This window comes from Castor canadensis, chromosome 4, assembly GCF_047511655.1.
Source record: "Castor canadensis chromosome 4, mCasCan1.hap1v2, whole genome shotgun sequence".
Taxonomy (NCBI): Eukaryota; Metazoa; Chordata; class Mammalia; order Rodentia; family Castoridae; genus Castor; species Castor canadensis.
In genome coordinates, this window is record NC_133389.1 from 60,610,297 (window position 1) to 60,831,651 (window position 221,355).

Here is a 221,355-nt window from a genome sequence, read left to right on the forward strand (position 1 = left end):
GGCTTGTTTTTGATTTTCAAAAGACCATTTTTTAAATGGAAGCAGGATATTACAGTATACTTTCCCAAAGCTAGACATAAAGTTTATCTCCATTCAATATTATAAATATCAAAAAGATCAATGATGTGTTGAACAAAGTTTTACGTAAACAGTGAACCACATATCAAATTCCTTCCTTAGGGTAGATGACAAAAAGTGGTTATAGATTATTTCCAAAATCATTAAAAAATGTAAGTCACACTAAAAGTATCAACCAATGAGGTGGTGAAAAAGACCTGCAAGGTAGTGACTGGCACCAGTAGGTTTTGGGGAAATGAGCCATCTTTCCCTCATCTCCAGGGTCGCAGGCCACCAGTGTCTGATACAGGTGGGTACCTAAGAGATCCTTCCTGTGCCCTGGAGCAGGAAGGTGATAGGATGAGAACATTTCTCCCATGTTTTAACATGGAGAGATTCTGCAAGGAGCACTGCTTCTGCCCCTGCTGAAGGAGAATTTTCTGCTCTCCCAAGAGGAATTTTATGGCACTGGAGATACAGCATTCTTGAGGAGAGTAGCCATTTTATAGTGTAGCTTCAAAACCAAGCATCCAACAATGTAGTGAGTGTGGCCTAGCTGTTCCAGTTGCTGCCTGGGACCCCACACTGAGGGAGTGAATCATCTACGCTCGGCACAGGATGAACTCTGCATGAGAAAACATTGCTTCCAGACTATTAATTGATACTGGGCTTTGCATCATTCATGCCAGCTTGCTAAAATATGCAGAGAAAATTATTGATACAGGCTGACAGAGAACATTGCCACTGGAAAAGATGAGCCTAACTTCTCTTTAGAATAACCTCCATCCTCATCTCAAATTCATTTCATCCTCTGTATGTCAATGTTTTGCCTGAGAGAAAACAGTTCAAACCACATGCAAATACAAACTGAGAAAGATAGAGTGATATTTCCTTACTGAGAATTTTAAGAAATCCAAATAACTCTAAGAAACGATTTTGATAAACTTTAACTGTTCTCTCTGCAGTAAGAGTGAAAGCGATATAATTTCGCTATCCAAGAGGGAAAATAATAAAAGAGAGAGAGAGATTTTTAAGACCCTTGAAATAAAACACTCAGTAACCTACTCTCTGGAGCACTAAAAGGAATAAAATGACATAAGTGTGTTTGGATTTTCTTTTTAATATGCAGCAAAAACATATGCTTCCTAGTTTAGCAAACTTCTCTTCCTGTAAAAACAGGGACACTAAATTTTAGCACTGCATTATCAATTATAATAATGGACAGGATAGCTCTTGTAAAAAATAGCTTTTCTTTGAAGACAGTGACAGACGCACTAAGTCACTGTGCTCTCTCTCTGCACAGCTAAATTAAGAGACTCTATCATTAATCATGTCAGATTTGTTGAAATTCTTTTTATGTCAGGTTGGTACAGCACTAACCTATTATAGTTACTGTCATGCTTCTCATTTATTTTAACCCAGATGTTTTCAGAAGGAAGTAGAGTAGCATTTGAAGTGAAAAGAACGAGCTTATTGGGCTAGTTGTGATGAAAAGAACCATACTGAAAGATGTAAAAGCTGGCAGAGGCGAAGCTTAAAATATCTCCAGGTGCAGGAAAATTAGTTGGAAGTAATGAGCATGAGAAAAGAAGAAAAATTATTCACATTAATATATTAGTATTAATTACTGTCATGTGTATCATTTTTGGAGGCCATCATAAGTTGTTCATTCACATACACTTGATATTCAAAATAACACTGAGTTAGGAATTTATTATTTGTGTTCTTTAGATGAGAAAACTAAAAAGAAGTATTAACTAACTTATTTAAAGTCACAAATCTAGTTAGTGTCACTACTGGGACTGGATTCCAGGGCATATAATCTGGCTGCATAAATATATAGACCATATATATATATACATATATATATGTATATATATATATATATACATATATATATGTATATATATATATATATATACATATATATATAACACATCCAAGTATTATATATGTATATATGTTGATATATGCTGATACAGCAAATCATTCAGTTCAGTTCAAAGAAGAGTTACTGATCTCAAACTTTAGAATTGCAGTTTCTGGCCCTGTATCCCTATAACTCATTCCTACCCTAAATGCTTCCATATCATTTTTTCTATATTCCTAACAAAACACATTAAGCAGATGGTCAGAAGTCTACCATCTTCATTTGTCAGCAGAGGAAGCAGGAAGGTTAAATGACACACCTAAAGTCCAATGAGCTAAAAGGTGGCATGGAGCCTAGAAAATAAGGTCTCCTGCTGCCCTGGGTTCTTTGCTCTGTGCCACTGGTTTGTGGGTAAAGCTGAGGAAATGATGCATAGCCAACATTCTTAACCACGTAAAGTGCACCTGACCTATGGCAAGATGCCCTTGGACTTGTGTTTGCACTGTGTTCAGTAAATCCTCCATTAGTATCTAATACTCACCCATTTGTGATCGTGTTGTTTCTGCTTCTGTTACAACAGATGTCTGTACATCGACTGTACATGTTCCTTACACATCTGGCCCATCGTGTGGCTTAGATGAGCATTGTTTAATTCTTGTAGATGGACTAAATCTAGAACCTTACTCCAAGAGGTCTTGACCTACTACTCCATGCTAAATAACTTTTAGAGCATGTGCTGGGTTCTATACTAAGTGCTTCATATACAGCTCCTTAGTTAATCCTCATGACACTATCATTAACATCCTCATTGACTAGGTTGAAATTGACCCGCTCAATTTATAAGCTTGAAAGTGACAAAGCCAGGATCCACTTTGACTTGCTGGTCCTGAGACTGAACCATCCTACCATTTACCTTCAGTCTCTACCTTGAAGCCATGTGAGTGTCAATGTTCTGTATCCACCAATCTCTAAATAACAAGAATGCCCCCATCCCTTCTGATGCACAACTTTATCATCTTTCCTCACTCCCTTTCAATTCAGCACCCTCCTTTTGCATCAATCAGACCTGGATAACGCTTAACCTTAGAGGCAAAACACAGTGACAGTTCTCATTTTCTATGAAATGTCATGGACTTGGTACACTATTTCCCTTGTGTACACTGGTATTTGATCTCAGGTTCCTCAACGCTTGCTGTGAGCCCCCAGTGCAGTGCTGACTCTGCAAACCAGGGTGTGATAAATTACCTGTTCTTTCAGCTTCTGTGCTTCAAGAGCACAGTCATCCGTCTACATCCCACGATTTCTGTGTCATTGCCAATGATGTCTGATAATGTTTGTCATCTGGTAAGGTGAAGGAGTCTCCCAGATGTCAAAATATATAGTATGACACAGCTTTCTAAATCTCTTTTTGAATTTTCAAACGTAACTGCATAGGAAAAGTTGAACAGGTCTACATATAATCTGACTTCACTCAGTTTTTGATGGGCATGGAGAACTGGTAAACTTTTGAGTCACCAAACTTACTGAATAGTTGCCAGGATACAGCTCTTCTAAGAACGGCCAAATGCTCTTTATGAGATCTAGAAGTGTACTTTCAAAATTCTTGGGCTATTTCCTTCACATTTCCTGTGCATTTGGACTACATGAACTTAAACACAATAACCTGGCAGTTACTAACTAGAATGTGAAGGTTTTTTGTTTGAAGTAGTTAATGCTTTGTTTAATGTAGATACCTAACATTAGCACTACCAGTGGTCACAGGTACGTAAAAATGTGAATTTCTACAAATTTAAATATGGACCCATAATTGAATGCATCTTACTGTATATAATTCTGTCAAATAGCCCTATTACAGAATCATTCAATTCAATATTAGGAAGGTCAAAACAATTATTTGTTAATTTGTCAAACATTTTTTCTGAATTTAGTACAATCTGCTGAGATCACCTTACTCTGGATTGAAAGTTATATAAAAAATGATGGCGGTCAGGCAGTCTAGACTGGACACTGGAAAGCCAAGTTGCAAAGATTTCTTTCTTATAAGGTCCAGAGATATATAGAAAATATCTATTTGACAATGTCAAGGGCAGAGACCAGTTGAGAGCTCCCAGCAGTTTGGAGTTTGCAGGATTAGTTAGTATGTATTAGTTAGTTAGTATTTGTTAGTATGGAAGGTTTCCATCACCTTTTAAAGTCAAGTTCCCAGAGTGGACTGCTCAGCCCTGATCTGACTAACATCTTTGAATGTAAACCTCTTCCTGTGATCAAATCTTCCGCGGGCTCCTTTCCCTGTAATGGCCAGGGATTTCATCAGTGTTCAAGCTGGGACTTGAGCTGGGTCCTCTGACTCCCGCACATGTCCAGGTGCTTTCCACTTCATATCACCATGGTCAGTGGGAGTCCAGAGGGCCCTGTAGGGAAATTCTACAGGTTTGAGGAAGTAGATATGTGCACCCTAATTTGAACTTTATATAATGTATACATGTATTAAAACAACACATTATACCCCCAAATATGCATAATTTATGTGCCAATCAAATAAATAAGAATTCTGTTTCCTTGAGGTGCATAATCTCTGTTATGGTTTGAATGTAAAATGTCACCCATGGGCTTTTGGTCCACAGCTGGGGCACTATTTTTGGAGGTTGCAGAGAGTTTAGGAGGTCTGCCTCGCTAGAGGAAGTAAGCCGCTGGGGGTTATACCTTGTTCCAAGCTCCTCTCCCTTTTTTCTGCTTCCTAGTCAGTTGTTCTGCTCTGCCATGCCATCTACACCATGACCAATGTACACCTCTGAAATCATGAGCCAAAACAAATATTTCTTCCCTCTTATTTTTCTCTGAGCTATTTGGTCACAGTGACACAAAAAGTTAATATACTGTTCAAATTTTCTTCCAGTGTAAAAATTTAGGATGAGGCTAGTGTTCAATCCCTGGTTTCATAACACTCTGATAAACAAAGAGTCATGCAAATCACTGCACATTTGGTGGGGGGGAGGTGGGTCTTATACCTTCTATGAAATGAATTTCTCCAGGGAACACAGCATTCCAGGCAGTGGTAACAACAAAGATAAAAGCTCTAAGGCAGAATGAAATAGACCCTTGCAGCTGGTCCATAGTATTAGGTTTCTTTTGCTGCTGTAACAAATTGCTGCAAACATAATTTATATCATAAAAAAACATCAGTTTATTGTCTTGCATTCTGGGTGTTGAAAGTCTGAAATAGGTCTCATTGGGCTAAAATCCAGGTGTGGACAGGGCTGTGTTCTTCCCAGAGCCTCCAGGGGAGGCTCCTTGTCCCCTCCAGCTTAGGAGACTACCTGCTTCCCTGGGTTCTGGCCCTCTATCCATCTTTGTAGCCAGAAGCATGGGTTGAGTCTTCTGTCATCACATCACTTTGACAACCTTACTTCCATCATCACTTCTCCTCTGACTTTGACTTTTTTACTTCCCTATTCTGCTTTCAAGACTCTTTTAATTCCAATGGACAGACAATCCAGGATTAGCTTCCCAATTAAAGTCTGTTGATTACCACCATGATTGTATCTGAACTTCAATTTCTCTTAATTGTATAAGAACATAGTCACACTTCCAGGAGTAAAGATGAGGATATCTGGAGGTAGGGAGAGAGATTATTCTATTATTTTGTTTACTACAGTTAGAAAAGTGTGGAAGGAGATGAAGTCAAAGAGGTGAGTTTGAGCCATGTTAAGATTGTAGGACAGGTTAAGAAGTCTGAATTTTATTCCAAGAGAAAGGAAAATCCATTAAAGAGATTTAAGCAGAGTAGTTAAGTGATTTGAATTGTTCATTGAAAGGAAGATTTTGTTTGCTACATGAAGTTGGATTTAAGAGGGAAAGGGTAGCAACAGTTAAGGAACTGTAAACTTGTCTGGACTTGGTTGGTTGGATTAGGATGGTAAAAATAAAGGTGGATGATTATAGGATGTATTTTGAAGACAGAACTTGTCTACTACATTTAAATGGAGTTACAGTAAAGGGGAAAGAAAAATGGGGGAAAAGTCCTTCCTTCATTGAGATGAAGGACAGGAGATAACCAGATTTGAGGAATAGGAAATAATCTTTTCTGCATTAATTTTGAGAGACCCATTTAGTATTCAAGTGTAGATGTCAGGAAGGCAATGAGCTTTCATCACAGTGGAAAGGTCAGGTTCAGAGATGTTCATTCAAGACCCACAGTCCGAGTGAAACTGAGTGACCTCTCATAAAGACATAGAGAAAAATAAATGGCTTAGGACCAAACTGTAAACTCCAACAATAAGAAGTTAAGTAAAAGCAGCAAATCCAATAAAGAATACTGAGAAGGTGAACCAAGGGAAGATTGCACCCATCCTTTTCCAGAGGATGGATAATGATGAACAGTTTATAGGCCAATGGGAGGTTGCATGAGATGAGAAATGGGCCTGCTGGATTTACAACATGGTGATCATGTTGACATTATGCTTCCTTGTCAGCACAACTCTATTATCTTCATGGAAAGATGAAAATATTCTCATTTGTTCCCTCCTGTTAGAACATGGGTCCTTCTTATGGGAAGTTATGGTAAGAGTAGATGGCCTGAGGCCTTATTGCTTGTTCAGGAGCCAACCTCCCTAATGTGTTTATTTGAATCTGTCTGTTCTTTTTGCTTATTAACCTGTCATGGAAGAGAAAAAAAAAAGAAAACAAGTTGTTCATGGACTGAAAATTACAGGCATCAAAAGTGCTCTTCTTTCTATTCAGAGAGAGAGAGAATCTAAAAATGTGAAACTTGAGGTGTTTAAGGTGCTATGAGTTTTGAGATGGCCAATATTTCACCTACCAGAAAGCTACAACTAAAACAATACTCAGGTGTTATATGAAGTCTTTCCAAACTCTTACATAATACCTATAGTCAATAAAGAATGGTTTTCACCAACCACATGGAATCTATTTTATTACTTTACAACTATCCATGTGTAAATACACGAATCCCCTAGTGTCATACTCAGTGCTGTTGTTAGAGTACAGGGTGTAGAGATATAAAGATCCCAGTACATCTTTGTAGTCTCCAACTGGGTAATGAATGTGCAAGTTACTTCCTAATCGCATAGGATTCTGTGAGGAGTAAGTTAAATAAGATGGAAAAAATAACGTAGACCATAATGAGTGGTTAGCAAAGGTTACTGTTATCATGTCTGTATGTTTTATTTATGTTGATTTTGTTTAGTCTTAATATATTAGTCATATATGATTTATTAATTGATCAAAGTGCATTCTATTTTAGTGTTGTTAGTTAGGAATAAGATTAATATAATATTTATATGTTATTACACATCTTTAATATCTTTCTTCTGTGGATTGAATTGTGTCCCCTCACTCTCCACCAAGTTCATATGTTGAGGTCAAGCTCAGTACCTCAGAATGAGGCCTTATTTGGAGAGCTGGTCTTTACAGAGGTAATTAAGTGAATTCCAGGTCACTAGTGTGAACTCTAATCCAGTATCACTGGTATCTTGGTGAAAGGGAGCTATTTGGAGAATGGAGGGAGTGGAATGATATGCACACAGGGAGAATGTCACTGAGAATGAAGGCAAAGACTGGATGCTTCTACAAGTTGAGGAATGTGAAGATTGCTTAAAACCCACCAGAAGCTAGGAGAGAGGCATGAACAGATTTTCCCTCACAGGCAGCAAGAAGTTACCAACCCTTCTTGTACTTCTGGCCTCCAGAACCATGAGACAATACATTTTTGTTATTTAAGTCACTCAGGAATCCCACTTATCCACAATTTCACTTTCATTTTCAGTTACATGTGGTTAACTATGCTCTGAAAATATAATATGGAATATTCCAGAAATAAACAATTTAGAATTTTTAAACTGCTTAGTGTATCAGTATGTGAGTCATCCTTTTGTCCAGTGTATCCATGCTGTGTATGTTGCCCCCCTTTTAGTAACTTCACCTCATTTCACCTCATCAGTAGCCAATTGTTATCATCTCATATCATCGCAAGAAGGGTGTGTACAGTACAATAAAATATTTTGAGAGACAGAGACTATGTTTACATAACTTTTATCACAGTATATGTTATAATTGTTCTACTTTATTATTGCTACTCTTAATCTCTTATTGTGCCTAATTTATAAATTAACTTAAGTTATTGGTGTTTATATACTGTATAGGAAAAAGCATACATACCACATCAAGAATGGTGTCAGGGTATATATGCATTTACCAGAGATAGCTGTGAAATAATAAAATGGATTCTTCTGTAGTCTGTGGATTGGTGCCATCTGTGGCTTTAGGCATCCAGTGGGGCTCTTGGAAGGTGCAACCCCCCCCCATGAATAATGGAGGACTATAGTACTTTGTTATGGCAGCCCTAGCCAACAAATATACTTCCAACTGGAAAATAAACAAAAGCGGTCAGACAGACTTGAGGACACAACCCCACAGGTAGGAGGAGGAAAAGCACCTGTCTGCACTTTCATTGTCTGGTACTGAAATTCTGTTGGTACTTCCAGTCTGATCCAAAAGCCATTGTCACCACAAAAACTTTCCTTGTCTTCAAGTGAGGGCATTCACTTCCCCTGCGGTGCTCACAACACAGAGAGACAAGCCTATCTACTAGTTCATCCTTTCGCCCTACAATGCCTTCTGCTATTGCAGCCAGCTTGATCTTGCTGCTCTTACTTGATCTTGGTTGGCTTTTCCTGTCTCCACAACCTCAGTTCTAAGGATTTTGGAGGCAAAGAACATCTTATTCATTGGGCTTTATAGCTCCATCCCCCATCAGTTAGGGCAGAGTACATGCTTGTATGGAACACATGTAGTGAATGCTCAGAAATATTTGAGATGTCAAACTTCCTCATTTTAACTGTCCTGAGAGAACCTTTCAGAGGAGCTAAAATTAGTTGGATGACTAAATGTAAGTACCCAAGAAATTATATTTTGGTTGAGGTTTGTGAAAAGGGAACTTGTGACCCAAAAGGCAGCCTGAGGATATGAGGGGGTTCAGGGCATAGAGCCAAGTAAATGAACTGTGTCCAGTTGAAGTGAGGTTGGAACTGGTTTGATAGCTCTGAGAGCAATTCAGGGAGGAAGTAGGAAGGTTGAGCCAGGTTGGAAATCCTGGTTGTCACCATGGGAAGGAAAGTACCATTATAACACCAAAACAGACCAGAGCTGGGTTTTGTTTGGGTATTTGTGAGGAGAAAGGGGAATGATAAAAGGGAAGCAAAGAGTTACTTTTGTCAGCTGCTGGTCAGATAGGAGTAAACTTGAGGCTGGGGTAGAAGTGGGTTAGATGACATTTTCTAAACCAAACATCAGAACATGTGGGTAAACAGAAATGAATGTATCTGAACAGTCAAATGACCATATATGTTGTTGACATCACTATAGAATTGACAACTGGGGTAGTTGAGGAGGTGGTCTTGGCTTTCTTCTAGTTCCTTCCATCTTTCCCACTTGCCTAGCTTGAATGCTGAATTTAAAGATATTTTTATTGTTAAGTTTTTTCTTAAGAGCTGGTGAAATGGTTTTTAGATTATTCTTTAAAAGTAAAATTATTGTCCAGAAACCTCAGTGGATTTTCCTCCCACCTTACTTAAGTTTCCACCAGTGCGCTAAGACTTACCATGTGAAACTGTTAAAATATCTTTTATTATTTCTCAAAGTCAAGAGAATTTCTACTTTTCTGGAGAACATCCTATATGTGTGTTCACAGACTAAGGAATTTTGCTTATCTCTTCCATTGTTCTTACATGGTCTAAATGCACAGGACTTTTGAAGACATGTTTTCATTGGATACTTCTGTTTGGCACAAGAATAGCTCTATCATGAATCCCTGGAACTTAAATGAACTTCAAAATATTTTTGTCTTTAGTCATCACTAGTCATTAGAAGGGAAGATAATTAATAAGAGGAGGAGTATTGGTCAGCCACAAAGAAGATATTGTCCTTGTCACTGGACCACTTTCTTAAGCCTAACCATAGCATGAGTTATAGTGCAGAATAACAGTCTTTAACACAACCTTTTTTCAAATGTGATGTTACTTGTACAAAATTTCTGCTATGTGGCTGGAGGTGTGGCTCAGTGGTAGAGCACTGCCTCCAGGTTTTGTTATGGCATCTTCTCTGGCTTTCACGAGCCACCTGCAGCAGATCCCGCAATCATGGCACGGGTTTCTACCATGTGCTTCCAGAAGTCAGGATGGGTCAGCAGCCTTTGATCCTCCAGGGGCCAGCTCACCCATTGTATTGAGTACAGGTGAGCTTTTGGCGAATAAAATGAATACAATCACCCCAATGAAAGAAAAAGTCAAGAAGCCTGCAACTTTTACCTTTTTAGCTGACAACTCCTGGCCATCAAAATAAGTAGAAAATTGGGGGAAACTTTTTCCCCCTTATATTATTTTAAATAAACGAACAGCTAATGACTCATCGGTGAACTACTGGAAATAGCTGTATTTAACTCAGTCTAATGACTTGCTTTGAAGAGTATCTTCTTTGACATGTATTTTAAGAACATGTTTGAAGATATTTATTAATTGCCACTTGCCTATTTTGGAAAATATTTTTAAAGATGGCATTTGAGTAAGAGAGAAAGCTGTGCTGTGAAGTGTAGCATGGCTGAGTGTGAGAGGAGTTTCCTAGAGAGGCAGCAGAGTAGGGTAGTTACCTGAATTTACAGTCTGCTGATTATTAGCTGTGTGATCTTAGACAAATTACTTAATTTCTCTGTTCCTCAAATTATTCTTTAGTGAAATCGTTGCTGAGAGTATTGCCTAGCTCATAAGTGGGTACAAAATGAGTGTTAAGTAAAACTCTTCCCAAAACTAGCAATAAAAAAATTAAGTAGTATTTCAGCTATGCATTTCTTTGGATAAATATTGGGTAACTAAATTATCACTTGGATATTTAGTATGAAAAACTCTGGACCTTGTTTTGGGTCCTGATCAATGAAAGATTATAAAAATAAACCTGTTTAGTCTAAAAAAGAAACCCTTTGCATTTCCTATGTCGGATCTCAAGATGAGGTTCAGTAACACAGTCCTTTCTTGGCCAAGAAGTTTCTGAGTTTTGCTGGGAAAACTCTGAACAAGAACAAACATATGAAGAACATGTCATTTCTGCTTTTGTGACACAAAATGGATGGCGACATCAAGCCTAGTCTCCCTGAAATTATGTGCTATGGTTGACACGTATTTGAGGTAGAGGTGTGAACATAAGAAACAAGGATTTCTGTAAAACAGAAACAATACAACACAGCACTATTGCCAGCAAGTTTGAGAAGCAAACTATTACTGTTTGTGAAATTGCAGCTCTAATTTGGCACCGGTTCAGCAAACCAGCCTACCCTGCTCAATTGCCTGTAGTAATGGAACCCAACGTTTGTGAATGCATCTTTCCAGCTGAGATGAGCAAGGAGGCCAAAGGCTGCATCAAGCTACCCCAAAAGCAAGGCTACCCTGACTCACAGTGGGCTCACTGCTGTCTGTGCTCCTTCATTTCGGGCAGAGTCCCTCACAAAGCTCCATTGAACACACTCCTTACAAAGCATACGCTCTCGTTTGACAATGGTGAGCTGCACAGAGTATAGGAACACTTGTCTGTCTCACTGGTACTGCAAAATGACGAGTGCTTTCTGCTCTACAGAATTATAAGAAAATACTCCTTATTTGGAAATGTCAAGATTAGTGAGTGGCCTTGTAAAAACTTGTTTGTATCTTTCTAAGTTCTTGATGGTCTTATTGTTCAAGTTTAAAAAAAAATATGATTTCAGCCAGGGGTGGTGTTTCACTTCTGTAATCCCAGCATTTAGGAGACTGAGGCCGGAGGATCACAGGTTCAAGGCCAGCCCAGGCTACATAGTTAGACTCTGTTTCAATATATGAGTGTGTGTGTGTGTGTGATTTCATTTTGCATGGCACCTTAGTGTTATAAACAATTTTTATTCAATAATTAAAATTTTACCCTTCAAATATCTGGGTCTGGGAGTATGATTTGTTGTTTGTGGTCCCATTGAAAGGATTCATTTATAAATCCTCATTTTAAGATGGCTTCCAAAAAGCATTTAAAAATCATTACCAGTTATACTTCCTTACATTTAATCAATAGTCTACCATTTTATCACAGGAAATGACTCTCATCTTTATTAGGCAAGTGTCAAGGAGTCACACATGCAGAACTCCAGGTACCACTGAACTATGATCAATCATAGCTAAGGTTCCTTTTCTGTCCACCCATATCTCCTCCACCTCCATGACAGGTTGATGCAAATCCCAGATGCCCTAGCATTTGTTCTATAAATATTTCCATATATATCTCTTAAACAGATACTGCTCTTTTAAAGGGTTACCCCAACACCATCATCACACCCCTTCAACCCAATAGCAATTCCCTCTGTTACCCCTCCCCATTCCTTTCTTGTTGCTAAAAATTGCAGGGCTTTGTTCTGTAGAAGGTCCCTTCATCCGGCTATCACTGGTTACAGTGATAATTATCCATTAGCATATTCTTCTGTTCACTGACCGAGGAGTTCCATCTGGATTGATCTGTGATTACATTAGGTTTTCTTTAACCAGCTTATTTCATTGGTGCTGTTATTCACTTTTACCAGGAAATACACAACAAGTTTCTCTCTTTAAGGGATGTCAGTCATCACTGATGGTCATATGAGAGTCATTATTTTATAGAGGCTGTCAAAAGGTGAAATTTTAACACTTTTATTCCTTTTTCAATTATGAGTAGGAATATTTCTGTAAGAAAAGATTCTCTCACCTATTATTTCACTACCTGGGGTATAGTTGTTATAATAAAGGTAAAATTAATATTAAATTATTTTCCTTCAGATACCACTTTTCACAATAAAGAATTGCTTTTTTTAGAATTCATAGATTTAGAGATATGTGATGTGTTTCAAGGTACTTCCCTTATTATTCTTACTCATGTAATACTGTTTTGTCCTCATTGAGTAGGAGTTATTCAGGTTGGCTCCTGAATTTGTATTTTGATAAAACCCAGTAGTTCTTGTCAGCTACTAATGGGCTAATACTCCATCAACGATATAATTAAAGTAACTTGTCTTTACAATTTTTGTCCTACTACAGTTATACAACCCACTGTGAATATATAATACAACTGCTGTGTTACAGGGTCACAATGTCAGTTGGGTCAGAGATTAAAAATGAAGAAGTCATCCTTTATGTTTGTATGTGTGTATTATCATTTATCATAATAATGACTTAAATTTTCATCTGCTGTCATTAAAAAATTTGATTTATTTTTTAGGTACTGAAGTGTAAACTCAGAGCTTCACTCTTACTTGGTTTTACCAATTGAGCCCCAGCCCTTTTTTGTTTTTAGTTATTTTTCAGATAGGGACTCAAGATTTTTGTGTGGGGCTTGCCTGGGCAATGATTCCCCAACCTACGGGTATGCGTCACCCTTCCTGGCTTATTTGCTAAGATGTTGATCTCACTAACTCTTTGCCCAGCTGACCTCAAACCACAAGCCTCCTGATCTCTGCCTCCCAAGTAGCTGGTCCATCCGGTATCATTTTTACTCTGCCTGAGGAAATTTCACTAGTAGTACTTAATATACAGATTTACTGGAGATGAATATTTTAAGCTTTTATTTTTCTGAAAATAGTTTATTCACCTTTAGTTTTGATGGACATTTTGATAAGGAAATTTAGGGGTTTTAAAATTTTTATCACTGTAAAAATGTCTCACCATTTTTTTATTGCTTTCAAAGTGTCCCATGAGAAGCCTGATGTTTTTATCTTTGTTCCTCTTTATGTAATGTGCCCTTTTCCTCTGGCTGCTTTTGAGAGTCTGTCATTCTTACTGGTTTTGGAAACTTGCTTATGGTAGGTAGCTTTAAAGTTTCTTTCAGTTTTCTTCTGCTGCTGGATTTCATTGGGCCTCTTGGATCTTCAGGCCCACAGTGTCAGTACACCTGGCAGATTCCTTCTGTCCTCCTTCTTGGACTACAGTGCACATTATTGCTGGGGAGGGGTGGGGGTCACATGCTGGAGTATTTTTCCAGTCATGTTCTTCTCTGAGTTTCATCTGGGGAGTGATGCATTGTGTTTTCAAGTTCACCAGTCTCTTCTTCTGCACTGTAGAAGCTATTGTTATTCCTACCCAGAGATATGGCATGTCAGACATTAGAATTTGATCTTTAGAAGTTGTTTTTAGGTCTTTTTTTTTTTTTTTGATGGTACAGGGATTTGAATGCACAGTCTCGTGTTTGCTAGGCAGGTGCTCTACCACTTGAGCCATTCCACCAGCCCTAAGTCATTTTTTATATCAACCAATTTCTCTTCTGTGTTGCTGTGCTGTCCACTGTCTTCTTAAGCATCTGAAATCGCTTTCTGTGTGTGTCTTTTTATACCTCTGCCAGTGTACCTTTGCTAGACGGTTAAGCATGAAATGGCTGGCTTAAAAGATAAATGTCTGTGTTTTGGTTTGCTAGATGAATCCTCAACACATGGCAATGTATGAGACTGCTTGTTTCCTCCAGATTGCATCAACATACTTTACATATTTTAATTTTGGCCAATCTACAAGATAAGAACTATCCAACTATAGTTTGTTTGATTTTTTTCAATTTTTTATTATCATGTTATTGTTGAACTGGGGGTACATTATGACATTTACAAAAGGGGAAGGAAGTCCTTTCCCTCCCTCCCGCCATCCCTCCCTACCTTCCTTCCTTTTTTTTTTTTTTTAAGTACTGGGGTTGAATTGAGGACTTTGTGCTTGTGAGGCAGGTGCTCTACTGCTTGAGCCACAACCCTTTTGCACTGGTTGTTTTGGAGATAGGGTCTCACCTTTCACCCCTGCCAGTCTTGACAGTGATCCTCCTACTGATGCTTCCCACAGTAGCTGGGATGACAGGCATGCACCTCCATGCCCAGCTTTTTCTGTTGAGATGGGAGCTTGTGAACTTTTCTCAGGCGCTAGCCTTGAACTGTCATCCAATCCTCACAAGTTCTTGCTATGTTGGTTTTGAATTCCTGGATTCAAGCAATCCTCCTGCCTCAGCTTCCTGAGTAACTGGCACTACAAGTGTGTACCACTATGCCGATCCTCACCCAGAATATTTGTTCTGATGCTTGTCACAGGGTGGAGAAGTCAAGAGGGCAAATGTGTCTTTGTTTTGGTAACATTACAAATAACTATTGACCATAGATATAGATTTCGAATAATCCATCAGAATAAGAGTGGTAAGTAAACATTCTTTTTATCTTAAAGATAAAACACTTCAATTGTATGTCCCTGAAGGAGCACAATCTAGGATTTATTAAAGAAAAAATGGCAATTTTCACCAAACAGCCAAAAACATTACCATAATTATTGGGTCTTATATGAGTACATAATTACATTTTAATTTTTAGAATTCAGTAGAGATAGCAAATTACCTTCCAAGACATTGAAATTTTTGCCTGACCACGATGCTGCTCCCTACTCCTCCTGCATAGCTGGAATTGCAGGCATGTAACATCATGCTAGGCTTGTTCTTTGAGATAGAGTCTCAATACCTTTTTTGTCTGGGCTGGCTAACTGCAATTCTCCTGTCTCTACCTTCCAAGTAGCTTGGATTACAGATATGGGCTCCCTGCTCCTTTTTTCCCCAATTACTTCTCACTCTCTTGCTTGTTGTCTTCTGTTTTTTTCAGTCCTGACTAATCTCAACAAATAAAATTTCCCATATAATAACACACATCTGAGCTCCACAGTAATCAACTGTCTGTGACTTGGATAAAGGATTTGAAAGTGATCCCTTGCGTAAACTCTCTGTTGTTTTCCAAGTTTGGATTCATTCCCTGGGCTGACACCAAGAGACCTATGATGGTGGGGAGTAAGATTGTTGAGGGCAGGTGTGCACAAAGGGTCAGAAGTGATGTCAACATAACTCAGCAGAGGCCCTTGGTCTGAGACAGTGTCCTGCTCGTGTCCCTCCGGAAGCAAGGTGAAGAGTAAGGTGAAACTTAGGTTTAACTAGCCAGAAGCTTCTAACTAGGGCCTTTGCCCTGGCGTGGTCCAAATAAGTTTCTACTTTAACCAATCAAATGTTCTCCTTGCCTTACTTCTGGATCCACCCTAGAACAGCTTTCATCTTGGAGTCCTGACTGCTGTGGTCTAGACCCACTTCATGCATCACAATTTGCTCCAGTAGATTCTTTCATCTTTTAATGGACCACAGTTTCTTTTCTAACAGTGAATATGAATTAAATATAGACTGTATCCCCAACACTACGTCAAACCTTTTTCATGTATGTTTTCATTTCATAGTCATAGCCAGGGGGTCACCATTGGAAGGAAATAGGAGAATCGTATTCAGATATGTCTGAAACCACCACCACATGGATTGTTTTTCACCTTTGTTTTAGTGCATCTAAAAGGAGTTGTATCTGTGTTTATGTTTCATTCCAAATATTACGAGTAAGTTTAGAAAGTGGTCATTGCCCAGGTTCTCTTCTACTCCTCACACTCCCACCACAACCCAAAACCTAACAAAGGGCACATGATTAAGAATTTCTTTGCTTTGTGTTGAAAGGAGATGAGATGGACAAGGAGCCAATGTTCAATCTTGGCCAGGTATATGTGATGATGTTGACTTGGCCAAAAGGACCAATGAAAGGGCTTGTCAGTGGAGGACTTTGAGCGACTCCTGTTTTGCATATATCACTCCAGCAGCATTGTGGGAGGTGGATTCTTGGGAGCCAAACTGATGGGCAGAAAGACTAGTGCAAGGTCTCTTGTTATGTCCACATTAGCAATGGTCAGGCCTGTGCTGGTAGAAGGGGTGGAGACAGAGAGAGATTTCAAAGTGAATCAATTCTTATTGGATATGGGGTAGAGGAAAAAGGGAGTCAATACATTTCAGATTTCTGACGAAGTGGGTGATAGTGCCCTTCATGAGACAAAGAACACATCTTGGTTTAATAAACAAAACAAAATTTTCAGCTTTCACTCTTGGACCTATACTGTTTATATTGTATAGAGCAGCAGTGTCCAACAGAAGGGAAATGCAAACCACAAAAGCAAGCTGCATCAAAGTAAGGGAAAAGAAACAGGTGGAATGTATTTTGTTGAACTCAATATATCCAAAATATTAAATGGAACATTTTATGTTTTATTTTCATATGAAGTCTTTGAAATCTGGTGTGTTTCTTGTGCTTTTAGCACCTCTCACACGTAAAGTGCTGGATAGACACATGTGACTAGAGGCTACCATATTGGATGATACACCTATATACCCACACAGCTTCCTTATGTAGTTAGAAAAAGACATTTTTCTTCTTCTTTTTTTTTTTTTTTGTGGTATTGGGGTTTGAACTCTGGGCCTTACTAGGTAGGGCTCTGCCACTTGAGCCATACCTCCAGCCCTATTAACGTTAGCTTATTTTTCAGATAGGGTTAACTAAGATAAACATTCAAGTATGGCTCTTCTATAAATAAAAGAATATAACATCAGGAGATGGACATCTGCTTTGGGATCTAATGCTAAAAGTTGAGTGATTTTTCCTCACTGGGTGAATCTGGATTTGGATTCACACTTGGCTCTTAGTGTCCCTAAGTCAATGAGTCATCCATGCTGGCAGCCTCAGCCGCAGCAATCAGGGTGGTGGTGATGGCGGTGGTGGTTGTAATGAAACAATAAACCTCATCCAGCACTACTGTGTGCCAGGCTCTGCACCAAATGCTGTGTCTGTATCACACCTGTGCAGGAGATTTCAACAGCGTGCTCCTTTCACAGGTGAGGAACTGAAAGACAGTCTATCTAAATAGCTGACAGAGTTGGTGGGTTGCAGTGCGAGGCTTAAAATGCAGGTCCATGTCCTGACCACTGAATTTCTCTATATTGTTTTCTTTAAAAGTACAAAAAGACAAGCTGTAATTTTCTTTCATATATCACAAACTTAAGTATTTTCCAAAAGTGTGAAGATGATGTCAAAGCCACTGCAAACAGGTTTTGAGTGAACACTCTGATTCTCTGGATTAGCACAGATGAACTGGTATGCTCATTTTCATTTCTGAAAAAAGCTAGTTATAAGGAAAATGGGTGGCCACTGCCTCTTATTCTTTGCAGCAGTCTTTAAGCCCAACTCCTTCCAACCCTGTGGAAAAGAACAAAGGGAAAACAGGCAGGGATCTGAAAGGGAGTATTTCTTCAGCAAAGATATATAGAAGTCCTGCAAGTAAAAACAAAAACAGATTGGAACCAATCCCTGCACCTTTCCCTATGAGAAAGTTCGCAAGCACAGGTGTGCTTACTAATGTTTAACAACTGACTCTGGAAAAAAAAAAACGTGTTAAATATCCATTTAACATAAACTTTATATATAAGATGTGTACTGTGAAATTGAAACATAAAAATGTACTATGTTCTTTCTTGTAAATGCCCCCTGCAATTGATTCTTCTGTTGATTTTTGCTGAGCCCTCGAATAGATCCTCAGCAGCAATGGATGAATAAGTATAATTCTGACACGAGTGGTGGTTTGTATTTACATTTGTGAAGAAGCAAGACAACCATGAAACAATGAAGGCAGGTAAGTTAGAATGTCACCCTTTGTAGATGACCAACAAGACTTTGCTGAGTTGGAAAGTTGTTTTTGAATAACAGGGGATAACATCTCATTCATTCTGACAGCTTACAATGCAATGGTTGCAGATACAACACCCTTTCAGGTTCACTCTAGATAGTGAACGCTTTTGCTTTTGAAATAAGTCATGAACACGATCAGGCCCTCATTTGTGATAAGTGCTTTGCTGATTTCTTTGGTGCAAATGCCCTCACCAGGGCGGGATCTCCAGCTACCATATGAGGCTGCTGGACACAGAGCTAGTCAGAGAGGCACAGTAGCCAGCTCACTGTCATCATATTTCTATCATCCAGGAACAACAGATGTTGTTTTATAGGGTATAAAAAAAAACAGTAAAATATAACAAAAATAATCAGAAAGCATTTCTTCATTTGCTTTTAATATTATTTAAGTATTCATTTATACACTTCAGTTTTTAATAACTGGCTCACAAAATTCCTGAAATTTAATAATCAGTTCTTAGGAACCAGTACAAACCAGCTCCAGCCAATCACTGACATGAGCACAGGGAGCTTATATGCTCATTGTTGTTTAAGCTTTTATTAATTGTACAGAGTAATGGGTTTCACTGTATCATTTGATACATATATATAAGGTACTTTCATAATTTTCACCCCCATTGCCTTTTCTTGTCCCTTCCCCCTCCTGTTGATCCCCTTCCTCTGCCTAACTTGTGCCCATTTTACTTTCATATCTTTTTTAAAATCTAGATTCTGATGTATGCTGACTTACAAAGGAGTACGGGGGAGAAATCACACCTCCTACTTTAGATATGCAAGAGGTTCAAGCCACCCTGAGATTGTATGCTTGGAAAGATGATAGGGGCCTATAGCTTTGGCGGCATCCGTAAGTATAGCCCACTTAGCATACTCATCAAAAAAAGTCCTGCAAAGTCTCCTTGGACAGAATCTTGATCTTAATGACCAGTCGAGATGCAAGCAGAGAGGGATATTTAACTTGGGTTTGTATGGAAGCATCAAAAGCCTATGTTCAGAATGATTAAACCTGTACTCTGTAATAAGATCTCTATATGACTGAGGACATGGGAAATTAACTCTAAAGGATGCAGCATGTGTTTTTATACAGGTGCCTGCTTCTTCCTCACCCAGGAATTGATGACAGTGCTTTATCCACTGTGATTGAATGGGGGTGCCAGCCCCAGCACCTTTCTGTGGTCAGGACTCCAAATTTGGTTTGTCCTGAGATGTCTGCTTGGTGGTTCAAAGTCCTCAGGGTAAAGTCAAGCCACTTCTTATACACTCACCCACAACCCTCTCTAAGACCTGAGCCTTGTCGGCATGAGAAGGGATCATGCAAGTCTGAAGCTCTTGGAGCTTTCCCTCAGAGAGCTCCATGTGGACTGTGTCTCTGGACCTGTGATTTCCCTGGAGAATAAACATTCACCTACCATAGCATCTGGGTTTCCCCAGTATCTGGCTTGAAAGTGTTTGGGAGGCAAATCCCTCCCCCCGACCTGGAATGGGATCTGATCTGAAAGCAGACACCCCAGTGCTTGGGACATTTCTTGGGCAACACCAATTCATACTATATGAATCCTGCCCTCTGAGGATCAAGCTACTTCTGATATCAAGTGGCTTTTACTGGGTCAAAAAAACTGCCACAGTAAACCGTCCTCTGAGCCATCCATCTCATTTAAAAAAATTTTTTTGGAATGGAATTAAATAATGTTGCTTGTGATGACTTTCATATTTTGAAACTAATAAGAGTCCAGTCTATACCAACTCAAACTTTCATTTCCTCGCTGCTGTATCATCTTAATATTTCTTTTTGTAAAGCATCAGTCTCAGCTTCTTTAGGTTGCCCTTTCTTGGGCTTTCATCCTGCTCTATTATGTTTTTTCTCAACTGGTACCATGGTTTTGCTATAGAACCTTGCCACTTCTGGCCTAGGCTTCATCTAGTCTCATTGTAGCCCCACGCGCTCAATTTGCAAGAGTAAATGTATTGAGTCAAGATGTCAAGATGAGTCAGATGCAAAATTACAAGATAGAAAACTTTTGGCTTCCATCTTTTACTTTATAACACACCTAGGTTATAAACTTTGTATTCATCTTTGCTCAGTGGGTTTTATATTTCTACCACAGCCACAGTCAGATGTAAAAAGTATACACCTTTCTCCCTTTTTTCTTGAACAACTGAGCTCTATTCCTATGGCTTCAAAGACACCCAGTCTCTTCTGATCTAAAGCAGTCTTGTTCAGGAAATCACTCAATTCAGGATTGAATTCAGTCCATCAAAGTTCCACTGGTCATTCTCTCTCTTGTATTCTGCTTGATCTTCTGAGATTGGGTCTGGCCCAGGGGACATTATGTGACATTATGGCGATAATGATGTCCTCCAAACTTTGGTCATCTGCTTTAGTCTTTGGAGGGGGCTCCTTCCACATTTCTCCACTGCTGGTGGAAGTCCTTGTCCTCTCTATTGGCACAGCAATGCATCTCAGGTGCACTAACATTTTCCACTTGTCAGTGTGACCCCCAATAGAATCTCCCATGGCCAGCTAAACTATGCTCTGAGCCTGTGCCCCATTTGGCTAAATAACCCTGGGGCCCTGTGCCACAGGTCCTTTCATCTCAGACAAAAGCGATTCCTCTGAGAGCTTGTTAGTCAGTTCTTTCTGGGGAATATGGGAAATTCTGAGTTCATGAAGGATTCTGGATTCTTAGGTTCCCCACAGGACTGTTTCATCCCAGAGTTTCAGGTGAGGATGGAAGACAGCCTTCTCCATCCTTGGGTCCTGAAATCTATTGCTCATATATCCTGCATTCCCCAGACTTAATACAGGAAGGGGCAGATTTGCTCAATCCCCTTGCGCTCAGAGAGAGAGCCATTGAAGTATGATTCTCTTCTCTTTGTCATCTCTCCAAGCTCGCTCAGTGTGGAAGTGATACGCCATCTTTATGTCACCGTGATGGTTTAAAATATCCACTTTTAGTCCTCTAAATGTCGGTAATAGTTATTAATGGGAAGTTTTTAGAATTTAGAAAATGCTTGAGTTTCTGGACCTTGGAGGCTTAGTTTTCTTGATTAGTCTTTCTGGAATATCCTTCAGAGCCAATCACAGAAGTCAAAATCTGGACATTAAGACTTTAGCCAGAGTGGGTGACAAAGCACAGGGTCTAGCTAGACAGGGTCTGGCTCAGAAGTAGAGCACTTGCTTAGCACCCACAAAGCCCTGGGTTAGATCCCTAGTGGGGGAGGGGGTAGTTTCAGGCTGTTCTCCGTTCTATGGAAAACATTTGTCAGTTTGTACACCTGTACATGACAAATGTAACTTCAGTACTACAGTTATTATAAAATTGAAGTTGAGGACTGATACTTCACTATGGCTTTCTCAAAAAGTGAGGTCTCGGAAGTCATAGGACAGTGGCACCCATGAACCTCAAACTAGAGGAGGTGAGGCTGCATAAACCATGCTGCTGTGGTTGCGTGTGCAGCAGGCTAGAGTGGCTCTGAAGATGGCCATGTAGGAGTACAGAAGTTGTAGTAATGACCCTTATGGAAAGGACAATTCCAATCCCTGCTCTGTCACCTGCCAGCCAAGGTGTGTGTGGGGGGAACGGGGTGGGGGGCAGGAGGTTGGGTCTCTTCTCAGTCCATTCCTTGGGGTGCCAGGGGTGTGGGAATGAGGATTTGCCCAAAGCAGGGCTGCTTCCAGGGGGACCTCTGCCAGAACGTCAGAACAAGAGCTTCTTTTCTCCCTGTAAGGATGACGTGCCCCTGGAGCAGAGTGGCCAGAGGTTGTAACCCCAGAGCCTGTCTGCTGTCCTTTGAAGGCAAGGAAAAACAAGGCTGAGCTGCAGGGAAGGTCCCCAACAGCACCCTTTGACACAGTTCTAAGGCATGTCGGAAGCGAATACCACCCTTCTCATCTGCTGCGTAAGCTGTGAGAATTGCATTCTCATTACTGCAACTACAAAAACAATGACAACAGCTCCTTGTGACATGAAATTTACCAGGTGCCATGTATTATTCTAAGCTCTTGACTCCCTCAAGTCTCACAATAATCCGATGAGGTGGGTACCATTATTTTTATCCTTGTAACTTTGCACAGGGGAAATGGGCACCCAGAAAGGTTTATTGACTCAAAGTCTCAGACCTAGAAAGAAGTATAGGTGGGATTCAGTCCTGTGGTGCCTGTGTCCAGGAATTTAACAGTTTTTCATGCTGGTTCTTAATGGGTCAGACTAATACTGTGAACCTGGGCAAATAACTAAACTCTTACGAGCCTTCAAAGTAAAGAGTAAATGGTACAGCAGTGCATCACAGGAGACTCTCAGTAAAGAGAAGTGACTGCTGGGCTGGCGGAGTGGCTCAGGTGGTAGAGCACCTGCCTAGCAAGTGTGAGGCTCTGAGTTCAAATCCCAGTACCACCAAAACAAAAAGTAGTGATTATTTTATGACTTCGTCCCATTTCCTTCATTCTGAGTGGTGCTTGGTGGGTGGGAATAAGTGAGTTTATTTTTATAAACAGATTTGAGGATTTGAAATGAAGGCTGGACACTAAGAATTGTGAGAGTTTGTTCCCTGAAAATAAGTTTTCTTCCTTTATACAAAGAGAATAAGCTGCAGTTTGTGCCTGATGACTTGATTGTGTCTGGCTCTGTTTCTATTACATGTAGGAATAAATGGTCACTTGAAGCTTGTTTTTTTGTTTTTTTTTTAATTCTCTCAAAGTGACTGAAAAGAGGCTGAAGATGATGAGATACTTGAGAAAGAATTATTACAGCTTTTACCACGGTACTTCAAAGAATTTAGACTCCCTTTGTTCTGAATTCATTTCAGCTGCCAATGGTAGAAGAGTACCTTTCCTAAATTGGAGGAATACCTGTTATCTACAGATAACGAATCTGATTCAAGTGAAATATGATTCTAAAGGGAACTTGATTAGGAGCAACTCACCTTCAGGCAACAACAGCCATTTAGCGCCTATTTCTTTTATGATTTATTTTTCCTGCAGCTACCACCCCCCTCCCTTTTTTTTTTTTTTTCTGAGTCACTATGTGGCCCAGGCTGGCCTCAAACTCACTCCTACCTCCACCTCCTGAGTGCTGTATTATAGGTATGTACTAGCATACCTGGCAGCTGCCATTCTTGTTTGGATCCATTCTCTACAGACACACTACAAACAAACCACTTCCCTCTTCTTGGCTCGTTTGCTCTTTCAGGTGCTGGGGCATTCCTTGGTAGAATCATTTGGTTCTAATCATTGAGCAGAAATATCACCCTAATTATTTCCCTAACTATAAATCTACAGTGTTAGAGGTGCGGAGGATACCACATACAGTTCTCTACGCTGTTCTGCTCATTTGTGGGTTAATTCATTCCTTAATTCTCTTATTAAAGGTAAATTTATATGCTCCTTGAGGTCGCATATGCCAGACACCATTCTGGATTCTAGGGATAAACTGTAATGAAATATATTCACGAGCTTTTTTTGTGGTATTGCTCAGTATGGCATTATTCCTATTGGACCAGAGCATACAGTTGCTTTAGTGTGGATTCTCTAGAGGAAGGAGTCGTGAACAGATGAAAGAAATCCACCGTGGTCTCATGGTGAGCAGGTGACAAAGCAAATGTCCTCTCCCTCTACCTAAAGTTTCATAACCACTGCTACTATTTAATGTAGCCTCACAGCCTGTCTTCAATGCAGGGATTATTTATAGAGCTCATCTCTAGTATGGAGGCCCATGGCATGACTCCAATGATGTTAGAGCCCTCACACTTTTTGAGAAGGTCACCGTGAGGCTCAGTCCTGTGGTTTGACTTTATAGAGACTACACAATTTACTTACACTTTACATGTGCAGATGTGGACATGAGGATTGAGTGGAAGCAACATCTTTCATTCATTAAGTTGGTATTTCAGCCTACAGTATACACTAAATGGGCCAGGAGTCTTCAGAGAGCCCAGCCATAAATGGCCGTAAATCTGAATGGCACCATTGTGAGTTGAGACTCTCGAAGGCCATGCCAAACATCCCAGCCAAGTGATACCAAGGTATTCAGGCTTCCAGGGAATTTTTTAAAGTTGGATGATAATCCATAAATAGCCACTGTGCAACATTTCAGTGGACAGACATTCATGTCTTGCCATCTACCTATTCCTGTTCAATGTCCAAGCAAGGCTTCTGTTAACACAATCAGGGTTCTTTCTGTAGAAATATTTATAGGCTTCAGAGAATACTGCAATCTCTTCAGTGGTTGATTAATGGTGGTTCAAGTTTGTTGAATTCCCCTGAAACTCAAATAGGTATCGTTAACCAAGTAGAAGGTAAAACTATTTTTAATGTACAGCATCACAAAAAGGAGCCTCTGTTTGCCAAACATTGTATATCTAGCAATTTTACAAGTTATATTTTTGAAATCCTGGCCAACAGCTCTAGGTTTCATCATCCCATTTAACAGATGAGAGGAGTCAGATCCCAGAGAGACAAAGTAACAGCTCACAGTCGCAAAGCACTCTGTTGAAGAAACAGAGCTTACTCCTATGTCTGTTCTGATTCAAGCCCTGTCTTTCTTCCACCCCATTGTTTTCTCCACCTCTTCCACAAAGTTACTTTCAAATCCAGACTCAGGAGATTTCACTTGGGTCATGTAAGTCTTACTGAATGATTTCTTCTGTGCCATATTTGAGACCTGAGTTAGCCAGCATGGATTTGAACCTTCCTGTTCTCATTTGAAATTCCCAGGTCCATTTAATTCGTAAATGTCATCAGGAAACACCACGCTCCTGATTCAGGGGCACATCTAGGCAAAACTGCAAAGTGGGCCAGAATCTCCTTTCTCTGGCATCATTTCTCCAGCTCACTTTCGGCAAGGGCCCTTCCCTTCCCAGGTGTTGGATCCTTTCCCATCTGTGTCCTGGTGTGCCTCTTGGCCAGTGTTACTAGGCTTGCCCCATCTCTCCAGGCTCCAACAACCATGCTCTGTAAACACTCCATGTGCTGGTATCCCATCCTGCTTCCTGAAAGTTGTCAATTTTTGCACCCAGGATGTCCTTTCATCAGGTGTGTGCTCTTGGGGCCTACCTTACTTGGCACTAGACAAAGAGGGTCCCTGAAGACCATGTCTCTTTGTACTCACAGACTGCCCAGTGGGGATAAGTATGTGACCTAAGCAAAACCAATCTGGTGCTATGTTCTGGTTCCTTGTGTCCTGAGAGGAAGGAAGAAAGAGTGGGGGAAAAAAAGTTAAAAATCACTAATTTTGTAAGAAGCTTCAGAGCAAGATTATATTCTGGCAATATTGTGGTCTTAATCCTTCTCCAAGCCTCACTCTTAAGCTTTTACTTTCAATTCTATGCTATTCCCCAGATCTTTCTGAATCATTCTTCCTTGTCCTACTTAATCAGAAATATTTCTGTTTGCAACTCAAGGACTCTCATAATGAGCACCCCCACCCTGGCTGGTAGAGCAACATCTCTCCTCACACTGCTTTCTTCACTAAATTCTATGTGGCATCCATCACTTTCCAGTGAGGTAGTCTGTCCCAGCCTGTCCCACCTGCTAACCAAGCAGGCAACTGATCTATATAATAAGCTAGTAACAGAGAGAGGGGCTGCCAAAGTCTTTTTCCCAGCTCTCTTTTCAAAACACCCGAGTGACTTTTTAAGCTAAACTTCTTTTCAATAGCTATTTAAATTCCACCTTAGACTTTGTCTTAAGATTCTGTTTAGGACTCCGTACCATGCCATTTGTAGTGAGCTCTCTTTCCCAGGCTCCAACATACACTCTTCTCCAAAGATTATTGGGGAGGCATAGGAGATGTGGATAAGAAGAGATGAGTGAAGACCAGGTGATGCAGAACCCAGGTGAGTCATCAAAGACACAAGTTGATTCTGGTAATACTGGATTTGGAACCTCCAGTGGATTTTCCATCTGAACTTGTGGGTAAAGTTTAAATTCCTCCCAGGGCATTGGGATTTATCCAGAGTCTTTCTAGCTTTGTCTTCAGTATTCTCTCCTTCACACCTTATTCTCCAGCAAAGGTAAATTAAGATATTTATTGTACATGACATGTTGTCTCTTTTCTCTGTGTCTTTCTTAGCCTATTACTTCTCTCTGGAATGTCCTTCCTCTCACTCTCGAAGCTGTCCCGACCCACCTGTCAGCCATCACCTCCTTTGGTTTGATGAGCTCCTTCTTCAATCTCCTCTCTGCAGAGACCAGGTTAGTCTGTGCTCTCAGATTCTTACTCATCACTGCATCCCGGGTGCTTAACTTGAAGGTACTAATACTAATTGTAGTTTCCTGAGATGGATGGATGAATGGATGGATGGTTACATGCAAAAATGAATGAATGAGCAAATAAAGCTCTCATACAATTGCAAACATTGCATTGCAGAAAGTATCCCATAATATAAGTCTTTTTAGATGAAAACTCCATGCCTGTGACTGTGCTGTTCCCTTCCTCCACCCCAAATGGGTCTATTAGCAGTGATTGATTTCCAGTCAATAATGACTCAATTTATTTGTAAAAGTCACTTATGTTACTCATTTATTCCACCACATAAATAATATGAGTCTACCTGTCTGGCCAGCTCCTGTGGTGATATAATATGCTTAACCTAATTACCAAATTGATCACAGAGCCCAGAACAGTGGTTAATGAAGAAAAATAAGCCCAATTTCTTTTTAAAAATAGATGCTAAGGAAGCAATAGAAAAATTAGAGCAGTTTAAAAATTCTGTGTCATCATGAGAGCACTCAGAAACTAAATTTGTATAATTCAAGTAGTGCCAATAAATTTAAAAAAATTTTAGGATTCACAATTCAAGATTTGTCAGCTGAACCAAGGACAAAGGATTTACGTAATACCTTTTCAAATACTTTTAAAAAGAGTTGTCCCAGTAAAGTATTTCATCCTTAGATAAATGCTACTGTGAATTCATTCTCCTTAATTTTACCCAGGCTTTCCAGAGGATTTGGGGGCAGTGGTGAAATCTGAGCAGAATGTATGTAGGGTGAAACTTGAGCAGAATTACCATAACCCCCTTCCTTAATGAGAATTGTGCCATCGTTTCCTGCAAGTCAGGACCAGGGACCCTGTGGCTTCCGGCCCTCTTGCTGAGACACCATCAGCCACTGGCTGCAGAGCCTCCTGCAGCTGCAGTTGTTTTCATTGTGTGGTTTTAAATGATTGTGCATGCAGTATTCCTGCCAGATAAGGAGCCACTTTTCTTTTGTCCATATTAAGGTTCTGTGTAATGTCTCATTTTCCTTCCTTTCCTGCTAGGGTCGAGTATGACTATGATGGAACTTCTCCACACTTGTTAATCCTTAGTGCCTGTGGCCACTGGGGGCCCGAGGGCTCTCCCAGTCAGGTTTCTCTGGAATTTCTAAGTGAAGGTCATTTCTCTTGAAGATTGATCTCAAATGATGCTTCCAGAAGGGCTGAGATAGAGGCCAGGTGACAGGGGATAGTGACAAAGAAAAGGGACCAACAGCTAGTGAGGATGGTCATAACACTTAGCATTATCGTAGAAGGAGGTTTCCCACATTTTTGTTATAGGCACATATGAAGTACAATGAGCTTAGCACTGTTATGGGAGGGGCTTTTCCACATTTTTATTAGCATGTGTTAATTGTACCATGTGGGAGTCTCATCATGATATTTCCATACATGCATACACATAATATACTTTGATCCTGTTCCTATCCTTCTGCTACTAATTCTTCTCCGCCTCACCCCGTTCCCCCTCTTTTAATCTTTCTTACAATTTTATTAAATGGATGTCATTATTACCTTTTTATACACTCATGCAATGTACTTCAGTTATGTTCTCCCCCTGGCTCTCTCCTTTCCCCTCACTCCTTTCACTGGTTTCCCCCCCCACCCCCGTTCCCCCAAATAGTCATGGTAGGTGTTTTAAAAGGTGTGATCTCACCTTATCTTCCTATCAAACTCTTGGAAATTTTATTAGTATTCATTTTTCAAATTAAGAAATTGAAACAGGGAGAAATTACAGCTACATCACTAATAAGTAGCAAATTCATAACAAAACAGACTCAACTTCCTGCCCTTCCTTGTCTACCATGCTCCCCGCTCTGTTCATTTAGAAAGGGCAGTCTCCCTGCGCCTGTGCTCCTCACTTTCTGCTCCTTTGCATAGCCTCTGATGAATTTCCAAGGCAGAATCAGACTGAATTAGACCGCAGCTCATCCTAAGAGCAGCTAATGAAAATAATTGTGTGCACACATAAGGAAATAAGCATTGTGCATTAAAAATACATGTAATTCCTTTTCAGTTATTATTTTCATCACTGATATTATAAACCAGTGATATTTCTCCTCCAGTATTCTTAATAAGTTCATGAAAAGCTACCACAAAGAAACATAAATCAAATCCTCCTCATTTTATTACATTACATATAAAAAAAGGAGTGCATTTGGAGTGTCAGTAAACCTTTTATGAAAGAGAAGTATAATAATTAAGAGGCTAGATTCAGGAGCCAGTCTGCCTGGGTTTGAATCCCATCTTTGCCACATCCTGGCCTGGGTGTCCTTTGGTAAGTAGTCACAACCCAGCTGTCTCCAGCTATACAGTGGAGCTGTACAGTGGTATTTGTCTCATTTCAGGAGGCTCTGTGTCTGGTGGTGTTGTCTAGAAAGGAAGCAGGCAGATAGTTAAGTGCCACTGCATTCTTTGTTTTGTAGGTGATGAAACAGGTGAGCAGTTCAGCATGGAGTGCTGGGTCCTGTGTTATGTGATGGCTTGACTGGTGCTGATATCCAGTCCTCTTGAATCTCAGGCTAGCACTGGGTGCTATAGGAATATCAGGAGCAGTTCAGCATAGGGCACTCAAATTTCCCTCTACGCCAAATAAACTGAATGTCCTATTTCTGTGCCCTGAATGGCCACTGTCCACAGTCAGAGTAAGTTTATCTTCTAGAAGTTTCTAGCCCCACTTGCTTGGTTGCTCAGCCAGCTGTCACTGCTAGCCAGTTGTTCCCAATGTTTGGAATGCCAGAATGCTAACAGGTCCACAGTGCTGTATCTATAGTTCTGAAATCCAAAGACTCAAATCAGAAAACTTTTTCATAATGCATTTAATTGCAAAACCTGTTCAGATATGGGTTTGTGACAAAACACCTGAACTGACATGAGGCTATCGTTTGTCCTTGTCCCTCACAGTGTGTGTTTGTACAGTCTACTGTAGCCACATTGACAGTTTTGTTTATTGGGTGCTGCCCTGGATCTCGGGCCAGGGGGAATCTGTCAGTCAGACTCTTGGAAAAAGTAGATAGGACAGGTAGCTGAGGAGAGTTTAGTAAAGGGATGGTCTATAAGGTGTGGCGGGAGTGAAGGAACCGACAAGGCATGATGCAGGAGGACAGAACGTGTGGAAACTCCATGCACCATGAGCCATTAGCACCCCTACAGGAGGGCCAAGTAAAGGTCGTAGTTTCCAGACTCAAAAAAGAACAGCATAGGAGAGGGTTGCAGCCAGCAGCCATGGCTCAAGGTACAAGAATGAACACAGGAGCCTGGGAAGCCAGCTCCCAACCACGCTTCCCTTCCTCCATCTCCTGTTGCTTTCTCTCTTTGGTTGTAGATTACCTGAAGCCAGTGGTGAGGGGAGTCCACCACTGCAGACCCTACCATGACACAAGGGCAGCCAGCAAGGTAGCTGGGCCAGTGGAACTGGGGTCACATGGAAATATCCACACAGCATATTCTACCATCCGATGTGTGTACTCTATCACCTTTCTGAAACCTGGAAACCCAAGCATGTTGACAAGAGTCATATTCTACAAAGTCAACAGCATATGTATACGTTTGAAAAATATTAATACACACATAGAAAACCTCTTTTTCGTTTGTGGATTTAGTTCTATAAACTTTTAGAAGCCATTTAGAAGAATTCTTGGCTGCTCCAAAAGGCTAGAACTACTGCCCTGAAAAGTGTTTTCTCCTTCATCGATTCACATGTTCATTTATTCATTCACTCCACAGTTCCTCCCAGAGTACTCACTCTGCTTAACACTATAGGCTCTGGGCAGAAAGACAAAACTATGACCCCAGCTCTTTCAGCAGTTTGTACTTTACTAAAAGGCACTAGTTTGTTGGGAAATAGCCTCAAGATCTTGGGTTAGCAAAGAGTTTTTATTTCAGAGTTTCTTGCCACCTGCCATTCTGTGTTGAGACAGGAGTTCCTGGCTCCATCTGGACTCAGTGGAAAAAATGTGCTACCAATTAGCAAGGTGTGACCTGGGCGTGAGCAGAGAACCACACAGTGCATTGTTTGGGCTGGCTGCACTTTAACTATGTGGCAGAATGGGTTTATTCTGTAATGGAAGTAAGGGCAATTTCCAGAAGAGGGCAGAGGGCAGCAGACTTTAAAGTAGGAACACCTGAGAGGCTCTGAGGAGGAGAGAGAGGTTGTAAGGACAGGGAGGAATGTGATAGGGAGGAGAAAAGACAAAAATAAGTGTACATGACTGAATGGTATAAGTGGACCATAGGGTCTTGGGGTGGCAAAGAATTAGATGATAAAATAAACTAAAGAGAGACCATGCTAAGGGGTTTGGACTTTATTTTGTAGCAAGTGGGTTACAGTTGAGGGCTTTTGAGAAAAGGACACCCATGTTCTAAGAAAGTCACTCAACCAGCAGTTTGAAAGGGGGCAGAGCTTAAGAGGAAGCTGATGGAAAAATCATCATTGTCAAGGAATAACTGCCATTATTAGGCCAGAGTTGGTGATGGGAGCACAGACTGCAGTGGAATAGAGGGAACCATGGGCAGACTCTGAGGGACAAATGACAGGTTGGATAAATGGTTGAGGGAGAGTTCAAAGTGAATACAGAGCATCTAAAATGTTACATAGAAGACAGGGAGGACACTGGAGCTGGCATGAGGGAGCACTACCGCCATATTGGACATCTTGTGTCAGAGGAATGGCCAGAATATTTACAAGGAAATACCCTGCAGGTCTTTGAAATTGTGAGTCTGATTCAGGGAGAAAAAAAAAAAAATGCCAGGGACAGTTACCACACCCAGAAAACATTTCATTATTGTAATTCCAAAATTAATCCTTCCTTCCGTCTCTCCTTCCTTCCTGTATTGGGGTTTGAACTCAAGGCCTCACACTTGATAGGCAGGCCCTCTATCATCTGAGCCATACCCCCAGCACTTTTTGCTATAGTTATTTTTCAGATAGGGTCTCGTTTGCCCCAGGTGGTTTCAGACCTGCATCCTCTCATGTAGCTGGAATTGCAGGCAGGAACCACCACATCCACCTTATTGAGTGAGATGGGGGTCACAACTTTTTGTTCATGCCGGCCTTGAAGGTATTCCTCTGGGGATTACAGATGTGAGCCACGGCTGCCTGTCTGCTACTACTTTTTTTCACCCTTATAACATCAGCCTCTTTTCAACTGGTTATAAGAATGCTGTGTTTCCATTTGTGCCATATATAATTGATTGATTGATACCAACCCCCACCACACCATCCCCAAGAAAATCGTGTAATCAGGTCTGATTTTCAGGCAAACTGGAGCACAGTATCGGTCAGTGCGATCAGAACTGGGTGGAGGGAAATAAGAGTGAGCTAAGAGTCTAGTGGTTGTGGCACTGAGGGTGTGGGAAGTGTTCTCTTGCTGTAAGAGAGAATTATTTGATCGGAAAAGAAATCGAGTTTATTGTAACTTCATAAAGTTAACAGCAACGTAATCTGCTCTTCAATTTTTGATGGATGCTTTAAATGAGAGTGTCACATTTTTCTCCCTTTCTTCCCAAGAGCATGCTTTTCAGCCCTGGCCTCTCTCCTGCTTCAGCCTAAGACATGGTTTCACTCTCTCACTTTGGGCTGCCAGGCAGGAAATGTTCCTAGCCATGGGATAAGCCTTCCCTTTGAAAGGGGAAAAGGGGTGGGGTGAGAAAAGGAGGAAAAAAAGAAACAAAGAAAGAAAAACACAAACTTTACTAGAGCAGCTGGCGGGAGCCCCAAGCCTCAGGCAGGTTTCCAGTTTCCTAGAAGCTGGGATCCGCAGCCCCTCCCTGCCCCGTGCTCGTGGGCGTGGTCTCCACTGTATGCAAATTAGCCTTCCCACGCCTTGGGGTGTGGCCCCTAGTGTATGCTAATTTGCCTGCCCCGCGTCTGGGGGCGTGGCCTCTGGTGTATGTTAATTTGCCCGCCAGCGGGCGGGGCCGGCGTGCCCCACGCCCCGACAGCCGGGAGAGAGTCACTGGGCGCAGAACGCGCGGCAGAGCTGGTGACAGGCTCCCCGCGCGCTGGTCCATGCTGGTCCCGGTCTTTGTTCTGGGGCCAGCGCAGAGACATGCGCGGCTGACGATGGAGGTGGAGGACTCGGGCGGCGTGGTGCTGACCGCCTACCACTCGTACGCGCGCCCCCAGCCGCCCAGCACCGAGCCGCGCTGCGCGCCCCGGGCCGCCGCCAGCCAACCGCTCAGCAGGTACTGAGAGCCGCTGCCCCGAGGGCGCCGACGGGCAGGGCTGGGAGGCTTTCTGCCGGGGCATAGGACTCTTGTCACTCGATTGTTGTTTCAGGTTTTTGTGGAGTGCGGTGACTGAGCCGACAGTTCTTTGTATTGTCCTGACTGGAAGTGGGAAACGCACGGAACTCCTCAGCCAGGAATAAAGTTGGCTAGCAGAGGTTCGCGGTGGCCTTGTATTCTTAGTACAACTTTATGATAAGTGAGACATGTTCACCGTTTCTGCCAAAGTCACCTGCAGAGTGTCGGAGAAATCTTAGACTATCATTTAAAATGAAACTTAAAGTGAAAAAATTACAGTATTCCAAATCTTCCAACTAACTTTTGAGAGCTTCTTTAGTAACTGCATGCCAACTGAGCTAAAGAACGGATTGAGATTCTCCAAAAAGTAAATCTCACTAGACCTTTACAATTTTATTTCCAGATGTTAAAAAAGATTTTTCAGTTATATCCATACATTGGTACCATCATTTGGTCATTGCCAATGTCGACTCTGCTGTAAATGCAATTATAATTTGTTTCTTTAGGTCAGAAGAGTTGTACATCCATCTCACTGTGCGCATTTTAGGTTTAGTCAATCAGGAATCAGTGTTCATCTATTTGATGAAAGATCAAGGCCAGTTCAACTAGACATCCATTAACTACAACAAAAATGTTTAGGCGGATAGACAAAAATATTACAGTGAGTGAGGTGATACCTGACAAATATTTAGAAGTTTTGCTTAAATGTTACTAATGTGCTAAGGTTACATTGATTGAGCCTTTTCTTTAGAAGTGGGCAATTTGAGTGGTGTGTTTTTATTTCATCCCGTTTATTTTCAATTTCTTTTTTCCTTGTCCTTTTGTCTTTAGTTATGAGATAATAATTACTTCTGTCTCCTAATTTAATTGATTTGTGATTGCATTTCATGGGACTCTTCTGATTGCATACAAAGAAGAGCAAGCTGAATTGACATTAGCTCTACATTTGGGCTTGGCTAACAAAGGAATTGTTGTTTCTCCTAACTACAGCAGATTGAGTAAAATCTCATTTTTCTATAAGGAGAGTGAGAAATTAACATGTGCTCTCCTACTGTAGCAGTGGTGTGCATTATTTGAAAGGCTGCTGGAGGATACAGATTTGCATTTGTCTTTAGGGTGTTTTCAAACATCTTTACTACCACTGTTTAGACTGTAGTGACTAAATAGATAGATGTAAGCGGTTGGATGAGAGGCATGGGCCAAGTTTGTGCATTTTTAAATTAAAGGCTGTGGTGTAGCTGTTCTGTTGGTAAGCCCCAGCAGCTGTCTAGGAACACTAGCCAGATATCTGAAAGGACATCCGTTTCTAAAGCAAATTGGAGGGAGAAGTTTTATGAACTCAGCATGCGGTCTCGTGGAATGATAATACACGGGAGCAAGAGGCTTGCGTGTCAGAGCTAGTGTTTTAGTGAAAGGTTGCCAATCACATTTGTCGCTCCAAGTTTGCAGTTTTGATAAATGCCCTGCACTCGCTATAGCAGTCTTTACGTTGCTTATCCTCTGATGCACTGGGGTAGAGAAGGCCCCTTCCCCTGCCGTGGAATCACGGGAGAACAGCATAATTCATTTTTCACTAAAAAAAAGAGGTTCCTGTATTTATAAGGAGCCAGTGGACACCACACCATTAATCATGAGCCTGATAACAGAAATAATCAGGCCTAAGTTATTAACCTTTGACTCACAAACTACTGATCAATACCTCCTTTCAAACTAAGAAGCAAGATGGTATTGTTCTATTTAGGAAAAAAGCACTCTCTTTCAAGAACACCCTTTCCCTTAAGTTGCTTACATATCTGTAACCTACTTGTGGAGTAATGGCCAGTCAGTATGGCTTTAGGGGCAGGGACTGACTTTCTAAATATCATTATTCTTTGGCTTTTGCTAGCAAAGATTGAAATCAAAGCAAAACATTTCCTTTTTTTTTCCCAGGCCTCTACTACACCTGAGTTTAAATGTTTTAGAATTTTTGGGGAACATATTTCTCCCATTAATACATAACATTCCTCCCTCACCCCAGACTCTGTATGTTGTCCATTTTTCCCACTGCTGTAACACAGCTGTCCAGAGCAGTAGCTCAATAAATATTTCTTGAATAAACTAATGAATTCCTATCAAGATTATAAAATGAGCAAAATAAAATAAAACGCCTACCTACAAATAGCTGAACTCAGCCTATTTGTAGGTAGGCATTACTTAGGTAGGTAGGTAGGTAGCAACATGTTACTCAGGCTTAGGATCAGATGACCAGACCTTGATCATCACTGCCACTAGTTACTACTTGTGGCTTTGAACAGTTGACTTGACCTGAATTGCTTAACATATTGACTGACCCCAGGAAAGCACCACGTATGTTTGTTAGCTGTGGCATTACTGCTATCACTGTGAATTGCAGTTGATGTAAAGAGGAAAGTCAGAATTTTTGGTACATTTATCCCTATTTGGGATCACAACACAGGGTCAAGACAGCCTTGTTTTTCAAGGAAAAGAGGTCATCTAAATATCTGAGTTTTCCAGCACCCATCTCAGAATTTGGAAGAATTCAAGCAATCTGTTGTTCTTATCTCATTTTATAGATTGGTTAAAGCTATATACAGGACATAATGATCGAAAACATCTCAAGTCACAGAAATACCTGGAGTTTAGAGGGAGTTATGGGTTCCTAGAAGATCCTAGGCATAGTGCTTCTTTCTTCTTCTGTTTTTGCATGGGGAAATCTCCTGGAGCATTTAAAATACCGTTCTATTCCCTTTTGCATGACTGAGGTATTCCTGCTCTGTGTGACTTGAGGAATTCTTTGTTTTCTACAATCTCTGTCACTATATTCCTTGATTCTAATAGTGTAGGGATGAATAGCCTTGCTGGTTAATTCTTATAATTAATTTTATTCTCTCACATTATTTTTATCTTTCCAAGTTTTCTTAGGAATTAATTTAAAGACTTCTACAAAGTTCACTTTTGCTGTGACTTCTCAGTGGTCATACTTGCATACTTGTAACATCAGATTTCAATTTGATGTATTGAAGCTAGTCAGCAAGATTCTATATATTCTTATTTCTATTAAAATAAATTGTTTAAATTGTCTTTAGAATTATGGTTTTTGGAAAGGCTTAGCTTCTGTTCAGAGTTCTGAAAATGGTGAAATACATACAAAATAATTTCACCTATAAAGTGAGAAGTAGCTGAAGATAAAGCTGAATGTCTGATTTTGTAAGAATTTCCTTAGTTTAACACAAATAGTAAGGCACATTTTGGGCGGGGGTGGGGGAGGGTTTATATAAAATGGCCAAGATTGTTTCTGATGTTTATCTAGTTATACCATAAACTTCCTGAGAGAGGACAAAAATAGAGGAGGGAAAGAACCAATTCTTCCTCACAAACAAATCTAGATGCTAACCAAGGCTATGTCTGGATAGCTAGAGAGATGTTTCAGCTTTTCTCAGGGAGATAGTTTCCTAATATAACTATTCTCTATAATGAGAATAATTTGATGAAAAATTTTGATAACTTGGAAGTAAATATTTTATTTTGAGCAAAAACTGTATTTAGCAACTTTTACTGATGATGTGTTTTTGGGACTTTATGGGTTGAAGTTAACCGATTGGAAAGATAACTTGTTTCAAGGTACCTACTTTTGCTGAGTTCAACTTTCATGTAGCTCTGGATGAGCTCAGGCACACATACAGAGGGGCATCAACTTCTGGGGAAGAGGAGGTAAACTTATTCTAGAGATTCAGAAATAGTAATGGAAATAAGATTCTTGGCAGAAAATAGGTATTTATAAGTCCTTCTTTATGTTGTGGTTGTTTCTTTTTACAGTGGGGTGCCTGCTAGTGTAGGTGCCTCCATTTGTAGAGCTGCTGGGAAACATCTGGTGTATTTCCTTTCATCTTGTCATTTGGCTAAACATTTGGCCAGTTGACTATATCCATTTTTAACCTGCCAAGTTCTTCCTGATCATTAATCTCTCATGTATTCACAGAAGATCAGGGAGTTTAGAGTGTTCTAGAATCACCTTCATGTGGATGAAGAAAATGACTTTTTCTTAACTTTTTATTTTGACATAATTTTAGAGTTATAGAAAACTTGCAAAAATAAGCTTCCTGAATTGTTAACATTTTGCAGAACCAGAGTTACCATGGTCAAAACTAAAGAAATTAACCCTGACACAATCGTATTAACTACCCTGCACACTATTTTCTGATTTCACCAGTTTTCATGCTAGAAATGGAATTTTCCTGTTTGTAGAGTTGAGTCCAAGATCCCACACTGAATTTAGGGAAGTCTCCTGAGTCTCCTCCAATCTGTGACAGTCTGCCCTTGTTGCTTTCTGAGGATTGGTTGGTGCCAATTTGGGTTGGGCTTGTCTTCTCATTAACTGAGGCTACACGGTTTGGTGAAAACTCTGCAGACTTGTTGCAGGACCATCATATCAGGAGGTACACAGAGTCAGTATGTCTTAGTAAGGCTGAAGTCATGTTTGGTCACCTGAGTAAGGTGGTGCCTGCCAGATTTCTGTACTATAAAGTTACTACTTCCACCTTTGTAACTAATGATTATCTTCAGGGAGATACTTTGAGAGTATGAAAATATCCTGGTTCTCCTCAGACTTTACTGCTTAGCATTCAATCTATGGATCTTGTAAGTAAAATTTATTTATTACTGTGGTGCTTTAGTGATTTTACAGTTTTCTCATTTCTTCTCCATTTGACTTATTTTACATGCTATAAAATACACATTCACCATTCCTTCTGATTTGATTGCTTTTTTGTCCTTCACCTTCACAAAGTCAACCAAACAGAAATAGGTATCAGTAGTCATTTAGTCTACTGTTCTTTTCAGTGTTGACACAAAGTACAATAAAATGATTTCATTGTATTAGCTCTGAGTTCAGGAAAACTAGAAAGATAAATTCCCTCATTTTCAAAGTTCCTTGATGTTTTTGGAAGCAAAATTTTGTTAAAGGCTTAGGAGGAAAAAGAATCAGAAAATTGCTAAATTAAGTGCTTTGTTAAGAGAGTACAGCTCTTAAATTCCACTTTTCCTAGGGAGTATTACTGAGACAATCTGTTATTTTTCTTAGAAGTGCTTTGATACCCAAAGGAAAACATTTTCTTCTTACCAGTGTTCCTGAGATGGTATGTGAACGTCTGCAAATGTATTTTAAATAAACATTCCAAGTTTGCATGTAATCAGAATTTCTTCTCAATCCATCCTTAAACCAAACAATTTAATTTCTGAGGTAGTAAATGCCACGCCCTTATTTCTCAGTCATACTGTCTCATGATATTAGTTCTAGCCAAGAACAAAAGTGAAATGTTAGGCAGCAAAGCAAAAGGCTGAATGAAATGTTTCTCAGAAGTAAATTTTGGGGATGATTTTAAGCAGTAGACTTTGTATTGTTTTTAAAGTCTCTTCTGATGAAAACATAAAGTCAAGCATACCCTTAAATAGGGTGGCGATTAGCCTTGTCGAATGGCTACCATAAAGACAGCATGATCTAAGGTGCACCATTAAGATATGCATAAAATAAGGGCATCACTTTTCAAGGGACTACAGTGTATAATCTTTTATTAAATAATTTGATAGCATTTCTTTTGGTTTCTTTGAGAGCTTTTTAGTTTGTTTGCTTTCAATTTCTTGCTGTGAGAAATTCTGGTTACTTGAGGTGAGTTTTCTGTAATGTATTATCACATGAAGCTTCATGTATCCATTTCTTTGTGATTCCTGGAGGATTTGGATTAAAAAAAATATGTATCCAAAACTTCAAGTTGTTTTAGTCTGTAAAATAGGAAGTAAAGTAGTAGATTATTTTGCCATATATTCATTTCCTTAAAAGGGGGTTTATGGCACATTCTTTGAGTATCAAGTGTGTTCTATCACACTTCAGTAAATGAGTATTACAGATAAACTGTCCATCTGACAGGCAATACATATCATGTGATTCCGAGCGTGGGAGAACATATACTAAGACTCGCTTTGGGAACCAGCTGTGTGTCTCATGTTACTCCTAAAAACCAATTAAGTCTGTGCATTCCATTTCTGATGCCTTAGATGAGTAGAGGATGACCGCACACCAAATCAGCACAAAGGGCAGGAAGGAGAAACTGGGAACCAAAGATGAAGTAGTACGGAGTTCTCTGTAAACTGTCACACATTCAAGATCTATTTGTACTATTTTCGTCATTCTATGTTGTGGTACTGATTATCTTTTACATGTAAAGATAAATCTTTCTATCTATGTTAAACTTTTGGTTAGCCACAAAATTTTCTGTAATATATAGGTATAACAATCCTTTGAAGTTTCCTATTCAGTATTCCTTTATGAAAATCAATATTGAAAGCAGTGGCCAGTCTATTTGCCTTTGAACAAACACTCATCAATGAATTTGTCTTTAAACAAAGATTCATCAATGCAATTATGTTTTTGTTTTTTTTTTTTCAAATAGGGTCTTGCTGTGTAGCCCAAGCTGGTCTTGAATGTGGGATCCTCCTGCCTCTGCCTCCTGAATGCTGGGATTACAGGTGTACCACACCCTGCTTGCATGTATGTTTTTGTAGATCAGCAGAGAAATCTGACAGGTGCTAGAAAAAAAATTTTAAGTAACTCAAAATGGCATTATAATACACTCAATAATAAATATACTTGATCGCTTTCCTTCTCACTTTTCCCTTCTCACTACTACACTGAAAAAAATTCACATAGTAGACAAAGCTATTATGTCAATGGTTGGGATTAAACCCATATTTAAGTGACAAGAGTTGAAAAGCAAGAGAATGAATGCAATCAAAGAAGTAATGCTAAATGTATTTTCTGAAGGCTTCTTTTATTAGCCAGAATAGTTCTCACCTTCCACAGTGACTACGCCCGACCAGACCACTTTGACCATTAGTCATGCGTTACTGACCTGTGATGTCAATTAAAAGTAAAGTCCTGGCCTTTCTGAGAGTGTACTATGGGGCAAGCACTATGCTAAGAGCTTGACATGCATTATCGCATTTAATCCTTCCAATAGTCCTGTGACTTAGGAAGCAACTCAAGCATAGAGAAGGTAGCCCGAGACCACACAGACACAGTGAGGTACTGGAAGAGCCAGGGTTCCAACTCCTCTCCCTCTGAAACTGGTGCTTTTAACCTGTCATTCCAATCTTGTGCCATTACTTAACACATTACAGATTTATTGTATCTCTGCCTCAATTTTGTTATGGGTTCCCTGAGAGCAGTATGGGTTTGCTGTATTCCTCCTTAGCAATCAATAATAACACAACTTTCACATACTAGATGTTATAAATACACCATTCTGATTTAGCCTTTCCTTTTGCAAGCATTTCTATTCTATTTTAATGGACTGAGTATAGAATGGGTTCAATCCTAATGGAGATGAGATTTTGTTATCACTGGAAGGAAACTCAATGGCAGGGTCCCCCCCCTTCCGCTTTAAAAGCTATCTTTTTGTCCTTCGTGGAGTCCTATTTAGATAACAGTATTTTAGACAAAATTTTCCAGGTAAGTCATTAAAATTGATCAAGAATGTAAGAGCAGACCAGTTAGTAACAGGAAGATCTTCCTGTGGGTATTTTTTTTTTTTTTTTTTTTTTTTAGTGAAAGGAGAGAGAGGAATTTTTAATCCTTTAAATCCTTTGGTTCATGTTCTTAGTAACTAAATCTAGAATTTTTCATTTTGGTATTATTAATTGAGTTCTTTACTAAAAATAGAATTTTATGGTTGAAAACATTTTTTAAAAAAAGTTTTGTGCTCCTGGAGATTAAGCTGAGGGCCTTGTACCTGCTAGGCAAGTGCTCTGCCTCTGAGCTATATCTTAGGTTCAAAACATATTTTTATTTAATTCCTTTCAGTATGATTTATAACAGAAGAATTTCTAGTGAAAATTGAGAAGCAACACCCCCATGAGGATTAATGGGGCCTTCCTTCTTCTATTCCATTATTCAGTCAAATTTTACTTCATCCTGATCTGAAGCTCACCAAGGGACCAAGTTAGGTCCTAAACTCTGACTTTGAGGAGATCAGTTTTCTTCTAAATCTTATTCTGAAATTTAGGAAAGATAAGATAGGCTGTAGAAATCTGAACCTCTGAGCCATCCCTAGTGTCTTATAAGCCTGAGAAGACCCATTATCCATTAATAACCTTGGGGCCATGGATGCTGCTGACATAGGCTGGGTTTCAGAGGTTTCTTGGGGCCATCTTAGTCTGTCCTTGCATCTTCTGGAGAGGCCAGGATCAGAATAGCCTTCAGGTTCTTTCTGCCTGTGTTTAGCTGTCAAGGTATTCACTCTGGTAAATGTTGCATTAGGACAGCTGGACTCCAGAGCTTGGATGGTCATGTTAGTGATATGTCAGCAGTGGTCTGGGCTTCTCTGCTAAGTACCAGGTCTGTAAGGGTTATCTTTTCCCTGTTTCACCCAGCTGTGGAGTTCAGAGAGTGTTGCTAAAAGGACCTGAGTTTCTTTGAGACCAGTCAGGAGCAAGGAATAATTTCTGTGCTCCCACTGGGAGGCAATATAGGGAAAACTGTCTTGCCTACAGCTTATGGGGAATAACCATCCTGCTTAGGCAGGCTCTGAATTTCATTCATCTGACTCCTTGTCATCTGCTTCAGCCATTACAGCATTTACTCAGGCTGAACACGTTTCTGCCATGCTCAGTCAAGCCAACACAAAGATGGCATGGAGGAGGGAAAATGGGCTCCCTGATTGGGAGATAGCAAAAGCATGGAACTAGAGAGAGGTGGTGTCCATGATGAAGGTGGCATTTCCTAAACTTCCTTTCCAGCCCTGTTACCACTCCCCATGCACATGATCTCCCCCAAGCTAACTCAGAGGTCTGAAAACAGACTTGCTGTGACTTTCCATTGGCATCTTAAAGAAAAACATTTACTGACCTCCATAGAGTACACAATTAATTGGGTAAAGAGCTGACCGAAAGTTCCCGAAGATTCTGTTTTGAAAACCAGAGGATGCCTTACTCTGCCTTTTTTTTTTTTTTTTTTAAACCATCCTTTAACTCCTCTCCCTCTTCATTTACAGGGCTCTGGGATTACAAGGTCCATTTGGCAAACTTTTTTTTTTTTTTATAAAATCTGAATTGTGCTTAGTTGCAGAAAGGCCCATACTGGAGGACTCCCACTCTGCCAGTTGCTAGAAAAGCAGGCCAAGCACTGAGTGTTTAAAGTAGTGTCATGCCTTATGCGGCAATGAGTCAGTGCCAGCTAAAACAATGTGACTCATTGCTTATAAGAAGACCCAATGAGGCAGATTTTGATTACACTAATCCTAAACAAAAAGGACTCTCCCCCAGTCCCCATGCTCCCCAAGTTCTTGTTATGGCCTTTTAAAAGTGTAGTACCAGTTCTCTCAAGAGTTCATGGAAGTGCTGTGCTACTCAGAGGGCTTGTGAATTGTGTCTTAAAAAAGGAACTAACTTTAGTTAGCTACATCCTGCAGTATTTCATGACTTCCTTCTCTGTCTCCCACCCCAACACCTTGCCCAAACCAAGTTGGCTCATTGCTCTTTTATTCCAGTTTAAGAGCTATTGGGTTAAAACCCATAAAACCAAAATCCTAATCTTCTAGCCATTTACTTATTCTATTCTGATATCTCTCCTGGTGTATAAAAGATGGTTTTAAGGCAGGTCATGAAGAGGTAGAGAAATGTCTTAGATGGCTAATGCATTAGTTCAAGGCAAGACAATGAGGGCCGATGGGAGATGTGGGTGAAAGAGGGTGACAGATTCTATGGGGAAAGTCAGCATGTGTTTTTTTATTATTATAATTACTAGTACATTGTACTGGCACATTTTAATGGGTTTCACTGTGACATTTCCATACATGCATGCATCCTGCATAGATCATGTCAGCCTCTCTTCCCCTGTCTCTTGCTTCTCCTCCCAGGTTGCCCTCCAATTCCTTGACAGTTCCTAAAGAAGGGAACTTTTAAAACTTACCAAAAAAGAGCTAAAAATCTAATAAAATGCAGGATTTAAACACATTTCTTCTCTTACTTAAAATCCCCTGCTAATGCATGATATAGTTGGACATGGTTTGAGAGTATCCCCCAAAGGTTCATGTGCTGAAAGTTTGATCCCCAATGTCATCATATTGAGAGGTAGTGGGTCTTTAAAATGGAGAACTTAGTGGGAGGTAATTAGGTTATTGACACATTGCCCTTAGAAGGGATTAATGTAGTTCTCAAGGCACTGAGTTAGATCTCTTGAGAATAGATTGGCCCCTTCTACATTTGGCCTACTCTCTTTCCTCTTCTTTGTCATTTTGTGACACAGCCAGAGGGTCCTCACCAGGATGCTGACACAGTGCTATTTGGGCCTTCCAGTTGCCTGAATCATCAGGCAATTAGACCTCTTTGTCTGATAAAGGACCTTGCCTCAGCATTTTGTTATAGCACCACAAAAGGAACTAAAGACAGTACGTTTGAAACTTTGTCCTTGGCCCTGTAGTAGTATGGAATCATTGTTTGGACAAGAACATTGTCTGTTTTCTTCATTGGTAAATCCTTAACTATTTCCCTCTCCCCCATTAAAGGGCCTGGTACTTAGAGTTTTAACAAATGATTGCTGAGTGAACATGGAAAAGGGTGAAATGTAGAAATGCGACTTTTCCTTGGTGAGAAGCTACCAGGAGTGTCTTCCAAAATCTGAGTAGTGATTCCTTTGTGAAGTTTTCCCTGAGAGAGAGGGTTCCCTAAATTAACCTTTATAGGACAGCATAAACTGTCAGTAAAGAAGCAAATAAAGAATAATGGCTAAAAATTGCAACTGGCAACAGTTCTAACAACCACACCTTGACAGACAAAAGAGAGTGCAGTCTGGATCTGCACTTATTAAAGATCAATATGGCCCCCCATTGCTTTACAGATTAAATTTTTCTTGAGGATCATTTCACTCATTAAAACAAGAAAAATTTAAATTCTGATTCTCATAACAAAATTCTCCTGGTGCTGCAGAAATGGCAAGTAACTGATCACTAAGTGAGAGTAGATGTTTAGGGATCAGTGTCAGTTGCATCCGAAGCTGGAAATCTTTGGACAGAAACTAAGCCTCTCATTGTAGTATCCCAGGTGTTCAGCCTATGGCCTGGAAAAATGAATGAATGAATAAGAAAAATGTATGGGATTCACTGGGGGAGCAGAGAATTCGACACTTGAGTCTCAGGCTGGTGAGAGATGGGTTAAGGAGAGCTTCTTGGGGGAATAGCTGCACTTAAGTGAGTCAGACACTCGAGACTCATGCCTGTAAGCCTAGCTACTTTGGAGGCATAGATCAGGATGATAGCCATTTGAAGCCAGCCTGTGCAAAAAGTTCATGAGACCCCATCTCAACCAATTGCTGGGTGCAGTGGGAGTTGCCTGTCATCCAAGCTATGGGTGGGTGAGCTCCAGAGGATTGAAGTTCCAGGCAGGCCAACCCAGGTAAAAAAGTTTGCAAGACTCCATCACAATAGGAGAAGCTGGGTGTGGTGGCACATGCCTGTTATCCCAGGTACTGCAGGAGGCATAAATAGGATTGTAGCGCAGGCCAGTCTGGCAAAAAGCAAGACCTATCTGCAAAATAAACAATGAGAAATAGGAACTGGGGCATGGCTCAAGTGGAAGACCTTCTGGTTAGCAAGTATGAAGCTCTGAGTTCAAACCTCAGTACTGCCAAGAAAAAAAAAAAGACAAGACAGCAGGGACAGTTCTATGAGTTGGAAGGATGTTTTTGGCTGATGAAGCAGCATAAGAAAAAGGCACTGCAGCCTTTTGCTGCAGTTACTGGTACCATTGAGGCCTGCACGAGATAAGTGAGAGGAGTGGACCATTTAATGTGCACTTGGGTAAAATGCTTAGGGCAACCTGGAGTCTTCATTTGAATAATGAAGGGGTTCCGTTAGCTGACCCCTGAGGTCTCCTCTAACGTTTATATTTGGATCTTCTTTATGATTAAGCTGGAAATTAAGGTGATTACATAATTCTGGAGTTTTGACCCAAACATGGTTTAGACCTGTACTAATTTTATAATCACACCTTTCTCCTTTTAACTTAACTTTGCTTATTTGACTGATCTCCCATGTCCTTACTGTCTCTACGGTCACACGCTTTAGTACATTCCAGCACTTCAGGTAGAGTTTGGTTTTACTTCAACTAAGTCAGGATGATATGACAGGAAGATGCTTGTATTTAAGCTTATCTTTGTAAAATATAACCTATCCGAGACACGGAACAGATTTTTATTTTTCAGATGGTTTTAAATTGAGAGCTTTTATTAATGGGAATAATAATTTTTCCCATTTTTTCCCATGTTTTCTGTTTAAGCATGTCAATTTTTGTTTAAGGTTAAAGAGATTGTGCTAATAATAATTTTGTTTTTTCAAGGTAAATTCGCTTAATATTTTATGCCCTAACTTGATATTTAGTTTAAGTCTATTCGCTCTGGTTAAATAATTTGCCTTCTATTTTGGTAGAAAATTATACAGAATTTCTACAATTTAGAGACTTTCAAGAACATTTGAGCTTATTGTTGAATATTTTCTGTGTTCTTTAATATGCCAATGAAGCACACACATGCACACTTTATGAAAGAACTGTATTTTACTGCTTTTTTGTTTTTTCTGACAGACTAGATCCACACACTCTTATTGATGAGATATTGTAAGAATGTGCCCGTAAACAAAATGAGCTGAGAGACTTGATCGGAATCTCCCTCCACCAAGGACCATCACCACCATCTCCCTCTTCTTTCTCTCTTTATCTTCCCTTGTCTGTTACTATGGAGGGAAAATTATATAACAATAGTGAGCCTAAAGGACTCCAGCATTTCTGCAGAAATACCCAAGAACAAATCTGTAATTTAGCTACATCAGCCACTTTTTTTATTTAAAGAGGAACATTTAATATATGGAACAATGCACAGTTTGATGATTTTTGATTCATGTTCAAAACAAGAGGTTTTCTATCACCCCAGACATTTCCTTCATATCCCTTTCCTTCAGTTACCTCCTCCCTGCCAGGTAACCTGTTTCTGAATTTCATCACCATGGATTAATATTGCCTATTCTTAGAAATTGCACAAAGAGAATGCATTAGTTTGTGTCTCCCTTCTTTACTCATTGTTGTGGTGTTTGAGATTCAAATGTATCTCTTCATCAGATCCTGTCAGTGGTCATGATGTACACAGACCACTTGCTGCTTTTATTACATTATTGTCCCTGGCTGGCATCCAGCTGTCTTGTAGGTGTTGGCTGTTGGATATAAGGGGAGGAAGGCAGGGAAGCAGGTCTAGACTAAAATCCATCACAATGGTGGAAAATTGAACTCAATTCTCCTCTCAGGATGCCGAGTCTGGAGACTTATCTCTTCTTAGCAGACCCTTAGCAAAACTGGGATGTAATCAAATTCATGTCTGTGCCAGCCCATTTTCTTTGGCTTCCTGGAGTCTTGCTGTTACCCTAAAGTGCCCCTGATATGGCCATTTGATTCCTATCAAGGAGCTATCTGCTTTAACGTTGAAGGTGTTTGACTTTCCCAAAGCATATATATATATTTTTAAAATCTCTGACAGTGAAACTCCAAGTCCCCTTCAGCTAGCAGGAGAGTTCTTTAGGCCAGAAGTCATACTCTCAATGAACATTGTTTAGACCAGGGATTGGTGAAGTTTTACCGCAAAGTATCAGTATTTTCGGCTTTGCTGGTTATGTGGTCTCTGTTACAACTGCTGTTTTTAGCAGGAAAACAGCCCTAGGTGAGATGTAAACTAGGGGTTTGATTAGTTCTAATAAAAGTTTATTTACAGAAACAGGTAGTGGGCTGGATTTGACCTTTGGGTCTCAGTATTCAATCCCTGATGTAGACTGCTTCCTGCTAGGCTTTGTCATGAAGCTTGTATAGAAAGTCTATCAGAAAAATACAGAGAATTTGTTCTCCAGGATATAGAAAGTTAAGCCTGAGACCACACTTGTTACCATTTGTCCCTTCCATGTAAGAACATAGAATCTCATAGTAACTTTTCAAGGTCACAGAGAGTGTATGTGGGGGGAGAGCCCAGATAATTTAGTCTGCTGAGTGTTAAAGAGTGTTCTCTGCCCTATTCAGCTTGTGATGCATGAGTCACCTTAAGTCAAACATACCATCAGACAGACATTTGGAGAAACTGTGGTAGCTCATAGATTTTAAAGGAATAAAAGAGAAAGCAAGAATGAGTGAGAGAGAAATAGATATAGGAATTCAGGTGATAGCATTCTGAAAACTTAACCAAGGGTTGGTGGTTACATCTCTAGCAAGTAGCTTAATTGTTGGGAAGAAAGCATAGCATCTTGATCACTTTGTCCAAACCATTGCTTTAAAATTGAGTGTTCAAAAGGAATAAAAAACAATACATTTTTTAACTGAGAAAATAAAGACCTCTAGAATCTCTGATATTTAGTTCATTCATTCATTTATTCTTTCTTTATAGAGTTTTTGTTATAGTTTTTGTTTTGTTATGGGTTTTGCTATAGTTTTGTCATAGTAGTGTCTTTGAAGGTGCTGAAGTGTCAGAGGTAGACACTATGCAGTTCCTGTGACCCAGGGCTTAGACTGGACCCAGGGAACTGGGAACAAAGTCTTCTTTGGTATTTTAGCCTGTGAGAGAAAACAGTTTGACTGAGGGAGGTGGACATGGAGATCTCCTGTGTGATGTGTGTGTGTTGGAACACGGGTTTGGGAGGCAGGGAGAGGAGGCAGTTCAGGTTGGATGTATTAAGGGATTCACGTGGGAAGTAGTAGAAGATTCTGTAGAAATATATATTTGACAGGATTTTATTTGTGGGATGGGTTGATTGCACAGACAAGTTGTCAAAGAAATGTCAGTTAAACCCAGTATGCTTAAAGCAAATTAACAAGAGTCTCACTTTGGGAGAGTGTCTTCAGCTCTGCAGAGATACCATACAGTCTCTTGGAATAAAGCGTTAATTCTGAACGAGTCAGATTCAAGAAAAACTCTAGTTCTTTTAGAATTCTTGAGAGTTTATCCTTTTCCTCTCTTCCTCACCCCCTCCCCGCCAAAAAAACCCCAAATAACTGATGGAAACTAGTTCGTACATTCTGATCATAAGTAATTATAAACATATGCAGGAATCCTAGTGGTTCAGCAAAGTTCTAGTGTTCCACCTTCATATTTAATGGAGACAGACTGGCTTTTACCCCGTGACTCATGCTAGCTCTGGCTTCAGTTCAGCTTGTATTTGGGTGAGCCAGCTGCGTTTTGTGGGGAACAGGGTTTTTCTGATGTTGTGCACCAAAGGATACAGGGTAGGCAAAGGGGAACACTAAACAACAACAACAACAACAACAACAAAAACCAAAAAAACCATTTTGGTACTTCCAAGGAGGCAAGATAATAACAACTAACAGAGTAGATTTTGGAGGTCATTCAGACTTGTTTAGGGGTAAGGTAGTGAAGCCCAGGCTTACATTCTTATTTGTTTTGGGAAAATAGTGAAAGAGACTCACTTAGAGCCTTCCCATCTTTCTGTAGTCATGCCACCCTAGAATACAACTCTCCATATTCCCAAACATGATTGGATCCTCAAGTTCAGCAAAAATTTAATCAAATGACCCACTTACTGCATCATACCTATTTTGAGAAACTAACATCTGGGTTATCTTCACATTTCTAGCTATTATGACTTTATTCTGTGCCTGAAAGAGTGCACATTAAGAGTGTTTCTTGAGTACTTATAGATTAATTTTAAACAGTGCAGGACAAGTTCAATATAAAAGTGGCACATGGTTAAAATAAGGACCGTGTTGGAGGCTGCTGTTCTGTGTTGTACCCTTGTAATCAGGATGTTTCTGGGCAGCATGACCATCGTGAACCCGTTCTGCAGCTGGGACCATCTGGCCTATGTGAGGAGGCTGGGAGGGCCTTTGGTATACAAAATAATCCCTATATGAATAGGATGTTTCTGTTCTCTGAAGTAAAAAATGTTAGCGATAAACATTTAGCAAGGTCAGGGTTCAACAAGGTACGGAAGTCTACTCATTTCTCAAGCAGGACATAGATGAATGGAAGCCTTTCAGTATTTCACACTGAAATATAATGTGTAATGGGAAGTATATTAATTGTTGCCTAATACAAAGACAGGGAAGTCAGTCCTTGTTTTGACTGTCACACCACAGTGACTGGCCCATTGATCCATTCCTACATGGGAGATTTCTTGGTGTTTCCAGTGTTTTCCTTGGATCTTCATGCAGATGTGTGAATAATGTGCACATAAGACCTTCTGTCTCTAGTGGTTTTTGCCAACACAGAAAGAAAAAGTTTATGCAAATGAAGCATCTCTGAGATTGGGAGTAAAGCTTGTAGCACATTTCAAACTATGTATTCATAACATGAGACAAAATGAGGAAAAGTCAATCAGCGCAAACAAGTGATGTGGTCTGTTTGAGTGTTGTCTGCTGTAGGACTCAGTAACTGTAGATTGAAGAAAGGTTAGCTAAAGTCTTTGTAGGAAAGTTGGAGATGTAAATTCCAGATGCTGTTCTCTCCTACAAACATCCATAGCGATATTGTCTGACAAATTGTTGGACTGCAGAAATACTTCTGTTTCCCCAGGGTTCCATAGTCTGCTTTGATTCCTGGCAGCCTTTTCATTAGTCTGTTTATAGGACATTTGTGCCCCAAGGATCCTTAGAAAACATCTAGCCTTAATTTTTGAATAAGGAGACTGAGATGTTATGCAACTCAAGTCGCTAATGCTCTAACATTTTTGTGTTAGTCAGCTTCCATTACTAAAACAAGTATGTGAGATCAACATATAAGGATAGAAGGTTTACTTTGGCTCATGATTTTGGAGGCTTCAGTCTGTGGTCCATTGGCCCTGTAGCTTTTGGGCCTGTGGTGAGCAGTCCATTCCGGCAGGGTGCACATGACGGAACACAGCTGCTCACCTCAGGGTCAGGGTGTGAAAAGGAAGAGAGAGACCAGCATCCCAAAATCCCCCTTAAGGGCATGCTCCCAATAACCTAAACTCCTCTCACTAGGCCCCTTTTGAAAAGAAGTATTTTAATGGAAATTAATTTTTAAAATTAAAATTAAGGGATAAATAATTTTCACTGGCAGGTTATGTCAAAATGGCAGTATATGTGTGAGTAGCTTCAAGGCTGTGCCCCCCTCTGCACATTGAGAGGCCAGTGAGGGCTGGAAGAAATGACATCTTCACAGAGTCATTTCTGATGACTGCCAGCTCAGTCTCTTCTGGGTTCCTTTCTTCGGTCATTGGACTTTTCCATTTGTGAAGGCAGTAGAGGCTCACCAGGCCTTTGTAGATACCCTGTCCTCACTCATCTCTGGGCCTAGGTGCATGGTAATAATTGCCAACTGCTTCCTAGAGAGCAAGCACAGCACCAAGTGGCTTCCTATGAAGTATGTACCATTTTGCTTCTTATTGTACAGATTTAGAAAATGAGGCACAGAGGGTAAGTAATTTATTTAATTGAAGTTTCACAAACTTAACTCCTAAACACATAATGATGTTGTGACTTTTTTTTTAAATAAAACGTGGTGGTACGTGGGTATGCTTCTTACCCATCATGCTCAGTACCCTCTCTGTACATACTGCTTCCTTTGTCCACGGGTCTTCACCTAGTTAAGTCGCATTGTCTCTGGAGATTGGGTCCCAGTGCATCTCCCCACTTTACCCTATTCTGGCTCAGTATCTCCTTTCTGTTTCTAGTTAAGGTTGGGCCACTGCACCTGCTTCTTTGTGACCCCTATGAGTAATTATGATGTCATCACTGGGAGCAGCCCCTGCTCCCCGAGTAACTGCAGCCTCCTGAGAGCCAGAGTATGGGATAATCTTCCCATCTATGTACCCAGCAGCGTTCATTCCCAATGTTTATGTAGTGGAGAGAGGGGGGGAGGCAGTATATGAATTTTCCCAAATTGGGAAACAAAATTACTGACTGAGGTTAAAGTTCATCACAGGAGATGATTTTTTTTACATTGAGAAATAGAAAACAAGACACAGAAGAAACAGAAATGCTAATCTGGGGTGGACTCCTCAGGGCCAACTACTTATATTTTTATTTTGTTAGATATTATCTCTTGGAAAGAAGAAGAAGAAAAATCCCTAGGAGTTGAAAGGGAAATGCTTTTGTTTTTCAAACTGTGAAAGTGGAGTTTCCATGACCTCATTGTGAGGAAATCCTTCTTCATGGAGATCATCTATCTTCGGATCTCATTTAGGGTTCACTGATTGGGGATAATGCAGAGGAAATCAGAGAATGTAATTTTAAAGACTGGAAAATGATGGCCACAAGAAATAGGCATAAAAATTGAGATTTTTGGGACTGGAACCGTCTATGCCAACTGAGCCAGTGAGAAGAAGACATCATCCAACTGGTGGGCCAGCACAAACTGGTTCTTCATTGGGAGTGTCCTACCCACAGAGGGGCTGCAAGCCCTCCAGCAGCCCTGGCTGACTCCTGGCAGCAGAACAGATTTCAAAATACAATAGTGCTGTCCCTTTGTAATTGTGCAAACTGTAACATTTACCCAAAATTTTCCTTTCTGATTTTAGTTTGGTTTGCTGTCCTTGAAATTTCCTAGGCAATTTCTAAGCCAGTTCTCTTATTATAAGAAATATCAAAGTCCCTTCCATTTTTGAAGGGGCTTACAAAACTTTAAAAAAAAGCAAGTCCCAGGTATCTGGAAAATCCAGCCTCATGAACGAGTGTTTAATGAGAAAGGAAGGAGAGTTAAAATTGTAGTACAGAAAAATTTGATTATATTTTAACGATTAAATAGATTAATTTTCAGGGTGGTCATTCTTTATTATATGCATTTAATTGACATGAAATTATATTAAGAATTTAATTTTAGCTCACTCTACAAATTGGCCAATGCCCATTCACCCTTGGAAGACTAATAAGATTCTACACAGTCATGGTTTTTATTAACCCTCATTACTTCTCTTCGAGGAAAACCAGGAGGAGGGCCAAATGGAATTCCTTCCCTTCCTGAGTTCTAAGACCCTGGTTTCTGGAGCCATTTCAACAGAGTGTGAGCGTTGTCTTAAGGTCCTGGGTCTTCAGACCCAAATCCAAGTAAGGAAGCAAAACAGACTTTCATGTGCCAATTGTATCATGGGCGTCCTGGACTAATGCTAAACTTACAATTTCTTTACAAGCCTTGTTTTGATCTTCTTTCTCTCTAGCTTGCTCTCTCACAATCTTCTCTGTCTACATTTGAGGCCATTTGTGCCTTCAGACAACGCACACCTCACACAGTGTAATCGTGTTTCTAGGCTCAGCAGGAACACGGATTGCTCTACCCACTTCAGCCTCCACACAAGGAAGAATTGGTAGAGGACTGCCCGGGAATAGCATTTTGGAAAGTTCTTATCAAGTCATGGCACTGCCTGGCAACAGGGCAGGCTCTTCTTCCTCTCGGCTAAAGAGTGTGGACAGGCGACAACAGGACCTTTGTTCCTCTCTACTGTCCATTACTGGCCACAATCCAGGAGTGCAGAAGTTAATTATCTAAGAAATTCAGTCAGCATCTGCCCTGAGCGATGGGGCTGTCTTTTCTCTTTGCACACACTCACAGTCATTCCACTTGATCATGGATTTGACAGTGCTTTTTGAAAATTTCCTGTTGCTGTAAATACTATTTGGAAGGCTTTTAGAGGAAGTGAGGAAGACTCTCACGTGTCTCCTAATAAACCAGTAGCTTTTGTGTGTTACAGAAATGCCATTTAGTTAAGTGTTTCCGAGTCTGGGTTGTGACTTGGGAGGGACAGAGAAGTAGGGGATTTGTAATATCCAGGTGGCCAGTGTGAAGTGGAAGAGTTGATTTCATACTTTGCTTTTTAAGGAAAGAGTCTTTGAAAGAGACCATAAAATACTTCTGCTTGCTTTTTCGTACAGTATTGCAATCGTAAAAGCTTAAAGCAAGACCATTAATTTGAGATGAATGTTACTGCTCATGTCTAAAAATAAATTTCTTCAAATTGGCATTTTAAAATAGGTCTTAAAATATAGTCCTATTTTATCTATAAGGACAGATATTATCTTTTTTGTGAGACCGAGTTGATATTGACTGTATTTTATTCCCCCATCCATGCTGGTGACTCATGGGGTTAATGCAGTCTGTGATTTACCCCTCCATACAGTGATGTTTCATCTTGTTCTATAACTGCAAACCACAGCTGGAAGAGCATAATATATACAGCCTCCAGCAGTATGAAGTTCTGTTTGAGATTGACTTTTAAAAATTATTCTATGAGCTGGATGTGGTGGTTCATGTCTATAATCTTACCTACTTGGGAGGTGGAGATCTAGAGGATCAGGTTTGAGGCCAGCCTGGGCAAAAAGATAGTGAGAGCCCATTTCATCAAACAAGCTAGACATAGTGGTATACATCTATAATCCCAGCTATAAGGCCATACGTAGTATTGAGGTGTGAAGTCAGCAGTGGGCAAAAGTATGACTCCCTATCTGAAAAATAACTAAAGGAAAAAGGGCTGGTGTGTGAGTCAGGTGGCAGAGCACCTGCCTAGCAAATGTGAGGCGGTGAGTTCAAAATTTAGTAGTCTCAAATTAAAATAAATAATTCTTAATAAAATGGGTATTTTCTTTCCTTTTTTATTATTTATTTGTTTCTTGGCAATTCTGGAGTTTGAACTCAGGGCCTCCCACTTGCTAGGCAGGCACTCTACCACTTGAACCACTCCTCTAGTCCTTTTTAGTGTTGGGTACTTGTGAGATGGGGTCTTGTGAACTATAAACTATGTGCCCAGGCTGGCTTTGAACTGTGATCCTCGTGATCTCTGCCTCCTGAGTAACTAGGACTACATGCGTGAGCCACTTGCTCTCAGCTTCCTTTTTTAAAAAAGTTTTCGAGACAAGATTTCACTATGTAGCTGAGTCTGGCCTTGAACTTGAAGTCCTCCTGCCTCAGCCTCCTGAGTGCTGGGGTTATTGGATGTGCACCATCATGCCTGGTAAGTGAGCACTTTCTAATGTAAGGAAAGGATGATATTTGGGGAAATGGGATTGAGTTGCTTGAGATATCTTAGTTCTGGTGCTGTTTTTAAACTTTGCGTTCTGTGTTCTTCTGAGGCCAGAGTACAATGGTTCTGAATCTCTAATAGTTTCATCTTCAGAGCTTTAACCCAAGAATTCCAGTTTTTAACCAAAGACAGAAAAGGCTGCTGAAATTATGAGTCTAATTGTAAAACCAACCAACTTTTTGTGAGGAGGATTTGGTCACGTTCTAGTCTATGTTAACAGATCTGTCCTTAAGTTTTACATTAATAGCTCTAAAATAAATAATATAATCGACTGTTTGCAATGCTTTTGTCTTTGTTCTTGATACCTTCTTATCTCAAACAAAACCCCTTGTATGAATGAACAGGTAGGAAGTAATTAGGAAGAAATGACTAAAACATTATTATGGGGTAGAATATATGTTTATTTTTGGTTACCTGACTCTGAAGCTGTAGTTAGGTTTCTTAAAACTTTAGTGAAATTCACTTCATCCTGCCACATGTGGTCTGTGGTCCACATGTGGTTTCTCTCAAAAGGTCCCATGTTGCCAAGCAACTTAAGAGACCCCAATAATGATGTCATAATCATAGCAAGGGTAAACCTATCTTTGGATTCACCAGTGGCATGGAGCAGTTTACCAGGCTGTGCTCAGCCTTGCCCTCCATATCTGTAACTCTGTGGATTGAGGTAAAACCCTGAGACCCAGGGCTGCAAGTCGCAAGGGTCTTCCTAAACAACCTGGTGACACGAGTTCCAGGAGCTGGGAAGCTTGACTTGCTGGCTGAGTTTCCCAAGTACACAGTACATCTGAGGGAACCTATGAGTTTAACCTGAGGATAAGGAGGTCAGGGGCTGGGGGATGGGACCTAAGAGTCCCATTTTTTTCAGAAATTTGAAGTGATGCAGAAAAAGCATGGACCTTCCAAGGCAAGTGCTGTGTCCCAGGCAGTGGGGGAGGTCAACTGTGAGAGAGGGAAATTGAACAGTAGCTCACTTCCAAAAAATGATGACAGTCTCCTTAAGGATGTGAGTGGCATTATGGTGGCTATTGACTGGAAAGAGCTAGAGGAGGAGAGGCAGGGATTTAGCAAAGGAGCAAGAGGGAATTGAGGCGTTTGAAGGCAGGAAGAGGCCCCATGAGGAGACTGGGGAAAGATAGATACCATTGAATTCCCATTGGTAAATTGGTTTTAAGATGAGGAAGTGAAGAATGAGAATGAAAACTGAGAGAATCTGAATTGCTCAAACTAACTGTCAGCTTTTATGCAGGCAATGATTCTAAGAAGATGAAGAAAACATCATTTAAAACTTACGGGGTGCTGTACCAAATCCTGTATAATGTTTGAGAACAAATGGTTGACGTATTACCTCCTTTTGAGTATATATGATGATAAACTGATGTTTAGGGAGGCAAGTTTATGTAGGCTTGAGCTTATATAGGCTTAAGCACAAAGTTTTTATTACTTCTTCAGCTGAGTAAGGAAAATATTTGTTTTATTTTGATTTTTTTTACTTTTTAGAAGTATTATTCAGTAGTCCCAGTGAAATTTATAGGCACAAAAGCATGAGGTAAAAGATTCTTGCTCAGTAGAAAGATTGAGGACAGTACTACATGACAAGACAACATGTGTATGAAGACAGCAGATTAAATATGAAACAGTGAACGCCGTTTGTTTGTTGTGGGTGCGAAGCAGTGGCTTCTGTAATTACTGTGAAGAATGACCTGAAACCAGGCTAGGTGCAGTGGAACATGCTGGTAATCCCAATTACATGGGAAACTGAGGTCGGAGGATTGTAGTTTGAAGCCAACCCAGGCAAAAAGTTAATAAGACTATCTCAAAACACAGAAAGGGTAGCCTCCAGGCTACATGGGAGGCATAGGTAGGAGGATCTCTGTTTGAAGTTGGGCCAGGCAAAAACACAACACGAGACCCTATTTCAAAAACAAACAAACCCTATCTTAGGTGGTAAAACTCATGGCTAGCAAGTGGGAGCCCTGAGTTCAATCCCAATACTGCCAAAAAAAGAGGAAGAAACAATTATGCCTGGGCTGCAGGACTAAACTGGGGTTTTCTGAGCAAATTGAGACAAGGGGTCAATGCTTGAGTCTAAATATCACAAGAAGTATTGCACATTCAAGTATGAACAGCATTTGAGGAATTTCTTTGCATAAAAATAGACATCAGAAATACCAGTTAAATCAGTGTTTACCTTAACTATTACAGTTCAAATGCGGAATCACAAAACAACCAGAGCATTTTGGTTATAAGTCACTGTGAGTTTCACTTTCAGCCTCACCAGTATTGAAGCAATCACCCCCGTCAGCCTTGATAAGAGAAAGTGAAGGTGAAAGGCAGATTTCCTGAGCCAGACTGTCTTATGGATGCCCAGCTCTTCTTCTTGAGCAAGTTCTTTACATTCACAGTGACTCAGTTTCTGCCCAAAGGATAATAGTGTTCACCTCATAGATTTGTTATGAGTTGTAAAGATGGCACCACAAATTTTAGATGGAGATCTGTGCAGGAATTAATTTTCTCTATCAGATTCTTCATTTCTTGCCTGATGCTTTGGATTGTCACTTCCTGTCCTCCTTCTTTCCCCATAAAGGTGTTTGGAAATCCAAAATGAGTGGTGAAGATAAGTCTTACAGAAACACTTATCAGAAAATAACCTTTCTAGCCCTCTGCAGAGAATAGGACCTGTTGAATAGTGACCACAGATGGGAAATAGCAGGTGGTACAGTTTTTAAATATGGCAACTGACTAGTGGAATAAGCCATTCTTCTTTAATGTGGCAGTTTGGGACATAAGAGAAAGCCCTGTTAGCTATTCTGTAGAGTCTGTAGAAGAGAAGAGGGGCAGAGGTGAAAGACAGGAAGGGAAATAAAATCAGATCTACAAAAGTGAAACATCCTCAGAAAGCTGGGTCTGAGGCAGAGGTAAGTGAAATGAGAAACTTGGCCAGTGTTGTGTGTTGGGAGAAAAGTATTTGCATTAGCAATACATCAAGTGTTAGTGCAAAGCCTGGATTTTACAATTAGCATGCTGTTGCTACCTTAAGGAAATAAAATTCATCTGGATTTGGGAAAAGCATCACTTATGTGGTGGCCCATGTTCTAGTGACCTATCTCATTGAAAGAATGAAGCAATGACAGAAGTATATATAATTTTGCAAAATTTTGTGATCTCTCTTGCCCTCTATGGCCTCTCCCACATTCCAAAGTCAATGGGACCCATGGCACCAGAGGCACAGGAACAGGTTGAGTATCCAGTGTTTCAGCCTCTTTGGTAGGTTCTTTAAAAGCTGGTCAAGGACTTTGAGAGTTCCGAAGAGCAAAGCCCCGAGTACAGAGCTGTCACCCACACTGGCAGGGCTTGGCATCCAGCTCTTGCCCTGATCTGCCTCAGAAGAGAGGTTTTGAGCCCTGCACTTTGGATTCTTGTCAAATCCAAAGGTTTTGAGAGTGGTTTTCTTGGGACCAAGCCTCTGCGTTTCTATGCCCTTGCTATTACGTTTTTGACTTTGAGAACGATTTTCCAACTGCCCTGGAGTCCTGTTTCGCAAGTTTATTGGGGAGGGGGTTGGGTAACCAAACAGACACTTAAGGAATTGTAGGTTTGCTGGAAATACCATTTGGGAGATTCAAGATAAGAAATTCCTATGGCAAACATAATTAAAGCCTCAGAGAAGTGGGCTTAAAATCCATTGGCTAATTAATCTTCTCCGGTTTAGGACAGGACTCTGTGCTGGACTGTGGCTTGCTTGTCATTCACCATTGCAGCAGAGAGCAGGAAGGGAAAGGAAGGGAAATATAAATGATCCAATTTTCCTCCAAACAGGGTTGCCGATTAAAGATGGATGTGGGTAGACAGACCTGAAAATTAGACCTTAGGGTATTGGTGATATTTTTTCCCTCTATTTATTTGTTTACTACTTCTATCTGATAAATGAGAGTTGTGGTTTTCAGTCAAAGAAGATCAAAGGCAAAATAGGAAACAGTGATTAATTCCAAGAGTCGGGTAAGAACATGGTGTTGCTTTAGATTGGTTCTAAAATCATATGGCTCTTTATTAAAATCAATGAAATTTTTATCGTACTTATTTCAGATGTGAAAGTAAAATGTGTGTGTGAATGCAGTAATTGGTGAAAGTCAGTTTCCATATAATGCTTAGTGTATATGGAGTGGGCTTTTACACTTTTTTTACTTTTGAATGCTTACTGCATTTTCTTATGCTCCCAATTTCACCAGTGACACCTCACAGATCATTTGAAAGGAGACAAATTGAGATGCACTGGCAGATGCGGACTTAGCTCTTCTCAAATCTTTTTAGACACAGTTACTCAGCTTTCAGAATGTTTTATTAAAGACTTGGTAGGCAAATTTGGAACAAATTGGACTTTTCAAAAAGAAAAGCTCTGAAACAAATATGGAAGTTCTACTTCTCATTAGAACATCCTATCAGTGATCAATAAAGGCCTCTTGTGAGATATCGTCTTATCACCTTATAGTGACATCTTCATTTTCATGACTCTAATTTATGTCGTAAAATCTTAGTAATTTTACTCAGGGTTATACTGCATGGTGGGTTAAATTTTAAAAATATATCTTTAAGCTGGGCATCAGTGGCTCACACCTATAATCTTAACCACTCAGGAGGCAGAGATTAAGAGGATCTCAGTTTGAGGCCAGGATGGACAAATAGTTCAAGAGACCCTATTTCAAAAATACCTAATGTAATAACAGGGCTGGTGGAGTGGCTCAAGTGGTAGAGTGCCTGATTAGCAAGTGTGAGGTCCTGAGTGGTCCCCAGTACCACCACAACCACCAACACACACACACACACACACACACACACACACACACACACACATCTTATACATCTTTAAATCTTGACCTTTGCACCTAGCAAGGGTAAGGATTTGAAATAAGCCAGAAATGCTTAAGACCCATTAGTTTTCAATGAGTGAAAGAACTGTAATCCACACAGACAGGAAATAAATGTGGTAATTACAGTAGCAAACACAAATGTAAAAAGTAGCTAAAATTTAAAAACACTCCCAGATTACTGTTTTACCTCGAGGAGAAGCTGGGGCCTCACTCCCAGCTGTAGAGTCCTCCTAAAATATAACCTGACTTTCCATTTCTCCGAGTCCTGCCTCCCACTGAGACCAAAGGCACAGCATCAGGCAGGTAAAGTCCTGGTCACAGGTGGTTGATTGTTTTCTGAAAAAGGCAGTTCATTAAGATTGGAATCAGAGGTTTGTTTGGAGCCACAAGAAGGCCATGCTAATTGTTGGCTGTTTTCTTGGAAAGGGCCATCAACATGTAATCAGGAATTTTAAGGGTTTCAAAGGAATTTGTGATCTGAGCACTCACACTAGGAGTTCACACAAAGAATTTGCTGTGCTTAAAAATAAATGAAGTATCTTTTCTCTGTTGTGGACTTTTGTCCCAATCATACCAACCTGTGGGAGTTAACACACTCTGAGTGTATGTTTTAGGAGAACGGCAGTGAATAGACACATGCTTTAAAGTTTGGTGGCAGAAAATTTGCAACTGTGATTATTTTCATTTGCTAGATAAACAACTTAAAAGATTTCATGCAGAGATTGAAAGCAAAAATCATATAACTCATAAGAGAATTATCAAAGTCAAGATTCTCTTATCCTTGATATGAGACTATAATTCCTGTCCACCAAGAAATTCTTAGGCACAAGTAAGAAACAAACTGAGAATTCACTAAGTATCGCTTCAAACTGTGTAGTATAAGAGCTAGGCATGTTGGTTCACACCTGTAATCCCAGCACTGGGAGGCTGAGGCAGGATGATCATGAGTTCATGGCCAGTCTAGGCTCTGTAGCAAGACCCTGTTTTCAAAAACAAGCTATCAAAAAACCAAATGAACAAAGAAAAACACCAAAGAATTGTATAGTACAATGAACAAACTGTAAAATATTTAAAGTTAACACATGGTTTCTGTGAAATTGTTTTAGAAAAAAATTTAAACCAGTAAAAGTTTTTCCTACTGCCACTTCTCTTTCTAATATTGTTAAAAACATTGTAATACATTCAAAATACTTGCTGAAGTCATTTTCTAAAGGAACTTTTCATTCCTTAGAAGTGTAAAAAGGATTGTTCCCTAGCAAAAAAGATTATCGCTTTGATAAAGTAATAATTAGAGTGATTTCAAATTTGTTATTAGTAACAGCTTATCTCACCTCCTGATTACAGTAGAACTTTCCCATAACATCTCCTTTGACCCTTACTATTACTTTACCTTCTGATCTTTAATTCATAGGTTGGATTTGTTACAGTTGGCCTGGGTCAGTGACTCAATCTCTTCGGAAGAACACAGCCCAAAGGGTTACACAGCCCTCACTTCCCTGATTTTACCTGGAGGTGATGCAGAGCCCACATGCACGAGGGACTGCATGGTCATGTCAGGGGACCTCACAGGACAGAAGATGAGACCATGAAATTATACTTATGTCTGGTCTACAACAACCTCTTTATTTTCTAAGTACATTTTGAACTTTATAGTGCATATTATACACAAAAAAGTGTACACATTGTACAATTCCATCCATATACTGTTCAAAAATAGGCAAACTCAACCCATAGCATCACAAGTCAGGAGACTGGTGCCCTGGGAAGTGGGTTGGAGCAGGGTAATTAGTGTGTGCAAAGACACGGTGGGGGTCTTCCTGGGGAGAGTTCCTAGGGTTGGTTTCTTTCTCTTTTCTTTCTTTCCTTCTTTTCTTTCTTTCTGTACTGGGGGTCAAAGTCAGGACCCCTTCATGCTAGGCTAGCGCTCTGCCACTTGAGTCATGCCCCTTTTGTGTTTTGTGTCTTGTTTTCAATACTAACTTAGCCTGGTCTGGCCTCAAATTCATGATCCTCCTCAATCTACCTCCCCACCATTCCCAAGCTCTTCCCTTGATTTCAGTGTCATTTCATAGGTGTGTTCCATCTGTGAAAAAGTATTCAGCTATCCACTTACACTCTACCGCTTTTCTTCAGGTGCATTGCATCACAATGTTTATAAAAGGTGTGTGCATTAGTGGACATTGTATTTGGATCTTCACCCAACCACAGGCTGGAGGCATTGCTCATGTGCACATATTGTTCACAGGTCCTAGAAGCTGGCCCTGATGATAGAGAGCTGAGATGCCACTCCAGGTAACCACTGCAGGAATCTGGGCTCCTGAGCCTACCTGCTAACAGGTGTGGGTGAGGACCATGGATCAGTCAGGCAGGGCCAGTGGTCATTGGTGCTTTGGGAAGGAAAGCCAGCAAGTCAAGCATTCTTTATAGTCTAATGGCTTCCCAATATGTCTCTGCAACACCCCCCACTTCTGCCTGAGTTCCATACTGCAGCAGTGGTGGGCTTTAGCATGGGCTGGGCAATTAGAAAAACTTAAAGGAAATCTCTTTTTACTTTGCCATTTGTGAGCTGCAAACCTTTGGCTGAGTTAGATTCTGTCACTAAGGCATATGATAACACAGATAGCATTCTTGGCACTCTTCCTGGTGGATAGAGAGCATAAAACAAGTGGTAGCTGTTCTCAGTCTCCTGCTGATTCCATGCATTGTCAAATTCAGGAGTTCAACTTGGTTATCTTTGCACTCCATAATCTACCCACTGCCGGTAACATAGGAATGGCTCGTCTTCTGGCCCTTTCGATCACCATGTCCAGAGCCTATGGGATGCCTTTCATCTTCATGGCATGACTCAAGCTGTCAGCCTTTCTCACTTGTCTTACTTTGGATGTCTCCCAAATTCTCATCCTGCTCCATTTATTCCTTATATTACAGACAGAGTGATTTTTCTGCAATGCAAGTTCAATTACCATGCATTGACCCTGCTTGAAATTCTACAGTGGTTTCCATTTCCCTTCGGGCACTTCCAGCTACTTAATATTTCATCCTGTCTTGTAAGGCCTTGCCTGGCCTGATTGGCCTCCACTTCTCCAGCATCAGCTCCTTCTTTTGGTCTCCCTTTGCAATTAATTTCACTTATTCTTCAACATGCTGCACGGTTGTTTTTCAGTTCCACACAGCATTCCTTCTGTTAGATGCACTCTTCTTCTCTCTGGCTTCCCCTGCCAGTCATTGTGGATTGAACAGTGTCCTTGCAGAATAAATATGTTGAATCTCCAACCCCCAGTAGCTCAGACAGACTATATTTGGAGACAGAGCCTTTAAAGAGTTAATTAAGATGAAATAGGTTCTGACTCAATAGAAGTATTTTCCTTATAAGGAGAGAATGTTAAGACACATACACAGGGAAGACTGTGTGAAGACACAGAAGATGGCCTTCTGCAAGCCAAAGAGGGAGGCCTCAAAAGAAACCAACCCTGCTGACCCCTTGAATGTGAACTTACAGTTTCCTGAACTGTGAAAAAAATTTCCAGTGCTTAAGCTAGCCAGTCTGTGACATGTTGTTATGGCAGCTCAGGCAGACTAAGACACCACGAAGAATTCACTCCCATTTTTCATGGCTGAACTTAGAAGTCATTCTTCCTGGGATCCTATTTGGGTTAGGCCAAGTGTGCTTCTGCAGGGCATAGATGCAGTGACCATTCACCTTGTGTCATCCCATTTGATTCTCACAGTTTTAAAGGATATAGTTTTATTATCCTAAACTTATTTATTTGATGATGGGGGAATGAGGATTGCCAAATGTGGGTTCTGTACAAATGACCCCAAACTCTTTTCCTCTGCTCTCACTTGTCCAGGTAGATTATTCTTACCTGAGTTTGACTTTAGACCAGTCTTATTTATAGCTGTCATCCAACTGTGTTGCAAACACTCATTTTGTTTTCTTTGATAGTTTCTATGCTCTAGGTGCACAAGGTTTATTCTCGATTTTTTCCCTCTCACCTATCAGCCAGTGTCCAGCACAGTGAGTGACATATAGATATTGGTTGGATGCTTCCAGCTCCAGTGCTGAGGCCAGTGAGCAGCGGGGGGGTGTCCTGCCTAGTCTGAAGATAGTGAAGGGCAGCAGAGGGGCTGATGCCATGTAAGGGGGTGACCTGAGGGGCTCAGGTGAACACCGCTGACCTCCTCTACTTTCCGTCCCCGTGGCCGTGCAGATTGCTTAATGTGGGCTTATAGATGGAAAATGTCAAGGCAGAGAAATCATTGTCAAGTCTAAATCCCTACAGTGGACTTGGCCCTCTTGTGGCTGTCTTGTTTTGTCACAACCTAAAAGATAGTGTTCTAAAGAAATACAGGGCGTGGACTAAAAATTCTAATGTTGCACACTGTATGTTGTCCATGAAATGATTCCTCTAGACACAAATGAAAAGACTGAATGATTTCGGTGAAATGAAGGGCAAATAGCTCAATTACTGAATGGTTTGATGTTAGGAACCAAAAAAAAACTACTGTGAGTTGGCACAGTTTCTAGAATTTTCCATTCTCTACAACCCAGGATCCATGAATGTTGGTGCATAAGACCATGGCTGGATTCTGGGCCCCTAGGTCCCAAGGAGAGCTGGGCCTACCTAGTACAGAATTGAAAACTGAAACTCAGAGAAGCTTTTAATTTAATTTTTGGTGAATTTTTATCAAGCACTTACTGTGCACCAGGCATTAGAATAAAAAGATGATAAGAAAGTTTCTTCCTTCAAAGGATTTCAGTTCAGTGGCAGACATGAGCGCAAATAAATTCAAGGAGGGAGGTGGGTGGGGACAGAAATAAGTTCTGGGCCTGTGGGCACAGGGGAGGCAGTGCCATTACTGCCTGGGGGAGCTGAGAGCAGTGGGGCAGGGCCTGTGGGCCGAGTTGGGAGGGAGAAGCCCTCAAATAAATGCAGCTACACTTAGAAATGAAACAAGTTATTTCAGACAGCTCTTTTGGCACATTAAATAAAACTTTACTAAGAAAAGGTTCATCATCAAAAGTAACTTTCAGAAACTTGACACAAACACTATTCAAGTACGCCTACTCTAATGCTGCAAGTTCTCTGTTATTTTGCGTTTGCTGTGACTTCATTTCTTTAACTACATTCATTTTGAATCTATATTCAGTAATTCAGCTCAACAGGGAATTAATTGAACTGAACACTTGGTTGTTGCCAAATGCTGTTCTAGGGTTGGTGTACAGAGATCTGTTTCCTGCCTCCCACTTCATCATCTCATTGGGGCACACATAAGTCAACAAACAATTTAGAATACAGGTATGATCTGCACCTGAGAATAAGTGTTCAGCTCTGAGTAGTGAGGGAACTGGTATGATTTCTTGAACCTAGTCACATCTGGATAAGGTTTTGAAAGATAGTTGAACTTGGAGGGGTTTTGTTGTTATTGTTTTGTTACTAGGGATTGAACTCAAGGCCTCTACCACAGAGCTTCACCCCAGCTCCTGGAATTTTTTTCTAAGCAAACTCATAGAAGATGGGCATTATCTTTTAAAAGCAGTCTTTGTGAAGGATATTCTTTGTTATAATAGCAAACATAATTCATAAGTGCATGAACTTTTACACACTATGCATGCTGCAATGTATATGAAAGGATCACAAATATTTAGATCGATTTTGTATTTAGAAAGACCTGAAAGATGTATAGTTTATTTATGTTATCTATATTGTTGTAATCTTTTTACTTCAGATTAGTAAAATATAAATGTAGGAAAGAGAAGAAAGATTTGGTTGTTTCCCTACAGGGTGGGAATGGTAACTCTTTGTTCAAAGCAGTTTTGTGTACCAGTAGATAATTTTCTTGTCCCTAGTCAGGGCACAGAAAATTTTGTGCTGGTCCCATTAGGAACTGAGGATAAGAAAGCAAAGACAAAGAGTGTCATACTTGCTGATTTAAAAGAAAACATAAAAGACATTTATCTTGGGTGAAATACAGAGTCGACCTAAGTTTCAGACAAAATGAAAGCCTAGCATTGCCATGTGAGCTTCTGAAAGAACATTATCTTCTCATTTCCTATAAAGTTGAAAGCTGGGACCAGTGGCTCATGCCTATAATTCCAGCTAGTTGGGAGGCCGAGATGGGGAGGATCATGATTTTAGGTCAGCCCCAAGAAAAAGTTAGTGAGACCCCCCCCCCAACCAACAAACTGGGTGTGGTTGTGCCTGTCATCCCAGCGTAAGGAGGCATAGTAGGAAGGAGGATTGTAGTCCAAGGCCAGCTCCAGGCAAAAAAAGTGAGACTCTATCCAAAAAATAACTAAAACAAAAAAGGGCTGGGCGTGTGGCTCAAGTAATAGAGCACCTACCTTGCAAGCATAAGGTCCTGGGTTCAAACCCCAGTACTGCCCAGAAAACCAAAACAAACAAAAAGTAGAGATAACTTCCTCTGCTTTCCATGGATACACATGCATACAGGAATTGAAATTCTAGTTTGATTTACACAGAGAGTTATTAGCTTTCTAGCAAAGGAGCATCTATTTCACTAGTTGTCTCCTGATCATTACCCATACATCAATTTTTTATTTTCCTAGCATGTATCATTGTGCATTTCCGTATAGAAACCCACACAAAAGGAATAATGATCTTTAATAAGTTAGTGGCTGTGTGTATCCACCATTCAACAGATATTTAATGAAACTACTAAGTGCTAAGTCCTCTTCTTGGTGCTGAGAATACAGTACTGTACAAAACAAAACAGACAATAACTTCTGCCTTTATGAAGCTTACCTTCTAGAATATAGACAATCAGTGAAATAAATTATAGTTAGTCTATGATGTATTGCAATAAGTACATTTAATAAAAATGAGGCAGAGATAAGGAAGTAGAGGATGCCAGGGAACTGGAAAAGGGGTTGTTGCTATTTAAAATGAGATGTTAAGAAGGGATTTGCCCAGAAAATAACATTTTTCTTATACCTGAGAAAGGCAAGGAAGTGTTCCTGAGTGGAACAAGCAAGGCAGGAGTACTGAGAGGTGAGGTGGGAGATGTGATGGCAGGTTAGATAATGTAAGGTCTTGTATGCCATTTTGACAACTTTTGTGTAGAATTACTTATTCCAGATATTAATCTTACCGTTGACACTTTTGTGCTGGGCATTTGTTTTGGATCGAGGATTAGGTAAAGTGCCAGGGACATAATAGGCTTGTAATACTTGCCGCCACATCTAACACAGTCTCAGACCACATCACAGTGTTTCGGTCAGTGATGGATTACATCACAGTGACCATCAGGTCATATCGTCTAGTGAGGCCACCCCATGATGTTTGTACCATGACAAAGTCACCTAACTGTACATTTCTCAGAACCTGTCCCTGTCATTAAGTGATGTGAGACTGCGTGCTTTCAAGTAGTTTATGTTACATTGAGTATTGTTTCCTTCCTAGCATAGTGCACTCTATGTTACGTGTGCTGTGGACTGCTTGATAATGAGCGCATATATTGAGCTTTGTGTGCTAACCATTACCCCAAGGTCTTGGGGTATCTATTTAGATATTCACATACACATATATAAAATTCATTTAATATTCTCAGTACTTCTATGAGATAGGCACCAATATCTTCATCTGGGAAAACCGGTATCTAGCAAGGTCAGTAGCTTGCCCCAGGTTGCATAGTTATTTATCAGCAGAACTAGGCTTCAGACTTGGAATCTCACCCCAGAGTCAACTGTTGGCCTGATACAATCTAGCCTGTTCAGGGAAGTAGACTAGCTCTTAAGAAGACAGTCTCTGTCAGAATGTGAGACTAATGGGAGCGTGTGACACAAGCTTTGTTGCCTGGTGGATCTGAAGTCATACTCTGACTCCTCCTAGGAAATGTGTATATTCACCTCTTTTAACCTCCACTCTTCTAACCCTCAGAAATGGGAGACTAATGTCCCAGAAATGGTCATCAAGATTTAATAACATGGTGATTGGCCCAACCTGGGTGTTTAATGAATTTTAGTTTTTCCCCTTCTTACTCCACAAGTCACATAAGCATCATCCAGTAACAGTTTTCCTCTCAGGTCTTCTATTCAAGAAGAATACTTGAGCAATTAGGACTTTTCTTGTCTCATGAAATGGGCTGACAGGCCAAGTTTCTGTGTACAGATTTTCTTATTCCGAGACGTGGTGGTGGTGGTGGTGGTGGTGGTGGTGGTGGTGGTGAGACATTGTTCTGTTTAGAGCTAAGTGGATTCCTTTCCCTCTGAGTCAGTGGAAGCCCGCCCGGTGTCTATGCTGGGTACATCTCTACCCTCCTTCCTTCCCATTTGCACCTTCTGGCAAGGCTGTTGCTATGCCATTTGCAAAAGAGCTTGTAGTCTTGGAAGTGCACTATAGTATTGCTGAAACAGTTTTTCATTCTGCCAGTCTGGCCTGATGCTCAAGAACTCACAGAAGAGCCCTGTTAATTCTTTCCTTGTGCTAGGTTTCTCCTAATTTAGCTGATAGTCAAAGAATCAAAAAATCCCATATAAATACAAAATGTCATTCCCAAAAGCTCAAGACTTGTAATAGTCCTAATTCCTGCCACAGGCAAACACAGGTAGTACCTGGTCCTCATTGTTTTTACCTTGTACAGTGTCTGAAGGCTAGCTTTGAAATCCTGGGCAAATACTTAACCTCTCTATAGAGGTGCCCATTTTTTCATTGGTAAAATGAGGGTAGTAAGTATGTGCAATCTCGTAGGTTGGTAATGAGGATGAAGTTGGTTAGTATATGTACAGAGTTGGTTAGTATATGTACTGAGTACAGTAACCTGCACTGAAGCGTTTTATTGATATTATTTTAAGCCTGGAAGGACATCTTTTTTTCAGTACCAAGGTTTGAACTCAGGGCCTTGACCTTTCTAGGCAGGCAATCAAGGACATCTTGATTGCATATCCTTCTATGAAAGTATAGATGACATTTGGCTCCCTATTATAGGAAATATAAACTCTTGAGTAAAATAAAAATGGCTTCATTTATTAACAATCACTAATTATCAAAAGTAAGGCATCACCTGTTGGGCAAGGCAAATACCTTGTGTGACATTTTGGTTCTTTGTTGGATTCCTGTGTGATCAAATGATACCAGCAACAGTTTGTTTCCCATAGGAGAATTAGGAAAGACAGTTGTTTACAATGTAAGCTGTTGAAAATGGGCAATAAAGTTAGGCCTTAGCAGAAATACATCACAAAACCCGTGTCATCCTGAGACTTTGTGGCCTCAGTGGGCAGTTGAATCATCAATGCTTGGTGTGGAACAGAGGTCAGAGCTGGCAGTTGAGGGCTTACTGTAAACACCAGTTACTTGCTAGCCTGCATCCAGAGCTCATTTCCTCCTGAGGATCATTTCTGCTGTTTTGGTTCCTGCTCTCAAGTAAGCTAGAGTTTCACTTGCAGACTTGTTCATTCCAACAAAGAGAAAGGTTAAGACCTTGACGTTTGTATTAAAACCTACCTAAAACTTGCTTGTAATTAAGGGTATTAGTTAATTCCCTTATGTATTCCTTTCCTCCTTTGCTTTCTCAACTGTGTGGTTTCTTCATCTTTTGTAGCATAAGGACTTTTTTTTGGGGGGGGGGGGTTGCAGTGCTGTGGTTTGAACTCAGGGGTTCATGCCCTCTAGGCAGGTGCTCTACAACTTAAGTCACACTCCCAGTCATTTTGATTTTAGTTTACTTTTCAGATAGGGTCTTTCATTTTTGCCTGGGGCTGGCTTTGGACTATGATCTTCTTACCTCAGTTTCAGGAATTACAGACATGTACTACCATGCCTGGCCAAGACTTTTGAAAAGAAGCTGAAGTTATAATATTTATGCAGTAGGGTTTCTTTTGCCCTTGTATAAGTCATTGCCATATGGAAGGCACAATAAAACCATCAATGACTACTCAAAATGTTTTTAACAGAAGGACCATTTTGAGATGGAAGGTACAGGGCAGTGAGTTGAGCAACATCTAAGGTTTCCTTTGATTTCTTTGTCCCAGACGTTCAATTTGAAGTGTGTCTAGAAATGGCAGTATAAGAATTCTTTAATTTCAGTAGACATTGTTAAGGTTTTTATAAACAATTGAAATTTCATCTTCAATGGAATTTCATGCTTCATGAGAGTATGACGGCTCCCTCCCTGCCTTGCTCCCCCCTCTGCACTGCATTGCCCTCACTCTTACTATCTTCTTAATTTTATGTGAACTTACTTGTTTGTTTTTATTTAGTGCTCTTCTTACTTATTATCTCTTTGTCACCAGGATCACCTCTGTGAGGGTAAGAATCTTTGACTTGTTCCTTGACAAATCTCAAGTGCCTACAATCATGTCTGGCATGTAGTTCAAAATTCCCCACTCCCTCTTGCCTCAGGGCCCTTGACTTTTCTGTCATCCTGTCTGTACTGTCCATCCAGCTATCTCTGTGCCTCAGTGTAGTCCTCTCAACCCTCCAATCCCAACTTAGGCAGCTCTTGCTCAGGGTGGCCATCACCCATTCCTGTGTGGCCTGCACACAGTGCTTTTTATTCTCACAAGGTATGTCACCATTTTTAATTACACTTATGTGAGTGGTCATCCCATTAGAGAGGGACAGTAATATTTTGACATGGAAAAACTGGGGTATCACGCGATGTTTCAATGGATGTATACTTTGTGTAATGTTCCAATAACAGTAAGTATGTCTGTCCCCTCAAACACTTAGCATTTCATTATGGTGAAAACATTCAAAAGCCTTTTAGAAATACACAGTATATTATTAATACCTGTAGTCTCCCACTCTACTGTGCAATAGAACACCAGAATTTTTTTCTGCTGTCTAACTGCAACTTAGTGCCCCTTGATCAACCTCCCCCATCCTTATCCCTCAACCTCTGGTAACTACCATTCTACCCTCAACTAGAAGTTAGTTGGTCCACATATCATTAAAATGTGGAGTATTTGTCCTTCTGTGCCTGGCATATTTTACTTAATGTAATGTCTGCCGGTTTTGTCCTGAGTCTTTGTCTTGTTGTCTCTACCCATGTTGTCACAAATAACAGGATTTCATTACTTTTTTTTTAAGGCTGAATACTAATCCAGTGAGTCCATGTGCCACTGTTTCTTCATTCATTCATCAGTTGATGGACACGTGGGTTGTTTCCATTTTTTGGCTGTTGTGAACAGTAAACGTGGGAGTGCAGATGTCTCTTTCACATACAACTTCATTTCTTTTGGGTATATACCAGGGGTAGGATTGGTGAATTATGTGCTAGTTCTATTTTTAATTTTTTAAGGAACTTCCATACAATTTTACATAATGGCTGTACTCATTTACATTCCCACCAATGGTGTACCAAGGTTCCTTTTTCAGGGTTCACCTTCTCCCAGCTCTTGTTATCTTTTAGACAGTAATCTTGATAAAAACAGGGAATATGTCTGTCTTTACTCACCATTATACCTCTTATCTCCAATCCAGGGCCTGGTACTGGGCAGGCACTCAAAAATATTTGTTGAACGAGGATTCATTTCTTATAGCTCTCACGGCCTACGTCAGAAACACAGCATGCTATGTGTTAGGGAGAGTCTTCTCCCACCTTGTGATAAGTTGACTCTTCCTCCAGTTTCTTCCTCCTTACCCTGCCTCTGGCCCCCTACCTTCCTCATCCACATCACATAAGGCTTACTGAAGAGTCATTTTAGTTTCTGGATTTGCAGCTGTTCTCACCAGTTAATAGAAACAGAGGGAGCAAGAGAACATAGGCAGCAAGCTATTCAGGATTTAGATGAAAGGTATATTATTAATACATGACTCACTTTGTTTTGTGATTGGAACAAAACAACTGCAGTGCTCTGATAATTGAGATAAAACCTTCTATGATATGGAAATCACCTGCAAAGATGAAGCAGATTATTAAATTACCACCCTCTGAATTGCTGGACTCCAGGTAGACTTCTTATTTGCATAAAGACATCCAGCTGAGGTATAAAACTAGCAGAGACACAGATTGCTTCTCACCTTGGTGTTTAGTCTCTTTCACCATTTTTCTTCTTACTATACTCATTGTATAGAAAGTCAAATTGGCATTTAGGGGATTATTTTGGCTTAACTGTTTGTTAAAGATGCTGTGAAATTTGGTATTCGTTTGGCAGTGACTCCATGCCATTGCCTGTGTGTTGAAGGGTAGCTAATGGGAGTCACTGAGCTTAAGGGTACTTCCAACTGCTGGCCAGGATCTGAGTCCCAGCCATTGCCTTTTTCTGGATTTGATTGTCAAGAAGCTTTCATGACTAATAATGTCAAGGACAGAGGTGAAGTGGAAATGAAATTCCTAGCTGACCAATATTTTGGAGAGAGGATTAGTGATTCACATTCTGTGTTGACTTCCATGCACATGGTATAGACATGCCCACTATTGAATTTTTTTAAATAAACAAAGTGATGACTTAATTGTTTCAGTGGCTTTTTCCTGAAGTGAAAAGAAAAATTGAGTGCAACTTGAAAAGGCAGCTAATTTGTGATATTAGGATAAGAAGAATGTAAATTGCTAGAGAGCCATCAGTCTGGAAGAACATTTTTATCTTGGAAAATTGGGCACTCAAGTAGATCTCTGGATATGCCTGAAGGAGACCCTGCTATATAATTACCCATTGCTCAAATGAGAAGGAAAACAAGAAAGCTGAGACACTGGGTATTGTGAATGATACAGAGAACTGAGATCACTGCAGGAGTAATGTTTACAACTGAGCCAAAGGGAAATAGAACAATGGCCAGGCTTCCACTGTGTACAGATAGGGTAATGAAGTTCTAATCTTTGTCCTCAAACTTGTTCTCATTCCTTAAGAGGGGCTTCAAATGCTGGAAGAGTTCAGAAGAAGAGCAATCCTCCCCATGGTCAGTGAAGGCCTCAGCCAGAGACTAAGCTAGGCCTGACCCATTTTCAAACCCAGTAGACTCCTAGAGCCTGCAGTCCACTGGGATATGAACTCTGTTTGCCCAGTAAACAAGCTAAGACAGTTAGATTCTGGTTTGTTTATTTGTTTTTGGCAGTACTGGGGTTTGAACTCAGAGCTTCTTGATGGCTAGGCAAGTGCTCTACTGCTTGAGTTATGCCTGTAGGCTTTTTTGCTGTGATTATTTTGGAGATAGGGTCTTGCATTTATGCTGCAGCCTGCCTGAACTGAAATCCTCCTACTTACACTTCCTGCCATGGCTAGAATGACAGGTGTGCTTTGCTTTTCCCAGCTTTTTTCCACTAAGATGGGGTCTTGTTAACTTTTTGCCTGGGGTGACCTAGAACCACAGTCCTCCCAATCTCAGCTGTGTAGCTAGAATGACAGGCATTTGCTACCATGCCCAGACATTAGTTGAGATGGGTTCTCAAAAACTTTTTGCCCAGGCTGGCTTTGAGCCACGGTCCTTCTGATCTCAGCTTCCCAAGTAACCAGGATTATAAGTGTGACTACCGGTGCCCAACTAGATTCTGCTTTTAAGCCTGCCTTAGAATTCAAGTCAATCAGATCTTCTATTTTCAATCTCTATGTCTAATTAACTCAAGTCTTCAATTATTGGACTTACTTCTTGGTCTACTCTGACCTACCTGTTAAGAAAGGTGCTAACTTTAGAAAATCAGAGGTTGTTGGTATGTACGAGGTGTGTGAGTCATATTACTGCATTCTCAAGTAGTGTTATAGCTTGCTTAATTAAGAACGATATACTACTGAGTTTAAGCCAGGGGGCTAGTACAAACTCAAGCCTTCATTTCTTATAGACGACTTATGGTGATGTAAAGAAAAAACAGGACTCAACAGTAATTATTGCTGTGGATTTCAGCAGTCAGGCCAATGCCATCAGTTAGTACTGCATTTGATTTGCTAATGCTTTGTTGAAGATTTCTGTGTATATTCATAAAAATGTCAAACTGTCAGTTTTTGTTTTAATGTCTTTGTATGGTTTTGTTGATAAGGTAAGATAATCCTAGTTTCTTACAATGAATTGAAAGGAGTTTCCTTTACCTCGATTTTCTGTGTGGTTTGATACTATTTTTTCCTTAAAGATTTGACAGCATGTCAGTGAGGCCATCTGAGCCTGCAGTTTTCTTTGTGAGAAGGTTTTACATTATGAGTTCAATTTCTTTAATAAATGTGGGTAGATTCCATTTCATCGTCTGTCAGTTCTAGTCATTGATCTTCAAGGAATGTATCTATTTCATAGAAGCTTTTGAATTCCTCTGCATGAAGTTGTTCATGATATCCAATAGCATCTATTTTCTATCTGTAGGATTTTTAGGGACTATTTTCTGTTTTTCATTTCTGATACTAGTCACTTTTGTCTTTTCTCCTTTTTTCTCCATCAAGTCTACCTATAAATTTATCAGTTTTAGGCTTTTTGAATATTTCATTTCTTTATTTTAAAATTTTTAAAATTTTTTTGGTGGACTGGGGTTTGAACTCGGGGCCTATACCTTGAGCCACTTCATCAGCACTTTTTGTGATATGTTTTTTTGAGAGAAGTTCTCACGAACTATTTGCCCAGGCTTTGAATCACGATCCTCCTGATCTCTGCATGAGCCACCGGTGCCTGGCAAATATTTTTTTTCTATCGTTTGCCTGTCTTTTACTGATTCTTTCTTATGTCTTAGTTATTTCTTAGACTCTAATTACTTTGGATTTAATTCATCATGTTATGAGCTTTTCTAAGGTAAAGCTTAGATCATTGACTTTTTAAAAACTCTTTTCTGCCTAATATAAGCATTTATTGCTATAAAATTCCCTCAAGTATTGATTTAGCTGCATCCTGTATATATTGATATATTGTAGTTTTCTTTATTATTCAGCTCAAAATATTTTCTAATTTTCCTTGGAATTTCTTCTTTGACTTCCAGGTTATTTAAAAGTATGTTATTTAATTGACAATATTTGGGGGTTTTCTAAGTAAGAATCTTTGTATGCATTTAATTCTGTTGTGGTCAAAGTTTATACATTGCATGAGTTAAATCCTTTGAAATTTGAGGCTTCTTGTATGACCTGGAGTCTGATTTATCTTGGTGATGTTCCCTGTAAGCCTAAAAAGCATGTGAGTCCCGTTTTTTGGGTGGACACAGTCTATAAATATCTGTCACGTACATGTGAGTGATGCTATACATTTTCTATGTTTTTCCCAGATTTTCTGTCTACTTCTTTGGTGAAAGGGAAGTGCTGAACTTGCTATTTGTGCAGATTTTGCTTCAAACATTCTGAAGGCCTATGCTCGTGTGTACGCAGTCAGGTTATTAGTTTCTCTTTATGAATTGAGCCCTTCATCGTGACGAAATATTCCTCTTCTTCTTCAGTCACATCCCTTGTTCTGAAGTTGTAGCGACTGTGGAATTGTGCTGTGCAGACTTCATTTCCCAAAAGTGGTACATTTGGCCTCAGCCTCAGTCATCCCACTGCGTGGTCTGCCCCGGTGTTCTCACAGAGGATGTGCTTCCCGAGGATGTGACTGAGCCCAGCATGGCATCAGAGCTTAGAGCGGGGCCATTTCTGCCCAGCACCAGCTCTTTCTGTGGCCAGTCTCTGCTGACTGAGACTTTGGGGAACTGCACCACATATTGAAACCGCTTTGTGTTAGTCAGACTTTTCATTACTGTGACAAATACCTGAGGAAGTAACTTTAGAAAGAGGAAAGATTTATTTTGGCTCACGACTTCAAAGGTTTCAGTCCATGGCCACTTGGCTCCCTCTGCCTGTGCTGAGACAGAACACCATGGCGGGGAGCATGTGGCAGAGCCGAGTTGCTCACCTCATGGATGCACAGAAGTAAAGAGAGGGATCCAGGAAGGAGCCACTGGAAGATACATCTCTAAGGACACACATGTAGTGACCTACTTCCTCCTACCAGGCCTCACCTCCTGTTTTCATGCCACCATCCGGGAACCAAGCTTCAACACAATGAGCCCATGGGGGAGATTTCATGTTCAGACCTAAAATTCTTCCACCCAAATCATCTCTTCCCTCTCTCGGTTCACAGGTGTCAGATCTTCATCCACGTGTTGAGGCCTTCTTGTGCCCAGTCACTCTCTCACTTACCCTTATCTTTCCCCAGGAAGTCTCCTGGACCTTCCATTCAGTCTGCAAACCTGCTTCACTCAGGTCAGCGAAGCCTGCTGTGTCTGAATCAATATCGCCATCCCAGCTTTGACAGTTAGTGTTTGCATGTGGTATGTCATAGGCCACATGTTCCCTTCCACAGTTCAATACTGTCTTCCTAGTTCCAGTTTCTTATAAACAGCATGTAAGCCTGGATTTAGTCTACTGCCTTGCTACACTGTCTACCCCATCTGCTCTCTCTCTATTTTCTCCTTCCGTTCTGACCTTCTGAATTACTTGTGGTTTGTTTGTTCTCCCTTTTTTTTTCTTTTGTTGTTGTTTGCCCTTCTTTTACAGTTCACCGTGCATTACTCTTAGCACTTGCTCCAAAGTTTACAATATGCCATTTTTATCTTGTCACTTTTCACTTTCATATAATATCATTCCATGTATAATGTAAGAATTTGTGACCTCATTTCATTGTCTTCTTCTTGTTCTTTTTGCTGTTGTTTTCACACATTTTACTTATTACTTATGTAATACACCTCATAATACATTGTTCTTGGTGTTTTAAACAGTCAATTTTATTTTACAAGAAATAAAAAGTAAGGGGATCGTTTCTTCTATATGCATCCACATATTCACAGTACTCCATCCATTACGTTCTTTTGAGTAAGTCTGAATTTCCATCTGGTATTATTTTCTTTCTGCTTGGAAAAACTTGCTCTAACATTTTTAAAGTGCAGATCGGCTGCCCAAAAATTCTCTGTGGTTTTGTTTGTCTAAAAAAGTATTTATCTAGCCTTCATTTCTGAAGGCTAATTTCAATGGATATAGAATTCTAGACCATGCTTTTCTTTTCAGCCCTTTAAAGATGTCATTCTACTGTTTCTTATTGTCCTTCTGCACATATTATATCTGTTTTTCTACACTGCTGCTTTTAATACTTTCTCATCTCTGTTTTTCAGCAAGTACATCATGATATACTTGCCTGTGGTTTCGTGTTATCTTTCTTTGGAGTTCATTGAGTTTCTTCATTCTGTGATTTACAGTTTTCAACAGATTTGGAAAAATTTCAACCACTATGTTTTAAAATCAGTTTTCTGCCCCAAGCCTCCATCCCAGGACTCCTGGAACGTGTGTAATATATCAGCCTGTGTTGTCCCACAGGTCACTGGGGCCCTGTTCAGTTTTTTTTTCTTCTGTGCGTTTCAGTTTGGGTATTTCGTAGATAATTTTATCTTCAAATTGATCGATCTTGTTTTGAAGTTAATTAATGCATTTTTGTTCGCTTGTTTGTCAGATAATCAGTGTGCTGATGATGAGTACATCTACCATATCCTCCATTTTACTTATTTTTTTTTCATCTCCAGAAAGTTTCGAATCTTTTAAATCTTTTATTTGTCCCCTGATAGTGTTCTTTTTAAATTCTTAGGTATTGACCGCATTTAATGTCTCTCTGGATAAATTCCTCAGCGCTGTCATGTCTAAGTCTGTGTCTCAATTTCATTGCTTCTTTGCAGGTACAGGAAGTTTTGATTGAGTGCTGGACCTGTCATTTTGTTGTTGTTCCTGTTGTTGTTTTGGTGCAAGGTTTTTATTGCCCTATCTTCTAAGTTCTGTCAGGGCAGGTCTGTAATAACCTTTACTTCAAGGGCTGATTTAGCTTTTAGGAAAGTGGGAAACTGCTGGGATCATGACCTAAGGTCCCAAATTCTCAACAAAGACTTTCTGTTCTGACTGGTCCAAACTCAAATGTCTCTCAGTCCTTGGGGAACTGGGAAGTTTTTGACTTTAGATCCTGTACATGTGTGTCTTAATATTCAGCAACAAACTCAAGGGAACCTCCATATGGATTTCTTGAGCTCTATTTCTGCAAAACTCCTTCCTGTTGGGTACTTTTAAACCTCCCAGGTCTGTGTTCTATGTCTTTTTAACTTGATGACACCCCAATGTTCTTGGGTTTTCTCTTGCCACCCTGCAGTCTGAGCACAGGAGGATATGATAACTAACTTTTAGTAGGACTTTCTCTAGGGATCATATCTTATGCTTCCTCTGTCTGATATCCACAAACAGGTTTTGTAGAGTTAATGAAGTGTTCTGATTGTAGCAGGAAGGCTGATCCAACCCCAGTTAATCCATCCCGGCCACCAACAGTTTCAGGATATTCTGAGTGTTTTCTCCTGGCCATGAGGGTCACCACTTATTAGTATTCAGAGAGAAACAATTTTGAGTGAAGGACAGAAGAGACTCCAAAGCATTGACTACACAGGATCAGTCCATGCTTCCATTGTACCCAGGTCCATGGTTGGACATCCCAGAAAGGAAGGGGTCTAACATTTGGGAGATAAGGGGTGATTTGTGGCTCCTGCTCTCTCTGGGCACTCATTCCCAAATCATCTTTCACACATCATGCATGAAGGTGAAGGATGTCACGTCCATCCAAACCAAGCCAAGTTCAAGAAAGCTATTTCCCAGCTGGAAAACTCTGTATCTCTTATTTCATGTGTGGGTGTGAATTTTCTTTCCCCTTTGAATATCTGTGGCACTTTGAGTATTTCTTTAATCTTTGTCTTCTGCTTCAGAGCCATCTGTTGAGGACACCCAAACTCTAGGCACCGTGTTAGGGGATTTGCGTTCATAATTCATTCAGTTTTCATCATGACTCTGTGAGGTCAGTACTACCATCTCTGTTTTACCCATGAGGAGAGCATAGCTTAGACAGAGTAAGACATTTGCCTGAGATCTCACAGCTAGTAAATGGCCAACCAGGATTTGAACCTATGCTCTTCCATGTTGTTCTCTGCATTTTTATGTGGACTGTATTTCCTTCTTTACTACATGCTTCCTTTGTCCTGTGGTTTTTTCATTGCATGTCTTATCAGCTTTGGAATTGATTTAGGAACCCTGTGCTTATATCTAGTGTCTTCATAAGCACACAACAGAACATTTGCCCATAACACATAGGGAGAAAAGAGGGAAGAAATACTGTCTCCTTTTATTATTCATTTTGGAGGAGAAATTGCCCTTAACTCTTGGAATTAACTTATAATCAGCATAGTTCCTTATTAAGATTAACATTTTACTTACGTTATTTCTCAAAAATAATAGTTATTGGAGTCTCTACCTTTTAAAAAAATCAGATGGGAACAAGATAAAAATAGTTTTTTTTTTTTTTGTGAAGTGTACATACGTAGTAATTGCAGATCTGGGAATAATGTGTTCTTTGGTATTTGTTCTTTTTAGTCATACCTATAAAAATTGTCTTCTCTTCCAAGACTGATTTTTATGTGCTCTGTAGAAAATATTAACAGATGTTAGCAATGCTAAACAATTAGCAACTGTTAGATAAGTTTTATTAAAGTAAGATATATAGGCTAAAATGATGATGGAAATAGCACAGGACCCTCTGACTAGTAGCTTTAAGTTATCTTTTTATTTGGTAGTAGGTGATATCTTGATTAAGTCTGTCAATGTCAGAGGCTGTAAAGCAATTCTACAGGAACTAGCTGGAGGTATGTCAGCATCCCCAGAGGGAGAATCAGAGCTTCTGGGTGATCCTAAGAGTAGACAAAAACAAAAAACCTTGCCTATTGGATGGCAGTCTGCACCATCCATCCCCCTCCTACTTCTTCTGGGTCAGATGTGTGTGTTTCTGGAGGCATGAAAGCTGGATCTGATAAACCCTGTAGAGTTGAATTCATAATCTTTGTGTGGACTGGCATTTGTCAGGCCAGAGGCTGAATGTAAGGTGAGAAGCCTGCCTGCTGGGAGCTGTTAAAAATCTCCTTGTGTGCTTCTTCCAATCTTTAATTATTTAATTAAAAACTGCCTCCAGCACTGGGGCAGCTGAATCAGCAGAGAGGTAGGGGGAAGGATTTGGAGAAACTTTGAGTTCAGAAAAGCAGGAAGAGAATAGGTACTTGTTAAAGATGGTTAGTGCTGTGTTTGGGATTTTGTTGTTTTGGGGTGTTGGGATGGAGCCCAGGCCTTGAGATGCTAGGCAAATGCTCTCCTAGTGGGCCACACTCCCCAGCCCTAGCCATTCTGCTTTGATTTGACTGTCACTCTGTTCTTCAGAGATTCATTGTCATTGGCCAAAATCTAGAGAACATTCACATTCAAGAGGAGTAAAACTAATCTCTGTATTTAGGAACTAAACTGACATCTTTCAGAGTGAGCAACTTCAAATCTTTATTTTCCATTATGAAGCTTGCAAGAAGATCTGTAGTAGGCTAGCTCTTGTCCTGTCTAAGAAGTGAGAGCCAGGTAGAGAGAAAAAGAAAAGAGGCATGGAAGTTTCTTGTTCTCAGGTAAAGCAAGAGAGCACCTTAGAAGCAGGAGGGAATTGTATTCACCTGATCTTTTCTTCTCTTGGTAATTTTGTAAGATAGACAAATATCCACTAGTCACTTACACATGGAAGTGAATGAACAGCCATGAAGGAATGGATCCTAGCCCCTACATCCTACTGGATTCAGACAATAAAGTGACAGTCCCACATGAAACACAGTGCTTTACATCTTTCAGGTTTTTCTGGCTTCCGGCAACCTTTATTAAACATTAGTAGTTGGATCATGAGAACCACAAAGGAACACATGTCTTTATCCTTCCTGGCTGGGTAATGCTTTTTAAAAAAATCAATGAGCTCCACTGTCACCAAGCTTGGATTAAAAGAACAATAGAGGAAAGAGAGTTTCCATGTTTCTCAGAAGCAGGCTGAAGGAACAGTTTTTAGGTATACTCTAAACAAAACTATAGTTTTTCAGAATTAATTTATAGTAAATATTGTACCCAACATTTACTTTGTGAGAAGTTCATGTGTTTGAACAGGGCAACCCAACAGAACATGCAGTCCTGTTTATCACAGCTGTTCTCAAGGACTCCAACTTGTCTTTTTTTCTTTTTTTTGTGGAACTGGTGTTTGAACTCAGAGCTTTGCACTTGCAAAGCAGACACTCTATGGCTTGAGCCATGCCTCCAGTCCATTTTGCTCTGGTGATTTTGGAGATGAAGTTTTTCAAACTGTTTGCCCAGTCAGGCCTCAAACTGAGAATCCTCCTGATCTCAGCCTCCCATATAGCTAGGATATAGGCTGGAGCCACCAGTGCCTGGCTTCAGCTAGTCTTAAAATTCAATTTCACTGCATTTCCCTTTGGATGTTTCTCTGTAACATTGTATTCATTCACGAATCCAATAAGTGAATGAATTAGACATTGATTCATCCCCTATCTAAAATGCTTAGGATCTGATCTCATGTTTTAGATTTCAGATTTTGGAATATTTACATAGATTTTACCACTTAAGCATCCCTAATCTGAAAATCTGAAATTAGAAATGCAAATTGGAGTGCTGCTCAAAAAGTTTCAAATTTTGGAGCATTTCAGATTTGAAATGTTTATATTTGTGTCAGCTTACTGTCTGAGAACATTAGGCTTGACTTTGTCAAAAATTATGCATTTATCTAGTTATTCACTTAAATATTTATTATATGTTAATATATGCCAAGTAAAGTTCTTGGCACTGGAAATAAATAACATAACAAATGAAGTTTCTACCTCACTTGCACCCTAGGTGCTCCTGGATAAGTCAGATAACCCACAAGCAAACAGATGCATGCATAATATATATTTTTTTCTTTTTTTTCATCATGCTAGGGATTGAACCCAGGGCCTTGAACACACAAGACAAGCATGGTACTACTGAGCTACATCCCTACCTGCTTAATATAATTTTGGAGAGGAAATATGTTAACTCTTTTCCCTAACTACTAGTGTCTGATAATTGTGTGATAGTCAGGAAATTGAATAACAAGATTTAACAATAGCCTGATCTAACTTTTTTCTTTTTTTTATGGTGCTGAGGATTCGAACCCAGAACCACCTGCATGCCAAGCACCCACTTTTCCTCTGATCTGACTTTCATATAATGTTTTTTATGTGGGGTCTTTATGCCATGTTAATAGTTCTCAGAATAGCTCTATAAAGTGGGTATTAGTAGACTTGTTTACTCAGATGAAAAAATTGAGGCCCAGACAGAGAGTGTGAATTTCTGAAGGCCTCAAATCTAAGCAGTGGCAGAGCCTTTTGGAATCAAACTCTTGCTATTCTGAACATAAATCGCATGTTTCTCTGCATTATTGGTTGACATATACTAGATCAATCACTCACGATTTATTTCTGTGTTTCACGGAAAAGTTTCTGAAGCACTTTTATTAAATCACCATAGATCCAGTTTTTGCTTTTGACTTTAAAGTGCTTCTCATAAAGCCCCCATCTGCTTAGTGGAGAGAAAGAAGGAAGGAGAAACCTGTTTTTAAAAATCATCCTCTAACTCTGCCTGGATTTGTACAGATCTCAGCTCCTCCAGGCTGATTGCACCAGCAGTCTTCCTTAGGAAATGGATGGAAGTTGGAGCTGAGACACAAACAGGAAGCCTCTGAAGGAGGCAGTGTTTGTCCAGCAGGCACCACCTCTTTAAATAGCTCTGTGCAGAGGGAATTCACTCTGCACTTAGCCCAGGAACTCCACTGCCCTTTGTTTCTGGCCTGCAGGGCTGGAGGCCTGTGCTGTTCTGCTGCAGGTTGGGGCAGTGCTTAGCAGGGGTGGGGGTAAAGGCTAGCTAGAGATGGCCTCCCTGCCTCCAGACCATGAGGACTCTTGGTGGCAGAGGGGTTTTGTGCTTCTCCCTGAAGAATCTCATCCCTGAGACTTGTAACCAGCTGAAAGGTAAGTGTTACCTAAGTCATAACTTGGCCAACAGACTTATTTCTGCTGACTCGTTCTTTCTTTTATTTATTAGACAAGGAAAGAGAGCAACAGAGTTGGAAGTTTTTTGTTTTTTTTTATAAATCCAGTTTTAGTTAGGTGCATAGGTGGTACGCCTAGTTTTATTTGCTTATGGATACGTCATGTTATGTGATAGTAAACTGTGATTTTTTTTTATAACCTTTTTTTTAAACAGTATGGTTTTGAGTTTCTAAAGCTCAAATATAGCAGGAAAGTAATTGAGTCCTACTACTAATTCAAAAAGAGGAGTTAAAAATGGGATCTTAATAGGTGCCTAAAAATGAATGGCTAAGAGGGTTTGGATCACCATTCCTGATTTGTGCTGGCGGCTTTAAACTACTCAGTCCGATCTTTCCACATAATTAGTGAATTTTGGAAACCTCTACTGAAGTCACCTCTGTCACTCCAGCCAGCTCTTCCACCATAATGGATTTAATGCATTCCCTGGTCAGGCTACCAAGCCTTCCCCCTTTGTTCAGGGCTGGGACAAAGGCCACAGGCCAGCCAGTATCTGTTGTCCTCATCCTACAGACAGGTGAGTAGGAGGTCTGCTTTCTGTGCTGCCCTACAGAACAGTTCTGCCTGAGATTCCTGTGGCATGTACCTGTCCATTTCTTCTGATCTTTTCCTGGCTTCCACCTACCCTCCCCCTCATGCACCTTCTTGCAGATTAATTAGCACCTGTGTTAAGTCAGAGCTATTATTGAGGCTAAGGACCTAATTACTCTAATTGCAGAGGCTTTACTTCTAGAAACACCCACACTTGCTTGTCCCAGAAAGGCTTCCGTAAGATCTATTCCCCTGTTCTCCTGTTTGAGTTTTAGAGCACTGCCATCCATACGGCCCCCTTGTCAATGCTGTCTTAGCTCTGGATCGGGTCCTTTGTGTGGTTTGGAGGGAAGGACTGGCATTAGGAAAGGTGGTATGACTTGCTGTTAACCTGAATTTCATTTCCTTTAAATTAGGTTTGAATCCTCTGCTTCAAAGTGCTATGGATTTTTTTTTAAACTGAAGTAGTATTCTCTGTATTGACAAAACTACACTTATAGTTTCTTTATTGTTTTTAAGTTGTTTTACTTGTGTATTTTGTAATCAGAAAGTAAAGACTCATCCCATGGAACCTTCTTTTCAGTACATGAATGTATAGTGTATGCAGGTGAGGGTTTTTTTGTTGGTACTGGGGTTTGAACTCAGGGCCTCATGCTTGCCAGGCAGGTGCTCTTACAGCTTGAGCCACTCTACCAACCCAGGATAAGGGTATTTGTTTTCAATTCTACCTTACATTTCATTTTCTTCTTTTTCTTTTGGCAGTACTGGGGTTTGAACTCAGGGTCTCATGCTTGCTTAGCAGGTGCTCTACCACTTGAGCCACTCTGAAATACAAGCCAGCCCCCTATGTTGTATTTCAGATGCCTAAGAAAATCCAGCCAAGGTTCGTGATGCTTAGGGTAGGGCATTAGTTTGGTGTACTCATTCGGGAAAATAATAATTTACCATGTGCCTTGACGATTATTACTAAATCAGGAGACTTTCAATCCTTAAGTAATGATATATTTACTTTATATTCAGAAATCATTTTGAAGTTTCCTGTGTCGAGGTTTCTTTTTGACGGCCTCGTAGTTCTGTCTCTCTTACTTTCTGACTTACATGTGCCTGCCTTTTACAATTTTCTAAGCCCCATTACACTCTAAGCCAAGGGATTAATTGAATAGCAGGTGGACTAATCAAAAACAAGTTTAACAAGGTAAGAGTCCTGTTTAGATCTGAAAATATAAACAAAGGACTTTATGATCTTAAAGCCAAAGGGGAAGGTAGAAAACAGAACAACCCATAGCCACCTACGAGAGCAGAAGCCTTTACAGATAGGCTATTCTGAAGACAATGAGTGCAGTAATGCAAGGGCCTATTAGCCAAGTTTCTGCCTGAATTAAAAAAAAATACCTAGGAGATGAGCAAAAAGGATATCAGTGCCTCTTGATAATAAGAATGACAAAGTGAAGTCAAGGTTTACTGGAAGGCCTCTTACTCACTCCAGCTGACCTGCCTACAGGAATGTGTTTAAAACCTGTATAAAACCCTGGAGGTGGTGTTTGGAATTGGTGCTGCTCTGACGTAAACACAGGCCCAGCCTGGACATTTTCCAAAAGTAGAGGGTGAAAACAGTTCAAGCAAGATGGACAGTGTGCTTACACTATGGGCACGGACAGCCATTCACCACTGTCTGCGGATCTGGGCCTTCTGAAGCTGCTGGGTGATAAGGCCAGACCTGGATGGAAGATTGCACTGAGAACAATCACCCCAGCACTTATCTGAAAGAAGGAAGGAGAGGCTGAGAAAGGGGGAATTGTTTCTTAGTGATATGAAGCCTCTGGAGTATTTAAGGATTAAAAAAAAAAAAGGCCTTTGAGAGTAGTGTTTGGGCAATGATTAGATGGGCACTCATTGTTAGGTGACTTTGGTGACCAATAAATGATGGGTTTACAAAGCTCATTTACCAAACAATTTGGAAATAGGCAGAGTAAACAGACCAGATGAAGATTTACATAATCAATTCTCCACTTGCCTGATGTATTTTATGAAATGAACACACAATTTGAAATTTGTTTCTCTCCCTTATGAATATGCACAGGAGCTTGGGGCCAGGCAGGTAAGGGTTTTCCTGTTTGGCTACTGGCTGCACTAACAACTAGGTTAGACTGCAAGAATCCAGGCTTGTGTGTCACAAAAATCACCATTTGGGACACCAACTGTCCATTGTTTGGCTGAAAAAGATAGCTAGAAGGCATAATAGTTCAGTTATCTGTGCACCAGAGTATTTGTGTGAATCTTCCAAATTAAGTAGATGATAATGGGGCTGCCTTTGCCCAATGGCACAGCCCCTTCCAGATAGTGCTTCCATACCCTGGGGAAGAAGGCTGGGGGGATGGGGGGCAGTACTAGCCAGGTGGCAGTTTCCAAGATAGCCTGAGAGCTGAACATAGTGTGGCAGTGTAAAGAGAACCTTCAGTAACTTTAGGAATATTCCAGGCAAGGTGCTTTGTAGTAAATAGAATGGAAATGGAGTCCCACCCCAAGTTCGCACACAAAGAGGCTTTCATAATAATAATGACAGTGTATGACAAGTTGTCTTTGCCATCTGTGAATTATTCAGTAGCTATATATTTTCTCCTGGATTTTGTTAGGATCTATCCCTGGAAACTTCTTTGTTTTAAAAATGAAAAGACATTAATCTCTCTCTCTCTTTTTTTAAAATTTGTATACTATATGGCTATTTCTTACCCATAAGAACTTTCAATCCCTTCCAAACTGCTTTCTAGGACAGAAGGCTTGGTACAGCACCTGCCTAGCAAGTGCAAAACCCTGAGTTCAAATGTCAGTACCACAAAGAAAACAAACAAAAGTGCTTTCTAATCCACAGAACAGAAGAAACCAGAAGTCAATATTAGGCAAACCTATCTTGGACCTTTGTGAGGAATGGTGTAATTTGCAGTGTATCAGAGGTGCCTGAAGTATCAAGATGTCTTTGGCTGGAAATGTGTGACTTTTTGTGGTCATGGTAGGGGTGGCCATTAAAGATTGGCCAAAGTGAGAAGGCACCTTTAAGACAGAAAGCTTGGTAAAGGAGGTTATTTATTTATTTATTTTTAAAACAGGGTTTCATTATGTAGCCTAGGCTGGACTTGAACTCATGATCCTCTTGCCTCAGCCTCCTGAGTGCTGGGACTACAAGCCTGCACCACCATGCCTGGAAGTACAGGAGTTTTTTGAACTTGGCTCTTGAAAGTGCTGGCTATGGGAATGGGGAAGTGGGAGGAGGGGAGTGAAGAGGAGGAGAATCTGAGAATCCTGTGAACCTCCACCCATGTTTCCACCAGAGCTATTCTGCAGGTTCTCCCTTTTAAGTCCAAGGCTTCAGTACAAATTGCTATTTGGAAAAAGTTTTGCAATTCAGTAAAGGCTGAAAGCACTGAACAAATGCAGTGGCTGGCACCCTGTTGGCCATCCCTGAGGGCTGGGCTCCTGCTTCTGCTTGCTTACATTCATTAAGAATCATCTCCTGTGGGGGATGGCCATCAGTGTACTCTGCCTCTAGTTGTGTGTGGAGTGCCCTGGTCATTCAGTGCTCTTCAGTGTGCAGGTAGTTTACAAATATGACTTCATTAGTCTTCACAAAGCCCCATGCTTTGTGAAGCTGGTGATCCATGGCCTCCAGGTAAGGAACCAGTGAGGTCAAGGGTCTGGCCCAAGTTTATACATCTTCCTGTGAGGGAAAGAATGAGAACCAGTTTGTTTGACTATTGGAGCCTGGCTGCTTTTTCCCACACAGTACTGAATGAAGGACAAAATTAGTTAGCTGTCTGTTTTTCAGTCTAGAGGTAGAAAAACTATGAAGTTATGGTAGAAATAGCTGTAGGACTGATATCCAGCAGAGCTGTTTTTATCCATTAATGCGTTCTCTCTCTCTCTCTCTCTCTCTCTCTCTCTCTCTCTCTCTCTCTCTCTTGTGTGTGTGTGTGTGTGTGTGTGTGTGTGTGTGTGTGTGTGTGGCTGGGGATAGAACTCAGGGCCTCATTTATGCTAGACAAGCACCATATCACTGAGCTCCACACCAGCTCTTCAGTCTACTCTTCATTCGTTTTTGGATTACCCTCATGAAGGGCAATCTGGTTGTGCATTTGTCTTTCCTGTTGATGTATAAATCTTGTGTGTGTGTGTGTGTGTGTGTGTGCGTGCGCATTGTTGTGAGAGGAGGGAAAAGAGTTACATTTTCAGAAGGAATACATTACTACGAATTATTTAACGTTCTTTAGCGCTAAGTGGATTCACTAACGTTTTCAGTAATCTTAACAGTTCTGTTTGCTGAAGGCTTGCCTTTTTGCCTGTTACTTGACCACTTTGGATTTGTCAACTGATCCTTCTGTCAAAGTCCAGCTCAAATGCCACACCACCCCCTCCCCTTTAGAGCACTGTCTCCCAACCCCTCCACTGACATTCTCTCCTGCTTCCGAAGGACCATGTTGTCAAGGTCTCTCCTTCATTATTTATATAGGCCCTACTCAGCAAGGGACAATTAGCTTTCATGCATTCTTTTGTCTCCTTGGTTGGCCTGTGCACCTCCGTTGGATTGGATTGGATGTTTTTTTTTTCCCTTAGCGACATTCCCCCTCCCACATGCTGAGAGCTGTCCTTTGGTATTGCTTGAGTCATATATTATATTCTCCTCCCATTGATTCTGTTTTTGTAATGTGAATCTGCATAGACTAGTCTCTAAGACAGTTCTTAAAATATTTGAACACAGAGATCTTGCGTCCCTAGAGCCTCCTAAATTTCTCTGGTGCAGTCAACATTTTCCAGTGTGACACATGACTCTTTGACCATCTTTTCCCAAAGTTGAAGTTTTCAGTCCTGTTGACATTCCCCCTTAAATGAGGTTCTGGAGCTGAATTCTAGTTCTGCTGGATTTAGGACAATTGCCTCCTCTGTCAGCCTGATAGACTTCTCTACTGTGGGCCACTTAGGATCCAGTTCATTTTACTGGCATTGTGTATATTGCTGTTGGCCTGTACTGAACTTGGCTAGAATCCCTTGATGTTTTCATACAAATTGCACCCATGCCAGGAAGCAATCATCTTGCACAAGTGCAGCTGAAATCTCTCAACTTCATACACATTACTGCTAAATTTCAGTCTCTTAGCTTCAGTCCATGAGTCCTTTTCCCTAAGAATGTCTTCATTTTTGGATTGTTACCCAAAGTAGTATTAGACTACTAAGGAAAATGATCTGTGAGAAAATAATTTCTACTGTTTGGGAAAATTTTAATAATTCTCAAACTATGTCTCTGATCAGGATAGCTTTTTAAGAAAACCTCAGAGGCTTTTTATACCCCACTAGAAATGTATGTACACCTTCTTCTGGCATCTGAAGTGTCTCTGTAATCACTTTCTACTGCATCAACAGCCACACTACAGGATGCATTCCTTCTACCCCATCCAGGACCTTCCCCGACTGTGCAGTTTTGCCCACTCATCACTTCTGCCTACAATGCGTGTCATGTCTGTCCCATCTCTGCTAGTCACAATCCTGCCTGCCCTTCTCCTGGGAGGTCTTTTTGAACCTTTCATAGGAAATACTTTTTCATTCCTTTGGATTGTAAAGCATCGTCTTAATTAAAACTCTTAGCACATGCTGTATTCTAGTTTATGTGAGCTCCTGTGTTGTCATGGTGAAGAGCAGAGACTCTGGGAGTGGATAGCCTGAGCGGAGTCCTAGCCATACCCCTTACCAATGGTATAACCATGGACAAGTGAAATATGGACTCCAGGCCGTGAACTGTAATTCTAGGTTGAGTACCCCTAATCTGAAAATGTGAAATCTGAAATGCTCCAAAATCCAGAACTTCATGAACACCAACGTAACACCACGAGTAGAAAACTGACCTTATACATGACCCCATGTGACTGGTTGCAGTCAAAATGCAGGCACACTATGTATATAATATAAAATTACCTTCAGACTGTGTTTAGAGTGTATATGAAACATATAAGAATTTGGTGTTTAGACTGGGCTCCCATCCCTAAGACATCTCATTATGTATATGCAAATATTCCAAAATCAAAAAGAAAACAAAATCTTTCCAGCAACTGGGGAAGCCTCATCGAATGATTGCTAGTAAGAGAATGACCTACTAAAATATTTGTTTTAACATATAACTCTTACAAGTGTATGTAAAAGATTAAAATGGGAGGAGACAGGTGGTACAGTAGCTTAGATATATATCATATTATAAACTGGGACTCTGGGTATTCAACAAAGCAGAAAAGATGCATTTGAGAGATATTTGAGGGAGACTCATCTGGATTTTTGAACTTATCAAAAATAGAGAAAAAAGAAGAAAGGAGTTAAAAAGAAATGGCAGGGTGTGTAATGATGCCATTACTGAAATTAGGAACAGGAAGTGATTGCAGTTAGTATAGGTGTGAGTTTTGGACAAGATGATGTTTAAATAAGGAACATATAGAAAGCAATTTGATGTCCTGAAGAATCAGAGCCCAAGTGAGATCAATCAAAGATTTGGTCATTCCCAGCTTGTAAGTGAAATCTTGGGAATGAGTAAGGTCATGGGCAGGGTGGGGGTTATTGCAGATAAAAAGATATTGAAAGAGGATGAAGGAAAAAAAAAATCAAGAAAGCCACCAGTTCTGAGATGATGACTCTTAGCGTTGTTCCAACCTGGTGGCTATACTGTTTCTGGGTGTAGTTGTTTCCCAAGCCTTCAGCATGATTAACAACCAAGGGAGTTGGCTATTGTCCTCAGACAATAGCTAGGCCATCAGGACTTGATTTGTATTAATATCACTCTCACAAGGCAGACTCCAAATTTGGGGAAGGTCTGCCCTTTGGAAATTGTCTAAGGATTGATATAGTCTGGAGATAGTTATATAGCTCATTCATAAGTCATCTGTTTGGTCAAATGTCTCAGATTTTCCTTAGAATTTCTTTTCTATAAAGTTGGTATAATTTATTTTTTGTTTAAAGTAAATCTGTGTAGTGATGGAACTCACAAGAGATGTTGGCAATCCCTTAATGAGCTCCAGGTTTCTTGTGAAACATATTAGAAAGTATACTGGCAGCATTCTGTGTTCTAAAAATGTACAAGCTCCTTGGTTGTATGATGGTACGTACCCTTTTCAGTAATGATTAGAGGACATTGTATTGTTCATTCGTGAAGGAGGCTTTTGGCAGTGCTCACTACTTGAAAAGCAAAAATACTGCAAGTAGCTGGTGAGAAAACATGTCCAAAACATGGCAGAGTCCTGCATCTGAGGTCCAACTGCCTGAGTTTAAATCCTAGCTTTTCTTCTTAACCAGCAATGTATCTTCAGGCCACTGACAAACCGTATTTATGCCTTTGTTTCCTTATCTATAAAAGAAATTATAAGAGTACCTATAGGATTTCTCATAGAATTGTTAAGGCTATTCAACAGTTTTTTGTCCAACGTGGAACACTAGAGAGTGTTACATATTATTACTGAACACTAATGTACCTTGCCTAGAGTCAATTTCTCCCTTTCATTATGTTTTCAATAACTTAGTGCTGCACTGTCTGGAAATGTTTTATGTGACTGTCCTGAATATAGCAGATTTTCTGCTATTAGTGGATATTGGACTGTCACAGCAGTTCATTCATCGGGGAGATGATACTTTTCCCTTCTTTTATGGAATTACCATGCCACTTCTGAAAGCAGAGCACTGGCCTAACTCTGCAGCCCAAGCAGAGAACAGTGAAGTGATCTCCAGATATTTTTCTATGTTCATCCTGCCATGTTCCTCAGAGCAGGTCATAAAGAATGCTTGCCTTGAGTATTGCAGACATGATAATAGAATCTTTTTGTCCATAACATACAACCAGGCAGGCAGAAGAGGCCAGGCCTTTCTGTAGAATGTTATAAATATCAAATTTAGTTGAGTTCAGGTACTATGGAAGGGTGCACTGTGTGCTGCATATAAAAGCAATCCTGTATCATGTTATCTGGGAAATTTCCCCAAATTGCAGTGCTTGTTAGAGTTATGGAATTTACACAATAGAAAAATGGGGATTAGTGCTGGCAAAAATAGATGTTTTAAAAAATCAAACACAGTTATCACATTTCTTTGGGCATAACAAGGTAGCAGGAGGTACTGTCGTTACGTCTACTTGGTTTTCACAAGCTGAATAGGAACTCTTGTGCTTATAGTTCATCTTGTTTATTCATCACAATTCTTCAGTCTAAGTTTTAATATTTAACTCCTAAGTACAGGTATACGCTGAACTCCTTAAGCAGACCTTTTTTGAACAGTCTGTCCTGGCTGTAGGATGGAGGTCACATTCAATCGCTTGTCTTCTGGACAACAGAAACATCTGTCTGTTCTTGTATGGCATTTTAAACCTCTTGCTCATTGTCGGGAAAGATGTGTTAGGTAATGGTGAAAATCCATTTGTCAAGAAGTATATAGACCTCTGACAATTCTTTATTGCTTCAAAATTACTTTGACCTACGTGGTAACAAAATTCTGGCAGAAATCCAGCCATCCTGCTGCAAAAGGAAATTGAAGAGAAGTCAAAAAACTCAAAATAGCATTAACATTGAACTTCAGGGTCCGTAACTTATATAAGAGGTGTCACTGAGTGAGCAGGAGAATGCTTGCCTTGCAAGTGTGAGGCCCTGGGTTCAATCCACAGCAGAGAGAGAGAGAGAAAAGGAGAGATAAGAAAAGAGAATGAATCTCTGTTTGAATTGAAATGGGTTGGGAATGTCTTGAGGCAAGTGGAATGGCTTGTGCCCTTTCTGAGTCCTGGTGCAGGAGCTGGCCAAGGAGCCACAGAATGTTTTGACCACACATCTCACCTCTAAGGCATGGCCAGGACCCTGGATAGGCTCACATTATTCCAGGAAAGACTACTGCTTCTTGGGTACTGGCTGGACCTAAGAGGCCACCTCAGCTGTAAATCAGGAGGCCAGATGGCTGGCCACAGTCAGGAGGTCCTATGCAGAAGCCAGACTACCAAAGCCACTGCCTCTACACAGAAGTTGACTTTAAGCAAATATTCACTTACAATATTTAAGCAAAGGAAGTTGAGAAAAATCAGTCTTCTAATGCACATGAATTTCACAGTTATAGAATGTCATTTTCTGTATTTCTTGTAATATAATTTATATTCTAATTCTGGTCTCCATTTCGGACGCATTGCAGAAAAACTTAATCTAGTCACAGCCATACCCGGTCAGTTCAATCCAATTTAGTACTTTCCAAGTTGCTCCTGGGTAAAATTCAGGAAGATTCACAGTCTTCCCCCTTCATCCCCTCTTTTCTCTTCCCCTCTTGTTGCTTGAAGTCATGGCTCCATAATGCAGCCAGAGGTGAGTGATCTAGACTTAGCTGTTTCTTGGCTCCTCTGAGTCCTGCTCCAATGGAGTCAGGTTCAGTCCCCAGGGGTGGAAACATGGATGTGTGACCAGGTGGTGGCTTCTGCCTGGCTCCCTATTCTAAGTTGAGCCTTCAGCCTCCTCTGGTATCTGGCAGAGGCTGCCCAGCTCTCAGCCTCTGCTCATTCATTATCTCCAGCCAGGTGTTATCTCTGTCTTGGGGAACCAATCGGTCTCTGTTCTCTCTCTTGCTCTCTCACTCTCTCTCTCTGGCTTTCTCTCTCTCTTTCTCATCAGCACCCACTTAGGCCATGCAGGGAACTCCTGACCTGTCATACTTAGCTCAGTCTGTCTCTCTACCCATTCTTCTTGCCCCTGTGATCTGGAATATGTGCCAAATTCCTTCTCTTCATTATGAAAGAAGGGAGGCATGCAGCAAGAGTCTTCCCAGATCCCACTGGACTTCTTGGGGAAGTCCATGAGGACCCTCACTCCCATCCCTGTACCCTCATACTTCATTTTTCTGGGGCAGAACCCTGAGCTCATGACACAGTGCATGACCTGTAACTGCTTAATGTGAATTTTTCCTCTCCGAATTTTTTCCTTCTCCCCACATGGAAGTGGGGTGGCGTAAAACTTTGTTTTGCCAGTTCATATCTCTTTTTAAAACTATTTTTGTCTCTCATTTGAACTATAGCCAAGAATTTGGAATCTTTGTTTTGTTTTGTTTTTCCTCTCTCCTGACTATTCTTCCTGGGTGAGTGGTGAACCTTTGGCCCTTCTCCTATCTCTTCCAGTCTGAGTTTAGGGAAGGGGTGGTGGTGAAGAAGGACACATTCTTCAGCATCCTATCCTATCACCCTGGCAGTGAGCCCCCAAATCTGACTCCTCAGTCAAGGTCCCAAGCAGTGTTGCTTCCTTGAGAGTCCAGCCAGTTTTAGGAGCCTCTAAGCGGTGCGGAGCTGTGCTTCTGATGAGGGGAGGGTGCCTCCTTCCCGTGAGACAACATTGTTTGTTTGGGTGAAAGTTAGCATTTTGAAAATTCAAGTGTTTTTCTACTTTTTTTTTTCTTTTTAAGATGAGATCTCCCTATGTTGCCCAGACTGACTTTAAATTCTGGGACTTAAGCCATCTTCCTACATTAACCTCCTGAGTACCTAGAATCATGAGTGTGCACCACCACACAAGCCTTCTGGGCTTAGGGGAGTCTTTTGTTTTGTTTCATTCTGACAGTACTGGGGTTTGAACTCAGGATCTTGTGCTTGCTAGGCAGGCACTCTGCCTCTTGAATCATGCCTCAAACCCTTTTTGAATTAGTCATTTTTCAAATAGAGTCTCACTTTTATGCCCAGGCTTCCCTGGACCACAGTCCTCCTACTTACACTTCCCCTGTAGCTGGGATGACAGCTGTGTGCCACCATGCTCAGCCAGACTTCTGGTTTTTTTTAATGTTTTCTTAAGAACTTTGATTAGAGCTTTAATGAGGAATCCCTTGAGCTATACATGTATATGTAATGTGTGTATAAATAGATGTATGGCAGTGGGCCCTCCAAATCTGTGGACTCTGCATCCTCTGATCCAACCAACCTGATATTGAAAATATTTGGAAAAATTGTGCCCAGCCAAACATGTATAGACTTTCTCTTAGTATGTTTCTCTATCAGCAATACATTTTAATAGCCATTCACATAGCATTTACATTGTATTTGGTGTTATCAACAATCTAGAGATGATTTAAAGCATGTGAGAGGTTCTATGGAAAGACTGTGCCATTTAGTATGAAAGACTTGAGCATCATGGAATCTTGGTATTCACCAGAGGTCCTGGAACCAGTCATCCTATGAGGGATTGGAGGGAGACTGCGTGTCTATGTGTGTGTGTGTGTATCACAGAGTTAATTTTATGTATTTGTATGCAACTTACAAGTACTTATTATACATCATATATGTATATATCATGTGTGTATTTATGGATTAGCGATGTATAATATTGTATAATTATATACATACATATATTAGTTACTTTTCATTGCTCTGACAAAATACCTGAGAAAACCAACTTAAAGGAGGAAAGATTTGCTTTTAGGTCAAGGTTTCAGAAGCTTCAGTCCATGATTGGATAGCTACATTGCTATGGGCTTGTGGTGAGGCAGAACATCATGGCGGCAGGAGTGTGTGTCAAAGGAGGCTGCTCACTTAATGGTGGCCAGGAAGCACAGAGAGAGAGATGGAATGGGAAAGGGGCTGGGGTCAAGATACACCCTTTAAAGGCACACCCCCACCCTCCAGGGAGGTCCCATCTCCTAGCAGCCCACTCAGCTCTGAGCTCAGCCATGGATTCATCTACTGATGAGGTTAAGGCCTTCGTGATCCAATCACCTCAGCACCACCAGCTGGAGCCTAAGCCGTCAACAAAGGAGCCTTTTTTGTTGGGAGAGGGCACTTAACATCTAAACAAATCTTATCTTGGACAAGCTTCTGGTTGGATCTTTTTAAGAACAGCCATCAAGTCATGGTGCTTACTGTTTTGTGTTTTCCTTGAGTCGATTTTTTCACCAAATTTTGGAAATCCACAGATGATATTGCATCTAAATACAAAAATGAAAAAAAAGAAAGCTAGAGAGTTTCAGGCAGAGTGCTCCTGAGAACAAGGTGACCACTGGTCCCCTTGACTTTCTTCGTCCAAGAGGCCACGCTTCTTAACTTCCAGAGCTGGGCTCTTAATGGCCTCCCAGCACTTCCTTTATGCCTTTGCCTCAGGCAAACTGGTGGTTGTCCTTTTATCTTTAAAGCTGGCCCTGCTTACCAAGCCCTCTGAGGTTCTTTATTTCCTGAAGACTGCCTGCAAAGATGAGCACAGGCTCTGGGCTTTCTCTCATGCAGTCCTCTTGGACAAGTTCAGACCCTCTCTGTTTCAAGGTTACTTACTTTTAATTTCAGGAAATAATAAATTGCTAAAAGAGTCCCAAGTTCTTATGTTGGACAGTTCCCTAGTCCTTCAGGTCCCGCTCTATACTCTCCTGCTGTAGGGTCTGAGGGGCCATACCCCTCCCTTGCCTTCTGGTTCCCAGTTGGGGCTGGCCAATGGGCAGCATAGGAGGAGACCAGAGAGTGGGAAGAGAACAACACTGGGGTGTTTCTTCTTCTCCTCCCCATGAAGGGCCTGGGTTCTTCTACCCAAGACACCCATGACATAGCTCTTATCACGACCCTGTCCTCCCAGCTCTTCTGGTCGTCTGGTCTAGGCTGGGACTTCCTCATCCTCCCAGTTGCTAGTCTAAGGTCCCCAGTTATTTTTTGTTGCTTCTCCTCAAGCTGGTTGATTTGGAAAGTAGCCAAGTAGTCTTATACTAAGTTCTTCTCTGTTACCCTCCTTGAATTTGCTTCCTCCCAGGACCCCATTGGGGTTCATGTGGTTATAGACAGAACATAGTTCCCCAGGGAGCCTTGCTACTGGAGGTGCCTCTGAACTGTAGACCTGTGTCCTTGTAGCTTCTGGGAGCTTTGTTAGAGATGCAGACTCTCAGGTTGTGCCCAGCCCTCTGGAATCAGAGTCTGAGTTTTAATAAGATCCCCAGGTGGTGTATAAGCACCTTAAAGATAAGATAAGAAGCAGTGTTCTGAGCTCAACTCTCTTCCCAGAGAGGAAGTAGTCAGGGACCTCCTGGGTTTAAGCTTTCCATCCCAAATGTAATGTCTTTCACAACTTCTTTTGCTCCTGCTGCCCTGCCTACCTGTGAGCTTCCTCTTACCTCTTTCCCTATTCATTTCTTCCACAAACTTGCTGAATTTGTTCTAAGCTGCAGGCTGTGACAGGTGTTAAGGATACAAGTAAGAAAATGAACACATCCTGCCCTCACACACTTTAGTGAAGGAGTGAAGACACAGCTACAGTCAATTTCAACACAGTGAGAGGTCCCTGTTATATAGAGATGTGGAGCCAAAGGCCACAGTTACCCAAAAGAAAGTTACTTTGATGAATGTGAGCAAGTCCTTCTGTAAAAGCTTTGAAAAGTATTGTGTTTTCTAATATTTCAGTCACATTTGACGAAGCCCAGGCTGCCCTGGGAACTTGTGATCCTTCTGCCTTAGCTTCCCAAGTGCTGGAATTACAGACCACAGGCTCAGGACATTTGAAAATCTTGAGTCAAGATACCTGACTATAACCTGGGTGTGGTGGTTCATGCCTATAATCCCAGTTACTCAGAAAGCTGAGATGAGGAGGATCTCTGTTCGAGGCCAGCCCAGGCAAAAAGTTAGCGAGACACATCTCAATCCCTAAACCGGCTGTGGTGGTGCACACCTGTCATCCCAGCTATGTGGGAGGGCGTAGGTAGGAGACCCTATCTGAAAACTAACTAAAGCCAAAAATGATTGGGGAATGTGACTCAAGTGGTAGCCTAGAAAGCATGAAGCCTTGAGTTCAAACCCAATTGCCATCCCCGCCCCCCCAAAAATCTGATTACCCCATGTCCTCTATCTTCATTTTTATGTCATTTTGACAAATTGCAGTATCTCTCCCAGGAACATTAGCAATCTGTGGAGTCAAAGTTGTTTGTATGAAAGCCTCAAATATCTATAGCAGCTACAGCCTAAAGAAATTAAGGTGCAGACTTTCCTCTTCCCAGGAAAGAAAAACAAATGACCTCATATGCTATTTTTGGAATTAATTCCAGTGTTTAGAAAAGAAACTAAATCCCTCTTTCAAAAGGGTTTTCATGAATTCCTAAGTAGACCCTGTCTTTAATTACCTGTAAGCAACACTCCCAAATCAATTCCCTAAATAATTCACATAAATGAAATAACACAGATTCCAAATTGAGGAATACTACTTCATATCATTAAGACATTTTAAAAGAAAAATAAACTCAGGAGGTGGTGGGAGGAGGGGGAGGAAGGTTGGCGATAAGAGGATCAAGGTTAGAGACCAGCCAAAGTGAAAAGTTAGGGAGTCCTTATCTCAAAAAACAGACCAGGCATGGTGGTTCACATGGTGGTCCCAGCTACTAGGGAGGCAGAGGCAGGAGGAGGCCCTATCTGAATAAAAACAAAAGGACTGGGGAATGGCTCAAGTGGTAGATTTGTTGCCAAGCAAGTGCAGGGCTCTGAGTTCAATACCCATTATTGTGCCTCCCCTACTCAAGAATTGACTTACGACTTTGAAAATTGACTTAACTACTCATTCACTGATTCATTCAGAGGTGCAGGTGTGTTACTCATAGTTTAACTCCGCCCACCTCTTCCTGGTACTAGAACACAGAGATAAAGACATCTGCACCATTCTGCATTCTTGACCTGCTTTCTCCCTTTAAGTCTCCCTTCTGGAGGTTGCACCATTGTTTCTGCCTTTCTGCTTCCTCTGTTTGTAAGCAGCTGGAACTTGAGTTAGCTTCTGTGTCGACTGGAAGAAGCTGATGCTGTGATGTTGCCTGCACTACCCCTAGACCTCTGGAATGAAAATGAGTGAGCCAGCCTGTGGATGTGAGAACTTCAAAGTGGGTGTGGTTGAGAGGGTCCTCCCGCGTCTACAATGTATGAATGAACTCTGTGTAGCTGTGATCACTGGGTTGAGCTGGACATTTGCAGCTCTCCCCCTGGTTTCCTGGTAACTACATACTACCCAGCAATAACTCACAAAATCCATTTAGTTGATAACTATCAGTATTGGAAAAAATGGAAAAGAAGAGGAAATAGGTCAACAGCAGCACACATTGATACTGTCTTAGGAAATTTTTCTTTGTTACAGACATGCTGAGAAGATATATAAATTATATTTCTAATCAATTTGGGTTGAGGTTGGACATTTTAAAAAACATACATGGTTTGGAAGAGGTTTTATTGGTTGGAGAGTGATTGGGAGGGAGGCACTTAACTTTAAGTGGATGGGCAGAAGTCAATTGAAAAAAAAGAGAATTTTGACATCAAGTAACCAAGGTAATGATGTCTTAGAGTTGTTCGTTCATTCCAGCTAGACTATAACTACACCTTAGCTGCTGTGAAGTCTCAAGCTTTATGTTATAAAATTTTCATTTTCTCCGTTCATTTTCCTTCTCCCTTTCTTTAGTTTTCAGTACAGAAGTTTTGGGAAAATTATCTTTGCATACATATTTAAGGAAAAAGTATGCCAGTGTCTAAAAGGGATAAGTGTATACCCAGGTCAGAATAAGTAGTTACAACAACGATAAAAATGTGAGGCACCCCAGGAGGAAAGTGGCGATCAGGAGGGAAAGTTTACACATCTCATCTCCCAACCATGTTGCCATCATCAGCCCTGGGACCTTGCTGCCACACGTCTACCTGGGTGCCTTCTTAGGGTGCACTGGACTCTTCATTCGTGAAACCATTGTTCCAGTGACCTTGACGTTAATAGGTAGATCCCTGAAAAAATGACATAAGATGGTACCATTTAAAACCTGATTGAAAGGATCAAAGCAAAGTCTCCCCACAGCAAGAACTGCCATTCAAAGCTATTGGAACTATTTGCATATGACTTAATATATTAAAATATATTAATATTAATAACAATGGAAACTTTTTTATGGGGAAAATCACTAAAATTATCAAGTTTCCTTTTCAGAGCACAGTCTCTCATCAATTTTTTTATACTCCAGAATTTTTCCTTTTCCAATGTGATGATTTATTCAAATTTGAATAAATATATTTTGAGAACAGGAAAAAAATCAACTCAGATAAAGACTGGCATCCTTTGAGTGCAGAAAGCTCTTTAAGTGACATTTTTATTTGTTTTCCTTTATACTGTTGTCTGCCTTCACTTTTTAGGTATGAGATTATTGATGAAAATGCCAAGATAAGTCGAGAATGTGCTCTTTAATTGGGGAGGACGTCCATGTAGATTAGTGGTTACTAACAGTGGAGGAACTTTTAGACACTATTGCTGTCTGGGCTCCATGTCCTGAAATTCTGATTGGATTATCTGAGGCTTGAGTTAGGCATTACACCTTTAAAAGTCATGATGTGTAGTGCTAGTTCCTTGAGTATTAATTTGGTGGCTTATTGTGTATTTGGAATTAAACTAAAGGATCTCACATATGCCAGTCAAGCACTATACCACTGAACCACTCCCCAAGGCTACAGTTCTTTATTAAAAGTGGCAGGCATGACTCTCAAAGACTTCTGAATTTTAAATACCTGGGCATGTGAAAGTTTAGTTCATCTTTTCTAACAGTCTCTCAGTTACCAGTATCTGCTTAGTTGGGTCACCCTGTCATTTCCTCCTTAACTGGTTTGTGCAGCTCTGCATCATCCAGCACACTCTGGTTCCTTCTGCCTCTGTCGGTAGGGAAGCCACCGTTCAGCTGCAGTGGTCTCAGGGAAGTGCTGGTTGGTTTTGTTCCCACAGCTTTCAGCTATATGTGTCAATTTGATGTTTCTTCCAGCACTTTCTGAGTTCTTCCAGCACATTCTGAGTGCCTATTGATTGCCAGACTTTCCATCAGTGACTTGGGATACAAAGGCAACTAAGACACAGTATTAGTCTGTAAGTGAAATTCCTGTGATGACTTCTCTCTGCTACCAAGAGATAAGTGAGAAAACAGAGGCTCTGTGCATGACACAGTACAAGTGGCTCCTAATGCAGGCAGCCCAGGTTTCCCAGAGGTAATGACATTTGAATTAGGTCTTGAAGGATAAACATGTCACTTGTCCTTGCAGCACAGTGGAAAAGGACTTTCTTGTCAAAAACAAACCAACCAACAAATAAAAAAAAAACAGACTAAAGCTGGATGCTGGTGGTCGCGCTTATATCCTATCTACTGGGGAGACTGAGATCAGGAGGATCATGGGTCAAGTCCAGTCCAGGCAAAAAGTTCAAGAGAGGCCATTTCAACCAATGACTGGGCGTGATAGAACAGGCCTGTCATCCCAGCTACATAGGAAGCTGACATTTGGAGAATTATGGTTCCAGATGAGTATTGCAACAGGTGGCAGAGCTGTGATGTGGGCACCAGGACTTAGCATGACCACTGGAAATCTGAAATAAAATAAAAAATATGAAGAGGAAATGCAATCTACAATCCTTTCACTAGAGAGAGCGCCAATTCATTCTAGTCATTTTTCACGGTGTATTTTATAAACACAGGAAAATTTTATTTATTTATTTTTGGGGGATGCTAAGGTTTTTTTATTAGTTTTTAATTTTTTTATTATTCATATGTGCATACAATGCTTGGGTCATTTCTCCCCCCTACCCCCACCCATCCCGTCCCCTCCCTCTCCCTGCCACCTCCTCGATACCTGGCAGAAACTATTATTTTGCCCTTATCTCTAATTTTGTTGAAGAGAGAGTATGAGCAATAATAGGAAGGAACAAGGGTTTTTGCTAGTTGAGATAAGGATAGCTATACAAGGAGTTGACTCATATTAATTTCCTGTGCATGTTTGTTACCTTCTAGGTTAATTGTTTTTGATCTAACCTTTTCTCTAGTTTCTGGTCCCCTTTTCCTATTGGCCTCAGTTGCTTTTAAGGTATCTGCTTTAGTTTCTCTGCGTTGAGGGCAACAAATGCTAGCTAATTTTTTAGGTGTCTTACCTATCCTCATATCTCCCTTGTGTGCTCTCACTTTTATCTTGTGATCAATGTCCAATCACCTTGTTGTGTTTGCCCTTAATCTAATGTCCGCATATGAGGGAGAACATACAATTTTTGGTCTTTTGGGCTAGGCTAACCTCACTCAGAATGATGTTCTCCAATTCCATCCATTTACCAGCGAATGATAACATTTCATTCTTCTTCATGCTGCATAAAATTCCATTGTGTATAGATACCACATTTTCTTGATCCATTCATCAGTAGTGGGGCATCTTGTCTATTTCCATAACTTGGCTATTGTGAATAGTACTACAATAAACATGGGTGTGCAGGTGCCTCTGGAGTAACCAACACAGGAAAATTTTAGATCCTGGCTTTTTATTTAACACTATGAAAGACATTTTAAAAAAATACTCCATTAGCATAATTTAATGACTTCAAAATCACTGTTGTATGGACACACAAAATACCATATTCTTCCCTTAATTGGTTTGCTTTAAATTTCTATAAGCAACCTTCTATTTAACATCTTTGTGCATAAAGTTGTCTAAAATGATTAACCCAAAATGATTATTTTTGTAGATTAGATACTGTTAGCAAAATTAATGAGTTAAATCACACTTAACATTAAGATTTTAATATTGCTGTATTGCTTTTCAGTAAAAGACAAAGGTTGTGATTAAGATCTTAGTGCTAATCCATAGGACAGTTTGGTTGGATTGGGTGGACATTTGCTCTGGAAGAATCAAAAATGATAAATTAGTCTAAAAAGATTCTAGTTTTCTAATTATTATTTTGGTAAATGGTATTACCAAAAACCAAGAGACACAATAGAGCGAGAGCAGATTTTTGCAAAGAAATTGAGTTCTACCCGCTTGGGTAGAACAGCCAAGTGGTACCGAGGGGCAAGTGTGCCCTAGAACCCAGAAGAGGTGGGATGCTCACAGTCTAGGTTTGAAAGCACATCCATGCTGGTCAAAGCCAAGGACAGAGGTGGGCAAGATAAGCTGGCAGAAAATGAAAAATGAAATTCACAGGTTACATAATTTCCCTATGCACATAATTCAGAGTGTCAATCTCATGTCACAATCAATCTCATGTAATAGGAAGGGGGAAATCAAAGTATATTTTATGTAACAAGCATTTCAGTATGTAAATACTGGACTACCTAGATGACACATTGAAGGAGTCAGATGGTTATTCTGCTATGTGGAATTACCATCTATGGAGCTTTTATTAATGGGATGGTCTATATGGACTGTATTACAAACAGTCATTCCCACATGGTGATATTTGACCAAACGTAAGTACCATTTTCCTTCCATTTATGCTATGGTTGAATTGCTGGAAAATTCTGTGTATCAAAATTAGAGATAAGGGCAAAATAGTTTCTGCTGGGTATTGAGAGGGTGGGTAGGAGAGGGAGGGGGTGGAGTGGGTGGTAAGGGAGGGGGTGGGGGCAGGGGGGGAGAAATGACCCAAGCCTTGTATGCACATATGAATAATAAAACAATTTAAAAAATTAAAAAAAATACTTTTTAAAGCTGACACAAGCTCTAGGTTCAGACATTAAAACAGATTTTTCACTTGAGCATTGCTTGGTCTGTGTGATGTAGCTGCCCCATAAGTTCTCTGTCTCTCTGTGCAAGCTGCTCAACTTTGCCCTTGCAGGGTGAATGTCACCATAGGCTGAATTTAAACACATGGGAGTGGCTGGATGTCAAAGAACCAATGGCAGCCTGGACCTGTGCACAGGTTGTAGACTGACCCCGGCGCTCAGGCAGGCCCACATTTTGAGAGTAGCTGGGTGTGGTCCTTTGTGTGAAAGGCTGGGTTCCCATTCATGGAAGGGGCCACCAGATATTTGGAGACTGGGCTTCCCTAAGTGCATGTGTCCTGGCTACCATCTGGGACATCCCAAGGCAAGTTTGAAAACAGCCAAGAAACAGGTAAATCCTCAACATTCCTGTGGAACATTGGAGTCTAAGTTCAGACCGTCACATCTAACACCCACAGGCTCCTGTATTTGAGGCAGTCTGGCAAATAGATGAATGAAGATGCTTAACAAACTGCATAGCAGGGTGACCCTGCGCACATTTAATTACTTTTTATTAAGACCTGGGTGTCTTCCAGGAGCCGTAGGCTCTCACCATAGACAACCTACAGGACGGCTGTACTGGGAGTGTCCATGGAAAAGAAGGGGTCAGTGGGTAGTAACAGGGAACATACACACACACACACACACGCACACACACACACACACACACCCTATGTATATATGAAAATGTACACATACAGACATACTTTTTCCATGTAGTGCTGGGGATGGAACCCAGGGCCTCACACCCCAGTCAAGTGCTATATCCACTATGCTATACCCCCAGGCCTTACATATGTCATTTTTTTTCAGAGAATTTTGAGGCCACACAAGCTCCCCAATGACCATGTCTTCATTACTAAACTTCACCTCCTTTCTTTATTCCTGACTGAGAAAAATGGGACTTCCTCTGGCCAGCTTGATCTGGCTTACCTGGCTCCTGGCAGCCTTACCAGGGCCCTCCCAACCCTCCATACCTATCTCCTTTTCTGAAATCTCAGAGGCTCAGACTTCCTCATTCTCTCTACCAATACCCATTTATTTGATACAGCATTTTCTACTCAATGTGTTAGTCATTTTTTAAAAAAAACTTGTCATTTGGACTAAGAAATTCATTGGTAACCAATTTTTGGCACTCATTTTGTTGGTAATCTCTCTTTTTCCTCAAAATTGTGTTAAGTTCAGCTTTGTGATCACTTTCTAAAAATAAAACAGTACATCATGCTTTAGATCTTATAAGTAGGGAGAAGGCAAGTTAGCCTATTTGCTAAAGACTCATGGGACTTTGGTAAATTAAGGAAGCAAAGTTCCACACCAATAAAGTAATCATTTGCTTTTCTTTGTCCTTCACACACACATGTGCACACACACACTTCTGTGGTTTTATATTTCATTAAATTTTTTTTTAAAGTTTAAAGAAGTTCTTCTACTAATAAGAGTCACTAACAACAGTACTTCACAAGAACGGTGTCAGTGGGAAATGAGATTAGCTAGGTGCAAAGCTTGTGACCTGGGGCTAGCAATGAAATAGGGTTAATCTAGGCTGACTTCACAGCTCACAAGAAGGGGGTACTTACATTTCTTCTGGCAATGCTGAACTCAGGGCCTCATGCTTGCTAAGCAGGCACTCTACCACATGAGCCATACCTTCTTTGCATCAGCTATTTTAGTTATTTTTTAGGTGGAGTCTGGTGTTTCTGCGTGGGTGGGGCCAGCATCAGACTACAGTGCTCCTACCTGTGCTCTAGCATAGCTGGAATGACAGGGTCACTCCACCATACCTAAGTGATTAGTGGCTAAGAAGCTAACTTTTTGACCAGGCTAGTCTTGAACCGCAATCCTCCCAATCTCACCTCCTGAGTAGCTAGGGTTACAAGTGTGAACCACCATGCCTGGTTATTTATGTAGGGTTAGCTTTTGTGGTAAGGTATACTAACTTGTGAAGTCTGTCCTGCTTTGTGGAAGAGAGCAAGGGACTTGTGTTGAGTATCAGTAATGCCCTCAGTGGAACAAGACTTCAAAAACAGAAAAAAATCCTAGATCCCTTTGATGCTTTCTGGAGATTGTACTCTGCCACTTTGAGGTGGGGGTGGGAAGAAGAGATGGGTGCCAACTCGAGGCTGTCCCCATTCTGGGTGCTCCTGTACCTAAACCATCTCCCATTGCTTCACAATTGTCTGGGGCCAGAGTGGTCCTGGCCTTGATCTGTGGGGGACACACACAGCCTGAGGGCTCTGAATTTCCCAGAAGGTGATGGATAGCCTCTCCTCCCAGGCTTGTGTTTCCTCTGCTCTTCTATGATGACACAGCTTCCTTATCTTTTTTGGATCCATTGTTGCTTGGAACAGATTTCTTCTTTGGGAGGCCAGTGAGACAAGGGAAACTAGAGAACGGTGATTAACTTTAGGGACATTAAAAACAAAAACTTGTTTACTTTTAACGAAACTTTTGAGTTTAAAGGAAAAAAAGTTAAATTTGGAAGGAGGAAGAAGTTAGGACTTTATTTTGTTTAATGAGATTTATTTAAAGCTTTAGGACACAGAAGAAGGAAACTAATGATAAAACTTTAAGCTTATCAAATAATTTTCTGAAATATGTATCTTCAACACAAATTCACTTTATCTTTTAAAAAATTAAAAAAATTTATTTATCTTGGTGACACTGGGGTTTGAACTTCGGGCCTCATGCTTGCTAGGGAGGTACTCTACCAGTTGAGCCATGGCCCCAGCCCTTTTTTGCTTTAGTTATTTTGCAGGTATGGTTTCATGTTTTCTCCCTAGGCCAGGCTGGACCACTGTCCTCCAGTGTATGGCCCTCTGCAGACCTGGGACCGTGACATGTGCCACCACGCCTGGCTTATTAATTGAGATGGAGTCTTGCTAACTTTTTGCCTAGACTGACCTTGAACCACAATCCTCTTGATCTCTATCTCCTCAGTAGCTGGGATTGCAGGTGTATGCCACGACATCCGGCTTCCAATATCATTTCTAATTTTAAGGTGTTTAAATTCAAACAGGTAAGGTGAACCAGCCACCAGTAATCCCAGCTACTTGGCAGGTAGAGACAGGAGGACCACAAGCTGGAGGCCAGCCCAGGCAAAGTTAGTGAGACCCTATCTTGAAAACACAATTCAAACAAAAGGGCTGGGGTAGTACTCTAGCAGGAGGCTTTGGGTTCAAATCCCCTTACTGCAAAAACAAACTAAAAAGATGAAAGTCAGTGGATACCAGGTGGCAAATGGCTTTCCTCGGCAGGTCATTTTCATCTGGTAAGATCAGGAGCAATATCTTAGAGACAGTGGGACTAAATATTGATTCTTGGTTTATGCAGTACCTCTTCCTTTTTCTCTTAACAATGTATATCATTTTCTTTGACAACTTGTCTGTTCAAATCTTTGTTTTACTTAAAATACTTGGTTGCTTATTTGTTATTTTTGAGTTTTGAAAGTTCTACCTGCATTCCGGACACAAGTACTTTGTTGGCTTTGTTACTTGCAAATGTTTTCTTGTCAATTGTGGCTTACCTTTTCAGTTTTTCACAGTGTCATTGGACATGCAGAAGAATTTAAGTCCATTTTATGAATGTTTTATTTTGTGGGTTATGTTTTTGTGCCTTGTCTTTGAAATCTTTGCCAAACCCAAGGTCACAAGGATTTTGATTTTTTCCTAAAACTTTGAAAAAGCTTTAGATTTTATATTTATATCTCTGATCCATTTTGAATTATGTTTTGGTATTGGTTTGAGGAATGAACTGGAGACTTTCTCTTTTTTGCATCCAAATCTTCGGTTATTTCAAAGATAATCTCTTCCCTCCGTGAAGATCCTTTGTTACAAATGACTTCACAGCATGTGTGTGGGTGTACTTTTGGACTCTTCTGTTGGTGTGTGAGTCAGTCAAACGCTAGTGTGACACTGCTTTTGCACCATTGATTTATAACAAGTCTTGAATGCACACAGTACAAGAGTTCTGACTTCTTTTTCAGAGTTATTTTGGCTATTCTAGGTTCTCTGCATTTCCATATGAACTTTATAAAGCTTGTCAACTTCCACAAACAAAGCCTGCTGGGATTCTGATAGCAATTGCATTGAATCTGTGGATCCATTTGGGGAGAATTGAACTCTTAAAACATTGACTATCCCAATCCATGAACAAGTTCTAGCTTTCCATTAATTCAGGTCTTCTTTCATTTCTCTCAGGAGTTTTCATAGCCGTTAGGGTGCGAGTTTCACCCACCTTTTGTTAGACTTGTTCTACGTAGTTCACATTCTTGATGATGGCATAAACGGTGTTGTTTAAACATGTTGTTTTACTATTGTCTTACAGAAATGCGACTGCTTTTTGTGTATTCTTCTTTGTCTTGTTTCCTTGCTAAACCTTTTAGTTTTAATAACTTGTTTCTGTACTTATAAGATTTTCTACAGAGGTGATCATAGTATCCACATATGAAGATATATTTTATTAGCAAAAATTAATTGTACAGAGGGTTTGCATTGTGATATTTCCATTGATGTGTACTACCTACCTTGATCAAATTCGCCTGTTATTTTCTCTTAACCCCTCTCCCCTCTGCTGTCCCTTCTCAAGCAGTGTTTAGTGGGTCTCAGCTGTCTTCAGACATCTAAATTGTACTTCAGTCATATTCACCCCCCCAGTACCCTCTCTTTTCCCCCTTCTTTTCCTAGTGGTTGTCCCTCCTGTCAGCAGTCAGTCCCCATTCTGCGCTCAAATCCCATTATCATCATCACACTCATCTTTGGTCTAGATCCCACATATAAGCAAAAAATTTAATATTTGGCTCTTTGAGCTTGTTTACCTTGCTCTGTTATCCTGCAAACAACATAACTTTATTCTTCTTTATGGCTGAATAATACTCCATTGTGTATATAATTTATTCATGAGTTGTTGGCCGCATAGGCTGATTCCATAGGTTGGCTATTGTGAATTGTGTTGCAACAAACATGGGTGTGGAGGTGTCCTCTCTTGTATGTTGAATGCCTGGAGTGGTACAGCAGAGTTGTAAGGTAGTTCTGTTTGTTGTTTTTTTGTGGAATCTCCATATTAATTTCTGTAGAGGTTGCACTAATTTACATTCCCACCAACAGTGGATATGGGTTCCTTTTCCCCAAGCATCCTCGCCAGCATTTGTTCTTGTCCGTGTTCTTGATGATGGCTATTCTGACTGGAGTGAGGTGGGATCTCAGTGTAGTTTCAATTTGCATTTCCTTTGTAGCCAAAGATGTTGAACATTTCTTCATGTGTTCACTGGCCATTTGTATTCCTTCCTTTGAAAACTCTTGTTTGTTTGCCCATTTATCAATTTGATTATTTGTTCTTTTGCTGTTTAATTTTAGAGCTCTTTTTGTGTTCTGGGTTAATACCAGAATACAAAATACTGAATATTTGAATAACTTGCTAAGAGTTTCTCCAATTTTTGTGGGTTGTCTCTTCATTCTTGTTAGTGTTTCCTTTGCTGAGCCAAAACTTTTTAATTTGATGCAATGCCATTTGTCAATTCTTGCTCTTATTTCTGGGCCATTAGAGTCCTATCCAGAAAGCCTTTGCCAATGCCTATATCTTCCTGTGTTTTCCGGTGGTCCTACAGTAAGATCTTTGATCCATTTTTGAGTTGATTTTTATGCTGCGTATGAGACTTATGTGTGGATATCCAGTTTTCAAAGCACCATTTGTTGAAGAGGCTATCTTTTCTCCAATTTATGTTTTTGGCTGCTTTGTCAAAAACTAGATGTCTGAAGCAATGTGAGTTTATTTCTGGGTCCTCTATTTTAGTCCATTGGTTTACCTGTCTGTTTTTGTGCCTGGACCATCCTGGTTTGTTCCTATGGCTCTTTAGTATAATTTGAAGTTTGGTATTGTGGTGTTATGATACCTTCAGTATTGTTCTTTTTGCTATTTGGAGTCTTTTATGTTTTCATATGAATTTTAGGGTTTTTAAATTTTTTTCTGTAAAGAATGACACTGGGAATTTGATGAGACTTGCATCTGTAGATTCTTTCAGTAGTATACCCATTTTCTTAACATTAATTCTGCCAATCCATGAACATGGGAGGTCTTTCCATCTTCTAGTGTCTTCTTCAGTTTATTTTTTCAAGATTTTGTAGTTTTCATTTCAGAGGTCCTTTACCTCCTTATTTAAGTTTAGTCATAGGCATTTTATTTTCAGGTTAATGTGAGTAAGATTGTTTTCCTGATTTCTTCCTCAGCCTGTTCATTGTTGGCATATAGAAAACCTACTAATTTTTGTATGTTGGTTTTGTGCCCTGCTACTTTGCCAAAGGTGTGTCATTTTAGATCTAGAAGTTTTTTGGTAGAGTTTTTAGGGTATTCTAATAATAGGATCGTATCATCTGAAATGGGGATAATTAGATTCATGCTTTCCTATTTTACCCTTTTATTCTTTGTCTTGTCTTAACTGCTCTGGCTAGAAACTCAAGCACTGTATTGTATATGAGTGGGGAGAGTTTATGCCCTTTTGATAGCTTACGTCTTTCTTTCCCCTGTGGGTGTCTTTTCTATCTTTCTCTTGCCTGATTGCCCTGGTTAGAAGCTTCAGCACAATGTTGAGTGGAAGTGGCAAGAACAGGCATCAAGGCTTCTCTTTGATCTATGGAGCAAGCATTTAGACTTTCACCATTAAATAGGATAGATATTTTTTTCTTGGATGTCATCAACAGGTTGGCGTAGTACCCTTCTATTCCTAATTTGGCTAAGAGAACTTTTTTTTTTTTTTTACACATATGGATGTTGGATTTTGTCAAGTACTTTCTTTGCATTTTTAAATGATCATGACAAAACAAACACATACACACATTGTACTCTTTATTTATTATTGTGTGTTAATGTAAAGTTAAAAAATAACAATATTGAAAAAAATCTAAAATTTTATAGAATTTATTTCTTTATCTCTTTTCTAGGCCTTTCTGCTATTATCTTACATTTTTATTATTTTCGTTTTAGACAAACAATTAGCGCTTAAGGAGTTAATTAAAGTTATTAGAAAAATGTTTTATATTTAACCTTGTAGTTACCATTTCTTATGCCCCTCATTCCATGTTTTCTATTCAGTATCATTTTTCTTCTACTTGAAAGATTTCCTTTAACATTTCTTGCAGGGGAAGTGCTGCTGCTTAATCTTTTAGTGTTTTTTTTTAATGTTTGAAAAAACTGTATTTCCTTTTTAGTTCTGAAAGATACTGCCACTGGGTATATAATTCTAGGTCTTGGGGTTTTTTAAGTATTTAAGCAATGGTGCTCTGTTGTCTTTGGAATGGCATTTTTTTGTTGTTGTTGTGCTGGATGAGGATACATCATAGCATTTCCAAAAGTTCTTACAATACATCAGATATATCCTACTCCACCATTCTCCTTTATCCTACTCCCTCCATTACCATTTTTCTACTTACATGTATGTGTACACAGTATTTGCACCATATTCACTTTCCTTCACCATTTCCCCACCTCTGCCCGCTTCCTGACAGGACGCGTCAGCCTTCTGCTATCTGATTTTGTTTAAGAAAAGAAGAAAAAAATGACATTTTTGGTTGTTTCAGTTTGGTTTTTTGCCACTGGGCATATAATTCTAGGTCGTTGGTTTTTTTTCTTTTTTCTTTTTTTTTAAGTACTCAAGCAATGTTGTTCTGTTGTCTTTGGGAATTGCACTTTTTCTGACAAAAGAAAAATCTATTGATATCCTTTTCCTGTTTCCCTGTGCAACTGTGCATATGTTTTTGTGCTTTTCTATGATCTTGTGAATCTTGTTTATCACTAGTCCAAACAATGTGATGTGACATGGTAGTTTTCCTCCTTCCCTCCCTTCCTTGTTTTTGAGACAGGGCCTCAGTATGTAGCTTGGCTGGGCTCAGACTCTTGATTCTCCTGCCTTAGCCTCTCAAGTGCCTGGATTACAGGCATGCACCACCACACTTGGCTCACACCTTTTTTTATGTTTTTGTGCATTGAGCTTAACTCCTGAATCTGTGCTTTTGAATTTTCATCAAATTTCAGCCTTCTGTGTGGGGTTTTCAAACCTTCCACGTATTTACTTTAAGATGTCAGAATTTCCTCTAGCTTCTTAACTTTGCAGAACAAAGTTCTTAGAGCTGTTTAACGTCCTTGTCTATCGATTCTGTCACTGGTGTCATTTCAAGGTCTGTTGTAATGGTTTGAGTTTTCTTCCCATCTGGTTCATATGCTCCTCCTGCTTCTTTGCCTGCCTGGTAAGTTTTAGTTGGAATTCATGGTGTGAATTTGATCTTGGTAGGGGCTGGATATTTTTGTATTTCTGTAAATACTTTTCAGCTCTGTTCTGGCATTTGAAAACTGTTCGATCCTTTTATATCTTGCATTTAAAATGTGTTGGGTAGGACCGGAGCAGCACTGAGTCTGGGGAGTTTTGCTGGCCCTGGTGATGTGACTGTTCTGAGCCCTGCTCGAGCCCCGGGTCCTGTAAATCGTGAACTCTTCCACTCCAGCTGGTGGGAAGGCAAACCATTCCCTGCCACCTGTGGTTCCTGGGGATCTTCAGAGTTCTTTCTCCATGCTGTCATGTGAGCCCAGGGCTTCCTTGATCTCAGCTCCATCTGCTCAACCCAGAGGGAGCTGCAGGCTCAGCTGAAGTCCCTGGCCTGCAAGCCTTGACCTGGGGCCATTGTGGGGCTCTCTGTGTTTGTTTTCCATCTCTGAAGGATGCTTGTTTCTAGCTCCCTGACATTCAGTAGCTTGAGAGTGATTTCATACATTGTGTGTGTGTTTCTTTATATCAAGTGGAAGATAAATCTGGTTCCTGTCTCTGCATTTGGCTGAAAATTGACACATTTATTAGGACACCTGACATCCTCTTATTGGTTACAGGGGCTCTGTTTGTTTGTTTTGGTGGTACTGGGTTCAAGCCCGGGCCTTACACTTGTGAGGCAAAAATGTTATCACTTGATCCCTTTTTGATTATTTTTTCAGATAGGGTCTCATGTTTTGCTCAGGGCAGGCACTGAACCTCATATCCTCATACCCATACCTTCCTCAGAGCTGGGACTACAGGTGCACACCATCATGCCTGGCTTGTTTTCTGAGATGGGTCTTTTTTCCCTCTAACTGGCTTTAAACCATGATCCTTCCAGTCTGTGCCTCTGAGTAGCTGGGATTGCAGACATGAGCCACTGCTCCTTCCCCAAATTTTTTTCACTGTTTTCTCTATGTTCTTCTCCTTTTGTTGTTTTATTGATAGGCCTTCAATTTACCGGTCTCTTTATCCAGTACCTAATCTGTTGTTAAGTCTGCCCAGTGAAGGTTTTGCTCCACATAATGTGTTTTTATGTATGTAAATTTACGTCTTGTATGATTTTTTACTTATTCCCTTGATAGGTTTATGTTGTATTTTAAATCCTTAGGTATTGTGAACATTTTTATTGTAGCTTCTTAACCTTTTTTCCTACTAATTCCATCATCTCCGTGTCTTTTCTACTGACTGATCATTCTTTTGGTTATGGGTCCTTTTCTTCTTCATACGTCCAGTAATTTTCACTGGACTCTGGAACTTGTGAATTTTGGGTGGTGGAGTGCTGGATTTTGTTGTATTTCTTTGAAGAGTGTACATCTGTATTTTAGCAGATGGTTACTTTTTAAGGAGGTGGGTGAGTATACTTTAGAGTGCTAGGACTAATTTAGTCTTACTATTAAGTCTTGAGACTTCTAAACTATCTACCATGTCACATTTCTTTACTGTGGCTGGTGTGAAGGGTATTACCCTGTCAAGGTTTGAAAACAGAGTCTGCCTACATACACATTCCCAGCCTATAGGTGCTCTAAGGGATTTTTTTGGATTATAGATCTTTGGCTCTTTTTCAAGAAGTTAATTTTTTTCCGGAACTTGTGAAAATTCAAGTTTTGTACCCCTCTAGGTATTCAGTCAGAGCCAAGGGGTTCCCCATGCCAATTCCTGGAACTATTTTCTGTTGATCCTGCCTTCTGGTGCTCTGGCCAGAAAATTCAAGCTGACTCAGCTTTCCTGAGCGTGGATCTCTGTGCCTGCACCTCAGGGAGACTGTTGGGCTCTGGGCAGGAGCTGTAGAATACAACTGTGCAGTATTCTAGAAATTGCCTTCAAGCCTCATCAGCTGAGGGCTTGTTTCCTTTCTCCATGGCATTGTGGTCCTGTAATGCCTGTTGTCAAGTTTAAAATCAAATGCTTCTTTTGTTTGTCAAGTTTTATAGCTGTTTACAGTGTGTGTTGGGTATGGGTAATTTTGAACCCTGTTGCTCTGTCATGGTTGGAAATAGAAGTTCACTTGATGTGCTTTTACCATGTACATCTGGGCACATGGCTGCCTGCAGCATTTGTTTCAGCTCTGTTTGCCCTTACTAAAATGATAGTTCAGGAACGCTAGACCTTTCTGTTCATAGTCATATTTGCAAGACTTTGAACAGTGTCCGGCATCTTGAAACTTATACCTAGTATTCATAGATACTCAATAAATATTTGCTGAACTCATCATTATTATTAAATTATAGTCAGTAACTTCTTCAGAAATATTTATTCTTCTCTTTACATGTGTTCCACTATTGATCCCACCTGCCAACTACCCTCAGCTTGAATTCTTAGCTGGAGATAACTGTAGAAATCTAGTTCTGTCTTTCCTACTATCAAGACAAAATGTCAGTTGATTATTGAGAAAGTTGGAGCTAAGTAGAAGAAATGACTCTGCCTATTCTTTGTGTGTATTTTATTAAAGCAGTCACATACAAATTATGTTAATGTTTTCAATGAGATTCCAATGAGTGCTCTGATAGACGTGTGCTCAGAATTTCATCGGCCTGTGGTCAGAGAAATGCACGATAGGTTAGAGGAGTTCCAGCATGGAAATGCTCCCATGAACAAAGGCAGCAGGGAGCCCTCCAGGGTGTGCACCTGAGCAAAAGGGTACCATTGTCTTCAAATCTTCTTGCAACATCCAGAGGTGATCAGTGGGGTTGAGTCTGAGGGAGTAGTCAGACAGGGATCCTGGTTGTGACAGGGCTGTGCTGGTACTGGGGAGTACAGCTTATAAATTACAGCAAAACTCTGAGGTCAGAAGAGCTTTGTGAAAGCGAGTGTCCAGAAAGAAGGAGAGCTGTGTGCCCAAGCTGGAAGGTTACTGAGAGAAGTGGATTCAGCAAGTAGACAGAGGAGGGCTACTCAGACAAGTTTAGTGAGAATCAGGAGAGAGAAGTTTCATGGTAGGAGATAAACCTGTTTCTTACAATGTGACTCACAGAAAGGGGAAGCTAGAGTTTCTCAGAGTGGGCAAAGACTTTGAGTGAAGAGGTGGGGTTGAAAAGGGAGGCTCGTAAAATACATACTCTTCCCCAAATCTTAGGAATTGAAATTTCTGTAAGTAGAACCCACACATCTACATTTTATAAAGTTCTCTTAAGAAACTTTTAGGGACACAAATATTATGAGCCACTGAAATAGAATTTTTGGGTCCATTAGCTGAATTCAATAGAGCATTAAGGTTCTAGTGCAGTTGGACCATAAAAGTATATCTGGCAAGTTGAAGGATGTTACTGTGTCCTGAGTCTTCTTGCTTCTTCAGCTTAATGACACCTTTTGCCAAGTCACTACAAAACAGTGATATGATAGCATGATAAATGTTGTGGACTAAATGAATAAATCATTTAAAATATTGTCAGTGTGACCATTATTAATAACAGATTTAGTAGGTGAGAGAAAAGAAAGGGCTAGAGGAGAAGGGTAAGAGATGTCACCAAACCAGCTTCATGCACACTGCTTGTCACTGCACCTGGCCACCACTGCTTTTCAATGTCCACTCAGTTCCATTTGGTAAACATTATCTAGGCTCTGCTATGTAGCAGTCACCTACTGTATGACTATTAAGTATGTGCAAATATGCTTCCAAGTACAATGGAAGTTACCTGTATCCATGCTCGCCATGTGCAGAGGTACAGAGGATGAGGGTTGGCAAGCGCTCATTCATCTTCCTCCTGGACTTCCTAATGTTATACATCTACTTTTTCCTATTACAGTGTACTCACTTTTATACTTTCTTTAGAGAATTACATACTGCTTCTTTTTCTTTTTTCCTTAGAGGACAATAAAATAAAAATCTCTTGTGAAAGAGCTTATTTTTCAAAAGATTACTCAAACAGCTGTAACTAATATTCACAATCTTTCCTGTAATTATACATTTTAATCAATAAATGAATATCAATCCACATTTACCAAACATGTAAGAAAATGATTGGTTCTTCCCCATAAATACTTGATTTTAGAAGTTTTGCTAGAAACAGGCATTTTCATGGAAGAGTTCTAAAATGAAAATAAATGGGAAATAAGGAGTCATTTGGTGGAACTCAGGGTCAGTGAATAACCTTGTGCAGATTGTTTGTTGGCTAAGAATGCCAGCAGCTAAGCTGCATGGCCATTTTTGCATCGATACAAATGTGCCTACATGGAGCTGGGCATGGTGGTGCATGCCTGGAATTCCAGCAGTTGGGAGTCTGGGCAGGAGAGTCAAGAGTTTGAGGCCAGCTGTGGCTACATAGCAAGACCTAGTCTCAAAAAAACAAAAGAAAGAAAACAGAACAAAGGGGGCCAGCGGGAGCCCTGGTAGCACTTCATTTTACAACTCTACAGATGGGTATTCTGAATACAGATATTGCTGTATATAGATATACTGAATACAGATATTACTGATGGATATTGCAGAATACAGGCAATTTTGTTTTAAACACGGAGTTTTATAATGGGAAATAAAAGCAAAAATGGAAACTCTCCCAGCATCTCTTGCCATCATTCTTGCCATTCGTCAAAAGCGCCAGCTTCTTTATTCAATTAAGGGAGTGGAAGCAGTAGAATGTAAGACCTGACTTCTTTGTGTCATTCACAACATTAACAGACGCAAAAAAAAAAACCACATGATCATCTCAATAGATGCAGAAAAAGCCTTTGCTAAGATCCAATACCATTTCATGATAAAAGCTCTAAGAAAACTAGGAGTAGAAGGAAAGTACCTCAACATTATAAAAGCTATACATGACAAAACTACAGCCAGCATTATACTTAACGGAGAAAAACTGAAACCATTCCCTCTAAAATCAGGAACCAGACAAGGATGCCCACTATCTCCACCGTACTGGAATTCCTAGCCAGAGCAATTAGGCAAGAAGAAGGAATAAAAAGAATACAAATAGGTAAAGAAACTGTCAAAATATCCCTATTTGCAGATGACATGATTCTATACCTTAAAGACCCAAAAAACTCTACTCAGAAGCTTCTAGACATCATCAATAGCTACAGCAAGGTAGCAGGATATAAAATCAACAAAGAAAAATCATTAGCATTTCTATACACTAACAATGAGCAAACTGAAAAAAGAATGTATGAAAACAATTCCATTTACAATAGCCTCAAAAAAAATCAAACACCTAGGTGTAAACCTAACAAAAGATGTGGAAGACCTTTACAAGGAAAACTATACACTTCTGAAGAAAGAGATTGAGGAAGACTATAGAAAGTGGAGAGATCTCCCATGCTCATGGATTGGTAGAATCAACATAGTAAAAATGTCGATACTCCCAAAAGTAATCTACATGTTTAATGCAATTCCCATCAAAATTCCAATGACATTCATTAAAGAGATTGAAAAATCTACTGTAAATTTATATGGAAACACAAGAGGCCACGAATAGCCAAGGCAATACTCAGTCAAAAGAACAATGCAGGAGGTCTCACCATACCCGGCTTCAAACTATATTACAAAGCAATAACGATTAAAAACAGCATGGTACTGGCACAAAAACAGACATGAAGACCAGTGGAACAGAATAGAGGACCCAGAGATGAAGCCACACAACCAACTTGTCTTTGACAAAGGAGCTAAAAATACACGATGGAGAAATAGCAGCCCCTTCAACAAAAACTGCTGGGAAAACTGGTTAGCAGTCTGCAAAAAACTGAAACTAGATCCATGTATATCACCCTATACCAAGATTAACTCAAAATGGGTCAAGGATCTTAATATCAGACCCCAAACTCTAAAGTTGATACAGGAAGGAGTAGGAAATACTCTGGAGTTAGTAGGTATAGGCAAGAACTTTCTCAACGAAACCCTAGCAGCACAGCAACTAAGAGATAGCATAGATAAATGGGACCTCATAAAACTAAAAAGCTTCTGTTCATCAAAAGAAATTGTCTCTAAACTGAAGAGAACACCCACAGAGTGGGAGAAAATATTTGCCAGCTATACATCAGACAAAGGACTGATAACCAGAATATATAGGGAACTTAAAAAACTAAATTCTCCCAAAACTAATGAACCAATAAAGAAATGGGCAAGTGAACTAAACAGAACTTTCTCAAAAGAAGAAATTCAGATGGCCAAAAAACACATGAAAAAATGCTCACCATCTCTAGCAATAAAGGAAATGCAAATTAAAACCACACTAAGATTCCACCTCACCCCTGTTAGAATAGCCATCATCAGCAACACCACCAACAACAGGTATTGGCGAGGATGCGGGGGAAAAAGAAACCCTCTTACACTGTTGGTGGGAATGTAAACTAGTACAACCACTCTGGAAAAAAATTTGGAGGCTACTTAAAAAGCTAGACATTGATCTACCATTTGATCCAGCAATACCACTCTTGGGAATATACCCAAAAGACTGGGACACAGGTTACTCCAGAGGCACCCGCACACCCATGTTTATTGCGGCACTATTCACAATAGCCAAGTTATGGAAACAGACAAGATGCCCCAGCACTGACGAATGGATTAAGAAAATGTGGTATCTATACACAATGGAATTTTATGCAGCCATGAAGAAGAACGAAATGTTATCATTCGCTGGTAAATGGATGGAATTGGAGAACATCATTCTGAGTGAGGTTAGCCTAGCCCAAAAGACCAAAAATTGTATGTTCTCCCTCATATGTGGACATTAGATCAAGGGCAAACACAACGAGGGGATTGGACTTTGAGCACATGATAAAAGCTTTAGCACACAAGAGAGGGGTGAGGATAGGTAAGACACCTAAAAAATTAGCTAGCATTTGTTGCCCTTAATGCAGAGAATCTAAAGCAAATACCTTGAAAGCAACTGAGGCCAATAGAAAAAGGGGACTAGCAACTAGAGAAAAGGTTAGATCAAGAAGAATTAACCTAGAAGGTAACACACACACAGAGGAAATTAATGTGAGTCAACTCCCTGTTTGGCTATCCTTATCTCAACCAGTAAAAACACTTGCTCCTTCCTATTATTGCTTATATTCTCTCTTCAACAAAATTAGAGATAAGGGCAAAATAGTTTCTGCTGGGTATTGAGGGGGTGGGGAGGAGAGGGAGGGGGTGGTGTGGTGGTAAGGGAGGGGGTGGGGGCAGGGGGGAGAAATGACCCAAGCCTTGTATGCACATATGAATAATAAAACAATAAAAATAAAAAACAAACAAAAAAAATTAGATGAAGCTCACAGATTTGCTCACACGGAGCCCATTCATGAGTTAGGTGCTCACAGATAGTCCTGGCCTGGGTTGGGCTCATCTTTGAAAGAAAAGCCTTCAACTAAGATGACAGACAGGAAGAAAGTCTCCATCTCCCCCCACCCTCCACCCCTGATCTATTGATTGGGGATTGATAGCTTCCTGTCTGCTGTCAGGAATCAGACACTGAGCTACCAAAGCCATTCTTCATCACAGGGGAGAAGCTCAGAGGTACCTCCTTGTGGGGCGTGTCAATGTAAAATTATTTACCTGATTCTCTTTTGGTAGAAAGGAGAGCTCTGGTCTTTCCTACTCTCAACCCCATTTTTTCTCCTCCTAAAAAAGGAATTTGAGCATCCTGATCTGACCATGGTTTTTAGGGCATTTTGAGAGCATGAGGCATTCTGACTGCTGACTCTTAGGGTTTGCTTAAGGAATTCTTACTGTCCATTGTGACAATAATAAATATGTGAATTTAGAATTTGATATTTTAATATGGCTGTGATACTTTGGGACTGTCTCCACATATCATAAGGAAAGCCAAACAAAAGGGAAGTCTTAGTTCCCATCTCCTTGAGTGGTTTTAAAACAGAGGCCATGGATTATTTGACACTATGTCAATGAACTCCTGCACTCTAAAATGTCAACCAGTGGATGCACTTAAAATATGATTGATGTTTAATAGTGAATAGTGTTCATCTGTTCTTTCTGGATCACATGTAAGGCAGTAGATATTTTTAAATGTGTACTATCTCCCTGTATTTTATACACAACTTAGAGGTGCAGGGTATTTGCTCTGCTCCTCTCACCAGTTTTAATAGCTTACTTCCAGAATCTTGGAGAACTTTATTGTTTTTTAAATCTTTATCTTGTGTGAATCTTTTTCATATAGCTCCCTTTGTTAGTAACGATTTTGACCACGGGCATAACTCTCAACATATTTTATATGAAAAAATATAAACAATTGGATTGTTTTATCAGGTGCTCTTCACAAATATGTTAAGGGACCTGAGAGGAACATCACTACTGTGATGCTTTAAAATTTTCGGGGAAGAATAAGTAAAGAAGACAAAGTCTAAACAGGCCTGGAGACAAGCCATCCGAGGAAAGAGCATAGAATTAGTCATGAGAAGGCCAACTTGGTAGGTAGTTCTGCTTCTCAAAATTAATTGTGCCATCGTGGGCCAATTTCTCACCCTCTCTGACAGAGTTCATTTTTCTGATCTATGAATGCTGTGGTTTATGTGGGCATTGCTGAAGTTTCCTTTCAGTTCTCCAATTCTAGGATCCTCTGTTTTACCAGAAGCCCTAGTATGGCTTTGCAGCTCAGAGCTGTTAGGAAGCAGCTGTCTCAAAATTGGCCAGTGAAAACAAGTGGAACCCAGATGGCTAACTCCAGGGAATGCTCTAGAATTAATGCCATCATAGAATAAGTCTGAGGCCAGACCAAGTACATGGTGACATAAGGACCCTCAAGAGAAGTAGGTATCTATTCATTCAGATGGCCACCTCCCCCATGCCAGAATTTAATATGTTGGAATTACATTTCACCTTGGATTTTATACTGATTAGTTTGAAACTGAAAGGATGTGAGTACCCCACAAGAAAGAAAGCCAGTCCCAGTCAAGGGAAGCCTTGTCAAGACGGACCGTGGGGCTCTGCAAGCCCGTCCACAGGAGACTGTCCATGTGAGATACAGACAGATAGACTGGCTGATGAGCCCTTTGACTTTGAAATTCTGACCTGGTCAAGTGTTTGGAGCTGAAGAGGGACAGTCAGCACACACACACAAAGAGAAGCAATTCAAGGAAATACCAGGGCAGATTTGCACAGCTCATGACAATGACTGAGGAGTAATTGTCATAAGGACAAGGCAGAGATGTGAAAAAGGATCACAGTGCACCAAATACATCATGCCAGAGAAGCAGACAGGGAGCTAAAAAATGAAGGCAAACCCTTGCATGATGTCAGAACAGGAGACTCACCTTTCTGATGATGTTATAAGCCATACATAGGCCAGGTGTAGTGGCTCACATCTATAATCCCAGCTACTTGGGAGGTGCAGATTAGGACTGTGGTTTGAGACCAGTCCAGGCAGAAGGTTAATGAGTTCTTATCTTAGCAAACAAGCCAGGCATGGTGTTTCACGCCTGTGATTCCAGCTATGAAGGAGGCATAGGTAGGAGGATTGAAGTGTGAGGCCAGCCCAGGGCAAAGATTTGAGACCCTATCTGAAAAACAAAACTTTAAAGGGCTGAGGTTGTGGCTCAAGTGGTAGAGTACTTCCCTTGCAAGCCCAAGGCCTGAGTTCAAATCCCCAGTTCCACCAAAAGTCATACAGAGGTACCAACTGCATCAGGCCTAATAAAACCATATAATAAAAATATACACTGTTAACGTGGACTTTCTATAATACTGGACCATAAAAAGAACATGTGACTTAACATTTGAAATTAAAAGGCAATCTTTAAAGAAGTATTCATCTAGATGACTTGGTGAAGTATAATTTCAGAAGCACAAAACATAGCTTATGAAGACACACAGATGTCGCTGTATGAATAAAAGACAAGATTCTATGAGAGCAAGAGAAAGCAGCTTTTTGCTCACATCGTGTTTTACAGATTCTTTCCAGAATATCTCCTAATTGGATCAGTGATTAGGTGTCACGGCACCACTTCTCTATTGAGAACTTTAATTTATCTTGGAGGCTAATGTGATAAGAGTCATTTATGGGATTGACGGAGCTCCACCAAAATCAATGTATACATCGAGCTCATAAATTGCATACTCATTTCAACACAGCCAGAGTATAAAACACTCACATTTGGTGATTTACTTTGCCTGCCAAGTGGACATTTTTGCCTATCCCTGGTTTTGATGATTGACTGAACGGGGAGCAAGACCATTTCCATCTGTGACTGATGGCCTTGGCGGAGAGCAACCAGAAGCCCTTCCTAGAAATGCCTTTCAATCTTTCTAAACCCATGGCCATTTATGAAAACCTCCACTCTTTTTAGTTTTCAGCCTGTTTTTAAAGCTACTTAAAATCTCAAAGCATTTTTAATTATCAAAGTTCAAAAAAATTTTAAAGCAATGGTAATTTTTTCAACATGCTGTTTTTCTGTTGAATAGTACATCACACAGGATCCCTTTAAGATATATAATTAGTGGTGTTTAGAATATTTACAAGGTTATGGTTATCACCACTGTCTAATTCCAGAACATCAGGCTGACAGAGTGGCTCAAGTGATAGAGTGCCTGCCTAGTGAATGTGAGGTCCTGAGTTCAAATCCCAGCACCACATCTCAGAAATAAAAAGAACATACTCACCATTCCCAAAAGAAACTCTGTGCCCATTATCAGCCATTCTCCATTTCCCCCTCTTTCAGCCAAAGTAGGGGAGTTTTAAGAAACAAATTGCAGATGGTCCCCAATTTAAGATGATCTGACTTATGGTATTTTTGCTTCATGATGGTATGAAAGCATCTCCACATAACCATTGCAGATTTCCACTTGCAGGATAGAATTCAATAAATTAGACACTTTATTACAAAATAGCCTTTGTGTTAGATGATTGTTTGGCTGCAGGCTAATGCAAGTGTTCTGAGCACAGGGAAGGTAGGCTGGACTAAGCCATGATGCTCCGAAGGCTAGGCATATTCAATGTGCTTTCAACTTATGATGGCTTTATTGAGGGGAATGTGCCCCGTTGCTTGTACACTGTGTATTGTATACCCTACATTGTGCATTTGTACAGATGCTCTTCAACTTAGGCTGGGTTAAGTCCTGGTAAACCCACCATAAATTGAAAATATGCTAAGTTGGAAGTGCATTGCATACCCTTAAGCTGCTGGCATTGCTTACGTACCCTGCAGAGGACTGCTTGTCTCTCTCGTGACCACAGACGGCGCCAGCCCAGCAAGTAAGTGTCACATCACACACCCCAGGCCCAGGAGAAGATGATTCCAACCCTGAAGTGCGACTTCTATTAAATTCATACTAATTTTGCACCATCGTGAAGTCAAAAATTCACCAAGTCCAACCATCATTAATTGGGGACTATCTGTATAAATTTATATTTATATATACATATATATGGATTTATTAAATAGCTATAGATATGGATATAATTATGTCTTCAGTTATGCATGAAATAACTATACAAACTGATTCTATTTAATGGCCTTTTCTAGATCTTTGGTAGAGCAGTAGACAGAACAGATCAGGTGACTTTCTAAGTTACACTTGCTGAGTTGCTTTTCTTTCACAGCTAGAAGCTCAGGAAAACCAGGGCAGGAAAGGAGTCTGCCATGGCCTCTTGCAGAGGGCTTTGTTACCCCATGGGAGCCTCCACATTTGTCCTTCCTGGGGCTAGGTGTATGATGGTCAAAGTTGCTTTTGCTATACTCCTAGCACAGTACTTGAACTCCAGGATGATAGATAAATAAATACCTAAGGGTTTGATTGCTGTTGTGAACCTCTACCTGGTTTGTCATCCCTGCTACGTGAACACAGATCTGTGTGCTCTTCTAAGTCTCCCCCCACCCCAATCTGTCAACATACTTTTGTGTATCCTTTATTCCAGTGGAGGGGCTCAGACGAACCAGTATACCTTCTGGCCCTCTCCTTTTCCCCAAGAAGGGTGAAGCTGGCCAGGAAATCAGACAACTGGGGAGGCAGAATGAGACTGTGAGGATGCCAGAAGGATAAAAAAGGTCAGAATCAGGGACCTGAGAAGGAGGCCAGGCCTCCTCTGGGCTCTGCTGCTATTGCTCTAAACCACAGCTGCTTTTTATCAGCCCTGCTGTTCAAGGGCTGTCTGCGAGGCTGAGCTTGTTCATAGCACAGGGAATCCAAAGATTCCTGAGAAACCAGAGCATCCAAAACGAGGGCTTTGTCCTTTTGTTTTATCTGGATGGCCCCCCAAGGAAGCCAGAGCATAGACAGCTGTGTAATGGGACTGTGCCCAGGGTCTGTCCCAGAGAGTGGGTGGTTCCCTGTGAAAACGCTGCTGAAAACACCCAGTGCGGTAGTATCCAAGACGACCCCTCAGATGTCTACACTGAGTGCCCTAGCATCATTCAGAGACAGCAGCGGGTCCTGGGAACTCGATCCTCCTCCTTCAGAAAGGGCAAGGGAAGTCTGGCTTCCCTGGTTTTCTTCCTAAAACTCTTCGTATGTGTTCAGTTGGAGAGCAATGTGAAAACATTCCTGTACTGTTAGGAGGAGTGACCTGTGACTCTACACTGATCAAGGCCAGACCAAGGTGTGGCTACTAACGAGACAACTCTTAGATCTTCTCTTTGCTTAGAAGCCTGGTTGTTGACTATTTAGTCTTATGTGGGAATTTCCCTTGGTGGGGTGGGGAGGGTGTCTTACCACAAGTGACTTATTCAAGTATTTCTTCTAGTTATGTCCATTAGAAAGATTTTGGCTGCAAGGAACAATAACAAAAATGAAAACTGGAGTGATTTTTAAAAATAGGTGTTTACTTTTCTCACATTTCTGGAAGTCCACAGTCAGGCAACATCTGGTGTTACTTCTGAGAGTTAATAATACAAGGATTGATCACTGCAATTTCATGTCTTTCTCTAGTATTACAACATGGCTGCTGAAACACTAGTTATCCACATTCTAAGAAGGCAGAAGAAAGATGAGAAAGGAGTAGCACCTATGTCAGAAAACAAATAATTTCAGTGAGACTCTGGAGAGGACTTGGTTAGAATTGGTCAGATGGCCACTTCTGGCCTAAGGGAATTGGGGAACACAGCCGAAATCAGAGAGAAGCTTAGATAAATACAGAGTTGTTCATGTCATTGCAGTCCTCATGATATTTTAGTGTTCCTGTGATATTTTAGCATTCACTATTATTATAGCCTGACCCAAAGTCTAGCTCTTAGCATGTTGACAAATTAGTTAAATTATAGCAGTGACCAACACTTGGGCTGACTATGTGCCAGGAATGTCACGTATATTAACTCAGTTAATTCTTATAATAACTTCATGAAGCATGCATGATTAATAACCCCGTATCGCAGATTAGGAAATGAGAATACAGTGAGGGAGTCACAGAGCCTGCATTCAAACCCGAGGTAACTAGCTTCAGAGTTTTCTCTAAGTCACTACTACAAGGCACTCCTTCTCTTGTGTAAAAGTATGTATTATAAACAGATGCACACTGTCCCATGGGGTCTTCTGAATTTGAGAAGTTCACTGTCAGGAGACATGTGGACAGAATTGAGAAGGTTTGAATTCATATCTGGCTCCCTATCATTTGTCATTCATTCAGCAAAAACTTGAGTTCCTATTAATTGTCAGACAGTGGGTATTCTAGTGGAGAAAGTAGATCCCCCAATATGAAGCAAGCAAATAAATAAGTGAGGTGTATACTGTGGACAGATGAGAAGAAGGAAGTAAAGAGCTCGGTGCTGGGTGACTGGAGAAGTCTATGTCTGGTGACCAGGAACGCATTGCCCAGATGGCAGCAGAAATCATGGCCTGGGAGCAGGAGGATGGGAAGTGTCTTCCTGCAGAAATTGAGGAAGACAACTTCCCAGGCAGGAGAGAACAGACAGCTACTTTCCTAGGGGAGAAGAGACTAAGAAAGGATCAGCATGCTAGTGCTAATACCAAGGGAGAGGAGAGGAAGGGAAGTCTGGAGAAGGGCGGGAAAAGGACACTCTGTGACTTGGAAGTCATAGAGAAGAATTTACACGAGTTATGATTGTAGTGGGTGGAATGCTCTGTGTCCCTGCCTGACTTCCAGGAACCCCTTCATGGTAGGATGGGATGTAATGCTGGCTTTTACCATGTTATGGGGTCAGTGTAAGGATCAAATGATGCAATGTGTATAAGAGTAAATTGTTATATATAAAATCCTCCACAAAATAAGAAATCAGAAAGGCCCGTAGAGTAAGGATTTCTTAACAAGTAGTATATCTTTTAAAAATATTTTTAGGATATACTCTTACAAGTGAACTGTGGTCACAAATACAACTTTTTAAAGCTTAATACATTTGTATTGTTTTGTGAGATTCCAACTACCAGATAGGATGCAGACTAGCTTTTGATGGATTTTCACTCCTACTGTAACTGCTAAGGAGAAAAGGGTAAAAGTCAAAATCCTATCTTTTTTTCCCTTGGTGGTATTAGGGTTTGAACTCAGAACCTTGTACTTGCTAGATGAGCCATGCTCCTAGCCCTTTTTCTTTTAATTTGTTTTTCAGATATGGTTTTGTGCTTTTGCCCATGCAGTCCTCCTACCATTGATCCCCCCTATCTCTGCCTCCCCATTAGCTGGGATTACAAATGTGTGACACAACGCCCAGCTCAAAATCCTATCTTTTAAGAATTGTATTTGAGAGCTGTGGAAGGAGCTAAACTCCAGGGAAGAAGTGACTCTTCCTAGGTGAGCAGAACTCAGTGGTCACTTCCTTTCCCGGGCATGTATGCTCTGTATCCTGCTGGGCTCCCTCGCCTAGATAGAATCTCAGGTGGGACAAAGAGACATGAATGGAGCTATTGGTAGCTGCCTGCCTTGGCACAGCAGAGTGGATGGAATTTGTGAAAGTCTCACATCACAGTTAGGTCTGCCAATCTGACAGCTCACTCCACTGAAAATTTTGCTAAGACCCCAGCAACACAGGAGGATGGTGGTCAAGCTAAGAAGAGAATTCTATAGTTCTCTGGTGTTTATACCAAAGCCCTCCTCCTAGCAGGAGAGACCTTTAGTACCCACAGATTTCCCCCTCTTGATGAACTCTGAACCCAGAGCTAAACTATAACTAATAAAAGTTCAACTCAGCCTGGACTCAGCTCAGCGCTTGACAGGATTGATGTGCCCTTCCCCTCTCTGTAACTATCAGATGGAGAGACATTTCCTTTTCTGGGGGAAACTCTTATTTACTCCAGTTTCCTAGAGTTCTTTTAAAAGCCATGTGCACCATACAATAGCAAGTTATGAGACAGGTGAAGATAAAGAAAGTATAGCCCATGAGTAATTGTTTGGTCTTAACCAATATAAGCAGCATGCTGACAGCATAGATGGTGCTGTTAAGAGTCAAGAACTTTCAAATAACAATGATAAATACATTAATGAAATTGATAGGAAAAGACAATAAAATGGATAAAAATATGGAAAATGTCATAGAGAGTAGAATCTCTAGAAAAGAACTAACAGAATATTCTTGATATGAACAACACAGTATGTGAGTTGAAGCATTCTTTGGATGGACTTAACAGCAGATGAAACAAGTAGAAGGAAAAAAATGAACTTGAAACAGAGCAATGGAAATTCCATAACTGAAGCTCAGAGAAAGAATGTGGGGACAAAACCCACAGCAGATCATGGAAGACTGATGGGATAATTCCATCTGGAAATTCCAGAGGAGAGGATGGAGAAAACAGAACAGAGGAAAACACTTGAAGAGAAAATGGGTAAGAACCCCCTCCCTCAAATGATGAAAGACAGTAACCCACAGATTCCAGAAGCTCAGTCAATCCCAAGCAGAATTAAAGAAAAGAAAACTACAGTCCAGGAATATCAATCACATTCAAACTGCTCAACACAGATAAAGAGAAAATCTAGGAGGAGCAGCCAGAGAAAACAGATGTTCTATTTAGAAGAACATCAGTTAGGATTGTAACTGACTTCTCATCAGAACCGAGCCCACAATACAAAGGAACAGCTTGTTTAAGAAGATTTAAAGATAACCAACACTGCCAGACTAAAGTCTATGCCCGGTAAAGATACTTGTCAAAATTGAAAATAAGTGAGAAACCTATTTGGAATGAAAGCGGGGAGGGGGTGGGGGGGTGGGGTGGACTTGTTGCCAGCAGATCTACAGAACAAGAAATGAGGCAATATCAAGGAAATTCTCAAAGCTGAATTGACCTCTTATGGACACACAGACATGCAGGAAAGAATCAAGAGGTCCAGAAAGGATACATATAAGAGACTATTAACTTTTTAAAAGACTATGGACAACTTTAAGCAAAATAACTAAGCAATGAGCAGTAATATAAAGGGTAGAGGGAGAATTGTACTCCTAAAAACTACTAAAGTATTTATATTATTGGGAAGTTGCAAAATAACAATTTAATGTAGGTAGTAATGAGTTATAAATCTCTGGTAACTGTTAAAATAGAATACAAATTATGTCTTAAAAGACAATGGAGGAAAATATGGAGTAGTAAGATATTTCCTATTTTTAACACCACATTGAATATACAATAATTACCATACACTTAAATCTAATGGTGTTTTCCCAATAAATTTTCTCTGTGACACAATTGCGTTCTGCTTTTCCTGTTACATTTTCCTGGTATTGTTTTTGAAATAAAAAAATTCAAACAGCTGATGAAGCCTTAGTGTGATGTTCTCTAATATGGTGAGGTCTGAACCTCACCAGACTGCCAAGGATCTGAGAACCAGCCTTACATAGTGTGTCAACAGTGGAAGGTCATGACCTGTACTCCACCCTGGGGTCAAGGGGAAATATTTGGATTCCTAACTAAAAAATGAAAGCTCTTCCAAGTGTGCTTGTGCCCCAAATGCTGTCTGGCTTCTTTGCCCCCCCAAAAAACAAAGCTGCAGTTAAAGGATTCTTTTGGGTGGATGGTCTCATGACACCAGGTGCTACTCAGCCACTCACAGCCAAGACTACACAGCCGTTCCCCCATCACTGGTGGAGTTTTACTGGCGTGGGGGGGGGGTCTCTTCTTTGAAATGCCATTACTGCAGACTTTGTAGCAGTAAGAAACTGTGTGCTGTCATTGAGACCACTGTGTTACCTCTAAAAATACAACTTTCCTTGTTGTCTGTGATTCACTTGTTATTTTCCAAATTTCTCACTTCAAACATTTTCAGTGTTTGAGTATGTCTGCATGTTTGCTTAATTTCTTGTTTATTAAATATTTATTTAATAAGTAATACACCATGTTTATTCAAATATCTCCTAATTCAACATATATATTTTTCTTACTTGTCTGTTGTGATCCTCACCTTAGCAAATTACCTTGTATATATTTGCTCAAATATTTGACAATTTCCTTAGAATAAAAATGTTTTTTATTTATTTATTTTAAATTTTTATTATCATATTATTGTTGTACTGGGGCTACATTGTGACATTTACAAAAGTGCTTACAATATATCTTAGTTAAACTCAGCCCCTTCATCATTCTCCCTTATCCCCACTACCCCCATTCCTGGAACAGTTTCTACAGGTCTCATTTTTTCCATTTTCATACATGAGTACATAATAATTCCACCATAGTCACTTCCTACATCCTTTCCTTAGATCCTCCTCCCACTGGTGCCAACCCCCAGACAGGACCTGTTTTACCTTCCTGTCCTCTGTTTTTGAAAAAAGACATTTCTGTTTGCTTAAGATAGCTACACGAGGAGTTTCACAGTTTCTAAGATGCATTATACTACTGTGTGCAGCCATACAGGGAAAAGTGTTTCAGATTCAGGAAGACAAAGCATTTTTAGAACAGTGTGGAGAAAGGATACAGATGAAAGAACTTCTCCTTTTGCCTTATAAGTACATTTGATCAAAAAGTTTACAATTAAAACATTCTCAATTATAATTTTTTAAAACTTGGCCTGTGTCTGCTTTTAGACTGGATTTTTCTTTTTACAAGTCAAGCATATATAATTATTTTTTTTCTGAGGCTGAGGATCAAACCCAGGGCCTCCTGCGTGCTACACAAGTTACTGAGTCACACCCCCATCCCTGCACATTCATTTTGAAAAGATAATAGTCTACAAAATCCAGACCTGTGAGAAGTTTTGGATAACCATATATATATATTTTTTTTGATTCAGCATGAGATGGAGGGCAGTAGGCTATGTAAGCAGTGCTTACTGGTTTCAGATGTACAAAAAGATATTTATATGATAGTACTCTATGAATTTCTTAGTGGTTTTCAGTAGTAGTCTTGTTGTGAAAAAATTTTTAAATCTTCAAAAATGGAAAGATGAGACCTGTTAAAACTGTTCTAGGAATGGAGGGAGGGGGTAAAGGAGAATGATGGAGGGGGTGAATTCAACTATGATACATTGTAAGAACTTTTGTAAATGTCACAATATATCCCCAGTACATCAATAATAAGATAAAAAAGTAGAAATAGCTTCAAAATTGGTAAAGGGAGCAATCACTGTCTTATTATCTTGTTGATTTCATATGTATTTCAAGCATAAGAATGGGGCAGTCTTACCTGGGTATAAAAATGCAGTGAAAACCTCATTACCTCATTATCAAACAAAGCTGCCTAAAATTCACTTAATCACACAACACAGTTTTTAAAAGTGTATATTTCATATTCTCCTGAAATGTTTTGCTTAAAAAAAAAAACAAATTCACAGTGTTATAGTCATTTAGAACTAACTACAATCAGACACCATGGAAGGATCAATGTTAAAATTTCAGAATTTTCTACTGAAGGTGATTTAGAAATCTAGAAGGGTTTCCTAGAGGTATAAGAATATGAGAAAATGGGTTTTTTTGGTCTCATTTTCCCTCTCTTTTTGTATCTCACATTCATCAGTGTGTTCTACATAGGCCATGTCTAAATTAGATAATAACCCACTGCTGGTCCTAAGAGAGTCCAGATGCCCACAGTTGAACATTACTGTGCCCTTGCTTTAGTAATCACTTGACACCTGCTAGTCCTGTTTGGCTGAAATAGCACAGGTCACAGATTGGTTGAGAGGTAGTCTCAGCCTTTTGGTCCAGTTCCACTTGAACCCAAGGAGAAGAAGGCCAGTTCAGGGGGGGTCTTTATAAGAAGTTGTAAACCCACATCAAATTTGAAAACTAAAAAAATTCATGTAAGAACAGTGTGTTAGCTTTCCGTCACTGCAACAAAATAACCTGAGGTAATGAGCTTATAAAGAGCAAAGGTTCGCTTTAGCTCATGGTTTCAGAGGTTTCAGTCCATGGTCACTTGACTTTGTTACTTAGCATGTGTCGAGGAGGTCTGTTTACCTCCTAGCAGCCAGGAAGCAAAGAGAGAGGAAGGAGGAACCAGAGTCCTAATGTCCCTTCAAGGGCACCCCCCAATGACCTAACTTCAAGAGACCCCACTTCTTAAAGGTATCACCACCTCCTAGTAGTCCCAGCACTTGGGGACCAAGCCTTTAAGACATGCTTTTGGGGAAGTAATTTGCATGGGAAAATAAGAGCAAAAGATTTTACTGCATGAAGTCACTCAGTCTGCATAGTTTGGAACCAACATTTTCTAGTTCTGCCCACTGGGCATGATGGTGAAGGTGGAGGCTGGAGGATTGCAAGTTCAAGGCCAGCCTAGGCTACATGGCAAGACCTTGTGTCAAAAATTACAAAAAATAAACCTGCTCTTAGGAAATGTAGTATTTGTCAGTCATACATCACAAAAGCCAAATATTTTATTTTTATGTAACTCAATCAAATTTCTTAAGATTATAACATTTTGCTTCTACCTTTCTGTACCTCTTGCTTTTTTAAATAGACATTTACCAAATATTTTTATGTTTCTGAATGCTTTTTATGTTCTAATTCATTTAATCCTGGAAGCAACCCGCCCAAGGAGGGGGGCCCACGAAGCCTAACCCACTTTGGCTACAGCTGGTTTCCTCCTAGATTGGTGGTGGCAACCATCAGGTCACAGTGGGTGACACTGAGCCTGCACTCCCTTTCTCAGAAGTGGGCTCACCCTCAGGGGATGCAGTTCTTCCCAGACTGACTGTGGGTCTCTGTGTTCTGGGTCATGGCCTCATCCCCACCCGTATGGGTTTTCCCCTTAATGTTAGAGGTTATATTCTTCACTGTCTCATCTCAGCAACTAATTTTGTAAAATGTATTTGTTTTTTCAATGTTAAAAAATAGACATAACATTCACCATCTTAACCATTTAATGCACAGTTCAGTGACATTAAATACACTCATAATATGCAACTCTCACCACCCTGCATCGTCAGAAATCTTTTTTCTGTCTCTGGGATCTGACTGTTCTCAGTGTCTCATATAAATGGAATCATATAACATCTGCCCTTTTGTGACTGCTTATTTCACTTACCATAATGTCCTCAGATTTCATCCGTGTTGAAGCATGTGTCAAAATGTCTTTCTTTTTTAAAGACTATTAATATTCCATTGTGTGTATCCACCATATTCTGTTTACGCATTGATGGACACTTGCTTTGTTTTCATCCTTTGGCTCTTGTGAAGAATGCCACCATGAGCATGGATGTGCAAATAGCTCTCTGAGTCCTGGCTTTTAATTCTTTTGGGTGCATTTTCATATGGATCGTGTGACAATTGTTTTTTGAAAAAAAAATTGGAAGATCACCATACTGTTTTCCATAGAGGCTGTACCATTCTTCATTTCAGTCTACAGTGCACAAGGGTTCCAATTTGTCCACATGCTTGCCAACACTTGTTACTTTGTGTTTTCTTTTAAAGTAATAATTACCCTCATGGGTGTGAACAGCTGGGTTTTTATACCCTTCTCTGTCATCATCTCATTTACAGAAACAAGCTTTTACTGTACATGTTTGGACTGATACAGCTACCTTACCATTTTATGCATGGGAAAATTATGAAAGTCTTTTCGTGTTAATTTTTATATGGGCATAGAGTAGTTGTGAAGAATAGAGTGTACAAAAGAAGGGCCTCCAAATCCCTGTCTTTTGCACTAACTTTTCTCCATTGAGTTAAAATTTTAATTCTGTGATTTTCTGTGTTTTGGGTCTTTGACACAAAGACACTGATTTTCATTCATGGATATTATTCTTCCCTCCAGAAAATCAATTCCTCGTTGCCGAAGGATTAACAGGATGCTGTCCAATGAATCCCTCCACTCTCCTGCATTCAGCCGCTCCACCTCACAAGCCTCCGTAGACAGCATGTCCATGGAGGACTTCTGGCGGGAAATCGAGAGCATTAGAGAGAGCAGCATGGGGGGGCAGGAGGAGCAGCCACCCGCTGAGGTCAAGCCCGTGGACGGTAAGGGCTGCACTTGGCCTGTGTGCCATCTTCCTTTGTGCTCTCTTTGATCTGATGACCATCAGAAACCATCACTAGTTATTTAACAAATGAACTGTAGGATTCACCATAACTGTTGCTCCCACTGTCTTCCACCTGTCAGGCTGACGTCTATCCAAGGTGACATGACCTGAAGGAGGGCTGGGCCTCCAAATTGATCCCCTGTGTTATCACTACATAGGGATGCTATGCATGCTGTTGATTTGGTTCATTCTTAGCAAGCAGATGGAGTATTCTAATTTTGGTGGCTTTTACATTTGTATATTTTACTATTAATTATAGAGGACAGAGAGGGGAGGAAAAAAGGGAGGGAGGGGAGCAGAGAGAGACAAAGAGAAGAAAGGATAATAGAGTGTAATTTTGGAGAAAGAAATTGACTGAAGCATTTATTGGTGTTAATGCATTAGAGCATTTGGTATTCCACAAAATAAAATTCATATGAAATGTTCTAGTTTTTATTGAAACTAAACAATAGAAAATTGGAGACAAAAAAATTCCAAGAAGAGTATAGTATAATTATTTTTAGTTTTCAGAGAGAGAAAAATTACTTACCTGGGATCATAAAGCTAGGTCATCTCTTCCAGGCCTAGCTGTCACAGACGTAAGATGTCCAAGACTGTTTTCATTAGCCAGTGACTGTCCTCAGTACAAGGAGCAGGAGAAAGTGAAATTTATAAAGCCTTCTCTTTCTTTTTCTCTTTCCTCTGAGCTGGTCTTTCTCAGCATGAAATGATGGCCCTCTAGATGCCACTGTTAGTAGACTTCCCTTGCCACACAAATGAAAAACCACACACACACTGCATGAAAGTCCCTCCAAGAGCACCATCCTCCATTAGTGTGGTGTGCTCTTCCTCGTCTTTCACCTTTTTAGATCCAGAAAGACAGGAAGATGCATGAAGGAAAATGCCCCCATTCTGTATTCGTTTCTTCTTGCTATGATCCATGGTAAAAACCAGGCTTCCTCCTGGTGGCCTCCAGTTCCAGTCCAACGCCACAGGCTTTGTGGCTGCCTTCTCTTTTTCTTTATCCACAGCTCCTTTCTCTGATAATAAGAAACATGACGACATTTTGTAGCCTAACTGCTACAAAAAGCAGACTTGCTAACTAAACTGTAATATTTATTTACAGATACTTGTCTTTGAAGTTTTTTTTTTTTTTTTGGTAGAACTGAGGTTTGAACTCAAGGCCTTGTACTTGCTAGGCAGGTGCTCTACCATTAAGCTCTGCCCACCCCAGCCCTTTTCTGCTTTAGTTATTTTTTAGGTAGGGTTGTCACTTGCGTTTTATCCTGGGCTGGCCTCAGACTGTGATCTTCCTTTGTACACCTCCCATATAGCTGGATTACAAGTACACAGCACTATACCCAGCTTGTTTGTTGAAATGGGCTCTAGCTAACTTTTTGTCTGGGCTGACCTTGAACTGTTATCCTCCTGATCTCTCCTTACTGAGTAGCTGGGATTATAGATATAAATAAGCATGCCCGGCTCTGTCCTTGAAGTATCTGCACAGATTGTGGGTGTACAGTTCAATGAGCTCTGTCACATACATGCACTACTCATAATGTCACACTGATTAAAGTGGATGATATTTCAGTCCACCCAGAAAACCACCTCATGCTTTAACCCAGTCAGTCGCACTCTCCCTGTGACATGCCATCCCTGGGCAGAGGAGCCGTTGTTCCCATGTTTGTGATAGGTTACTTTTGGGTTTGCCTACTTCACTGAGCCTGATATTTGTAAGATTCAGTGAGTATATCAATTACTCATTCCTTCTATTGTTGACTAGTTTGTATAAGTTACCAAAGCTGTCTTAGCAAAGCATCACAAAACTGGGTGCTCAGAACAGCAGATGTGTTCCCTCACAGTTCTGGAGGCAGGAAGTCAGAAATCAAGGTGTCAGCAAGGCTGTGCTTCCTCTGAAGGTTGTAGGAGAATCTGCTTCATGCTGCCCTCTTGTCTCCCCGTGGTGGTGGCCGTCCTTGAGCAATTCTCTGCCCTATTCTTGTCACGTTGTGTGCTTCTTGTGTTTTGCTGTGTCCTTTCCCCTCTTCGCAAAACATCCCGGTTACAGCCAACCAAGGGCTCACTCTGCTGCAAGCGATCGCATCTCAATTGAGAGTTTGTTAAATTTTGCTTTGCAAGTTGCTTTCTTTATTGAAATATGATTGGTAAGATAAAATTGTGTATCTTTATGATATACAACATGATGTTCCAATGTATGTATTCAACCCATATCATAATTACATCCACAAAGACCATTTCCAAATAAGACTGCATTCTCAGGATGGGGCTAAGACTTGATACACTTCAACCCATCACAGTCGTACTCCGTTATATGGAAATATCACCTTTCTAATCAATTTACCTGTTATTAGACTTGGGAGTTTTTTTACAGTTTTAGCTATTCTGAATAAGGCAACTATGAGTAATCTTATAAAAGTCTTTTGTGGACATATATTGTTATTTCTCTTGGATATGTATATTTTATAGGATATATTTGACTATATAAGAGACTGCCAGCATTTTCCAAAGTATCTATACCATTTTACACCCCTTCCAGCAGTCTTTGATACACAGTTCCTTCTCCATGTCCTTACAGCATTTGATGTTAACAGTTTTCTTAACATGAGTGATTCTCATATTAGTTGGAAGTATCTCATTATGGTTCTAATTACATTTCACTGATGACTAATGACGTCAGGTACTTTTTCCTATAGTTACTGTTCCTCTCATGTATCTTACTTTGTGAAATCTTTTGACTATTTCTAAAAACTACTCTTTTAGTACTGACTTGTATGAATTTCTGATATATTCTGGATACAAGTATTTTTGAGATACATGTCTGCAAATATTTGTGGCTTCTCCTTTAATCTCTCCTGCAGGAGAGATTTTTGTTACTTGACCTTAAATAAGTTGTCTACTAGATTTCTTAGGATTTTCTGCATAAACAAAGAGGTTGTCTATGAATAGAGAGTTTTTCTTTTTGGTTTCTGATGTTTTTAAATAAAAATCTCATCTTTAGTATTCACTACAGACTCTGGTACAAGTTGGATAGAAATAGTGACAGCAGCATGCAGTAGTGACAGCATGTATTGTTGCTGTGTTCCCAACTTTATGGGAACAGGTTTCAATATTCACTATTAAACAGGATGGCAACCATAAGCCTTTTATAGATGCTCCTGGTATTTCTTGTGTCATGGAAGCCACATGAGTGCACGTTGAATGTTGTTACATACTTTTCTCACATGTAACAGGAAAAATTAACAAAAATTTCATTTTCATCTCTGTTCTTGGTATTTAATCTGCTTGGTTTTTTCCCCTACATCTTTTTCTTTTTAAAAAACTTTTATTTATTTATTTATTTGTTCATATGTGCAGACATTGTTTGGGTTATTTTGGCCCCCTCCTCCCTGCCCCTCCCCCATCCTCTCCATCTCCCTCCCACCCCCCTCTCTTCCAAGCAGAACACATTTTCTTAATCCATTCGTCAGTAGTGGGGCATCTTGGCGGTTTCCATAACTTGGCTATTGTGAATAGTGCTGCAATAAACATGGGTGTGCAGGTGCCTGTGGAGTAACCTGAGTTGCATTCCTTTGGGTATATCCCTAGGAGTGGAATTGCTGGATCATATGGCAGATTTATGTTGAATTTTTTAAGAAGCCTCCAAATTTTTTTCCAGAGTGGTTGCACCAGCTTGTATTCCCACCAGCAGTGTATAAGGGTTCCTTTTTCCCCACATGCTCGCCAACATTTGTTGTTCATGGTGTTTTTGATGATAGCTGTTCTAACAGGGGTGAGATGGAATCTTAGTGTGGTTTTGATTTGCATTTCCTTTATGGCCAGAGATGGTGAGCATTTTTTCATGTGTTTTTTGGCCATTTGAATTTCTTCTTTTGAAAAAGTTCTGTTTAGTTCACTTGCCCATTTCTTATGTGGTTCATTGATTTTAGGAGAGTTTAGTTTCTTAAGTTCCCTGTATATTCTGGTTATCAGTCCTTTGTCTGATGTATAGCTAGCAAATATTTTCTCCCACTCTCTGGGTGGTCTCTTCAGTTTAGAGACAATTTCTTTTGTTGTGCAGAAGCTTTTTAATTTCATGTAGCCCCATTTGTCCATCCTTTCTCTTAGTTGCTGAGCTGGTGGGGTTCTATTGAGGAAGTCCTTGCCTATACCTATTGCTTCCAGAGTATTCCCTGCTTTTTTTCAGAGTTTCGGGTCTGATGTTAAGGTCCTTGATCCATTTTGAGTTGATTATAGTACAGGGTGATAAACATGGATCTAGTTTCGTTTTCTGCAGGCTGATAACCACTTTTCCCAGCAACATTTGTGGAAGAGGCTGTCTTTTCTCCATCGTATGTTTTGGTGCCTTTGTCAAAAATAAGGTGAGCATAGCTGTGTGGATTCATATCTGGGTCCTCTATTCTGTTCCACTGGTCTTCATATCTGTTTTTGTGGCAGTGCCATGCTGTTTTTGTTGTTAGGGTATTGTGATACCTCCAGCATTGCTTTTTTTGCTGAGTAATGCCTTGGCTATATATGGTCTCTTGTGTTTCCAAATGAAATTTAGGGTAGATTTTTTAATCTGTGTGATGAATGTCATTGGGATTTTGATGGGAATTGCATTGAACATGTAGATTGCTTTTGCTAGTATGCCATTTTTACTGTGTTGATTCTACCAATCCATGACCATGGGAGATCCTTCCACCTTCTGTAGTCTTCCTCTATTTCTTTCATCAGAGGTTCATAGTTCTCCTTGTAGAGGTCATTCATATCCTTTGTTAAATTTACTCCTAGGTATTTGATTTTTTTTTTTGAGGCTATTATAAATGGAAATGTTTTCATATATTCTTTTTCAATTTGTTTATTGTTGGTGAATAGAAAAGCTAATGATTTTTGTAAGTTGATTTTGTATCCTGCTACATTGCTGAAGCTGTTTATGGTGTCTAGGAGGTTTTGGGTAGAGTTCTTTGGGTCTTTAAGGTATAGGATCATGTCGTCTGCAAATAGGGATATTTTGACAGTTTTTTTACCTATTTGTATTTTTTTTATTTCTTCTTCTTGCCTAATTGCTCTGGCTAGGAATTCCAGTACTATGTTCAATAGGAGTGGGGAGAGTGGGCATCCTTGTCTTGTTCCTGATTTTAGGGGAAATGGTATCAGTTTTTCTCCATTAAGTATGATGTTGGCTATAGTTTGTCATATATAGCCTTTACAATGTTGAAGTACATTCCTTCTATTCCTGGTTTTCTTAGAACTTTTATCATGAAGTGGTGTAGGATCTTATCAAAGGCTTTTTCTGCATCTATTGAGATGATCAAGTGGTTTTGTCTTTGCTTCTATTAATGTGCTGTATTACATTTATAGATTTGCATATGTTGAACCACCCCTGGGATGAAGCTGACTTGGTTGTGGTGAATGATCTTTCTGATATGTTGTTGGATTCGGTTTGCCCTTATTTCATTGAGGATTTTTGCATTGATGTTCATTAAGGAGATTGGCCTATAGTTTTCCTTTTTCGATGTGTCTTTGTCTCTTTTTGGGATGAGTGTAATACTGGCTTCATAGAATGAGTTAGGCAGTATTCCTTCTCTTTCTATCTTGTGGAAAAGTTTTAAGAGAGTTGGTATTAGTTCTTCTTTAAAGGTCTGATAGAATTCAGCAGAGAATCCATCAGAAACAGGACTTTTCTTTTTTGGGAGACTATTGCTGCTTCAATTTCATTTCATGTTATAGATCTATTTAGGTGGTTAATATCTTCTTGGTTCAATTTTGGATAGTCATAAGGTTTTAGAAATTTGTTCATTTCTTCAAAACTTGCAAATTTATTGGAATATAGGTTCTCAAAGTAGTCTCTGATGATTCCCTGGATTTCTGTGGTGTTTGTTGTTATCTCCCCTTTTGCATTTCTGATTTTACTGATTTGGGTATTTTCTCTCCTCATTTTAGTCAGATTTGCCAGGGGTCTGACAATCTTGTTTATTTTTTCAAAGAACCAGCTTTTTGTTTTGTTGGTTCTTTGGTTTTTTTGGTCTCTATTTCATTAATTTCAGCCCTTATTTTTATTATTTCTTTCCTTCTGCTTCTTTTGGGTTTTGCTTGTTTTTGTTTTTCTAGGAGTTTGAGATGTAGCATAAGTTCATTTATTTGAGATCTTTCTGTCCTTTTAATACATGCACTCATGGCTATAAATTTTCCTCTTAGGACTGCCTTTGCTGTGTCCCATAGGTTCTGGTAGGTCATGTTTTCATTTTCATTAACTTCCAGGAACCTTTTAATTTTCTCTTTTATTTCATCAGTGACCCACAGATCATTGATCAATGTGTTGTTCAGCTTCCAATTATTTTGGTATTTTCTACTGTTGGTTTTGTTGTTGAATTTTAGTTTTAATGCATTGTGATCAGATAGAATGCATGGGATTATTTCTGTTTTCTTATATTTGCTGAGGCTTGCTTTGTGCCCTAAGATATGGTCTATTTTGGAGAAAGTTTCATGGACTGCTGAGAAGAATGTATATTGTACAGCAGTGGGTGAAATATTCTGTAGACACCAGCTAGGTCCATTTGGTCTGTGGTGTGATTTATTTCTAGAATTTATTTATTGACTTTTTGTTTGGATGACCTATCTATTAGTGATAGGGAGGTATTAAGGTCACCAACTATCACTGTGCTGGAGTTTATATATGTTTTTAGGTCCTTCAGAGTATGTGTGATGAAATTGGGTGCATTGACGTTGGGTGCATATAGGTTGATAATTGTTATTTTCTTTTGGTGTATTTCTCCTTTTATTAGTATAGAGTGTCCTTCTTTATCTCATTTGATCAATGTAAGTTTGAAGGCTACTTTATCTGAGATAAGTATTGCTACCCCTTGCCTGTTTACAGGGGCCATTGGCTTGGTAAATCTTCTTCCAGCCTTTCACTCTCAGCCAGTGCTTATTTCTGTTGATGAGGTGGGTCTCCTGTAGGCAGCAGATTGTTGGATCTTCCTTTTTAATCCAGTTTGCCAATCAGTGTCTTTTGATGGGGGAATTAAGTCCATTAATGTTTAGTGTTAGTATTGATAGGCATGTGGTGATCCCTGTCATGTAGTTGTCTTTGTTGTTTAAGTGTTTGATTGTGTGTAGCTGAATCAGTGTTACTCTCTACTTTCTTGCCTTTTCTTCTGTGCCTTCGTATTGTCTGCCCTTTCACGGTTTTGTTTGCTTTTACTTTCTGTGAGCAGAATTCCTTGGAGAATCTTTTGTAGTGGTGGTTTGGAGGTCATGTATTGTTTTAGTTTCTGCTTATCATGGAAGAAAGATCATGTACCATGACCAAGTCAGCTTCATCCCAGGGATGCAGCAGTGGTTCAACATATGCAAATCTATAAATGTAATATAGCACATTAATAGAAGCAAAGACAAAAACCACTTGATCATCTCAATAGATGCAGAAAAAGCCTTCGACATGATCCAACACCACTTCATGACAAAAGCTTTAAGAAAACTAGGAACAGAAGGAATGTACCTCAACATTGTAAAGGCTATATATGACAAACCTATAGCCAACATCATAATTAACAGTGAAAAACTGAAACCATTTCCCCTAAAATCAGGAATAAGACAAGGTGCCCACTATCCCCACTCTTTTTCAACATAGTACTGGAATTCCTAGCCAGAGCAATTAGGCATGAAGAAGAAATAAAAGGAATATAAATAGGTAAAGAAACTGTCAAAATATCCCTATTTGCAGATGATATGATCTTATACCTTAAAGACCCAAAAAAAAACTCTACCCAAAAACTCTTAGACACCATAAATAGGTATAGCAAGGTGAGAGGATACAAAATCAACTTACAAAAATCATTAGCTTTTCTATACACCAACAATGAACAAACTGAGAAGGAATACATGGAAACAATTCCATTTACAATAGCCTCAAAAAAATCAAATATCTAGGAGTAAACTTAATAAAAGATGTGAATGAACCCTACAAGGAGAATTACAAACCCCTGAAGAAAGAGATCGAGGAAGACTATACAGAAGATGGAAAGATCTCCCATGCTCATAGATTGGAAGAATCAACATAGTAAAAATGGCTATACTCTCAAAAGCAGTCTACATGTTTAATGCAATTCCAATTAAAATCCCAATGACTTTCATCACAAAGATTGAAAAATCTACCCTAAAGTTCATTTGGAAACACAAGAGATTGCGAAATAGCCAGGGCATTACTCAGCAAAAAGAACAATGCTGGAGGTATCACAATACCCAATTTCAAACTATATTACAAAGCAATAGCAATAAAAATAGCATGGTACTGGCACAAAAACAGACATGAAGACCAGTGGAACAGAATGGAGGACCTGGATATGAATCCACACAACTATACCCACCTTATTTTTGACAAAGGGTCCAAAAATATACGATGGAGAAAAGACAGCCTCTTCCACAAATGTTGCTGGGAAAAATGGCTTTCCATCTTCAAGAAACTAAAACTAGATCCATGTCTATCACCCTGTAAGTATGAACTTAAAATGGATCAAGGACCTTAATATCAGTCCCAAAACTCTGAAGTTAGTACAGGAAGGAGCAGGAAACACTCTGGAACTAATAGGAATATGCAAGGACTTCCTCATTAGAACCCCAGCAGCCCAGCAACTAAGAGAAAGAATGGACAAATGGGACTTCATAAAATTAAAGAGCTTCTGCACAACAAAAGAAATGGTCTCTAAAAAAAGAGACCACCCACAGAGTGAGAGAAAATATTTGCTAGCTATACATCAGAGAAAGAACTGATAACTAGAATATACAGGGAACTTAAGAAACTAAACTCTCCCAAAATCAATGAAGCAATTAAGAAATGGGCAACTGAACTAAATAGAACTTTTTCAAAAGAGGAAATTCAAATGGCCAAAAAACACATGAAAAAATATTCACCATCTCTAGCCATAAAGGAAATGCAAATGAAAACCACACTAAGATTCCACCTCACCCCTGTTAGAATAGCTATCATCAAAAACACCACAAACAACAAATGTTGGTGAGCATATGGGGAAAAAGGAACCCTTATACACTGCTGGTGGGAATGCAAGCTGGTGCAACCACTCTGGAAAAAAATTTGGAAGCTTCTTAAAAATCTAAACATAGATCTGCCATATGATCCAGCAATCCCACTCTTGGGGATATACCCAAAGGAATGCGACACAGGTTACTCCAGAGGCACCTGCACACCCATGTTTATTGCCCCACTATTCACAATAGCCATGTTATGGAAGCAACCAGGATGCCCCACTACTGATGAATGGATTTAGAAAATGTACTTATATACAATGGAGTTTTACTCAGCCATGAAGAAGCATGAAATCTTATCATTTGCAAGTAAATGGATGGAACTGGAGAACATCATTCTGAGCGAGGTTAGCCAGACTCAGAAGACCAAAAATCATATGTTCTCCCTGATATGCAGTCTTTAGATCTAGGGCAAATACAGCAATGTTGTAGGACTTGGGTTACATGACAAGGGGAGAACTCATACAGGAGGTACAGAGTTAGATAGAAACCCAAAACATGAAAGCATTTGATGTACCCACTCCAGAGGAATTAATACGAAACTTTAAAGCAACAGAGGTCAACGCGAGGAGGAGATCAGGAACCAGTGTAAAGATCAGTTAGAGATGAATGAACCTGGGTTGTAACATATTTGTACATGAAAGCAATACTAGGAATCTCTATATATAACTGTCCTTATCTCAACTAGCAAAAATGCTGTCTTTCTTACTATTGCTTATTTCTATTCTTCAACAAAAGTGGAGAAAAGTGCATAACAGGTTCTGCCTGGAAGGGGCAGGGGAGAGGGGGAGATGGTGGGGGCGGTGGGCAGGGGGAAGAAATGACCCAAACATTGTATGCACATGTGAATAAGTGAATAATAAAAACAAAATTTTGGGCTTTTCGCTCCCAGTTACTGCCTGTACTTGGTTCTTCTTTAGCATCTTCATATAAGTATTTCATGTATTTTATTCATAGTTTCTAACACAGGACTGGTATCTTAATAAAAACCACTTCACCTTTACTGGAAGAAGTTTGTTTGGAAAAACAAACTTATTAAGCAGATAGATTTTCAGTATGGAATGGTATGTATGATACCTAGGCTTATTTCTTAACAGTTGATGTTTTGCATTCATCATTTTTTGACTTATTACAATAACATTCTTAATTACATTTTCACTTGAAACTTCTTTATTCATTTAATTAATTCCACAGGTTGTGCACCTACTCTGAGCTAGGAACTTTGCAAGGTTCCAGTGTTAGTTTTGTAAGCAAAGGCTTACAAATCCTTCCTTCTCTCATGCAGTTAATAATCTAGCGAGAGAAAAGTAATTAATGAAACAATATAAGTAGATGTATTGGAGGAATTACTTGAAGGAAAAAGAAATGGCAGTTTGGGTATTGATAGTAGTAGGATATGACCTTGTCTGATGGGTTCAGAAAAAGGAATTTTAGAGGGAGAGATGTATAAACTGTAATCTGTAAGATTGAGTAGCCAGTGATCACAGGGTCAAAGAGAAGGATTGGAATGTCTAAAGGCATTGAAACAAAATAGAGCATGGAGACTTTGAGGAATCCATTGTAGGCCAGTATTGCTGGAGAACAGAGGATGAGGACAGGATGGAGTATGTCTCATAGACCATGTTAAATCCAGGAAAAATCATAGCATTGCTATTATTTGTGTTTGAAAGGACTAGTTTAATTATTGTATAGGAGATGAGTTGGAAGGGGATCCAGAATGGCTGTAGGAAGAACTGCTAGTATTCTTAATGGAGCAGTAGCGGTCCAGGTGAGAGATAAGGGTAGCTTTGATCAGGGTCATGGAGGAAGAAATAAAGGAAGGTGTAGCAAGCTGGAAATGTGGTACCTGCCTGTAATCTGCACACTCAAGAGGCCGGGGCAGGAGGATTGCAGCTCCTGAGCTACACAGTGAATTTGAGGCCAGTCTGGGCTACATAGTGAGACCCTATGCCAAAAAAAGGGGGGAAGGTAGAGGATATAAAAAGGAGGCAATATCAGAAAGTCTAGCTGTATGCTAGAGGTAATGTGTAGAAAAGAAGGAGAAGTCTCCTGCCTTCCTTGCTTGCCTAATTACTTGAATATGTGGAAGTGTGAAGAAGATCTAGGGCTGGAAATGAAGAATATGAGTTGAGATTGAACGTGTTGACTATGCATGAATGATACGGCCAAGTGGATACTGGGTAGGCAGTTGGCTTTGTGGCAGTGGCCTTGTGAAATTCAAGGGTGTGCTCTTGGCAACTGGAGTAGGAGCATGGGATTGCAGTCTGTATCATTGAGCAAACAGAAGTCACCCCAATGTCTGCCATGGATGTTTCTTACCTAGCAAAAACATATACATCATACTTTAGCCTAAGGAAAAGTCCAAGGATTTAGACTGACCTCAGCCTAGTTTATGTTAACTTAGTCTACCAATTTCTCATTATTCCTCCTCTTATTACTCCTTAAGAGGTAGAGAGAAAAAAAGTCCAATTTTTTTAAAACTTTGGTGTTCAACTATATTTCTAAATTTTGTCTCCAGAAATGAAAATCTTATTTAAGATTTAAGTGAAGCAAGACTTCCAAGTCATAACTCACTGACTTAAAAGGTTTATTCTTTGAGATTAAGGTTGCTGGTAATAAATTCACCTTTTGTTTTCAGTTAAAGGGACAGCTTGCAAAGTAAACAAACAATAAAAATAAGACAACAAATAACATATTTGTCTAGTCGAGAAGTTGGAGTCGTAAAGTGCAATAGCAGTGTGTTTATACCAGTGATGCAGTGATGGAAACAGGGTCCAGGAGTCCTAGACTGGGGCTTAGACATGGGTTTATGAACCTGTCTTATCTGCCCCTTAAATAGCCCCGGTTCAGGAAAGGCCTGTTTAGTGTAGTCCCAAGAAATGCATGGCCAGATTTGCTGTTACCAGATATTCAGATATTATTATCCTCAATTCTTTTATTTCTTTTTTTATTTTTGGTGGTACTGAGGTTTGAATTCAAGGCCGTGTGCTTGCTAGGTAGGTGCTCTAGGACTTGAACTATATACTCTTAGTCCTTTTATTTCTGTGCATTTGGCTTACAATAGCAGTTAATTCTCCTGGGTGGATCTTAGGTTTTTGAATTGCCTTCTGAAAAACAGACTGCCCCATGTTCAGAAAAAAGTAGGAGAATGAAAATCTATTTAATACCTTGTTTTAGTCCAGATTCTTTGTCATCTTCATAAATATATTACTTAAAAAATCCTCATAGCCACCTAATGCTTTTATTATTATTTCCATTGCTGTTTGTCCCTCTAATTCAGTATGGCTGTCTTTCTCCACACAGTGGCTATAAACCCTGTCCCTGCCCTGATGGCTCTCCAGCAGAGGTGGCTGGGGGAGTCTCCAGTGTACCATTCACAGGGTACTTCATCCTGGTGGAACACTGGATGGCTAGGTGATCATGCCATGACCAGATGATCTTTCACCAGGAAACTTGTTTATACTGACAGGTGCTCTGTGGCTCTTGTGTCACCTGTGTCTACTTTATGCCTTCTAGGATAGCCCTGATTGGGAAAAAGTTGGATTTGCATGTGTTGGTCAGGGGAGACAGAGGAGGCAACACGAAATACCAGAAATAGAAGGACAAAGAGAACGAGGGAAGTCATCCAGGACCCACACACTGAACCAATGAATGAGGACCAAGAGTGAGAGCATGGTCCCTGCTGGCCAAAGCCCGTGTTGGGGTCCACAGTATTTCCCAAGGAGGTTTCTCTGTGGAAGTTCTAGTTGGTGGGTTTAGCATCAGTAGACATGCATTTCATGGAGTGAGGCTGTGACTAAGGGAGGGTCACTGCAGCATCTGCACTCTTTGCACAGGGTGTGGGGTCATGGAGCCAGTCATGTAGGCTGCATCTAGCTGTCCCATAGGAAGGTGGTCACCAGGAGAAAGTTGTATAAGGCTGACGTCTGGATGGATGGCTTGAGGACCTGGGGAGACATGGAAAACTGGATACTGTGTCCAGAGTGAATGAGCCCTTCTATATTCCAGATTGATACTGAGACAACATAGAAGTACGGGGAGTCACTGTGCCCACTATGCCAAGGAGACACCAAACCCTGGAGATACCTTAACACTTAACAAAATCATTCAGCTAGTAAGTGAAGGCACTGGGCTTTGCACCTGCATTTGAGTAACTTAAAAATCCTTTTGTGTTCTGTTCAGCCATGCTTTTTCTGATATGGTTTTAGTGTAAATATTCATACATTATCGTTTTTTGAAAGCAGTAGTTGAGGTATGACTTATATTTAACCCTCTGGGAAGGAAAATTACCTTCCCCAACCTGCCAGTTAACCCGGCTCTACTGGATAATATTTGCAAATTTTACTTATTTAGAAAATAGAATACAGAGTTCCCATTCATTCTTATAACCCTTCCTCATAAAAAAATACAATCTCGCGTTGTCACTAATACTTCTTATCGCCTGATGCACTCAGATCCACAGATCCACGTGGCATCTGCTCGCACAGAAAATGTTCTTACCCTTCTCTTGGTCTCATTACAGAAGGAGAACTAGAGGCAGAGTGGTTGCAAGATGTGGGTTTGTCAACTCTGGTCTCCGGCGATGAAGAGGAGGATGGCAAAGCCCTGCTCTCAACATTGACTCGGACCCAAGCAGCTGCAGTAAAGAAGAGATACAACACCTATACTCAGACCATGCGGAAAAAGAATAAGCAGCCGGTGCGGGATGTCAGAGACATCTTTGGAGTCAATGAGACGCCTGTAAGTGCTGAACTTGGCTCCAAGGGGGTTTGCTTTCATTTCATTGGGGGAGGAAAGGAGGGAGTGGGGCAGGGATGGAAAAACACATACCAGAAAAGGCTGGTTCCATTCTAGCTTTCCGAGAAAACTAAAGCAAGACAGCACAGCACAACCTTTTGTAAACTTGAACTTATGTGATCATTCCTTATCTCCCATCACTGCACTCTCCCTCCATCCCAAATTTATTCCCTTCTGTGTTGAAGTGAGAGAGTAACTTCTTTGGCAATGGAACAAGTCTTCTAAGCCTGAATGAAAATTCTGTGGTCAAGCAAAACAGTCCCAGGGAAATTCCCTAAGGTCTGTAAGCAAGTTCAAATGAGTTATTTTAATGGTTGTCGGGGGAGTGGACAGGGTAGCCTTTATGTTAAAAAAAAAATTAACCTGGTAAGAAATGGAAGATGTCAGAATTAAGGGACAAGAGAATGACTGAAAAAAAACCACATGTGAAAAATCACATGTCTTAAGGAGAAGTGGCAAGTGGAAATTTTGGCTTACCCTCAGTAATTCCACAGCGGTAACTTGAAGCTATTTTCTGAAGCTATTTTCACAAGTAAAAGTCACTCCTCCTATTCTACGTTAGGTTTATTGCTAGTTCTACTTTCTAACTCGTTCATTCATTCACTGCACCATTGCAATGCTATATTGCCACAAGTGCTTATTGGATGCTTTCCCTGTGCAAGTCCTCTGTTGGATTCTTAGAACTCAGGCAGTGATTAGCACATAGAAAAAAAAAAAGAAAAAGAAAACTTGATATTCTGGTAGAGTGAAATTTGATATTCTGCCTGGGACAAGTTAGTTAATCACTCAAATTTGGATTTCTCATTTGTTTCATTATAATACCAATAATGACATAAATTAAAACTCTAAGGATGTTGGTTAAAACTCATGGTTGAAGATAGTCTCTGATTAGAGTCTCCTCTGTGGTCCATGAGTCCTGTCTTCTCTTAGACATCTTCACCACAAAGGGCCATAACCAGGGAGCCTCGTACATGTGTAGTTCACTTTTGTGTTTGCGACAGTAGTGTCATAGAATAACTATCCTGTAGGACTTTCTACAGTGAAGGAAATGATCCATTTCTATTCTGTCACATGTGGCAGTGAGAGCCCCCAGTCACATGTGGCAATGACCAATTAAAGTGTGGCCAGGGTAAGGAACTGAATTTTTAATTTTATTTAATCTTAATTGATTTAAATTTAAACAGTCACATGCGGCTTGTAGCTTGGGTATTGAACAGCACAGTTCTAGAATCTTCTATCTTGAGGCTGGTTCCATTCTGTCAGAGAAAACTGAAACAAGACAGCACAACATCTTATAAACTTGAACTATGTAAGTTCAAGTCTTGAGGAAATGCATGTTGAGTTCTGTGCTGTTTGAACTTTCATAGTTGAAACCCAAGTCTTTCCGGATGTTGGGATTTTTCTGTAGCTATACTTGAGTAGAAATGGCTCCTACAACTTGAAGCTAGAACACCAGTACAGGTATCCTGGCCAAGAGATTTCTATCAAGGAAAAGATTTGTCCTGATTCTTTATGTTCCCTGGGTCATTTCTTCTGGGTCAGTTGCCTACAGGATTATCTTGCCTCAAAACCCTTCACATACTTCCTCCCCCACACCTATTTCCAGCTACTTCAGACCAAGATTTAGACTCTACTCTAGAAAACTGTGAAATAGAAAGGGTCTGTAGTCTTCTCCTGAATCTTTAGTTTCCCAAAGAAGCACAACTATCCTTTTCAGGTGTCCTAAGATTTGGGACTTACAGCAACATAAAAATATTTGTGTACTCTTCTCTTTTTTCCCTTGGACCCTCCCTGAAGGGTCCTGATAAAGTAGACACTTGCTTACAGGGTCTTTAAGTAAAAAGTAATAAAGAGTCTTCCACTTTCCTAAGACACACAGGTAAAATCAACTATTAACTTGTAACTCCAAGAACAGCAGAGAGAAGTTCTGACTGAACACATTTGTGCAGGGAGCGGAATGGTTCTGGGCCCCTTCCTTCTGCCTGCCTTCCAGTCTTATGCTGCAGCCCCAATTCTACTGAACTGGGAATAGGGACAGAGGCAAAGGGTGATCTCAGTCAAAAGAGAGTCCACATATTCCAGGAAATGAAGAGATCTTGTGCTGTTCTGGGAAGGGGGCAGTCAGGGAAATGACAGGCAGTCAGCCTGGGATTGTGTACATAGCTTTGAAAATTGATGGTTCCTTGCCAGAAATGGAAAAAGCTGTATGAACCTAGCCTTTGAATAAACATTGTGTATTTCAGGATAGAAGGCCTAACAAAAATCTTCACAGATTGATTTTCCTAAAAAATTCTACCATCTGTTTCTGCATGTAAAGAAACCCGGACATTTCTAAGGAACATTCCTTAGAAATTTGAATTTGACCACATATCTACCAGTCCCCCTTCCCTTCTCTTGCCCTGAGCCCATCTGTCCTGGTCCATCTCTCTCTCTTTGTGTGTGCTGTTGTCTTTCTCTTCCTGTTCTTCCTCTCCTCTCTGTCTCTCCTTTCACCTTCCTGTCTCTTTCTACCTTTCCCTTCCTACTCTTTATGTCTTTCATTGGCATCATTTAGCTACATTTACTGGATAATTACCTAAAATTCTCCATTTCACTTTCTTATGAAGACTTAACCTGTAAGTTTCATAAGATTTTGCATTAGTTTGAGATGCATGAATTTGACCCAATATACTTATTTAGTGAGGCTATCTATTCAGTAGTCTGAAGATAAATGTGCATATTTTGTGCATATTAATTAATTTTATGCATATTAATTAATTTTTCCATATAGAATTTTATGCATAAATTCACCTTCCTTCAGAATTTCAAAGATCTTTTCCTTTATTGTCTCTCGTGTGCTGTCTCTGTGGGAAAGTATACTGTCTGCATTAGTCTCATTCCTTTAATTATACAAGTGGAAGACTTTTGATTTTCATTTCTAGTGTTGGAATCTTGAAATCTACCAGCTCAACTGTTTTTTAAAAATTCATCTTGGAGGGCTGGTGGAGTGGCTCAAGTGGTAGAGCGCCTGCCTAGCAAGTGTGAGGCCAGGAGTTCAACCCCAGTACCACCACCACCACCACAAAAAAAACCAAAAAATCATCTTGGATTGTACTTAAATGAACCTTTTTAATCAGAGAGCTAATTCATTCTTCAGATTCTGTGTATTTTCTCACATTTAAAACAAGTATTTATTCCCTTTACTTACTTAGTGATCTCCCTCTGGAAGCCCTCTTGTTACATTGAACCTCTGTGTCTCTTACGCTGTCCAAATCTTTGTGTGTATTTGTTCTGCACTCTTGGATATCTCTTCTTCTCTCCTCTGTCCATAGGATTCTTGGCCTATGTGAGTAGAGAAATGTGTCAGCTGTCACACTTCACTTTAAGACACACAAATAATGACATCAATGTCAAATCTTATGTCAAAGACACAAGATTCTTCTAGAACCACATTTCCTTTGCAAGCAAACCAAGCATTCCTTTCTATTTTCCTGTCCATATTTTAGAAAGCCCCAATGAAGTACAACTCAACTTTCCTCGGTCTTCAACCACCACCCCTTTACCAGCATAGCCACCATTGCCACCAGGGAAGGTAACTACTCTGTCACCAAGTTTGAATGCTGCCTACTTTCCAGTATTCAAGGAAGGGAAGACTGCCCCGCCCTTTTACCCACAAAACTATCTTTCAGTCACTTTTGTCATTTTTTTCTGAGTTGTGAGCACCTTCTTGATCTTTTTATTTCCTTGTGGATATGGGATTTTTTTGGGTGATCATGTACCTCCTACTCATTTTTTCTTATGCCTTTTTTCAGGCTGAGGTTTTCTCTCTCCTTATCAAACCACTCTTGCTTCTTTTATGTTCCAGGAACCTCCAGCAATTTCTGTTCTGCTAATGAGATGTTGAGTGGTTTCTAGATCTGTGCCTTTTAAAAGATGTCTCTTTTGATGTTTCCAGTGATTTGTAGGGAAAGGAGAGAGTGGTATGTGCATTTCGCTATCTTGACTGAGTTTTCTTATGCTAATATTTCAATAGTACTTGTTCCTTTAAAAAATTAATGTGGAAATTTTTTCTTGTTTTGAAAATAATATATTATCTTTACTGGAAACAGAAAATATAGTCAAGCAATATGGAGAAAAACGATTTTACAATTTCATTAATTATCTGATAAATTTAATTTTCAATGATGTTCTTATAATAAAAGAGTAGAATATTTAACCCTTGTTTCAATAGAGCCATTTCTAAATTGAAAATGTCAAGTCAGTCTTGGGATACATATCATATGGTGTATAGTCCTTTGCCTCATGAGCAGAATGCCAGGACCCAAATGTATTTTTCCAAAATTCAGAAGATTTGAATTAAATGGTCCTTTCAGTAACACATTAAATTGTGAAGAATAGTCAATCTCATTTATCTCCAGTTCTATAATTGATAAGTAAAAGGTAGAACATATTTGCAAGTGACTGTGTAGTCATAAACTGTGCTTCAAAAACATGATTATGTCACTTATGTGTATATTTGACTGCATGTAATAGAAAACCCAAGAAGTCATGAATTATACAAATGTGAGTTTGTTTTTCCCACTGAAGATGAAGCTGAAGGTGAGTGCTCCTTTTTCTTGACATAAATACAGTCTTCTTCTACCTTCCTATTTTGTCACTCACATGCAGCGCTCATCACTTTGTTCATCCAGGAGCCCCGTCCAGGTTCCCATCAGTTCCTGGAACTTGTATCATGGACACCATCCTTCTGGCCTTACTTTCCTGGAGATCCTACTCAGTGAAATTCTAGTTACCTCTTATTGCTCAGAACTCTATCATCCTTAGCTGCAAAGGAGCCCTAGAAATTGAAACCCTGCCCCCCTACACTTTTTTTTTTTTTAGTTTAACACATAATTTCCTGCAAAAAAAAAAACCCTCAGGTTACTTTAAAGAACACAGCAGACTGGATTTGGGCATACACTTGACAGTATCTTCTACAAAGAGCAGTTTCTATCAGAGTCCCTGGAATTTAGTAAGATCTCAATATTGACTGACAGATGGCTAATTGCATAGGTAGTCATTGCTGTGATGACCTGTACCAGTCTGCATGAATGTACACAGATTATGTACAACACATGACTAGCTGCACAATTCAATTTGGGAAGACTATTCCTGAATAAAAATGCACTTTAGTGTTTTTCAATAGCTAGATGATTTTTGTTGTATCTAAACTCCTTTTTGTGGATGCTACTCTGGATGAAGAATGGATATGAATAGTCTCCTACAGAAATGGTCAACCATTAAGATAAAACAAAGAGGACTAAGAATAAGGAGGTTTAAAAAAGCAATTTTTTTCAAGGTGGCCAGGAAAACTTGGGGAAAATGCCTGTTTACTTGGAAATGTAAACAGGAATGAATAATTAAATTGTTACATCCACAAATAACTACACACCCTACCTGTACTTTTAATAACAAAAAGTAGCAACAGCTTTAGCTACAACCACCCCTGGAAGTCAAGATATGGGAGAAGTTGTCAGCTCTACATTTGTTTGCTTGCCTGACATAATGGAAAATCTTATCCTGCCTTCCATGTAGCTTTCAGTATTGATTTCATTTTCATCATTAGATGTATTTTGATGTTTCAGTTACTTTTTAAATGTAAATATCTTTCAGAAAGCAACACTATATTATTTTAAGTATAAATCTCTCATGGGAAACACTGCTATATCATCTTACTGTGTAGCAGTAAGTGGGAAAGTTGTGCGTTTCCTAGCACAGGGCAAATGTGCTAGATAATGTGTTTCATTAGTGCCCATCTGATGTAGTTTTTGTTTGTTTGGTTTTGGTGCTGGGGATTGAACTCCAGGCCTTGTATGTGCAGAGCACATGCCCCCACCATTGAGCTCCAGCCGCAGCCTACCACCTGGTCCATTTTAGTACTGAGTTTCAAAGACTGTTAATCTGAGTCCATAATGCCTATGCAGCTGTTGTAGTAGAAGACTTTATTTTTATGAGCTGAATTCATGCTGTGATATGTCCCTGTTGGCGAGAGGCTTGAATCCTCTTTATGAAGCAATGGGCTGTATGTAGGGACCGTGGAAGGCCTTGGATGTGCCAGTGTCTCCCTCCTCTGGAATCATGGTGTCAGATAATACACACAGAGAGACACCAGTGATGTTTGGCTAGAGCAAGAGGATACCAAGCAAAAGCAGCAAGGGGAAAAGATGTGGTGCCAAGTTGCAGAAACCAGGTGCAGTCTTGCAAGAATCCTCTCTCAGTGGTGTCACACTGACAGAACCAATTCCTTCAGCTACAGACTGTGACAATGCATGTGATGTGCTGTCCAAGAGCAAAACTCATCTCAGCCCGGGAGCCGCGGGTGTTGGTGTGGGGATCACATTGGGTACCCTCTGCCCAGACTCCCAGCAGGAAAGCAGCTGTTGAGCAGAAACAGTATCATTTGCGGTTTGGGAACGGTGAGTGAGTCTTAACATTTAGGAAGTAGTGAGAACCCTTGAAATTCAGCTTCTAAGGTGCTGGCCAAGGGAATTCAGTTTCTAGGATTCCAGCCTTGCAAGCAGGCCTCTAGGGAAAGCAGCTCAGGCCTACTGTAGGTACTCTTTTTTTTTTTTTAAATAAAGAATTTTCAATATGAGAGGACAGATTTCTGCGTGTGGGGAGTAAAACTCCCATTTCTCTGACAGTGATCACCATGCTCAATCTTGTGTGTCAGAACAAAGCAATTACATGGTTTACTGATCACTCAGTAAGTGCCTCACATGCCAGACAATACCAGAAAAGTGAGGAGATGTAGCCATTGTACACAGATTGTTGTGTATCAGCCTAAAAATGAATTTAATGCACAAACAAAAGCAGTAGCAGTAGTTGCAAGGTGAGGCACGGTAGTTCAGTTACTGAGCAGGATCCAGTTGGCCTTTGACTGGAATGTCTGTGAAATGATTTGGTATCAGCCCAAGCTCACTCTGCATTTGTCCTTAATCTGGCACCACTAGCTCCCCTCTCCCCCGCCCCTGCTAAACTGTGCACCCCTTTGGCTGTAGTATTGGTGTAAGAGAAGCAGTATACTCTCTTCTGTATCGCAGAGAGTGAGTAACTTAAGTGCCAAGAGACCATAAGGGACCCTCCGGCCACTACGCCAAAACAGGACTGAGCTGGGACCTAGTATCGGATCCCTTCTTCCCAGTGTCCTCAAAACTGGTATGCTGTTCACTCTTTTGCCACCGGCTTGCACGGTTCTTCTTGTTTAGATCTTAAGGGCCTTATAGGTGATATACTCTCTATACAAGAATGAATATAGAAATCTTAAACTGCTGAAACCACCGTAAGAAAGGGACTAAGGTAGAATGTAGATAATTAGAGGAGATAAACTAATTGGGGTATGACACAGATATACATGGAAATACCACCAGGAAACTCCCTGTGTAACTACTTTTATCTCAAACAAACAAACAAACAAAAGTGACATGTTTTTCTCTTTTCTTTTCTGCAAAATCAGAGAACAGGAGGGTGGAACAGGTCCTGCCAAGGTGGGAGGGTTGGCACCAGTGGAAAGGGGGAGGTGGCGGGGAAAGGAGGGAGGAGGGTGAATATGGTGCGAATTGTGTGTACATATGCATGAAATGCAAAAGTGATAACCTGTTAAAACTATTCCATAAATGGGGTGGGGATAAAGGAGAGCAGTTTGTATTCGAGTATCATGGATATGATACACTGTAAGAAATTTTGTAAATGCCACAATGTACCCCCACCCTGCACAGCAATAAAGGAAAAAAAATAAACTAATTTTTAAAAAAGCTAACCAAGGTCAAGTGTGGTGCCACACACCTACAGAAACCTGTCAAGTTTTACCCTCCTCACTACTCAACTGCTCACCTGTCTCTAGAATGAGAAAGCAAGGACAAGGACAGAGGATCCCAAGTCACAGTGGGACTTTGTCCTGTAAATCCATCATAACTAAGTTGAAAGTATTACTGAGTCAAAAATGCATTGAAGGGCTGCAGCTAGGGGTGCAGCTAGGTGGTAGAGCACTTGCCTAGCAAGTGGAAGGCCCTGGGACCCTTCCCCAGCACCACGCACACACACACACACACACACACACACACGTGTGCACGCACACACACGCGCACACGAAGCATGAAATATACCTAACCTCTGGCACCCCATAGTTAGCTAGAGCCCACTGTGGAGTGTGTACTGTTTCCCCTTAGGACCCTGGGACCTGTAGCTTCCTGCTGCTTTCCAACTTCGAGAGGACCAGACTGCATACAGCTAGCTCGGGAGAACATCCAGACTCATAGCCCATGAGTAGTTTCTACTGAATGCATGTCACTTTCATACCATCCTAAAGTCAAAAAGTCCTGAGTGGCACCACTACAAAGTCAGGAGCAGCTGTGCTGTTCTTTCTCACAGCAAATGACAAAGGCTAGCATCGATAAAATTATGTCAGAGGCTAATAAAAATATCAACTTCCACAATCACACATATTACAAAATGCTAGATTTAAGCAGACGGTACCTTTAACCCTTTGAGCATATCTGGTAAGAAATGTCTCTGGATACTAAATTTTTATAGCCAAAAAACATACCTCCTAAATTGATAAGCCTGAAAATGCTAAGCTCTAAATTTACTCCCTTCAGAATCTGTGGATATTGGCTCATTTGTTTTGTTTTGTTTTGTCGTTGTTGATGACAAATGCTGCTAAATCTTACAGCTTATGCAAGAGGCCCATAGTACAGTCCCTCACAGTCAGAAACCTCTCTCCAAACACACTTCCTGCATAATGATATCATAGCTTTCCCAGTAGTCAGTGAACAGGAATGAAATACTTGGTTCAGCACTGTGTATTAATGACTTGATTAATACAATGCACTTCCAATTTCCTGATTGAAAAACCCTGACTATTCTTTCTGTGAATTTGTAAACTATTGCAAAATGCATTTATAAAGCCTGGTTTTAAAATAGCATGACTTTATCAGTAAGTTGCATCAGTAGAGAATTAAAAGTTTACTTTTCTTGTAAAACAAGAAGCTTCAGGTAGGAAAGGCAGGACTGGTATGGCTATGCTAGCACATACTGACCAACCTTCTCATCTTTCCATTCTGCCCCCCTCTTAGCATGTGGGCTGATATTTAGTATTTATAGGATGTCTGGGGATCACAGATACCATGTCCCTGTTCCTAGAAGAAGCCACTGGCCAACTGACTCCATCCACTTTAGTAAGAAAACATTCAGCTTCCTGGGCATTCCACCAAGTGGAATCCCACTTTTATCTCATCACATGCAGCCTTCACAGGATCACACTTGGTCTTTTTAGTTAGACACACAGTGTCTTGGAGCAAAGTCAGGATATTCATATGCTAAAGAAGAAAAGAAAAGGGGATTTTGGCAGACAGCTAGCAAAGCCTGCTTCTGGGACCAATTCTATTACAGTGCGTGACATTTATGTGGATCAACACGATTACGGATGAATTTGGTAAGTGCTGTTAGCAATGCGTAGGTAGCCTTTAGCTTGGTGTAGCTCCACACAGCTATACACACACACACAGCACACATGTGATTTTATATATCTTAATGTAATGGATAATGGAGTGCACAATCACATTTGCAGTGATACACAGATTTATTTTTTAAAAGCCCAACTCAATGATTGTGAGTGCTTCTTTTTTTAAAAAAGATTTAATATTCTTACTTTTTTTTTCTTTAATTAAAAAATTCTCTAAGGAGCACCAGTACCATTGAGCCTTTCATTTCTTTTATTAGCCAGATGATTCTTGTGACAACCATACCACTCCACTGGATGGCACCGAGGAAGAAAAAGAGCTACCAGGAGTTGTCAAGACAAGTGATCCTGTGGTGAGTTAGTTTTGGGAGGGGACCTGCGGAGAGGAACTGAAGAAGAAACCTTTTGTTATTTATTTATGTATGTATTTAGGCAGAACTGGGGTTTGAACTCCGGGCTTTGTGCTTGCTAGGCAGGTACTCTACCACTTGAGCCACATCTCCAGTGCTGAGAAGCCATTCCTTTGAGATAATCATGCACAATTGAGGTGGTTGGATAATTGCATCAACATCCCTGTCAATTTGTAAGAAAAATATTGAGCAGTACATGAGCCCAAGTTCAATGGGTCTGTACCCAGTTACTCAAGGATTCTGAATTTTTTAAAGATTTTGTATTCTTGCAATTTTTTTTTTCTTTAATTGCAAAATCTCTTGTAGGAGTACCAGTATCGCTGAGCCACACATCTGCCTGCTGGCTCAGGGGTCCTCAGGTGTTCTCTTGCTCTCGTGGTGCCCTGACTGCTGACATTGCTTTGCCCCAGCTATCCAGGGTCCTCCTGTCCCCATTCCCTCACTTCTCCCTACTTCCGCAGAGGAGGGCAAAGCTAGGCAAGACGACAATGGCCAGGCCTTCCCGGAGCACAGTAAGGAAAGACTGTTGTATCTATGGCTTATCCAGATCTCACATCTGTTTCACTGGCAGCCCTCTTCTAAGCTATTTTTTTTCTTTCTTGGTAGAGCTTCTGTGATTTATTTTTCCATCTTTGTATTCCTTCTCCTAACTTCTTCTCAGGTAGAATAAAAGTAAAATGACAATTTCCCTACTGTGATGGTGTTGGGCAGGACTTTTACTTTGAAGAGGCAGCTGCAGATTGGACTCTGGTGTACTTAAACCTCCAATCATTTTCCTTCACCATGTAGGGGATAAAGTACTAGGTAGCCATTTCCAGAATTTTCTTATTTGCTTGAATTCTTGGTACTGTTTGGATGGAGAGTTAGGTGGATTTTGGTAAAGAATCATCATTATTTCCAAAACCCCTCTGGCCACTGCTTGTGTGAATGCTGCTGCAATTTTTTTTTCCTGTTTTTTAGTTGGGTTTTGTTGATTCTACTTGACTTTAGGAGAGAAAGCCTTGGTCAACTGGCTTAACTCTCATCTTGTCATGGATTATAAACCCTCTTATTCATAGAAATAGTATAAAAACTCCATTTGGTATTAAAATTACCCCACCATCCACTCTCTGCTGTTATTTCCAGCCGTGACTCATTGGAACCAACCACACATCTGAGAATAAGTGAGTTTTCTCTCAGGGACAGACGCTAAGTTCCCTAGTATCAGAATTGTTCTATCTTTTCTTGCCTTTTAAAATGGACAAAAGATTTAAACAGACACTTCCCCAAAGACATTTCAATGGCTCTAAGCCCATGAAAACATGCTCAGTGTTTTTAGTGATTACAGAAATGCAAATAAAGCCACATGCAATCTCAGTAGAGTAGAGACCCTGTGGAAGGGGTAAAATGACAAAGACTGACCGCCAAGGACATGGAGCAACAAGAACTTTTTTCCATGGGGAATGTAAACTGATTGATTCATTTTGAAAGAGAATTTGACAGCTTCTTAAATAGGAAGGTTATACTTACCCTAAAACCCAGCCATCACACTATGGGGTAGTGTGTATTCACACACACACACACACACACTCTAAATGCTTACAGCAGCTTTATTTGGTGTAGCCCCAAACTGAAAACAACCCAGATGTCCATTTATACGTAAATGGATAAACACATGGATCTATCCACTCAATGGAATTCTATTCAGCAATTAAAAAGGAATGAGCTATTGACTCCTGCAACATGGATGGATCTCAAAATAATTAAGCCATGTGAAAGGAGCCAGACCAAAAACTATTTGGCGTATATAAAAGTATAGAAAATGTGAACTAACTCAGGGTGGTAGGGATAAGGTTGCCTGATGACCTGGGGTAGGCAAAGAGGGGCAGGAAGAGTGATCCCAAAAGGGTGTGAGAACTCTTTTGTTTTGTGAGGGGAGGGATGTTGGTTTAGGTTATGACCTTGACTATGGAAAGGGTTCTATATTTTTGTGAAAACTCACCCAAACTCATCAGATTGTATGCTTTATATACTTTAAATATTGCAATTTAAATAAGCAGGCGATTGTATGTGCATTTAAATATAGTTTAATTATGCAGTTAATCGTATGACAGCTATATCTCCATTAACCGGTTAAAAAGAACTCCTTATTAAATTTTACAATTTCATTTATGGTCCAAATGTTTATTTTGCAGTAAGCTACTTAGAGTGACTGAATAGCTGTTTGTGTACTAGATGAACTGCATCTTTGATTTTAAGTCCCAAATGCCATAAACTTGGGCATTTATAAAATATTTACAATTGAATCTGCAATCATCAGAAGCCTGGTCTACAAATCACTTCTTGTACACATAAAAGAAGACATTTCCCTTATGCTCAGTCAACATAAATGAAATATTTAGTGGAGATGTTGGTTTATGGAAAAGACAAAGTAATCAATCTAGTTTGTTTCCAATGTCTGAAGTGAAAAATCAAATAGTTAGACTTGCTATTGATTCACAATTCATTGCAAAATACAATCATACCATCTGCTAAGAATCATCACTTTACATCTGTGTTTGCTTCCTGTAAAAGAAAAGCTAAGGAACCTTGATTTAAACGAGTAGGAGTTTGTTTTAATCACAAAATAAGAAACTGATGATGGATAAACCAAAGCTGGTATGACTGCAAAACATGGCAGCGTGAGTACAGAGGACTGACTTCCTCCCATAATGCACTTGTCGTGTAGACGTAATCCTCACACCAACACAGGGATTAGGAAACGGCACAAAACCTTAGTGTTCCCAGAAGATCAGCACGGCAGAATTTCATTGTGACATCCATAGTAGCACATTAAGGGTTGTCTTTTTTTTTTTTTCCTTTTAGTTTGCTTGGACCTCCTTCCTTTAAAAATCAGCCTCTCAGCTGGTAGAGTGGCTCAAGTGGTAGAGTGCCCATCTAGCAAGTATAAGGATCTGAGTTCACACTCCAGCACCACCAAAAATCAACAAACTTAAAAATCAGCCTCTCGAGGCTTTTTTGTTCACCCTTTCTACAACTTTTGAATTTTATGAACATTGAATTCCTTTCTAACTGAGAACTGTGTTTTCTTCAGTTTCTGGACATTTTCTTCCATAATATCTTAAAGTAGTTTTCCCCCCGTTTCCTGTGTCTCATCCTGCTACAACATGTAGATAGATGGTTCTTGCTCTACTTGAACCAAATTTCATTATTTCATAAATTTTCTCTTACATTTTCCTGTTTGCAGTGTGTTCTAGATTTTTTTCCACTTTAACTTCAAGATTGATAGATTTTTTTCCTTAATTGTGATTGTTTCACTCTTTCTTTGGAAATTTTCAGCACACATATTCTTATTTCCCAAGAACAACTTTCTCTTTCTAAGTTACTCATGGTTACAGAAGCACGTTCTGGTGCAAAGCAGCAATAGCCTCTTAAATCTCTCTGAAGATAATAATTTAGTTATTTTTAAGGAATCACTTTTAAGCTTTTTAAATATTGAGGTATGATTTACAAATGCATACATTTTAGGTCTTTAACTCAATTTTAACAAATGCATTCACCCAGATAACCACAGTCATTCAAAGCATGGAACTTGTCCACCTTCCCTGATGTCAGTCAGGCCCTGTCAGTTGATGGTCCTCCCTCCCTTTGAGGCAAGAGCCCTTGTCTGATTTCTAAAGCCATAGGTGACTTTATCCTTCCACTTTCATGCAAGTGGAATTGCATGATGTTCTTTGGCTTTTACTCAGTCGTGATTTTAATATGCACCTATTTGTTGCCCATAGTCCTATTATAACTGACACTGTTACATTGTACAAATGTATCACTGTGCAATCTAATGGTGGTCATTTGGATTGCTTCCTGTTTGGGGCTTTTGGAAACAATGCTGCTGTGGACATCACATGGTATAAACTTATTTCTCCTGAGTAAAGAGGCCACATAATTCAGAATTTTGAGAAACACCAACCCCACACAACCTCATCACCCATTGCTCTTCAACTCAGCAAGGAATAATTTCATAGGTTAATGTGAAATTAATAAATTCTGTCTTAAAAACAAGTACAGGCAGAAATAACAAGAATTTTTCTTTTGCCAGTACTGGGGCTTGAACTCAGGGCCCTGCACATGCTCAGCAGGTGCTCAGTCACCCCCTAGCCCTTTTTTGCTTTAGTTATTTTTCAGATAGGGTCTTGTGTTTTTGTCTGGGGCCACCCTTGGACTTTGAGCCTCCTGCCTTGATCTCACATGTAGCTGGCACGACAGGCACATACCGCCACACCTGGCTTATTTGTTGAGATGAGCTCTTGCTAACTTTTTGTCCGGGCTGGCCTCAAAGCATGATCTTCCCAGTCTCTTCCTCCTGAGTATCTGGGATTAGAGGAATGAGCCACTGTGCCAGACTAGGAATAGTTTTTATGCCGGATGTTGTCAACCAAAGGTTGGTTTCTGTGGGTGAGCTTGCACGGAAAAATAACTGACTGCCAAGTAAATATTTTTCAGTATCAAATAAAATATAAGTATTTAGTGTTCTCTGGTGACTTTCCATGTGTAAACATTTCATATGGAGAACATGTTAACTTTGGGGAGTAATTAGTGATGCAAACACGAGTGTTTCCTCACAGTGGCAGCTAAGGTCCTTAGACTGTGCCTCCAGTGGGGAGCGCTCTAGCCAACACTGCATCTTGAGGTTCTTCTTGCCACGCCCCCCAGGCCACCCTAGCCCCTGTCTGACTGTAACAGGTCGCAGAGGAGCATGGTGGGTCCATGCAAAGACTGTGCCCAAGGAAATGCAGCAGACCCGCAGTTTCCCAGGTCCTAACCTTTTCTGCAGAGCGGAGCCTGATGATTTTCAAGGGATCGATGTAGAACATGGTGTGAGTTCTCCACAATTGGGCAGATTTCGTTTTCTGGAAGGCCAGAGTTGTTTGTATGTTCATGCAAGTGAGTGGGTTGCATTCACTTTAAGGTGTGTGCAGGGGGAGGTGAACACACATCCCAAATGCAAAACCCACGAGAGATGAAGAACTGGAACTGCGTACTTACAGGCAAAGCTCACTGCCTCTTCTGTTCCCCCTTTCATTGTGACCTCTGGAGTCCCCTGTCCCTGCGCCCCTTTCCTGGTGCCAGTAGCCCATCCACCCAAAAGCACTCTGTCCTTTTTATTACACTGCGTTTTCAGCATTTTCCCTGGGATTATATTTAAGGGCTATCTACATATTTATGAGAGGGAGGTTTACTGGCTTCCATCTTGGCAAACATTGCTTAAGTAATTGCCTGTATCCATTTCCTACTCTTTGCTTATTCTTTATCATTAGCTTGTGTTTCTCTTCATTCCCTAGGAATTTTATTTTATGCTGCTTTTTAGTACAGGTACTTCATCTACAAGTTGCTGTCAGTTGGTCTGCTATGGAATTCTTTGCTGATTTCTAGTGTTGTTAAAAATCTATTCCTGTAAAAACTATGTATGTTTTTAGACACGGTGTAGTGACACACATCTGTAATCCCAGCAACTCAGAAGGCAGAGATTTGGAGTATTGTGGTTTGAGGCCAGCCCAGGCAAACAGTTAACAAGAACCCCCATCTCAAAAGTTGGACCTGGTGTTACACATCTGCAATCCCAGCTACTCTGGAAGCCATTGGAGGATTGCACTCTGAGGCCAGCCTGGACCAAAACATGAGACTGATCCAAAAAAATAACTGAAACAGAAGGGACTAGAGGTGTGACTAGAGTGTGGAGGTGTGGTAAATCACAGCTTAGCAACTGTAAGTGCTTGAGTTCAAAACCAAACACCACACATACACAAAATATGTGCATGTTTCTGCCATTTGTAGTAGTTTGGGGTGGGAGGGGATTGTTAGTTTGCCATATTGATTTAAATTTCTCGTATTAGTTCTTGGGTTTTTATTTGTTTCTTTAAGAAGCTCTTTGTTGCTGGTGGAGTGGTGCAACTGGTAAGAGTGCCTGCTTAGCCACTGTGAGGTTCTGAGTTCAAACCCCAGTGTTGCCACAAAAAAAAAGTTCTTTGTTCATTTTATAAAGAAATCTATAGAAAACTGAGACAATATCATCAAGTGAAATGAAATATGACAGTTTTTTTAAAAGACGAAATATTTTCATTAGCAATACGATTCCCCAGGTAAAAGAAAATAATATTTGTGTCTTAATTTCAGTAGCGTCATTGTGCACTACAAAAAAAATCCTTTTAGCTGTAGTCATTTAACTAAATTCTGTGCACTACCAAAAACAGTCATAGAATTTACTGAAATAATGGAGAAGATTAGATAAGTCAAGTTTGCATTTGGCTTCCTGAAATTAAAAACAAAACAAAACAAAAAAAACAGTGGTGATTTTGCTTCACGTGGAAACATTCAACATACACAGTCCAGGTCTGACTAGGCGGCCACATGACACCATCTTAGCATGGACACAGCCAGATTTGGTCTTTGGTCCCTGCCACCCTTTGTCTCCATCATCCTTTCTGGTACAAGATGCCTGGAAGTTCCAGGCTGTCATCTGTGGTCCTGTCACGAGCATGTGGCCGAGGCTGATCTTTTGGGTCAGGAAAGCCTAGTGTTCCCAGAAGCACCCTTGGTAAGATGACATTTGTGCCTTATTGGCCACACTGGTCACAGGATCCCTCTTAGCTGCAAGGGAACCTGGAAGTCATGGGTTTTGACATAACACCTAACTCCCTGGAACTTGCCCAAGATTGTGTAAAGGCAAGTAGTTTGCACAGATACTGCTGCTATCATTGTCTGTCACTGTGAGCACTTAGGTGGCTCACAGCAGTGTCACGATAGGCTAGGTGCAGTTGTCCAGGCTCAGGCAGCCATAACTTCCTTTGTGCCCATACCTCTCAGTATGCACACATACTGGAATGCACAAACATTTTGGAAAATGTTTGCTGGAATGAGAATGGTTCTTTTATTTCTCCATTTAGCCCCATGATGCTTCTCTCAATGATACTACCCTGTGTGACAGGACCCAGGATGAAGAGAGGTCTTTTCTAGATCCCAGCAGAGGCTCCATGGTAAGTCACTGCATGTCAGCATAATTGCAGGTCAAGGCAAAATTGCAAGTTGAGACATCCAATGTAGGAAGGTAAGAAACAATTTCTTCAAGACAAATTAAGACACCACACTTGAACTCGGACTGCAAAGAAACCACAGCTGCTGGCAGACCCACCAAGCTTGTAAGAATTAAGGAGACTCAAAACTTAGGAATGAACATCTAGGTTTGAAAGGGGACCCAATGAGCTCATACCACTGTGGCCAGAAATCAAAGGGTGTTGTTTGCATGTGTCAAGTGTGAAAGAATTTGTTGACGTTGACCTTCTTTGCAGAGTTCTCACAGAAAAATACCAGAGGCTTGATAGCCTGGCTTAACCTCATCTCTTATGCAGAAGTCCTTTTAACCACAGGGTAAATTAGAAAGCTTCTTCCTGGTATTAAAGGCTCTCTACCATTCCAGCCTTACTTTTTGGGACTCACCCATGTAGACTCTTTCTTTGGGTAAATTCTCTCACTTGACCTCCAGAAACAGAATGTGTACTTTTGTTCATCAAAAATTCTTGACATTCCCCCAACATCCCTCACTACAGTCACACTCAGTGTCTCTGAGCTGATGCTCTGACAAGAGGTTGATATGACAGACCTCCCCCAGAAGATAGTGAGAGACCCCATTAGCTGACTTGGAGACTCTTTGTTGGAAATTAATGGAAGGCCATGTGCTCACAGAGAGAAGGCACAGTCTAGTGTACCTCAGGGGTAGTACTTCCTCAATCACTGCCAGTTTTGAGAAGCAGAATAGCTGACATTTGCATGCACAATACATCCTAAGATGTCACCGTTGTTCAGGGAGGTAATGCTTTTGCCCTCATATATATTAGCTTTTCTGTTGTGTTTTTAGATTTTTTGATTATGAAGTTTTGTTTGTTTTGTTGTGTTGTGCTTTTGTTACACAGTGATCATATGAGAAGAAAAAAATTCAAAGGACTCTTACCAATGAATAACTTACGTATAATTCTGTAGGTTATGGCAGAGATAGGCTGAGGGGTGCACATCATGTCTGAACCCCTGGCTGTGAAATCAACTCTTCTTTTCTTTTTTTTTAAATTCATATGTGCATACAATGTTTGGGTCATTTCTCCCCGCTTCCCCACCTCCTCCCTTATCCCCCATCCCCTTCCTCTCCCCCCCACCCACCCCCACTACCTGGCAGAAACTATTTTGCCCTTATCTCTAATTTTGTTGAAGAGAGAATATAAGCAATAATAGGAAGGACCAAGGGTTTTTGCTAGTTGAGATAAGGATAGCTATACAGGGAGTTGACTTGCATTGATTTCCTGTGCATGTGTGTTACCTTCTAGGTTAATTCTTCTTGATTTAATCTTTTCTCTAGCTCCTGGTCCACTTCTCCTATTGGCCTCAGTTGCTTTAAAGTATCTGTTTTAATTTCTCTTTGTTGAGGGCAACAAATGCTATCTTGTTTTTTAGGTGTCTTACCTGTCCTCATATCTCCCTTGTATGCTCTCACTTTATCATGTGATCAAAGTCCAATTCCCTTGTTGTGTTTGCCCTTGATCTAATGTCCGCATATGAGGAAGAACATACAATTTTTGGTCTTTTGGGCCAGGCTAACCTCACTCAGAATGATGTTCTCCAATTCCATCCATTTACGAGCAAATGATAACATTTCATTCTTCATGGCTGCATAAAATTCCATTGTGTATAGATACCACATTTTCTTAATCCATTCGTCAGTAGTGGGGTATCTTGTCTGTTTCCATAACTTGGCTACTGTGAATAGTGCTTCAATAAACATGGGTGTGCAGGTGCCTCTGTAGTAACCTGTGTCACATTCTTTTGGGTATATCCCCAAGAGTGGTATTGCTGGATTATATGGTAGGTCAATGTTTAGCTTTTTAAGTAGCCTCCAAATTTTTTTCCAGAGTGGTTGTACTAGTTTACATTCCCACCAGCAGTGTAAGAGGGTTCCTTTTTCCCCGCATCCTCGCCAACACCTGTTGTTGATGGTGTTGCTAATGATGGCTATTCTAACAAGGGTGAGGTGGAATCTTAGTGTGGTTTTAATTTGCATTTCCTTTATTGCTAGAGATGGTGAGCATTTTCTCATGTGTTTTTTGGTCAAGTCTTATTTTCCCATTTAATACCATGCACTGGAATGACAATGACAGAGAATGTCTCTAATTTAAGATTATCTCCAATTCACCCTATTTATTAATGAACTTTGGTAACTATTGGAATATGGAGTTATCTGCATTAGAGCTTCCACCATTGTGCTATTCCTAGGTGATGGGAACTCCCGCTCTATACCCTTGCTGGGGATCCTTTATTTTCTGCCTCAGCTGGTGGCACCATTTGCCCAAGAATCATCCCTATGTGTCAACGTCAGCTCTGCCTACCATCTTGTCTCTTCATACCCACCTCTGGGACCCACAGGTTTTATCATGGAAATGGTTGTCGGCTGTTTCTGCTACTGTCAACCACTTATTTAGTACAGAAACTCATCATCATCTTTCTGTATTACTGAAATAGTCACCTAACTGAGATCCTGGATGTTTGCTCCAAGCCATCCGTCCACAGCTACAAGTCACCCACTAAAATACAAGTATTGCTAGGTACTGGTAGCTCATACCTGTAATCCTAGCTACTCAGGAGGCAGAGATCAGGAGGATCACAGTTCAAAGCCAGCCAGGGCAAATGGTTCTTGAGACCTTATCTTGAAAAAACCCTATCACAAAAAATTGGGCTGCTGGAGTGGCTCAAGGTGAAGGCCCTGAGTTCAAGCCCCAGTACCTCAAATGAATTATTTAATTTAAAAATACAAGTATTGTTTACAGCTCCAGTGGGGCTCCAACATGCTCCTGACATAGTGCATCTAGCTGCCTTTAACAATTCCAGTATCTTGTACAAGCCAACAATAGAGAACACACAAAGCAGAATTTAACATAAGAGAGTTGGATAATTCACTTGTCAAAGAAGAGGACAGAAGGCATGCCTTGTTTTTCAGATCTTTCCATGGTGTTCCATGACCACAATTTTGTTTATGATCAGAATGATGCTACTTAGGTTTTTATTTCTTCATTCTTTGCTGATAATACTTTCCCACATCACTGACTCATCCAGTCACTCATTCAGCAAATCCTTATTGAGTACATACTGTCTACAAAGAGGATTCTTGATTGTTTGAGGGTGTAAGCAAAAGAAAATGATCTCATGTGGCAGTCATAGATAGTTGCAGGTAGGACTACTTACCTGCGAAATTTCATTTTTGTTTTCCTGAAAACAACTTGGATGTCAGTAATGACATCAATAAAGCAGTATTGGTTCTAAAAGAAATCTCATTGGCACCAATCTCCAACTTGACTTACTTTGGGTTGTTTGTTAATCAGAGTATCTGTACTTACAAATGTTAAAATGGTAAGTTGCTAGAGTAACCCACAGGTGCTGACTAGACTTGTACTGAAAGTGCTCTAGAACTTCTTACCATGAAGAAACTACATTTTCTGAGTCTTGGGTTCTTGGTTACAAGGAACTACCAGCACCCCATTTGGCTCCCAGTCTCTGTGAGGTTGTAGGATTTGCAGTAGTAATTCAGTGAAGTGTGTTAGGACTTCAGGGTTCTTGGCCATGACACCTGTAAGAGTAAACTGTCCTGCCAAGATGAATTCCCTGGGCCACATTGACAATAGTTACAAGGCTTAGAAACTGCCACAGTTTCAGGGGGCCATGCCTCCAAGACTTGGTCATCTGACCTCAGAGGGTTCAGAAGCTTGTGCTACTGTTGTGTGGTGGAATAAGACAACAGAAGTAACCTAACTTTGTCTTTTCTGAAAGGATAGCCTTGACCTGACCAGTACCTTTTTTTCAACCTTTAAACTTTTCTGTATGTGTGAAATGAACACCTTATAAACAACCCTCCCCACCCCCCACAGGGGTCTGTCTCTATGGTTTGATTTGAAATTGACTAGGATAAGTTTGCTGTCATCAAAATCTGCATCAAAATTTTCTTTTCCTCTTCATAGAAATGTTTTCTTCCAGATGAACTCTTAAAAAGACTATGCCTACTCCTTTAAAAGATCTCATTAGGACTTTTCTTCTAATCTTTCATCATAAAGTAGAATCTTTGTTCTAGGATTCTAAGCCTTATCATTTCTTTAATGTGGAATGCAGGTTGAAGTATATCAAATGATCATCTAGGATCTAGTCAAATGAGTACTGTACATTCACCAAGTGTAGACAGAAAATCTTCCTTAAATTGCATCTGTACTGAACATACACAGGCATTTTTCTTCATCACTATTCCCTAAGCAATACAGTACAACAGGTATTTATGTAGGGCTTACTTTGAATTAGGTATTATAAGTAATCTACAGATGATTTAAGGCAGACAGGAAGTTATGTGTAGTTTCTATACAAATATTACACCATTTTATAGAAGGGATTTGAGAATCCATGGGTTTTTGTGTCCACAGAAACCAGTCCTTTATGCATACCAAGGGATAACTGTATATATGTCCACTCAACCTGCTTCAGAGCTCAAGGACTATTTGTGGGTGGGCCTGGTCTTCCTTCTTCATTCTCCATGTGATTCTCCTGCTTTAACTAGAGAGTGTGCCTTTGTTTTGTTTTTAACACTGTGTTTCCAAGTCTCAGCATCTCTGTCTTTCAACCCCTTCTATAATATGAGCTGACCCTCTGTATTAATAAATTTCTTGTGTTTTCCTAATGTCATGACTCAATTTTTGGAACATCCATCTTTCCATGATCTTTCGTGCTGAAAAGTCTCAGTTATCCCCACACCTGAAATTCCTACCTCCATCTCTGGCCCAAATGCTTTTACCTGTCTCCTCTGCCTTTGTAATTCTTTTTCCTACATTGTTCTTGAGTTCCAACTCAAGTTCACTTCATCCAGAGAAACCCCTGGGACTCCTCTTCCCTCTTCTACCATTTTCTAATAGCACACACAGTTCCTATTATAGAAATAAGCTCTTAACACTGGATTGCTTGTCTTTTAATAACATTCCATAAGTTACTCTGTTTCCTCATTGTAAGTAGCTCAAGAACAGGGATTATGGCTGAAACTTCTGTCCCACAGTAATTTATATCACAAAGAACAGAGACTCCTTCAGTACAACAGGCTGGCTAGAGGCCAGTGAAACCGGCTGAGCAAATGGACCCTTTCCCACTTTGCCAATGAAGAAATTAACATTAGTAGGTTTAAGTAGCTCAAATCTTCAACTTGAAGTTCTAAATCAATTTTGACTCTCAATTCAAAAGAAGTCTTCTTTCCCATAGGGAAGTTATTTCAAAGTCTGACAAAGCATTTCTTGGTTGGAAAACTTCAGGTAACCACTGAAAAGTTGTCCACACCTTTTTAAGGATTTTAAGATATACATATATATATATGTGTATATATGTATATATGACATACATATATATGACATATATATTTATGTCAGCTTTACACTACTATAGCAAAATCCTGAAGAGGTCAACTGATAAAGAGGAGAGGTTAATCTTGACCCACAGTTTTGGAGGTTTTGGTTTAGAACTTCAGGTCAGTGTGTTGCTTTTGGGTTCATGGTGAGGCAACATATCATGGCAGGAGTTCAACAGTAGAGCAAACCAGTCACCTCACAGGGACTAGAAGCAAAGAGAAGAAAGAGGAGGGGCCAGGAACCAATACTCCCTTTATGGAGTGGGCACACTATCAGTGGCCTAAGATACCCCATTAGGCCCCACCCTTTAATGGTTCTACCACTTCCTGGTCATATAGGTTGAAGACCAACATATGGCCCTTTTGGGGACATTCCAGATCCAAACTATAGCAATGGATATTCTTTATTCTGTAGTATTAGATTATAGAGTCACCAAAAATATGACTGATAATCAACTATATTGTCCTAGGCCTTTTTCTATCTTTTCTTCTAGCAATTACAGTATATGAGCATCTGTGTTTTAATAATTGGCCATCTATTTGCATTGTGTTTACACAGTTAAAAGTCTATCATCTCCTTTGAAATAAAATGGGGACAAAAGGGGAACACAAGGCTCAGAATTTGAGATTGCCTTGTGCAATCTGTAGCACCTGGTAAAGGATCTTTTGTGAAACAGGTGTTCAGTTACTGCTAAATAAATATGAGAATAAAAGAAACACCATCATGCTCTTCGGGGTAAGAATAGATTTTATGTGTGAATAGTATATAAAAGATTCTTGATAGAATAGCAGATTTTCACAGTCACATATTCACAGCTAATAACTCCCACATTAAAATTTATAGGATTTGCAGCCTGGTGTGGTGGTGTATCCCTGGAGTCTTAGCACTTAGGAGACTAAAACAGGAAATCATTAGATCTAAGCCAGCCTGAGCCCCAATACCAAGACCTTGTCTCAAAAAAAAAAAAGTAAAATTTTTAGTAGGATTTCTGTGCAGATTTTTCACTAGTACCCTTCCAGACATAAACAGTAACTCACTGGGCACTTGTACACTTGCAAAGAGATACTCAACTTCTGATAGTACTACAGGAGAATCCAATGCTTGGGCAGGGCTTCCTGAAGAAAGTATCAAATTAATAAGGAAAACAGAATTAGAAGAGATACTTAATTTTTTGTTACTTACTGTCTATATTCTTCCATGAGAGAATTGATATGTTACTATCAGTATAATTAGTATTAGGACAAAATATATCAAGATTAACAAATGCTATTGTCACTGCTAACTCATATGACATCAAGCATGGTAATTTATACATCTTAGCAAAAGTATAAGTAGCAAATATTTCAGAGAGCTAAGAAGGTGGAGTTATATCGACCTCTACCTGATCCCCTTTTAAGTAGCCTTGGTGAGCTCTACACCTTAAACTGAAGGTGGAGGTAAAATCTGGGCAGGCCATTGATGACATCAAGGTTTTGTGTGTGTGAATAGAATTCTTGTTTCCTATGGAACATGCAGGATTGCATTGAGGGGCAGGTTGCCTTTGTGGTAAATGTCTGTGTTCATCTTTCTTGGTTGGCAGTCTACACTCGATGCTATTCCCAACATCCCAGTTCATTCCAACGGATCTGCAGAGCCTGGGCAGTCAGTTCAGGACGTATTGAGTGGTGAGTGACATGTGCCGCCCCCTCCCCGCCCCCGCCCCAGTGAACTTGAGCTGTGTCTTCTCACATTGGCTCTGGCACTCAGTACAGTTAACAGAGAGTTTCTTTTTCTTTCCTATTGTTTATTTTTAATATTTTTTAAGCTGATATATAAAACATAAATTATATGTATCAATGTGGTATCATGTGATATTTCAATACATGCATACATTGTGTAATGTTTACATCAGATTAAACACAGATATCTCCTAAACATTTATCATTTCCTTGCGGTGAAAACTTTCAAATTCCTTTCTTCTAGCTTTTTGAAGTGCACAGTACATTAATCCTTATCTGTAGTCTCACTACTGTGTAACAGCACTCTAGAACTTCTTGCTTCTCTCTGTGACTTAGTACCCATCCATCAACTTCTCCCTGCCCCTTCTCCTAGGAGTGAATTTCTAAAACCAAAATGTAAGTGTGTATTTCTCCTCATTATCATTCTTTGACTTCTGGTACTCTCTTCCCATTCACCTACAAATACCATCTTCTGTCTCACCAGGCAAAATTAATTCAGCCAAATGGGAAGCAGAGTCTTTTCTTCCTTTTCTCCCACCACATCATATAGGAGCTACTCACTTGAGCAGTGGCCCCATCCAGTTCCTGAATTATTCCTGCAGTACATGCTGTGCCAGAATGGCTTGGGACAGACAGGATGTGGGAATTGCTTTTATCTGGGCCACTTCCTCTTGAGACCTCCTGCTCCTAGAATGGAGTCAGAAAGGAATCTCAAATCCTCCTTACAGAAAACAGGCCCCTGCAGGCCAGGTTTTTGTAGTTCTTCCAAGTTTTTCTGAAATGCATGCACTCCTCGTAAAGATTAAGTCCATGCCTTCAGTAGTCACACCTCAAATGAAAGGAGTTGAGTTGATGAAAATGCTCTAAAATCCATTATGGAACTAAAAAGCTTTGACTTGTATACTGTCACGGAGGAATCACATGACATAATCCATAAAGCTGATACCAAACAAATACAGTCAAAGCCAAGGGACTTGCCACAAATGATTCCTAATCAGTCTAGTCCAAATCATGCCGTTAAAGACAGAAGTTACGTGCCATGGTCCAGTGGTTTGAAAAATTGGCCTGTTTAGTTGCTGTTCTCTAAAGAATCTGTCCATAGATTCTCTTAAGGTGTTAGAATACTGTTTTAACAATTTTTCATTCTCCCTTTTGAGTACATGCTTCTGTATGACAAGTGAACAATCACAACTCACCCTTTGCCATTTTCTAAACTGCTTCATTTCTAAATGATGCATCCACTTGTGATTTCAAGTAGTGTTCTTATTTAGAATTTGTCAGTCTCTTTGCTTAAATTTCTCTACCCAACTTTTAATGTGCAATTAATTAGGACTTCTATCAGTTGTTCCTTTTGTTCTATTTGGTTGTCTTATAGTTAGGGTTTATAAAAGAGGGCAAAAGAGAATCAAGAGTTCTTTTTGTAATCAAACAATTCTTTACTTTGCTTATGAACAGTTTCACCAAGTGATGAAACAAGATGACAAGCCCAAATCAGCCAGAAATTACAGAACAGGATTGCACAAATGATTTATGATTCCCTGGGGTTTGATCAAGGAATCCTTTGTCGATTCTCCAAGTAGCAAAGCTTGAGAAATGCACTGCTATGGGGATCCCTTGTTACCCAGTCACCTTTTCCTTAATGTGTGTCACACAAGGTGAGGGAGCCAAGATTTAATTACAGAAATTCAGGTTAATTCACCTGCCCAATCTAGCCATGAAGACCAAATTGAATGTAAACAAATCTTAAGAGGCAAATATTCCACAGTTTAGAAAAAAAACAAAAAAGAGGAGTAAAAGTGGAGTGGAACCAAGGCAGAAATCTCCCCCTTTCTTCTACTTCAAGCTTCTGATTTTCTTATAAGTAGCATTGGGTTCTAAATGGGTTTAATTTTGATATCATAAGAGTATTTACAAAAACCATGCCTTTTTTGATAAATAATTCTCAGCAAATTTCATGACACCTAAAAAGATAAAATTTTAAACATCAGATTAAATAGGAAGTTTGGGTAATGATAGAACTGTGTTCATGTGGAATCTATGGTACCACATCCTTGCCTAACTGAACTCTGGGGGAATCTGATGTTTATAGGTATCCTGGTAAGATTCAGTGTTTGTTTCACAGTAAATACTATTGATTGATTAAATGACATATGAAATGATCGATATGTCTTGTAGTTTTAGATGATGATGATCTAGAAAAGAACATTCCAGCAGAGGCTGAAGAGTTGTCTTTTGAAGTATCTTATTCAGAATTGATTACAGAGGCTCCAAAAAGAAATAAATTTAAGAAGTCAGAGATTAAGAAAGAAGACTATGCTTTAACTGTAAGTAAAACCTTTCATGATCAATCTATAACTTCCTGTGACTTCTCCTGGGGTCAGAACAAGGTCAATCTCTGTATCTGTACAAGGGGGTTGGAGAGGCCAGCCATTACTTGGGGTGCTCCACCAGTTGGGGCACCATTTGTTGTTGTGTGCATAGCCTGCCTGGCTGTACGTAGCAGCCCTGGGTTGAGGAAAAGTCGTGAACGTGAATACTTAAATGCTGTTTTACAGACTGTAGTAGTGAACTTGCTGGCATCCTGACAGACACCCAAGGTAACTCCATTTAAATGAGGAAAGATGTATTTTGGCTCACAGTTTTGGTCAGTCGGTCTACTCCTTTTGTGTCTGTAGTGAGGCAGCACTCTATGGAAGGAGCACATGATGGAGCAAGCTGATTGCCTCATGGTGGCCAGGAAATAAAGGGAGACACAGGAAGGGTCCAGGGTCTCTATGTTCCTTCAAGGGAACACCCCCAATGACCTAACTTCCTTCCACTAGGCCCCACCTCTTAAAGGTTACACATCTCCTAATAATGGCACAGAGTTGTGACCAAGTCTTTAACACATGTAAGTCTTTGATGACTTTCGGAGGACATTGAAGTCACAGATATCACAGATGAAATGGGGTTGTCACTTGGCTTGTGAGTTTTCTTGCACTTCAAAGCCATATTTCACTTATAAGTCAATGCAGCCCCTACCTATAAGTACTTATATCTCTGTACATTACATATCACAAGGGACTGAAAGTCATGTCATAAAACAAGAATTGACAGCTCAAAGGACAAACACTAAACTCAGCAAATCCAATGGCAGAATTTATATTATTACCAATGGCCAGGCATGGTGGCTCATTCCTGTAATCCTAGCTGTTTGGGAGGCAGAGATCCAGAGGACCCTAGGATTAAGGCCAGCCCAGGCAAAAAGCCAGTAAGACCCTATTTGAATCAATAAGCAGGCATGATGGCACTAGTCTGTGATCCTGGCTGTATGGGAGGAGGCCGTAAGTAGGGGGATTATGGTCTGAGGCATTTAGCTTTTTGTAAGAGTTTAGAATATCTACATTTGATTGTAGGGGTGGGGGAGGCAGTACTAGGGTGTTAACTCAGGGCCTTGATCTTCCTTGGCATGGGCTCTACCACTTGAACCACACCCTAGCCACTTTTTTCTTCTTCTTACTTTTTTTGTCTGGAGCCACCTTGGACCACAGTCCTCCTACCTACACCTCTTGCATATCTGCTACTATGGGCACACACCACCATGCTCAGCTTATTCTTTGAGATAACATCTTGCTGTCTTCCCAGCCTGGTCTTGAACTGTGATCCTCCTATCTGCCTCCGAAGTAGCTGAGATTATAGGCATGAACCTCTGAACCCAGACCTAAATTTGATTTTTAAGGTAGAATAACTTTTCTCAGCAATCATGTATAATCAGCTTTGCTTGGGAGAGTACTAAGTGTCTTTTAAAGTATGCAGAATGGAATATATGAAGCCTGATTGAAGGACATTCACTGCCTTCCCTACCCCCAAAAAACTGTTCAAAGTTCTCCTGGGAGGTAGCTAGGAGTACCCTTGTATGCACGTGCTGTGTGTAATCCAGATTAAAAGCCCATTGGTACGTACTTTCCATTTGATGCTTTGTGTAGAGGTTGCCTGACAGCACAGGTGCTCCTTGTGAGAAGGCAGTTCCCACGACTGGGCTGGCAACGAATCATATCCTCAGCCCTCTATTTTGTTGCAAAGAAGTGTTGTCGTGGTCTGCAAATGTCTTGCAAGGCATGCCCAGATGCTCCTCACAGACTTTTCCCAAATATCATGCTTTGCTGTACAGATTTTGAATGTCCAAGGTGGCATCTGAATGAAGGTGTTATAATTTTCCTTTGCCTTAAAAAGTAACTATCTTCACTTTATATTTTAGAATTTTTTTGTTCAGAAAACCAGATTGGGGTTAACTGAAGCGAGAGACCTGTCTGCTGAAGATCTGAAGAAGGTCCGCCATCTTTCTCTGATTGAATTGACAGCCTTCTTCGATGCCTTTGGAATTCAGCTCAAAAGGAACAAAACTGAGAAAGTGAAAGGACGAGGTAAGAAGAAAACTACTGCTTCTGGGTGTGACATTGACACTGGGATAAGGGCATGCTTTTCTGATTTCTTTTCTCTCTTTCTCTCTCTCTCTTTCTCTCTCTCTCTTTCTCATCTGAAGACAATGGGATTTTTGGAGTGCCACTTACAGTCCTCCTGGAAAATGACCGAAAGAAAGATCCTGGAGTGAAAGTCCCCCTAGTATTACAAAAAGTGAGTAGAATGTGAATGAATGAGCAACTCAGAGAGCCTCTGCTTATGATTTGGTACTTTCTGAACCATGAATGAGTTTTCTTTTAGATTCAAAGACACTGAAACTCTTAGCAATCAAGTCCTAGGTGATCCTCAGCTTTGTTCCATGAATCCTTGAAATGGCTACAGTGCTTAGACCATTTGACTTTTGTATTAGTCCCTTTTTCATTACTGTAACAAAACACCCAAGGCTGGATACTTTGGAGGTTGAAAGTCCCTACAGCATACTAGTGCCATTCTGGTGAAAGCTCCTTGGCTGCATCACCTCACGATGGAGGACGCCACAGTGCTGGGGGCATGTGTGAGAGAGATCACATCACCAGACAGAAAGCCAGAGAGAAGGGAAAGTCCAGTAACGACCTCCCACTAGGGGGCACCATCTCAGCTCCGCCACACTGAGAACCAAGCTTCCAGTTCATGAGCCTTTGGAGAACACATCATGTCCACACCAGGCATGGACACACATGCTCTGTCTCCATGGCTTCCTTCAGTTACATTTATCCGAATACTTTTTCAAACATTGTGCATATGTATATGTTTGTGTATATTTGGTTATTCTGTCTGGAGAAAGATAACCATTAATTACTAACTGTATTTTCAGACCGTAAAAATATTTGCCGAGATACATCATAAGCTGTATTTAAAAATGTGTATGTATAATCATTTAATGAATTTTCATAAAGTCTAAAACTCAGCTTATTCTGGTTCTTTTTCTGGGAATAGGCAGATTGGATACAGTTAGACAAAGAGAATTTTGGTGAAAGGAAACTTTTTTTTAATGATTCTATCTCAACTATCATCTGCGACTCTTGTGACTATCATTGCTAAATATATGAGTTACTTTTAAGGTTTTTTTATAGGCAGCACTTACTCAATAGTGACACCCAGTGGCACAATTAGAATTCTATCCCTTAACATAAACCTTGGGTTTTTAAGTGATACATAAAAATATTGACTGAACAAACATATCGACAAGGGAGTGAATGTGATCATACCATATTCATCCATGGAACTACCATAACAACCTCCCGAAACAGCATAACTGCTACACAATTATAAAAAATGTGGGAAAAGAAAAATGTATACTTACTTTACTACACTACCAATTCTACATCCCTCTTCTGTTTTCCTATGTTTTGCTACTAATTCCTCAAATAGAGCTACTCCCTCAAATCCAGTGACTATTGGCTGGTGATAGGAGCAGGGAGGGTGGCAACAAGCTAGCCTCCACGCACAGGGACCTTTCAAGGGTCACTTCCCCCAGGCAGGGATATGTCAGTGCTGTCCATGTGATGTCCCATGTGGCCCACATGGAGTTACAAGGAGGCTGGGGTTGCCATTCCCCTCCTACTGATGAGGCAGCTGAGGAAGGTGAGATAACCCACCCAACACAACACTGCTAGCATGGACGAGAGCGGGTAAAGGAACAGAGCGCGTGTCCAAGTCCAAAGTCTGTGATGACTCTTGGTAGAGCCAAAATTAGGCCCTTTGTCCTCTCTGCAAAGGACAGAGTTTGAAGACAATCCATAAAAGTCTAAGACAGAAGATTCAACACATGGGATTATAATATTATATAGGCACAAAAACCTGGTACAGAACTTAGCAAATGAAATCAAACAGAGGTGGTCAAGCCAGGCACCAGTGGCTCACGCCTATAATCCTGGCTACTCAGGAAGCAGAGACCAGGAGGATTGTGGTTTGAAGCCACCCTGGGCAAATAGTTCACAAGACCCTATCTCGAAAAACCCTTCACAAAAATAGGGCTTGTGGAGTGGTTCAAGGTGAAGGCCCTGAGTTCAAGCCCCAGTACTGCAAAAAAGGGAAAAAAAAAAAGAGAGAGAGAAGGTGGTCAATGAATGCCAAATTAAATGCAAATTTATATCACATTAGTAACTCAGTAAATGTTAAGTATTATTACTACTGACACTAAGGGTTCCTCACTTAGGACAATTTGAGGTAGCACACTTCTACTCCTATGGGAGTGTCTTTCTTCTTCCTGAACATTTCTGTCCATGCTTGAAAGAACGACGTCAGTTCCAGGTACCATAGCAGAGGTGACAGATCATTTATCCTTTCTATGCCTCCGTTTCCTCAGCAGTAGAATGGGGATAATTATAGTGTAAAATTATTGTTAGCATTAAGTGAGTTAATATGTGCAAAAACCAGTAATAGGGTCTGGCATGCAGTAAATGCTTTATCTCATTAACATTCATTACTATATCACTACATCATCACCACCATAAGACCTCATGAGAGTTCTTAAATTTCTAATTCCTAGGTCAGACTTCTAGAATTCCTACAGGTTCTTTGCCAGGGTGGTTATAACTAATGATAGATTTAGAATCTTTTCTTACTAATCAGTCTGTAGAAAGAGATACAGTAACAGATATTAAAATGGTCGAGTGGCAGCATATTACAGTGATTAAAAGCTCACACTCAAGAGTCAGTGCCATCTCGTACACAGTGGATCCAAGTCATGGAGTAGCTCGAAATGGGAATTTGCTCTTTTGCAAATCTAAGGAAAATGTTGACCATGTAGGATGACTGGGCTTATATAATGTGTATATGTATATTCACATATACATGCCTGGTAATTTATTGATTATTCTCATCATTATTTTAATCCCAGATATTGTAATCATATGGAAGTACTTATTTTTGTAACACATCTTTGCTTTCTAGTTTTTTGAGAAAGTTGAAGAATCAGGTCTGGAATCCGAAGGAATTTTCCGACTTTCAGGATGTACTGCCAAAGTCAAGGTACCCAATATTTTCTGTCTTCCTAGCTTCCTAGAGACCTAAGCTAACTCTATCCAGCTCAGATGAGCATCAGGAATGTGGTTATTTTTGTTGTCGTCATTGTTTAACTCTATCACTTGACTCTAATATTTCTTAATATCTATGATTACATGTTTGTTCCAAAGCTTTTATATTGAAACAACACCAATAATTTTAAAATCTACACTGATGAAACAACACATCAACTCATTATTAAAAACCATTGTTGTTAGTTTGGAAAGTTGCTTTTCGGGGGTTAACCTCTTCAGTTTGTTGTGTTCATGTTGGTCACAGAAATCACTAAGCCAAGAATATATGAGCCCTTATTTCCATTACCAGTTTTTTCCAGCTTAGAAACATTCTTTGGCTCTCTTTTCAGTTGAAGTTCTTATAAGAATTTGTAGCGATGACCCTAACCACTGGAATACTCACTCAGCAATTCTAAAACCCACTTCCATTTATGGGAATGTTGGCACCCACTTACAACACCACCCCACCACCCGAGCAGTGGGAATCCTTTCACTTTGCTTTCTTACTTCCATGTGGTAGCAAACTCTATGGAACAAGAAAAGAAAGAATCATCAAAAAGAAAATCTTTTCTTATAAATCTCTAGTCAAATATTCCACCTTGTCTCCAGGTGGGCACACAAAAATGAAGATCACCTTGGATCACCCCTGGATATGGACACTAAATGACAAATATCTTGAGAAAAATATCTCAGGTGAAGGAGGAGGAATTTGGTTGTGTTACAACCATAGAGCGGTTCAAGCAGTAGAGCGTGAAGCCCTGAGTTCAAACCCCAGTACTGCCAAAGAAGAAGATAGGTAGAAGCAGGAAGGCCTTTCTTCATTAATTCATTTTGGTACATGTTTTGGGGGATTCTATTTGTATCAGAAGTCTTGGGGCTTTTATATAGAAGTGTGATGAGGTGGTTTTGAGTGGGAACTGAGAACAAAAAGGCTGTGTCTCTTGCCTCCTGCAGAGAGCGGGTGCTGAGGCAGAGGGGAGCTGATGGGTGTGGCATTTCGAGGAGCCCTGCACTGGGCAGAAAGGGCCAGGCCTGTACCTTCCCCACCCTTAGCCATAAGCTGGGCTTCCTTCAGAGAAGGGGGGTAAAACAGGTCTAGGGGCCTCACAGCTGGGACAGTCGGCTACCGAACCGTTTTACAGATAAGTGTGGAACATTCTCTTTCTAAGTGAGATCTGAGTGGGGCACTGGGGCCTTTACCTGTGACATCAGGAGTCAGGGCATATTGGGAGTTGTGAGAAATCCTGAGAAAGGAGTTGCCTAAATATTGGCACAACTTCCCCAATTGAAGGCAGGTCAATTTCCAGTGACTCTGTCATGGTTGTATTTTCTAAATTGAGTCTGCTTTGTGTCTCAATTTTTTCATCTGTTTGGTTCTTAAGATACACTTCCAAATAGATGTATCCTCAATCTGAGGGGGAAAACTATCACACTTTTGGTTGTCTTTGATTACCATTAGAGTCGGAGACCCAAAATTGAGTCATGAATTTCCAAGCTAGAATTGAACTCCATTCTTCTAAACCTCCCTTCGTAGGGGGAAGCTGCTTCTGCACATATTCTTAGGGCTCCTGTGCGTGTGTGCATATGCATGTGTGGATTTGTGAAAAGCATCATGGATATGATCTAAAACCCCTTTTTTTCTAAATAATCAATGGGAGAAAACATATGGGACATTTCTTACATGCGCAAAGTTTAACATCGTAGCAGAAGCTACTTTTCTTCAGCTAATCTTTTGTCTAAAAAATGCTTACCAAAGGCTAATTGTCCCTTCAGAGTGTTCGTAGAGGCACATACATTCCTGAACCATATTGAGGTCAAAGTCCCTTTTTCCCTGATCGGTTTTATGTAGTGTCAGCCTATTTATTCCACTGCTTGTTAGTCCAAAAAATGTAATCCAGATGTTTCATGGTTCAGGCTCCAGGGAGCCAACGTGAAAGAAATCTGGGCCAGTGAACAGTAACGGAAATATTGCAGCCAGAGAGACATTGTGACTTGATATGGTAAAGGGGTCTTTATTTCTTTCCTTCATTCAAATCTTAAACTGGCCGGGGAGGGGGGTGTTTCATTGGTTGGTTTTGGTTTTATTTGTAATTTCATCCACTGGACTACTTTTTCTAGGAATGTGCTCAGGGAAAGACATTAAAAAAAAAAAAAACCTCTGTCATAATTATCTTGAACTTGTGCCAAGTACATGTCACCAACAATTAAGGGGTTCACTGTTGAGCAGTCCAGCCTGGCTTTGTGCTTTAGACACTTGACAAGACCAAGAGGGAAGCAGTGAAGAGAAGAAGCCACTAGATTTTAGCTAAACAGGGACACAGCTGTGAAACCAGTTTGTGTATTTGAGGCAGCAGATCATTTGGAAGTAATTAAATGCTTTGGTGTGTTCAATAATTTTCTATTCAAAACATGGCAGAAATGTGAGCCCCACACTGGGAGTGTGTTCTGTGGAAGGCAGCATGTTTTGCAAGGAGGTTTTTGTTTTGACTCATTTCCATTATTCAGTGGGAGCTCCAAGGGCTTTGTCATTACTTTACCTGGAGTGTGCTGTCTCCTCCTCACTTGCATTTGTGTGAAGCCACCTCTGAGGTTGAAGCAGGCTGCATTTGCCCTGAAAAAGGGACCTAAGGACAGGACCCAAAAATGGCTTCTTCACCCTCTTGGTGCTTCCTGTCTTTGGCCAGGTAAATTCCCACCTGGTTTCTGAGGTTTCACATTTCCAGCCACTGCAGACATATCAACTCTGCTCATAGGCTCCAGTCTGCACTGGGGAAAACCAAAAGAGGACATTCTTTCTCTTCATCTTGCTTTATACCAGCCATTCAGACAAGACGACCCAATGTCACGCCTCACACACACGGAACTCCTACCATAAAGACACTGAAGGTAGAGCAGGCCTAGGAGGAGGAGGAGGAGGCAGAATAAGCAGCTTCATTTTTTGAGTGCTGTCTGTGTGACAGGCCCTACTCTGTGAGCTTGGTGTGGTGTTATCTCATTTACTCTCAGGGAGGTCATTTTAAAATTTTTATTTTTAACTAGTACTTAAAAACCTAAAAATTACACAAACATGTGGGGTGCCGTGGGATGTTAGATGCGTGTGTGCACTGTATGCTGTTTATGCCAGGTTGAGCCTCAGTCTGTCTCCTCAAATTGGTCATTTCTTTATATGAAAATATTCAAGCTCCTTTCTTACAGCTTTTTGAGATGCATAGTCTGCTGTCATTGTCTAGCATCACCTACTGTGCGATAGCACCCCCGAGTTTCTTACTCCTACCTAATACCTAGTGCCCATCGGTTAACCTCTCCCCATTTCTTCTTCTCTCCCTGTCCTCTGGTGAAAGTCATTCTACTCTCAACTTTTTTCGATTCCACATTTGCGTGAGATCATGCAGTGCTTGTCCTTCTGTGCCTGGCTTATTTCACTTAACATAATGATCCCTAGCTCCATCCATGTGGTTATAAATGACAGGATTTCATTCCTTTTATGGCGAGATCGTTTCCCATTGTGTATATGTGCCACCTTTTCTTCATCCATTCATCAGCTGATGAACAGTTGGGTTGTTTGTTTCTTGGCTGTTGCAAACAGTGCTGCATAAACATGGAAGTGCAGGTGAGTCTTTGGCATCCTGATTCCCTTCCCTTTGGACTTATACCCCATAGTGAGACTTGGATCAGGTGGTAGATCTGTTCTTAATGTTTTAGGGACCTCCATACTGTTTTCCACAAAGACTACCAATTAACATTTCCAGTAACCGTGTTCAAGGACTCCCTTTTCTCCACCTCCTCACCAGCACTTGTTTTTAGTCTTTCTCATAATAGCCATCATTCTAACAAACATGAAGGGATAACTCAATGTGGTTTTGATTTGCATTTCTCTGATGATGCATAATGCTAAAATATTTTTTCATGTACCTGCTGGTAACTTGTACATCTTATTTTGAGAAATGTCTTATTTAGGTCTATTGCCCATTTTAAAATCCTGGTTTGTTTTTGGTTTTTTTTTTTTTTTTTTTGGCTATTGAGTTTTATGAGTTCCTTACATATTCTGGACATTAACTCCTTGTCAGAAATATAGTTTGAAACATTTTCTCTCATTCTACAGCTTATCTCTCCACTGTTGACTATTTCCATCGTTGTATACAAGCTTTCTAATTTGATGTGATTCTGTTTGTTTATTTGCACTTCTACTTTCTGTGCTTTTGGGGTCTTGTCCAAAAAGAATCCTTGCTATTCCACTGTCCTGAAGTATTTACCCTCTGTTTTATTTTAGTATTTTTATAGTTTCAGGTCTCACATTTCAGTCTTACTTTTTTTTTTTAATGGAAAAACAAGACCTGTTGAAACTATTTCAGAAACATGAGGAGGGGAAATAAAACAGAATGGTGGAGGGGATGAATTCAACTATGATATATTATAAGAACTTTTGTAAATGTCACAATGTACCCTGAGTTCAACAATAGTATGATAATTTAAAATTTTTCAGTCTTTAAACCATTTCAAATTCATTTTTGCAAATAGTGAGAAGTAGGGGTCCTGTTTTATTCTTAGGCATGTGGAAGTTCAGTGTCTCCAGTATCACTACTGGAAAGACTGTTCTCTCTCCACTGTGTCTTCGCAGCGCCTGTGGCTTTAGCTATATGGGTTTACTTCTAGGCTCTCTGTTCTGTTCCGTGGCCCACGTGTTCACTTTTGTGCCCATGCTCCATGCTTTAATTATTGCAGTTTGGGAATATATTGAAGTCAGGTACTGTAATGCCTCCTGCTTTGTTCTTTCTGCTCAAGATGGGTTGAGCTGCTCCAGGGAGGCTGACATTTTCAATGTCCCTCTTGTACATTGAGAATCTTGAGGTAAGGGTCATATGATTAGGCAGCTGTGGAGATGGGATGAGAGCCTCAAAGATCTAGTCATAGTTCCTGCTCTCAGCCCTGGGGCCATGTTGCCTCTTAGCTGACCAGGGACCACTCGCAGGTTAGACCAGTCGTATTTGTGATTCGGATGGAGCCCTTTGGCAGAGGCGTGTGGGAATTTGACTTCTTCTGCTCCTGCTGGTGCTTCCTGCCCACTTGAAAGACAGTTTCTCTTTTGCCTTACAGCAGGGGTAGCAGGCTTCTGGTGGGTGACCTTCACCTTTTCCTGTTGAGGACACCTCATCTTCCCATTACAGTCAGAAACATTTTCAGCAATCATTCTACCTTTAAATGTCCTCATTAATCCATCACCATTGTCTGAGTGTTTTTCTCCTAGGTATTTCTGAAGTGTCTCTCTCCTTATATCCTACCACTGCTTACCCCATGAGTCCTAGGCTATCAGTCACCAGAAGTGTCACAGCCCCAGCACAGGGCTTCTGCCTCTTCCCTGCCCCCTCCCCTCCAAGCTCCCCCCAAATCACTCTTCCATTTGACTGTCAGAAAAGATAAATCTAGCCATCATTCTCTTACTGACACATGTTCCAAGTGGCCTTTCTATTTGCTTCTATTTGGATGCAGTCTGTCCCCTAGAGTGGCTCTCCTGGCCTGATCCCCAGGCTCAGCCATGGCCCCAACCAAGCTCACCTAGCTATGGCCCCCCAGACACCCTGGATTTCTGTGCATTTGTGGCACTGAGGAGCAGTTCCTCTATCCAGGACCCTTGTGAGATTCTCAGCAGCCCTCAAAACCACCCCAGCTGTTTGTTTCATCGTTCCTGGCTGCAGCACGCATACGTGACCTCCTTTGTAACGTGCACCCTGATGAATCGGTACCATGGGTTCATGAAATGGTCTCCTCCGCTGGACCAAAGGCTCAGTGGAATCTCATGCATCTTCTACTTCCCAGCACCCAGTCTGGTGTGTAGTCTCTTTTCATGTGCTGTTAGGCTTTATCAAGTGTACTTATCAGCAAAGGGATAGTGTGACTGGCTGTAGTATCCCTGTTAGATTCCAGGACGAAAAGAAAATCTCTTTTGATGTCATCAGAAAGGGCTGGAGGGTGGATCAGGATCAGGTGTACCCCTGGAAGAACTTGTCCTGCCAGTGACTTCCATTCTACAGGCTCTGGGGACCCATAAGCACATCTGTGCCCTAGCCTGTTAATGAGTTGATCTTGGTAGGAAAAGGTCAGAGGTACAAGCTGACCTTGACTGTGCATGTTTGAGACCAGAAGCGTTAGGCCTCTTGAGAGAACAAAGCAGAGACTGTTAATAAAAAATGTTTTCACAGTTCCCTTTCTAAACATTCTCTTTGAATACCTAAAGTATTATAGGAAAATCTTGTAGTTTAAAGGAGCAGTAGAAAATGAATTTGATGGTGAAGAAATGTAGAGAAAATGGGTGACGTGGACAATCAGGTGAATTAATAATGCAGAAATAGTAAGACAAGTAGGCTTGGTGCTTTTTTTTTTTTTTTCCAGTGTTTTCATAGTGTTCCAAGCCCTGCAAATGACGGGGCAGGCCTGTAGGCATGTGGAAGGCATGTGTGTGTGTCGGTATAAAACTCTGCTGAATCTGCTCCAGGAAGATGTCATTGGCTGCGTGTTGCAGTGAAGTCAGTTACTTGACTGGCATGTTCCTCATTCTGCCTGTGAACTTGCTGAGAGGTGCACATTCGTAGTCTACTTTAGAAATAGAAGTGAGGATGACACAAATAATTATGGAAAAGAGGCAAGGAGGCCTTGTCAAAACCTAGCAGTGTGTGTATCATATGGGAATAGTGGTATCTTACCAAAACCACAGAAATGAAGCCATAATTCAAGTAATTCAAGAGACCTCTATGTTTGCATAGAGTTAGCCATTTCAAGAGCAACAATTTTTAAATATTTTTATAGAAAATTAATTTAAGAATTCATTCACCATACTTATTTCAATTCTGCTAATCATGTTGAAAAAAGTAGATATTGTGGAAATGGTTTACGTAATGGTTGTTTCCAGAAGGGCTAAAGGGGATCGGGTGGTGCAAAGTCATTGAATATTGACTGTCTTCTTTGATTTGCAGCAATACCGTGAAGAGCTGGATGCCAAGTTCAATGCTGATAAGTTTAAATGGGACAAAATGTGCCATAGAGAAGCTGCAGTCATGTTGAAAGCATTCTTCAGAGAACTCCCCACCTCTCTCTTCCCTGTGGAATATATACCTGCTTTCATCACGCTAATGGAAAGTAGGTGGAAGAGGTTTAATGTGAACAGAACAGGATGTAAGGTCCATAAAAGAACAGGAGAGAGGTGCATGATGAAATGTGAAGTAATGTATAGATTTGCCATTTGCTGACAGTGCTGCATTGAAATGCTAAGTTTGATAATAAACAGTCGTCCATTTACATGCTTACATATTTAAGTCTGGCAGGTACTATGTAAAGGGCTTTATAACCATTAAAGGTAGCAGGTCTTTCAGGAAAGACCAGGCCCTTGGGATTTGATTTCCTGAGCAGCCATCTGTTAGCCATGCCATTAAACTTTCTGAAATTCACCTGCTGCACCAGTAAATTCCATGTGATAATTGCTTCTTAGGGTTGTTGTGGTCTTGAATGGAATCATCTAGAATAGTGCCGTGTGTGTAAGAGGCCATCAGAAGAGATGAGATCCCTCCATTCCTTAAATCCGAGGTCCTCGGCCTGATAATGTGCCCAGTGACAGATGCTACTCATATTGTGCCTGAAAATAACAATATCACAGAGAACTTCTGAAAATCACAGTCCTAGAGATTGGTTCTTAGGTGAGGTATGTGATTAAGAGCACAGAAGCTGAGAGGTGTGCTGTATTTCACAGGTACAGAATCATTTGACATGGTGTGACCATAAAGGATGACTATTGTAGAAGATGTAACAAGAAAAAAAAAATTAGAAAAGAGAGTGAGGCTAAATAGTGCAGACTTTGACTTCTAACCTGGGGACAGCAGGGTACACAAGGCTCAGTATATACTTTATGTTAAGTAGATAGTAGTTCTGCCAGGACAGAAAAGGGCGGTGGCCAGATTGAGAGTACATGTTCATCCGTAGACCTGTGTCTGTAGACCCCTGCTTAGTACAGATCATGCACATGCAGAACGGAGAGCCAAATCCAGGCATTAATGGAAAAATTCTTACTTTGAAAATGGCCACAAATTCAAATTGCTTAGTGCTAATGAGCTCACCAAGTGACACTTGTATTTGCCTTTTACAACTTTCTTCAGGTCAACTAACACAGTGAGGTCACTAAAAGCTCAGTGAAAGAAAATAAGAATAGATACTAAGATCAACCACAAAACATAAGCTAAAAATTAGTAGTTCTGAATCTTTAAATTATTTTGTTAAACCAAATTTACAAAATGGTCCTTTGTGCCTTCAGTAAGAGAATACAATAGGTAAGACAGTCATTTTTAACGCTTTTTTCTGTCTGGGTTTTTTTTTTTTTTGGGCAGCACTGGGGTTTGAACTCAGGGCCTCACACTTGCTAGGCAGGCACTGTACTTCTCTACCAATCCTTTTGTTTAATGCTTTAATTCACATGCTTTGTGTAACCACAAAGCATGACCTGTGTCCTATGGATCAGGCCAGAAAGAGTGTGGTTATTTATTTATTTATTTATTTATTGAGTTTGGGCATCTGGGCATCCTGTGCAACTGTGGCTATGGCCTGTCCTCATGGAACACTCTCCCTGTGTCATCTGTGACATTTGCTAGTTCCCAGATCTCTCTTAGAAGTGCCCATCTTTGTTCACTCTGCTCTGCCTCAGGTGGTTGCATTTTGCAGTTCGTCCACAGATTATTATCGTCACCTGCAGGATGACTGTTTGCTAGGAGTTTACTCAGCCACGCCTGTCGCAGAATTCCTAATTTTAAGTTAAAAAAAAAATTGCAGGATTTTCTATGATGTTAGCTCGCCTAGAAAATGGGTTGCAAAATTATTTGTTTTCCCTTGCTCTGTGGTTTATGTGCCGAATAACCCATCAAAACACACTGAGGCCCTAGAGGATTTTTGGTTTTTCTTTGTTTTTCTATGCAAAGAGGATTCAAACCTCCAATGCCAGTGCTGCTCAGAGAATTATATTTAAAAAGGCAGGTGGATAAATGAGCTTCCCATCCCTTCTTCCTGCCATGCCTCCCTATCTGATTGCAGCCAATTTGCTTCCTCAAAGAGGGGAGTGTGACAAATATCCTGAGAGATTGCACAAAGGGATCACACTTCTTTGTGGGACTTTGAAAGTGACGGATGCTATATTGCAGGTGATTGATTTGATACAGACAACTAGGCAGGAAGTCCAAAGTCTGGCCTGCAGCCCACAGAAAATAATGGCCTTTCCCACGTGAAAGAAGCCCGAGTTGTAACTGTGAACATGAGTGAGTGTGTGTGTGTGTGTGTGTGTGTGTGTGTAAGCTCCCCTCCTGATACGCACATGCTGCTCAGAGAGCACACACAGGCTGTTTCCCACTCATGTAATTATCTTCTCTTGTTAATATTGGCCCCAGAGTTGCCTGTACAATTAAAGGGCTAATAGTTCATCAATCCAGCCTTAGATACTTTCATGGAAAGCATTACAACTTTCTAGGAAAATAATGAGCTCAGGAAAAAGAATGCTCTCTACTAGGATGCGTTAAACAAATTAACTACAAAACTATTAACCACAAAACAGTGTCGGGCCAACTTGCCTAAGTGAAATGAAAATGGATTATTTTCCAAATTAGACTTTTAATTGTGAAGGGAACGTCATCATTTCTCGGCAGCTGATGGAAGCAGAGAGCTCCCAGGCCTCCATCTACATCTTCTGTTTTCCCTGGAGGAGTTTTTGGGTTGCATTGGAAGATCAGAGGCAGCCTCAGCCTCCAGCCCATCATTAAAACACTGTCTTATGGTACTACCCACAGTCTCATGTCAGTGTACATTAGCCATTTTCAGTGACCACCTAGACTTGTGTCAGGTTTTGTTTACAAACTTGACGTAAATACCTGAAGTGCACATGTGGATGGTGCTGAGACAGTGGAGTAAGATCCTATAAATCTCTCTCCCTCTGCTCCTTTATCACATGGCTTTATGCACCTGTTACCTAGTTCTCCCTAACTCTGGCACACACAGCCTCCAGTGTCCTCCCAGCCTGTCGTGACAGTGTTTCCACTGCTGTGGAGCTCTGTAACTTTAGGAGCAAGGGGCGGCCTCTCAGCCATCAGATAGAAATAGTTTTCCTTCAACTTGAGGACTCCAGACCATAATGCTTTCCTAAGGGAACTCCTCATCAAGAGACCATTTTGAGAGAGTGCAGAGAGATAAAGGGGAAAGCCTGGATTCCCTGGTGTACTGTAAATTTTCAGCATGGCTGACTGTGGATTATCCTGTGTGTGTGGATCCCCTGTGTATAAATGCCAGCCCTCTGGTGCCACCTTGTGTCTTTAAGGAACAAAACATTCAACAGTCTCCAGAGTTCTAACTACAGTAACCTTCCCTAAATATTCACGTGGATCTATAGTAGGCCAGGCGTGGTGGAACATGCCTGTAATCTCAGCTAGGAAGGAAGCAGAGGTGGGATGATCATGATTTGAGGCCAGCCCTGGGCAAAAACTTGAGATCCTATCTGGGGAAAAACAAAAAGGCCTACAGCAAAAAGGACTGGGTGCATGGCTTAAGTATTAGAGCACCTACTAGCAAGGACAAGGCCCTGAGTTCAAATCCCAATACCTCCAAAGGAAAAAAAATCTAGAATAAGTGTCATTGGTCATAAAAACAAGAGCCCACACACAATACAGTAACTACACTGATGTACTGATTGGAACACTGTACATGTATTACCTCTTGTAATCCTCTTCTCAGCCATGGGAGGTAGACATGGTCTGATCCGCCATTTCACAGTCAATGGAAGCCAGGAGGGTTTAAATACCCCACCCCACCCCACCCTGCACAGTGACTCAGTAGTAGGCAGGCTTTGAATCTGGTTCTAGAATGTACATTCCTAATAACTATATGCTGCTGACTTCTTAGGTGGAAGCAAGGCTTATTTGCTCTTGAATTGACCTTCAGGTCTTTAAACAGAAGCATAAAAGTAGGGCAAGGTCTGTAAAGTACTTTGCAAAAGGAAATGTCATACAGATCTAGCTATTTTGAGGATCTTTTTGGCCACCTGTCTCTACCCCAGGGCATTGTGGAATTGAAGGGGAGTTAATAAGTAAGGCTCTTGTCCAAGTTTACAAATTGACATTATTGTACACAAAACCCTTAACACCAAAAGCTGTCAGAAGCCCTCCTGTGCCACCAGATGTTAGCAAGAAATGCCATTGGGATGCATCAGTGTTGTTTCCAGCCTGTCATTATTTCTGTTTTCTTGTCAGGGGAGCCTCATGTCAAAGTCCAGTTTCAAGCCTTACACCTCATGGTCATGGCTCTGCCAGATGCCAACAGGGACACAGCCCAGGTATGTCACACCAACCTTGTGGTCTCTTTTGAGCTCTTATGGCTCATCTGGGGAAAGCAGAAACAGAGATGACAACTCCCATCTGAGCAGGCCACAGACCCACTGCCTGCCTGTGATCCCAGTGCCGTGTGCCAAGGAAGATAGCAAGAATGGCAGCCCCGGAGTGTCTTGGGACACCTGAGTCTTGTACCTTCAGTTCATTTGGAGGGCATTGAGTGTCTGACCATGGGTCGGGCATTGGGCTACGTGTCAGGAGTAGCAGAGGGGCCTGAATGGAAACAACACCATTTATTTTGTACCTTACAAGACTCTTTTGTTGCAAACACTCAGCTGCTTGCTCCAGTCTAAGTGGCAAAAAAAAAAAAAAATTAGTGTCTTTAAAGAGGAAATTTAAAATCGTCAAGTTAGGTGAAATTTCTAAAGTGTTCATGTTTTTAAAACGTATGAATACTTTTTTTTTAAAGTCATCCTAGAATTTCAAAGTTTAGCCATCATCTGATAGAATCTGGTCACGTTGCAGTTAGGAGAGTGGCGTTCAGAGTCGTGGTTTCTCCATCACTGCGTCATAACCCATTTGATGGAATGCGTCAAATACCTCTCCCCCTTTTCACCTTCGTTCCATTACGTATATTGGTAAAAGTTGAAGTTTCCCTTGCCATTTTTGTAGTGATTCTATGCACGTTAGGAAATTTGTTTTACGTGCTATAGGTATCTGGAGTCTGAAATGAAAGTGAGGTCAGGATGCATTGAAAGAAGTCCGCAATTTTGAGGCCACTAATCCTAATCCTAATGCTGATGACAAAGACAACATGTCAGCATGGAGAGGACCTTTCCCTACACAGAGAAAACCCTCACGCTTCCATAACACACGTCAGTTATCCATATTCTCCCAGCTAAACGGGAACTAGCAAGGCACGAAATGTTTCTAGTATAATTCAGTACTTTTTCAAAAGCTATACATTTATTAACTGGTCTTTGCTGTTGTCTAAACAATGTTGTTTTTATCAAGAACATCCGTGTGACATCAAGATATCTCAGTCAAGATGTCACCTACCCTTTCAGATAGCTGAAGATGCAACAAGTAACAAATGATTCAAAACATTTGAAGAAAAGATTCCCCAAAATATCACAGGGCTGGTGAAGATGTTACACAGGTACATGTACATAGGACTGTATACACAACACATATGTACATATGTGCATGTATTCCTTTTGTCTTCACTCTAAATTGTTCCTGGGTTGAAGGTAGTAAGGTGCAGTGGACAAGAATGGTAGCTCAAGGCCAGGCATGGTAGCTCAAGGCCAGGCATGGTGGCTCACCAGTTAAAGGGGGGGGGAGGATCATGGTTCAAGGCACACCTGGGCAGAAAGATAGTGAAACTCCACCTCAAAAAACAAGCCAAGTGTGGTGTTTCAGCCCTGTAATCTCAGCTACATGGGAGGTATAGGTAGGAGGATTGAGATCTGAGGTCAACCCCAGGCAAAAATGTGAGACCCTATCCAAAAAATAACTAGAGCACAAAGGACCGAGGGCTTGGCTCAAGTGGTAGAGTTCCTGCTTAACAAGTGTGAGGCCCTGAGTTCAAACCCCAATACCAACAAAAAAATAAAAAAATTTAAAATGCTAGCTCAACAATCAGTTTCCTTGGTTCAGATTCTGGCTCTGGGCAAAGCTTCTCAGTTCCTCTCCATCTTCATTTCCTCATCTGTAAAACAGTATTAAGAACAGTGCCCAGATCATAGGGTGTGGAAGGATGATGGCAAGAGACCAGCCCGGGCAAAACTTTAGTGAGACACCATCTCAACAAAGAAGTTGGGTGTGGTGGTGCATGCCTGTGGTCTCAGCTATGTAGGAGGCAGAGGTAGGAGGATGGCTGTTGAAGCTGGCCACTGGGGTGAAAGCAAGACTACTTGAAAAATAACCTAGAATCAAAAATATCCGTGGTGTGGATACTTTTTGTGGTGGTAGAGCACGAGCACGAGGCCCTGAGCTCAAACCCCAGGACTGCCAAGAACAGAAACAAGACCAGAGTGGGAGTCTCACTTGAAAACCATGGAGCTCCCCTTCAAGACTTCAGTCTTCTTGGCCACTCTCAACAGTTCTGCTAAGTGTCTGTACTTCAGCGATCCAGCAAACATTTCAGCTTGCCTCAAATCTTTTTTTCTTTTAATTCTCAAAACAGCCACATGTAAGGGTTGCTGTGACCTACTAATAACTTCAAAATAGAAAAGCATGCAAAAGAGGCTGTGTTGGCACACGCCATACCCCCAGAACTTAGACGGCTGAGGCTGGAGGATTGTGAGTTCAAGGCCTGCAGGGGTAACTTAGTGAGACCCTATCTCAATAAAACAAAAAAAACCCCAAAATCATTAGGAAAATGACAACCCAAAAGTAAATTTTTGAAAATTTTCAACTGAGTTTACATTGGACTGAGGAATGCAATACTTGTGTTTTGCAAATGGGTTTTCATTTGACAAGGAAACATTGTTTTCAACAGTAATGCTTTAAGTTAATGAGTTTTGAGAGTCATTTTTCTTCACAGCAAAAGCACATATCATGTTTATTTGAGCTTCAGCATTTACTCTCCCTAGTTTATGTTTAATTTTAATATTTGCCAAACTTGTTTAGGATATGAGAAAAATGTAAAACTATTACTTAATCTCCAAGATAATAAGCTTCATAAAAATGGAATTATTTTATGAAGCACAGATTGAATAAACTTCTCACCTTTCTTCTTAGCACTTTTAAATAATTAAAGGCAACACCAGACACATTTACCCGTTCTGTGCCTCCAACATTTTTATGGCAGCACTGTAGATGGGTATAGACATAAGTGGCCACACACTGGGCATGGTGGTGCATGGCTATAATCCCAGCTACTTGGGAGGTGGAGGCAGGAGGATCACAGTCTGAGGCTGACCCTGGCAAAAGTGTGAGACTCTCCCTGAAAAACAAACTAAAAGCATCAAAGGGGGAGGGGTGTGGGACATGGCCCAGTGGGAGAGCCTCAGCCTCACAAATGGGAGGCCCTGAGTTCAAACCCCAGGCCTGCAGAACAGAGTGAGGGGAAGTTGCGATCATGGAGCCTTCTGATAAGTTACACTAGTGTGATCCACCCCGCCCCCCACCCCATGCTGTTTCTTGTTAGGCCCTGATGACATTCTTCAATAAAGTGATTGCCAATGAGTCAAAGAACCGAATGAGCATGTGGAATATCTCCACGGTGATGGCCCCGAACCTGTTCTTCAGCAGAAGCAGACACTCGGACTGCGAGGAGTTGCAGCTGGCCAACACAGCCACACACATCATCCGCCTGATGCTCAAATACCAGAAGATGCTGTGGAAGGTAACAGCGGGGACAGCAGCTTCCCCTCGGGAGGGATGCAAGCCCCATGGCCAGGCTGCTCCCTTGGTCGGCGAGGAAACAGGGGAAGATGGCCCCAGACTACTTTCATCGCCACAGCCACAGGTCACAAATACCCCTCCAAAACCACATCTGTCCTGAACACCTACAGACCCTTTTCTTGTCATTCTTCCCTGAATGACACAGCACAACGATTTGCGTGTGTTTACATTGAACTGGGCACGGTGCCTTAAAAGTAGTAGGTTATATGCAGGTGCTATGCCAGTGTATAAGGGTCCTGGAGCCTCCAAAAATTTTGGTACCTGAGGGGTCCTGGGCCCAGTCCCTCTTGGATACCAAGACACTTCTCTGTAGCATGTTTCTCTATTAAACAGAAGCCCCCACTTCTGAGCAGAATGGGGGAGGGGTGGACCGAATCTACAGGGAGGCCTCACTCCTCTAGTCAAGCTGCTTTTTCTCCCCAGGTCCCGTCCTTCCTAATTGCCCAAGTCAGAAGGATGAATGAAGCCACCATGCTGCTGAAGAAGCAGCAACCAAGCATGCGAAAGCTCCTCAGAAGGAGGACGCTAGAACGAGAGGTGAGTGTGACTCCACGTGATGCCCACGGACCCTTGACAACCCAGGTTTTTATTCCTCAGAGGAGGCACAAAGTAGCTTATAATTTGGAACCAGAAATTGCAGACAGTCTTGTCACTGTGAGCATTGTGGAATGGGTGTTCACAGAGTACTGTGGTCTTTCCACTTTGTGGAATTTTTGTGGTTAAAGTTCTTAAAATAGCTGTCTTGTGAAGATTGTTTGTCTATTAAGAGCTTACCAGAATGGCAAAATGTTCTCACAAAGGCTGAAAGTCAACATTTAAGTCTCTGCAAACTAGATTTAAGGGTGATTTAGGACCAGATTAAGAGATTGCTTTATCGTTGAGTGAATAACAGAAGACTAAATAATCCTCAGATGGCTTTGTGTAGGTCCACTGCATTCCCAGGTGTTTTTGCTTTACTGCAATAAGTGGTACAGAGATACATCCTGGAAATGGGTCTTAGAAGAATGACTGTATGGCTGCAGTTGAACTTGGGGATGACCACAATGTTAGGTGTTGATTGCATTCACCCTTGCATGGAGGTGGATTTTTGAAACTCATTTTGTATTTAAAGGAACTTACACAGTTTGGGAGACGAGGTATCTAAGAGCTGTAAATTCCCAGCTGTGTGCATGAGCACCGGGCCAGGGTAGAGACATGGCTTCAGCGTGTGAATCGTGGGTGACTTCATGGAGGAAGTGGCATTGAGCTACACCTTGCAGGATGGATAACACTGTAAAGGGAGAGAGGAGGGTAGTCATCCAGGGAAAAGGCGGCAGGAGAGAGTTAATTAATTTACTGTAATTGTGGCAAATGGCTGTGTTCCTTATTCATTGCACACAAAATGACTTCATATTAAGCAGAACCCACACTTGTTTTCCTTTTTCTTTTCAGTGCCAGGGACCAAAACCAAGGCCTTTTGGCCATGTACCACTGAGCTATCTTCCTGGCCAGAACTGACCCTTTTATTTGAACAAAAAAATTGTATAATTTAGAGCAAAAATCTACGTAACATAAAATTCATTATTTTAACCACTTAAATTGTACAGTTCAGTGGTTTCAACATACTGATGTTGTGCAGCCACAACTAGTAGACATGATTTCTGTTAGTTTTTCTGAATATTTAAAATAGATGATTTGAAGGATTTTTATAGTCAGTTCAATATCCAGTCTTCCTTAGCGTGTGGTTTTTTTGTTGTTTTTGTGTTTTTTAACTATTGAAACTGCCTTTTTCAGTAGTTTCAATGTATATGGCCATATTTCCTTGCCTTTTTTGACTGTCCAATAACTGCTGATTGAAGATTGGACATCTGAGTTATTATAATATGGCAACCTTGGAAATCAGATCCATTTTGGTTGTTGCTTGGTTGGTGGCTTTTCTGCTGAACTGTTGTAAAGTTGGCATTTTTTGTTTTGCTTGGCTACCGAAGTCTCTGTCCCATTAGCTTAGTGGTTAGCTAAGGATTAGACAGAGATTTTCTTCAGTGTTTATAACCAAAAGCCTCTCACAGTCTTTGCACATGCGCTATGTGTGCCAGCATTCACCTTCCACACCAAGTGAGACAGTTTATAACTTGGCCTGAGCCTTTACCTCCTGTTGGCAGAGTGTGCGGTTTGGCCAGAGATGAGAGTCTACACTCTTTCTGGGTCTTTTCTGGGTGTACCCTCAGACTTGGGTGTGCATGTGGCCTTCTAGATGCTCACAAGCATGTCAAAGTGTTCCAGAGCGCTTATTGCAGGATGCATCTGTGTCCAGCCTTGCTCAAGCGTTTCAGCTAACTTGCTTTCCCCAGCCCTCATCCACTGTATGAGGTAGCTCTGGCTATATTCGCCTATAAACCCCATTACGGCTGCTCAGGTTCCAAGTTAGGCACCAAAAAGGCAAGCTCTCACTCAGTCTTGCAGGAAGCCCCCCATGCCACAACAAGGAGTTGAAATTTTTTGTTAACGAGGCCCGTGCTGCTCCCTCTGTGCCTGCACCAGGAATCCAGGCTGTTGTTCTCAAGACTTTGGCTGTGCTAGGAAGCAGGAATGGGAAAAGTCTAAGAAAACACCACAAAGGCCAGGTGTGGTGGCACACACCTGTGATCCTAGCACTCACTTAGAGAGGCTGAGACAGGAGAAGTGACTTTGAAGTCAACCTGGTCTATATAGTGATAGCCTGTGTCTAACAGAACAAAAACACGCTACTGTTCCCACCAAGATTGGGTTGTGTCTTCACCAACTCATTCCCTTGGTTGCAACCCTTGGGTTTGGATCCAGAGTTCTGAAGAAGTTCACACTCCCACTTTTTGCCACTGAGTTTGTAGAGGGACAGACTTTTAGAGTTTCTATTTTACAGTGGAAGGTTTTAATGACATAAGTGTGACAGCTGGAAAGCTGAAGCCAAGTCCAGGTTGCCAACTACTTGCTATTGGAGCCTGAGAAAGCTCCATTTATTCTTTGAGCCTGTGTATCCTCAGCATTAAGCTGCCTATTTCTCAGAGTTGTCCATAGGCTTGACTTACGATTTGTGTGTAAAGCACTTTGTAAACCATACCTGGCTCTATGAATGTCAGTTGCTTTAATGTTTTGATTGTGTATAGAACCAAGATAGAAGGCAAAGGTTGAAAATACCAGGGAAGCAAACACTTAAAGAAGAGGCTCTCTTTAGTTCTATTGTAATAGCCTATATTTTTAATTGTTATTTTTGATTGGTGTAGATAATTCATTAACAAGTTACAAATTCAAAAGCTTGGAAAGGCTTTTTAAAAAATTAGACACCTCTGACTTCCCCTCTTAAAGACAAATATTAGCAAGGACAGGCTGCTTTTACCCAGGACATACAGGTCTGTATACCTGCAGAGATGTTGTGTGCTCATAGATTGCAAATCTGAATACAGTTGACCCTCTAGATCCATAGGTTTCCCCTCTGCAGGCTGAAAATATTCTGGAAAAAATTCTGCATCAGTACTGAACATGCATACTTTTTCTTGTTTTTACTCCATAAACATTATAACAATTTATTTACACAGCATTTATATTGGAGTAGGTATTTTAAATAATCTAGAAATGACTTAAAGTAGACAGGAAGATAAAAGTAGGTTTTATGCAAATACTATACCACTTTTTATGAGCATCAGTGAATTTTGGTATCTGAGGGGGTTGTGGAACCCATCCCCAGTGGACACCAAGAGACAACTGTATATATCCTTCTCCTGTTTTGCATAAACAGTAGCATACAAAAAAACACTGTCCTGCCTTGCGTTTACTGACTTAAGAAATCGTAGTGATTATTCCATAGCAGCCCACACAGCTGCTTCTCTTGCATGGTTTTCTATAGATATACAGTAATTTATTTTATACTGTTCAACCCCAAGTGATTGAAGAGTTAGCTGGTGTCCAGTCATTTGCTATTATGATTTGTGCTTCAATAAACTTGCATATTCACGTTTATTCAAATATTCATGTATTTCATTGACGAAAATGAAATATATTTCAAACATAAGTTTATTCGTGTAGAATTAGGGGGGGATGAAAGTACATATACCTTTTATGTTTTGATGAATATTGCCAAAATGTTTTTCTTTAAAAATTGTACCAGATTACATTTCCAAAAAGCAGCATACACTTGGCTTCCTGACATCAGTTCTAAAATCTAAGTGTGTTTTCTTTAGGTAACAAGTCCCAAAACTTCAAAGGTACTACAGAAATCACCCTCTTCAAGAAGAATGGTAAGGAAACAATTTCTGTCCCACTATGTAGTATTCTCTGGCCACATTCTTGTATAATTCTTGTCATGATCTATTCCAGTTTGGCATTTGCAGTACAGAATGTGAAGCAGTGTACAGAGATTCAACTAACTCATGATTCCACGTGTATGGTTAGGTGTCCAGTACAGAGGTGTGAATGCACTAAAAGTTATAGGGAGATGAGACTGTTATGGCCTTGGGCCCAGTGATGTTAGAGTGTAGAAGCTATCCTACAGAGGCTTCTGGGAAGCTGGGAGGGAAAGGACATGAGGTGGTCAGAAGAGTATTTTAGGACCACAATCTTGGCTGCATTCTGCTAGGGACTTTGTCTCCTCCCCAGTCAAGATCTGTTAACATCCATCCCCAGGCATGGGCCCTTGGTCTTGCTGGTAATATTAGGAAAGTATTATAAAAATTGAGTCTACTTAAAAGTATTTTATTTTGTGTTCCTAGGAATACCATAACAAGGTACCATAAACGAGATGGCTTAAAACAATAGAAATGTGGCTGTAAGACAGTAGAATGTAGAAATGCTTTTTGCAGTTCTATAGGCTAAAAGTCTAATCAAGGTGTTGGCAGAGCTGGCTTCTTCTGAAAGCCATGAAGGAAGGCTCAGTCCCAGGCCTCTGTTACCTTTGGTGATGCCAACAGCCCTTGGCATTTCTTAGCTTGTCGATTCATCACTCGAGTCTCTGCCTCCATCCTCATGTGACATTCTCACTGTGTGTGTTCCTGAGTCTCTCCTCTTACAAGGACAAGTCCTATGGCGTTAAGAGCCCACCTACCTCAGGTCAACCTCATTTTAATCAATGACATTTGAAATAGGCCCTTTTTCCAAATAAGGCCACATTCTGCGGTTCTGGGCAGTAGGACTTCAAAATATGGCTTTGGGGACACACTTCAACCCATGACACAGTTGTTCTAGTGTGTGTATTGAATCAATTTATGTACATCTTCTGCATCACCAGGGCCATCCTTTGAGAAAGTGCAGATTTAAAGCAGTTACCTGAGCATGAGCTAGATCCTAAAACAAATGGAAATTTATTTCTCTTCGTATCCTTGACAATTAATTTTTAAAAGATTCAAATTTTTGAAATAAAAGGAATTTTCCATTCTGACAAGATAGAAATTTGTTAATCAGACAGCACCAGTCTTTGAATATTCTTTTTAGCCAATAGCTCTGAGGCCCCATGCCAGTCACGTCTTATGAAAACACACACCCCTTCACAGTGGTTCACACCCTGCCCTGCAGGGTGTCATCAGCACACTTTGCAGGATGGATTTTTAAGTGCCTGTATGGAATTCAATTTGGACTGGCCACTCATGGCTATTAACTGAGCAAGGACAGGGTTTGAGAAGTATTTTCTAATTGTTTTAAAGAGTTGATCTTCTTAAATAAATTAAATCTATAATCCTGCTTAAGGTAAGCTTGTTTAGGACATTGATAGAAATATCAGATTTTTGTCAGACCCAGTTTTATTCCTGTCATGATTTTAAACCATTAGTAAGACCTACAATAAGACCTGCATGTGTAGTGAAGGTAAACTTCCAGATTAAGTTTAGTTATTAGTATCCTGGTTAAAAAAAAAGCACTGCTCCATTCTGATTGAGCATTGGTCATGTGGACATATTTTCCTAATTCCAAATGCATCTGTTTTTCCTACTTCTTAAGTGCAGTCTCTGAAGTGACAGCACCCTAGTTTGACGGTGTTCTGAATTTTTCCTTGTTGACAGTCTGATGTGCCAGAAGGAGTCATCAGGGTCCATGCTCCGCTTCTCTCCAAGGTCTCCATGGCGATACAACTGAATAGTCAAACCAAAGCCAAGGACATACTGGCAAAATTTCAGTATGAGAACAGGTAAGTAAATGGGGATGAAGGTCACTGCACACGGAAGATGTAACTTCCCAGGCACCTACAAATGTGGCCTTTTGAAAAATTAGAACTGTTAATGTGAGGAAGTAACCAGTAGATTACAAGGATTAAAAGTAGTTAGACAATAGAATTGACAGTAACAAAGCCTGTTTTTAAAAGGAATTTTCACAAATGAGATTCTTCATGGGTATTGTTTGTCTTGGTAGTTCCATTTACTCAGTGAGTTTTACCTTTTATTAGAATGAAAAATACAGCAAGTCAGTTTTGTGGATATCTTTTTTTTTTTGTGGTACTGGGGCTTGAACTCAGGGCTTACACCTTAAGCCACTCTTTCACCCCTTTTTGTGTTAGGTATTCTTCAAGATAGAGTCTCTCCAACTGTTTGCCCGAGCTGGCTTAATACTGTGATCCTCCTGATCTCTGCCTGCTGAGTAGCTAGGATTCCAGGCGTGAGCCGCGAGTACCTGCCAGTTTTGTGGATATCTTAATAACTTCCCAGGAATATCACTGTCTAGGCCCTCTGTGGGCCTCTGTAGCTGTTGTTCTCCTTAACACATGCTACTAATAATCCTTAAGATCAGAATGATACTTATAATTCCCTTTGCATATCTCCCCTAAGTAACCATTAAGGAGCATAAATTATAATAATTCTTGTCTAGGAATGCTTACTTGAGGATAAATATTTGCCCTTAGGTTTTTGAATGATGAGAGGCATGCATTTAAATGTATCAGTTGAGAACAACTATAGCTACATGGTTTCTAATAAAACTCAGGTGTATCTCTAAAAATATTCCAATTATATTTAAAAAAGGGTTGCTTTGTTGAGCAAAGAGAGCCAATTGCAAAAGTGTCCATATTGTATGATTCCTCTTGTACAACATTTTTGAGGTGACAAAATGTTATGAGTGGAGGCTAAATTAGCAGCTGCCAGAGGTGGGGGGGGATGGGCATGGCTATAAATTGGCACTATGAAGAGTGCTTACAATGTTGGAGCTGTGACATCCCTCATGACTGGATGGTAGCTAAACAAGACTCCTTACCATTGTTTTGAACTCAACACACAAATGTGCACACGTAGGACTAGGAAATCTGACTAAGACAGGTAGAATTTATCAGTGTCAGTGTCCTGACTGGGACCTTAAACTGCAGTTTTGCAAAATGTTACCATTGGTGAAAATGGGCAAAGAATACAATCTATGTGTATTATTTCTTACAGCTGTGGGTAGAAATACAATTATTTCAATTAGGAGAGAGACAGGAGTGGCCCGTGAGAATATCTGTTGTAGAAGACAGGATGCTGGTTTCTGGCAGGGGTGGAAGGTGCAATAATAACACGTTGGTGGCCGCTAAGGATCTCTTTTCTTCAACATGGCTTATTCACTTTGAAAATTCAGCAAGTTGAGTACTATGACTTTGGATACCTTATGAACGCAGATATATAAAGGCTCATGTCAAAAAGGAAGGTAAGTGGAGACAGAGGCAGACAGGAGGCTGAATATTACCTCTGTCTGCTTCTGGCCCCGACATCTAAATAGTGTAAAGAATCACACATAGGCAGTCAAATGACGACTTGAAATATCATTCCAAGCATTTGGGCATCCATTAATTCCTAGGTTCTTTCATGCTTTACAGAGAGTACAAATCGGTACACTCAAGTAGATCTTTTCTAGAAAGAAAATGTTCCTGATAAATTAGAACTAGTGACTACAGATACTGAAGGCCTTCCAAACAACTTCCCCAGACGCCCTGCCCCATCCATTCTCTCCTTAGTACTATAGTGAGCTCAGCTTAGAACCTACAAACTTTTGGTTCTTTCGCCTACTATACCAGAGACTTGTTTTCTGTCTACTCACTGCCCCTGTATTCAAGTAGCAAAAGTGAGGAGAGTCGCTATTTCTCCTTCACCCTCCCTCTCAACAACTATTGAACCTTGAGTGTAACACAACAGCAAGCAGGGGAAGACTGAAAGGTGGAAAGAAGAAGCCTTGAGAAATAGCAGGTTAGGAAGCTTCAGGAGCTTCTTTGCTGCTCCCACACATCACAGACAGAGCACTGCAGAAACTTCCAACTTGGCTGAGTGTGATGGCTTACACATGTAATCCCAGTACTATGGAGGCAGAAGCAAGAGGATCACAAGTTTCAAGCCAGCCTGGCTATATAGCAAGACCCTGTCTCAAAAAACAATCAAAAGAGAGGCTAGGGAGGGGGAGGAAGCAAGGGAGGGAGGGAGGAAGGAAGGGAGGGGAGGAGAGGTGAGAGGAAAGGGAAGGAGGGAGAGAAACAGGAAGGAATGGGGGGGAGAAATAAACAGAAAGGAAAGAAGGCGGAAAGGAGAGAGAGGAAGGAAAGGAAGGAAGGAAGGAAAAAAGAAGGAAGGGAGGGAGGATAGAGAGGGAATGATAGAGAAGGAATGAGAGAGGGGAGGGAGGGAGGGAGGAAGAAAGGAAGGAGGGAGGGAGGGAGGGAGGGAGGAAACGAAGGAAGGGAGGGAGGGACCAGCTGTCAGGCACAGATGAAAAGGATTCCAAGAAAGGCCTGTTCCTTCCCCCAGCCAAGGGACCTGGAAAGGAGTAACCCATCTACAGAGAACCTCTTTGGCAATAGCTACCCTACTCCAACCAAACACTCTCACTGTGGTTTCACTGGGACTGCGTGGGGAACAGATCTGCCATCTACCACCCAACAGAACAGAAGGTGGTCTGGTTTTCAATGGGGTCATGCAGCAAACTAAGCCTTAGCCTCCACGCAGCCACAAAGAGACTTGAGAAGACGCAGTGATGAGGCAGGGCAAGGCAGGTTATTTACCTCCAGTAAGGCCCAGTGGTGAGCTCAGCTTCCCCTCCATCCCGCCATCTGCAAAGTTAACAGAGGCAAGTTCAATTACAGCTAGTCAACCTCCCTGTGCCCCCTGCCCCCACTGGTGGAACAGATGGCAGGAGATGGAATAGCTGATGCTGCTTCTGCTACCCTCCTCGCTGGAGTAACAGGGCCCGTGAGAAGTTGAATTTCACCCTCCTCCATAGTGAATCAGCCTCTGTTTCCCCAACTCTGAGAGCGGCAGAGCCATCAGAAAGCTGGTCTTACACCCTGGATCGGAGGCCAGCTAGAAGCTAAGCATATTCATTCACTTAAATCTGTGATAGACCTGAACAGGAAGACTGCCTGCTGGAAAATGAAGATAATAAGATCCATAGTTTCATAATGGTGGCATCCAAAATGTCCACAATGCAACACAAATCTACTCATCACAGGAAAATTACAACATGAATGAGAAAAGACAATAGGAGCCAATGTTAACTGAATCAGGTGTTAGAATTATCTGACAAGGACTTTATAACAACCGTTACAAACAAATGCTTCAACAAGCAACTATGAATTCTCTTAAAACAAACAAAAAGGTGGAAAAGCTCAGCCAAGATACAGACTTTTTTTTAAAGAGCATGGAAATTATATAATGAAAAATGCAGAAACCAAAATTAAAAGAGAAAAACTTGCCAAATGAGCTCAAGAGTTAAGGGCTCAATTAGCAAATGTAAGGATATATCCATAGAGTATGTTTATTTTGAACAACAAAGAGGAAACAGACTGAGAAACAAAAAGTGAGCAGAGCCTTAAAGACCCCCAGGATTATAATAAAAGAGATAAATCTCCTATCATCAGAATCCCAAAAGGAGAGCACACAGAGAGACCAAAAAAGTATATGAATAAATGCCTAAACTACACATGAAGAAGCTAAGTGAACCCAAATGGGTAAACCAAAGAAATCTATGCCAAAAGAGTATAATTAATTAAATTTACAAAAATTAAAGGTAAAAGAAACACCTTGAAAACATCCAGAGAGACGGTGCATTTCCCATTGGGCAACACCATTTTAATTACAGCAAATTTCTCCTCTGGAGCCAGGAAGGCCAGAAGGAAGTGGCATTTTTCAAGTTGAAAAGAACCATCAACTATGAATTATGTATTCAGTAAAATATCCTTCAAGCAGAAAGGGAAAATAAGGCTTTCTCAGATGAAGGAAAACTAAGACATTGTTGCTAACAAGCCTACCCATAAATGATGGCTGTGGGAAGTTCTCTAACAAGAAAGGAAATAGTAATGAGGATTAACATCTCAGAAAGGCAAGGAAAGCATTGGGATGGGTGAAAATATGGCTAAAATTTAATCAACTGTCCTAATTCTCATGCATTCTTAGGTCATATTTGATGACAGAAACAAAACTCACAGCAGGAGACTCTGCTTACAGAACTGCCTTAATAAAGACAGTGTGTGTTAGTGGAGGGACAGACACTTACATCAGTGGAACAGAGTAGAGAACTTGGAAATCGACTCTATCTCCAACTGATTTTTTTTACTCTTATAAATTATTCATAACATAAATTTTATATTTTAGCCTAATGCCAGTGGCATTAGCTATGTTCACATTGCTATGTAACCATCAGGGCCATTCTGCAAAAAGTTTTTGTCTTCCTGTACTGAGACTCTGTACCTCTTCTTCTTTGCCCCTGTCTACTGGTAACTACTCTTCTACTATAAGTCTCTATTAATTTGATTATTCTAGGTACTAATTTTTAGCAAACATACCAAAGCAATTTAGTGGGAGAAGAAAATAACCTAGATCTGAATGTCACACTTTATATAAAAGTTAACCTAAAATGGATCGCAAATCTAACTATGTTGTAGAAAAAGTAGGAAAGGTTTTAGAAAATAACAGAAGAAAATATTCATGACCTATCTAGTGAAGAGCTCCTAGGCTTTATACCAAAAGCATAATCAAATTGATAATTAGACTCATCAAAAGTAAAAACTTACCCTCTGAAAGACCCTGTGAATAAGATAAAAAGACAAGCTAAAAACTGAGAGAAAATATTTGCAAACCACATATCCCACAAAAAACTAGTATCTAGAAAACCAGTTAGAATGTTCAAACAACAGTTAAAAAGATCTAATGTGAAAATTGGGCAAAGGACATGAGCAGACATTTTACAGACACTGTTAATCAAATTTGGTCATCATAGCGAATACCTCAGATAATTTAGCTCAGAGAGAAAAGGCTCCTTTTGGCTCACAGTAATGGAGGCTCCAGTTCAGGTCAGTTGGTCCTGTTGCTTTTAGGCCTGTGGTGAGGTGGGACATCATGGTGGGGGCACTTGTTGGAGCAACAGCTCTCTCCTCACGGTCTGGAAGCAAAAAGAAGAAGAGAAAGAGACTAGGGTCCCAAAATCCCTATTGAAGGCATGCCCTGAATGACCTTCTGGAGACCTACTGGTAGGTCTCACCTCCTTCCACCTCCCAGTAGCACCAAGCTGGGAACTAAACCTCTAACACATGGGCCCTTGGGTGACACTCCATATCTAAACCGTAGCAGAGACATGGTATTTCCCGCAAAGAAATACAACAATGACCAATCCACACATGAAAAATAGTCAACATTAGCCATTAGAGAAATGCAAATTAAAATCACAATGACATGTTATTACATACCTATGGAGAATTGCATATATATATATATATATATATATATTTGACAGTGCCAAATACTGACAGAGATACAGAGAAAATGGATCACTTATTATTGCTGGTGGGAATATAAAATAGTTCAGTAACACTGTAAAAGTTTGGCAGTTTCTTATAAAACTAATGTCCAACTACCATATGATCCATTCATACTCCTGGGAACTTATCTGCCCATTCCTCCCAAATGAAGGCAACATCTGCACAAAAACTTGTATATAAATTTTTACAGCAGTTTTATTTAAACAATCAGGACTATATAAAACATAGACGCCCTTCAGTAGTTAAAGGACTTAAACTGAGAAGCATTGGGTGAGTCTCTTTGGATTTATGCTGAGTGGAAAAAAAGCCAATAAAAGGACTCCATACTGTACATTTCCATTTGTATAATATTTATGAAATGGCGAATATACAGAAATATAGACCTGAGGTTAGAGGTGCGGACAGGGTGTGATAGGAAGAGAAGGAAAATGTGGCCATAGGAGAGCAGGAGAAAGAGTCCTTGTGGTGAAGGAAAGGTTGTATTTTTGACTTGGATCCATGTCAACACTCTGGTTGTGAAATGATACTGGAGTTTAGCAAGATGTTGCTACTAGGAGAAATGGATAAAACATAAACAGGATCTGTATGTCATATTTCTCACAATGACATGCAAATCTACATTTGCCTAAAATAAAAAGTTAATTAAACAAAAGATGATGGCATGCATTTTCTTCCTCTCCACAGAGAGGCAAGGACAATTTGAAGTAGCCAAGTTGAAAGCTGCTCCTTAATGGAGACAGAGATCACACTAGCCTTTCAGATTCTTCCATGCCAGCATTCCAATCTAGGGTAGAGAAAGTGAATTAGGCGATTGCTTTCTGCCTGGCTTTTCCTATAGGGAAGAAACTTGCAAAGAAGTGAACCTCAGATAGATTTCCCAGCCATAGGCAAGCTTGAAAATGTGATGTCAGCTGAGGAGAGAATGCCATTCAGTATTTGGCAAACAGAAATGCAACTTGACTTTGTTTGAATGGAGAGAACTGTGGCCAGTGACAGACATGCTTAAACAGCTGCTCCCTGGCCAGTCTTGTTGTGTATACCTCAGTTACCTCCATGATGGTATGTTGACAGGTGTGACTGGAATGGGCTTTCTGCTTTTATCAGCCACAGTTCATTCCATTGTGTTTGGACTTGTCCCAACGCCTCTGACCTCACCTTTATGTTCATGAAGAAACAAGAAAAACATGTTTTTATTATAACTTCAGTCATAATAAAGTTTTGTGAAGTGTTCATCTATGCAGACTGAATTATTTGATGCCATGTTGCTTAACATTACCTGAGATTTGAAAGAGAGTTAAAATTGTACTGTCTTCTTGTTCTTTCAGTCATGGTTCATCCGATTGTATTAAGATGCAGAGCCAAAGGTTATATGAAATTGGAGGAAATATAGGTAAGCATTCTGTAATAATTTCTACGTCCAAATTCTCTGATTACTCTAAAAGAAATATGCTGCTATTATAGGAATCCTATAAGAAAGTAAAAAATCACCATATTTCTTTTTTTTTTTTAAATCTCATACAAGAAGAGTTGGGTAATTTGTCTACAATATCCTCAAGTTTTAAGTGAGAATATTTTAGTGTGGATATGAGGTAGACTTTTGGGTCTTTTAAGTGTGACTCTTAAAGTTGGAAAGTCTCTTTTCAGAGACTCATGAAAGATAAAGAACAGAAGTGAGAACTGTCAGAAAATTACACCCTTTGTGTACCTTCCCTACTTTAGCATACAGCTCAAGACCATGCTTCCCATTTCCCTGATGGAGGTGGAAAAAAATTCCTTGTACTTACACCCTGATCCATGTCCTCCAAGCTCCATGTACCTTCTGTGTTCCACTTGTGGTCTCCTCTCTTGCCTAGTCAGGACCTTGTGACATCCATGCTTCAACAGTCTCCTGCATCACCAGCTTTTTTCTCCCCAACTGCACCATTTCCATTGGCCTAAAACCTGTTGGTCATTGCTCTGTTCTTTACAGAGCTCTACCCTGACCCCCTTCATGGCCACTCTCATTTCTCTGTTCCACTTCCCAGTCCACCTTCTTCAATCACTTATCTGAACTCCCTTTTCTGCCTCCATTCGTTCTCTCTGGAAGCCACTCCAGTCAAGCCTTCCCACCAAAATCCTTCTCTTGTCCATATCACCAGAGAACTCTCATACTATGAAATGCAGTCATCCATTCTGTCTATAGCTGCCTGAGTTGATCTTTCTGTCTTTGAAAAACACTTTCTTCTCCTGACTTTGAGGACAGCCTAATCTTCTGACTTGCCTCCCACTTCACTGAGTCTCTTGCCTGTTACTTCTCAGCCTCTCGACATTGGAGGGCTGGAAGAATCAGGCCTTGGAACTCTTGGGTATTTACACACAGCTTTCTCTGTAACCTCAGTCCATCTCATTGCTTTAGATCCACCTGTCTGCTGATGCCTCTCAAACTTCCAGACTTCTCTCCTCCCCAGGACCTGTGCATACACTCACCATCACGGTCTGCCTGAGGCTTTCCATTTGCCCAATGCTAACTTGCCTTTTCTACATCTTTGCTGATGTATTACCTCCTTGATGGGGGTCTTCGTGGCCTCTGCATCCTCTGTATGTGCCTTACCTGCTTTGCTTTTCTCTGATAGTCTTACCCCATTGGACTTACTTTATATTGTACGTGTTTATTTACTGCAGAAGCTCCTTAGAGGCAAGTGTTTTGAGACTGTCTGATGCACTGCTGCAGTTCTGGCCCTAGAACAGTGCCTGGTGCATCATAACCCACTGGCCTATGGCTGTGACTTCCATAGTAAAGCAACAAAATGACCATTCCTAAAAGAAACTTGATTTGAATCTTCTCCAACCCTGCTCAAGTTACTGTCTATAAAAACATTAGATGATCTGTATTTGCATAAAAAATGACTGTCTTATTCCTGAAACAAGTTCTTGCTATATTTTTCTAATTGACAGGGCGAAGCTAGGGAATAATTTTCCTGCACTTGGCATGTCTGTTTTATCCACAATTTCATAGGAGATTTATTTGAATTACTTCACAGTCTAGAAAAAGGAGGAGGGAGAAGGAGGGAAGCTCTGCTAAGAAACTTTGAAATATGTACCCCAGCTCTTGACTGAGAGAATTATTGGCTCATGTGAACCTTACTAACACGAAGAGTGTGCTCCTAAGAATGTTCTTTGCCTTTTCTTTTCCTTTAGGACAGCATTGCTTGGATCCTGATGCCTATGTATTGGATGTGTATCGTGTGAATCCTCATGCAGAATGGGTGATTAAGCCCCAGCCAAGCCTTTGAAATACACCCAGTGTATTGGCTGTTACCATGTGTTATATGCCAAGAAGATCCTGCACTTGGTGGGGGGAACCAAGACTGCCTTGACTCTTTGTTCCTGTGCCCATCTGGATGGTTCTTCCTGGAAGGTGAGGTCTCCAGTTTTGTCAGTGGAAGCTGTGGAAGAGGAGCTGGCTCACCATTTGAGCTGAATTCTCTCATCACCTTTCCTTGATAAGAGGAAGGACGATGTGATCTCCCTTGAAAAAAAGCCAATGGAATATGGAACTTCAACCACTCCTAGTATCTTGACTTTGTGGCAGAAATGAACTTTGCCCTCTACCTGGGCATAAACATTTCTTTATGAAGCCAGGGCCACCAAACACAAGAATCAAAAGAGACCTTTTTTTTTTTATACTTATGTTATATATATATACATTGACTTTTTAAAAAAAGAATGCCAGAAATAGCCTTAATTTCTGCCCTAAAAAGGAATCCAGATCTACTTTCCAAAGGGAATGGGTTTCTATGTGAAACATAAAATGTTTGTGCTCTGGCTTGCTCCTCAGTTGGAGGAGGAGGACTTCAGTCTAAAGGAAAGCGTGTTGTTATCTATGCCATGTTGTAAGATGGCTGTGCCATCCTGGTGCCCATGAATGTTGGCCTGTCATTGGGTAGTAGACAGTGGTATTTTATAGCTCACCGCCTCGTGAGCACAGGTCGCATTGTGAAGCTCATTGTGACAGAGGGCGTCTTATGCCTTCACAGACTGAGCCTCTATTCTCTCATCATGGTTACAGTGCTCAGTGATTATCTGCCCCTGTGCCAGGCATGGATTTCCTTTTCAGATCAGACTTATCATTTTTCATTTTACACTTCACAACTACAGATACTTCTGTGGCCCCAAACTAAAAATATAGACCTGATTTTATCCAAGGGTGATGGAAATACCATTAAATCAGATTATATGCTGTCCAAGCAGATTTTGCTTTTGTTCGTAGACGTGGCTACGCACTGAGAATTAGCATGAGCCAGTAGAATCAGATGCATGTTGGGTAAGCCTGAAGCTGTCTTGCTGTCAAGATCTTCCAGAGACATTTTCCACATCTTCAGTTGGCCAGAACACACAGTTCTCATGTTTCTAATTTAAAGCAAATCTATAATCTGCTGAGCATTTGGACATCTCTGCCTTACATTTTGAGACTGCAATACAAACAGCCCTGTTAGGGCTCTCCCAAAATGGAAGCAGAGCTCTCATTTGTTCCAGATAAATAGGCTAGCTTGGAATCCCCAAATTAAGATTTCAATAGATTTATATCATTTATAAGATTTAAGACCCAAACAACTCTCACTTGCAATTCAAACAAAGTTGAATCATAAATACAGAAGATATTTCTTTACTTACTTACCAAGTTTCAAAATACTATGTGGAAATATTTTAAGTGCATATATAGAAGAAGTCTTTTACTTGCCACATTATGCCTTGACGTTTGTGTAAAACATTAGTTACATTCAATCTGCATGTTTCTGGCTTTAGAATTTTGTTACACTTTTATAGAAAATATAAAAATCCATTTATTTGACTTATTGGAGAATTTTTAATTTCCTTTATCTGAAATCCCACTAGAAACTAAATCTGCAATCTATAGTTTTATATTTGTTTATACTTTTGACCAGTTTTCAGTGTATACCTAACCAGTGGCATGTGAGTTTACAATGAATTTCCAGACTTGGAAAAAAAATGCTTTTATCATTTTTGCAACTGAAACAACAGTAGTAAATATTTCACTTATATACTTGCCAAATCCAAGACATAAGGAAGCAGGAATTTATGCCCACATGTGGAAGAAATTCCACTTGCTTCCTTACATTTCTCTCTCTCTCTCTCTCTCTCTCTCTCTCTCTCTCTCTCTATATATATATATATATATATATATATATATATATATTTGAATATATATATTCGAATATATATATACAAACTGATTGATTTTTTCCATTGTCTTTCCTCTAATTAGAATCGTTCAATCCTATTTTGTTTTGTTTATATAGAAAATTCACAGATCTGTTCATTTCATTTTAGAGTTTTCATTTATTTTGACTAAGAACTTTAGAACCTATACATTAGTCCTAAAGGTTTTAAGATTTAGTCCAATCTGTCATCAGTCTTAAATAAGTGACTAATAGAAGCCAGGTAAAGGATCGTAAGTCTCTTATTTCATATCCATTGTGCGGTTCTCAATGTAACTAGCTGAACCAATAACTTTGAATGAATCACTTCAGTTTATTCAAGAGCACGACAACGTTCAAATCACCCTAGAACAGGGAGGATGGTGCCACTAGCAGCATCATTGGCTATAACTTATTTTTAATCATAAGATCAATTGATTAGAGAAGAATTTTAGTAAGCATACAAACTAAAATTCATGTGATTAAAGAGGTTTTAATTTTATTATTACAAAACAGACCCCTACAATTAAATTCAAAATGCCTGTCACTTAAGTAGTAGAAGAACTTTTGCCCTGTCAAGGGTTGTTTTGTAAATGTTCGGTCACCAATACATAACAATGGATAGTCTGTCCAAAAGGAAAGCCAGCCACCTGACTTGTGAGTATAATAGCTTCTCACCCTCACCCATCCCAAGTGCCCTTGGTACACAATTGGGAAAAAATATCATCCAGGAAAGTATTGTAGGAAGCAAACATGTGGAAACACACATTCAGGAAAAGTCCTAGAACTGGCTCATCTTTTTCCTCCATTCTTGGAAAGAGGATCTTTTCTTAAGCAGCTCTCTTGAGAATACCTTGGAGTTGACAATCTTTGAACAAACTGGAATACCAGTTCTTTACAACATGTATACAGTATAAACTACCTCACTTGCCTTTCTTGGGAAAAAAGTCTAAAGGATTTTAACAATCTTTGTTGCAAACTGTACCTGAGTCTTATTATTTAAGTCACTTCAGCTAGTTTTCAGTGTACATGTGATCATACACATTTAGTGATGTAAAATAGGTTTAGCAAACGCTTTAAAAGCAAAAATACTCTGTAAGCGTGATCTGTGGTATATCCTGAGAGAACCGTGTTTTTTAGTGATTGTTGCGTGTGTCTGACCATGTGGAGATGCACGTGGTCAGGAGTGGGAAATAATGGTCATTTCTTCTTCCAGGATTTTTCAACTGCTGTCCACATATTTCACTTAACTGAAAAGAAACATGAGAGTAAAAATGTCCCTTTTTCCCAGCAAATGTATTTGAGTTCTTTTTCACATGTGTATTACTTGCCAGAAAAGACTTTATATGTGAGGATTAAGTGGTTTGCCTTGATGGGCATTTTTCAACTGTTTCCCACAAATATGTCACTTAATAAAAAATAATGTGACATGGGAGTAAAGTATTTCTTTTAAGTATGTCAACTGTTTGTGTGCATACACACCTAATGTTAAAATAACATCTTTTCTTTCAGGCATTTTCCAACTATCTTCTAAAACTGTGTGATGTGATTCAGCAGCCACGTGTCACTGGAAAATGCCAATACTGTATTATCTCCCATCTCAACAGTTAAGATTGGTTCTTTTGTCCCATGGCTTGATTGTAAAGTAGAATGTGTATGTTGCATTTTAACCATAAAAATAAAGAGAGAAAAACTAAAAGTATTGTCACAAGAATTCTTAAATTCAGATGCGCCATAGTACTGGTGAAAGAGTGGGAGTTTTAAAGTTGCACAGTTTGTGTCTAAGCCTGTCTGTCACTTATGAGCCAGATGGTTGTCCTGTGCCAAAATTCCTGTGGCACCATGGTAACACTGGATGGTTGAGGGTAGAGGATAGATTAAATTGAATAAGCAATGACTGTTTCCTGTATATCCAATCAAGAGGCAAAATAGAAACGAAAGGCATAAAGATTAGAAAATAAGTAAAATGAGTCTCTTTGCAAGTGATATGTTATTTGCATAGAAAATCCTGAGGCATCCTCAACTACTCGTATTACTAAGATAATTTAGCAAGATCACAGCATATAAAATCATGGTGCAAAATTGATTTTCTTTTATAGTCACAGCAAACAATTGGAAAATAAAACTTTAGAACTTCCATTTCCTCCGGCATCAAAACCCATAAAATGCTTATGAATAAATTTAACAAAATCTGATAAAGCGTGTATGCTAAAAAATGCAAAACGTAGGTGTAGAAGTTAGTTAAGTAAATGTTGCGATTATACCATGTTTCTGGTGGAAAGCGAAATGGCAATATACAACTTTCCACAAGCAGATCTGTAAATTCACTGTCAACTTTAACAAAGGATCTAGAGGCAAAAGATCTGGCGTACCTAATCTTACCAAAAAAGGAGCAAATTGGACATCTGAAATTATTTTAATACTACAAAACTTCCAAACTTCCAAAAGAGTGTGATGAAGAGTAAATAGAAGCACAACAGTGAGACAAAATGATGCAGCTACTGGGCTCATTAGCGAGCTCTTTCCAGAGCTGAAGCAACCCATGGGGAAAGGAAGCTTTGCAACTGATGGCATTGAAACCAGTGGTATCCGTACAGGGCAAAAGAAAGAAAGGACGGAAGTTGATCTCCCTTACAGGATGCACAAAAATTCATCCAAAATTTATTTTAGAGTTAACTTTAAAACCGAAAATCATGAGGCTTTCAGAAAAACAAAGCAGAAAGTTGGGCATGGTGTATACACCATGCATTCAGGAGACAGAAGCAGGAAGATCACAAGTTTGAGGCCAGCCTGGACTACCTAGTCAGACCCGGTGTCAACAAACAAAACAAATGTTTTGGAGTTAAGAGTAGTCGCAGTTTCTTATGAACAAAAAGTAACACACATATTGAAATAATAGACTTTGACAAAATTTAAAAGTGCTACTTATACAAAGAGAACAGGAAGTCAGATGGGCAAAGCACAGATTAAGGGGGAAATAAATGTGAAAGACACATTTTTGACAAAGAACTGGTGTCCAGGATATATAGAGTACTCATTAATAAAAGGACAAGCCAACTTTTAAAATGGGCATAAGACACTTCTCAAAAGATAGGCAAGTTGCCAAGAAACACATGCAAAAACAGTTAATGTCACAAGTCATCAGGGAATTGCCAATTAAAACCTGCAGAGCCAATATACACCCACTAAAGCAGGTACAAGCAAAGATAGCATCACAAGTGTGGAGAACCAAACTCATCCATTGTCCACAGCAGCACAGAGTGGAACAGCCACTTTGGGAAAAGGTCCAGACATTTTATTTTTTCTTCTCAATCAGACAAACCATAAAACTGACCTACAACCCAGGATTCTAAGCATTTGCCCTACAGGAAATGTATGTCCACACACACACACAAAATACTTGGGTTTTGTTTGTTTCATTTTGTCTTTTGGGGGTTTTTGTTTATTTGAGGAAGGATCTCACTATGTAGCCTGAGCTGATCTTTGAACTTGAAATCCTCCTGCCTCGTGGGTGCAGGGATTACAGGTATGTACCACCATACCTGCCTCCCACCTTCAAAAATACTTGTACAAAGATGTTCATAGCATCCTTGTATATAAGGATGTCCAAAAACTGGGAATGTTGTAGATTCCCATAAACTGTGAGACAGTCAGACAATGCAGGATTACTCAGTAATAAAGGAAGGGTGCTTACTTCAGGAGCAAAACTGGAATGTTACAGAGAACAACTTCCTGGCCCCTGTGCAAGGATGTCACACAAATTTATGAAGTGATCTATACTTTTTGAATAACAGGCACCAAAATACAATTGGATGAGAGAGGGATAAGTTTCTTTGTTCTACAGCACAGTAGGGTGACTATAGTACCCGTCTTATTGCACATTTTATGAAGGACTAGAAGAAAGGACTTCATAGGTGTCAAAATTCAATGAAATGATATGTGTTCAAGAAGATGGAAACACCAATTACCGCGACTGATCATTGCATAATGTATACGTAAATCAAACTGTCACACTGTGCTCTATAAGTATGTAGGTTTATTATGGGTCAATTAAGAATAAGGTCATTAACATGAAAAGAGGGATAAAGTGATAGGGAGAATATGAATGAACTTCAGAAACAGAATGCCGGTGAAAGAACCCAGATGGAAAGACTGGACTGTATATGGTGCAATTCCATTCATATGAAATATTAGGGCAGGCAGAAGCAAACAGTGGTGGGGGAAATCAGAACAATAGTTGCATCCACAGGGTGGAGTGGACATTGCCTGGAAGGGGCACAAGGGATCTTTCTGAAGAATGGAAACTCCACATCTGCACTGTCCAACACTGGATCCTGGCCACCAGGCTTACTGAGCACTTGAAATGTGACTAGCCTGAAATCAGATGTGTTCTAAGTGTAAATAAAATGCACACTACATGTGGAAGTCTCTCAGTAATATTTTACTATTGATTACGTGTGACTATTTTAGATAATGGGCTAAGCTAATTAGTAACATAAAATTCAACAGTTCCTTTTACTTTTTTACATTTTTATTTGCTTATATTTGTTGTACAGGGAGGTTTTATTGTGACATTTACATATGTGCTTACAAGGTATCTTAATTAGACTCACCCTCTTCCAACCTCCCCCTTCTTAGAACAATTTCAACAGGTTTCATTGTTCTCTTTTCCTATGCATATACAAAGTACATCCACCATGTTCCTCCTCCTTTCCTTTGATACCCACCCCGGACAGAACCTGTTTTACCTTCCTGTCCTCCATTTTTTATGTGTATATTTATTGTTCAAGGAGGGTTTGCCTTAGTATTTCACACACGTGTATATATTGTATGTTAACCAGATTAACCCCGTCTATTACTTTCCCTTTGTCTTTCACCCTCTCCCCTATTATTCTCAGTGCATTTCATCCACTGTCTTCAGCGCTGGTGCACTGTATTTCAATATTATTCACTCTATCATTCTCTTTTCCTCTTCCTGCCTCCCTGTAGTCCCCTCAGACAGATCCACTATTAAAATTATGCTCTCTCTCCATGTATAAATATAAACACATATATACATACTTATGTATATATAAACACATACATACATATTCATACTTACGCACATATATATAAGATCATATGCATATTTATGTATACATTTAACTTTTAGGTCTAGCTTCCACAAATAAGGGAAAACATGTGACCTTTGTCCTTCTGACCTGGCTTACATGGTTTAACATGAAGTTCTCCAGTCCCATCCATTTACCTGCAAACAACATAATATCATGCTCCTTATGGCTGAATAAAGCTCCATGTGTGTAGATACCACATTTTCTTAGTCCATTCATCAGCTGTGGGCATCTGGGCTGTTTCCATAGCTTGGCCATTGTGACTCGCGCTGCAGTAAACATGGGCGTGCAGGCAGCTCTATCATATCCAGGAGCACATTCCGCCCAGGAGTAAAATCCCTGGAACTTACAGTAATTTTATTTTTAATGCTTTGAGGGCCCTCCATACGGCTTTCCATAGCAGTTGCACTAATTTACATTCCCACCAACAGCAGATAAGAGTTCCTGTTCCCTGCATCCTCACCAGCATTTGTTGTGTGTGTGTGTGTTGTTGATGGTAGCCATTCTGACTGGAGTGACTTGAAATCTCAATGTCATTTCAATGCTGAGTATTTCTTCCTGTATTCATTAGCCCTGTGTACCTCTTCATCTGAGAATTGTCTGTCCCATTCATTTTCCCATTTATTTAATGGTTGTTGATTCTTTTTTTTTTTTTTGATGGTATTCATGCCATCAGGCAGGTGCTCTACCAATTGAGCCATTCTACCAGTCTTGTTTTTGTGTTGGGTTTTTTCAAGATAGGGTCCACAAACTATCTACCAGGGTCTGGCTTAGCACCATGATCCTCCTGATATCTGCCTCCTGAGTAGCTAGGATTATAGGCGTGAGCCACTGGCACACAGCTGAGTTGTTGATTCTTTGTGGGGTTAGTTCTTTAAGTTCCCTGTATATTCTGGCTATTAATCCCTTGTCAGATGTTTAGCTGGCAAAGATTTTCTCCCATTTTGTGGTCTCTCTTCAGTCTAATGATTGTTTCCTTGGCTGTGTTGGAAAAAAATCTCTGGATTAATGAATAAAACTCAGGAGTTTTCTAGATTGAATCATGCTATGTTCAGAATGTTTTAAAGGGAACCACTTTTCTGAACAGGATAAAAACTATGCTGTACTGTGATCTGCTGTGGCAAACACTGTCCTGTATCATTATTTAATGTAAATGCACCCATAGCCTTCAGGATAAATATGGGAGTCCTATTAATATTAACTGGACCTGTAATTATTTGATTGGTTTGGAAATGAAAAAGAGATTACTGTCCCACTGAAAAAAATCAAATCCAGTTACTCACATATCACCCCTTCATACACATATTTGTCTGTTCGGTGGGTTGTAGAATTCAGAGCTGGGATTTTCTTGGTTGGGAGGGTCTTTATAACTGTCTCAATTTCATCACTTGTTATAGATCTGTTGAAGTTGTTAATGTCCTCTTGGTTCAATTTTGGTGGGTCATATGTATCAAGAACTTTATTTCTTTTTGATTTTCCAATTTGCTGGAGTATGGGTTTTCAAAATATTCTCATAAAATCTTATGGATTTCATTGGTGTCTGATATAACACTCACTTTCTCATCTCTGATTTTATTAATTTGAGTCTTGTTCTTTCTTCTTTTCATTACTTTGGCCACAGGTTTACTGATCTTACTTATTTTTGTTTCATTGATTCATTGTATTGTTCTTTGGTGTCCAGTTCATTGATTTCTCTTCTGATTTTTACAATCTCTTTCCATCTACTACTTTTGGAATTGGCTTGTTCTTGTTTTTCTAAGAGCTTGGGGTGTGTAATCAGATTGTTTATCCCAGCTTCCTCTAATTTCCTGATGTGAGCACTTGTGGCTATGAACTTTCTTCTTCAGACTGCCTTTGCTGTGTCCCACAGGGTCTGGTAAATGGTGTCCTCATTTTCATTTGGATCTAGGAATTTGTTGTCTAATTTCTTCATTGATTCATTGATCGTTCAAAATTATGTTGTTCAATTTCCTTGAATTGAGTGGTTTTTGTGATTTTTCCTTGCCATTGATTTCTAACTTTTCCCATGATGGTCTGTTAGGATACAGGGGTTAATTTAATTCCTTTTTACATTTGTTGAGATTTGCCTTATGACCTAGAATGTGTTCTTTTTTCCATGGGCTGCTGAAAAAAACATGTAATCTGCTGCTGTAGGATGGAATACTCTCTAAATGTCTGTTAAGTCCATTTTGTCAAAGGTATTCTTTAGTTCTAAAATATTTTTAACTTTTTGTCTGGATGTTCTGTCTGTTGATGAGAGTGAGATATTGAGATCACCCACTATTGGATTTATTTTATGCCCAGAAGAGTTTGTTTTATGAGCTTGGGGTACCAATGTTCGGGGCATATATATATATTTAGAATTGTTATATCTTCTTGCTGGATCATTCCTTTGTTTGTTGTTTGTTTGTTTTTCATAGTACTGGGGTTTGAACTCAAGGCTTTAAGCTTACTAGGCAAGTACTCTACCATTTCGACTGAGCCTCCAGCTAAGAGCATTCCCTTTATTGGCATGTAGTGACCTTTATCTCTTCTGTCTGATTTTTACTTAAAATTTGCTTTGTCTAATATGAGAATAGCTACTCCTGCTTGCTTTTGATTTCAACATGCCTGCTATATCTTCTTTCATCCTTTGACTTTTAGTTTGTGTGTGTCTTTGGTTGAGATGTGTATTTCTTGTAGGCAACAGATTATTGGATATTTCTTTTGGATCCAGTTAGGTCATCTGTGTCTTTCACAGCTTTTTTTGGTTGGGACTGGCTGGGGTTTGAACTCAGGGCTTTGTGCTCACAAAACAGGCACCGTACTGCTTGAACCACACCTCCAATCCAATTGGAGAATTAAGCTCTTTTACACTTAAGGTTATGATTGAGAGGTGTTTACTAGTTCCTGTGCTTCCATTGCTTTTTTTCCAGGTTGAATTTCATGTTGTTTCTTTCTTTTGGCATTCTTTGTTTTCAGGTTTTGCTGGTTTACTGAGTTGATCATGTTTGCTACCTTCTTAGCTCTCATGGGTTGTTTTCTTTTCTTTTTTTTTTAGTTTTATTCTTTCCTGACCTTTCATGTTTGTAACTTTTTTTTCTCCTCTTCTGTGTCATTATCTTCTGCAATGCAGGGTTGGCTTATTCTTTTTCTGGGTATTTCTCCTTTGAGGTTGATGGATAGCTTTGCAGGATATAGCATTCTTGGTGGGTAGTCATTCTCTCTCAGAGTTTGAGTTATATTACTTCATGGTTTCCTGGCGTTTAGGATTTATGAGAGGTCAGAGGTGATTCTTATGTGTTTGCTTTTATATGTTAGCTGGTGTTCTTCTCTCACAACTTTCAATATCCTTTCTTTGTTCTCTAGTTTTAGTGTTTAAATTATTATGTGATGTGGGATTACTCTTTCCCTGATCATGTCTATTTGGAGTTTAAAAAAAGCCCCTGTGTAAGGTATCTATATCATTAAATCGAGTTGGGAAAATTTTTGCTGTGGTTTCATTGAATAGGTTTCCTCTGCTTTTAGATTGTATTTCAGCTCCTTTTCTCCATCCCATGAATTCTTCTTCTTCTTTTGTTTTTGTGGGACTGGGGTTTGAACTCAGGGCTTCACACTTGCAAGAAGGCACTCTATCACTTGCACCACACCTCCAGTTCATTTTGCTCTGGTTATTTTGGAGATGGTGTCTCTTAAAGTATTTGCTAGAGCTGGTCTCAAACCATGATACTCCCAATCTAGCCTCCCAGGTATCTAGGATTACAGACGTCAGCCCACCTTGTGAATTCTTAAGTTTGGTCTTTTGATCGTGTCCTAGAGTTCATGTATATTGTAACCATAGGTATTTTTTTTATGATTGTCTGTGTGCAATATCTTCTTGACCTTGTCCCCCATTTCTGATATTCTTACTTCTGCTTGATCTTGTATGCTGATAATACTATCCACTGTGGGTTTTATTTGACTTATTGAGGTTTCATTTCTAACATTTCTACTTTTTTCATAATTTCCATTTCCTTGCTGAATTTCTCTTCCATGTTGCTGATTTTCTTGTCTAGGTCTTGGATTGATTTCCTGACATCATTTGTCTGTTTATTTAAATCCTCTTTGAGGTCAGTGATCATTTTTTGACATCAGGTTTCCAAATTCTCTATCAGGCATTTCAGCTAATTCATTATTTTTGCATTCAGTTGTTGAGTTGTGGGGTATTGGAGGTAGACACTGACTTGGTTTTTCATATTTAAATCTCCACACTGTGATTGCACATCTGTTGGGCTTTTTTTCTTTTACTTCCTTGGAGAAACAGAGAACTTACTACAATAACATGTCAATAATTTACCAATAAACCAAATATTTGAGTGCATAAGAAACAACTGGAACCCTTATCTGTCTCTCATGAAGGTTGTGTGGGAGCAAAACTCTGCTTCCTATGGGGTGACTTGGGAGCTTAACATTGGTTAACAGGTATATGGAATGTAAATTTGGTAATATAGGCAATGGGTTGGGGAAGGGAGGGAGTGAGAAGAGAGAAAGATAGAAAGCAGGGAGGTAGGTATAGAAGATAATACAATGAGAGAGGACATGGGGTGGAGGTTCCAGCTTCCCCTCCCCCCTGGGGATCTGGGGCTGGAGTCACAAACTGTTTCTTAATTTACTCTGTTGCCTTTCTGTTTCACTGTATTTTTCAGCTGCCCTTTTTTGTGATTCTCAGTGTTCTTCCTCTTTTTTTTGCCCTTCTGAATATAGTCTCTTCTTTGTTGTCCAGACTCTTAATCATAGGGTCTGATGGAGAAAGCTTCTTCTCCTCTGCCATCTTGCCTCCAGCCTGTCCTTTTACTTTTTTAAGTGGCTACTAGAAAATTTAACGTTATGTATGTAGCTTGAATTATTGTTCTGTAGTTTGATAAGGGCTTTGGAGTTACACAGATTTACACATCTGTTAAAAGTCAGTGATCAAGCATGGTGGTTGTCTTCTTCTGCAATTCCTGCAGAAGGGTGAGTCTAGAAATTATTCCCTTAGGTCTTTCTATAGCCACTAGCCAGAATCGTGTGTCAGTATATCTCACTACCAAGTTGAGGGAACAAGTTTTCTCTCTCAGCAGAGAAAGTTTACAAACGTCACAGTGTGAAAGCGAGTGCATGTGCCATCAGGTCCACCTTCCATTTTCTTACTAAAAAGTAATGCTCTCCAGCTAACCAGGTTCCCAGGAGGAAGTTGCAGGAAAGTTAACCTAAAGTCTATTTCCATAGAGCAGGAGAAAAAGGCTGTGTTAACCCTTTATTCAGAGTCCTTCTATGGCATGATGCATTTTCAACCCACTGAACAGACAAATATGTGTACGAAGGGGTGACATGTGAGTAACAGGATTTGATTTTTTTCAGTGGGACAGTGATCTCCTTTTCATCTCAAGACCAATCAAATAATTACAGGTCCAATTAATCTTAATAGGACTCCCATATTTATCTTGAAGATTATGGGTATATTTACATGAAATAGTAATACAGGACAGTGTTTGACACATCAGATCACAGCACAGCATAGTTTTTATCCTGTTCAGCAAAAGTGGCCCTCTTTAAAACATTCTGAACGTAGCATGATTCAATCTAGATTTTTTAATCTTTATGCCCAAAATCCACTCCACCCACACTGAAAAGAAACCTCCATTACTTATCTTTTTAGTTCCTGCACTCAGGAGCAATGCTAGTGAAACCACAATGTGACAGCACACATAACCACGAAAACACTCAAAATTAAAGAAAATACAATACCAATGATAACTGGCAAAGCCTAGGGGATGGGTTAAACACATGTGGTTTAACCCTTTGATACCTTTTTCTTGTCATATTCCGTATCCATGTGTTGGTAAATTTGGGGGTGTTGAGTCTGAAAGCACAGTCGCAGCCAGTCTTGAAGGACCTAGGCATGCACAGGCTCTTTGAACTTCCTTAGTTTTATTTGTTCTTGATTGGCATATGATAATTGTTTGTGTTTATGAGATGCAACATGAGGCTGCAATACACGTGTACATTGTGTAATGATCAAATCATGGTACTTAGCATATCCATTACTTTAAATACTTATCACTTCTTTGGGTTGTAAACATTCAAAATTGTCTATTCTAGCTATTTTGAAATATATAGTACATTATTGTCAACTCGTAGACTGATACTGCTCCCAGTTTCTTGTAACCACAATTTTGCTCTAGAATCCTCTGAGATCTACTTCTTTGCATTTTACATACAAGTAAGATCCTGCACTTTTAAACATTTAGGTTCTCACTTTTTATATCTTCAACAACTCATTCTTCAATTATCATAGATAACTGTATTCTGCTGTTCCAGTATTTGTCACTAGAGGTCAGCAGAGGATTTCAATTCAATTCTTAAATCAGTTGGTTAAAGCAGGCTGGGCTGCACAGAGGGGTGGCTGTGGTTGTGTTGTCCTGGAAGACTCCACTAGACAGAGGGGACAGAGATTCTTCAGATCATTTCCTGCCTGGGCACTGGGACTGGGAGGCAGAGCCTCTAAAACCTTTCCCGTTGCCCCCGTGTGGTGGAGGCCAGGCACCCTCAGACCCACTGGGCAGGCCTGGCGGGGCATCGGGATCATCAGTGCTGCACTCAGCACCTGTGATCAGCGGCCTCCTTTTGAGTCTCTCCTTTGCACATGTGTATTTACCCCACTAGAGGCAGCTCCTGGCTTTGGGCCCCGAGAGCGAGCCCTGGGTGAGCTTTGCCCATCCTTGGCTTTGGTGTCCAATGACTAGGTTTAGAAGGTAATGGTAATTGTCACTGGTATTTTTCTTGCCCAGCTATGAAGTTGTCATACCCAGGTGCCCAGTTCACTGATGCATCAAGGAAATGTTTATGGTTTGTGTTATCCATTCCTATGTTCTTATCTAGAAAGTGCACTCTCTTCTTCCAGCCATCCTGCAAAGTTCTGACACAAGTCCTATGGCAATCGCTTCCATTTGTTGAGTTGGAAACCTGCTGCCTGTCCCAAGTGACACAGAGGTCAATTCCAAAGACCTCTGCAAAAACTGATTGGACAGCAAAGCATACTTGCAGGCCCATAAAAATGAGGAGTTCCAGAATGCTGGGAATCCCCCACCCTTCACCTGGAATTCACTTTCTCTTTTCTTCCTGGAGTAAACAACACCTTTCCCGACCTTCAGATAAAAGTTGGACAGGGTTTGGGGATGGGGTTATGCTGCTCTTGAGAGGTTCATCTGAGTTTTATCAACTAGCAGTGACTTACTCCTACAGATACTGTCATCTTGTGAGTTTTTAATACTGAAATGTGTATCAGCACATGTTCCGTGGCTACTTCACACTAATCTCACATTTTATGATTGCACAGCAGTGGATCATAAAGTCTACTCCTTAGCTTCCCATCCTTAGAAGACAGACTGCAAACAGACTTCTCTACCATGCAGTCCTTGCTATGTCACACTAGAGGGGTCCACAGAACCCTTGCCATAGAAGGAAATAATAATTGGCTCCATAACATTCAAGATTTCTGCTCAGCAAAAGTACTGCTAGTGAAAAGGCAAGTTACACATCCTTTATAGCATGAGATAAGCACTCTGAAACCTGTTTCAGAAGGGCAGCTAAAGCCAGAGGGAAATTAAATAACTGGCCCAAAGCCTCTTAGCTAGTGATTGGTAAGAAGAAAATTTATGAAACAGTAATAGATTAGTAAAGATCTAGACAGTCAATTTAAATAAATAAAAAAAATATTTTTTTTCTATAACACGTTTTGATTTTTTTTTTTAAAAAAAAGAAAAGGCAAGTTACAGATTGGGAAAAGAGTGTGTGTGTGTGTGTGTGTGTGTGTGAATACCCAGTATAGGTAAAGAACTCCAATGACAATGATTTAAAACACAACTAAACTTTATTGGTGAGCAAAAGACTTGAACT

General features: G+C 40.3%; 1 protein-coding gene and 1 pseudogene across 3 annotated transcripts; both read left to right on the forward strand.

The window, feature by feature from the left end:
• Positions 1–32,700: 32,700 nt before the first annotated feature.
• Positions 32,701–208,319, forward strand: Arhgap28 (Rho GTPase activating protein 28). 3 transcript variants are annotated; one of them, XM_074070311.1, is made up of 18 exons: positions 32,701–32,965; positions 131,105–131,307; positions 144,916–145,133; positions 154,929–155,021; positions 161,999–162,088; positions 169,101–169,185; positions 171,415–171,563; positions 173,477–173,642; positions 173,762–173,853; positions 176,575–176,652; positions 183,668–183,830; positions 187,964–188,046; positions 191,196–191,393; positions 191,876–191,989; positions 195,646–195,702; positions 197,455–197,579; positions 204,476–204,540; positions 206,328–208,319. In XM_074070311.1, exons 1-18 carry the CDS (start codon positions 32,790–32,792, stop codon positions 206,420–206,422), a joined length of 2,250 nt encoding a protein of 749 aa, XP_073926412.1. In that variant the 5' UTR covers positions 32,701–32,789; the 3' UTR covers positions 206,423–208,319. The 3 variants fall into 3 exon arrangements, with proteins under 3 accessions (XP_073926412.1, XP_073926413.1, XP_020041300.1); XM_074070312.1 differs by lacking the exon at positions 32,701–32,965 and adding an exon at positions 36,307–39,569; XM_020185711.2 differs by lacking the exon at positions 32,701–32,965 and adding an exon at positions 80,428–81,716.
• Positions 208,320–212,036: 3,717 nt separating this feature from the next.
• Positions 212,037–212,132, forward strand: LOC141422872 (U6 spliceosomal RNA; annotated as a pseudogene).
• Positions 212,133–221,355: the final 9,223 nt, after the last annotated feature.

Bases quoted from the DNA above. Each gene is read 5' to 3' on its own strand.
- Arhgap28 (XM_074070311.1), top strand. From the start codon at position 32,790: ATGCTGGTCCCGGTCTTTGTTCTGGGGCCAGCGCAGAGACATGCGCGG. The intron at 188,047-191,195 runs GTATGTCACACC...GTTTCTTGTTAG, and splicing joins CCAACAGGGACACAGCCCAG to GCCCTGATGACATTCTTCAA. The intron at 204,541-206,327 runs GTAAGCATTCTG...CTTTTCCTTTAG, and splicing joins TGAAATTGGAGGAAATATAG to GACAGCATTGCTTGGATCCT.